This window comes from Sorex araneus, chromosome 2, assembly GCF_027595985.1.
Source record: "Sorex araneus isolate mSorAra2 chromosome 2, mSorAra2.pri, whole genome shotgun sequence".
NCBI classification, from domain to species: domain Eukaryota; kingdom Metazoa; phylum Chordata; class Mammalia; order Eulipotyphla; family Soricidae; genus Sorex; species Sorex araneus.
The window spans coordinates 200,134,749-200,359,541 of record NC_073303.1 but is presented as its reverse complement, the minus strand read 5'-3'; the positions used below and the strand labels follow the sequence as shown (position 1 = coordinate 200,359,541).

Below are 224,793 nucleotides of genomic sequence, written 5' to 3'. Positions count from 1 at the left end.
GGGAGAGGTACAAACTTCCAATTCAGAATAAATAAGTGAAAATTTGCACCCGGAAGTTCTAATCAGGAAAAAGCATCGCACGTTTGAATGTTGCCAAGGTGCTAACAGACCCGTTGTGATGAACATTTAGGAATGTATCCAAACGTGGGCCACTATTCTCTACACATGCAGTTAAAAGTGTGGTCAATTATACTCAATCAACAGATGGGAAATACATCAGAGCAGCCTAGCGTCTGTCAGAGGGTTGTAACCCCACAAGCCCTGTTTAGAACTGACAGCGCTGCAAGTTTGAGACCAAAACGTCTTTAATAAAAAAAGAAATTGATGAAAATCAAGAATAAAGTGTTCTGTTTGAGTTCACACTTCAGCTGGTAGAGGAATTTAAACAGTAGTAGACATATGCTGCTAAGGTACTCCCAGGTTTTCACGTAGAATGTTTAAGGAGGGGAGGGAGGAAGAGAAAGAGAGTATCCAGCTCAAGAGAGGACTCGGGCTTCTGCAAAGGTGGAGCAAGCCCCACGACACAGCCCAGGGTTCAAGTGTGAAGTATGAAAGTGTCCATCTCGAGGGGCGATGCTGGTGACACATGTGCTCAGGCAGCACATGCACCCCTGTATACAGTTTTGTTTGTTTTGGGGTCACATCTGGTGATGCTCAGTTACTCCTGGCTCTGCACTCAGGAATCCCTCCTGGCAGTGCTCTGGCATATGGGATGCTAGAAATCAGAACCTGGGTCGGTCGTGTGCAAGGCAGGCGTGCTAACCACTGCACTATCTCTGTGGCCCAACAGTATACATATCTTCTCAGTAGGCCTCACCCCAGCAGTGGGGAGAGGGTGGGTGAGGCATGTGGTTCTGGGGGTCACATTCAGGGTCTTGGACATGCCCGGGCTGTGCTTGAGGGTTACTCCTAGGTTAGTGCTCAAGGCTCACTCACAGGGGGGCCAGGGGACTCTGGTTTGGGTTTTTTTTTTTTTTTTTTGGTTTTTGGGTCACACACAGCCATGCACAGGGGTTACTCCTGGCTCTGCACTCAGGAATTCCTGGCGGTGCTCAGGGGACCACATGGGATGCTGAGATTTGAACCCGGATCGGCCACGTGCAAGGCAAATGCCCTAACCGCTGTGCTATCCCTCCAGCCCCAAGGGGACCCTGTTTTGTCCAGGATCAAATTCAGTTCTCTCTGCAGAGTATGTGCGCTGTCTCTTTGAGCCATAGCCCTGGCCCCACACATCAGCGTTCCTGGACTCAAGGAAGGTTTTAAGAGAAGATGAAATCAAGGGAGGGGTGTAGAAACCTTAGGAGACAGAGCCCGGTAGCTGGCAGATAAATCGGGGGACACCGCCTCACTCTCCTGCAGGTGACTCGGGACTCGTCCTGGGCGGGAGCGGCAGGTGTGTGGACATCGAAGTGAGATTCTGTCCCGGCCTCCCTTTCCTGTGCTTAGAGACAGGGGGAGGGTGCGACCCTGCAGGCTTCCGGCTTGCCCGGAGGAGGGTGGCGGGGCGCAGCATCTCAGAGGACAGAGTGTTTCTGCACAAACAGGGCAGGCGGCTGGGAGCAGTGTTTCCTTTGCTTCTGTTTGGGCTTCCTCTTATCAGTGCCGAGAGGAGCCCCGCCGCCCTGAAATCTGCTGGCGAAGCCGCGGATGTTGTGGTTTGGTGTGGCATTCTCTCGGGCTGCTAATATCCTTTCCTAGATCACTTGACAGGGAGATTCCTCCCCGCCTCCCCGCCCCAAACAAGTGTCTGTCCTTGGAAACAAGATCTACATTCTAGAATTTACAATTAATTTGTTTTCCTAGGTAACACCTGGCAGTGCTCAGGGCTTACTCCCAGATCAAAGTTCTGGGGTCACTCCTGGTGGGGTTCAAGGGACCATGAGCTGAAGATTAAATTGTGGCCTTTCAGAGCCAAAAAATATGATACTTTCCAGTTCAATACCTGACAGTGCCAGGTATTGAACTGGAAAGTATCATATTAACTCCCTCCTCACCCCAGCCCTGCCAGGAGTGATCTCGGAGTATAGTCAGGGATAAGGAAGTCATGGGAATTGCCGGGTTTACCACAAAACCCCACCAAGAAAGAAAGGAGAGAGAAAGAAAGAGAGGGAGAAAGAAAGAAAGGGAGAAAAAAGAACGGGAGAAGAAAGAAAGAAAGAAAGAAAGAAAGAAAGAAAGAAAGAAAGAAAGAAAGAAAGAAAGAAAGAAAGAAAGGAAGGAAGGAAGGAAGGAAGGAAGGAAGGAAGGAAGGAAGGAAGGAGGAAAGAAAGAAAGAAAGAAAGAAAGAAAGAAAGAAAGAAAGAAAGAAAGAAAGAAAGAAAGAAAGGAAGGAAGGAAGGAAGGAAGGAAGGAAGGAGGAAAGAAAGAAAGAAAGAAAGAAAGAAAGAAAGAAAGAAAGGAAGGAGAGCGAAAGAAAAAGAAATAAAAGAAAGGAAGAAAGGAGGAAGGAAAGAGAAAGAATGAAATAAAGAAAAAAAGAAAAAAGAGAAAGAAAGAAGGAAGAGAGAAAGAAGAGAAAGGAAGGAAGGAGAAAGAAAAGGAAAGAAAGAAAGAAAGAAAGAAAGAAAGAAAGAAAGAAAGAAAGAAAGAAAGAAAGAAAGAAAGAAAGAAAGAAAGAAAGAAAGGGAAGGAAGGAAGGAAGGAAGGAAGGAAGGAAGGAAGGAAGGAAGGAAGGAAGGAAGGAAGGAAGGAAGGAAGGAAGGAAGGAAGGGAAAGAAAGGGAAAAAACTAAGGCAAGGTGCTTCGGTCCTAGTGCAGGGGTGAGGCTCACCTTGCCTGCAGCCTCCCCAGATTTGATCCCCCGTCCCTGGCTCCATACCATCTCCTGAGCAGCTCCACGGGAGACCCACGCCCAGAGCAGGAAGGAGCCCTGGGAACTTCCGAGCACGGCCCTAACGTCTAAAGGAATAAGTGAATCATCCTGGTAAGATGCAAAACCAGAAGCGCCCTGTCAGCCACTTTATTCTCTACTTGTGTAGGTTTTGGGGTCGCACCCCGACAGCGGTGCCCAGGGATCACTCACGGTGGGCTCAGGGAGGCTTATGGGGTACCAGGGCTAGAATCTGGGCCAGCCACAAGCAAAGCAAGTGCCCACCCGCAGTCCTCCCTTCCCAGGAGCTGGCTACATGGCTTATGCACAGCGACGGGGCCACGTGTCTTCCCTGCCTCCACCCTCCAGACCTCAGCATCCCCAGCCCGAACCTCGTCCCCAGCAGACACTGCTCCCAAGAAACATGGGCCTGGAGGATCTGGAGTGACAGGACAGCGGGTAACGTGTGTGACTGGCATGTGGCTGACCCGGGTTCGATCCCCAGCATCCCATATGGTTCCCTGAGCACTGCCTGCGGTGATTACTGAGTACAGAGCCAAAATTAGCCCCTGAGCACTACAGAGTGTGGTCCCCGAAATGTGGGGCAGGAGAGATAGTACAGCAGGCAGGGCGCTTGCCTGGCACTCCGCTCACCCAGGTTCAGTCCCGAGCACCACATATGGTCTCCCGAGCCCCACCAGGGCTGACCCCTGAGCATAGAGCCAGGAGCAAATCCTGGGCACAGCTGGGTGAGACCCAATCCTACCCCCCAAAAAAGAAACAAACAAGGAAACAACAAATATATATATATCTCCTGGGGTGGAGAGGGTTCAGGGATAAGGTGACTGCCTTGCACACAACTGCCCCCAGTTTGATCTGTGGCACCCCCTGTGGTTTCCTGAGCACAGAGCCAGGATAAGTCCTGAGCATACCTGGGTACGGACCAAAAATCATACAGATGAAAACAGAGATTATAGCCTGGCCAGATGCCCAGGACTCTATCCCTGGCACCATGTGGTCCCCTAAGCACGACCAGGACTGGACTCCCACTGGGTTTGACTCAGAAATGACGATAGAGGGGCTGGAGCGATAGCACAGCGGGTAGGGCGTTTGCCTTGCACTCGGCCGACTCGGGTTCAATTCTCAGCATCCCATATGGTCCCCTGAGCACCACCAGGGGTAATTCCTGGGTGCAGAGCCAGGAGTAACCCCTGTGCATTGCCGGGTGTGACCCAAAAAGCAAAAAATAAAATAAAATAAAATAAAAAAGAAATGACGATAGAGACCAGGGAAGTGCAGCTCAACATGTGGCACACCCTGAATCAGACCACTGGCACCACATAGACCCCCCCGTCACCCCAGCACTGTCAGAGGAGCCCCTATTCAAGTAATACTAGGGCCAGGGAGATGGCACAGGGGGTAAGGGCCCTTGATTGGTGCCAGAAGTGATCCCTGAGCACAGAGTCAGGAGAAAGCCTTGAGCTTTCTCCGGGTGTGCCCCTGAAACAGAAACACCAATAAACAGAAACATTCAGTTCCCTAGAAGCCTGCAGTGCCTGACTGTGCCCACAATCAAGATGAAAAAGATTCTCCATGAGGCTGGAGTGATAGCTCAGCAGGGAGGGCGTTTGCCTTGCACGCGGTCAACCCGGGTTCGATTCCCAGCATCCTGTATTGGTCCCCGGAGCACCGCCAGGAGTAATTCCTGAGTGCAAAGTCAGGAGTAACCCCTGTGCATCACCGGGTGTGACCCAAAAAGAAAAAAAAAAAAGATTCTCCACACTCCCTGGGGCATCTACCTGAGCCTTTGTGGAGCTGTCTTCCATCCTCTCAGACACTTAGGGCAAGGCTAAAATGATCCATTCTGGGGGCAGAGTGATAGCACAGCGGGGAGGGCATTTGCCTTGCACTCGGCCCACCTGGATTCGATCCCCGGCATCCCATATGGTCCCCTGAGCACCGCCAGGAGTCATCCCTGAGCACAGAGCCAGGAGTAACCCCAGAGCATTGCAAAAAGTAATAAAAAGCAAAAAGTAAATAAAATGATTCACATTCTGCAACTGAACAAACCACGTGAGGCAAAAGTGACATCATCAAGCTTGTCCATCAGGACTGAGGTCGGTCCCGAGCCAGGACTCCGGGAGCAGGACTGACACCCGGTCCAGCTTCCCCTCTGCTACCTGCTCTGCACGAAGGAGGCTCCAGACTCAATCCTCGGCACCGTGGCCCAGAGGCCGGCAGCAAAGGACGACTAGGAGAGGCCCCATTTCCCGACGCATCAAACTCAACCTGGCTGTTCTGAACAGGACTGAGTCCTGGGGCAGGTCATACAGGTTTTTAAACATATTTGTTTGTTTATTTGTTTGTTTTTGTATTTGGGACCATACCTGGCGAAGCTCAGGGGTCACTCCTGGCAGTGCTCGGGGGATCCTATGGGATGGCCATTGGACTTGGGTCAGCCACGTGCAAGGCAAACCCCAGACCCGCTATACGATCTCTCCGCCCCATACGGGTCTGTATACATGCTACACTGCTCTGTAGGCAGAACATGTTTCTCTTAACATATACACTGTTTGCTAACACATACAATGCTGTTACAATAAATGATTTGTTTCAAGTTCCACACAGACATTTATTCATTGTTTCTGTGACCCAGTTCTTTGGCAAGGGATCAGACTTGTTCATTTATTCTTGTAACTTTGTGATTTCTGCCCTATTCATCTCTGCTCAGCTCCTAGAAGGGGTCACTCAGAGGTCCTGCTTCTAATTTCAGCTTCGTATGGTCCCTTGAGCACCATCAGAAGCAACCCCTGAGCACTGAGCTTGGAGTATTTCTGATACTGTTAGATGTGACCCCAAATTTAAAAAGGGGGGGGATGGGGCATGAGCGATAGTACAGTGGCTAGGGCGTCTACCTTGCACACTACTCACCCGGGTTCGATCCCTGGCACCCCATCTGGTTCCCCCAGCACTGCCAGGAGTGATTCCTGAGTGTAGAGCCAGGAGTAACCCATGAGCATGTCGGGTGTGACCCAAAAAACCAAAAGAGAAAAAAAGGACGGTGGGCCCTGTTAGGACCTGGTTGTGTCCCATGTTGAAGAACCTTAAAACATACATTGGGGCTGGAGAGATAAGCAGCGGGTAAGATGCTGGCCTTGGGCCGGAGAGATAGCACAGCAGGTAGGGCGTTTGCCTTGCACACAGCCAACCCGCAGCCGACCCGGGTTCCTGGGTTCGATTCCCGGCACCCCATATGGTCCCTCAGGCACCGCCAGGAGTAATTCCTGAGTGCAGAACCAGGAGTAACCCCTGAGCATCGCTGGGTGTGACCCAAAAAGAAAAAAAAAAGATGCTGGCCTTGCATGTGGCCAACCTGGGTTTGATCCCAGGATCCTATATGATCCCCTGAGCACCACCAGGATTCCTGTGCACGGAGTCAGGAGTAACCCCTGAGCATTGCCGGGTGTGGCCCCCAAACACAATGAAAATATAGGTTGGCCCCTGCATAGTGTCCTGAGACCCCCTGAGAGTGATTTCTGAGCTAAAAGTAGCCCCTGAGCGCTGATAGATATGAAGGAAAACCTAAAATGAAAGGAAGTGTACTTGAAGGTAGGGTATTTTTAGGGGGTGGGGTGGGGTCAGGCTACAGCTGTTTGTGCTTAAGGCTTCCTCCTGGCTCTGTGCTCACAGATAACTCCTGCCAGAGCTTGGGGGACCAGATGGGGCACCAGGGATGAAACTGGGCCAGCTGCATGCGAGGCCAGGGCCTTATCACTGTGCTATGTCTTTGACCCCGGAACCATGGACTGAGGTGCCAGAGACAGGACAGGGGTGAAGGGACTTGCCTCGCACATGAGTGATCCTGGTGTGAGCCCAGCACTGCAGAGGGTGCTCTGAGCACTGCCAGTAATGACCCCCTGAGCACAGAGCCAGGAGGAAGCCTTGAGCACCGCTACAGCAGGAACATGAGGAGCAGAAGTGGGAACTGAGAGGCAGAACCTCCAAGGGGCCCATTCCAGGTGCTAGGCGAAGGTGAGGAGGTCCAAGGCATCACCCAGAACAGAGGATCCAAACCAGACCCGCCCGGTTGGTTGAGCAGGATGAAACGGGGCACAGAAGCGACTAGGAAACGTCTATACAGAACAGAATGTGTTCACTCCTGATGGGACCGAGCACCATGTGTTAGCAACTTGTGTGTGTGAGACGAGCAAGTTATTCTGCTAGGATCCGCCTATCCCGGGTCTCACCTATCTACATTCTGTGTGAACTGCATTCGGGGTGCGCCCCGTTTTGGCTTTAGTGAGGTGGAGTCCACATGTGCCATTAAAGCTGGCTCCCCCTCTCACCTCGCAAGCGTTGGTGCCTGCCTCTTGGCCAGACGTCGGTAGCACCACAGACTTCTGTGGGACCACTGGGTGGCCCACCCCCCAAATACATTAGTTGTTTCACCGCTGAACCCCTCTCTCCCTGCAAAAATATATTCTTCTTTGTCCCCAGTTCCTGACAAGTGTCCGCTAATTCCTAAGGAGCCCTTTCATCAAGTCCGACTTCATGCTGAAGGCGCGATCCTGGTGGGCGTCTAGGTGGCTTTCCAACGGGGGGCTGCGGGGGCCAAGCCCGGCTCGGGAGGACAGAAACCTCGGCCCCTCCCGCCAGTAGGGGCAGAGGCCAAGGGCTGGGGGCTGGTTCTCTCAAGGATTTCCCCAATCAGGCCTGGGGCAGGGCACCTCCCTAAGGCCCCCCGACACATACACCCCGGCGAAAGGCTTCAGCGCCCTCCCCGTAGGGTGCAGAACCTTCGAGGCTCGGGATTCCCCTTTCTGGGCGCTTCTTTGCGGCTCCGGTTGATTCCCTTCCAATCGCGGTAAGGACAGCGCTGTGGGGCGTGCAGCCCGGGGACCCCAGAGATCTGCACGGGCGGGGCAGGGCGCTGGGCGTCGTGGGCGGCCCCTCTCGCGCCGGCCTCTCCCCGGGGGGGTCGGTGGGCAGCTTGGATCTGGGAGCGGGGACAGACACTCGGTTGCTCCCTGATTCTGAGGCAGAGCCACCCGCCAGGAGGAAGGGGTGAGGGCTGGGGAGCAGCATGCGGGGGAAGCAGCTGCGGGAGGAGACGCCTGCACCGGCTCGGTCTCCCCGGAGCGGGTGGGGGGGGCCCGGGGCGGTGGGGGGCCGCGAGCCCCCGCGGGGTGTGCTCAGCCCGCACCGGGGCCGGCCGGCCGCGAGGGAGCGCAGCGCGCGCGTCACGCACGCGCAATCGCCGAATCAGCCGAGCCGCAGGCCGGGGCGGGGCTTCCGGGAGGGAAACTGCGGACCTCGCGCTCCCCCCAGCGGGGTTCCCCGGAGCCCGCGCCCGCCCCGCCCGCAGTGCGCACGCGCAGCCCCGCCCCCCAGCTCAGATCGGGCAACGCGGGGCCCTCTGGGGCGGAGAGCGTGGCTGCCGCGAGGCTTTTCGGGGATCCCCTTCCCCCGACCCCAGTTCAGCTGCAAGGGGCAGAAGTCGGTTGTTAACGCTTGGGAATATTGAGAACCAAAGCCCGCAGAGCCGGAGCAACAAAACCTGGGGCCAGAGCCGGAGCCCAGCGGGGAGGCACTTGCCTTGCAGGCGTGCGACCCGGGTTCGAGCCCCAGCAACGCAGATGGCCCCCCAAAGCGCGACCCGGGTTCGTGCCCCGGCATCGCAGATGGTTCCCCCCCCCTCCAAGCGCCACCGTGGGCGATCTCTGAGCTCAGAACCAGGAGTGAGCCCTGAGCACCACCAGATGCGGTTCCCCCCAAAATATCAGCCCCCCCCAACCAACCTATTAGCAGGGAGGATGAATAGCCTGCATGTGTAAATCGTTCTGAGAGACTGACCAGTTCGAACCCCCTAAAAATCTAATTTACAAAAGGCAGCACATGGGTAAGGCCCGTGGATTCCATTCTTGTCACCCACATTCCCCAGAACGGTGGGGAAGTGGTCCTGATGAACCCCCAGAGCACCCCAAGGTCTCAGTGCTCGGAACCCCCCAAAATAAGACTATGACAAAGAGCACCCAGAAGAGAAGGTTCTAACCCAACCAGTTGGCCAAGAGGAGCCGGTCAGTAGCGGAAGCTGGTGGAAAGGCAAGACCCGACAGCTCCCAGAGGTGGGAACGTGGCTCCGTGCCACTTTAATATGTGTTCAGCCTTGGCCCGGTCATTTCATAGGGAGGAACTCGCCTTCAAGAACCTCCTACACCCTTGTGAACACCTTTATAGGTGGAAAGTTACTTGTGCAACATTTTTTGTACAACATTTGGGAGGCAGTGTCCTGGCCCGTACCTGAGGGCGGTTGGTTAGGTAAACTCAGGGACTCTTGGGTAGCCAGTGGGGAGTCAGAGAGCTTCACTCCCCCCGTCTGCAAGTACCAGACTTGGCACAATAAGAAGGGGTGGAAGGAGAGCGCCGTGACAGGAGACAGGGGTCTTCAGGATATATTGGCCAGTGAAATAGCCACACAGGGTCAGAGGGGTGGACGGGTGTTGGTATACAATATCCCATAATCTCAGGCCTAGCTAGGCCTGGATGTAAAGGGTTTATGTTTGGTTACTGTAACTTTAAATGGCGGTTACTGTTTCCATTTGTTGATTTGCATATTCGCCTATGTGGCTGAATATGATTGGTTTGTATGTTAATTTAATAAATAAAAGGAGGTTGAACAGGAGGCTCTCCGGCAGGCCATAACATAAAACCTCCGGAGGCAGTCCTGTGAACCTCCCCCCAAAATGTATATTTCTTCTGCGAGTAAAGTGCCTCTGACTCTCCAGTAAAATTGCAACATTGTTGCAACAACGGGCTTGGGGACAGATGCACCGGATTTCTCCGTGTCAGGTCATGAGTGTCATCACTCTCTGACCAGGCCCCTGCTGTGTGATCTGCGTTTAAAGCGCATGACTCCAGGCCCGAGTGATAGTACAGTGGGTCGGGTGCTTGCCTGAACATGGCTGGCCCGACTTTGATCCTTGGCATCCTATAAGATTCCCCAAGCACAGCCAGGAGTGACTCCTGAATGCTGAGCCAGGAGTAGCTCCTGAGTATCACCACTAGACGTGATCCCAAAAAACAAAAAAGAAAGGGTGTGGCCCCTAGTGAACCATGAAAAGATGTGAGCACTGTGGCCAGGAGTATGAGCCCCAGTGAGCGCGTGTGCAGACACCATTACTAACCTATGAGACCCCTGGCAAGCACTGCCCCGGAAAGATGTACAAATCCTTGGGCGGGGAATGTCATCTTGGGAGGGGGAGCACATGAGTGAGCTCTATGGCACCCCCTGGTGGAACTGCAAGCATCACTCAGGTGCGACCCCCAGTGAGCACACATGCAATGGAACTGTGGCCGCAATGAGTATGTGCGACCACATTGGGAAGGGAAGGAGGACGGGCCTATAAAGGAGGACCTGTATTATACTCGGGAAGTTAAATAAGAAGAAATAGTAAAATATTTGATTCTCTGCTCATTATTGAAAAAAATCTCCAGAAGAATAATCTAGAACCCAATAAATTAGCTGCAGTGGGTAGGTGGGAATGAGGTGGAAGGGGTTTATTAAGCATGCCGCTCATTACAGCGAGAGAGTGCAGGGGTCAAGCTCGTTCCCTTGCATCCTGCCAGCTTTGAGTTGAGTCCCTAGAAACACATTTAGTGCCCTGAGCACTGCCAGGGGTCACTCCTGAGTGCAGAGCCAGGAACAGACCCTGAGCAGCACCAGGGATACCCTGAACCCAAACCCAAACCCAAATCCAAACCAACATACCTGCTGGGAGTAGTTTGACTTTCTAGTATTTAAGAAATTAAGATGGGAGCTGGAGCGATAGCACAGCGGGTAGGGCGTTTGCCTTGCACGCGGCTGAACTGAGTTCGATTCCCAGCATCCCATATGGTCCCCTGAGCACCGTCAGGGGTGATTCCTGAGTGCAGAGCCAGGAGTAACCCTTGTGCATCACCGGGTGTGACCCAAAAAAAAAAAAGAAATTAAGATGGAGTATCAAGATGAGAAAACTAAAATTGAATCCAAACTGAAGTAAAAATTGAATTAAACTTTGTAGAAAGGAAATCAACCACAGGAAGAAAAGGGAATCCAAATTTAGATGCTTTGCCTGGCATATGGCTGAACCGGCACCACCAGACCCCACTTCTCCACCCCCCACCCCAGCACTGCCAGGGGTGAGCCCTGAGCATCCCAGAGTGACTTAACAACAAAAATCTCTCAATGGCTACTGGACATAACTCTTTACCCTGCACCTGTGTATAAGTAAGCAAGCAAACCACGCAGAAAATGGTCCCTTCCCTTAGCTTCTGGTGTCAGCATCGTCATATTTGGGGCCTGCAGAGATGCTTCAGAGGGTGGTGCTTCTCATGCTGGAATCTCAGGCTTCACCCCTGGAACTGCTTGCTTTCCGGAGCTCGTCGCCAAGAGTGGCCTCTAACCATCAGCCGGGGTGGCCCCAAGACAGAAGTAAGTACTCAGAACCCCACGGTGGGAGAGGCCCTTGCCTGTACCCAGCTGACCCTAGCTCAGTTCTTAGCACCCCATAGGGCCCCTGATCCCCTCCAGGAATGATCCCTGAGCACCTCTGGGTGTGGTCCCCAAACTAAAACCCAAACAGGGTGGAACGGGGGCAGCTGCCACCCCAGGGTGTGGATGGGAGAAGAGGGGGCAGCACCTGAAACTGCAGTTTTCTGAGTACGATCGTGGCGCTGTGGTTCCGGGAGACTAAGCTTGTTCTTGGGAAATGCACCCAAAGCGCTTAGGCGTGCTGAGTTCTCATTCATTTATTTTAATTTATTTATTTATTTAGATTTACTTATTTGGCGGGGGGGGTCCACAAACGGCAATGCTCAGGGGTTCCTCCTGGCTCTGCACTCAGGCATTACACCCGGCGGTGCTCCGGGGACCATATGGGATGCTGGGAATCAAACCCGGGTCTGCTGTGTGCAAGGCAAACGCCCTACCTGCTGTGCTATTGCTCCAGCCCCCTGAGTTCTCATTTTTAAAAAATTGTTATTTATTTATTTATTTATTAGTGAATCACCATGAGTTACAGTTACAAACTTGTGAACTTTCATGTTTGCATTTTGTTTATATCCCTCCACCAGTGCCCAGTCCCCTCCACCAATGTTCCCAGTATCCCTCCCACCCTCCCACCCCATCCCCCCCGCCCCACCCCACCTCTGTGGCAGGGCATTCCCCCTTGTTCTCTCTCTCTCCTTTTGGGTGTTGTGGTTTGCAACAGAGGCACTACGTGGCCATCGTGTTTGGTCTATATTCTGTTTTCAGCGTGCATCTCCCTCCCCGCTCGGGATTTCCAATCACATTTTACTTAGTGTTCCCTTCTCTATCTGGGATGACTTTCCCCCAGCGTGTGAGGCTAGCTTCCAAGCCATGGAGACAACCTCCTGGTATTATAAACTACTATTTTGGGTATTAGTCTCCTACTCTGCCATTTTATATTCCACAGATGAGTGCAATCTTTCTATGTCTGTCCCTCTCTTTCTGTCTCATTTCACTTAGCATGATATTTTCCATGTTGATCCACTTATATGCAAAGTTCATGACTTCATTTTTTCTAACAGCTGCATAGAATTCCATTGTATAGATGTACCAAAGTTTCTTTAACCAGTCATCTGTTCTTGGGCACTCGGGTTTTTTCCAGATTCTGGCTATTGTAAACAGTGCTGCAATGAACATTCGAGTGCAGATGTCATTTTCACTGTACTTTTTTGCCTCTCCGGGATATATTCCCAGAAGTGGTATTGCTGGATCAAATGGGAGCTCAATTTCTAATTTTTTGACAAGTGACCATACTGTTTTCCAAAAGGGCTGAACCAGTCGGTATTCCCACCAGCAGTGTAGGAGGGTCCCTTTTTCCCCACATCCACGCCAACAGCGGTTGCTTTTGTTCTTTTGGATGTGGGCCAGTCTCTGTGGTGTTAGGTGGTATCTCATAGTTGTTTTGATCTGCATCGCCCTGATGATTAGTGATGAAGAATATTTTTTTATGTGCCTTTTGGCCATTCCTATTTCTTCCCTGAGAAAGTTTGTGTTCATTTCCATCCCCCATTTTCTGATGGGTTGGGAGTTTTCTTCTTGTAGATTCCAACCAGTGCCTTGTATATCCTTGATATCAGCCCCTTATCTGATGGGTATTGGGTGAATATTCTTTCCCATTCTGTAGATTGTCTTTGTACTTTGGTCACTGTATCTTTTGCAGTGCAGAAACTTCTTAGTTTAATATAGTCCCAAATTTTTATCTGTTTCCACTTGGTTGGTCAGTGGCATGTTATCTTTGAATATACCAATAGCTTCAATGTCGTGGAGCGTTTTGCCAACCTTGTCTTTAACGTACCTTATGGATTCTGGTCTGATGTTGAGGTATTTAATCCATTTTGACCTGAATTTTGTGTATGGTGATAGATCGAGATCTAAACCCATTTTTTTTACAAGTGGTTGTCCAGTTATGCCAGCACCATTTGTTGAAGAGCCTTTCTTTGCTCCACTTGACATTTCTTGCTCCCCTGAGTTCTCATTTTTGAGTCTCAGATGCTTCACTGAAGCCCAGGGGTCCCCGTTGACACCCGATATTAGAGATTACTGTGTGTAGGCTCCAGTCAGCGTGCCATGGTCCCGGTTGTTGGACATGAAAACGTCAACAGAAAAAAAAAAAAAAGCTATCATTACTATTAACTTCTTAAAACATTCAATCCTGTTCTTTGGTTGCCGTGTTTAAAGGGCGAGTGTCCCAAATGATGAGTGACAAGCCAGGGAAGGTCTTCCTGGCATTGAAGAAGAAGGTGCCGGGCCCACGAGCCCAGGGTCTGACTTAAATAGAAGGTTGCGAGGAGCGCGGTGTGAGCGCACTCACCACAAATAGCCGAGTCCTGGAAGCAGGTGCCCAGGCCATGGGGCAGAGGACTCTCGGGTTACTGGGAAAGCTCCCCCGGCCAGACGCCCAGACCACCTTCCAGGTCAGTCGTGCCCCCGATATTGTCTCCTTTCCCTGGGTCTAATCCCAGTCGCACCTTGGCCTAAATTTAGAACATTGCACAATAAGGGATTTGCGATTCTCGAGTCCTTTGCTTCTAGGTTCTCCTCCTGGATGACGTGGGCTGGAAAGATGGCACAGGGCTAAGGCACTCGCCTCGGACCTGGTGGGCCCAGGTTCCATCCCCATACCCCACAGGTTTCCCCAGGCACCTCTGGGGTGTGTTGCCCCCCCCAAATAAACAAACAAAACCACAGTGTGAAGCTTTATCTTGCAGCTCCCCATCATTCTCCAAGGCAGTTGTGAAAGGTCAAACTAAAAAGAAATTATCTTTGGCCTGAAAAACATTGAGTTGAAAAGAAACAGGAGTTACTGCTCTATGGGGAGGGGGAGTAACTACTTTGGAAAGAGTAGGGTATGGTGGAGGCCACAGGCCAGAGAGATAGATAGACAGTGGGCAGGGTGCTTGCCTTGCATGCGGCCGACCCAGATTTAATTCCCGGCATCCCTATGGTCCCCCAAACATGGCGAGGAGTAACCCCTGAGCACTGCTGGGCCTGGCCCCCAAACAAACTCAATAATAAAAATGCTTCACGATCACGATCACGATAGCCCGTTAAACACCAATTTCTCGGGCAGGCCCAGTAACATCTCATTTCGTCTTTTCCCTGAGATCTTAGAAGTCCATCTGAACTTGGCCCTCCCAACGATGTTGCACTGGGAGCTCTTCAGGGTCAGGGGAATGAGATCCAGCTTATTACTAGATTTAGCATATGGATACACCATGGGAAGCTTGCAAGGCTGTCCCATGTGGGCAGGAAACTCTCAGAAGATTGCTAGTTTCTCCCAGAGGGAGAAGTAGGCTAAAGATATCGTGAGGCCGCTTGCGGCTTCGCGCTTCTGAGAGCTTGCTTTTAAGTCTCTGGATGTTGGCCGTTGATGGGATTACACACACCTGGGTTCCTCTGCCGGTACCTTCATGCGTGAGGCCTGTCTGAACTTGTAGAGAGGGGCCTCCAGCATGGCTGTAGCTAGGTTCCGGTGGTCTTCGGCCGCCCAGGAGCTCTGCTTGGGGTGGGGAGGGAAGCTGGAGCCCATCCCCTCCAAGGGGCCCCGGGGAAGACAGCCAGACGTGCGGGCAAGAGTCTCTCTGCTATACTAATAAAAATACTTAAAAAAGGAAAAAGAAAATAATGCAGTGTGGGGCTGGAGTGATAGCACAGCAGGGAGGGTGTTTGCCTTGCACGCTGCCGACTCAGGTTCGATTCCCAGCATCCCATAGGGTCCCCCGAGCACTGCCAGGAGTAATTCCTAAGTGCAGAGCCAGGAGGAACCCCTGTGCATCACTGGGTGTGACACGCCCCCCCCCCCGTAAAAAAAAGCAAAGAAAAAAGAATGCAGTGTGACCTTATCTCACTGAATATTAGCTGGGCGTGGAATTCCTCCTGGCTCTCATGGAGAGAAACCCCAGACTGGGGAGCCAGCTCAGGGCTTCAGGAGGGACAGTCCGAGCTCGGAATCAGCACTAGCCAGCTGGGAAGAGCCTGCGTCCCTCGTCCCTCGTCCCTCGTCCCTGGCAGAGATGCCAGCGCCAGTTCTGCTGCAGGTCAGAGGGGAGGGGAGTGCAGGGCAGGAAAGTGAACAGAGCTTGGGGGTCCCTCCCTGCGCGGCAAGGGGGGAAAAATGAAAGGCAAGCCTTCTCACAAGCAGATCACATATATCTGATATATGTATCATACACACACACACACACACACACATATATATATACGCACACACATGTACACATGCATCATTCCTGGTGTGTTCAGGGGTGTCAGATACTAAACCCCAGCTCACCTTGTGTGAGGAAAGTGCCCTACCCACCGTTCTGCGCTAGCTCTTCAGCCCCACAAGCAAAGTATTTTTTAATACACTTGCCCATTGAGCTATCCATCTCTCTGATCCCATTACGTAAATTAGAATTTTTTTTTTCAAATTGAATCACTGTAACAAAGTTATTCATGATTGCATTTCCAGGATACAATGTTCCAACACCCAGTCCTTCACCAGTGTCTACTTCCCTCCACCAATGTCCTCAGTTTCCCTCCTGCCCCCCAGCCTGCCTCATGGCAGGCACCTTTTTTTTTTAAATTCCCTTGTTGGGTACTGTGGTTTACAGTACTGTTACTGATACAGTATCATGCGTATCACTTTCCCTCCTGGCCCTGTTATTTTTATTTATTTATTGTTGGACTGGGTACCTGGCCCCTGGGAGCTATTGTTTTTGTATGGTGCCTTTGAAAATAGCAACTTTTCTGAAAAAAAAATAAAACTTTTCTGTAAAAATTGAAAAAAATCCCTCAGGTGGTTGTTTCAATTAAATGTGACCATTTAGGAACTAGAGAGGTAACGCCCCACCCCTATTTTTTGGGTCTCACTCAAGGCTTATTTTTAGTTCTGTGCTCAGGGATCACTCCTGGTGGTGCTTGGGGGACAAAATGGGGTCCCAGGGATCGAACCTGGGTCAGCCACGTGCAAGAAAACGGCCCTAGCTGCTGTAGTATGTCAGCGGCCCTGGGATGAAAGAGGTGTATGGGCATTAAGGTGCTTGTGTTGCGAGCACCTGACTATGATTCCATCCTCAACACTGGTTATGGTCCCCCAGCGCTTCCAGGAGTGATCCCGGAGCACAGAGATGGGAGCAAGCCCCCAGAAGCACCGGGGTGGCCCCAAACCAAAAAAGAAAGAAGGGAAAGGAGGAAAGGAAGTCAGACACACTTAGACACTCGCGCCCCACAGTCTCACAGGTAGGAATAAGGGTCGTTCACAACTGAAAGCTGGTTGAAGCAGGGGCCGCCCCCTCTGGCACACAGGGTCCAAACAGCAGCAGCCTCCTTGGCACCAGAAAGTTTCCCGGATTATTTGAGTCGTAACTGTCACTATTTAGGGCGGAAAGCAGGATGGTCTGTGTCATATTATGTTCCTCTTTTTTTTTCTTCCTTCCTTTCCTTCCTTCTTTCTTTCTTTCTTTCTCTCTCTTTCTTTCTTTCTTTCTTTCTTTCTTTCTTTCTTTCTTTCTTTCTTTCTTTCTTTCTTTCTTTCTTTTTTTTTTGGCTTTTTGGGTCACACCTGGCGATGCACAGGGGTTACTCCTGGCTCTGCACTCAGGAATTACCCCTGGCTGTGCTCAGGGGACCATATGGGATGCTGGGATTTGAACCCGGGTCGGCCGCGGGCAAGGCAAACGCCCTACCCGCTGTGCTATCTCTCCAGCCCCCTTCTTTCTTTCTTTCTTTCTTTCTTTCTTTCTTTCTTTCTTTCTTTCTTTCTTTCTTTCTTTCTTTCTTTCTTTCTTTCTTTCTTTTTAAAATTTTCTTTTGGGGTGGGGACAGTCACACCAAAGCAATGCTCAGGAGCTACTCCTGGCTCTTCACTCAGGAATCACTCCTGGCAGTGCTTGGGGGACCATATGAGATGCCAGGACTGAACCCACATCCGCCACAAGTAAGGCAAACGCCCTACCCGCAGCATTATGGCTCTGACCCGTTGCTTTTTTTCTTTTTCTTTTCCTGGGCCACACCGATGATGCTCAGGGCTTACACCTGGCTTTGCACTCAAGAATCACTCCCGGTGGGCTCAGGGGAGCATGCGGGGTACTAAGGACCAAACCTGGGGTGGCATTGTGGATGGCAAATGCCTTATCAGATCTTTCCTTCTTTTTTTTTTTTTTTGGTGAATGAAGCAAGGTTTTTTTTTTTTTTGTGCAGGGGGAGTGTTGGGGGAGGCCTTAGCAGAGCTTACTCCTGGTTCTGTGCTCAGAGACGGCTCTTGGACGTGGAGGACCATATGCGGTCCCGGGGGGCGGGGTGGGGGGGGGGAATTCAACCCGGGTCCTCCTGGTTTGAGTCAGGCTCCCCACCTGCTGTCCCATCCCTCAGGCCCTGAAGCGAGGTAGTTTCTGTTGAAGGAAACCTAGAGAAGATGCGGGGGTGCGGGGAGGAAAGGGATAGTGTTCCAGAGGGAACACACCTTGAAAGAACAAGCAGTCAAGCCCAGAGACCCAGGGAGCCGCCAGTAGGACGGTGCTGGAGGGAGAACGCGGCTGTTTTACAGTCGGTGGCGTCATCGTCCCAGCCCGGGCCGCCCACCTTCACCCAGAGAGTCGCCGAGGGAAAAAGAGAGCGTTGGGTGATGGGGAGCTGCCGAGGGTGGAGCCCATCGCCCCAATGTCAGCTCTGGGCTTGTCAGAGACCTCAGCGGTTCCGGGGGGTCTTGAGTTGGGATCCCGAGTTCTGTAGCTCCCTCCCTAAACACATCCACATAGGGCGGGCGTGAAGCTTGCCTCTCCCGGTATTGGGGTCCCAGGTCCTCCAAACAGACTGCGCAGGGGCCGAGCCCCGCTTTGCGGAGTGGGGAGCCGTGGCAGCGGCGAAGGGTCCCCGGGATCGTGCCACGGACTGAGCCCCGCTCCCCGCCCAGCCAGAGCACCCCCGTTTGCTGGCTTTGCCCCCCGCCTTCTTCCGCAAAATCTAGCACCTTCCCCAGGCGCGGGGATTGCCCAGCCCCGCCCCGCCCCTCCCCGGCTTTGCCCAGTCTGGGGCAGCGGGCACCGCGGGCGCCGGCGCGCAGTTGCCAGGGCGGTGAGTGCACGCGGCGCGGCGTGGAGATGGGGGTGGGGGGCTCCCATCCCAGGGGGCGGGGAGGGGACATTGCACCCTGCAGGTAAGGCTCAGGGACAGGCGGGCAGGGAGGGCCGCCGAGTGGAGGAGGGTCCTGAGCAAGGAGGGGGCAGCCCGTCACCCGCGCCCCTAACCGTGCGTCTTAGAGGAGAGCTGGGTCAGGATCTGAGCTGGTGCCCGGCAGCGGGGCCCCGCTGGGGGGTATCCCGAGCGTGCCCCCAGGCTCCCCGCGGCCCCCTACTGGGCTCTGGGTGAACGGGGAGTCGCGTCCACCTCCACCCCCACCCCACCGGGGTGTAGTGTCCGCGCGCAGGTGCATGGGCGCGCCCTCCCCCTCCAGGGCGAGGACAGGCAGGTGTCCGCCGCCGCTCACGAGCCGCCTCGCCAGGTCAAGGTCGCCAGCGCCCGGGGGCGTGGGGAGGAGCGCGCGCGTCGGGCCGAGGGCACAGGGCGCAGGTGGGTGCGCTCCGGAGCGGCCAGGTCCTCGCTCGGGCTGGTGTTCCTGCGGCGACCTGTTGTTTCCCCCTCGCCCCCCCTCTCCCCGGGGCCGTTATTTATAGCCGGGATCGGTCCATCGCGCTGGGCGGGCTCTGCGGGCGCGGCCGCTTCCCCGGACCCCAGAGAGCGGGATGCGACGAGCTTTGTTTGCATCGGCGGGCGGGAGCGCGGGGTCCGTGCCGGGGGCTCCCCAACCCGTGCGCCTTCCCGCCGCCTTTCCGGGTCTCCCCTCTCTGAGGCTGAGCCCCCCGCAGGGGGATTCAGGAGTGAGCTGTGCGCCCACGCGTTTTAGATGTACAATTTTAATTTTGGGGGGGTCACCCCCGCGGTGCTGACGCATTGTAGGAGCATGGCTCGGCCCGCCAACTCGGGGGGGCGTGGATGAGGTGGCCCTGCTGCCCTATCCCTTTCCAGAGCCTGGGCGGTCATTAGCGCCTCTACTGGCCACGATCGTTCAGTGACCACCTGGACGCTGAGCTGGAGAGACAAGGACCGGGTTAAGTCATATGCCCTTGTATTGTACGCGACCCCCTCGGGTTCCATCAGTGACAGCAAACCGAGCACACACACACACACACACACACACACACACGCGCACACACAAACGCACACGCACACACACACTCGAGCGTGTGCGTGCGGTGGCCCAGGTAATCCCTTAGGTACTGTTCAGGCCCAGGTAAACCGAACCCCCTTGCATTTGACGGCAGCTGGAGGCCCCTGGTGTCATACACTTGCAAGACAAGTCCCAACAACAACAAACAAAAACCAACCCAGGGCCTGGAGTGATAGCACAGCGGGTAGGGCATTTGCCTTGCACGTGGCCGACCCGGATTCGATTCCCAGCATCCCATATGGTCCCCCAGCACGGCCAGGAGTAATTCCTGAGTGTAGAGCCAGGAGTGACCCCTGTGTATCGCCGGGTGTGACCCAAAAAGCAAAATAATAATAATAATAATAATAATAATAATAATAATAATAATAATAATAACCCAATGAAACAAAACAAAACTCCAGAAAAGCCAGAAAGCAAAGTGCCAGGCTGGGGAGAGTGTAATGCAGTGGTGCATCTGTTCCCTAGTGTGTGTGTGTGTGTGTGTGTGTGTGTGTGTGTGTGTTTGGGTCGCACACAGCAGTGCTCAGGGCAGGGTTCAGGGGACCGTATGTGGTGCCAGAGGGGGGAGGCAAACCCCTTCTCTGCTCCACTGTGGCCACAGCTGGCCTAGTCTCGCCCCCACGCCCCCTTTCCTGGCCCACGGCACTTCAGCAGTCAACATTTACAATGTTTGCCCTTATTGTAATATTTACAGTCACAAAAGGGCCACCTCTTCCCGGTGGCCTCCATGGGTGGCTTATCTGGGGCAGGGAGGAGAGAGAGACAGTCACTCTCTCCTGATCCGTCTCTGCCATCCTGAGGCCCTCTGGGAAGCCTGAGTCTGCGCTGAGCCCCTGATCACCGGGCCAGAGCCCCTCCCACCAGCCCCGCCAGGGGACCGTCAAGCTTGGTCTTCTCGGCACAGGGGTTGACCTCCACCACCCACTTTCTCTCGAGCCATGGACTCAGGTTGGGGAGAGGAAAGGGCTCAGGTCAGTCTGAGGCCTTCCCCAGGGTCATCGGGGTCTTGTCCTGCCTCACAGAAAGGACTTCCAGGAGTGGGTGAGCAGTGAAGTAAAACAGTTGTTATTTGGAGGGTCTTAGTCAGGGGACGGAGGAGAGAGGGAGAGAAGAAGGGCTTCTGCAAGGGCGGAGAGAACCCCACCCACCCAGCATTAGACAGGAGAGTCCGCGCCTCAAGAGGGGAGATGTGGGTGCTGGGTAAACCACAGGGGCACGAGCAGCACGTGGGCTCTGGCAGCATATGCGGCCTTCTTTTGCTCAAGGTGGCTTTTATAGTGTTTCTCCAATCCGCTCCCACATGGGGCTTTCTAGCTAGATAAGAGTCCGTGGTGAGGGTTGCTGCCAAGGAGGTAAAGTTAGGAGTGGTCTTCTTTGAAACTCCTTTTCTTTCTTTTTTTTTTTTGCTTTTTGGGTCACACCTGGCGATGCACAGGGGTTATTCCTGGCTCTGCACTCAGGAATTACCCCTGGCGGTAATCCCACAGGGGACCATATGGGATGCTGGGAATCGAACCTGGGTCGGCCGCATGCAAGGCAAACGCCCTACCCGCTGTGCTATCACTCCAGCCCCATGAAACTCCTTTTCTTGACCTCTGTTCCTGCTGGATCTTCTCTGGGGGAGGATCCGGCCTGCGCGGGCCTGGGTTAGCTGAGGGTTAATCAGGCTAAAGGAAGGAACTGAGGGGTCCCAAGGATCCTCCTTCAGGTCCGTCCTGGAGAGAGGGGTCCAGGCTGCTCCGTGTGAGAAGGCCTTACCAAGTCTCGAGTCCTGTACCCACAAGCCTTAGGACCAGTGGCTTTATGGCTTCCCAGAAACTTCACTGTCATGATGTGGGGGGCCCTTCCCTAACCTGCTGTCTACATCAGGCTGATTTCCTTTTCAGCCGTGAGTGTCGGCCTGGGAGAAAGCGCGGGGCAGGGTACCGAGGAGGGGGCTTGTGTCAGGATGTCAGACTCCTCCTGCGGCTCACAGGGCAGAGCTGAGCTCTTGCTCTTCCAGCCCCAGGGACCTTTCACTTACTTTGTTTGGTTTTGGGGCCACGCCCACTGGCCACTGGGCTGAGGTTACTTCCTGCCTGTGTGTGTGTGGGGGGGGCGGGGGGGGCGTTACCCTGGGGCTCCTGCTTGCAGAGCCTTCCAGTTCCTTTCCAGTCCCTTGCTTTCCCGGTCGCCCCGTGATGGCCTCTCTGCCTGTCCTTTGGTCTTCTCGGGGCGCAGATGTGCCTGGCTGATCACCCGGCTCCGCTTACGTGGGGGCACGTCCCTCTTCCTCTAAATGCCCTGAATCGCGGAGGTGGGGCCCCTTACACTCCACGCCCCTATTCTGCTGGGAGCTGAAGCAGGGTCCTGGTGCGTGTAAGTGGTGCCGGGGACCCAACACATGAGGCCTCGCACTGCCAGGGCATCCCCAGGAACCCTGCCTGTCACCTCGCTTCTTACATGGCCACCAGCCTCGCTGGCTGAGGGCCTGTCCAGGGGCCCCCTTTCCCCTTCATTGGGCCAAGCATCATGGGACGGTGGAGAGGGCGCTTGCCGTGGGCGTGGCCAAGCCCGGCACCCCGGAGGGTTCCCTGAGCGCGGCCAGGCGCGATCCCTGAGCAGAGCCAGGAACCAGCCCTGCTGGGTGTGGCCTCAAAACGGGAAAGCAAAGAATTCGTGAATCAGAAGCTCCTGACTATCATATGTGTTTTTAGTGAGAGGGGCAATCCCAGCGCAGCCCTAAGCGAGGAAGGAAGGGAAGGAGATGCTGGGTTTGGAAAGGCCTCGGGGAGTCTTGCTGCTCGCCTGTTTCTTCCAGGTCTAACCCAGCCCCTCCTTCCCGCTCGGCTCCACCTAGCACGGGGGCAGCTCTCTGTGGCTACTCGGGTTCAACCCAGGAGGTATCGGGGCAGAGGGATGGAGAAGCAGGGGCGGGGGGAGTGGCCTTCTGCCTTCTCTCCTCTAGGGGGCGTGGCGGTGCTTGGTTCGGTGGGGAGTAAGGCAGGGAGCCTTGAGAGAACCGTGTCCACCTCTCTGCCCTGCCCACCTCCTCGGCCACCCAGGGGCCTCCCTGACGTGGGTCAGAGCTGATCAAGTCGGCCGTGAGCATCTCCCAGGCCCGGATGCACGCGGCCCGCCAGAGCCATGAGGCAGCCGACCAGCCCACTTGCTTTGCACCGGATGGGGGATGATGCTCAACATCAAGTGCTCAGGGAACCGTTACCTCTGGCTGGAGCGCGGAACTGCTCTTTGCAGGAGAGCCAGTCCTCACTCCAGCACCAAGCCGTCCAGGTCTGTCGCCTTCCCTTGCAGAAAAAAAGTTTCAGGAGCCGAAATAGCGAAGCAAGAGAGTTGCCATTGAAAGACATGGACTCAGATGTTAGGGGAGAGGAAGAGAAGAATCCGGGTTCAAGAAAGAACAAGGGTGTGAGAGAGGAAGCCTGGAGCGCCTTTGGGAGGTTATACACGATTCCCCCAGATGGTCTTGTCAGGAATTCTCCGTGTACGTAAGACTCCATCTGGGCTTTGTCACAGGGCGCACCTGGCACTACTGAGGGCCCTTTCACGGTCTTATCTTCTCAGGGCTGGAGCGATGGTACAGCAGGCGGGGTGCTTGCCTAGCATGTGGCTGACCCGGGTTCGATCCCCTGCACCTCCTATGGTCCCCCGAGCCTGCTAAGAGAGATCCTTGAGCACAGAGTGAGGAGGAAGCCCTGAGCACTGCCAGATGTGGTCCCCAAACCAAAACCAAAAACAAACAACCCATCATCTCATCTTTTATTACCTATGTCCACTTAATGTCGGTGGGCCCCATGGGTTTATGTGAAGCGGGGAGGAGAGAGACGGTCACTTTCTCCCCATCCGCCTCTGCCAGCCGGGACCCAGGGCTACTGGGTTCTGGTCTGGCCTCGCAGAAAAAAATTTCAGAAGTAGATGAGCAGTGCAGTGAAACAGATTTTATTTGGAGAGTTTTGAAGGGAAGGAGGAAGAGAGTGGGAGGGAGTGGAGAGTCACGCGCTCAAGAGAGAACCTGGGCTTCTCCAAGGGCGGAGAGACCCCTACACACACCCCAGTATCACACAGGAGAGAAGGAAAGTCCAAGAGGGGAGATGCGGGCGACACATGAGCTCGGGTTCCACATGTGCTATGTGGGCGGGAGTCGCACAGGGCAGGACACGAGCCCCCCCCTTTGTCCAGGGAGGCTTTTATAGGGTGTCTTCTCAGAATTGCTCAAGTTAACCCGATTAAGGGGAAGGCCTGAGGGTATTTGACTAATTTCCTCCATGGGGAGGGGTTCGATCGCCTCAGGGTCTGCTGCTGAAGGTCTTATCTCCAGTCAAGTTCGACCTCAGGACTTTTACTTCCCAGGAATTTCATTGTAGATTCTGGTGGCCTTCTTCCCTTGAAGTTTCTTGCCGTGGGGCTCTCCCTGTCTCTGGCTAGCCTGCGTCACTCAGGCACACCACGCCTGTCGAACCCTGGTCACGTCTGGGTCTTTTTATTTTAATTATTTTAATTTTTTCTTTTTTTTTGCTTTTTGGGTCACACCTGGCAATGCACAGGAGTCATTCCTGGCTCATGCACTCAGGAATTATCCCTTGTGGTGCTCAAGGGACCATATGGGATGCTGGGATTCTAACCTGGGTCAGCTGCGTGCAAGGCAAATGCCCTACCCACTGTGCTATCACTCCAGCCCCAACGTCTAGGTCTTTTTAAAGACAGCAGCACAACTTTTGTTCCAAAATGACCCAAAGCAGGCAACCACCTCCAGAGCCTTCTGAGGGGCCCACTCTCCTGAGTGCAGCCTTGGATTTCAGTCTGGCTGGTGCCTCCATTTCCCAATTTCCAGAAGGTTCCCGTCTCACGTGGGTGGGGTCTGCAGGCCTTTGCATAGTTCTCTGTGAGGCTCTGAAGGAACCTGGCCCGCTGGGGATGCCTGTGGCCTGCAGGAAGCTGTCCTTGTAACCTCCCCGGCCCTGCCTCTCAGGAGGAGTCCCCCAGTGTGGGTGACGCAGCTGCCCTGGGTGGGGTGCGGGAGCGACTGCTCGGCGGGGGGCCGGGGTAGGTATCTAGGAGAGAACTGAGTTTTCTGGGTGTTGGGCCACAGAACTCTGGGCCCCTCTGACCTGAAGTGTTTATTCAGTTGAAAAACAATTTTTTTTAAATTATTAACCTTTGAGTATTTTTGGGCCACACCTGATCGTGCCCAGGGCTTACTCATAGCTACCCATAGCTCTGTGCTCAGGGATCACTCTGTGTGGGGGTTCGGGGGTCACAGGAGGTGCTGGGGATCACACCTGCGTCAGCCTGGTGCAGAGCAATTGTCCTACCACCCCAGCCCCCACCTTTCCATGCTCACTCCTGGTGCACTGCCCTGTGCTAAGCGAGAGGCACTCACTATTTTTGGCCAGGGGAAGAGTTGGGTCCACATCTGGTGGTTGTTCGGGGGACCACACGTGGTACTGGGGGCTGAACCCGGGGGGATGCAAGGAAGATACCTTTAACACCCTTGCAGGGGCAGGAAGAATAGCACAGCGGGGAGGGCGTTTGCCTTGCACGCAGCCGACCTGGGTTTGATTCCCACATGGTCCCCGGAGCACTGGCAGGAGTTATTCCTGAGTGCAGAGCCAGGAGTTAACCCCTATGCATCGCTGGGTGTGACCCAAAAAGCAAAAAACAAACAAACAAAAAAAACCCACACCCACGCAGTCTCTCTGCTGACCCCTCACTCAATTTGGTCGGTGACACACTTTTTGGTTATAGAACCATGTGGGAAGCCAGTTCTGTCCACAGGGAGTCCTTCGGGTTGCTGGGGCCCTGCTGGCTTCTGTGCTCCAGAGATGCTTGTTTAGAGCAGCTGCTCCTTCGGGCTTTCTTTTTCTCTCGTAAAATCAAGGGTTGCCAGGTAACGTGGAGATAAATTGCTGTCAGAAGTTGGGAAGTTCTGATAATATAGAATATTATTTCACTGTTTTCTTTTTTTTTTTTTTGCTTTTTGGGTCACACTCGGTGATGCACAGGGGTTACTCCTGGCTCTGCGCTCAGGAATTACTCCTGGCGGTGCTCAGGGGACCATATGGGATGCTGGGAATCGAACCCAGGTAGTCCTCGTGCAAGGCAAGCGCCCTCCCCGCTGTGCTATTGCTCCAGCCCATTTTCTTTCTTTATGTGGTGATGGTGTGTGTGTGGGCGGGGGGGGGGGGGGGAACACACCCAGCATGGTTGGGGCTTTCTCCTGGCAGTACTCTAGGACAGGTAGGTTACTGGAGATTGAACCGGGTCGGTTTCGTGCAAAGCAAGTGCCCTACCCGCTATACTATCTCTCTAGTCCCTTGTTTTCCTTCTTCTTATACTGTTTTTGGGTCACACCTGGGGGTGCTCAGGAGTCGCTCCTGGCAGTGCTCTGGGGCCCAGGAGCTGCTTGGCAGCCAATCCCCGCTTCCTGCAAGCAAAGCTCTGGGCCTGCTGCCGTTAGTGAGCAGGTCTGCACGTGGCCAGGGTTTTTCTAAAACGTCTGCTTGGATTAAGGGAGATTAGGAGTGATGTGCCTGGGTGGACATGCAGTGTCCACTTACAGCCAGGGCCAGGCTGGGCAGTCCGGGGCAGTGCCAGACTGCTCGGTGCACAGCCTGCTCTTTCTATTACTGCTTTTGAAAATGAGGCACTGGGGGCTGGAGCCATAGCACAGCGGGGAGGGCGTTTGCCTTGCACACAGCTGACCCAGGTTCGATTCCCAGCATCCCATATGGTGCCCTGAGCATCGCCAGGAGTAATTCCTGAGTGCAGAGCCAGGAGTAACCCCTGTGCATTGCCGGGTGTGACCCAAAAAACAAACAAAAAAAGCTCTGCGCTGCCTCTCTAGGCCTGCTGCGTGTGGCCCGGGGGCGCCCATGACAGGAAACAAGAAGCCAGAAACTGTAGTAATGGACGCAAGCGAGTGTGTGCATAAATGCAAAACCCGGGTTAAGTTCAAAGGGTTTATCTTAAAATCTGCTCTGCACCAAGGCTCAAGGAAACCGGTTCACCTTCTATTTTTCTTGCTGGCAGAGGCACACATGGTGATGCTTGGGGTGACTCCTGGCTCTGCACCCAGGGTCATCACCCCTGGCAGACTCTGGGCCGGGGGGGGGGGGGGGCATATGGTTGCAGGGATCGAACCCACATCTGCCCTGGGCAAGGTCCCTCCCCACTGGACTTTTGCTCCAACTTCCGCCCTCACCGAAACCAGCCTGTAGGCCTAGTCCAGGCTGGGCAGGCCTGGACTCGGGAACGCGTGAGGACGCCCCTTTCCTCAGTTTCCCTCCCGTGCCTTCAGCACATCCCACAGTGCCCCAAGCTGTGGATCACACTTCCCACCCCTTCCCTGCAGCTTCTCCCTCATCCTGGCTCAGCCTGATGTCCGCGGGCTCCTCGGGTGGCTTATGTGAAGTGGGGAGAGAGTCACTTTCTCCCAACCCGCCTCTGCCACTCGGGACCCAGGGTTACTGAGCTTTTGTCTTACCCCACAGAAAAGAACTTCAGGAATACACGAGCAGTGGAGTACAACAGATTTTATTTGGAGGTCTTTGAAGGGGAAGGAGGGAGAGAAAGCGGTACAGTACCACGCCCGAGAGAGAGAGGGGGCTTTCCTAAGGTGGAGAGGCCCCTAAGCACATCCCAGCGTTAGATCAGAAGCGGGAAAGTCCATGTCTCAAGGGGGGAGACAGGCCACGTGGGTGCAGGCAGCACATGGGCTCAGCTAAGCGGGCCTCCCTTTGCCCAAGGTGGCTTTTTCTTCTTTTTTTTTGCTTTTTGGGTCACACCCGGTGATGCACAGGGGTTACTCCTGGCTCTGCACTCAGGAATTACTCCTGGCAGTGCTCAGGGGTACCATATGGGATGCTGGGAATCAAACCCGGGTCGGCCACGTGCAAGGCAAACGCCCTACCCGCTGTGCCATTGCTCCAGCCCCCCAAGGTGGCTTTTATAGGGTTTCTCCAACCTGCCCCCACCTGGGGCTTCTTACCTAGGAGAAAGTCCGTTGCTAGGGAGGTTGCCAAGGGGGGTGGGGTTGAGAGTGGTGATGGTCTTTGAAATTCCTTTCCTGGTCTTTTGTTCCTGCTGGAGCTTCTCCAGGAGGGGCGGGGGGTCCTGCCTTCTATGGGTCTGTTGCTGGACAGGTTAGTCCTGTTAGTTCTCTTCTGGCCACTTCGGGGCTACTGATTATTGCTTCCCAGGAAATTCAGTGCCGTTGCTTTGAGGGCGGGGGCCGTCCCTCTCTACCTGCCTGCCTGCACCAAGCTTCCCCATCCGCCTCCACCCCGCCGCGTCCCTTCTCCCGCTCCATCACCTGCGCCCCTCCCAGCTCCGGCAGGTACCTGCGCACCCCGGCGCGCGTCGCGGGCTCCCCGGGCCCCCCGCCCCCTCGCGGGCCTCTCGGGCCTGGCCGGGCCGGGCGCGCTCCCGCGGCGGCGCGGCCCCTTCCGGCCGGGCCGGGCGCGCGGACAGGGCCGGGGCGGGGCGCGGCGCGGGGCCGGGCGGGAGGCGCGGCGTGGGCCGTGCCCGCCCCGCCGGCCGTGCCATGCTCATCACGCTGTGCTACCTGTACCTGTGGGCGCGCTGGGGGCGCCGGCCCGCCGCGCTCGTGTGCGCCACGGTGCAGCGGCTGCGCGCCTCGCGCTGCTCCTTCACCTTCTGCCGCGCCGCCGCGCAGCCCCGGGACGCGCGCGTGTGTCTGAGCCGCGGCGGCCGCGTCTTCTGCGTCGGCGACGTCCAGGTGGGGGGCGCGCGCGCGCCGGGGCGCGGCGGGGGCGCGCGGGGCCGGGGCGCGCGCGGTGGGCGGTGCGGTGCGGGCTGGGCGGAGCTGGCCGAGACGCGCGGTGGGCGGAGCGGCGCGGGCTGGGCGGGGCCCCGGGGCACCAGTGGGCTCGGGTTGGCCGAGACGTGCGGTGGGCGGAGAGGCGCGGGCTGGGCGGGGCCCCGGGGCGCCGGGGGATGCGGGGTTGGCCGAGACGCGGGCTGGGCGGGACTCCGGCGGCGCCAGGGGGCGCGGAATTGGTCGAGCCGAGAGGTGGGCGGGGATTCTTGCCTGGAGGCGGGGCCTGGAAGCCGGAAGCGCCCCGGGAGCCCTTGGCTCCTCCCCCGCCCTCCACCGGCGCAGGTTCCCGGATAAGGTCCCCTCCACTTTCCATACCAGTTGCGGAACTTCTTGTGCGCAGGGACCCCGGAGATGCAGAGCATGGCGTGTGGATGCTTGGCTCCTGGCTTTTGCAGGCACGGTGGATCTGTGCTTCTTGGGCCTGCTCTTGGCCACTGATCCCCGAGGGCAGTGCCCACCTAGAGCCCCTCTCGGGACGTGGGCTCCTGTGACCATCCCTTTGGGGTGCAGTAGAGGAACAGCGAAGCCTCCACTTGCTGTCCTTTATTTTGCAGGCTCTGGCCCTCATGCCTGTCCGTGGTTATCCACCCAGGGCACCCTAATGGCTCACATGTTGGCTTTGCATCTTTATCTCTGTCTCTGTTTTTGATTACTTCCGCTGGCACACAGCCTTTGGTTGTTTTTCGGCCCAAGGCTCCCAGTTCCGCAGCTTCTAACCACAGTGTGACTGAAGCTGCATTGGATCTGCAACCTCCCCGCCCCTGACCCCACCCCACCCCACCTCTGGGTGGTTCTCAGGGCCCCTTCCTGGCTCTGTGCTCAAGGGTTCCCAAAGCAGAGAGAGGCTGACAGCCCAGCCTCTGTCTTTGTCTCCCTCAGAGCACTTTTGCCTGTTCTCTTGTACTCACTCTTCCACCCGGAAATTGGACAAGCTTTTTTGCTTCAAAAGGCAAAAGCATTGTTTTTGGCGTGTGTAAACTCGCAATACCTCTGTGGGAATGAAAATCGTCTCTGGGGCTTGATTATTTTGCTGAGCCTGGGCTGAGGTTTGAGATTACTCTGTGCAGCCAGCAAATCAGAGTCCCCTTCCTGATGGCTAGGGTGTTGTAATGACTGAATGTAATTGTTTCCCCCGGGACTGCATAGCACCAAGGGGCAGGGCGTTACAGTGGCCTCCCTGGTCCAGGACTTAATTCTCAGGAAGAACTCTGATTGGCAGAGATAACAGGAAGAACAAAAATCTCAGGACAGACTTTCCTAATGCTGTAGCTTCCAAACTGGCTTCATCCCCTTGATAACCCTATGCATATGTCTAATATTTTTTGACACTCCTGGCTCTGTGCCCAGGGTTCATCCCAGGGAGTCTCGGAGACCCTGTAGGTGCTGGGGAAGGAATCCCGGCTGGCTGCCTGCAAGGCAAGCGCCCTGTCCTTGTCCTGTGTCTTTCCTTGCCCTAATATGCTTTCTGATTTCTGGACCATAGCCTTTGGTGTTTGGGGACTGCTGGAGGCGGGAATGGTGCTCTCTGTGGTGCTCGGAGGCGCTTTGGTGCCGGGGGTTGAACTGGGCGCAGCCACATGCAAGGCAGGAGCTTTATCCTCTGTTCTTTCTTTCAAGTCCTCTTCAAATTTTTTTTTTTCCGGGGGGCACATCTGGCCATACTCAGGGCTTACTCCTGGCTCTGCACTCAGGGATTCTGTTGGCGGTGCTCAGGGGTTCATATGGGATGCCAGGGTCAAACCTGGGCCGGCTGCGTGCAGGCAAACACCCTACCTGCTGTAATATCGCTGAGACCCCTCGCTTTGAAATTTTTTTTGGAGTGTATCACACCCAGCGATGCTCAGGGGTTACTCTTGGCTCTGCACCCAGTAATCACTCCTGGAGGTGCTCAGGGGACCATATGGAGTGTGGGGGATTGAACTGGGGTCAGTTGCATGCAAGGAAAACACCCTCCCCGCTGTGCTAGGGCTCTGGCCCTTCTCTTTGCATTTCTTGAAAGACAGTTTGCTCCGGGCGAGGTCCTGACTTTACTGATCTGTTTCCCGGACCACCCTGGTGCGTCTAGTCTCTGCCTCTCTCTTCCCCTGGAGCTTTGTTTAGCCACCGTGGCCTTGCGGAGTCTTCCTGGGTTCTGGACAGGAAGGGTCGAACCCAGGGGCCTTATGTGTGGCACACATGTGCTCCAGCCCTTTGAGCTAGATGCTGTTACTTGTTTCTGTTTATTCAATTCCAGTTTCTTATTTATTTTGCTTTTGGGGGGCCACCCTTGGTGGTTCTCGGGGGCTCTTCCTGGCTCTGTGCTCAGGAGTCAACCTTGATGGTGCTCAGGGGACCAGATATGGTGTTGGGGCTTCGAATCTCAACCTGGTCTGGCTGTGTCTGGCAGTGTTCCAAGCAAGCACCATAACCTCTGTACTTTTGTTAGTATTCAAGTAGATTTTTCCCCAAGCTAATGGGCTCTTGAAAATTCTATGAAAGATTTGCATAAAAATTCAGACGCTTAAGAAATTAATTCTTTTTTTTTTGGTGCCACATCCAGCAGTGCTCAGGGCTCACGCCTGGCTCAGAGCTCAGGGATTGCTCCTAGCGGGCTCAGGGGACCGTATGGGGTGCCAGGGATTGAACCCAGGCTGACTGCATGAGAGGCAAGTGCCCTACCTGCTGTGCTATGCCCCCCGCCCCAGACGTTAAAGTGTATTATACAGCTCACATAGATGGGTCTGGGGTCATTGTGTACGTCGTTCTCTCTGGTCTGCATTACGATGTCTGGGGCACCTCTAGTGTCCGGTGACCTGGTCTCGTTCCCACATATTTCTCACTTCCAGTGTCCGTGTTCGGGTCTGATTCTGCCTCCTGGGAGGGGCCCTGTCACCTTGCTGCCCCCCGACTGCCCCCAGGCCTCTCTAGGATGTGGCCGGCTGTTCCTTGGGGCTCAGCTCTCCTTGGTCTCTGGCCACACTGTGGGAGATATCCCTGTGCCCAGTATTCGTTGTCACTGTCTGTGCATAAAACCTTACCTGTTCCTGTGGTATATCTTGGCATAGGTGAGGAGGGCAGAGAGGTGGGGGGAGGGAGGGAGGCATGAGCGAGAGCATTAGTGAGAGCTAGCCTTTTCTTCTTTTCCTTGTCCTCCTCCTCCTCCACCTTCTCCTCTTCCTCCTCCTCTCCTTCCTCCTCCTCCTCCTCCTCCTCCTCCACCTTCTCCTCCTCCTCCTCCTCCTCCTCATCTGCCACCTCCTCCACCTTCTCCTCTTCCTCCTCCTCCTCATCATCTGCCTCCTCCTCTTCCTCCTCTTCCTCCACCTCCGTCTTCTCCCCCTCCGTCTTCTCCCCCTCCTCCTCCTCCCCCTCCTCCTCCTCCCCCTCCTCCCCCTCCTCTTCCTCCCCATCCTCCTCTCCCTCCTCCTCCTCCTCCCCTCCTCCTCCTCCTCCTCCCCCTCTCCATCTTCTCCTCTTCCACCTTCTCCTCCTCCTCCTCCTCCTCATCATCATCATCTGCCTCCTCCTCCTCCTCCTCCTCTTCCTCCTCCTCTTTCTCCCCCCCTCCTCCTCCTCCTTCTCTTCCTCTTTGCCTGGCCTCCATCCTCCTCTGGGGACCGGAGCGGCTGCCAGCTGTACTATCACTCTGCCTCCAGGAGCTTCCTTCTTCTGTTTGCTGTTGCATTCTTTCCTTCTATGTGGGGGCTTCCTTTTATCTGCTGTTAAACCGCTGTTCCTTTCATCCCATTATCTGTTCTTGATCACATACCATTTTGGGCATGAGATTAAAAGGGCCAATTAGTTTAACCTTAGATTGCTTTATTCTGTGTTCATCCTGCCACTCCCCTTACCTTTTCCTGCCTCAGTGTCTCGTTGTCTTTGGGTTTCTGGGCCACACTTGGGGCTGCCCCTGGCAGTGTTTGGACCACTGGGTCAGCCACAGGCGAAGCAAACACCTTGAGCCCTGTTCTGTCTCCCCAGCTCCAGCTGCTGTTCTTTCAAGGTTTAGAATATCAGGGTGATTTAGCTGGGGGTAGACTTAGAGTCATTCTGCATGGACCAAAGTAGAACTTTCCAGAACTCGAGTTTGCTACTTGGGCCACCTCCCAATCTCATATATTTGAAATGGAATGTGTCTGTTTATGTGTCCGAGCTGATGATACCTGCCGTACCTGTGGAGGGAGGAGCCCCCCTGACACTCACACTTCTGATTGGCTGAGCCTGGACCCTGCCGGGGTTTGGTGGGTGTTAGTACGGGCCGTCCCACGCCCAGGGCATCACCAGAACAAAGCATGTTCGGGCTGGAGAGAGAGCTCAGTGGTTAGATGCTTGGCTTGCATGTGACTCACCCAAGTTCTGTTCCCCGCGCCTCATAGGGTTCCCTAGGCCCTGCCTGGAGTGAGCCCTGAGCACAGAGCCAGGAGTGAGCCTGAGCACAGAGCCAGGAGTGAGCCCTGAGCACCACCGGATGTGGTGAGAAAAGAAAGAAACTCCACCTTCCCCCCCCCCAAAAAAAAAAAACTGAAACAAAACAAAACAAAAAACCTAACAGAGCCGGTGGGGGTGGCCGGAGGGCCTGAGCCACTTGCCCTGTTTGTGTCGCGGGAGAGCTGGGTGCACACAGGGCCTGGCCCCCTCCCCAGCACTCCAGGGGCCCCTGGGGTAAACCAGGGTAGAGGGGACTTGAGTTTATTGTGTAAGTCAGAAGGAGACAAAAACCTCCCCTTTCAGACTGTGAAAATCAGTGTGACCTTTTTTTTTTTTTGAGTCACACCTGGGCGATGCTCACAGGTGACTCCTGGCTCTGCATCCAGGAATCACTCCTGGCGGTGCTCAGGGGACCATACGGGATGCTGGGAATCGAACCACGTGCAAGGCAAATGCCCTCCCCGCTGTGCTATCGCTCCAGCCCCTGTTGACCCTTTTTGACCCCAGGCTCTGCTCCTCACTCCCCTCTACCCCGCTGTGGCTACCCCGGCACCTGAGCTCTGTCCACTGCCTGTTTCCTGGGATGAAGCACTGGCCCCAGTTTTCCTTCCCTCACACCTAGGAGGGCTGCTGCCTCCGAGAGAAGGATCTCAAGTTCAGAATATTAATGTCTCGGGGCCGGAGCGATAGCACAGCGGGTAGGGCGTTTGCCTTGCACGCGGCCGACCCGGGTTCGATCCCCAGCATCCCATATGGTCCCCCAAGCACTGCCAGGAGCAGTTCCTGAGTGCAGAGCCAGGAGTAACCCCTGAGCATCGCTGGGTGTGACCCAAAAAGCAAAAAAAAAAAAAAAAAAAAAGAATATTTATGTCTCTGCTCCAGTGAGGGAGTTAGGAACGGTCATTATGTGCCTCTGAGCACTGTTGTGAGCACTAGTTTACTATGTTTTTATTCAGTGTCTTTGGGGTGGCCTCACCTGGCCGTGTTCAGGGCTTACTCTTGGCTCTGTGCTCAGGGGTCACTCCTGAGGCTTGGGGGGGCCTACGCGATTGGGGATGGAATTTACGGTCTGTGGAATGCAAGGCAGCACCCCACCTGCTATGCAGCCTCTCGGGCCCCTACATCTTATCCCTGTTTCTTCCTGCTCTTCTTCTTCCTTTTTACCTTTTCTTTTCCTCTTCTTCTTTTTTTTTTTTTCCATTTCGGGTCACACCCGGCGATGCACAGGGGTTACTCCTGGCTCTGCACTCAGGAATTACTCCTGGCAGTGCTCAGGGGACCCTATGGGATGCTGGGAATCGAACCCAGGTGCGGTGCAAGGCAAAAAGGCCCTCCCCGCTGTGCTATCACTCCAGCCCCCCTTTCTTCTTCTTTTTGCTCTCCTTCCTCTCCTCCTCCTCTCCGCCTTCTCGCCTTCTCCTCCTCCCCCTCCCCGTTTTTTTTAAGGCGGTGCTCAGGACTGACTCCTGGCTCTGTGCTCAGGGATCCCTCCTGGAGGGGTCCAGGGGACCCTGTGTGGTGCTGCAGGTGGGGCTGGGGTCCACCTGTGTGTACACCAGACCCCTCCCCGTGTTCTCTCTTTCTGGCCCTGGTTCGTTCATTTTCTTCCGGGTCACCGGAGAGAACCCCAGCGCCTCCCGGTCCCCCGGGCGTGGCGTGGGACGCTGCCCTGTGCCGTGACGTGTTTCCCCTCTTCCTTTCCTGCCGCAGTCCATCGATGACCTGAACAAATGGGCCCCGTGTCTGATGTCGCCGCTCGTGCTGGAGGCTGAGCACATCGCCTTCGTCACTGAGAGCGTCTGGGTGCAGGGGGGCGGCCGGCAGCGGCAGGCGGCGGCGTCTCCGGAGACCGTGAGTAGTCGGGCCCAGGCGTGCCCTGCCCAGGGCTGGGGGCTCCAGGGAGCTGTGTTTCACGAAGACGCGTCTGATACACTCGGGGCATCCTGGGACACACGAGTCAAGTGACTTTCCCCCGTTTTTTTGAACATACCATTCTGAGCCCCGTGCGGCTTGTTTGTATGTTTCTATTGGTTGCTTTGTCCATCCACCCTGTGCATGTTTTAGCGTCCTAGCGTCTGTCCACTGTCCACGCACCGCCCACCTACCCACCCACCCATACACCTGTCCATCAGTTCATCCGCCCTCCTCCCATCCACCTCTTCACTATTTGTCTTTCCATCTCTCCTCCATTCATTTATTCCACCCACCACCCACCTTTCCATCTTTCCATCCATCCGTTTGTCCACCCATCCAGCCGCCCATTCGTCTGTCCACATACCGGCCACCCACCCACCCAGCTGTCTATCCAGGTGTCCATCTGTCCATCCACCGACTCCCCATCCATGCATTTACTTATCTAACCAACTTTCAGCTGTTCGTTTGTCTGGTGTCCATCCATCCATCCATCCATCCATCCATCCATCCATCCATCCATCCACCCACCACCCTTGTACCCATCATCATCATCATCATCATCATCATCATCATCATCATCATCATCATCATCATCATCATCCCGTTGATTGTCGATTTGCTCGAGTGGTCTCAGTAACGTCTCCATTCATCCTAACCCTGAGATTTTAGCAGCCTCTCTTTCCTCGTCCTTCCCAATGATGCCGCATTGGAGGCTCTTTCAGGGTCAGGGAAATGAGACCCTTGTACCCATCCTTCCTTATATCCGTCCATCCATCCGTCCACCCATTTGTCCATCCATCCATCTCTCCATTTATGCACCCATCCGTCTATCCGTTTATCTATCCATCTGTCCATCCACCCATCCATCTCTCCACCCACCACCTACCCATCCTTCCACCTGCCCATCCCCCCAGCCATCCGCCCTCCCCCCACTTGTCCATCTGCCTATCTCTCTCCATCTGCTTGTCCATCCTCCCCACTCTCCCACCCCACTGCGCCCCTTTCCTTCCCTGTTGTGGTGGGCGTGACGACAGGGTCGCTTGCTCGTGGCACCCCAGAGACCACCCACTGGGCTGTGACTCCGGGATCCCCAGATGTCTCCTGCTGGGATCTTCCCGTTTCCCATCCCCAGACCTGAGCGGGTGGTGCTACGGTCGGGTCTGTCCTTTTCCTCGCCATAGGTGGTCCTCCAGCCCTGCCAGGAGTGGTCCCTGGGTGCAGCTGGGGGTGAATTCCCTGAGCATTCAGGGAGAGACTTCTAGAAAACAGCAAGAAACAGGAATTGGCGGTAGGGTCGGAGCTGGCAGAGGAACACGGGCTCTCCCCTGGCCCTCTTCTTGCCCCTTCCGGCCGATGTGGTCTTGGTCTCAGGGCATCTTGTGGTTTAAAACCATTTTTATTTACTTTTTATTGAATCAGTGTGAGAGCATTGCAGAGCTGTTGTTCATGGTTGGGTTTCAGTCGTACGATATTCCAGTGCCCGTGGCTTCACCAGCATAATTTCCCAGCACCAGTGTCCCCAGTTTCCTCTCACAGCCCCCCCTACCCCAGCCTGCCTCCATGGCACAGACCTCTCTTCCCTCTCTCTTTCTCTCCCTCTCTCTCTCCTTCTCTCTCTCCCCCCCCTCACACACACACTCTATCTCCTCTCTCCCTCTTTCTCGCTTTCTTCTCTCTCTCTCTCTCTCTCTCTCTCTCTCTCTCTCTTTCTCTCTCATTTTAGGCGTTATGGTTTGCAGTTACAGATGCTGGAAGGTCACATGTCTATCCCTTTACCTACTCAGGACATCCTGCTTTAAGGGGCTAGGCACACTGTGTGTGTTGGGCGTTCCATGCACCCGCACCATTAACTCTCCCAGCATCCTCCGAGGGGCTCTGAGCTCCTCCTAGCAGGCAGAAAAATCGCACTCAGAGAAGCTGAGTGAGTGCAAGTGAATGCACCACATTCAGTGCTGGCTGCAGGTGCCAGATTCAAGTGTGAGTTTCTCAATCCTGGGTCCTCTCCCCCCTGGGGCAGCCCTAGGAGAACAGGAAAGAAAGTTTTCCACCCTTCTTGCCCCCCTTCACGTTTGGGTAGAGGGCCTCAGAGTTTGCCCAGTGGTTAGAGCACTGCCTCCATGAAGCCCTCTTTTCTCCCTGCAGCACAGGGTCCCCTGAGCATCGCCTGGTGCGGCCCTGGGGATCCCCGAGCACTGACCTGCTGGTCTGGGTTATCCTGGGCGTCGTGTCTGCAGTTTCTTGCAGTGAATTGAGGTACCAGCCCCATTGGCCAAGAATTGCCAAGAGGGACCGGACCCCCACGAATCCAGAGCACCATTTGGGGGTGCTCCCTGAAAATAAGGTAGTGCCGAGAGATTGCTAAGTGCCCCCCCCTCCCAGTATATAATTACGATTCGGTAGTTTTTTTTTTTTTTGGAGGGGCCCACACTTGTCAGTGCTCGGGGCTTACCTGGGCTCTTGCTTTAGGCACCACTCCTGGTGGTGCTCAAGGGACCATAGATGATGCTGGGGTTCAAACCCGGCTTGACTACCGCTGCCACTCCCTCTTTCCCCCCACATTACCTTTCAAGCCAAGTTCCTCACCGATAATGACCCCTGCAGGAGCCGAGCACTTTAGCCGAGCACTTTTTTCTGTCTCTGATTTTCCCTGGGGATGTTGCCTGCATGCACACACTCTTGGCTCAGTAAACCTGCAAGAAGCTCTGCACGCTACGGGTGTCCAACACGAGCCCGAGGAAGCAGAGTGAGGTTTGGCCCGGAGCCAGGGGCTTTGTCCCAGGGTCCCCTCTCTCCCCTTACCTGGCTCACTGGCTCTGATCCAAACCCAGAGACTGGTCCGGGCCGGGGCCGCGCTGTCCCCGCGCCCCCTGGTGGTGGAAGCGCGAATGGCCCCGGCTGACCCGGTCTGGAGAGTCTCATTTATTTTCCCCGCTGTCAGCCCGCACAAGGTCTGAAAACGTCGTTTGGTCTGGCGGAGACAGCACAGATGTTAAGGTGCTGACTCTGCTTCGGAGATCATTCCTGGCAGGACCTCACGGGATGCCCGGAATGGAATCTGGGTGGGTCACGTGCAGGCCCCCCCCCCGTCTCCCTGCTGGGTCCTTTCCCGCAGCCTCTCACCTGCCTCCTCCCGCCACTCCTTCCCAGGTGGTGAGGTGGTCGGACTGCTGCTTGCCCTTCGCATGCAGACCCGGGGACCCGTTCCAGCTGATCGCCAGAGCGAGTGTGGCCGACTTCAGCAAGCTGGGTGTGGCCTTCATGGAAGATAGGCTCCAGATGGCCAACGGACTGGTGCCCCAGAAGATTGTCTGTAAGTGACTTCATTAAAAAAAAAAGGGGGGGAGCTGGAGCAATAACACAGCAGGGAGGGCATTTGCCTTGCACGCAGCCGATCCAGGTTCGATTCCCAGCATCCCATATGGTCCCCCGAGCACCGCCAGGGGAAATTCTTGAGTGCAGAGCCAGGAGTAACCCCTGTGCATTGCTGGGTGTGACCCAGAAAGCGGGGAAAAAAAAAAAAGAAAAAAAAAGTGGCTTTTCTTGGAGCCAGAGTGATAGTCCATCGGGGAGGGAGCTTGCCTTGCACACGGCCGACCCAGGCTCGATCCCCAGCATCTGTATCGTCCCCTGAGCACTGCCAGGAGTGACCCTGAGCACAGAGCCAGGAGTAAGCCCTGAGCATCACTGGGGTGCTGCCTCCCCAGCTCCCCCCAAAAAAAGCGCCTTTCCCAGAGGTAGACTGGTGGGGTGGGAGGCAAGCAGGGGGGTGGGATGGGGCAGTGGTGGAGGGGAGTAGACTCTGGGAAGGGAGTGGGGTTGGAACACTGTAGGCCCGAAACCCAATCACGAATAACTTTGTAATTTCCCAGTGCAGTGACTGTAGCACTGTAGCACTGTCGTCCTGTTGTTCATCGATTTGCTCGAGTGGGCACCAGTAATGTCTCCATTGTGAGACTTGTTACTATTTTTTGCATATCGAATACACCACGGGGAGCTTGCCAGGCTCTGCCGTGCAGGCGGGATACTCTCGGTAGCTTGCCGAGCTTTCCGAGAGGGGTGGAGGAATCGAACCCGGGTCATCTGTGTGCAAGGCAAACACCCTATCGCTCTAGCCCTAAGTTAAAAAAATAATAGTGAGGGGCTGGAGCGATAGTATAGTGGGGAGGGCATTTGCCTTGCATGCGGCATCCCAGATGGTCCCCCGAGCACTGCCAGGAGTGAACCCTGTGCATTGCCGGGAGTGACCCAAAAAGCCAAAAAAGAAAAAAAAAAAAGAAGCGCGGGGAGCCGAGTTTTCCGGTGTTCCGGTGGGGCAGGTGTTGTGGAGCCCGGGACTGTCTTGGGACCTGCAGGGCTGAGGGCGTGGGGCCGGGCGCAGGCGCAGCGGAGTCTAACCAAGGCCCTGGGGTGTGAACAGCTGCGGCACACGGCAGACCATTCATTCATTCATTCATTCATTCATTCATTCACTCATGCCCCCCCTAGGGCCCAGGGGTGCTTGGGTTTGCTCCGGGCAGTGAGGGGACCTTGTAGTGCTGGCGTGTCAGTCACAGACTCAGCCTGCTGGCTCTGTCCTAAGACTGCACTCATTTTTTTTTCTTTTTGGGTCACACCGGTGATGCTCAGTGCTCAGGGGTTACTCCTGGCTCTGCACTCAGGAATTACTCCTGGCAGTGCTCAGGGGACCATATGGGATGCTGAGAATTGAACCCGGGTCGGCCGCGTGCAAGGCAAATGCCCTACCCTCGGTGCTAGCACTCCAGCCCCCAGTGCACTAATTTTTAAAAAAATATTGGATCACTGTGAGATACACAGTTACAAAGTTGTTCAGGATCAGGTTTCAGTCATACAATGTTAACAACACACATCCCTCCTCCAGTGTATGTACATTTCCCACCACCAGTGACCCCAGTTTCCCTCCCTCCACCCACAGCTGACCTCTATGGTAGATACTTTTCCTCTCTCTTTGCCTCTCTCTTTTTCTCTGTCTCTCTCTTTTTCTCTGTCTCTCTCTGTCTCTCTGTATCTCTGTGTCTCTCTCTGTCTCTGTCTCTGTCTCTCTGTCTCTTTCTTTCTCTGCCTCTCTGTCTCTCTATATCTCTGTATCTCTGTCTCTGTCTCTCCCTCCCTGTCTCTCTCTCTCTCTCTCTCTCTCTCTCTCTCTCTCTCTCTCTCTCCCTCTCTCTCTCTCTCGCCCTCTCACTCATTCTGAGATTTGTGGTTTGCTGTGGATACTGAAAGGTTACCATGTTTACCCCTTCCCTCCTTTCAGCACCCGGTTCTTGTCCAGAGTGATCATTTCCAACTGTCACAGTCATGGAGGTCCCTTCTCTGTCCTGACTGCCCTTTCCACCCCTGTGGCCAGCCCTGTGGCTTTGAGTCTGAGTCCCTGCTGCTTTTTTTTTTTTTTTTTCATTTTGGGTCACACCTGGGAATGCACAGGGGGTCACTCCTGGCTCTGCACTCAGGAACCAATCCTAGGGAGCTGAGGGGACCATATGGGATGCTGGGAATCAAACCCGGGTCGGCCATGCGCAAGGCAAATGCCCTCCCCGCTGTGCTATGGCTCCAGCCCCACTGCTGTGTTTTTCACACCCGAAGATGAGCGCATCCCTCCCGGCCGCCCCCCCCCATCTCTCAGCACCTCAGTCCCGTCTCCTCTCTCTCCCGTGCCCGCCTCAGCGGTGCATCTGCAGGATTCGACTCTGAAGAAACTTAAGGATCGGGCGTTCTGCCAGCCGCAGCCACAGCTCCCCGAGCCTCAGCTGGACGTGGACATGGCCCAGCCCAGAGGCCAGCCTGGAGGCGGGCCCACTGAGCACTGCCACCTGCACCTCTCCAGCTGCCGCGAGTGCCTGCAGCTGGAGAATAGCACCATCGAGTCAGTGAAGTTCGCCTCCGCTGAGAACATTCCAGACCTGCCCGAGGAGTCCAGCGGCGGGGGGCTGGGCCCGTGGGGGGCCGGTGGGCCGGAGGCAGAAGGAGGCCACCGGGCGAACGCGCACGGCAAGGCCCCCAACGTCCTGGTGTTCGTGGGCGCCGGCGCGCAGGACGCCCCCGACGGGTTCCGCCGGCTGAGCGCGGTCCTGGCCGACCTGCTGGACCCCGACTGCTACACGCTGTACCCGCTCTCGGGGGACAGCGCCCTGCGCGACCCCTGGGCCGACAACTGCCTGCTGCTGGTCCTGGCGGGGGGCGGCGCGCCCCTGCCCGCGCCGCTGCAGGCGCAGTTCCTGGCCTACCTGGCCCGCGGCGGGAAGCTGCTGGCACTGGCCTCGCCCTTCACCTGCGGCGGCGTCCAGCTGGCGCCCAGGCCCGCGCTGCAGGCCGCCGTCCGGAGCATGGTGTTCTCCAGGGCCGACGGCAGCCACCTCACGCTCAGCGTGCTGGCCAGTGGCCACGTGTACCAGGAGGGGCCCGGGGAGCCGCCCGGCCTGGGCCCACTCGGGGGCCACCTGGAGGAGGGGCCGGAGGACAGGCTGATCGTGCACGTGCCCGTCGGGACGCAGGGAGGAGAGGCCGTGCTCTGCCAGGTACGCTGCCCCGCCTTGCTTTGTAGTTGTGATTTTGGGTCGTGCGTGGCAGTGCTCAGAGATTACTCTGGGTGGGCTCAGGGGACCATATCAGGTGTCGGGGATGCTAGTTTTCATTATTATTATTATTATTTGGCTTTTTGGGTCACACCTAGTAATGTACAGGGGTTCCTCCTGGCTCTGCACTCAGGAGTTACTCCTGGCAGTGCTCGGGAGACCATATGGGATGCTGGGAATTGAACCCATGTCAGCCGTGTGCAAAGCAGATGCCCTCCCCGCTGTGCTATTGCTCTGCCCCAAGTCTGGTTTTCTGACCAAACCATGTCCACAGACCTACAGATGCATGCACTTGACTAGAAACTGCTCATTTGTCGCTAAGGATTCGGGTTTAAGTGTATGCCATTGAGAAATCTGGCTGGGGTGGAGATAGTACAGTGGTTAGGGCCGCTGTGATTCCTGGCACCGCAGGGCCCCCCTAACCACCGGGTGTGGCCCTGGAGATCTCCAGCACGGTGGGGCCCAGAACCCTCTGGTGCTTGCCTTCAGCTGCCGTCCTGGTTAGTGGAGAAACAGCAGTGAGCACCCCCGGACGCCCTGAGCACCACTTGGGAGCACTCTTCTCCCTCCCCCCTCCCAAAACGAAAGGGCAGATGCACTGTTGGAGCTGTTTCCTGGAGACTCACACCACGCGGTTAGTTCTTGCCCTGTTCTTTTTTTTTTTTTTTTTTGGGTCACACCTGGCGATGCTCAGGGGTTACTCCTGGCTCTGCACTCAGGAATTACTCCTGGCGGTGCTCAGGGGACCATATGGGATGCTGGGAATCGAACCCGGGTCAACCGCATTCAAGGCAAATGGCCTACCTGCTGTGCTATTGCTCCAGCCCCTCTTGCCCTGTTCTTTAGTCTCCGTCCTGACAAGTGTGGACACTTCCTGTGCGTGGACCCGCAGGGGGAGATGGATCAGGCACCGCCTCGTGCTGTGCTGCGGCTTCCTGCTCCTTTTCCTCCGGGGAGAGGGACATTTCCGTGCCCTGGCCGTGTGGGTGATGCCGATGCTGGCATGTCCACTAGGCCAGCAGCTGGGCAGCCAGAGGTCTGAGTAAAACCCCGGAATGGGGCCAGAGAGAGAACACAGGGGTTCAGGAGCTTGCCCTGATCCCCGCCAGGAGCGATCCCTGAGCACAGAGTCAGGAGTCAGCTCTGAGCCCGCGGGCTGTGGCCAGGGTGACCCCACCAAGTGCTCTGTAGTGTCTATTTTTAGAATTCTGGTTTTGGGCTCACTCCTCATGCTGCAGGGGGCTCCATGTGGCCCCCACCTCCCCCCCACCCCGAGCTCTGGCCCCCTGTGGTGGATTTTAAGTTTTCCCTCTTTTGCTTGGCTTGTGACTGTCACTGCAGTCCTGTGTCTGGGCCCCAAACGCCTTTGAGGCTGAACTCTTCTGTATATTTTTGGTTTTGGACTCGGCTGTGCTCAGGGCTGACTCCTGGCTCTGTGCTCAGGGCTGACTCCTGGCTCTGTGCTCAGGGCTGACTCCTGGCTCTGCTCAGTGCTCACTCCTGGTGGGCCCAAGGGATCAGATGGGGTGTCGGGGATGGAACCCCAGCCAAACACATGCAAGGCACGCACACTGTCCACTGTATTCTCTCTCCAGCCCGTTTTATTTTTCATCTATTGTAATTTACTTACTAAATTGTTTTTGTATTTTTGGCTGGAGCAATAGCACAGCAGGCAGGGCGTTTGCACGCAGCTGACCCGGGTTTGATCCCCAGCATCCCATCGGGTCCCCCGAGCACTGCCAGGAGTGATTCCTGAGTGCAGAGCAGAAGGAACCCCTGAGCATCACCGGGTGTGACCCAAAAAGCCAAAACCTTTGTTTTGGTTTGGAATAGTTTTGCACTGCACCCTTGTTGCTCAGGGTCACCTCTGACTCTGTGCCGTTGCTCCGGCAGGGCTTGGGGGTACCTTAGGGGGTGCCGGGACCCAGCCAGGCTTGGCCGTGTGCAAGGCGAGTGCCTTCTCGGTGCAGCATCGCCCCTGCCCCTGTCGATTCGATGTTTTACTTCATTTGCGGTGCTGGGGCTCGAACCCAGAGCCCTTCCAGCACAGGTCACGTGCTCTGCGCTGTGTGTCCTTGGGGCTCATTGTTCCCGGGTGTCCCACCGCCCCCCGGCTCATGAGGCCCCGCGTGCCACGTTTCCGCAGGTACACCTGGACCTGCCCCCCAGCTCCCCGCTGGTGCGGACGCCGGAGGACTTCGATCTGCTCAAGTCCAGCAACAGCGGCAGGTACGACGTGCTCAGGGAGATCCTGTGCGGCCTGGGGCTCAGCTGCGGCACGCACCGGCCCCCGGCCCTCACACCGCTCTATCTCCTGACCGCGGCCGAGGTGAGTGCCCCCCCCCCCCCCGCCTGCCCCCTCGTGCCCCATCCGGGTGCTCTTCCTTTATGATCTGGGCTTTGTTCCACTTCTGTTCCGTCCTTGGGCTGCAGAGTTGTAAAGGGGGAGGGTTTCCAGTCTTCTTTTGGGGGGCAGGGGGAGGGCAGACTCACAGGTGGTGCTCTTGGGGCTCCCAGAGGAGGCAAGAGTCGGGGCTTGGCTGTGTCACATGTCGTGAGCGCCAGTGGGGTCCCTCGCCTGCTCGCCTGCAGCCCTGAGCTGTTTCTCAGAGTGAGGGTGCGTCCCTTTGAGGGGCCCAGGGGCCGTGTGGCAGGCACACCCCCTCCCCCAGGGTCCTGGGCATTCCTTGCCCTGGGGTGCCACGTGGTTTGGGCAGCCTGGGAGGAGAAACCGCTGGTTTCTCTCTCATGTGCTCTCCTCTGCCCTCTTGTGGCCGCAGAGGCTCATGGCTTCTGTTTCTTTTTCCTGCTAGTTGTGTGTGTGTGTATGTGTGTGTGTGTGTGTGTGTGTGTGGTGTGTGTATATGAGTTCTGTTTCTTTTTCCTGCTAGTTGTGTGTTTGTGTGTGTGTGTGTGTGCTCGTGGCTTCTGTTTCTTTTTCCTGCTAGTTTGTATGTGTGTGTGTGTGTGTGTGTGTGTGTGCGCGCTCATGAGTTCTGTTTCTTTTTCCTGCTAGTTTGTGTGTGTGTGTGTGTGTGTGTGACTTCTGTTTCTTTTTCCTGCTAGGGTGTGTGTGTGTGTGTGTGTGCGCTCATGAGTTCTGTTTCTTTTTCCTGCTAGTTTGTGTGTGTGTGTTCCTGCTAGGGGATGTGTGTGTGTGTGTGTGTGTGTGTGTGTGTGTGTGTGAGATCCTCTCTGGGACGGGGAACCACTGGGGTGGGTTCAGGGATGCTGCGGCCCTTCGTCTGTTTCGGGAGCTGCGGGTCGAGGTGAATCCTTGAGGCTTGCCCGTTTCCAATGAATGGTGGCACTCTCCTTGCCGGCACAGTTCTGTCGATGCTGTGACTAGGAAATGACGTGTTCGTGGTAGGATGGTGCGATTCTGGCCAATGCCTGATAGTGCTGAGGAGTCTGGACAGGGAAGGACCCTGGCGTGTCCCTAAGGCGGGGAGGCCCTGCTGGGCTTCAGTCTGTCCCGGGGCCGGTTTCAGTTGCCGAGGAAGCTTGGGTAATGCAGACAGTCTGAGAGCAGTGGGGGCTGGGGCTGTAGTCCTGGGGAGAGGGCTCTTGCCTTGCACGTGGCTGACCCAGGTTCGATCCCTGGCATCCCATATGGTTCCCCCAAACACGGCCAGGAGGAATTCCTGGATGCAGAGCTAGGAGTAACCCGCCTGGTGTTGCCCAAAATTAAAAAAAAAAAAAATCTGAGCAATTAGGAGACCTTCTAGGATGATGTCAGGGCAAGATGAAATAATATGATTGCAAGTCTGTGTAAGCTGTATTCTTGGAAAGATAACTTCACCCACACACACACACACACACACACACTCACTTTGGGGCCACATACAGTGGTGCTCAGGGCTTACTCCTGGCTCTGCTGCACTCAGGGATCTCACCTGGCGGGCTGGGGCACCATATGGGATGCTAGGGATCGAGCCCAGGTTGGCCGCGTGCAATGCAGGTGCCCCACCTGCTATGCTATCGCTCTCACCCCCGTTACATATTGTTGACAGATGCCGCCAGTGTATCATATGTTAGTGAGTGCTTAATACCTAAAGACTGAAAAGTGTTTTTTTATCAGAAAAGTAAAAAATCCAACAATGGATGAATTTTTTATTTAAGAAATATGCGTTGGTTGCATTGATTTTATTAGGAAGTGCTTTTTGTTTTTAGCCAGTGTGTGCTTATTTTATGTGTTGGTTTTGGGGGCCACACCTGACAGTGCTCAGGGGTCACTCCTGACCGGGCGTGGGGGACCCTCTGCGGAGCCCAGGGCTGAATCCTGCGTGGTTGTGTGCAAGGCAAGCGCCCTACTCTCCATTCTTCCTCTGGCCCCTCCATTTGATTTTTTGATTTCATCTTTACAACCACCTCCCTGGAATCCTGAGAGAAAAGCTTAGCCAATGTAGAGTGCTTTGTCTCAGTGTTTGATTTTATTTATTTATTTATTTATTTATTTATTTATTTATTATTTTTTTGCTTTTTTGGGTCACACCCGGTGTTGCACAGGGGTTACTCCTGGCTCTGCACTCAGGAATTACTCCTGGCGGTGCTCAGGGGACCATATGGGATGCTGGGAATCGAACCTGGGTTGGCCGCATGCAAGGCAAACACCCTACCCACTGTGCTATCGCTCCAGCCCCCTGATTTTATTTTTATTTTTATTTTTTTGCTTTTTGGGTCACACCCTGTGGTGCTCAGGGGTTATTCCTGGCTCTGCCTCAGGAATTACTCCTGGCGGTGCTCGGGGGCCCATATGGGATGCTGGGGATCAAACCCGCTGTGACATCACTCCAGCCTCTCAGTGTTTGATTTTAGTAAGACTCCCTGGCTTTGTCATTGGTTTGCAGTGCTGCCTCGTAAGTTTCAGTAAGTTTCAGGACGGAGCTGGCAGCAGGAGCTCCTCCCGGGGCTGGGTCAGCCCCACAGCCTCCTTTGCTTCCTCCCTGCAGCCTTCTTACTCGATCTTGCTTTTTCTTTGGAAGAAAGACACCTGGTCTCTTTTGTTTTAAGACACCTGGGGAGATGCGTCAGCCTCGCGCTCTGCGTCCTGCTCCCGGCCAATCCCGACGCTGCCCACACGGGGTCGCTGCTGAGCTGAGCTGCAGGGGGACCTTCCTGGTGAAGCCCTTTCTGCGGGGCATCAGCGCTCTGGAACCTGCAGGAATTTCCCCCGTGCGCCCCTGACGGATGGATATACATCCTGGGACGGCCGGAGAGCTCAGCGGGCTCAAGTGCAGCCTTTGCATGCGGGGGGCTCTGGGCTCGATCCCCTGCCCTGCAGGGTCCTTGGAGCACCCCCAGGAGTGACCCCCAAGCCCGCAGCCGGGGGTAGCCCCCCGAGGACGACTGGGTGTGGCCAGGAACCTCCTTCAGCATCGCCCGTGCAAGACCACGCAGCCGCGGTTCTGAGCTGCTTCTTCTCCAGCTGCCGGGTGCCCCGGGTCAGACTCCCCCTGTCAGAGGGTGCCTGGCGTTGGGGTGGACAGAGCTGGAGCGGGAGCAGGGAGAAGCACTGCCCAGAGGCCAGCTGGCCATCGCCACTGCCCCCCCCCCCCGACTGTCCCCAACTATGCCCGCCCCCCACCCCTCCACACCCAGGTGCCGTGTCCAGAGCAGATTGTAGCGGCTGAGCTGCTTCCTGTTTCTTCAGCACCCTCTGGTGCGTCGGGCATCGCGGGGACATGGGTTTTGGCAGAGTGCTGCCACCTCCCGCCCTCCACAGGAAAAGGCTGGAGGGCAACGGCTGTTTCTCGGGGTCAACCAAAGGATGATTGTTTTTTTTTTGGGGGGGTGCGGTGGCGGGCTACACCTGGCAATGCTCTGGACTCACTCCTGGCAGGGCTCGGGGAACCCTCTGGGGTGGCAAGTGCCCTTCCCGCCGAACTCTCGCTCCAGCCCCTGCAGGGTGATTTTCATCTCTTTCCTGGGCCTCCCACGGGGAAGAAGAGGAGGTGGGGGAGAGCGAGGAGGAGCAGGGGGAGGAGGGGCGGGCGGGCAGTGGGGTTGGGCAGTGCACCCTGGGGGTTCGTCAGTGGCTGTGGGGGAGAATGAGGCACTTCAGCCACCACCACACACACCCCCTGGACTTCAGTGTTAGGGCCGGGGGGCCACCGGAAACCCCAAGGCTGGGATTCTGGGGTGTCCCTGTGGACAGGGCTCTTCCTGAGCTCGGGCGCGTGCCCCGTGGCGCGGGAGATGTGGGTTGGGGTGCGTCCCGGGCTCTGGGTGTCATTTGGGGGGTGAGTGGGCACGGTGGGAAACTTGACGTTGGATTAAATGGCTTTTTATTTATTTTTTAACTGAGTCCCCGTGAAACGCACAGCCGCAGAGCTGCTGCTGATCGTGTTCAGCCCCACAGTGTTCCCACACCCCCCTCACCAGTGCAGTTTCCCATCACCAATGCCCCCCCTCCCTCCCTCCCCTCCCCCTCCCCCAGCTGGCCTCTAGGGCAGGCGCTAGTTTCCTTCTCTCTCTTTCCCTTTTTTTTTTTTTTAATTTTTGGGTCACACCCGGGATGCACAGGGGTTACTCCTGGCTCTGCACTCAGGAATGACTCCTGGCGGTGCTCGGGGGACCATATGGGATGCTGGGAATCGAACCCGGGTCAGCTGTGTGCAAGGCAAATCCCTACCCACTGTGCTATCGGTCCAGCCCCTCTCTCTTTCCCTCTTGCTTTTCTCCCTCTTTCCTTCTGAGCGTCAGATGGTGTCTTTGCTCCCCATCCCTTGCCTCCACCCCTGGGTCACCGATGAGGATGCTTTGGGGAGTGTGTCCAGCGCCCAGCACTGTCCCTTACCTGGTTTGCTGTGACTGGGGCTGCCCCCACCCCCCAAAACTGACCTTTGTCACAAACTCCCAAACGGACCCTCCAGCTTCATCCCTGCCGGCTGAGGCCTCACCGTGGAACTTTCTGGAAGCTGCTTTCCCGTCTTCCTGGAAGGTGCCACGGTCTTACCCGGGTCTCACTGGGACCCCTGATGGGTGGGAGGCTGAGGGCACTGTGACCCGTGGTGGGGCAGCCAGACCCGCCCATGTTTCTGAGCTCCCGGGAATTCGGCAATGCAGACAGCAGTGCTGGGGTCTGCAGACACGGCAGGGGCCCGGCCCCCAGCAGTGCCTTGAGGGTCGTCCAGTGCAGCCCGGAGGGCCCTGGCACCCCTGGGGTGGGCTGCATGCCCCCCAGCTCCCACCCCTGCCCTTCTATTTTTATTTAATTTTCTTTTTGGGTCACACCCGGCGATGCTCAGGGGTCACTCCTGGCTCTGCACTCAGGAATAACCCCTGGTGGTGCTCAGGGACCCTATGGGATACTGGGGATCGAACCCGGGTCGGCCGCTTGCAAGGCAAACGCCCTCCCCGCTGTGCTATCGCTCCAGCCCCTCATGCCGCTCTACTGAACTGTGTGTGGTTGGCTGGGAAGGGCTGGAGACCAGGAGTGGCCGGGGGGGGGGGGGGGGGGGGGGGGGGGGGGGAGTGCCCTGGCTTGGTGTTTGGGGGCCCCGGGGTTCGAGTCCTGCCGAGGTCCCCCTAGCACTCCCCAGAGCGACCCTCGGGAGCTGCCACGGTGACTTCAACACCAGAGCAGACCCCAGCAAGCAGGTGACTCCTGGTTCCCCGGGTTCTGTTTCTTCCTTTCTGGCAGCACATCTGGCAGTGCTCAGGGCTTAGTCCTGACTCGGTGCTCGGGAATCACGTCTGGTGGGACTCGGGGCACCGGAGGGGTCGGTGTGTGCGAGGCAGTTGCCCTCCCGCTGTTCCGTCTCCCGGGCCCTGGTCTTGTTGTCCAGCGCCCCCTCCATCGCGCACCCCCGAGAGGGCGCGCAGCCTCCTCCAGACGTCAGACGCCCCTCTGAGACGGGGTCCCAGGGCCAGAAGCCCAGGGGCCCGGCCGAGAAGGGGCCCAGGGCAGCTGCAGATGAGAGCAGGTCTCGGCGTCCTGGCCGCGGGGGCGGGGAGGCCCCCCAGCGCCCGCCCGGCCTCTGCCTGCCTGCCGCCACGGGACCGGCCATGGCTGGGGGTCAGCGCGAGCTTGGGGTGGAGCCGCCCCGGGAACCCCACGGGGGCTGTTTCCTGCGCCCCCCCCCCCCCCCCCCCCCCCCCCCGCCAGCCCATGTGGAGGCCGGCCTGGGGCTGCGTTTATTTATTTATTTTTTCTTTTTGGGTCGCACCTGTTACTCCTGGCTCTGCACTCAGGAATTACCCCTGGCAGTGCTCGGGGGACCATATGGGATGCTGGGAATCGAACCCGGGTTGGCCTAGTGCAAGGCAAACGCCCTACCCGTTGTGCTATTGCTCCAGCCACTGGGGCTGCGTTTTTATCTGGAACCACAAGAAGGTTCAGAAGGCGTCCTGGGGAATATTACTGGGCTGGACTCAAAGAGGGCTCTCGCTCTCTCCCTCCCTCTCCCTCCCTCTGCCTCCCTCTCCCTCCCTCCCTCTCTCCCTCCCTCTCCCTCTTTCCTTTCCTCTTTCCTCCCCTCTCTCCCTCCTTCTCCCTCCCTCTCTCTCTCCCTCTCCCCTTTCCTCTCTCCCTCTCTTTTCTCCCTCTCTCCTCTCTCCCTCTCTCCTCTCTCTCCTCTCTTCCTTTCTTTGTTTCTCTCTCCCCCTCACTCTCTCTTCCTTTCTCTCTTCCTCTCTTTCTGTTTCTCTGATTCTTTCTCCCTCCCTCTCTTCCTTTCTCTCTCCTCTCTCCCTTTCTCCCTCTCTCCCTCTCCCCTCTCTTCCCCTTTCTTCCTTTCTCTCTCTTTTTCTATTTCTCTTCCTCTCTCTTCCTTTCTCTCTTGTTCTTTCTCCCTCTCTCTTCCTCTCTCTTACTGTTTCTCTGATTCTCCCTTTCTCTTTCTGTTTCTCTCTCCCCCCCTCTCTCTTCCTTTCTCTCTTCCTCTCTTTCTGTTTCTATGATTCTCTCTCTCCCTCTCTCTCTCTTTCCCTGTCTCTCTCCCTCCCTCTGTCTCTGTCTCTGTCTCTGTCTCTCTGTCATCACAGCCAGGCTTGCTCTTCACCCAGTGGGTGGCGTTACTGCTTTTCCCACTTTGCTGCGGGAAGCGACAGTCTCAGAAGCGGGGTGCGGTTCCTTCTTGGGACAAGAGGAGTGCCGTGGGCCCTCGCCTCTTCCTGTCCTGCCTTCAGCGGCAGGCGGGGCCTGGGGTGGCTGGAAAGCGCCTCCCAGACCCCAGCTCTCCCCTAATTGCTGCCACGTGCAGTGGGCCCACGGCTGCTCGCTTGCGGGAGAGTCGGTTCAGGGCAGACGGGCGTTGCCCTGGCTGAGAAATGCGTGGAACGAATAAACCCGTGCCAGCCCTGGGTTCCGGGGCACCGGCCCAGGGCTCAGGGTCCAGGAGGCTGGCCCACGCAGTGTCGGTCCCTGACATCGCACGAGCCCCGCCAGGAGTGAGCCCTGAGCCCCGGGGGTGTACACCCCCCGCGCCCCCCGCCACTCAGCCAGGATTCGGGGGTCTCTGCTCCCGCGTACTGCAAAATGAGAGTCACGCTTCAACGTGGGGGTTGGACCCCCATTCCACGCACGTTTTGTTTTCATTCATGCCCCTCACTGAGAACGTTGGGGCCGTTTCTAACCCAGCAGGAACGTGTGGTGTCTGACCCTCCAGGCAGCCCCCGTCTGGGTGGGCCAGCTGGGGCTGAGGGGGGTCCCAGGGTGGGTGCTCCTCCTTCAGGCAGGCTGGGGGGAGGGGAGGGGCCCCCAGATGGCTCTGGCTTCCGGTGGGGGTGTGTGGGCGGGGCGCACAGTGCTCTTTTGGGGGCCACACCCGGCAGTGGTCAGGGGTCACCCCGGGGAGCCTGTGGGGAAAGGAGCCCAGGCTGGCGGCTGCAGGGCAAGCCCCCTCCCCACTGTCCTGTCCCTCGGCTCTGCCAGGAGCTCTTAGCTCAGCAGTGCTCCAGGTCCCTCTGCTGGGGTTGGGATTAGTTTTCTTCTTTTTTTTTTTCTTTCTCCTTTTCCTTTTTGGGTCACACACGGCGATGCACAGAGGTTCCTCCTGGCTCTGCGCTCAGGAATCACTCCTGGTGGTGCTCGGGGGACCCTATGGGATGCTGGGAATTGAACTCGGGTCGGCTGCGTGCAAGGCAAATGCCCTACCCGCTGTGCTATCACTCCAGCCCTGGTTCGAGTAACTTAAAAAAAAAATGTTTTTAATTTGGGCCAGAGAGCGTTTGCCTTGCACGCGGCCGACCCAAGGTGGTGGGATTGGTGTTGGAATATTGAATGTAATCAATTAACACTGTAGCACTATCCTCCCGTTGTTCATCGATTTGCTCGAGTGGGCACCGGTAACGTCTCCATCATGAGACTTGTTACTGTTTTCAGCATATCGAATACACCATGGGGAGCTTGCCAGGCTCTGCCGTGCGGGCGGGATACTCTCGATAGTTTGCGAGGCTCTCCAAGAGGGGCAGAGGAATCGAACAAAATAAATTTTTTTCTTTTTGGGTCACACCCAGCGATGCACAGGGGTCACTCCTGGCTCTGCACTCAGGAATTACCCCTGGGGGTGCTCAGGGGACCATATGGGATGCTGGGAATTGAACCCGGGTCGGCTGCATGCAAGGCAAACGCCCTACCTACTGTGCTATCACTCCAGCCCCTAAATTTTTATTTTTTGTGATCAATTAATGTGAACAATATGAAAACAAAATTAAAATTTTTTTTTCTTTTTGGTCCCACCTGGCAGTGCTCAGGAATGACTCCTGGTGGTGTGCTCAGGGGACATATAGGATGCCAGGTGGGATGGAGCCAGGGTCCGCCACGTGCAAGGCAAGCGCCCTCCCCGCTGGACTATGGTCCCAGCCCCAAGATGGCTCCTTGTTACTGACTGCCAAGGACGAGCCAGGGTTGGAGGTGGTGAGCTAGAGACTTCTGCCCCACAGGAAGTGCACTGTCTCCCTGACATGAGTGGGGCGGGGGGACCCTGATTTGGTGTCATCATGTCTGGGGCGCATACCTGGGTGTGGAGCCGGAGGGGAGCGGAGGGGAGCATCGCCTGACTTGCATCCGTGAGGAGCCGACTCAGATCCTGAACAGGGCCAGGGCTGCCGGCTCGCATCCCCGCCCCTGCCCGGCTCCCCTCCACCCTCCCCTGCTTTCCTGTCAATCAAAAGCAGACACTCCCTGGGAGGCGGGTGGCCGTGTCACTTCTCTAACAAGGAGAGTATTTGACAAGTTGTTTTTCTGGGGGCCCCCCCCCCAAAGGAATCTCGCCTAGCAGAGGTGGAGGGGAGTGGTTGGATGGGACCCCCTAATCCCTCTTCCACTTCGCGTCTCTAAAGGCCAGGAAGTACGTGTTTGAAAGGGAAATGTCCAATGTGCTTTCACTAATGGGGGGGGAGCGACTTGGTCTGGGTGGGACGAGGTGGTTTCTGCACTGAACTTGGCTGTAGCTTCTCGGAGGCCACTGTGCTGTTCTGGATGTCTTGCATTTCTGAACTTCTCTGATTCCTACGCAGGTGGGTGTGCTCAGGAGCCCGGATGGCTGGCTTGGAAGCTGACTCTTCCTGTTCTGTATTTTCAGTTTTTGCAGCACCAAGATTGACCCCAGGGCCTCCATCCCCTACGCTGGTCTCTGGCCTGGCCCTCGATGACCGTTTTCTGCTATACCCAGTGTTGCTCAGGCCATGCATGGCTCTGGGCGCTGTGCATGGACCTTGTCTGGCAGTGCACGTGGTTATATTTGAGGTTATGTCCAGTGCTGGGGGTCAGAGCCAGGTCACTGCTATGGCTGCATGCAAGGCAAGTGCTGTACGTTTTTTTGTTTTGTTTTGTTTTGTTTTGTTTTTGGGTCACACCCAGAGATGCTCAGGGTTCCTCCTGGCTCTGCACTCAGGAACTACCCCTGGCGGTGCTTGGCGGACCATATGGGATGCCGGGGATTGAACGCAGGCCCGCTGCGTGCAAAGCAAATGCCCTCCCCGCTGTGCTGTCTATGGCTTTGGACTGTGCTCCCCGTACTCTCTCCAGCTCAACTTCCCTTTTTTTTTTTTTTTGCTTTTTTTTTGGGTCACACCCGGCGATGCACAGGGGTCACTCCTGGCTCTGCACTCAGGAATTACCCCTGGCCGTGCTCAGGGTACCATATGGGATGCTGGGAATTGAACCCGGATTGGCCGCATGCAAGGCAAACGCCTTACCTGCTGTGCTATCACTCCAGCCCCCTCCTTTTTTTTTTAAAATTTTTTATTAGAGAATCACTGTGATGTACAGTTACAAACTTATGAACTTTTGTGTTTGCATTTCACTCATACAATGACCATTTACCCATCCCTCCACCAGTGCCCATTCACCTCCACCCATGATCCCAGTATCCCTCTCACCACTCCCACCCCGTCCCCCACCACCCACCCTGCCTCTCTGGCAGGGCATTCCCCTTTGTTATCTCTCCTTTTGGGTGTTGTAGTTTGCAATAGAGGTATCATCTCCAGCTTAACTTTCTAACAAGTGGTCTGCAGTGTTTCTGCTATTGCTAGGACAGTAATGCCATGCCCCCCCTAAAAGTATGTATATATTTAACTTTGTTTTTTTTTCGGGGGGCACACCAGTGTTGCCCAGGGGTTACTGCTGGTTGGCTCAGGGGACAGTATGGGACCAAGTCCGGGTTGGGCCCCGCTCGCTGCCCTTTCTCTCCAGCCTCTATTTTTTGTTTCGTTTGTGTTTTTGTGTGCTGCCTGGCAGTGCTCAGGGGTATTCACGGTCAGATGTGCCCGCCCTGTCTTTTGTGTTTGGGGGCCTCACTCCGCGCTGCTCAGGGCTTACTCCTGGCTCTGCACTCAGGACTTGTTCCTGGAGGGGCCCAGGGGACCATTCGGGCCTCAGAGGGCCAACCTGGGTTGGCCTCCTGCAAGACAGATGCCCTACTTGCGGGCTACTGCTAATGTCTGGCCAGGGCTGCTCCTGCGTGGCAGGAAGGACCCAGTCCCGGCTCCCTGGCCGTAGAGTCCCCTTGGTCCTTGGGAACCAGCCACCTGCCCGAGGTGGCACTGAGGGGCAGCCCCTCGGGGGTGTCGGGCGTTTGGGTGCGTCACGCCTTTTGGGGCCGAGCTCTGGTCTCCCTTCTCCCCCGCGCCCCTTGGGCCGTGCGGAGTCTCATGCCCGCCCTCTCGGGGGCTGATGTTCGCCCTTGACCCGCCACGTTCTGGCCGTGAAGGGCTTGTTGGTGAGGGCTGCCCCGGGCATGGTTTCCAGGCTCCACGGCGGTCAGGCTCGAGGCGCCTGTGCCCCGCACACACCTGCCTTTGGAGCCCTCAGTGGCACAGTGTCTTCACAGCCTGCAGCGAGAAGACGTGAATTGGGTGTCTGTGTGTGTGCACACTTTGCGTGCATGCGTGTGTGTGCGTGAGCGCCGTGTGTGCATGCCTGCATGTGTGTGCATGAGTGCGTGCGCATGTATGTGTGTATGTATGCATGTGCGTGAGTGTGTGTGCATGTATGAGTATGTGCGCATGTGTGTACGTGCACGGAGTGTGTGCATGCATGAGTATGTGCATGCATGCATGTATATGCGCGCATGTGCAGGTGTGCATGCATCATGTGTGCATGTGTGTGCCTGTGTGTGTGTACTTGTGCGTGTGCTTGTGTGCGGGTACATGTGTGTGCATGTATGTGAGTCACATGTGCTTGCCTGTGAATAAGCGTGCGTGTGCGTGCATGTGTGCGTGAGTGTGGGGTGCGTGGCAAGTACCAGACCTGGCTGCTGGAGGAGTGACAGCTGTGTTTTCTAGACGTTTCCGCCCTCCAAAGCAGCCCTGGCCCGTGGGGGCTGGCGGACAGCAGTCAGAGGTCCTCGCTCAGTGGGCAAGGTGGGTTCAGGGAGGGGGGAGGTTAGCGGGATGACGGAGGGGGAGGGGACTTCAGAGCTGGCCCGCCGTGAGCACTGTCCCGCCGCTGCTCTTCTCTGCTTTGGAATGCCAACACCGCTCTTAGGGCCACTGCCTCTCTGGGCCTGGGCTCTGGTGACTGATGCGGCTCACAGCCGCCCGCCTTCCCGGGGGCCTGGCTCCTTCCTTCATTGCCCCCCAGCTGTCCTCAGGCCTGGCCTCGCCGCGTCAGGAGCACCAAGTCCGAGTCTGCTGGCCCTCTCTTCCCCAGACTGGCTACCCGGGGCCGCTGTCAGAGCGGCCAGTCCCAGCTGGCCACCAGGGAGGCCACTGGCTCTTTCTGCCGCACCGTATGGCTCAGCTGCCAGTCCCGGCTGCAGACCCCGGTGCCCTGCCTGCGGGCAGGAGACCCCGGGCACTCTGCCCCGACTGGGAGGGCCAGTGCGCTGCATTCAGTGACGGTGTGGGCAGGGAGGCCCCTAGTCCCGACAGTCCTCTGGGCGGCCTGCCCGTCTGAGGGACGCAGCCCGGGCCCTGCGTGGCCTGAGTGCAGGAACACGTGTGTGTCTAACCCGGAGAAGCTCTGAGGGGGCTGCGCGCTGTTGCTTTTCTCCTGGGTTCCAGCAGGACCTGGGTTGCTGTGATGGAATGAGTGACCCCAGCCCTTTGTTTCTCCTTATTTAATTTTATTATTATTATTATTATTGTTATTTGGCTTTTTGGGTCACCCGGCGATGCTCAGGGGTTCCTCCTGGCTCTGTACTCAGGAATCACTCCTCGGGGTGCTCAGGGGACCCTCTGGGATGCCAGGGATGGAACCTGGTTGACGGTAAGCAAAGCCAACACCCTTCACACTCAGACCCCACTCTCTTTATTTTATTTATTTATTTTTTGCTTTTGGGGTCACACCTGGTGATACTCAGGGGCTACTCCTGGCTTTGCACTCAGGAATGACTCCTGGTGGGTGCTCAGGGGACCGTTTGGGATGCTGGGAATTGAACCCGGGTCGGCTGCGTGCAAGGCAAACGCCCTCCCTGCTGTACTGTTGCTCCAGCCCCTCTTTATTGTATTTTTGAATATATTTTGGGAGATGTTTGGGTCACGCCCGGCGTGCTCAGGAGCTACTCCTGGCTGGGTGTGGGGCGCCAGGTATAGCGTTGGGGATCAGGTTGGGCCCAGCTGCATGTCGGGCGAGGGCCTTCTCCTCTGTGCTGCCTGTCTGGCCTGTTCCTCTCTATTTTATTTATGTTTTGGCCACGTGCAGTGTGTGCATGTGTGTGTGTGCGCGTGAGTGTGTGTGCACGTATGAGTATGTGTGCATGTGTGTACGTGTACAGGCGTGTGTGCATGCATGAGTATGTGCACGTGCCCATATGTATGCGCTCATGTGCAGGTGTGCACACATCATGTGTGCATGTGTGCTCGTGTGTGTGCGTGTACTTGTGCATGTGCTTATGTGCAGGTATATGTGTGCGCGTGTATGTGAGTCACATGTGCTTGCCTGTGAATAAGTGTGCGTGTGCGTGCATGTGTGTGTGAGTATGGGGTGCATGGCAAGTACCACACCTGGCACGCCCGGCAATGCTCAGGGGTTCCTCCTGGCTCTGCACTCAGGACTGACTCCTGATGGTGCTCCGGGGACCCTATGGGATGCTGGGGATGGAACCCTGGTCGGCCACGTGCAAGGCAAGCGCCCTCCCCGCTGTGCCATCACTCTGGTCCCTGATGTATTTATTTGGTCCCTGATGTATTTATTTCCGGCAGGGACAGGAGAATCACGCCGGCCCTGTGCCGGGTCTTCCTTCCTGCTAGCCCCGGGTGGGGGCACTTGGTGCTGGGGGGTCTCTCTGCTCGCCCGCCGGCCCGGGTTGTTATTTCTCTCTTGGCTGCTGTGTTTGGAGGTCGCCAGCTGCCTTGCTGGGCCGGGACGAGCCTGTCTCTGCTAATCCCGTTTGCCCCTGGCCGGCACGTTCCTGCGTTTCTGTCCTGTGCAGTAAGTGCCGGGCCTTCGCCTCTTCAAAGCCTGGCTGCTGTCCCCGCTAATGGACGGTGAAAAGCTGCCTCAGCGCCCGGCCTGCGAGGGGCCTGGGGGTCAGGCGTGACCGCGTGCAGCCCACCCACCTCGGGCAGCCACCCACCTGCCCAGCCCCCACCCCAGCCCCTCTTCAGCCGCCCCCGCCCAGGGCAGAGGGGCGTCTTCCACACAGCGGGGTTGGGTCCGGTTTCTGGGCAGGCCGGACTCTCTCTGCCCCTGACCGGTGCCCGGGGCGGGGGCGGGGGTCAGCTGCGTCACGCGCGCGTGTACTCGTTGGACCATCTAGAGGGGCACTTCTGAGATGGTGTCCTCAGTGTCCCCCAGTGTCCCTGCTCCCCCGACAGGGGGGCAGTGTCTGCGCCTTGACCTGTCCCCCTCTCCCACGGGACTGGACAGCGTCCCCCGCTCCTGTGGGACTGGACAGCGGCCCCCGCTCCCAGCAGGCCCCTTTTCTCCCTTCATTTCCCCGTGTGGGTCGCAGTGATTCAGCAGGTGACCGGCTCCCCTGAGTGTCCTGAGTGGAGAACTCCCAGCCTGACCCGCACCCTCCTCACGTGCCATGTACTGTCCCTGTCCCTGTCCCTGTCCCTCTCTTTCTCCCTCCCTCCCTCTCTCCCTCTCTCTCCCTCTCTCTCTCCTTCTCTCTTTGTCCCTCTTTTTCCCTCCCTCTTTCTCCCTGCCTCCCCCTCTCCCTCTCTCTCCATCTCTCTCCCTTACTCTCTCTCTCTTTTTTTAAAATTTTATTTTAATTAATTTTTTAAAAAAATGAATCACCATGTGGTACAGTTTCAGACTTACAAACTTTTATGCTTACATCTCAGTCATACAGTGGTTGAGTACCCATCCCTCCACCAGTGCCCATTCTCCACCACCAGTGATCCCAGTGTCCCTCCCCACCCCCATTCCCTCCCCCCCCCACCCCGCCTCTGCGGCAGGGCATTCCCTTTTACTCTCTCTCTCCTTTTGGGTGTTGTGGTTTGCAATAGAGGTATTGAGTGGCTGTCACTTTCGGTCCATAGTCTACTTTCAGCCCGCCTCTCCCATCCCGAGCGGGCCCTCCTAACTCCCTTTCCCTTCTCTGTCTGAGCCTTTCCCCAGCACGTGACTCTCTGTCTCTGTCTCTGTCTGTCTGTCTCTCTCTCTTCCCCCCCCCACCTCTCTCCCTCTCTCTCTGGTTCTTGGGTCACACCCAGCAGTGCTCAGGGCTGACTCCTGGTTCTGTGCCCAGGGGTCCCTCCTGGCAGGGCTGGGGGACCAGGCGGTGTGCGGGGCCGGCGCCCTCCCCGCTGTCCTAGTGCCCCAGCCTCACCCAGCCTCTTCATCTGCCCGGGGGAGGCTCTTTGCCAGTCTTGGCTGTCGGAGCTGCCCGTGTGGCTGGGATGCGAGCTCACCGTCCAGGGCCCGGGGTGGCCTTTGCTTAGACGCGTGGCCGTGGTCAGCGGGGTCCCGAGCTCCACGGGGCCATTGGTACCATGAGCTGCAGCCTTTCTGGGGGCGCCTCACCCCTGCGCGTTGCTTCCATGGGCGCGGATCTGCCGGCTGAGGCCGAGGGCGAAGGGGCAGAGCCAGGTGGGGAGGGGGCTAGGTAGTTCTGGAGGGGACTCTGCCTTGCTTCCCGAGGGGGGCCAGGCAGCCTTGAAGCTGCCCCGGCCAGGGTGGGGCGGGGCCGTGAGCACTGCGGCTCTGGGCTGGAGTGGGTCCCGGGAATGCCAGGGCCTTGGTTTCCGACCTCGACGCTTTGCAGCTTTATCTGTGGCTGTGGAGTTAGGCCTTCCTGGCTTGCGAACGTGGAAATACTCATATTACCCGAACAGGCATTTTATCCCGTGATTTGGGGCTCTGGGGGATTCCCAAGCAGTGCTCCGGGGCCCGGGAGTCCTCTGGTGATGAGTGGACAACCGGGCTGGCTGGTCAGTATTGGCCCTGGTCGTCCGATGGTGCTGGAGACCCCAGGACCCCCCCCCCCCCCAACTTGTACTTAGGGTCTGGGCTCCAACTCGGGGCCCCTGGCATGTAAGCCACCCCCCACCCCCCAGGGCCCCTCGTGGGCATTTAGGAAAGGGCGAGCCAGCCGGCCGAAATGCCCAGCATGGCCTCTCGGCCTCTCCCCGACGCAGGAGCTCCGGGAGCCTGTCCGGCGGTGGCTGGAGGGACGCGTGGACGCCGAGGGCACCATCAGGTCCAGGCAGCTCTCCCTGAAGTTCGTTTCCAGCTGCACCCCGGAGCTGGAGGTCACCCCGACCCTGCTCCCCGTGGTCACAGACGCCGGTGCCTTCTCGTCGGACGTCTTTGACTTGGACACGTACCGGCGGAACCTGAGCACGGAGCGCCTGGGCCGGACCATCCTGTTCGCCGAGGTGACGACCACCACCATGTGTCTGCTGGACGGGTGAGTGTGGGCGCTGCGGCCCGGGATGGGAGGGTCCGCGGGGCAGGGAATCTGGTTCCAGTGCCTGAAGCAAAACCCTGAACTTGCGATGCGGGGGGCTGAGTGAGTCCTTGAGGCGGGGCCCGAGTTAGTTCTCCACGTGGGGGGCTCAGTGATTCCCGATGAGTCAGTTCTCGGCGCGTCTCTTACGTGCCAGCATTCTTTTTTTTTTTCTTTTTCTTTTTGGCTCACACCCGGCGATGCTCAGGGGTGACTCCTGGCTCTGCACTCAGTAATCACCCCTGGCGGTGCTCAGGGGACCCTATGGGATGCTGGGGATTGAACCCGGGTCGGCCGTATGCATGGCAAACGCCCTCCCTGCTGTGGTATTGCTCCAGCCCCACCAGCAACTCTTTTTCTTTCATGTTTTGGGCCACACCTGGTGGTGCTCAGGGCTTACTCCCGGCTCTGAGCTCAGTGCTCGCTCCTGGCGATGTTCAGGGAACCACGTGTGATGCCGGACACTGAGCCAGGGTGTGAGCAAGGCAGCGCCCTCCCTGCTGTACTGGTGACGTGGGCAGTCCTTCCCTGGGGGCACGTGGGACCGGCCAGCGCCTCCCTTTCTTGTTCTCACTGTCCCGTCTCTGAGCTGCGCCCGGCTCGTGGGGACCCCTGGGCGGGCAGGTTTGTGGGGTGCTGATGCGGGAGTAAGTGGAATGAACGGGAGCTTTGTGCTCTGACGTCCGGCCGGGTTTGCTCCGTCTGAGGCCCTCTGTGGGTGCCCGTCACCCTGTGCCCCTGTGGACACGGCTCGCACCCCTCCCTCTCGCTTATTCTGTTTTGTGGATTTTGATGGAAGGTTATAAGACAGAAAGCGGTGAAAGGGATTAATAAAAAAATACTGGGTTCGATTCCTCCGCCTCTCTCGGAGAGCCTGGCAAGCTACCGAGAGTATCCCGCCCACACGGCAGAGCCTGGCAAGCTCCCCGTGGCGTATTCGATATGCCAAAAACAGTAACCACAAGTCTCACAATGGAGACGCTACTGGTGCCCGCTCGAGCAAATCGATGACCAAGGGATGACAGTGCTACAGTGCTGCCTCCAAATGAGTGTGTTATTAATAGTTTTATGTCAAGTTGGTTTAGAAAGTGGGGTGATGGAGGGCTCAGGGTGGGGAGAAACACGACCACCCCTTCTCCACTGGGGTGTGAAATATAAGGAGTCCTGATGTGACCCAAGCGGTCGCACATGTGCGGCCCCTCCGTTGCTGACCGCCCATGATCCCGGAGGCCAACTAACTACTTTTGGCACCAGCAGCTTCTTGCAGAAACGCCTCTAGACTGTGAACTAAGCTACGGCCCCATGCCGCCCCGGGAGGGGAAAGGTTTTTCTCTCTCGACCTTTTCTTTCCCTGGTGGCGGTGTGGCGACCGCCATCTTATAAGGACCACTAAACTGAGGTACGAGTTTGCAATGATGCAGTTTCTAGCAGAAATTTCTCTGGACTTAGTTACTAAAATACCAGAAATCCAAAACCACGCGGCCGCTGTTGCGGCTGCACAACCTCATATGCTCTTCGTTCGCAGCAATGGAAACAAATGATCAAATGATGCCTTTTCGGCAGGTCTGAATTTTGGGGAAAATTCCAAATAATAATAGTGAGTTTTCTGTTGAAATATTGAATGTAATTAAAGTAAAGAGAAAGTTAAGTGAAAATCACCAGCCACACAGGCGGGGGTGGGGAGGGTGGGATGGGAGGTATTCTGGGGTTCTTGGTGGTGGAACACGTGCACTGGTGAAGGGATGGGTGTTTGATCATTGTATGACTGAGACTTAAGCCTGAAAGCTTTGTAACTTTTTACCTGGTGAGTCAATAAAAAATTTTAAAAAAGCACAGAAAAAAAACACAAGGCAAAAAAAAATAAACAAGAAATGTTACACTGTTTGATAATGTCAATAAGAACATGGTGAGACTCTAACCTTTTATCCACTGCTGGTGTTAAGGTTATTTACATTGAGAGGATGTGAAAATTCCTGATCTTAATTCCTTTTTGTTTTTCTTCAGCAAAAATTCTACTTAACGAAATAATACTGGGTTAGAATAGTTGCAGCTTTAAAAACATGAATCCAACTTGAAACCCAGTTTCACCACTCACAATGTTGTGATTTATTAGTAAGATAATGTTAAGGACCTTGAGTCTTAGTTTCTTTATCTGTAAATTACTGACCATTGCTTTTTATATTAGATATGATAGCCTTGAAAGTTTGACTCTCCCAAAAGCTTGTTCTACACAAGACAAATTCTGAAGGATAATAAAGGAGATATGTGGGTCAAATAAGTTTGGAAACAATGGATTAAAGCAAATTAAATTGAAAAAATAAACGTAAGGACTGGAGTGATAGCATAGCGGTAGGGTGTTCGCTTTTCATGTGGCCAACCCGTATTTGATTCCTCCGCCCCTCTTGAAGAGCCCGGCAAGCTACTGAGAGTATTGTGCCCGCACAGCAGAGCCTGACAAGCTACCCGTGGCGTATTATTGGATATGCCAAAAACAGTAAGTGTCACAATGAGAGCTGTTACTGGTGCCTGCTCAAACAAATCAATGAGCAACGGGATGACAGTGACAGTGGCAAGCTACCCATGACGTATTTGATATGCCAAGAACAGTAACTAGAGGTCCCATTCCCCTGACCCTGAAAGAGCCTCTAATCATCGGGAAAGACGAGTAAGGGGAGGCTGCTAAATCTCAGGGCTGAGTGTAATAGAGACGTTACTGGTGCCCGCTTGAGTAAATTGACGAACAACGGGATGACAGAGATACAGTGAATGTAGGAGTACTGCTACTTATTCAGCCATTGATTAAGCTGATTGAATTGGGCATGAACTCCACATTACTTTTTTTTTATTCAGAATGTTTATTATTATTATTATTATTCAGATTACTGGTGCCTGCTCGAACGGAATGATGATGATGATGATGATGATGATGATGATGATGATGATGATGATAATGATGATGATTATACCCTGTGAGGTACAGTTACAAAGCTTTCCTGTATGAGTTTCAGTCATACAATGAGAAATCACCCGACCCTCCACCAGTGCATATCTCCCGCCGCCAAGGTCCCCAGTATCCCCCACATCCCACCCCTCCCCCTGCCTCTGTGGCAGACAGTCTCCCCCATACTCTCTTTTGTATTGCTTGTTATGGATAGCATAAGATGTCGCAGCCACACTCTCCTAGAATTCTAAAATTGTAGATCATTATGGTCTGGAGGAATCTGCGGCAAGCTGCTCGGTTCAGAGATTCTTTCGTGTGTCTCTGGATCAGGGCCGTTAAGGAGCTCAAGTAGCAGCAGTTTGTGGGTGTGACCTCCAGGGTCCCATGGGGGTGGGGGATGAGAGGGACCGGCCCATCCCCTATTCCTTGAGGCCTGGAGTTTGCCGTCACTGAACCCGTGTACCTGCCCTTCTCATGGGGTTCTGGAAGTTGGTGGCCGCCGGGGTCCTTAGGGGGCAGGTGGAGGGACGACGCCTGCCCCCATCTGAACGCCTGCCCCCATCTGAGGACCCCGGTGAAGTCGGCCTGGCGTAAAGTCCAGAGGGGTCTCTGCAGCAACGTGCTGCTTTTCTGAGAGACTCCAGCCTCCTTGAGCCGACTGGACCCGGAGGAGAGATGAGACTGGAGACGGGGATTATGCTGCACATTCCTGCAGTCCTGGGGGCCGTGATGGGGATTCTCCCTGATGCCCTGGAAATTCCCAGGCACCGTCTTTGAGCTTGCGGGGGGCCGTGTGCGGATGGGACGGGGCTGGCGGCTGGGGGCTCCTCACCATGCAGCCGACAGCCAGCACAGGACTCGGACGCTCGTGAAAGTCAAGGCGTCCCTTCGCTTCCTGAGCTGATCTGTACCTCACGAGAAGCAAGTTGTGTTTGTTGGGGCCACACAAGGGGTGCTCAGGCCTTCCTCCTGGCTCTGTGCTCAGAGGTCACTCCTGGTGGTGCTGGAGGGGGGGGCTGGTCCTCTGTGGTGCCAGGAATTGAACCTGAGCTGCGGTTCTGCCTCTCGGACCCCAGCTTCAGTGTTTCTGTCCTACGTGATGAGGGATTGGAGGTCCCAGTCACAGCACCTGTGAGCTGAACTTCTGTTGAGGGCAGGCAGACCCTCCTTTGAGGCTGAGAACTTTTATCTGTGCAGAAGAGAATATTGCTGATTTCCCGAGGGCATCTGGGAATCTCCTCTCTGTCCCCCACATCCTTCTCTTGACCTGCACCTGTGTGTATGTGTGTGTGGATATATATATAAAATTCTTTTTTTTTTCTTTTTGGGTCACACCCAGCGGTGCTCAGGAGTTGCTCCTGGTTTTGCACTCAGGAACTACCCCTGGCGGTGCTCGGTTGACCATATGGGATGCTGGGAATCGAACCCGGGTCGGCCGCGTGCAAGGCAAACACCCTACCCACTGTGCTATTGCTCCAGCCCCCCTATATATATTAAAAAATTCTTATTTATTTATTTATTTTTTGTTATTCTTGGTCCACATCCTGCAATGCTCCCGGCTGTGCACTCAGGAATTGCTCCTGGTGGTGCTCAGGGAACCACAGGGGATGCCGGGGATTGAACCCAGGCAAACGCCCTCCTGGCTGTCCTGTAGCTCTGGGCCCTTCTGTCAACATCATTACTGTGCATTCACAAAGTATCATGGGTGCTGCGACACGATGAGTGTGTGTGTGTGTGTGTGTGTGTGTGTGTGTGTGTGTGTGTGTGTGTGTGTGTGCATTCGGTGGCTGAGAGCTGCCTCCCATCCTCCCCAGTCCTCCCCGGCAGAGAGACAGAGAGGCAGGGACACAGGGGACCACAGCCTGGCGGTGAAAATGGCCTGTTTAATGCAGAGCTGCTGGCATCCTTATAGGACATCTGAGGGGGCTTGGGGACATAGGTGTGACTGATCATTTACATAGAAAAAAACATCTGGAAATCTACACGGATCATTTACATAGGTAAAACATAGGAAATTCTCTTGGGGAGATCAACTCAAGGAGACACTGTCTCCCAGGGACATCTACGTTGCTTTCGTCTTTCCCTCTAGTTGTATATGCTGAACAATTAAATTCCCTTCTCACTAATACTTGCAGTTGTTTGGATAAACACAGTAAGAGACAAAGATCCCCAAACTTGGTTCTCTGGGCAAGGCTTTTTCCATAACCCCAGACTAATCTCCTCAGGCCAGTTCAGCTTGTCCTTCCCCGGGGGTCCTATCTCTTAAGTCCTAACAGCGTGCCTCAAGACCAAGCCTTTATGTTTTCTAGACTGCCCCATTTCAGTGCTGGGGTAGCTTTAGCACTCGCCTCGGTCCATCCCAGTCCCACGGCGGGACATCCCTTTTGGGGTGTTGGGAACTACAGCAACTGAAGCCTGAGTCAAGTAATTATGACCAATGCCCAGGAGTAGATATATTTCAAAGTCAGTCAACTCCCAAATATTAGGAGATGGCATTAATGGTCTTTCCGTGTTTAACCGAAGAACATTGCTCTGCAGTAAAATATAAAAAAGGCTGCAGGGGAGATGACAAGCAGGTACAGATACACAGCCCTGGAAATACAAAGCTGTACAAATACAAAGTTCAGAATTAGCAGAAAGTTTTGGCTTGTAAGTAATCAAGACTGACTGGGGGCTGGAGTGATAGCACAGCGGGTAGGGCGTTTGCCTTGCACGAGGCCGACCCGGGTTTGAATCCCAGCATCCCATATGGTCTCCTGAGCACCACCAGGAGTAATTCCTGAGTGCATGAGTCAGGAATGACCCCTGTGCATTGCCGGGTGTGACCCAAAAAAAAAAAAAAAAAAGACTGACTGGGGGAACTGAGGCAATGAGAGGTAAGATGCAGGGGAAGGGTGAAGATAGACTTTCAGTCAGGGGTGCCAGCAAAGGGCGGGTAAGCGTCTCTGGGAGGGGGAAAAGGGGCAGTTCTCCGATGGAGCCTGAAGCACTTAGGGTTACTATCCAGCGTCACGGTGACCGAGGTGGGTCTCGGTTGGTTTCACGCACAGACTCATATGGTTGCAGCCTGCTGGCCTTGGTCACTGGCTCACCTTTGGGGGGGGGCGGGGTGGAGCCGAGGTGATTGCACACACCTGCGGGGTCACACAGCAGAGAGCCAACCCGTACCCCCGCTCGCTGGGCAGGAGATGGCGGCGGTGACGGGCGCAGATGCCATGTGTGCTGACCAGGGGTGGCTCCGGTGTTGGTGCCGCTCATGGTTGCCCTTGGGGACTACTCAGCGGGTGCCCTCGTACCACCCCCAGGCCAGCCTTTGAGGGGGCGAGCACGAGGGCGTGAGCTGAGTGTCCGTGGGCGGGGACGGGGACTGGGGCCTCTCTCAGGAGAAGGATCCAGCTCGTGTTGGTGCCAAGATCATCCGCAAAGCGACCTGAGACACTTCATTTGGCTTAAAAGCCCAGTGTGGTGCAGAAGGAGTAGTGCATCAGGGAGGGCACTTGCCTTGCACGCGGCTGATCCGGGTTCAATCCCCGACATCCCCTATGGTCCCCTGAGCACCACTAGGAGTGAATCCTGAGTGCAGAGCTAGGAGTGACCCCAGAAAACTGAAACAGCAAAGAATAAGTCAAACTTCAGTACTTTAGTAATACTTTTGATACTTCAATTATACTTCAATAATACTTGAAGGGATTGGAGTGATAGCACAGCGGGTAGGGCGTTTGCCTTGCATATGGCCGACCTGGGTTTGGTTCCTCCATTCCTTTCGGAGAGCCCGGCAAGCTACTGAGAATATCCCGCCCACGCGGCAGAGCCTGGCAAGCTCCCTGTGGCGTATTCCATATGCCAGAAGCAGTAACCGCAAGTCTCACCATGGAGCTGTTTCTGGTGCCCGCTCGAGCAGATCGATGAACAGCAGGACGACAGTGCAATACTTGAAGTCCGTACTTCTGTGAAGCGTTTGGCTTAGGCGTTTGGCTTCAGCGGACCATCTGGCCTTTTCTTTGCCTGAGACCCGAGCTGGGCCTCGGGAGAGAGTTGTGGGAGGCGGAGCTGCCCGGGGGACACAGGCACTGTCCCCAGTGCGAATCCAGCCCCTGAGGAGCCTCTGGCCTGAGCCCCTGCTTCCCAGGAGGGCGGGACCACCCCTCAGGGGTGCAGAAATGGTGGGGGTGGTCCCCTCAGGGGCAGTCAGGAGCAGGGGGCTAGCTCAGGTGCTGGCCGGTGCCCGGAGGGGCGCGGAGTGAGGCTTTGGTCAGACACGTGTGGGGAACCTCTGGCTTATGCCTGAAAAGCAGCAGCGAAGTCCACGTGCCCGGGTGACGTTGTCCAAAGGTCCCGGGGCTGGTCTTCCTCCCTCCTGGACGGCGAGAGGGGCGCCCTCCCCCTGCTCCCACCCCTCGGCGAGATTCTGCTGCCGCCGAGGGCTGGGTGTCCCCGGAGCCCCGTGCTGCGGCAGGGTCTCACTGGGTCTCGGGGCCACACCCTGCAGATTGGGAGCTCTCGGTCTAGGCCAGGGGTAGGGATGGCCACTGCCACGCCCCGACAAAGCCATATGCCCGCGTGTCCTGCCCATGTCTTTCCCCCTGTGTCCAGCTGCGTTTGACCCTCGGGCGCGGGGCCGGGAAGCGTGACCCCACATGACCTCACCGTGTCGTGGCGGCCAGCTGCCCTGCTGGACTGGCTCTCCGGCCTCACTGAGGGGTTGCCCTGCACATCTGGGGGTGGGTCCACACGTCCTGGCTATGTGCCGGGATCACCCTGGATGGCACTCGTGCTTGGCGTGTGTGGGGGCCACCAGGGAGCCACCGTGGGCCCCTCGCTGGCAGGGTCAGCTCTGAGCCACGGGTGGAGACAGTTGGCCGCAGCGGCTGGAGCGGGGTCGGGAGATCCGTGCCTCGCAGCAGAGAGAACCCTTTTGTGTGGCCACCGGGGCGCTGGCCTCAGCTTCTCACTTCCTCGGACCCTGTGTAGCTGGCCCCAAACATCTCATTCCCCGACCCTTCCCTTCTGCTCCCCTCCCCCCCTCGCCCTCCCCCTCGCCCTCCCCCCCTCCCCAGCCCGGGCCGGAGAGGACGGGAACGGGGCTGGAACTAATTTAATGGCTGAGTGACCTCACGGTAGAGAAACAGCCGGACCCTAATAGGGGTCTTTGTCTGCGTTCCCACCCCGGCTGGTATCGTGCCGTCAGGAGCCCAGCGAGACGCACAGGTGGAAGCCATTAGCCCTGTCATAAAGTTTGAAAAATTGATTCTGGAGGCCCCGTGAAGAGATTGGACCTGACAGGGTTGTCCTACGGATTCGGAGGGGAAAATTCTGCAGTTTTAATTTGAAATCCCTTGATTATTCATTAGCTCTCCAGATGGCTTTTGTTGATGTTTCCCCATTAATGCCTGGCCCGTGTGTCCCGACCGGGCCCCCAGGTATAAGGGGCGGAGAAGCAATGACCCCCCCCCCCACCGCCCCCAGCGTCGCCCCTGTTAACGCCGAGCTCGTGGAATGGTGGGAAAGGGAGCTGATGGCTCGGGAATAATTAGCTCGAGCCTCTTCTCCCGGCCGACACGGTGCCTTTAAAGAGCGGGATCGGCGCGTGCGTCCTTGGAAATCAGGGTTCCGAGCAGAACGCGGACCTTGGCCATGGGCATGGCCGGGAGGCTATTCTGTGGCGTTCCCCACCGGACGCTTTCTAAAAAGAAATTTGTTTTTGGTTTCCGCTCAACCCCTAGAGAGGTTAGCCTGCTGAGAGAGGCCCAGTGAACCTGTTCCCGGCCCGTGTGGGGACTCACGCGGCCTCTCCCCTCCGAGCACTTTCCCTGAGAGTTTGCAGGGCCTGGGGTGCTCGGGGGACTGATTTGTGGTTGTGGTTGCTGTGTGTTTCTTGAGAATTAGCCCCCACCCCACCCTGGCTCTGCTCTCTTCTCAGCACTGAGCACGTCACTCTTCAGAGCCCCGAGGGAGCCCTGGTCACCGCACAGCACCAAGGGGGGGTGTCCAGTGGGAGCCGCACGGGCAGGGCGCGGTCCCTCAGGGCCCACCTCCAGCACGTCCTCCGGGGCCTCTGCCAGGCCCCCAGCGGGCTCACCCCTCTTCCCGGTGTCCGGACTCCTGCCCTGCCCAGACCCCCGGGAAACCCGCAGCTCTCTGAGGGCCGTGTTAGCGCCTCTGCCCTGCAGGGACAGACTCTGTCTGAGCAAGGGGCGGGGCTGGGACAGGCCGAGCTGCCCTGGAGGTCCCGAAGAGCCCCCTCAGGGGTCCCCACGGCTGCACAGGTGCAGCCTCAGAGCAGTGCCCTTCTCTTCCCCTCCCCTCCCCGCCCCTTCTCTCCTCTCCCCTTCCCTCCCTTCATCCCTCCCTCCCCTCCCTTCTCCCCTAGCCATCCTTCCCCCCCTCTCTCCTCCCCTCCCCCTTCCTTCTCCCCTCTCCCCTCCCCTCCTCCTCCCTTCTCTCCTCCCCTCCTCTCCTCTCCCCTTTTCTCCCTTTATCCCCTTCTCCCCTTCCCTCCTCTCCTCTCCCCTCCTTCCTCTCTCCTCCCCTCCTCTCCTCTCCCCTTTCCTCCCTTTATCCCCCTCATCCCGTCCCCACCCCTCTTTCCCTCTCCCCTCCCCTCCCCCTCCTCTCTCCTCTCCCCTTCCCCCTCAGTGCCTTCCCAGTCCCATCACCCAGCTGTTTCTCAGCCACGCCAGCTGTGTGCGGGGCTCTGCTTTGGCCTTGGGGCCCGTGGGGGAGAGGCCAAGGGACCCTCCCTCCCAGGGAGCCCGTGGAGCACCCCAGGACAGGGGTGGGGTGGGGAGTGCCTGAAGCCTTGGGTGATTTTCTTCCTCCCGGGCCTTCCGGATTATTTGTCCTCTGGTGGCTTTTTTTCTTTTTTATCACACCCGGCGATGCTCAGGGGTTCCTCCTGGCTCTGCACTCAGGAATTACTCCTGACAGTGCTCAGGGGACCCTATGGGATGCCGGAGATTGAACTCGGGTCGGCCGCGTTCAAGGCCAACACCCTCCCCACTGTGCTATCGCTCCAGCCTCTATTGACGTCCTTGAGTTTTCCTTCTTGTCCTTCTCTAGACCCCGGGGCTGGGTGCGGGAGGTGACAGAAAGGAATCATTTCAGCCCCGCGTTCCCTTCGAGGTGAGAACAGCCCAGAGCGTTTCCCTTCAAACACGGAGAGTCCCTGGGGCCGGAGAGAGAAGGCAGCAGGGAGGGTGTTTGCCTGGCAAGGGGAGTGACTCCTGAGCACAGAGCCGGGAGTCAGCCCTGTGGCCCCCCCAAAGCCAAAGCGGACTCCATCCATGCGCAGCCCCTTCTCTTTGGTCACCAAACTTTCCCCGCTGACCTCTTCACTCCTGACGCCTGCCACCTGCCACAGCGGCCAGACCCCGAGGGGACCCCAGCCCCAGGGGCACGACTGCACTCACCCACGTCTCCCCCTGAACCCGGCACAGCGGCCGTTCTCCCAAGCTGCAGAGCCGCCTGGTTGGAAAGCGGCCGGAGGGTCCCCTGACGGGCCCCGGGGCTGCCGACCCCGCGCTGTGCTCTGTGTGTGTCAGCCTCGTTCGGGATGAGCCACCCTGGCACACGCGCCGTCTCCAAAAGGCGGGGTCCTCACCGCCGCCACTGAAGTTCCCAGTGACGTTTTTTGCGGGGGGTGGGGGGAGTCCGGGGTTCACGGGAGGTGTTTGAGGGAGGCCCCGGTAACCCTGAGGTTTTGGGAAGACGGGTCCTAGCCCTGCGGAGGGGAGCACGGGGACGGGATGTTTCCCTCCCGCGATGGCGAAGGGGAGTGGCTCGTGGGAATGACCGTCTGGCTTGTGTGGGGCGAGGTGGCCGGGGATACCGAGGCAGCTCGGGCACGTGGGGTGGAATTCGGGGATGTTTCATCTGAGCGCTGACGTGGTGGGCCCACAGCAGCAGGGCCGGAGCTGCTGGCTAGGAGGGGCCAGAGGGGCTGGAGCGAGAGCACAGTGCGCAGGGCATTTGCCTTGCACGCGGCCGACCCGGGTTCGAGTCCCAGAATCCAATCCCAGATGGTCCCATGAACACTGCCAGGAGTGATTCCTGAGCACAGAGCCGGGAGTAACCCCTGAGCATCGCCGGGTGTGACCAAAAAAAGCAAAACAAAACAAAATGAAAAAAGGGCGAGAGATATGTAGCCCCACTGCTACAAGTACATAACTCTCTCTCTCTTTCTCTCTCTCTTTTTTTTCCCTTTTTCCTTTTCCCTTTTTTTTTTTTTTCCCTTTTTCCCCCTCATCCCCCTTCCAGCACCTCATAGTATGGTGTACGCCACGCCGTGTCGGCCAGCATGGGGCTTTTGCTTAGTTCACAGTCCAGAGAGGTGGCTGCTACATTAAAAACCTTCAATATTTCAACAAAAACTTACTGTTATTATTTGGAGTTTCCCCCCCAAGTCAGACCTGTTCAAAAGGAACCGTTTCACATTGCTGACTAATTATCAAATGTAGTAGGTCTGTCTCTCTTGCTTGGAAACTCTAACAACTATAGTGAGTTTTGTGTTGAATTATGGAATGTAATCAAGGTAAAGAAAAAATGAAGTGAAATTCATTAGTTATACAGTAAAGGGTAGGGGGTGGGGGCGGGGGGTATACTGGGGTTTCTGGTGGTGGAATATGGGAACTGGTGAAGGGATGGGTGTTTGAATATTGTATAACTGACATATAAACCTGCGAACTTTGTAACTTTCCACATGGTGATTTAATAAAAAGTTTAAAAAAAAAAAAAGGGCGAGAGATGGCTGTGCTCCCACCTGGGGAAACAGCTCCGGTCAGGGGCTCGGGGCCCCGGGGAATGCTGGTCTCCTTCCCTGTGACGCCCCCGGGACCACAGGACCACTATCCCCAAGGCCCGAGGCCACACACAGGCTCAGTGGGAAAAAGTGTTTCCGAAGCCTGGTTTCGAATCCAGTGTATGTCTCCTTATGGGGGGGTAGGGAGGGGGGAGGGGAGTCATCCGACCTAGCAGTTGTGTTTCTGATAACCCACATACAGATTATGTGGATACTCCGTATCCTGTCTACACCTGCGGCAAGGAAAGCCGGTGACTGTGTCCCGGGTTAAAAAGTGTGTTTGGTACAGTTACAAACTTCCTTTGTCTTGTCCTAACATACTGAAATAAAATTATGTACCTCTTAAAAAAACAGTGTGTTTGGGGCTGGATCCATAGCACAGCGGGTAGGGCGTTTGCCTTGCATGCGGCTGACCCAGGTTCAATTCCCAGCATCCCATATGGTCCCCTGAGCACCGCCAGGAGGAATTCCTGAGTGCAGAGCCAGGAATGACCCCTGAGCATCGCCGGGTGTGACCCAAAAAGCAAAACAAAAGAAAAGTGTGTTTGAGTTTAGATTTGTCAGTGTGTAGGTGAGGTTTCTCCTGTCTTCCTCTCTCTTCCTCTCTCTCTCTTCCTTCCTTTCTCTTCCTTCCTTTCTCTTCCTTCCTCTCTCTCTTCCTTCCTCTTTCTTCCTTTCTCTTCCTTCCTCTCTCTTCCTTCCTTTCTCTTCCTCTCTCTTCCTTCCTCTCTCTTCCTTCCTTTCTCTTCCTCTCTCTTCCTTCTTCTCTCTTCCTTCCTCTCTCTTCCTTCTTCTCTCTTCCTTCCTCTCTCTTCCTTCCTCTCTCTTCCTTCCTCTCTCTTCCTTCCTCTCTCTTCCTCCCTCTCTCTTCCTTCCTCTCTTTTCCTTCCTCTCTCTTCCTTCCTCTCTCTTCCTTCCTTTCTCTTCCTCTCTCTTCCTTCCTCTCTCTTCCTTCTCCTCTCTTCCTTCCCCTCTCTTCCTTCCCCTCTCTTCCTTCCCCTCTCTTCCTTCCTTTCTCTTCCTTCCTCTTCCTTCCTTCCTTCCTTCCTCTTCCTTCCTTCCTTCCTTCCTTCCTTCCTTCCTTCCTTCCTTCCTTCCTTCCTTCCTCTTCCTTCCTTCCTCTTCCTTTCTCTCTCTTCCTTCCTCTCTCTTCCTTCTTCTCTCTTCCTTTCTCTCTCTTCCTCTCTCTTCCTTCCTTTCTCTTCCTTTCTCTCCCAGACGGTGACATGGACAGAGCTTCCATTTCTCTCCCTGGCACCTGTTGGTGCCCCGGCGGTGAGTGCGGCTGTGCCCAGTGCCCGTGGGAAGCTCTGCCCGCCGGGGCCCGACGCGCACCTGGGCCGGGCGGCGTTGCTCTTTCTGCCGACAGGCATTCCGTCAGCCCGGGAGCCCAAACGCCGCATTTTTTCGGCATTGCACACGCAGCCATTCATCATGTTCATTTTTTTGGGTCTGACTCTCCCTCAAGGGCAATCCAGATTCTCGAGAAGGAAGCCGGTGAGGTCATAGCCTGGCAGAGCAGCCGTTCCCGGGCAGGGGGGGAGGATGGAGGAGGAGGGGGGAGGAGGGGGATGGAGTGATGGTCGTGTCTGTACCTGGCTTCCAGGGCTCACGGCCCGCTCCTGCCGGCTCACGGTTAATTATTGTTGTTGTTGTTGTTATTATTATTATTGCTTTTTTGGGTCACACCCGGTGATGCACAGGGGTTACTCCTGTCTCTGCACTCAGGAATTACTCCTGGTGGTGCTCAGGGGACCATATGGGATGCTGGGAATCGAACCCGGGTCGGCTGCGTGCAAGGCAAACGCCCTCCCCGCTGTGCTATCGCTCCAGCCCTGCCAGGGAGGTCTTTTTAGGGATCATACAGTATTGATTCTTCCAGTCCAGGAGCCTGAGATAGATTTCTTTCCATTTTTTTTTTTAAATTTCTTTATTAGTGAATCACCGTGGGGCACAGTTACAGACTTACAAATTTTCGTGTTTGCATTTCAGTTATATAATGATCGAGTGCCCATCCCTCCACCACTGCCCATTCTCTGCCACCGATGGTCCCAGCATCCCTCCCACCACCCCCATCCCATTTCTCCCCCCCAAACCTCTGTGGCAGGGCATTCCCTTTTGTTCTCTCTCTCTGGGATAGATTTCTTTGTGTTAATGTTTTTGTTTTTGGCATATTTTCTTGGTGCCATTGTTTTTATCATAGACAAGTGGCTGTGGGGTATTTTAATTTCTGAATGAAATGAAATGACTATTTTATCGTGCCACACCCCATGGTGCTCAGGCATACTCCGGCAGTGCTCAGAGGTTGCTCCTGGTGATATTTGGGGGACTCTGTGGTTCGAGACCACGGTAGGGCAGCTGCATGCAAGGAGGCACCTTAACCCGTGGACTGTCTCTCTGGCCCTGGAACATTTCTCTTTTTTTTTCTTTTTCTTTTTGGGTCACACCTGGCGATGCTCAGGGGTTACTCCTGGCTCTGCACTCAGGAATCACCCCGGCGGTGCTCAGGGGACCATATGGTATGCTGGGATTCGAACCCGGGTCGGTCGCGTGCAAGGCAAATGCCCTACCCGCTGTGCTATCGCTCCAGCCCCAACATTTTTTTTTTTGATTAAAAAAATTTTTTTAATAAGAGAAGCTATGAGAGTATATTTTGATTATATAGAAATGTATAAAAATCGGGTTCATTGGAAGCCCTGTTGTATATATGGAGTTCTGGAAATGGAAGGTGCTTCCTACACCCTGGACTTCCTCTCCCTCACCTTCTTTTACTGAAACTCGCATGCGTTTCTCTCTTCCTGCAATGAAAGAAATGATATGAAAAATATGAAGTTCAAAACCAAAGTGTTACTTTTCAGTGACTTAGCTAGTAGGTATTCTGAGCTCTAAAAAATATAAAACCAAAAAAAAAAGAATCCGTCTGGCCTTTTCGTTTTCTTCGCTCCCTGGGGTCTAATTTCTCTTTATTTATGCCCCTCATGAAAATATTTAAAAAATCTAAATTTGTCTGCGCGTAACGTTTTCATTTCTCACACCTCGTATCACGGGCCTTCCCGCCCCCTTCACAAGTGCCCTCAGGGCAGAGAGGCCCGCCGGGCCGCTGTAAAGCGACTGGCCGCGTGTTCTAAAGAAGAGAGGCAATTAGCCACTTTCTCATTTCTGAAAATATCCTCGTTAACCCGTGTTCTGATGTCACGCCTCTCCATCCTGAGATGCTGCTTCCCCGCCCTCCTTTCCAGCCCCCTCTGAGGTCTCGGCGAGGGGCTCCTTGCTCCCTCTGTGTCTGCCGCCCACCGTGGCTGTGCTGTGCTGGGGTCAGACCGGGCTCACGGTCCTTCCTCGGGGAAATTCTCCCGGCCCATGGGTCATCCTCTAATGCCCCCGAGAGACTCCCAGTTGCAGGGAACTTTGAACCTGGAGCTGGGGGAGGGAGAGACCCAGTCCCCACTGACACCTCCGGGGCGACCCGGGAGGGGGGTGGGCCAAGTTCTCTGCCCACCAAGGCCCCAGCTGCTGCCACTGGGCCTCAGGCTGGACTCCTCTTCCTCCCGACTCAGCCCTACAGGTCTGTTAACCTGCCGAAAACTTTAGGTACACCGGGATTTTTTTTTTTTCTTTTTGGGTCACACCTGGTGATGCACAGGGGTTACTCCTGGCTCTGCACTCAGGAACCACCCCTGGCGGTGCTCAGGGGATCATATGGGATGCTGGGAATCGAACCCGGGTCGGCCGCATGCAAGGCAGACGCCCTCCCCGCTGTGCTATTGCTCCAGCCCCTACACCGGGATTTTTTTGACTGGTCCTTCTTGGAGTCAGGATGGGCGACCCCTCTGGCCCCCTTCTGGAAGCCCCCCCAGCCCCCACCATGGAAGCTCATCTACCGGTTCTATTCCAAAGACTGGTGATTAGATCTCCAAAGAATTGACAGCTGCAAAAAAGTTTCTTGGATGCCTGGTCCTGGCTGAGGCCTCCTGGGACCAGCCCCCTCCCGAGGTCCTTAGAAAGACTCCAGGGGTCCCTGGGGGAGGAGGTGGGTACACTGGTGATGGGCGTGGCACTGGGATGATGCCATCTTGGGAGTCGAGCGGGCCAAGCTCTTGCCCTAGCAAAGCCCCCGCAGCTGTTCCACACCCCAAAGCCAGCGCCTGCTCCAGCCAGGCTGCCTTGTTAAAAATTCTGGATTTTCTCCAAACTCTACAGTACTGACATCCCAGTAGGAGCACACCGGATTGGATGGGAGGTAATGTGGAAGCCCACAAAGCTCGGCTAACAGAACATGAACACGGAGGGCTGAGCCTGCAGCCGCGGCTCAGGAACCCCAGACAAGGACTTAATGTCCCCATGGTGAGATGCAACAATTTTTCACACGTTTTCTTCTACTGAAGTGTTTTTGATGATTCCATAAGCCATTTTGGAGTAACCAGAACTATAAAATAAATTATCCTGGGCCTGCTGTGGGGGCAGGCCTGAGGGGTGGTTGGGAAGATGGAGATAGCATGGAGGGAAGGTCATGAAGAGGGGGTTGATGCTGGAATATTGAATGAGTCTAACAAATCGTCATTAAAACTTGGAAACCACACTTCTAAAATAAAGTTTGGGGGGGCGGAACTTGAGACATTGGAGATTGAAATATATTTAAGATGTTGTTTGGCAGGCAGGAGAAAGTAGCATCAATATTATTAAGGTAATTTAATATTGGTTTTGTACTACTTATTCAACAACCACAGAGATACGGCAGCTAGGTGATATTTCCATAGCCTCCAAAATGCATAAACTTAAGAGATTCCCTTGGAGAAGGGAGGTGGGTACCTTGGTGATGGGTGTGGTGTTAGAATTATGTGTATAGGAAACCACTAGTGATAGTCTTGTAAATCATAGCATTGTTTTTTTTGCTTTTTGGGTCACACCTGGCGATGCACAGGGGTTACTCCTGGCTCTGCACTCAGGAATTACCCCTGGCAGTGCTCAGGGGACCATATGGGGTGCTGGGAATCGAACCTGGGTCGGCTGCGTGCAAGGCAAACACCCTACCTGCTGTACTATTGCACCAGCCCCAAATCATAGCATTTCAATAAATAAAAATAAAATTTAAAAATAAAGGGAAAAAAATGTAAATGCTTCTACCTCCAAGCTCATCAAATACCCCAATCATGGTGGAAGGAGGAGCTTGATGACCACGGAGATACTTTTTTTCATTTTGGGTCACACCCGGCAATGCTCAGGGATTCCTCCTGGCTCTGCACTCAGAAATCACTCCTGGTGGTGCTTGGGGGATCCTATGGGATGCCAGGGATTGAACCTGGGTCGGCTGCGTGCAAGGCTGACGCCCTCCCCGCTGTGGTCTTGTTCCGGCCTCAGAGATGCTTTTTGTCTGTCGCTGCTCATCTGGTTCAGCTCTTGCTAGTTTGGGGGCAGAGCTAGCAAGCGCCAGGGCTGTTCCTGGCTCTGTGTACTGCAGTGACCCCTGGCGGCGCTCGGGGGACCAGGTAGCTCCATGCGGTAGGTCACTTGCAAGGCAAGAATCTGATCCCTCAATATCTAATTTTTTGAGAGTCGTCCAAATTGTTTTCCAGAAGGGCTGAACCAGTCGGCATTCCCACCAGCAGTGAAGAAGGGTCCCTTTCTCCCCACATCCTCTCCAACAGCGGTTGCTTTTGTTCTTTTGGATATGGGCCAGTCTCTGTGGTGTGAGGTGGTATCTCAAAGTTGTTTTGATCTGCATCTCTCTGATGATTAGTGATGCAGAGCACTTTTTCATGTGCCTTTTGGCCATTCGTATTTCTTCCTTGGTAAAGTTTCTGTTCATTTCTTCGCCCCATTTTTTGATGGGGTTGGATGTTTTCTTCTTGTAGAGTTCAACCAGTGCTTTATATACCATTGATATCAACCCCTTATCTGATGGGTATTGTGTAAATATCCTTTCCCATTCTGTGGATAGTCTTTGTATTGAATTCCCATTTGACCCAGCAATACCACTGCTGGGAATATATCCCAGAGAGGCAAAAAAGTACAATCGAAACAACATCTGCACATGTATGTTCATCGCAGCACTGTTTACAATAGCCAGAATCTGGAAAAAACCCGAATGCCCCAGAACGGATGACTGGTTGAGGAAACTTTGGTACATCTATACAATGGAATACTATGCAGCTGTTAGAAAAAAGGAGGTCAAGAATTTTGTAGTCAAGTGGATGGGCATGAAAAGTTTCATGCTGAGTGAAATGAGTCAGAAAGAGAGAGACAGACATAGAAAGATTGCACTCATCTATGGTATATAGAATAACAGAGTGGGAGACTAACACCCAAGAACTGTAGAAATAAGTACCAGGAGGTTGACTCCATGGCTTCGAGGCTGGCCTCACGTTCCGGGGAAAGGTCAACTCAGAGAAGCGATCACCAACTACATTGTAGTCGAAGGCCATGTGGGGGAAGGGAGTTGCGGGCTGAATGAGGGCTAGAGACTGAGCACAGCGGCCACTCAACACCTTTATTTCAAACCACAACAGCTAATTAGAGAGAGAAAACAGAAGGGAATGCCTTGCCACAGTGGCAGGGTGGGGTGGGGGGGAGATGGGATTGGGGAGGGTGGGAGGGACACTGGGTTTACGGGTGGTGGAGAATGGGCACTGGTGAAGGGATGGGTTCCAAACTTTGTATGAGGGAAGTATAAGCACAAAAGTGTATAAATCTGTAACTGTACCCTCACGGTGATTCTCTAATTAAAAATAAATAAATTAAAAAAAAAAAAAAGAATAAAGGTGATATTTGCTCTTAAAAAAAAAAAAAGAATCTGATCCCTGTTATACCTTTTTAGCCTCCGAGTTTTGATTTGTTTTTGTTTTGGGGGCCACACCCGGCAGTGCTCAGGGATCACTCCTCACGGTGCTGGGAGGCCATCATGGGGTGCTGGGAATCAAACCCGGGTTGGCCAGGTGCAGGGTGAGAGCCCTCCCCTCCCTGTGACTGTTTGGCCTCCTAGGCTGCAGCATTTGGCACCGGAGATCACGGTGGCATCACCTCCATCTCCTCAAAGGAGGCTGCCTGAGAGGAAGGTGTTGGGTGAGGGCAGAGCTTGTATGTGCTTGTGTGTGTTACGTGGTTATGGGGAGCAGAGCCCTGCACACACTCCTGGGGGCATAGGAACGTGCCTGGAACACAGGGGAGGAAATGACCACCACCCCCCCGCTCCAACTTCCAAGAATTGAAAGTGAATTAATGAACTGTGGCCAAAAGGCAGGGAGAGGCGCAGCCAAGATAGAGACACTTTAGTTTCTGTAATTGTAGACATTGTGTTTGGATTTTGAGTTCTGTGATGCCAGTCTGTGTGTGGGGGGATTCTCCCAGCAGTGCTCAGGTCAGCGTGGCCAGAAGTTCAGTGCAGGGGTCCGAGGACCAGGGCCCTCCATGCTGGCCGATGCTTGGAGGTTGAACTGGGCTTGACCACATGTCGGTCGCCGCCTTATGCTGGTGCCGTCTCTGGGCCCCACGTGAGGGTGTCTCGGAAGACCAGCTGTGCCAACAGAAAAGGACAGTGACCACAGGGGACTTTTTTTCTCAGAGTCCATGCCCCAGTGATGCTCAGGGGTTACTCCTGGCTCTGCACTCCGGGATCACCCCGGGTGGTGCTCGGAGGATCAAACCTGGGTTGGCTGCGTGTGAGGCAAATACTTTACTGTCTCTCCAGCCTCTGAGGGGACTCGTGCTTCGAAGGGTCTCAAGACACTGGACTCTGCTGCTGGAGCTCTGTTCTCTGCCCTCTGCCCGGCCAGCACGGTCACTCTGTCTCCACGAGCCAGTCAGGACACAGGCGCACAGGGACCAGAGGCCTTGCGGGCGCTGCCCCTCCCGGGGCACACAGCCCCCCAGGTCCCGGGTCTGGGGTCACATTGACCTCCACTGGAGGGGTTCCGGTTGGTCCAGCAGGACGTGACTCAGAGCAGGGAGAAACCTGGGCGCCTGGCTCTTCAGCTCGGGCAGCACTCGGGAGCTGAGCGCCAGAGGGTGCTCACGGGGCTGCAGAAACCCACTCCCTGGGCCGGAGAGCTAGTTCAGGGGCAAGGCTCTTACTTGCCTTACCGGCTGCCAGTCTCCGTGTGATCGTATGGCACCTTGAGCACTTCTAGGAGTGGCCCCTGAGCACAGACCCAGGGGGAAGAGAGCACTGAGCCCTGCTGTGGGACCTGAAAAAGAAAAAGGCTAGAAACCAACTCCTGTTACTTCTGACCCCTGTGGGTGGACTTGGATGAGTAGTGTCCACCATCTCTGCTTTCTTGTTAACTCCAGACTGCCCAGTCCAGGAGGCCGGACATCCCAGCCTATGTTCAGTGGCTGCCTGGCCACTCGTCTCATCTCGGACCCATAGCTGGCAGCCCCCAGCTTTCCTTTCACCCATTGTCACGGGTCAGTGGCCACGTCTGCCAGGGGACAGACAGTTGGCAGTGACGGCAGAGGAGCCAGTTGCCGGTGAGACTCTCAGAAGTGGGTGTCCAGGTCACGCCCACGTTTGGCCAGCGTGTCCACGGTGCCTCCCTGGCCCGGCTCCCAGAGCTGCAACGCAGGTGCATCTGCAACAGGGCAGCAAGCCCACGTCGTGTGCATGAGGGTCCTGGGTTCCGTTGCGGGCATCACGCCCCAAGGGGTGGCCACTTGGTGTGAGAAGCGTCTGAGAAGAGGGGAGACTGGCGCTCGAGGGAGGACCATTGTGAGTGCTTTAGGAGACCGCGGGGGAGGCGAGCAGGGCGCCTGCTGCCCGGAAGTCCTCCCACCAGGCTTGGCAAGCACTTTCTGTCCATTCCCCTTCTCCTCCCCCAGCCCTGTGCGGAGCTGGGGGACCCCCGGTGCTCACTTTCTCCTCGTGGTTCACGTTGGCTGCAGCCTTGGGAAGTGGCCAGAGGGGGGCGCTCCTAACCTCAGAGCCTGTTGGCTCCACAGTACCAGGAATTGGCCAGAGGGGGCGCTCCCAACTGCTGTCTCTGTTGGCTGCAGTATCGGGAGGTGGCCAGAGGGGGCGCTCCTCAGGGTGCCTGGTGAGGAATGTGCGCGCGCAGATCCGGCCCCTTGCACGCTCCTGCTGGCCTCTGATGTCTCAGAATCAAAAAGCAAAACAAAACAAAACAAAAAAGCACGTGCATTTCCCCGTGGAATTAGCGTTCTGCTGGAGATAAGCAACGTCCCTGTCTTTGTGACTCCGGGTGGCTTAACTTGGGTTCCTGGGTCACTTTTTTTTTTTTTTTTTTTTAAATTTTTTATTGTGGAAAGTTACAAAGTTACAAAGTTTTCAGGTTTAAATCTCAGTTATACAATGCTCGAATACCCATCCCTTCACCAGTGCTCATATTCCACCACCAAGAATCCCAGTATAGCTCCACCCCGCCCCCTCACACCCCAAACACCCCCACGCCCCTAGCCCCCCCACCCTAAGCCCCCCCCCCGCCTGTGTAACTAATAAATTTCACTTTACTTTCACTTTGATTGCATACAATATTTCAACAAAACTCACTATTATTGTTTGGAGAGTCTCTCCCTGGGTCACTTTTTTGGAAAGGAGGTTCCTTGGTTTGTTTGCACTCCTGAAGGGTCCCCCAGCAGACAGCTAGGGTTCCCCAGAAGGGACACTCCGTGTATTATTTTTTGATTTTTAATTTTTTTGGGGGTCACACCCGGCGATGCACAGGGGTTACTCCTGGCTTTGTGCTCAGGAATTACTCCTGGCAGTGCTCGGGGGACCATATGGGGTGCTGGGAATCGAACCTGGGTCTGCCGAGTGCAAGGCAAATGCCCTACCCGCTGTGCTATCGCTCCAGTCCCCCCCCCCCCCTTATCTGGGAACTAAGCTCAAGACTTCACACATGTAAAAAAAAAAATGCTCTGCCCCTAAGACATCATCCTGGTCTACGAAGCTTCCTCGTTTATTTATTTATATATATATTTAAAGCAAAAGACCTTATTGAGAACTCAGATGCAGTTGGCTGGACCACCCCTAGGGAGCGAATCCCCCTTGAAAGTCTGGGGGGGTGGGGTGTGGTGGTGGTTGGGAGGGGAGCAGTGCTTATGCCTTGATTCTGGATTCTTCCTCCTCAGCTGTGTCTCCCTGGGGCCCTTCCCCCGCCCCAAGTGGCCCCCTACAACGGTCAAGCACCTGAAAAGGAAATCCCACAATTCTTCCTGTAAACACCTTTCACTCGACACAGTGACTCCTTCCGAGGAGAAGGGTTTTTCCTTTGTCTCCTGGAACGTTCCAGCTGGGCTGCTATGAAGGAACCAGGCTCCGACGTCACCCAGCCCCGTGTCCCTCCTTTTATCCATGGCGTGGGGCCGAGACATAGCGTGGCAGGGCACTTGCCTTGCAGGCGGCTGACCCGGGCTCTCTGCCCAGCACCCTAGATGGCCCCCTGAGCCCCCCGAGAGAGAGCGAGCCCTGAGCTCAGAACCAGGAGTAAGCCCTGAGCACTGCTGCGTGTGACCCCAAACCCCAAAAGAAGACCAAGTCCTGCATGGAGAGGGGCGGGTGGGCAGAGCCAAAGCTCACCTGTCTCCAGGGTGGCCGGCACCCTTGGTGTGTGCTCAGCTGCCGCCAGGCCCTGGTACTCTGTGCTGGCCTGGGTCCCTTGTAGGGTCCAGGACGTAGCCACTGCGGGGTGTCCCAGGAGACCAGTCCCCGTCCCCCTGTCCAGGGCGGCCGCGGACAAGCTGCACATTTTCTGGTTTTCTTCTTGCCACCGCCTTTCTTTAGGGGTCCTTCTCTGTCCCCTGGGCTTGCGGGCGCGCCTGGGGCCTGCGTCCATCCTGGTGCCTGCGTCCATCCTGGTGCCTGCGTCCCTCCGTGGACACCTGGAGGGCAGCTTCCGAGCCTGGGCGACTGCAAGCGGCAGGGTCCCTGGGGAAGCAGATCTCATTTTTGAATTGGTGTGTTGGTGTTCTCCCGGGAGTGGAGTTGCTGGGTCGGTAGGGAACGCTGTTTAAAAATAATGTTTTTTGGACCATAGCTAGTGGTGCAGCCAGGGCTTACTCCTGGCTCTGTGCTCAGGGATCACTCAGCAATATTACCGCAGGAAATATTGTATTCAGGGGACTGCTCCGGGCTCTGTGCTCAAGAGTGACCCCTGCTGGTGCTCAGGGCACCTTGCAATACCAGGGCTCACACTGGACTCAGCTTCAAGCAAGGCTAGTTGGTGCCTAGCCCCCAAGCTGGCTCTAGCCGGCCTCTGTGTAGTGTTTGATTGGACTCTCTGTGTGTCCGTCCATATTTGTTGATGAGTAGTGTGATGTGTTACGTAGTTTGGATGTTAGTCGTTGGTCAGGTAGGATTTGCAGGTCCTTTTTCACATTACCTTTGTGTTGTGCTAATGATTTCCTTACGTGTGTAGAAAACCGGATGTAATATTTTTGTTTTCATTGTATTTGCTTCTGGAGTCATATTCACGCCACCCCCGCCCCTCATCATAACTAAGATCCATGCGATGGAGGTTATGACCTAAGTTTTCTTCTCAGCATTTTGTGGTCTCAGGTTTTACATTCAAGTCTTCGGTGCACTGGGAGCTAATTTGTGGGCACGGTGTTAGGAGTGATCTAGTTTCATTCTTCTGCAGTTCCTGCCCAGTGCCCGCAGCACTGTTTATTGGGAAGGGCTTCCTTTCCCTACAGTACGTTCTTGGCTTCGCTGTACATTAGTTGACCAATACGTGTGGGTTTATTTCTGGACTCGATTCTTTCCCATTTTTCTATGTGTTTTATATGGAGGGGGGGCGGTGTCACACCTGGCAATGCACAGGGCTTGCCCAGGAATTTCTCCTTCGGTGCTGGGGGGGGTACTATTTGGGATGTTGGGGGGGTCGAACCCGGGTCGGCCCGCTGTCCTAGCACTCCAGCCTTCTGTGTGTTTTTTATGTCAAGGCCAGCTTCTGTTACTCTAGCTTTGTGACATCATCTGAAATAAACTATGATGCCTACGGAGCTTCTTTTTTTTTTTTCTTGCTTTTTGGGTCACACCCGGTGATGCACAGGGGTTACTCCTGGCTCTGCACTCAGGAATTACTCCTGGCGGTGCTCAGGGACGCTATGGGATGCTGGGAATTGAACCTGGGTTGGCTGCGTGCAAGGCAAATGCCCTCCCCGCTATGCTATTGCTCCGAGACTATGCTAGTTTTCACCTGGACCCTCTGGGGTTTGAGGTTTCCCATGCCTGGTTCTTACTGTCTGTTGTTGCTGTCATTTTGGGGTCTCACCTGGTAGTATCGGAGCTTACTCCTCCCTCTGTGCTCAGGATCACTCCTGGCGGTGCTTGAGGGGCCACACGGGGTGCTGGGAATCAAACCAGGGTTGTCTGTGTGCAAGGCAAGCGCCCTACCCACTGTGCTATCTTTCCAGCCCCTGATTCTTACATTTTTTTTTCCCCCTGACAGCAAGGCAGAATAAACCACCTCCTTCCTATTCACACCCTGTCTCCCCATTCTGGAAAAAAAAAAGGGGGGGAAAAATGAAACACTAGTATGAAAAGTCTTTGGAGAAATATTTATTATTGTGTAGATTCAATAGAGCAGAACGTTTTGTTTTTCTTAAACACTCAATGTCTTGGCATTTATATATATATATATATATATATATATATATAATACTAATTTATTTCTACTTAGTTACCCAATTTAGTAGCAATTTTACATCCGTGGCTGAAGATGTTAGTTAGAGACGAAGCCGAATCACGGAAAGGAAATGAAAGTCGCCTTTTGATTTAGAAGCAGCTGCCTTGCCTCGAGATTGCTTTTGAGGAATTTACGACGGAGGGAATGTGATCCCGGGGCTTCCGCTGTGGATTTGTGGAAATCATGAACTCGGGCGTGTAGATCAGCGGCCCCGGCCTTCCCGGTGTCGACGCTGCAGCTTCTGCACGGCCCGAGCCGGCCTGGGTCCGGGTAACTGCAGAACCGAGAGAGCGCGGGCTGTGGACGTGTCGCCTTTGATCAGGCCCCGCGGAGCCGGGCTGCCTTCCCCGAGCTGTCTGGCCGCTGGCTGGTGTCTCCACTTCCTCCGGGCCGCTTCCATGTCAGAATCTCAAATTTCGTTTTGTGACAAAAGTCCGCTTTCTGTCCCTCCCAGCCCCCTCCCACCCCCAGTGGTGGATTTTAATCTTATTTCTGTTTTTTTTTTTCTTTTCCTGTTGCCGTTGCTTTTGCCTTTCTGCCCTTCCCTGTTCCCGCTCCCCAGCACCCTGGATGGCGGGGTCCCCCTGGATGGCTAAGCTGACGGGCTTGGTCCAGTTGGAAGGACCACGAAAGGGACCCTCGTACTTGGGGCTCACGTTAGACGGAGCACAGGAGTCCGAGTTGCTGTGAGTCATTGAAGGTCTTTGCGCGCTCTGAGAGGAAAAGGTCGTTTTAAGCTTCGTTGAGCAAATCTATGAAAAGGGGTGGGGTGGGGGGGTGTATTATTTTACAATAATTTTCGACTTTCATGACTGGAAATTAAATGCAGCAGCTTTAGAGGGAGATTTGACTTGAACTTTACAAGCATAGGCCATGTTTTTATTAAAAAATCAGCCTCTGCGCCTTATCCGGAGCACTGTGCCAGATGTGAGGGGGGGCGGGGGCCGGGCGGGCCCACCTGCTTGCGCGTATTAAACGCTTGTGTGGTAGCTGATGTCATGTGAGGCGCGCATGAGCAGGAATGCTCCAAGTTACGAGACCGTAGCCGAGTAACGAGGGTCGGGGGAGGAACGTGTGGAGTTTCCTAGCCCTCTTCGCTCCTCCTTTGGAGGGGCCGGAGGGGAGCCCAAAAGACAGTCCTTGATTTGGGAGACCAGAGAGGTCATAAGTGGGTGCGGGGAGCAGGGAAAGATCACGGCCTCCCTGGGGTCTCTGTGTGCCCCTAGCTAGCACAGTGCTCCCTGGAAGAACTTTTTTTTCGTCTCGAATTCTTTTTTTTTTTTTTTTGGTTTTTTGGTCACACCTGGCGATGCTCAGGGGTTACTCCTGACTCTGCACTCAGGAATCACTCCTGGCGGTGCTCGGGGGACCATATGGGATGCTGGGAATCGAACACAAGCTGGCCGAATGCAAGGCAAACACCCTACCTGCTGTGCTATTGTTTCAGCCCCCACCCCCCTTTTAAAAAAAAAATATATATATATATTTTTGCTTTTTGGGTCACACCCGGCAATGCACAGGGGTTACTCTTGGCTCTGCACTCAGGCGGTGCTCAGGGGACCATATGGGATGCTGGGAATCGAACCCAGGTTGGCCACATGCAAGGCAAACGCCCTCCCCACTGTGCTATTGATCCAGCCCCAAGGGGCTGTTAGCATCTCTGGGGGCCTGGGACCACACCATCTTTGGGTCCTTGAGTTGAACTACTCGCCCAGTTGGCCAACGCACGTATTTTGTGTGTGTGTGTGTGTGTGTGTGTGTGTGTGTGTGTGTGACACCCGGCAGTGCTCGTGGCTTGCTTCTGGCTGTGCATCCAGGGGTCACTCCTAGTAGGACTCGGGAGGCCCATATGGGGTATGGGGGTCACACCCAGAATGGCCCCGTGCAAGGCAAGCAAGCTACCCGCTGTACTGTCGCTCCAGCCCCCGGCTGGCTAAGGCTTGTTGGGAGGATCACATTTAAAGCAAGAACGTGAGTATTTCCAATGGATTTCGTGTTTTCATGAGTAAAATTCTGATCAGAACTGGAGACATTAATATTTTGCTCCCCTCAGTACTGTTGATTATTATAATGATTCATAAATCTACAATAAAAACATTTTGATTTGAGCTCTTGACTTCGAGCTTAGAGCATTTACCTTGGAGCTGTCTGAGCACAGGAAATAAACATGGAATTTTCCTCGGGCTTGGAGTTGGTCGCGCTTCCTGGAAGAAGCCCGTCCGTTTTTACAGACATATTTTTACTGGAGACTAGTAAAACAGGAAAGCTGAGACTTTCAAGCATAAAATGACAATATTTGTTTTAAGGATGAAATCGGGGGGCCAAGGAAGTCAGTTTTTATAGAAGAAAAAAGGGAACATTTCTGACTCAAGAAGTGTGGTCCTGAGCCGTTTAGAGGGCCAGAAGCGAGAGGAGATGTCTCCGAGACAGGGACGGAAGCCCCGTGGGACCCAGCAGTGTCACTTTGTGGCATCGATCCCCAAAGCACAAAACCAGGAATCCCAGAGGATCCATGCACGCCTGTGGTCATCAGTAGCCAAGATACGGAAAGGACCAGGTGCCCGACAGCGGGGACAGGAGCAGGCTGCCGTGGCGCACATCTACAGCAGAATGATGGGCAGCTCCAAGGGGGAACGACAGCATGCAGTTTGCAGCAGCATGCATGGAACTAGGGGGTGAAGTGAAGTGAAGGGACAAGAAGTGAAGCCGGCCGTCACGAGCTGTGCGGACGCAGGTTCATTGCTCCCGGGTGCGGGACTTAGAGATACACAGCAAGGTAGCAGGAAGGACAAGAGGCACCATAATGAGCGAGCTGGTCCACACACCTGGGTGTGTTGGGGTGGGGTGTGTTGAAAGGGGCCCTGGGGTCCTCGGGGAGGCAGGTGGGCACACTCATGCTGGCGGGCGCTGGCATTGTATACGTGGACCCCGTCACTACTGTGGATCACAGGACCTTGAGCCATGGAAAGTTCAAAAAACAAATCCATGGAAGGGCCGACCCGGGTTCGATTCTTCTTGCGCCTCTGAATACATCTAAGAGTGACCCCATTCTGTCGCCTACACCCTTGTGGTTCCCTAAGCCCCCCAGAAAGTGATCCCTGAGTGCAGAGCCGGGAGTAAGCCATGGGCACGGCTGGTTGTGGTCCCATAACCAAAAACCAACAGGAAAAAAAAAATGGGGTGATACAGTTTTGTTTCAAAACGCACCGTCTCCACCAGAGACAGCTCCAGGAGCTGGAGCAAATACTTTGCCTTTTGTGGCCGTTGTGAGTTTGATACCCAGCACCACACAGCTCCCCCAAATACTGCTGGGAACAAGCCCTGAGCACTGAGTTTGGAGTACCCACCCGGGGCACTGCCAGAACGCAGAGAAAAACCTAAATAAAAATCTCAGGATAGGGGCTGGAGAGATAGCACAGCGGGTAGGGCGTTTGCCTTGCATGCGCCCGACCCGGGTTCAAATCCCAGCATCCCATATGGTCCCCTGAGCACCGCCAGGAGTAACTCCTGAGTGCAGAGCCAGGAGGTAACCCCTGTGCATTGCTGGGTGTGACCCAAAAAAAAGCAAAAAAAAAAAAATCTCAGGGCACCCTCAGGCAGAAATTGCATTCTTCGCAACTCTTCGAGGTTTGTATGTCAGCAACATGTGAGACCTTGTTGTGTTGGCAATTCTTCAGGGGCTGTGCCCCGTGGGGTTTTTGGGGGGCAGTGGTATTCAGGGGCAGCCTGCAGGGTTCCAGGCATCGCCCCCCCCCCCCCCCGGCAGGTAACTAACTAGGCCCGGCTGTGTTTGGCGCTGCACCCGGTGGTGCTCGGGGATCACCCGTTCCCGGGGCTGAGCACACGCGGGGCGGGCGTGTGGCCTGTGCAGACTGTGCTCCAGCCACGGACGTCTCTCCCCCCCTCTCAGGATGGCATGGCTGCTAGGTCTTTTTTTTCTTTTTCTTTTTCTTTTGCTTTTTTGGGTCACACCGGCGATGCACAGGGCCTACTCCTGGCTCTGCACTCAGGAATTGCTCCTGGGGGACCATATGGGATGCTGGGGATCGAACCCAGGTGTGCCACTTGCAAGACAAATGCCCTCCCCACTGTGCTATTGCTCCAGCCCCAGCTGCAAGGTGTGGAGTGGGAGATCTGCTTCCTAGAAGTTCTAGCAAGAGAGTTTGGTTTGGGAAACAAGAGCTGGGGGGGCAGGGGTTCCCCTCAGCCTGTGCTTGGGCTCTCCCCAGGGACGAGTGGAGGGGAGGGCGGAGATATAGATGATTTTTATTTTATTTTATTTTATTTTATTTTATTTTATTTTATTTTATTTTTTCTTTTTGGGTCACACCCGGCGATGCACAGGGGTTACTCCTGGCTCTGCACTCAGGAATTACTCCTGGTGGTGCTTGGGGGACCATATGGGATGCTGGGGATCGAACCCAGGTCGGCTGCATGTGTTGCAAACGCCCTCCCCGCTGTGCTATTGCTCCGGCCCCTATTTTTAATGTTTCAGCTGTATGCATAAACCGGAGCAAACACTGCTCTTCCTTATTCTGCTTTAGAGTGAGGTGGTGAGTTTTACTAGACCCCAAAGGGAGATGCCTTTAATCAATTAATTAATTAATTAATTTTTAATTTAAAATATTTTATTGAATCACCGTGAGATAGGTACAAGCCTTCATGTTTGGGTTACAATCTCACAATGATCAAACACCCATCCCTCCACCAGTGCACATTCCCCACCACTAATATCCCCGGGTATACCCCCTCCTTTCCCACCCTCCCCCTGCCTCCATGGCAGACAATATTCCCCAGACTCTCTCTCTACTTTTGGGCATCATGGCTTGCAACACAGACACTGAGAGGTCATCATGCTTGGTCCTTTATCTGGTCCATAGGGAGATGCCTTTAAAAACAGTCGCTGCCCCCCCTTCCTTAAGTGTCCCCAGTGTTTTCCCTCGTGTCCTACCCGTATGCCATTGATTGGGATGTAGGTTCTGGAAGGAAACACAGCACCTGGCCGCCCCCAGGCCGGGCAGCCTCAGTTCCCCCCCCCCCCCCATCAATGCCCTTCCCGTTGCTGTGGCCCGCCTGCCCCTGCATACGAGGTCTGGGATGAGCTTCTCAAAGTGATGGGGTGATCCTGCCCCCCGATGGGGGTGCTGGGATGATTCGGGGCAGGCGTGGCAGCCTCAGCTGAGATTTGGGGGGGCACTTTTTGTTTGGTTGCTTAAAGAAGGTAGGGTTCCAAGGAGGGGATACCGAACAAGACCTTTTTTGGATAAAAGGGGTGGTGGTCCACATCCGTTTGGGGAGCTGTGGCCAGGGAGATGAGAGGAGGGGCCAGCATGGGAAGGGTTCAATGCTCAGAGAGAGAGGGAGGGGGAGGCAGGGAGGAAGGGAGGGAGGGAGAGAGGGGGGAGGGATGAATGGAGGGAGGGAGAGAGGGAAGGAAGGAGAGAGGGAAGGAGGGAGAGAAAAAAGGGAGGGAGGGAGAGAGGGGGAAGGAGGGAGAGAGGAAGGGAGAAAGGGAAAGAAGGAGGGAGAAGAGAGGGAGAGAGGGAGGGAGAGAGAGGGAGAGGGATGGAGGGAGGGAGGGAGAGAAAAAAGGGAGGGAGGGAGAGAGGGAAAGGGAGAGAGGGAAGGAGGGAGAGAAAAAAGGGAGGGAGGGAGAGAGGGGGAAGGAGGGAGAGAGGAAGGGAGAAAGGGAGAGAAGGAGGGAGAAGAGAGGGAGGGAGGGAGGGAGAGAGAGGGGGAGTGATGGAGGGAGGGAGGGAGAGAAAAAAGGGAGGGAGGGAGGGAAAGAGGGAGAGAGGGAGGGAGAAAGAGAGGGAGAGAAGGAGGGAGAAGAGAGAGGGAGGGAGAAAGGGAGGGAGAGAGAGAGGGAGGGAGGGAGAGAGGGAGGGAGAGGGAGAGAGAAGCAAAGCGTCTGCAATAGAGGCAGGCTGGTGGGTGATGGGAGGGAGCCTGGGGACACTGGTGACTGGTGGAGGGATGGTGGAGGGATGGGTGTTGGAGCATCCTTTATGCTTGAAAATTATGACTGAAACCTTCCACAGTTTTGTAAGGGTCTATCTCACAGTTCCTATAAAGAAATTAAAAAAAAATTTTAACAAAGGAACTAATAAACTTAAGCCGCCCTGGGCCAGAGAGGTCGAACACGGGTCAAGGCCTTCTCTGCCTCGCTAGAGGCTGACCCAGGTCCTTCCTCAGCACCGCAGTTGGTCCCCAGAGCACCACCAGGGGTCACTCTTGAGCAAGAAGCCAGGACCCGCCACCCCTCCCAAGCACCACCAGGGGGCGCTCCCGAGCCCAGAGCCAGGAATAGATGCTCAGCGCTGCAGGTGTGGCCCCACGCCACAAAAAAGGGGCAAAAAAGGGAAACGCTGCCGTCCTGTGTGATCGCGCTCCATGTTCCAGTGTGCGCGGGCGGCTCTCTGTGCTCGGCTGCATCACATTTCATTTTTCCATCGTTTATGGCCGGGAATATTTGCTCCTGCTTGAAGGGGCAGCTTGTGGTCCACAGCTGAGGTGTGACCAGGGGCGCTTCCCCAAATCCCTCTTTCTCCAGCCTGGGCTGCAGAAGGATGCCAACTCCCGGGGGGTCGGAGCCAGGGGGGTACCCTTCCCTGGTGGCCCCCGGCAGGCTGTGCCCACGGGCTCTCATTTGGCCGGTCACTTTCCGAGTCCAGTGCTACTGCCTGTGATTTATCCTGAGGAAGTTTGGCGTGTTCTTGCCAAAACATACCGCGAATTCTACCAGAGCAGACGGTTCTAGTGGAGCAGCTTTTTAATAATGGTTTCACTGATTTTTTTAAAAAAATGCACTTGGGGCTGGAGGAGAGAGATTGTGGTGGGTAGCGAGGTTCCTTGCACACAGCTGGCCCTGGGCCAGTGCCTGGCATCCCATATGGTCCCCGAGCGTCCTGAGCACCACCGGGTGTGGCCCCAAAGCTAAACAAAAAAATTTACTTGATTTTTTTCCTTGGGAAGGGAGGAATTTATTTATTATTATTTTTTGATGGACTTACAAACTTTCGTGATTATGTTTCAGTCATACAGTGTTCGAGTACTTATCCCTCCACCAGTGCCCTTTCTCTAGCCCCAATGTGAAAGGGAGGAATTTATAGGATTTTTTTTTTTTTTTTTGCTTTTTTGGGCAGAGGCAGAAGGTTTGGATCTCACCCTATGGCACTCAGGGATTTGTCCTGTCTCTTGGGAAACCAGATGTGGTGATGAGGATTGAACCTGGGTTGGCCTTGTGCAAAGCAAGTATCTTCCCGTATGGTCTCTTTGGCCAAATTCATAGGAATTTTATTTATTTGTTATTTATTATTATTTTTTTATTTTTTGTTTTGCTTTTTGGGTCACACCTGGCGATGCACAGGGGTTACTCCTGGCTCTGCACTCAGGAATGACTCCTGGCAGTGCTCAGGGGACCATATGGGATGCTGGGAATTGAACCTGAGTTGGCCGCGTGCAAGGCAAACGCCCTACCTGCTGTGCTATTGCTCCAGCCCCAAGGAATTTTAATATTCTCTATGTGTTTATGTACTTTCCAAGTTTTGTACCACAGACACAGATCACTAGTGGGGTAAAAGTGTGATCTCATTTTCTTAAATAATTGATTTTGAAGATTGTTATAGATTGTGTAAAAATAGAACGTCTATAAAAACTTCACCCAACTTCCTCTGTTTTTTTGTGGAGGGGGGAAGCATAGCCTGGTGATTCCCAGGGCTTATTCCTTGCTCTGTGCTCAGGGGTCACTCCTGGCGGGACTCGGGGGGCCACCATACGTGGTGCCGGGGATCCAACCCAGGTCGGCCACATGCAAGGCAAGCACCTTACCCGCTGTACTATTTCTCCAGTCCTTACTTGTCTTACTTTATTTTAAAAACTTTATTTAGGGGCCGGAGCGATAGCACAGCGGGTAGGGCATTTGCCTTGCATGCGGCCGAACTGGGTTCGATTCCCAGCATCCCATTTGGTCCCCTGAGCACTGCCAGGAGTGGTTCCTGAGTGCAGAGCCAGGAGGAACCCCTGAGCATCGCCGGGTGTGACCCAAAAAAGCAAAAAAAAAAAAAAAAACAACTTCATTTAAACTGTGTGTTTGGGGTCGGAGCGATGGCATAGCGGGTAGGGCATTTGCCTTGCACGCGGCTGACCCGGGTTCGATCCCCGGCATCCCATATGGTCCCCCAAGCACCGCCAGGAGTAATTCCTGAGTGCAGAGCCAGGAGTAACCCCTGAGCATTGCTGGGTGTGACCCAAAAAGCAAAACAAACAAACAAAAACAAAAAAAAAACAAAAAAAACCTGCGTGTTTACAAAGTTATTTATAATATGGTTGTTTTGGGCCCTCGGTAGTCCAACACCAGTGGTCCAGTAGCCCACCACAGTGGGAACCACCAGCGTGACCCTCCCTCCACCGGTTACCCACCCACCGTCCCAACTTGCCCCCTTAGCAGGCACAAAATAATTGATTTTATGTTGCTTGTTACGACCAAATGGTAAGTAGAATTATCAAAAAATAGTTGAGTAAAAGAAAGTTTGTGAGGATGGAAATATCTCACAGTGGGATTTTCGTAGCTCCGTCTTGGGACTCTTGGAGCTGTTGGGTGTCGTGGAGTTTAGCGGCGATGCTCAGAGGTTACTCCTGTCTCTGCACTCAGGAATTACCCCTGGTGGTGCTCGGGGGACCCTCTGGGATGCTGGGGATGGAACTGGACCAGCCATGTGCGAGGCAAATGCCCTCCCCGCTGTTCTATCGCTCCAGCCCCACTTAGCAGCTTCTCTGTTGCTTCCTGGCTGCTTTGTGGTGCTCCTGCCGGGCTGTGAGTGTTGTGGAGCTTGCAGGTGCCTCCTGGCCGCATGTGTGACTGCGCGGTACAGGGGCCCCAGGATCTGTAGCACCGGGATGGTTCTTGGCCCGCCCCCCTCCTGAGGGGCCCCCGAGCCTTGAGCCCAAAGACTGGTGCACCGCGAGTTTCGTCAGCTTGGCTTGCATCTCCTCCGAGGTCAGATGTGGGGCTCTGAAGCGGGCCCTTCTCAGGGGGGGCTGCGGGAGGGCCCTCACCTGTTTTATTTTATTTTATTTTATTTTTTAATTTATTTTTTTATTGAATCACCATGTTGAAAGTTACAAAGCTTTAAGGCTTAAGTCTCAGTTACATAATGCTCGAACACCCATCCCTCCACCAGTGCATGTATTCCACCACCAAGAACCACAGTAAACCTCCCACCCCACCCCGCCCTGCCCCCCAGCCCCCCACCCCATCTGTGTAGTTGGTAAATTACACTTTACTTTCTCTTTACCTTGATTACATACAAACAAACAAAACCTCACTATTATTGTTTGGAGTTTCCCCCCCAGAGTCAGACCTGCTGGAAAGGAAGTATTTGATCATTTGTTTTCTACTGCTGCGATTGAGGAGATATGAGGTCATATGGCCACAGTAGCGGCTGTGAGGTTCTAGATTTCTGTATTTTAGTATTTTAGTGACTAAGTCCAGACGGCTTTCTGCCAGAGGTTGCATCTTTGCTAGATCATACCTCTCTGCTACTTTATATTCCACATATGAGTGCAATCTTTCTGTATCTGTCTCTTTCTTTCTGACTCATTTCACTCAGCATGATACTTTCCATGTTGATCCACTTACATGCAAATTTCATGACTTCATGCTTTCTAACCGCTGCGTAGTATTCCATTGTGTAGATGTACCAAAGTTTTTTTAACCAGTCATCTGTTCTCGGGCATTCGGTTTTTTTCCAGATTCTGGCTATTGTAAACTGTGCTGCGATAAACATACAGGTGCAGATGTCATTTTGACTATATTTTTTTGCTTCTCCAGGGTATATTCCCAGGAGTGGTATTGCTGGGTCAAATGGAAGCTCAATTTCTAATTTTTTGAGAATCGACCATATTGTTTTCCAGAAGGGCTGAACCAGTCAACATTCCCACCAGCAGTGTAGGAGGGTTCCTTTCTCCCCGCATCCACGCCAACAGTGGTTGTTTTTGTTCTTTTGGATGTGAGCCAGTCTCTGTCTCACTTGCTTTAGTTTATGTGATTACCTTTCCATGGGGCCGCCTCCCAGTGGTGCCCAGGGGCTGCAGGGCCCCTCCCGGGGATTCTTTTAAAAATTTAAAAAAATTTTATAATGTAGTTCACAATATTTGATTACTTTTAATATTCAAGCGGACTGGAGTGATAGCACAGCGGGTAGGGCATTTGCCTTGCACGCGGCCGACCCAGGTTCAATTCCTCCGTCTTCTCAGAGAGCCCGGCAAGGTACTGAGAGTATCCTGCCCGCACAGCAGAGCCTGGCAAGCTCCCTGTGGTGTATTCGATATGCCAAAAACAGTAACAACAAGTCTCACAATGGAGACTTGTTAGCTCAAGCAAATTGATGAACAGCGGGACAACAGTGCTACATATATATGCATGTATGTATATATGGGCTGGAGCGGTAGCACAGCGGTTGGGCTTTCACCTTTCACGCGGCCGACCCATGTTCGATTCCTCCACCCCTCTCAGAGAGCCCGGCAAGCTGCCGAGAGTATCGAGCCCACGCGGCAGAGCCTGGCAAGCCACCCGTGCGTATTGGATATGCCAAAAATAGTAACAATAAGTCTCTCAATGAGAGACGTTACTGGTGCCCACTCGAACAAATCGATGAGCAACGGGATGACAGTGACAGTGATATATATATATATATGTGTATATATATATATATATTTTTTTTTTATCAAGATCGGTTGCCTTCTACTTTACACCCCATCAAATGTGGTGTGCTACTCTTGGTGTATCAGTGGTATGTCTTGGTATATCAGTGAAAGCGACCTTGTGCCCCAGGAATTCAAAGTTTTCAGTAGGGTGCTCTGTCTCCTTTCACACCACCCCCTCGTCCCAGTCTGTGGCTGTTTACCCACAGCCAGATGGGGCCGTGTGTGCGACTGACAGTCATGGGCCCTTCTCGGCGCACTGTCTCAGGTGGCATGTCTGTGTGTCTTGCTCCCCAGGGTGCTGACCTTGACCCCAAAGTTGGATTCTGCACGGTCACCTTGCTAGCTTTTACCCCTTTATAATTATCAGTGGGTCGCATGATGGAGATATCCTTGAGACTCGAATTCACGAATTTTTAGCACAGAAAAATCTCACATAGTCCAGAGAGGTAGTACAGTCAGTAAGGTGGCTGGCCTTGCACTCGGCCGGCCGGGTTGATCCCCAGAACCCCGTCTGTTCCCTGAGCCTACCGGGAGGGAAGCCTAACCGTAGAGGCAGGAGTAAGCCCTGAGCACCGCCAGCTGTGACTCCAATGCAAAAAGAAAAAAAAAAGTCAACTAGAGGTCTCGGGCTGGATAGCCCAGTGGCGGGGCACCGGCCTTCCCAAGAGGGAGGCTGTGAGTTTGGTCTGGTGCTATCCCACGTGAATGGATATTATAAGAAAGCAAAACAAAAGAGCCCAACACAGCCACCACATGGGGGGCCAGAGGGATAGTACAGTGGGTAGGGCACTCGCCTTGCTCGTGGCTGACCCTGGCTCGATTCCCAGCACCCTGAGCCCCCTCCAGAAGTGCTCCCTGAGCACAGAGCCAGGAGCATTTACTGGGTGTGGCCCCAAAGCGAAAAGTACAAACAGAACAGAAATCATGTCGGCGGTACAGACAACCCACAAGCCATCTACACAGCAGTGGCATCAGAAGTGGCGCACCAGCTCCTGCCCCGGGAGAAAGTAGTTCCACCGCAAAGCAGCCGGGCCGCTGGACCCAGGAGCAGCCCTGCTCAGGCCAGTGGTCGGGCAGGGGTGAAGGGCGAGGTGCCCACGGTGGGTTATAGGCGCTTCCCGCGGGCCCACAGCCCATTCCCCCCCTCCTCCCCCCCCCCCCCCCCCGCCATCGCCAGGCTCCAAGGCCTTCGCACAATCCTGGTTTGCATTCCAGAAATGTCTGCTGAAGTGAAGTCATTTTTCTGTCAACGTCTCCGCCATTGGGAGAGGTGGAACATGGGAGAAAACGGACAGCAGTGTGTTTGACTTATTTTCACACTCGTTTTATTGACGCTTTCTAGAAAAATAAACCCATGTGGATGGTAATTGATTGAGTGATAATTTCTAAGTAGCAAAGTGTTAAAGTAGATAAGTGCCTCCCACTGTCGCTGGGCTACGGCTGCCGCTGAGGTGTTTATTTAACACGGGGAAGCTTTTATTGCCCCAGACTGTTTCCTTTCATACAGATGTGCCGACTCTAAGCCAGGTCCTAGTGTAGAAAACGCAGGAAGAGCTTGATCAGGTTTATTATCAGGTTTATTTCCAAATGAATTACATTTTCTCCTCTCTCCTTCCCACCCTTCCTTCCTTCCTTCCTTCCTTCCTTCCTTCCTTCCTTCCTTCCTTCCTTCCTTCCTTCCTTCCTTCCTTCCTTCCTTCCTTCCTTCCTCCTCCTTCCCTCTGCCATCCCTCCCTCTCTCCCTCCTTCCTTCCTTCCTCCCTCTCTTCCTCTCTCCCTTCCTCCCTCCCTTCCTCCCTCCTTCCTTTTTCCCTTCCTTCCTTCCTTCCTTCCTTCCTTCCTTCCTTCCTTCCTTCCTTCCTTCCTTCCTTCCTTCCTTCCTTCCTTTCTTCCTTCCTCCCTCTCTTCCTCTCTCCCTTCCTCCCTCCTTCCTTTTTCCTTCCTTCCTTCCTTCCTTCCTTCCTTCCTTCCTTCCTTCCTTCCTTCCTTCCTTCCTTCCTTCCTTCCTTCCTTCCTTCCTCCCTCCCTCCCTCCTCCCTCCCTTCGCCATTCCTCCCTCCCCTGCCTCCCTCCCCCTCCCTCCCTCCCTTCCTTTCTATAAACTCCTGTTTTCCATCAACTGCATTTGTTTTTGTGCCACCCCTGGCAGTGCTCAGGACTCTGTGCTCAGGATCCTTCCTGCCAGTGGTCAGAGGCCCTTATGCAGTGCCAGGAATCGAGCCAGAGTCAGCACAATCAAGGCAGGTGCCCTAAGCCCTGAACTCTGTCCCTGGCCCTTTCCCGCGACCTTGTTTCTATTCCCATGGGCGTGTCTGGAGGGACAGCTCAGACCAGACCTAGGCCGAGCAGTGGGAACTGCAGAACCGCCTCTCCGGGTGGGCTGGGTGCTCCCAGACTGCCCGGGGGCTCTGCGCAGTCTGCTGATGGCCGTCAGCTCTGCCGTCCCTGCAGAGCCTTCCCGGTGCTCGCTGCCTTTCCAGCGGCAGCCCGCGCTCCCTTTTCCTTCTCTTCAGGGTCTTCGTGTTAGTCCACAGCGGGGGTGTTCGTGGGAGCAGGTCCCGGGGTGCCTGCATGGCTCCGGCTGCTCCTCCTCCTCCGTGTGCAGGACATCTCTGGACATTGGGGGGCTTTCTCATTAAGTTCGTGGGGCAGCAGGCTGGACCACAGGACAGTGGGGAGGGTGCTTGTTTTGCACGCGGGCGACCCGGCTTCCGCCCCCAGCACCCGACATGGTCCCCTGAGCGCTGTCAGGAGCGACTCCTGAGTGCCGAGCCAGGAGTAAGCTCTGAGCATCGCCAGGTGTGGCCACCCTTAAAAAAAAAATTGTATTGCGACATGAAATGACGATTAAATGTCTCTCTGCAAATGGCGCCTGGATCTGGGTCTCAGGACAATGAAGCACGTGCATTTTCTCCACTACGAATTTATTGCTTTTTGTTTGGGGTGGGGGGAGATCACATCCAGCGATGCTCAGGGGTTACTCCTGGTTCTGCACTCAGAAATTACCCCTGACAGTGCTTGGGGACCATATGGGATGCTGGGGGTCGAACCCGGGTTGGCTGCGTGCAAAGCAAACGCCCTACCCGCTGTGCTATGGCTCCAGCCGCCCCCCACTCCCGCCCCCCCATGCATTCAAGTGTTGTCTTAGGGGGTAAGTTGCAGGAAAGAGCTGGACTTTCTGGGGGCGTGGCCTGTCCGCCTCCCCCATTGGGGCGTGGCTTATGGAGGCGTGCCTTCTAGGGCCCCACCTTGGGGGCATGGCCGGCAGAGGTGTTCCTTCTGCAGGTGTGACTCTGGGGGCGTGGCTTCTGGGACACCCTTTCTGATGTTGGCTTGAGTACTGCTCCAGCATTTGGGGGAGAGTCCATTATTTCTGCGTTTTTTTTTTTTCTTTTTGGGTCACACCTGGCAATGCACAGGGGTTACTCCTGGTTCTGCACTCAGGAATCACCCCTCGCAGTGCTCAGAGAACCATATGGGATGCTGGGAATCGAACCCGGGTCGACCGCGTGCAAGGCAAACGCCCTACCCGCTGTGCTATTGCTCCAGCCCCTCTGCGTAGTTTCTTAATCTGGAAAACAAAAATCAGGAATAATACCTTCTCAGAGAAACTCGGTGAGGTCAGAGACTGAATTTCATACCCCAGGACAGAGCCAGGGCTCAATGAAAATCACCCCCCCTCACACGCCTGTACTATGTTTAGGTTTTACATCCGTCCACATACAAGGACACCTGGCCTGCTGCTGCTGCTGCTGCTGCTGGTTCTTCTTGAAACATGTGTTTTGTATGCTCCAAATGGATACTGATTTGGCGCATGCATGGCCTGTATGTTCCATGTTCCTAGGTCGGGGTCAGAGTCCGCCTGGTGGTGCCCGGTCCCCGCCTCTGTCCCCCGGAGGGGCGGGAACCCACCACTCACCGCCCTTGATCCAAATCCTTGCAGTTTCTCCGTTCCGGAGGGTTTGGGGTACTGTTGGGTGATTTCTAAAACACAGGACCACCTGGATGAAAGGCGGTTCAGAAAAGGCGAAGGGCGTGGGGCCTTCACACAGGGAAGCAAAGCCTGGCCAGCTGCGGCTTTGAGGCCACGTTTTAAGATTAAAAGATTAAAATCTTCAATCTTCCCCCCCTCTTCAAAGGGTCAGTCCACTTCTGCAAAGAAAACCAAGACAGCAGCTGGCCCGTTACCCAACCCTCTGGCCCCCGCAACGCTCCCTCATTTTGTGGGCCATGTGGGTGTTTTGGGGGGACGGGGCAGGGGGAGTTGTGGGTGTGGCCACAAATCCAGAAACCGTTTGTGGGAGGCCCAGTGAGATTACAGAAAAGCAGATCAGATCAAGGGGGAGTTGGAGAACAAGAGACAGCGCAGTTCACAGGCTGGGAGATTCGGGGTTGGGGGGCGGGGGACACTGTGGATCCCAGCCCCCACAGGAAACCGGCTCGGGAGGTCGCAGCAGAGAGAGAGGAGAAAGGGCTGTTGATGTGCTTTTTCAGACTTCGGGGGCCACATCCTGTAGTGCTCAGGGGCTACTCCTAATGGAGTGCTCACGGGTCATTTCCAGCAGAGCTTGGGGGGCCATGCAGTGCCTTGGATTGAACCCAGGGACCCACACATGCGCAGTGCACACCCAGTCCTTATAAAACCCGTGTGCCTCTTGCGGGCGTGGGGGAGATTGTGCCCCCCACCTCTCCGGATCATTGCCCTGCACCTCTTTGCTTCAGGGAGCCCGGGGCCGGGGCCTTGGGGACAGTCCTTTCCCCTCCCCGGCTGCCCGGTCCACGCTTTCTCCTGCCCTCCTGCCCTCAGTGGCGGCCTCCCTCTTCTTGGGAAACTTCCACCTTGCAAGGTCAGGGACTTGTTTGCCGCGCGCGTCCCGGGAGGCGGCCAGGCAGAGGCTGGGTGAATGTTTGCGGAATGAGGGGCTGCATTCGGAAAGCACACGCAGGGCTGTTTGCGCAGCTCCGCCCGCACCCCGTGTTTCTTAGGCGACATTGATCTCCCTGACCCGTCCGGGCTCCTCCCGGGAAGTGAGTGACGCCTGGCGCGCGGGCGCGGAGCCCCGGATTGGGATTTCAGGCCGCTCTGAGCCGTCAGCTGCCTTGGGGAGTGTCCTTTGGAGCTTTATGGGAGCGGGTTCAGATGGATCAAAGAGTGGAATATGAAAAGACGCAAAGGGAGCACAGGGTGGTGGTTCAGTTGCAGGGCTCGGTCCCCTGCGCAGAGCAAGACACGTGGAGAAGGAGAAGACACGCCAGCGAGTGGATGGTCAGTCACACTTGGGACGAGAACAGACTTCTAAGAGTCAAGGACAATGACTGCCATTTTGCAATTTTTTTTTTTTTTTTTTTTTTTGCTTTTTGGGTCACACCCGGTGATGCACAGGGGTTACTCCTGGCTCTGCACTCAGGAATTACTCCTGGCGGTGCTCAGGGGATCATATGGGATGATGGGAATCGAACCCTGGTCGACCACGTGCAAGGCAAACGCCCTACCTGCTGTGCTCCAGCCCCAATTTTGCAGAATTTTTAAGGACTGTAGCACTTGTAGCACTGTTGTCCCTTGTTCATCGATTTGCTCAAGCAGGCACCAATAACGTCTCCATTGTGAGACTTGTTACTGTTTTTTTGGCATATTGAATATGCCACGGGGAGCTTGCCAGGCGCTGCCGTGTGGGCAGGATACTCTCGGTAGCTTGCTGGGCTCTCCGAGAGGGACGGAGGAATCGAACTCAGGTCGGCCGCATGCAAGGCAAATGCCCTACCCGCTGTACTATTGAATGAACAAAAAAGTTGAAAATTGGGGGCAGAGCAATAGTACAACGGGGAGGGCATTTGCCTTGCACATGGTTCAACTCTCGGCATCCCATAAAGCCCCGCTAGGAGTAATTCCTGAGTCTAGAGCCAGGAGCAACCCCTGAGCATCCGAGTGTGGCCCAAATTCAAAAGGAAAAAGAAAATGTTGCAAATCAAGTAATAACTTTTTTTTTTTATTTTTTTTTTATTTTAATAGTTTATTTTTAATTAGTGAGTCAACGTGAGGGTACAGTTACAGATTTATACATTTTTGTGCTCATGTTTCTCCCTTACAAAGTTTGATAACCCATCCCTTCACCAGTGCCCATTCTCCACCACCAGTAAACCCAACATCCCACCCCCCCTTCCCAGTCCCGTCTCCCCCCACCCCACACTGCCACTATGGCAGGGTATTCCCTTTTGTTCTCTCTCTCTGGTTAGGTGTTGTGGTTTGCAATAAAGGTGTTGAGTGGCCATTGCGTTCAGACTCTAGTCTATATTTGGCCCGCATCATCTTTCCCCCACATGACCAACAACCACATTTTACTTGCTGTTCCCTTCACTGAGTTGCCCAGAATGAGAGAACAGCCTCCAAGCCATGGTGACAACCTCCTGGTACTTATTTCTACTATTCTAAATCAAGTAATAACTTTTAAAACATAAGACCAGGGCCAGAGCGATAGCACAGTGGGTAGGGTGTTTGCCTTGCATGCGGCAGACCGGGGTTCGATTCCCAGCATCCCATATGGTCCCCTGAGCACTGCCAGGAGTAATTCCTGAGTGCAGAGCCAGGAGAAACCCCTAAGCATCGCTGGGTGTGACCCAAAAAGCAAATAAATAAATAAATAAATAAATAAACAAATAAATAAAAAGACCCATGAGCAATAGTATTATAGGCCAAAAACAAATAGCTGAAATAAAAAATAATTGAGCAGAAGTCACTCTTGGTGGTGCTGGGGACGCAGGGGTGGGGGTGGGGGAGGGCGTGGTTATTGTGCCATCTCTCTGCCCCCCTTAGCCGTTTTTATCAGCGCCACTGGCGCGTCTGCATGCAGATCTCCAGACTGTATCGCGCTCGGCCGGGGGGGGGGGGGGGGGGGGGGGGGGGGGGGCGGGGCGCGTGCTCGCCAGGGGACGCGTCCCGGGTTCGCGGTGCCCGACGAGCCGTCTGCACGACTGAAGGAGAGGGCGGAGGGCAGGGCACAGTGTGGGAGAATGCACGCTTGCACGCGCACAGGGCCCGTCTGCACGCCTGTGCGCGTGTGCGAGAATGTGAGTGCACACATGCGCCTATGCGCGTGCCTGAGCGCACGTGGGCGAGCGCGCACGTGTGTGCGTGTCTGAGGTGTGTCTGCGTGCCCGTGGGCGGGCGTGCACGCGTCTCTGTGTCTGATGCGGGTGCCTCTGCGTGATGTCTCTGCACGCCTGCGTGGCTTCACCGGCTAGTAAACCTCCGTGCCTCTGCGCCAGGTTTCCGCCCTCCAGCCCGGCAGGCGTTTCGGGGCCTGGCGCACGCCCACCTCCCAAGTGGAGCTGCAGGACCGCGCGTGCTGGATGTGGTTTTCTCTTAACTAGGTGATTATTGGTGGTGGGTGCGCTGGGGGCGTTCATGCGTTTCCTTCTTCCCCTTCCCTTTGTGCGGCGAGGCCCCTTGGCACCCCAGGCGGGTGGGTGACACGTCGACGCGGGGCGCTGTGCTCAGGGGGGCTGCTGTGTGTTCCTGGGTTGTTCTGACCCACAGACGCGGCGTGTTTATTTGCGGCCCCCACGGCCTCCGTTTAGGAAGGTCTCGCCTGTGTGGATCACCGCGGTGTCTCCTTTAAGAGTCCCAGCGTCTGCGGTGGAGGGACCGGGCACTCTGCCACGTTGAGGGTCTGGGCTTAGCAGCCCCCTGCGCTGTGGTCGCAGTGCTCAAAGCTTGTGGTGGTGCATCCATGCACAGGGCTCACTCGCTCCCCTCCCGAGGGGTCCTGGAGCTCATGCATAGTCCAGCCGTGGTGCTCCCACACACCTGGCCACGGTACTCACACATCTTTAGTTCTTGTGCACGCATATACCCGGCAGTGTGCCTGGGATCACATGACCTGTACTGGCGCTGCCACATCCCTGCGGGCACATGTGGGTGGCACTGGGGATTGAACTCACAACCTCACGCTGGCGAAGGCTGGTGCTTCTAGCCACTGAGCCACTCCCTCCCTCCCTGGCTCCCCGGAGGCCTTTTTCTTGAGGTAAAAGTCACATCCCTTATAATTCTGCATTTAAAGCGCTGGGCAAAGTTAGTGGGTGTGGACAGCCACTACCAACATCAGAAAGGGAGAGTGTCTGGGGCCAGAGAGAGAGCACAGCAGTGAGGGCACTGACCTCGTGTGGTACAGTCCGTCCTCTGTTGCTGTTGGGATAAACACGGCCCTTCCCATCCCGAGATGGACACCGGAGCCGTGCGTGGTCCTCAGGGAGGAGTGCGGCCCCTGTGGGGAATAGTTCCCATTGGCGTTTTCCTGAGGACAGAGCATGTGTGTCTGGGTCACGGAAGGGGCAAGGTTTTTTTTTGTTTCCTGGGAGCCCCACCAGCGATTCTCCGCCCCCTGGGGCTGGTGGTCCAACTCCAGGACCCTGGGGCTTGGTGCTGGGGTTCCTGTCCCCACCCCAGCAGAGCCCGGGGCCCAGGGATGGGCTGGGCAGTCAGCAGAGGACGGGTGGGGCTAAAGTGGAACCAGGGTCACATGCAGCCGGGCTTGTACCCTAACTGCCTGCACCGCACTGTCTCCTGGCCCCCCCCCCCTTATTTTTTAAATTAGAAATTCAAGTTCAGCATTTCAGTCCCAGCAGCGATACGAGAGAGGGGTATGACAGGGGCCAGATATCCAAAACACAGACCCCAGAGCACTGGAAACACGAGATCTGAGCAGCCACCACTGGCGCTTTGTCACGTGCTTGCCAAGGTGACGTGGACCCTGCACCTGGGACGTGGGGGGCGGGGTGGGGAAGGCACCGGGACGCAGGTGGAGGGGATGTGACACTGGTGGAGGGACGGCTGCTGAATTACCGCATGCTTGAAACTCAACGCTCAGTACCTTTGTAAATCACGACTCTTGAATAAAAAAATTTAAAAAATTAGAAATATGAAAAAAAATTTTTTTGTTTGCTTTGGGGCCACACCCAGCAGAGTGTGGGGGGGCCGTGGGTGCTGGGTGGGGCCTTCCGAGGAAGCCTGGGTCCAGCCTGCTGAGTTCCTTCACTCCGGGCAGGATTTGGGGGTTTTGTTTGTTTTTAAGCCACACCTGGCAGTGCTCGGGCTGCCTCCTGCCTCCCTGCTCGGGGATCACTCCTGGCGGGTCCCGGGGAGCCATATGTGGTGCTGGGGACGGAACCCCACCTGGCGGCGTGCCAGGCAGGCACTTTTGCAGAAAGTAACTAAGACAGCAGCTGCAGACTGCCTGGCCCGTTGTTCCAGAAGCCGAACTTTCTTCCTGTAATCCATTAAAAAGTGAGTCTGGGGGTGGGGGGGTTGCCGAGAGACTGGCCTCCGGGGCGAGGTGCTTGCCGTGTGTGCTAGAGACCCCGCTCTGGGCCCGTGGGTCCGGCCTGCGCCCACCCAGAGCCTCGGGGAAGGGAGCAGCGGGCCCGGCCAGAGATGCCAGAGTCATTTTTGGAGCTCAGAATTACATTCAAGGGCTGGAAAAACTCAAAAAATAGTCAATTTTCTTTTTCTCACTTTGAAATAAGTCCATTTTAGACATCCATGCTCCTGTATCTCCTGATAAACAGTGCGCAGTCTGTGGACACAGTTATTGATGAATTGATCTCAGACAAAAAGGCCTTTTCCCAGTTTGTTACCGAGAGACCCTGCGGTTCCCAGAGTGGGTTGTAACCGCCCCAGACCGGGCACGCACCAAACTCCTTGAGTTCAGCATTTTCTGGGTCATTGTTAAAATAACATCGCTTAAATGGAATTTATTCACAGGACTGTTATATCAATATATCCCTTATTATTTTAGGGTTAGATTTCCATGTATAACAAGAATGTTGTTATTGTCTTCGGCAGGGACTTTATTAGGACGGTTCTAGAATGGACCTTTTATTCCTGCTCCATTTTCTCCTTCATTAACTAAGAAGCAAATTAGACTTGCACTTGGGCCCCTGTCTGCCAAGTGTTATTTTTAGAAGCCTTCCCACCTCTTTCCCCACGCTCCGGGATCTCTCTCCTTTCGTCCCCTCGGCCCTGCTCTTTCCTCAGTCTGAGCAGCCTGAACGAGTGCCCCCTTACAAGACAGCTCCGTTCTTTGCTCCTGGGAAGGCCTTTCTGAGTTTCAGGATCCAAGGGACAAAAATGCTCAGAGGAAAAGGTCGCCGGGTTTCTCCACAGTAAGCCATTCCTCAGTGTCCCGCCACACCATGAAATTGGTGGCCGAGGGAGGGGGAAAAAAAACAAAACGATTTGGAGCATGAATAGTAATCCAAGGGTTAATGTTTCCATGCACAACATGGCCCCAGCTGGCCAATGGGTGGAGGGGGAGAGAGCTGTCACTCGCCAAGGCGAAACCAGGGAGCGGCAGAGATGTGGGAAAGCAGTGTTATTAATAAACATGGAAAAGTGCCCGTTTTTGCTCGCTAAATTGTGAGGATTAAAGTATTATTTGGGCGGAGGGGTGGGGCCGTGGCGTGGTCACACACAGGCGGGTCTGAGCAGCCCCCCTCCTTTCCCGGTGGCTTGGAACACACCCTAGAACGTGCCTCCGGGTTAGCTGTTGCGTTCGTCAGATTTCAGCCCAAGGAGATGAGCGGGCTCAGGGTTTGCTGTGCTGTGTTTGCCGTCTGGGGAAAGAGAACGGCCCGGCGCCTAATTAGCGGGCTTCCATTTCCTCTCCGTTTGAGCCTTATGTGGCTGTTAAAAGAACATAAGTTCTGATTAAAAAAAAAAAAACCCAGAACCCAGGTATGCTCCCGTTTCGCTTTTAAAAAGTAAAGGAGGGGCCGGAGTGATAGTACAATGGGTAGGGCGTTTGCCTTGCATGCGGGCGACCCGGGTTCAATCCCCGGCATCCCATATGGTTCCCCCCCCATACTGCCAGGAGTAATTCCTGGGTGCAGAGCCAGGAGGAACCCCTGAGCATCGCTAGGTAGCACTGTCGTCCCATTGTTCACCGATTTGCTCGAGCAGGCACCAGTAATGTCTCCATTGTGAGGCTTGTTACTGTTTTTGGCATATTGAATACGCCACGGGGAGCTTGCCAGGCTCTGCCATGCGGGTGGGATACTCTTGGTGGCTTGCCCGGCTCTGACCCAAAAAGCAAAAAAAAAAAAAAAAGTTAAGGAGGGACCAGAGTGACAGTATAGCAGGGAGGGCATTTGCCTGCCATGATCTGGACTCAGGTTCGATTCCTGGCATCCCGTGGGGTCCCTCAAACCCCACCAGGTATGATCCCTGAGCACAGAGCCAGGAGTGAGCCCTGAGCACAGCCAGGTGTGGCCCCAAAACAGGAACAAAGCAAAACACAAGGAAAGGAATGAAAAGGATTGTATGTACTCAGTGGACAGAATTAAAGGCAGCTCAGCAGGCTGGAAGGGAGGGGGAGGGGGCGGGGCGGGGAGAATTCTCTTCCTCTGATGCTTCTGATTTTTTTCCGGAATTTTCTAAATTTCTCCTGTGAATAGGTTTTGCTATCAAACAAGAAGGACGAAAGATTCCTATTGAAAGCAAGCAAGCAAGAGTTTGGGGCGCCAAAAGTAGAGAGAGAGAGTATGGGGAATATTGTCTGCCTTAGAGGCAGGGGGAGGGTGGGAAACGGGGTGTATATCGGCATATTGGTGGTGGGGAATGTGCACTGGTGGAGGGATGGGTGTTTGATCATTGTGAGATTGTAACCCAAACATGGAAGCTTGTAACTATCTTACGGTGATTCAATAAAATTTAAAAAATTTAAAAAATATTTATACTGCTATAAAAAAAAAAGAGTTTGGGGCGCCAGAGTGATAGTGAAGCAGAAAAAGTGCAAGCTTTGCACGTGGCTCACGTGGGTCAGTCCCTGGCATCCCATATAGTCCCCTGAGCACTGCCAGGTGTGATCCCTGAGCATTGCCGGGTGTGACCCCCTAAAACAAGAGCAGCAAAAGCAACAAGAAGAAAGCAGGAGTTCCTAGCGTGTGATTAGGAAGAGCTTTGCACTTTGGGAGAGCGTTCTCCTTAGACGGGTCATTATTTTTTTGGGGGGGGTATGTTGGCACACCTGGGAGTTGCTCAGGGCCGACTCCTGGCTCTGCACTCAGGGCTCCCTCCTGGCAGGCTCAGGGTCCCATGTAGGGTGCCAGGGTTCGAACCCGAGTGTGAGGCAGATGCCCTCCCCCTTATACTCCCCTTGGGCTCTCCACAGGGTGCTCTCTGGAGCTCAGTGGTCTCACTGGTGCTAGTTTTTTTTTTTTTTTTTTGCTTTTTGGGTCACACCCAGCAATGCACAGGGGTCACTCCTGGCTCATGCACTCAGGAATCACCCCTGGCGATGCTCTGGGGACCATATGGGATGCTGGGATTCGAACCCGGGTTGGCCGCGTGCAAGGCAAACGCCTTACCAGTTGTGCTATCACTCCAGCCCCTCACTGGTGCTCGTTTTGAGGCCCTTTGTTATTTTAGTTTTGCAAGTTACCATATGTGAGAGTTTATCATTATTATTTATGCATTTTGAAAGATACTTTAAAAAAATCGGCGTGACCTTGGTTTACAGCGCAGGCAGCGTCTTAAATCAACCTGAGCTTTGAGGGTTTTGGGGTCGTGGGGGGAGGGCGCAGGCAGCTTGGCCTTTGCTTCTTTGAGAGCTGGTGCCAAGGAGAGCCCCAGCTTGTTGCCAAAGAGAAAAGCACGCTGGTTTCATGTGGTGGCACCCAGGGCTGTTGCAAACCCCACTGTTAACCCCGGGGCGGATTTCTAAGTGACTTGAAGGTGGACAGCCCGAATGCAGACCGGGGCTTTGTGGCTTTCAAAAGGCTACAAAAGTTGCAAGAGGCTGAGCCTGGGGCGGGCTTTGCAGAGCCCCCTTCCCAGGCACCCATCCTCCCCTCGCTTTGTCGCCAGTCCTTCGGAGACGGGGTGCACTGACAGGAATGTGGCTGGGACCCAGCGCAGGGAGCTGTTTGCGTTCCGATTTAGCGGTTGTTTAGACAAGCACGCTCTTTCTTCTTGCCCAGACCTGCGGGAGCCGAGCCTCAAGGCTGAAAAGGAAAAGGGGAACGGCAGGCAGGCGAAAGTTCCTTCTGGGCCTCCGCTCCTTTGTGCGATCTGGAGCTGCCTCTGGAATTGTCTTCTGAATTCCTTTCTTCCTGATCCCCGTGCTGGCAGGGCTTGGATTTTTCAGAATGTTTGCCTCCCTCCTGCCCCCCCACCCCCCAGGCCCAGCACTTCCAACACGAATTACCCATTCTTTTGGGGTTGTTGTTTCACCCATCTCAAAAGCCAGCAGCCACCATGGGAGCAGCAAAAGCATCAAACACACACACACACACACACACACACACACACACACACACACACGAATAGAGATAAACAGACAGAAATGTTCCAGAGAAATGTGACCCTGGCTGGGAATGGGGAAAAAGGGGGGGGGGCAAGGGGGAGAAGGTCTGGGCTCCCCAGATGTACCTTTTTTGGTGATTCTGAGAGTCTCAGAAGGTGGATGCATTTATTGAGCACCTAGTGAACACGGCTTTGGGAAATCAGCATCGTTTGAGCACTTTCTGCATGTCAAATTTGGGGATTCAACTTGGCTGAGTGCTTCATCCTGTGGCGAGGTGATGTAGGGGTGGGGGTGGTGTCAGGCCACACCCGGCGGTTCTCAGGGGGCTACTCCTGGCTCTGTGCTCAGGAGTTGAGCCCTGGCAGTGCTTGGGGTGGGGGGGAACTCCAGGTGTTGCCAGGTCTGCAGTCTGGCTTGTGGGAGTACAAGACGGCACCTCAGCACTCTGTAGTAACCCTCCAGGCCCCCCACGTGCACCTTGCGATTCCGGTCTGGGGAGTCAGGTGTGGGGTGCTGACGTACGCCAGCCTCGGGACACCACCATCGGGAGCTGAGCATAGGCAGAGCACCTGCGGGTGCTGGGTGGTGTGGCACCGCCTGGACGCCCGCCCTGGTGGGTGGTGGCCCTCGCTGTGTGAGCAGAGGATGGCCGTTGAGGTCCCTCGGCTGGGACTCCGCACCTCGGATGGTCAAACCCGGCTCTCTTTTCCCTTACCTAGAAAGGAAAGCATTCACTGGTCTGGGCCGGCCTCCAGCTCCCCCGGAGAACGTGGGCAGAAGCCTCGTTTCTTTTTCTTTTCCTTTTTTTGGGTCACACCCGGTGATGCTCAGGGGTTACTCCTGGCTCTGCACTCAGGAATCACTCCTGGAGGTGCTCAGGGGACCATATGGGATGCTGGGAATCGAACCCAGGTCAGCCGCGTGCAAGGCAAACGCCCTCCCCGCTGTGCTATCGCTTCAGCCCCCAGAGACGCCTCATTTCTAAGCAGCCCGAAAGCAAGTTTTATGGTGCCTGGGCTCCAAGATACCAGTCAGCCCTTGGCTCTGAGGAAAATGTGGGGCCTGGAGCCGTAGCACCGTGGGGAGGGTGCTTGCCTTTGTACCTGGACGACCGGGTTCAATCCCTAGCATCCCATATGGTCCCCCAAGCACTGTCAGGAGTCATTCCTGAGTGCAGAGCCAGGCGTAACCCCTGAGCATTCGCTTACTGGCCCCCAAACAGACAGACAAACAGAAATGCTGCGGAGATGTGAGCCACCCGGTGCCTCTCTCCTGAGTCTCTCTCCACCCAGGAGCCGGCTGGGAGTCAGGGGGTCACAGGGCTAGGAGTGTTGGGGGGGTGGATTTGGAACACTGGCCTGGAATCTCAAGTGATCCCAGGATTGTCTCCCGTGTGCTCTGGGGCACATTTTAGTGTTTGTGTCCTTATATTAGGGGACGGTAAAGTGTGCCCCCGTGTCACTGATCGCAAACCGCTGTGACTTTGTAAGGGAGGCCGGCGAGGTGACCGTACCTCAGAGGCTGGGGCAGTTCTGCTCTGTTGCCTGTTGCACTGAGGAATTTTCTGGAAGTGCCGCTTGCCCTTACTCCTTTTTATCCCTGTTCTCTTTGGGAGCATGGACCAGCAGACCCCCTTGGAAGCACACTCCCCTCCCCCCATTACACACACACACACACACACGCACGCACACGCACACACGCACACGCACACACGCACGCAGGCACGCACGCAGGCACGCACACACACACACACGCACACACACACACACACGCACGCATGTATGCACGTACGCATGCAAACATGCACCGCCAGGATGGGCTGTGAGGACAGAAGGGGACACAGAGAGAAAAGCCAGGAGGGAGACAGGAAAGGTGTGCAAGTTCATGCCTAGAGCAGAAAGTTTGCCGCGCCCCTCCCTGCCGCCCCCCTCCCCAAATCACAATCACAATCAAAATGGACAAAAGTTGTTATTAAACCCATTTCCTGTGTTTAAAAACTTGGGAGGCTGAAGAACATAGAAGCATAAAAAAAAAAAAATCCAACCCGTGGCGGCTCGAAGAGAGAACAGCAGCCGTGCGTCTGCGCAGCCGCCTTAATTGGTCCAATTGACCTTCTCGGCCGTATTTACAATTGCCTTGAAATTGTAAGCAGATGTTCGAAACCCCTTCTTTAATAGGCCCGCAACATCTGTTTTGCCGCCGCCAGTGCCCACCAAAGCAGCCGTAATTAGGAACCCCCTAACGCACGCATCTCGCCTTGTGGGCCCGATCGATCGGGTTTCTCCCTAAGGTACCCCGGCCGGCCCTTATGCTTTTATTTTAATACATTTTTGCATCATATTTTCTCGCACAGAACCCTGGGCCGGCCCAGGAAAGACCTCCCCCCCACCCTCAAAATATACCCCCCAGGTGGCTGTCCTGGGTGAAGGCAATGTCTGAGTGAGGACTGTCGAGTCACATATATGTAATGTTGGCGCGTCTGAAGTGTGCCCAGCCCCGGAGAGGTCTCGGTCCTGTTGCTGCTTTTCATGTGGCCTGCGAGAGTGGCTGAGGGAAGAGTGGACATCTCCAAGATCTCCAAGTTTTCTCATCAATAGGCTTCATAAAAAAACAGGAGGGGGCACATATGCTGCCTGAGCCCATGTACTGCTTGCGCCCACGTGGCCGAGCACATGTGGTCATGTGGTGCCCGAGCACATGTGTCGCCCGCATCTCCCTTCTTGAGATGTGGACTGCCCTGCTTTCCTGTCTAATGCTGGGGTGTGTCTGGGGCTCTCTCCGCCCTAGACACATTTGCATTCTCTCTCTCTCTCTCTCTCTCTCTCTCTCTCTCTCTCTCTCTCTCTCTCTCTCTCTCTCTCTCTCTCTCTCTCTTTGCTTTTGCTTTTTGGGTCACACCTGGCGATGCTCAGGGGTTACTCCTGGCTCTGCACTCAGGAATTACCCCTGGTGCTGCTTAGGGGACCATATGGGATGGGATGCTGGGAATCCAACCCAGGTTGGCCGAGTGCATGGCAAACGCCCTACCCACTGTGCTATTGCTCCAGCCCCTGCATTCTCTCTTGAGCGTGTTTCTCTCTCTCTCTCTCTCTCACTCTCTCCCCCTGCACACCTTCATAAAACCCCCAAATAAAATATATTTACTTAAATAACAAACTGGGCAGAAGAGAGTGACGCGCAGAACCTCCTGCCTCCGTGCCGGGCTGTCTTCACCGGGGCCCTCTTGGAGGGGATGAAATTTATTTCGCTTGCATCCGGTAGACTGGGAGCACCTGTAAGGGTGATTAGAGGCCGTCCTAAAAGCCTCCGTCCCTCTCGGAGAGCCCGGCGAGCTACTGAGGGTATCCCGCCCCCACGGCAGAGCCTGGCAAGCTACCCGTGGCATATTCAATATGCCGAAGACAGTAACAATAATGGGCCTCATTCCCCTGATCCTGAAAGAGCCCCCAACACGGCAGCATGGGGAAGGACGAGGAGAGGCTGTGATGCTCTTTGTGTTCCTGGAGCAAGCAGACACCTTTGGGCTACACTGTCACATGACAGGGACGAATGGAGACATTACTGGTGCCCGTTTGAGCAAATTGATGAGCAACGGGACGGCAAGTGATACAACAAACAAACAAACAAAAACCTGGAATGACAGCAGAGTGCCCAGAACTCACATCCCTGGGAACATCTCCCGGGAGCTCTGGGCCTTGCTTGTAAGGGACGGGCCCTTGGGGGTGCAGTTAATGCCCACGCCCTGTACCCTTCGTCCTCTGGGTTTGGATGAGTGTCCCATGACACAGCCTCTGCTTCAGTACCGTGCAGAACCGCTCGCCTGACCCAAGGGCCCCATGCACCTGTGGGAAGCTGCAGTAATGACTGGAATGTTCCAGAAGGTATTTTCAGGAACAAATGGCGTCTCTGTGCAGAAGGGGCAGAAACCGTCATTTCCCGTGTTGTTCCTGACCCTCCCCTTTCCTCCTGCCGTGTGTGCTCAGGGTGGGAGGCTGCAGGGTTGCAGCTGTGGCCTTAGCAGGTATCCTGGGGCAGTGCTGGTTTCACACCGGGCGCTGGTCCTCTCCTGGCCAGTCAGGCTGCAGATCTGGGATGCCAGAGACCGGCCCCGGGGACTGCCCTGCGGACTGCCCTGGGGGCCAGACTTTCTGTTTTTGTCAGCGGCACAGGCTTTTACTTGTTTACTTACTTTTATTTATTTATTTTTTCTTTTTGGGTCACACCCAGCGATGCTCAGGGGTTCCTCCTGGCTCTGCACTCAGGAATTACTCCTGGCAGTGCTTGGAGGACCCTATGGGATGCCGGGGATTGAACCTGGGTCAGCCATGTACAAGGCAAATAAACGCCCTACCCGCTGTGCTATGTCTCCGGCCCCATTTATTTATTTTTATTTTTTTATTATTTTATTATTATTTTTTCTGCTTTTTGGGTCACACCCGGCAATGCACAGGGGTCACTCCTGGCTCTGCACTCAGGAATTACCCCTGGCAGTGCTCAGGGGACCATATGGGATGCTGGGAATCGAACCTGGATCAGCCACGTGCAAGGCAAATGCCCTACCTGCTGTGCTATCACTCCGGCCCCTCATTTACCTATTTTTCGAGGGGCTCCCCACCCCCAGCCCCTCCACCCCCAGCCCCCCACCCCCCAGCAGTGCCTGGGGTTCCCAGGCCTTACCTGGCAGTGCTTGGGAGACCGGTGGGTTATGTGGTTCCAGAAGGAGCAGAACTCGGGCCCGAGCACTTGAGTTCTCTCCCTGATGCAGGAGAGGCAGAGAGTTTGAAACTTGTTTATTTATTTATTTATTTATTTTGGGCGAGGGTCGGGGGGAACATACATGCACTTCCCAGCAGGTCTCACAGAAGTTGTCGAGGACTAAAATCATTGCGTGACACGGCCACGGAGTGGACTAATTTAGCGACCCGGATCTCGGCTGTCATGTTGTGTCGCCTGCCTCTGCGTGATGCGGACAGACTCAGGTGTGGACCCTCGGCTGTTCCTCCTCAGCCTTGCCTGCTCTTAGCTGCTGCGTCCTCATTGCTGTAAAGTGCTCGGGGGTGGGGAGGCGGGTGAATGTTCCCGAGTTAGTTTATCCATTTGGCGTTTCTGGTGGGGGTGATGCCGGAGAGCGCCCCCCCCACCTGGGATGTCTGGTTCTTGGGTTCCCGAGCTGGGAACTCTAGTGCAGACCTAGACGTGGAGTTACTGCTTCTCAGCAATAGCCCGTGGCCAGCCACGAAGGAAGGCTCTCGGGCAGGTCACCTTGAGGATAGGCAATCTCTATTTTTTTTCGGGGGGGGGAGGGTGGGACAACTGGTGGTGGTGGGGGAACACCTGGTGGGATTCAAGGGCTGATATGGACTGCTGGGATCGAACCCGGGTCTGCTGCATACAAGGCAGGTGCCTTCCTGCTGTCCTTACCCTCCAGCACCGGAGATGGACATTTTATTTTATTCTATAATTTTTGGCCTTCAGGCCACACCTGGTGGCGCTCTGGGCTTGCTCCTGGCTCTGCGCTTAGAGATCACCCCTGGGGGGCTCGGAGGACCAGGTGGGATGCTGGAGGTCGAACCCGGCTTGGCCACGTGCAGGGCAGATGCCCTCCCCGCTGTGCTCTCGCTCTGGCTCCGAGATGGACATTGTTATTTGGCGAGCCCCGTGCTGTGCCTTCTCGGTGCCCACCCATCCTCCCACTTTTCCAGGAAGTTGCTCTCTTTGTCTTCTCGAGAGTGTGGGGGGGTCCCTGTCTGCAGCAGGTCTCAGTGGTCCCCAGCATTGGGCTCTGGGTACAGTCAGTGCTGCTCCCCGTTTTAGGTGGCCCGGGCTGTTTCTCACAGAGTGAACGCTCTTTGGTCTCTTCCTGCAAACCCTCGACAGCATTCTTTCCTTTTTCGCTTGTTTTGTTTGCGGATGAAACAATCACTTACAAGCCCTAGTTGTTCTGTTTGTTCCATGAAAACTTAAGTGGAAGCCAGTATAGTTTAAATATTTTTTGGCAGGCAACACCCTTAATTTTTCTGTTTGTTTTTGGTTTCTGGGTCACACCCAGCGTTGCTCCTGGTTTACTCCTGGCTCTGTGCTCAGGGATCACTCCTGGTGGGTGGAGGACTCTGTGTGTTGCTGGGGATAAGATCAGGCCCATGCCAGGCAGGTGTCTTGCCCGCTATATTCTCTCTTTGGTCTCCCAAAAAGCTTTTTCTCATAAATAGCTTCCCCTCCCTCCAGAAAAATAACAAATCTTAATGGAATAAAAAAATGAAGGTAAGGAATTTAATCTAAAGACATTTTTGGGGGCTGGAGCAATAGCACAGTGGGTAGGGCATTTGCCTTGCACGCGGCTGACCCGAGTTTGATTCCCAGCATCCCATATGGTCCCCTGAGCACCACCAGGAGTAATTCCTGAGTGTAGAGCCAGGAGTAACCCCTGTGCATAGCCAGATGTGACCCAAAAAGCAAAAAAAAAAAAAAAAGACATTTTTGTAACAGCCCATATTTTCTTTCTATCATTAAGAACATCATTTCATAATGTTATGAAATAAAAATATGAAAGTGATACTTCCATTTAACGTAATTCAAAAGTACTTTGAAGAAATCCACAGCAGTAATATTAATTAATCAATAATATATTCTATTGCTGGCAATGTGACTTGCAGTAGAGCAAAAGGGGTGTATATATCTTACTATTTAATGATCCAGATGAAAAAATTTTTTTGGCTTTTGAATATTTTTCAACGGATTTAAATTTTTTTTTTTTTTTTTTTTAGTTTTTGAGTCACACCCAGTGATGCTTAGGGGTTACTCTTGGCTCCTCACCCAGCAATTACTCCTGGCAGTGCTCGGAGAACCATATGGGGTGCTCGGGGTCGATCTTGGGTCGGCCGCATGCAAGGCAGATACTCTACCTGCTGTGCTATCACTCCGGCCCTTGCACAGTTCTGCGATTGTGTAAAAACTAGCAATAAACTTCTCACCGGGATAAGTTAATCTTTAAGTTACTGTTGGTTTCTGGAATCGGTCCATGCGCTCTGCTGCTGTTCGTGAGCGAGTTATGATCCATCCTTAACCTTTAAAATGAGTGATGGAGTCTTACTGAAGATTAGCGTGTGTTGATATTTTGAGTGATTTTTTTTCCCCCTCTTGGAAAGCACTTCTAAGGTCGTGCAAACCGATCACAAGTGGACCATTTACCAGCAAAATAACACTTTTGTTACCCAGCAGTCTTGGCAGCCAGTGAAGTAAATGTTAATTCTAGAATTTTTCACTCAAGTTCACTGGCAGTGTTGTGCCTTTATTTGAAATTTCATCGTGTTAATGTTATTGGACTGCAAAGCCCAGATGGCACTGTGACAGACCCGTGTCTGCTCTGAAGAGTCTCCTTGTTTGTTTTTTTGTTTTTCGTTTTTAAAGTTTTTAGGTCTCCCCTGAGGGTGCTCAGGGCTAACTCCCAGCTCTTCGCCTTGTGGTCACGGTGGGCTCAGGGGACCATCAGGGATACTGGGCATCAAACCTGGCTTGGTGGCATCCAAGGCGAGTGCCCGCTGTACTATTGCTTTGGCCTCATCCTGGTGTCTTAAAACACAGAGATATTTGTCAAGCCAGGCATGAGAGATCAGGAGTGAGCACATCTCCCTCAGCCTGAGGGACTGTTTGACTCTGCAGTAGGAATTTCCTTGGCCCAGGTTTTGAGTTTCAAAGTTCCTCTCTCTCGTGGTGTCCATTTTGTTCTCTCGGGCACCTAGGGTCCCCTGATGCCATCTCTTACCCTACAGTCCAGCCTTTCCCACAGCCCCTGTGAACTCTGTATACTCTGTAAGTCAGCCCAAGTGTGGAGAAAAAAAAGAAAATTATCAAGAATCGTGAGTTGTTGGGCTGGAGTGATAGCACAGCGGGTAGGGCCTTTGCCTTGCACGCAGCCGACCCGGGTTCAGTTTCTCTGCCCTTCTCTGAGAGCCTGACAAGCTACCGAGAGTATGTCGCCCTCACGGCAGAGCCTGGCAAGCTACCTGTGGCGTTATCGATATGCCGAAAATAGTAACAACAAGTCTCACAATGGAGACGTTACTGGTGCCCGGTTGAGCGAATCGATGAGCGATGGGGTGACAGTGATGACAGTGATAGTGAGTTGTTATAATGGGTACAAGAGGAATCTAAATCATTGAGCCTTTCTGTTTGTTTTGTGGTGCTGGGGTCCCAGTGCAGGGCCTCTTGAACGAAAGGTAAGAGCCTGGCAGGGAGTTCATGGTGTTTTAAAATTTGGGGTCCACACCTGGTACTTCTGGTTTGGTACTCAGAAGTGACGCCCAGCAGTGCTCAGGGGACCGTGAGGTGCCGGGGATCGAACCCCCAAGGCTCCAGCATGCAAAGCATCTGCCTGAGCCTTTTGAGCTATTGCGCTGGGGTGTGAGCACTGGGCATCTCACTCTGCCACCTAAGGGGTGGATTCAACGTGTATGTCCATCCGCTTCAGACTCACTTCCTAAAGCTCACTGCCCTCGCTGGCTGAACCTGCCCTGTGCCTCTGGGTCTGGCATTTACTCTTCGGGAAACCGTGGGCAGTGATTAGGGGCCAGCAGCGTGGGTGGGGGGGGGGCTGTTGGCACAGCAGTGGACTGGATTAAGTAGGACCCAGGTCCAGTCCCAGTAATCCGACTACAGAGGTTGTTGTGAATCCCGGGAGGTAAATTCACTGATGCTTTCTGGCTGCTTAGCGGAGCGTCTCTATGCGTCTGGAAGGGCTTCATTTCTCAAGGGCTGCCGAAGAAGGGAACATTATTCCCTTAGTTCGGAGGCTGGGAGTTTGAAACGGGAGCGTCGGCAGGGCTGTGCTCCTTCTGGAAGCTCCAGGGCCTCTCTGTTCTTTGCAAGGCGCAGCTTCCGGTGGCTGGTGGCTGGACGGCTCCCGTCCCACCTTGGCCTTCCTGGGCCAGCCCTGCTGCCCGTCTTCTCGGCCTTGTCTGTCACTCATCAGGATCCGCGTCCCTGGACCCAGCGCCCGCCCGGGACTGGAGGAGGACCAGACTTGAGCCATAGCTGCAGAGTCCCTTCTTCCAAATCAGGAAACAGTCGCAGAGGCTGGGGTTTGGGACATGGGTGTAGGGCAGTGGCCGGGGAGGTTCCAGGAACAGGCGCACCCACATTTCTCAGAGGCTGGCGGGGTGTCACTGCCACTCCGAGGGGTGGGGGGCGCGGCAGGGAGCCCAGGCTCCACCCCGCCCCTGGCCTCTGCGCCGGCTTTGAAATCAAACTGTCGCGTCCATCAGGCTCGTCCACTCCAGAGGGGACGGAAGACCTAAAAATAGTTCCCAAGCAATCTCGGGCTTGGAAATGGGCCCAGATCCCCGTCTCGCTGAAGGGACAGGGAAGGGAGCCTTGGGGAAGGACCGGCTGCCCGAGTGTCGTTACTGAGGCTCATGCGGATTCGGGCTTTGTTGCAGGGGATGCGGTCATTATGTTTTCCAATACATATTTCAGTTGCCGTTTCGCCCACCCTCCCCCTCTGCACAAACCCCTCCCCCCCTCCCGCTGCCAAAGAGCTGGGGCAGGCGAAAGCGTGGTCGTGTTCCAGAAGGCTGGGACAAAAGTGGCTCTCCCTTGTGAGCTTGAGAAAAGACTTGGGAGGAGCACGACCGACTTGCAGATTTTTCGAAAATGGCACTTTAAAAAAAAAAAAAAAAACCCAGGCCTTCCCAATGTTGTGAAAATGACATCAGCTTCTTTCTGCTTGTCTGCCATGACTCTTTCTATGGACAAGCGTTCCTGGGACAGAATTATTTATACACAGTGAGTGTCCACCCTACCCTCATGCTGTGGGCTCTCCAGCAGGGAGCTGGGCCTGTGCCTACGGCGGAAACTGAGTGTTTGCTTGTCTCGGCTCGTCAGGTTTTCTTTTTTTTTTTTTCTTTTTTAAATTTTTAAAATTTTATTGAATCACCGTGAGATAGTTACAAGCTTTCCTGTTGGGTTACAATCTCACAATGATCAAACCCCCATCCCTCCACCAGTGCACATTCCCCACCACCAATATCCCGGGTATGTCCCCCCTTTCCCACCCTCCCCCTGCCTCCATGGCAGACAATGTTCCCCATACTCTCTCTTTACTTTTGGGCATTACGGCTTGCAACACAGACACTGAGAGGTCATCATGTTTGGTCCATTATCTACTTTCGGCATGCATCTCCCATCACGACTGGTTCCTCCAGCCATCATTCTCTTAGTGATCCCTTCTCTATTCCATCTGCCTTCTCCCCTCCGCTCATGAAGCAGGCTTCCAGCTACGGGGAAATCGGCTTGTCAGGTTTGCACTCCAGGCTGACGTCCAGCCGCTCTCTTCCTCAGGTGTCCCCCTGGCATGGGCGTGACCCGGTGCCCCCTTTCTGTGTCATAGTTTTCCATGTCTAAACCATGTTGCCGTGCATATTGGGGTGGCGGGGGCTGTGAGGGGTTGCCGGAAAGAAAGGGTTTCCACTGAAAAGGATTCTCAGGGTCCGGGACACGGTCCAAAGGGCTGAAACACACGATTCTCGTGCGGGTGCCCTGGGTTGGATCCCAGCCCTGTGTGCTTCCTTGAGCACCATCGGGTGTGTCTTTCATAAAAGTAGGGGGGTCTGAGATTCTGACACCTGTGTTATCGAGGGCGCAATATTTGTAATGGTTTTGGTCTTTACCGTACCTTGAGAAACGGCTTTCTGAACCCAGGACTGAAATCTTTAAGTCCAGTGTGTCTGCAGTTTTCGTATGGCAGAGGTCTTGGGTTGACCCCCGGTGCACTAGGGAAGCAGCCTGGATCACCACTGGAGGCTTCCTGCCTTTCTCTGTACTATGGCTTTACTGGTAAACAAAATAGTCCTCTCTCTTTTTTTTTTTTTTTTGCTTTTTGGGTCACACCCGGCAGTGCACAGGGGTTACCTCCTGGCTCTGCACTCAGGAGTTACTCCTGGCGGTGCTCAGGGGACCATATGGGATGCTGGGAATCGAACCCGGGTCAGCTGTGTGCAAGGCAAACACCCTACCCGCTGTGCTATTGCTTCAGCCCCAATAGTCCTTTCTTTGTCTTGGGGTGAACCCAGTTCTTGTTCCTGTTCTACAGTGGGGTGGCGCATGGGAGCAACTTCCGTGCCTGGGTGCAAGGGTTGAGCCTGGAGAGCCGTCAGCCCTTTGGAGGCAGGGCCGTGTTCCAGCATATTCTCATGATAGAGGCTCAGAGATGGGGGAGAGGTGGTCACCCCCATCTAAGCTAACCCAAGGCAGGAGGAGGGTTCATCGAGTGGCACTGGGGCAGCGGCCGTGGCCCCTGGCATGGCTCGGTGAGGCTGCAGGAGTGCGCTGGGGCCGGCTGGCTGGCGGGTGGCACTCGGTGACTCGGGGGTGGATTAATTACCGGTGGCTGCGACTGACGCACACAGGGGACCACAGGAGGCCGCAGAGGGAGGGCACGGCCTCTGACGTGCCAGGGCTGAAAGTGTCCTGGTTCTGATCGTGGCTGGCAAAACCTGACCTCTTCGTGGCGGCTGATTGGACAGCCGGGGACAGCCGGGGACAGCTCCTGAGACACCAGGTCCCAGCCTGCATGGGGAGACACCAGGCTCCGGTGCCCGCGGTGGTCTCCCGAGGGGCAGTGAGGCCGGGGAGGGGGCACCGTTTGGCAGGAGCAGCCTGATGCCACCCGCAGGAGGTTTCTCAGCTCCGCTTGGATTTGTGGGCCAGGGAGTGGCGGCGTCCCCAAATAACACTTCCAGCTGTAATTGCAAGAAAATGTTGCCTTCACCACCCCAGCCTTGACGACTGCTCTGGATTTAATCTTGCCGCTAATAAAATCCATTTTACTTGTCAATTGGCTTTAATAACAGAGTTGACCCAAAAGGTGCTGCTCATGAAAGCAGCCCAATTTCTGTGGGAGTCCTAGCGGGAATCACACCCGCTGCAAAGCTTCTTGGCTTCAAGACATACTTGACATGATGTGAAATTAGAGTTTTGTCATAATATTCAGGAAAGACACAACCGTTTTGCTGCTTTCCTGATTGTCTGACTCAGGCGCTTTGGAATCCCTCGGCCTTAACTCTTGGAAGCAGTCGCCAGATTTGTTGGAAGTGGCTCCTGGGCTCCCTCCTGGCCATCTCCTCTCAGGGGTCCCATAGGCCTGGACACGGCGGTGGCCGGGTAGTATGAAGCCATGACCTGCTCCTTGAACACACTTCAAGGGCAAGGCCATGCGCCAGCTGTTCTTGAACCCTTGGCACTCCAGAATGATAATCATACTTTCTTTTTTGGGGGGGTAACACCCAGCGATGCACAGGGGTCACTCCTGGCTCTGCACTCAGGAATTACTCCTGGCGGTGCTCGGGGGACCATACGGGATGCTGGGAATCGAACCCGTGTCGGCCGCGTGCAAGGCAAACGCCCTCCCCGCTGTGCTATGGCTCCAGCCCGATAATCATACTTCTCATAGGGCTTGTTCTCCTCTCTGCAGTAGGGAAACACTTATTCCTGAATGCGAGCACAAAGTCACGGAAAGTACTTGCTGGGTCCAGCGCTTTCCAGATAGCGCCAGTCTCGGAGAGAAACGCTTCGACTCTCGAACTGTTCTCGCCGTCGTCAGGCGCCCACTTGGCCGTCCTGGCGATGCCATTGGCACACGGAGCAATTCTCGTGAGCTTGGCTGCTGTCTCTCTCATTGGCTCTTGCTCACAACTCATTGCCTCTCAGAGCTGCGTGCTATGAGCCCTGGTGTCCCGAGCACTGTGCCACTCTCGTCCTGAGGCTCGCCCCTGCTCATGGCTCCCCTTTCCTCCTGCAGTAGAGAAGAAAATTCACTGCCGTGTTTGGCATCAAAGAATCTCATGGGAAGACACAAGGTGAGTCTTGTGACTCTCAGGTATTAGTGAAGAGTCTGAGCCCATCCATGATGAATACGAAGTAGCGGCACGTGGTCCTCAATCAGAATGAACACCAGAAAGAGACCCTTCTCCGCAGAGTCAGGCTGTAGTTTCATTTGTCAGCTAGTTTTGGTCCCCAAAGATAGTTCCACATTGCAGTTCCCTCAGCGATAAGCTCGGGATGGAGTTCTTTGGCACGCGTTCCTCTGCAACTTTCTCCTTGGCTTTATTTGATTTATCCCCCTCTAATTTGACTGCTGCTCTATTTTTGTTGGTTTGGTTTGGTTTTGGGCTACACCCAGCTGTGCCCAGGGCTTACTCCTGGCTCTACACTTAGGGATCACCCCTGGCAGGCTCGGGGGACCATATGGGATGCCAGGGATCATGTGCTGGACAAGCACCTTAACTGATTTACTGTCTCTCCAACCTCAGCTCTATTTTTTTTTTCAACCCAAGAGACTTCCAATTGTTATCCTGCCTTTAGAGAAATCTCCGTGTAGACTGAGTGTCCAAGTCAAAATATTTTAACGTACTCTTCCCAACAGATTGCTAAAAGTTGCCTGCAGGGGCTGCAGAGATAGTACAGTGGGGAGGGCGTTTGCCTTGCACATGGCCAACCCGGGTTTGATCCCTGGCATCCCATATGGTCCTCTGAGCACCACAAGGAGTAATTCCTGTGTGCAGAGCCAGGAGTAACCCCTGAGCATTGCCGGGTGTGACCCCTCAAAATAAATAGTTAAAAAAAAGTTGGGGACTGGAGCAATAGTACAGTGGGTAGGGTGTTTGCTTTGCATGCAACTGATCCCCAGTATCCCGTATGGTTCCCTGAGCACCGCCAGGAGTAATTCCTGAGTGTAGAGCCAGGAGTAACCCCTGTGCATTGCCGGCTGTGGACCCAAAAAGGAAAAAAAAAATAAAAGAAAGTTGCCTACCCTTCGGTTCTGTGAGCCCACTGTGTCTAATGTTAGCCTCCAAGGAAAGAAAATTCACTTTTGGAGGGGCTGTGATAGACACTGAAGATTTAAGAGCAGAAAACATTATTCCCTGTTGACCTCAAATAAATGAGTGGCCATGTCGCCCCCCCCAACAAAATGTGTTTTATTTGTTTGCTTCCAGAAGCAGCAACAAAAAGCAATTAGGAAGTGCAGCGTGTCGAAAAGTGCGGTTCATATTGTCAAACAGACTCGGCTTTTGTATAGATTTGAGCGGGACTGTTGTGAAGGAAGAGCGTGTGGGAGGGGATGTAACGTGGCTTCTCACTGCTGGCTGCTGGCACTTTCTTAAGGGCTGAGCCATTGCCGGGGGAGGAGGAACTGCAAAGACTTCCATTAGAAGAGCTGCTGATGGGGCTGGAATGATGGCACAGCGGGGAGGGCGTTTGCCTTGCACGTGGCTCACCCGGGTTTGATTCCCAGCATCCCACAGGGTCCCCTGAGCACCGCCAGGAGTTAATTCTTGAGTGCAGAGCCAGGAGTCAGTCCTGAGCGTTGCTGGGTGTGACGTCCCCCCTGCTCCCCCCCAAAAAAAAGAGCTGCTGTGTCTTTCCTGGTGTGACTTGTGCTTGCACTCAGGTTGTGTGCAAAATCCTCACCCTCGTCTCCTCATTGCGTTAAAACCTTCTCTGTGTTAATTTTCACGCCCCTTTAGGTCACTCGAAGCATGAGACCGGAAGTCATGGGTGAGGTGGGCCTTCCACCATCTCCTTGGTGGGAACATGTTTTGTCCTTTCGTATTTTTAGAGCACATTCTGTTGGCTCCAGACTCAGCGTAACATTTGTTTGTTAACCAGGAGGAAGCCGTTTAAAGATTTTCAGGGAACTGCTGAGAGGGTGTCCGGGGCCAGCTCTCAGCTCGGCCTGGAGCTAGCGGCTGTTCCGGAACCAGCTTCTCTGCCCGCTCGTGGCTCCTGTTCGAGTCTCGGATCTGTAGGGCAGGGAGAAGCTGCACCCAACTGCCATGGCCTTTGAGGGCCCGGCCTAGGTGCTGTTTATCCATCCAGCCCGTGCGCCAGGAACCCTGTGCGCCAGGGGGCTGGGGGCTTTGGTTCTCAGTTGCTGTCTTATTTCTTATTTCTTGTCGAAGACACTGAGCTGCATGTGAAGAAGCCAAGGTCTGTGTTAGGTCCTTCCGACTCCCTTGTGTTCTGTTCTGACTGCGGCCATCCAGTAAAGACGAGAAGTCACTCCCCACCTTTCCACCTTCCTCCTCCTTCTGATGCATTTCCTTTGATTTTTTTTTTTTTTTTTTAGCCCCCGAGTGTTTAGAGGCTGGAGCTCAGGCACATAAAGGCCAGGTGGTGCCTTGTCCAGCAGTGCACCGGCCTCCGGAGGAGAGGTGCCCGTGGGATGTGGTAGCTGCCTTCAGGATCCAGTGGCACCTAAGTTACATGACTTCAATTTGTTTAGAATTTTATATTACAGGATCTGGAGCGATAGCACAGTGGGTAGGGTGTTTGCCTTGCATGCGGCCGACCAGGGTTTGATTCCCAGCATCCCATATGGTCCCCTGAGCACCGCCAGGGGTGGTTCCTGAGTGCAGAGCCAGGAGTAACCCCTGTGTATTGCCGGGTATGACCCAAACAGTGAAAAAAAGAAAAAAAACTTATATTACAGCTGGGATTTCCCACGTTGGTCAGAATACAGTCGGTTCAGGCATTCAGAGTTCCAACACCACTTCCACCACCAGTGCGACCCCAGTTTCTTACCCACCGCCCCTTCCTGCTACCTTCGCCGGCACTGACGCCTTTCCTCCATCCTGCCTGTCACAGCACAGAAGCAAGTGGAATTATCAAGAAGTGCAAACCAGTGGGTGACCATTGTGATCTCACAGTGGTGTTACTGGCGTTGTTCTCTGAGGCGCGACAGGGCTGGCTGGTGCTGGCTGAGCCTTCTGTAAATGACGCTCCCTGAGCAAGAACCTTGAGGACTTACTGGGGGTTTCCTTCCTCGGCTGTGGCAGAAAGGCTGACTATAACAGCTTGGCCGTGTCCTTGGCCAGGTTGCTTGTCTTGTGGCTAATCAGTGACCTCAGTGCCGTTAGACACGGCAGGTCATTGGGCTGCATCCTGGAGAAATTTCTGAGATCCTGCGGTTCCAGAACCAATCCTTAGACCATCGTCTGGGAAACTATTTAAAATCAAATGTATGTTCCCTTCTATCTCCAAAGAGTGCACTGCAGCACTGTAGCGCTGTTCTCCCATTGTTCGATTTGCTGGAGCGGGCACCACTAACATCTCCATTGTGACTTGTTGTCACTGTTTTCAGCATATCACATACATCTGGTAGTCTGCCTGGCTCTGCCAGGCGGGCGGGATACTCTTGGTAGCTTGCTGGGCTCTCCGAGAGGGACGGAGGAATCGAACCCAGGTCAGCTGTGTGCCAGGCAAACGCCCTACCCACTGTGCTATCCAAATAATGCAGTGTCAGTGCCATCACATCATTCATGTTTCAGACAGAATAGCTCTTTGATAAGAGAACTTTTATTTCTGTATCCCGAAACCTTCCGCTTACTTTTTTCTCTTGGGTCCCCTTGAAGATTCATGCTTTGTTAATTTTCCTTAAAGCTTCTCAATAGAAGTTTGAGAAAAAAATTGTCCCGTGTAACTTGTGGCATGTTCACGCAGCCACCCCAGGGTGCTAATTGTCGTTTAGACAACCCCGGGTTTCTTATTGGGCTTACTGTCAGGAGACAGTCTGCAGGGGAAGCTCCTGGTGCAGATCTGGGCGCGTGTATTTACCTTTCCCTCCCTGAGCCCCTGCCAGCTCAGCTGTGTGAGAGCAGAAGTTAAACACGGGCGGCATCAAAGACAGGGAGAGCCGGTTATCAGCAGAGGAGATTTAAGCCAATTTCTGAAAGATGGAAAGCAGATGGCAGGCCGGTGGCTGAGGAGGCCTCAGGACACGTGGAGGTCTGGAACGCAGGCGGTGCCCGCACAGTGCTCGCAGGCTCTGAGCTTGGGGTGCTTCCACAGTGCAGGGCTGGGAGCGCAGGGTGCAGTGTATGTGCAGTGGTCAACACCCCTTGTGCTCTGTCCTTCCCCCGCTACACACACACACACACACACACACACACACACACACGCTGCTGAAAGGCAGGGACTGGGACCCCTGGGAGCCTTTAATACTCATCAGTGTCTAGCGTTGAAGAGATGGACTGGCTGGGCATGGAGCCATAGTACAGCAGCTGAGGGCACTTGCCTTGATCCCTGTTATCCCATATGGTCCCTGAGTCCTTCCAGGAGTGATCCCTGAGCACAGCCAGGGGTGACCCAAAACGAAACAAGAGACGGACTTTCTGATGGAAACCGGACAGTCTGTGGTGATGGTACTTCAGAATCAAGACCTCCTCACCCTAGCGTTGATGGGCACCCAGTGCCCCATAATATTTTTTGGGAGGGGGCACATACCTGGTCCTGCTTAGGGCTTACACCTATCTCTGCACTCACTTCTGGCGATACTCAGGGGACCATATGGGATGCCGGGAATCGAACCCCCATTGTCCCCTTACAAGGCAAGCACTCTACCCACTGTGCTATCTTTCTAGCCCCTCGGTGTCTACTTTTGATGAAGTGAAACTGGCCTGTTGACAGCTCTTGTGTATTGTACCGAGCTCTGGCAGACTGGTGTAAGCCCGGTGTAGACACAGATGTGGATAGAAACACAGACCCAGGTACAGACAGATACAGACATAAACACAGGCATATCAGTATAGACAGAGAATCAGGCATCGGCGGAGGCATAGTCAGAGAGAAGGGCACACACATATGGGAATGATGTAGCCAGAAATACCCAGAGACATGGGTGATAGAGGTGCACATACACAGCTGGAGAAATAAACATATAGCAATAGACGTCTGGCTTTTGGCTCTGTTTGACTTTATTATACTGGGGCCACATCTGGCAGTGCTCAGGACTTACTCCTGGCTTTGTGCCCAGGGATCATTTCTGGTGGGGTGTCGGGGCCCATATGGGTTGCCAGGGATTGAACCTGGATCAGCTGTATGCAAGGCAAACCCTACCTGCTGTTCTAGTATCTCCAGCCCCAGGTATAGTTTTTTTTTTTTGCTTTTTGGGTCACACCTGGCGATGGACAGGGGTTACTCCTGGTTCTACACTCAGGAATTACTCCTGGCGGTGCTCAGGGGACCATATGGGATGCTGGGATTCGAACCCGGGTCAGCCGCATGCAAGGCAAACGCCCTACCCGCTGTGCTATCTCTCCAGCCCCCTAATTTTTTTTTTTTTTGACAAGAATCCCGCAGTGTCCGAGTCTGAGAGCAGACTGTTCTGCTCCAGTGCCCTCTAGCTCCCCGCTATGTCCAGGGCCGCGTAGGAAGCGGCTGGTACTAGCCTGTGTACTACCCTCACTGTTCTGGAGGCTCCAAGTGCCCAAAGCGTGGGTCTGTGCTCTTTGCCTGGAGGATGTCTGTGCTCTCTCCCTGCATCCTCACACCACCCACCCTTTCTCTCTGCGCCCAGCTTCCTTCCCACGCAGACATACCCAGAGGACTTCCCTTTAACTCATCTTCCCCCATCAGGACCGTCTCCAAGTAGAGTTGCGTTCTGAAGTTTTAAGGTTTGGGGCACACCAACATATGAATCTTGGCACCACCCTTGTGCAGCTGGTAGCCCAGGAGAAGAGGCCCAGGACCCTGGGACGTGGGGAAAGGGAGGTGACAGGGGAAGAGGGAGGAGTGGACACCTCTCCCCCTACCCCCCCACTTCTTGGGAGCGAGTTAGCAGATAGCCACAGGCTGTATCATCACTTCAGCAGTCCTTTCCCCAAGTGGACTGGGCAGAAGCTACAGGACTCACTCGAGATCCGGCTCCAGCCCCTGCCCGTCTTTGTGTGACCTCATTTGCTCAGGAGTGGAAAACCAAGGATCGCCCAGCAAGCATGTGACTGCCGCTGACCGGTCTCGAGTAAAGATAAACAGGAGAACTGACTCCGAGGAAAGGGAGCTCCCTCAGGGCCACCTCTCGCCTTGCTCCTCCTCCTGCTCACTCCACGTGTCTTTCCTTGCTTCCTCTTAGGAAGATGCTGTCACGGATCATAGGGCTCTCTCTGCTGATCCAGAACGAGCTGTCTCCCGATTCCTGGTTACCTCTTCAAAGAAACCCTCTTGAATCAAGTGACATGTACAGATTCTGAGGTTAGGGCATGGTGGTTTTTCTTTCCTTTTTTTTTTTTTTTTTTGAGGGGTACTACCCTATAATATTATCTGTTAGACTACAAAGAAAGAGCATTAAATTCTGATTCCTGGGGGGCCTGCAGAGATAGTACAGTGATTACAGCACTTGCCTTGTATGTGACTGACCCAAATTTGATCCTCAGCATCTTAATATTTCCTCCCAAGCACCTCCAGATAAGTCCTGAGTGCAGAGCTTTGAGCACCACTGGGAGTGGGGCAATTCCCTAAGTTCTGATATTAAAAACTACCCTCATTGAATGGCACCGGGAACCTATTGAGGAGAAATATAATTCAAGCCAGCTGTTTCCTGGATTTTAATTTAATTCGAGTTAATTCTGATTAGTTAGGATATAATTACTCATCAGGCTCTGTAATAATCTGTGTCATCACAGACACAGGCTCTCTAATAAATAGCACACATTCCCATAATATCGTCTGAGTGGACACTATTGTAATATAGGGCCTGGAGAGGTTAAGGTGCCTGCCTTTGCTCAGCTGACCCGATTTGATCCCAAGCACCAACCCTGGTTTGGTCCCGGGCACTGCCAGGAGTGATTCCTGAGCACTGACCAAGCCAGGAATAAGGAGAGCTGGGTGTGACCGCAGCACTCCCCTGCAGTATTATATATTGCAGATTCTACGGGATAGCATGTTCATGTGTGTCAACTTTTAGAACAAACTGGGAAATCACTCAAGATAGAGCAGTTGCTGAGTGCACCCAGTTAGGATGTCACTGGATGCCATCCGCCGTGGAGACGTTGGCATGAAATTTGAAACACTGGCGAGATTCTCTCACAAAGGGAGCCGAAGGACGCACTGTCCAGCCAAGAAAGCTGGCCCCCGGGGTGATTCATCTGTAGAGGAGTCCTAAGGAGACGCAGGCCACGACTCACAGAACAGAGCAGGGTGAACAGGGGAGAGACAGGTGGTGGGCAAGCAGAAGCCCCCCTGAGGAACTGTGTTGCCAAACCATGGTGACCAGCAGGACTCCTGGAGCAGGTCACACAGAACACACCTCGACTTTGCAGAGCACTTTTTAGATGAGCCGTTCTGTGAAAATCAGGAGACTTTCAAAAGTGACATCTTCCACGAATGCAGGATGGCCCGGTCATTGCACCAGTCTTCCCTGAGTAATGCCACATAGGTGTGTGGTCATTTTCTCTGCTGAGTTCAGCAGTATTCTTTTTTTTTTTTTAAATATCATTATCTTTACCAGCAAATGGCATCAAAGGAGTGATGCTCAAAGGTGATGCTTGTGGCAGGCTTAAGTCAAAAGGATTTATGCAATCAGATTTACCCATGGCTTTTCATTGATCATGACTTTCACAGGAGGGATCAATTTTAATCTACTTGGCACCTCTAATTGCCTATCCACTTAAAAAATTAACTCTGGTACAGGGACTAGTCCCTTCTAATGTGAATTGTTTTGGCAGTTGGTGGAAGTGAGGGTTGGAAGTGCGGGCGATGAGAGAGTCGCTGAGTGTCTAAACTCAAAGTCACTGTCCCATGGTGATGGCTGTGTGTGTTTGTGTGTGTGTGTGTGTCCCTGGGTAGGTCTGGTTTGAAGTGTGTGTGTGTGTGTGTGTGTGTGTGTGTCCCTGGGTAGGTCTGGTTTTAGGTATGTGTGTGTGTGTGTGTGTGTGTGTGTGTGTGCGCGCATGCGCACGCGCACGTGCACGCGTGTCCCTGGGTGGGTCTGGTTTGGGGTGTGTGTCTGTGTGTGTGTGTGTTGCATGTGTCCCTGGGTAGGTCTGGTTTGAGATGTGTGTGTGTGTGTGTGTGTGTGCCTGGGTAGGTCTGATTTGAGGGGTGTGTGTGTGTGTGTGTGTGTCCCTGGGTGGGTCTGGTTTGGGGTGTGTGTCTGTGTGTGTGTGTTGCATGTGTCCCTGGGTAGGTCTGGTTTGAGGTGTGTGTATGTGTGTGTGTGTGTGTGTGTGTGTGTGTGTGTGTGTGTGTGTCCCTGGGCAGGTCTGGTTTCAGGTGTGTGTGTGTGTGTCCCTGGGTAGGTCTGGTTTGAGGTGTGTGTGTGTGTGTGTGTGTGTCCCTGGGTGGGCCTGGCTGGGGGCTGATAGACGTTTCCCGGCTGGCCGTCGATGAAGGGGTAGCAGACAGACCACCAGATAACAGCCTTTATTCTCAGTTCCGCAGACCAGGGAGAGCAGCGGGCGGGAGGGGGGCGACAGTCATAGGTGGAACCAGTGCAGGGAAGTGCAGCACGAAGGAGAAGTTCAGCACAAGCACAGGGAATTGTGCGCATCCCTGGGGGTCCATGGGCCGTGGAGCACTGCAGTGGGTGAGACAGAGGGGCCCAGGGAACTCAGTTAACATAACCGGCTGGCAGGGGAACGGACCTGAGCTGGGCCAAACTGCTCCTAACAGAGGAGCACTGATCCCAAATTGGGGGCGGCGGCCCCTGTGACACTGTCCTTTGCCTCCTCGGCGCTGTCTCTTCCACCTCCAGGAAAAGCCCTGGATGTACAGTCAGCAGGGCAGCGTCACCCAGAGGGTCCTGGGGCAGCGGCCTCGGGGGCCCAGCAGCGAGGAGTCATTCCTGTTTGTTCAGAGGATGCGGGAAGCGGGGAAAGGGCTCCTGGAACGTCCCGAGAAACAGCCCGAGAAACAGCCCGGCTCAGCCATCGGTGCCGAGTGCCAGGATCTCAGGGGCCGGGGCACGAGCGTGGGCTCCCTCTTGCTCTTGGGCCACACCTGTGTGCTCAGGGCTGACTCCTGGCTGCGCTCGGGGAACTCCATCTGCATCTGGGGTCAACCCACGCCTGAGGATTCTTGTCCTTTTTTGCTTCTTGGGTCACACCCAGCCATGCACAGGGGTCACAGGGGTTCCTCCTGGCTCTGCACTCAGGAATTACTCCTGGCGGTGCTCGGGGGGCCATATGGGCTGCTGGGAATTGAACCCGGGTCAGCCGTGTGCAAGGCAAACGCCCTCCCCGCTGTGCTATCACTCCAGCCCCCAGCACCTGAGGATCCTTTCACAGAATTCAGCCCTCTGCGCGGTGTTCGGCCCTTGCTTTGCTCTCTGGTGATACGCTCCTGATTGACTTTGAACACAAGAAATAACTGGGCTGATTTTATGTCCTTTGAAGGGTTGAGGCTGGGGCCACACCTGGCAGGGCTCAGGAGCGATTCCTGGTTCTGTGCTCAGGATTTGACTCATGAAAGTGCTCAAGGTAGCTTGCAAGGCCAATGCCTTACCCCCGGACTATCTCTTTGACCCTTATGTCTTTAAATTCCCCCCCCACTCCGCCAAACCCGAGCAATACTACAGCGGGTAGGGTGCTTACCTTGTATGCAATCAACCTGGATTTGATCTCTGACACCCCATATGTTCCCCTGAACCCACCAGGAGTAAAAGCCAGAGTAAGCCCCAAGCACTGTTGGTGTGGTCAAGAAAACAAACAAAACATGTTTTTCTATGGACTTATTGGTATGATGGGATTTCAGGGGGGTTAGCTTCATGGCACCTGGTTTTCTTTACGGTGTTCCAAGCTCTTTGTGCATGTAGAGCTCTCTCTCTCTCTCTCTCTCTCTCTCTCTCTCTCTGTCTCTCTGTCTCTCTCTCTCTCTCTCTCTCTCTCTCTCTCTCTCTCTCTCTCTCCTCTCGCTGATGCAGATGGGGCAGAAGCAGCAGTAGTGGGTTTCTGTGTTTGCAATTCCCAGGTTCCTTAATGTTTTCAAGATTGAAAATATTGAATAATAAAGATGCTCAGACCAGAGCTGAAAATAGGAAAGTTTATTGGAAAGCAGAAGAGAGAAGAAAAGGCGCTCCCCATGTGGGGAGGAACTTAGTATAGGACTGCGTTAACTCTGGCTCTTTTTGTGAGATTTTTGTAGGAAAACTGGGTCTTCGTGTGACAGAGAATGCAGGGAATCCACAGTGTGGTCCGGTGGTTTGTCTTGCTGGCATTCGCCTCAGCTACTGTCATCTTAGTCTCCCTGTGAGCCTGTGCTCGGGGGCAGAATTTTGTGATGAACAATCATTAACTCCTATTTATCAGAAAAAGCTCAGGAATTGGATGCTCTTTTTTTTTTTTTTTTTTTTTTTTTTGCTTTTCGGCAATGCACAGGGGTTACTCCTGGCTCATGCACTCAGGAATTACTCCTGGCAGTGCACAGGGGACCATATGGGATGCTGGGAATCGAACCTGGGTTGGCTGCATGCAAGGCAAATGCCCTACCCGCTGTGCTATCGCTCCAGTCCCTAAAAGTTCAGGAATTGGCAAGGAGTAAAAACTGTAGGAGGGGCCAGATAAAAGCAACATCTGGCCAGGGTAAACTGAGGCTCCTTTTTCCTCTTTCTCTCCTGTTCTGGGAGCACACCTGGCAATGCGTGAACCAACCCCCATTCAATTCCCAGCACATGGCCAGCCCGGGCTCCACCCCCAGCACCCCGTGTGATCCCTGAGCACAGAGCCGGGAGTCAGCCCTGGAGGGCAGTGGCGGGTCCCCGCCCTCCCCCTCCCTTCCTCTCTTCCTCTCTCCCTCCCTTCCTCTTCCTTCCTTCCTCCCTCCCTCCTTCCCTCCCTCCCTCCCTTCCTTCCTTCCCTCCCTTTTGAGGGTAAATTTGTGTTTTTTTTGTTTGTTTCTGGGTGATACCCAATGCTCAGGGTTTACTGCTGACTGGGCCAGGGTTCACCCCTGGCAGAGCTCAGGGAACCGTGAGAGGTTCCAGGGGTAGAACCGGATCAGCCGCGTGTAAGGCAAGTGCCCTCCCTGCTTCCTGTGGTTCTGGCCTGCTGGGTCTTGAGGCCAGCACAGCCGGTCCCCGAGCCCATTCCGATGGGCTTCCTGGGCCGCCCGGGGCTCAGCATCCCAAACTGCTTCCTGAGTCCGTCTTAATAAACGGCTCAGCCAGCTCCTAATTGAGTACACGGGGGACACAATGGGAGGAGGAGAGACGTGTTCAACTCGGCCCTGGCTTCAAGGGAAATCGAGTAAGTGCTCTTCTGGGCCTGAATTTGTACAAGTGGCTTTACTGGCTCGGGCGTGGCGCCCATGCTGTGGACACAGCCTCTGGCGCGGGCCGGGGCCAGGGCCAGGCGGGCCGTCTCGGCCGACTCGGGCTTTCTCCCGTGCTTCCTGGAGGGCCCAGCTAGAAGTATTTTGTCTGCAGGTGTGAGGAGTGGCCTCCAGCCCCCTGTCCCCGCAGTGCAGGGGGGACAACAGTAGGGGGTTCCCAGAAAACCTGCGCTTTTAATGAACCGTCTTCTCGGCGACCCTCGGAATCTAATAGTGTGCCTTTTGGTGAAGTTGTCGAGAATTTTAATGCATTTTAGTTCTCATTCATCACGGCCTATGTGCTCCTGGAGGGAGGGTCTTTAGAAACAGGATTAACTTCTAGAGGAATGCATTAGCCGAGCCGAGAGCCGCGAAGGGGGCTGTGTGCCGGCCAGCCCCATAGATTGCTCCGACCTGCAAATCCTAGGGTCCCCTTCGCCCCACCCCCCCAGCCCCCAACTCTCTTTCCCCCTTATTGACAGCTTCTCATTGAAAGGCTCGAAGCATTAGTGTATTTAGGCCTTCGATGTTTTGTATGATCCCGGGCTGATCTCATATTCCCTTTCTGAAATTAATTCGACACTGCTTTACATGTTAATCCGCAGAGGATTGATTTGGACAAGGTCAGAGCGGAGCCGCCTCAGAAAATGGAAGCAAAGCTCCACTTACAACAGCTCATTTCAGTTCCCAGACCTAAGCCCCGCCGCCTTCTCATTGTGCCACTTAGACAGCTGTGGGCGGCTTGGACACCTCGGCTGAGACATCAAACGGGCGGTCGCCTGTGGCCTGGAGGATCCCCACCCTAATTAAGTTTAGCTTGGTTAACCAATTGCAGTTTGCAAATTGAACAATTGCACTTTGAAAGCGGCAGACACAATGGAACACAGAGTCTTCTTTTTGGGGCATAAACATCCCTGATAATGGAGGAGGACTTTTGGAAAGAAGCTTACACCCAACCCATACCATTTGGATGTCTCCCAGTGTAAAATCGGTCTCACTGGTAACACAGCGCCAGTCCCTTTATTCAGAGAATCACAACATGCCAGAGACAAGGAACCCCCACCCCCACCCCAGCAGGGGTGGGGTGGGGGGAGGGAGGAGGTACAGAAGTGCTGGAGAATTAGGAGAGTCTCTATCATCTTTTAAAAATTAAAAAAAAAATCTTGAGCTACAGTCAAGCATGTCAGGGAACCAATTAAAACAGCAGCACAAGTAACGCTTCTCGTTACTTGATTAAAATAGTGCAAACCCAGGAAATCAGGAAACAAACAGTCGTTTGGTGAAAAGAGTCAATTATATATATAAAGAGAGAAGGTCTGAGAGGACAGTTTAACCCAAACTAGGCAAAGACGCAAATGGTAAACCAGAGTCATTCCAGATGGGTTTGTTACGGATCTTTAGTTTGTTTGTGTGTTTGGGGTCACATCCTGCAGTGCTCAGGGCGTACCCCTGACTCTGAGCTCAAGGATCACTCCTGGTAGTGCACAGGGGATCATATGGGATCCTGGGGATCAAACCTGGGCTGACCACATACAAGGCCAGTGCCCTCCCCACTGTGCTCTCTCTCCGGCCCCTATGATATATCTATATTGAAGGAGTTCATGTTGGTAGCCTAAAACGTATTATAAAATAGTAGGGTATGTAGTACTCCTATTCTCCAGTGCAGAATCTCCTGCCCCTGTGCCTGACTGTCTTCACCGGGGCCCCTTCGGAGAGGGGGGCAGTTTGAGTTTCCTTCCACGCCCCAAGCAGAGCCCTGGCAGCCGAAAACCTCCAGAACCCAGCCACCGCCATGCTCAAGGTCACTCTCCACATGCTCAGACAAGACTCACCCATGAAGGAACCCGCAGAGGAACCCAGGTATGCGGGACCCATGGCTGAGATCTCCAAGTCTGCTTGGGTTGGGACTGGGCCTCCTCCACCCAGATCCCCAGTTTTCCAGTAGCTTGGCAGTCACACCCACAAACTGCCCCTGGCGCCATGTAATCTCATCAATGACCAAGATCCAGAGACTATAAAACAAAGCTCCTGGAAGAGAGCGATGCAGAATCTTGGATGGCAGAGCTTGGCAAGCTACCCGTGGCATATTCGATATGCCCAAAATAGTAACAATAATGGGCTTCATTCCCCTGACCCTGAACGTGACAGGGATGAATGGAGATGTTACTGGTGCCTGCTCAAGCAAATGCATAAGCAATGGGACAGTGATACAATGACAGTGAAGACAGTCTTCCTCCTTGTGGGATGTTACCTTTCTGCTCTGGAAAGTTCTTCTGCCATGGTGCACTGTGTGCTCAGCAGCTCGGAATGAATGATGGCCGGGAAAAAGGCTGGGCTGCTGGTCAAGGCCGCTGATAGAAGCTTCTCTGGGGACTGAGCACTGGTGTCAGCTGACCGCTGACCCCTTCGTTTAAGGAATTCATATCCTTGGGCGTTCGAGGGAGTGAAGCCAGGCAATTTTTTTTCCTTTTTGGGTCACACCCAGCGATGCACAGGGGTTACTCCTAGCTCTGCACTCAGGAATTACTCCTGGCAGTGCTCAGAGGACCATAAGGGATGTTGGAAATCGAATTCGAGTTGGCCATGTGCAAAGCAAACGCCCTCCCCGCTGTGCTATCACTCCAGCCCCGGAGCCAGGCAAACCTTATCAGCACTCTGGGCCTGTAGTAAACGCCAGGGAAGGGGCCGTGCTTGGTTTCTGAGCCTCTGAGCCCTTCGGAGACTCAGGATGCCCCAATCAGGACATCCAGTCTTCACTGACCCTCCGCTGGGTCAGCCGAGGTCCCCGTGCCGCCTTCGGGCTGTCCCCAGGGGAAGAAACAGCTGCCAGTGATTCTCATGCTTGTTAGTGGACATGGTGCAGGAGAAAAGGCATTTCAGTGTGCCTCTCAAGTGCTTTGCTCCCGGGGAGCATCTCTCCCCCACGTGCTTGCAAGATGGCCAGCCATCACCCGGGCGGACACACCCCTGTGTCCAGCGTGGCTGGGCGGGATACCAGCTATTTCTGCAGCAGGGGCACGGCCGTGTGAAGCAGGAGTGTGTGTGGAGGTGGCTTGGGAGCTCGGGGGGCGGCCTTTGTGCACGTCAGCCGGCACTGTGGACTACATAGCTCCGCTCCCAGAATAAATATTCCAGGCTGCTCATTATCCGTCCCCACTAGCAGGGTTTGGGGACCTCATCGGCTTACCCGTAGAACACTAGGAAGCTAGGCTTGGCTTTTCTCTCCTGGCCAGCTCAGTGGCCGGAGGTCACCTGAGGTCGCTGCTTCCTGGTTTCAGGGTGCAGTTGGGGCAGCTCTGAACTGCAGGCAGAGTAGCCAAACGGCCGTGACTGCACCGTGTGTTAGCAGTGACAGTTTGTGAGTAGAGTCCAGCAAGGGCCTCTCGCTCTGTACCCCGATGAGCAGTGGACACATTTCCTCCGACGTGGCTCTCTCAGAGACTCATGGACAGATGTGCTTTTATTGACCCCACTTGGAGGGAAGGGGAGTTCTGGGGGCTGGGCAGCCTCGGAGCCAGGACGCAGGGCAGCTGGACAGTGAACCATCATTTGATGGCTTTCCCAAGGGGGTCCAGGCTGGTGCGAAGGGCGGAAGTGGGGACGTAAGTTCCCAGATCCATATCCGCATTAGAATGCATGATGAGGAATTGGGCGTTGAGAGGAGGATCGTGACCCCCGCCCCATCTCAGGGGGTGGCTAGAGCACCTGAGGTTCCCTCAAATTCCCAGTGGTTTTCTGTCTTGGGTCAAAGGCACCGAGAATCTCCTACAATCATCATCCCTCCTCAATCCTGGCGGATTTGTTCCAAGACCCCCATGGTTGGAACCAAAACCATGACATACGCTGCTCTTTCCTATACGTACTGACTCGTGATAAAGTTTATTTATCTGTATTTTGGGGTCGGACCACACCCAGCTGTAGTCATGGCTTCTTCCTAGCCCTATGCTCCAGGGTCACTCCAGACAGGCTCGGCAGGCCCTGCGGGGTGCCAGAGATGGAACCTGGGTTAGCTGTGTACACCGCAGGTGCCCAGCCCACCTTACTATTTCTCTTGTCCCAAGATAAAGTTTAACTAATAAAGCTGGCTACATAGGAGATTAAGAATGACTAATAACAGAACTGGTTTGGGCATATGAATACACCGTGGGGCGTTTTCGAGGGTCTCTCATGGGGGCATTCCCCTAACCCTGAAAGAGCCTCCAATGCGGCACCATTAGAAAGGACGAGTAAAGAGAGGCTTCTAAAATCTCAGGACTAGGATGAATGGAGACGTTACTGAGACCACTTGAGAAATTTGGCGATCAATGGGATGATGATGATGATGATGATGATGGTAACATGGGCCATCATGAACAGCCGTGAAGATGTGATGTCTCACACATTTTTTTTCTTTTTGGGTCACACCCGGTGATGCACAGGGCTTACTCTTGACTCTGCACTCAGGAATTACTCCTGGCGGTGCTCAGGGGACCATATGGGATGCTGGGATTCGAACCCAGGTTGGCTGTGTGCAAGGCAAATGCCCTCCCCGCTGTGCTATCATTCGGGCCCCAAACCTTCTTGTCTTTAGGCATCCACTGGCCTGAGGGAACTGAAGGGGTGGGGGACATGGCTATACATGTGTGCACCATAGGGTGTCTTTGCTGGCCACTCCTGCCCCATGTAACAAGCTACTGAGTGAGTTTTCTCCAAATAGCTCTTGGAGGAGAGGTGTGTGTGTGTGTGTGTGTGTGTGTGTGTGTGTGTGTGTGTGTGTGTGCTTATGGGCCTGGCACCCCCAGCTGCTCTGTGCATTCTGCCTGTGGCCACTTTGCCCCCACCTACATGGCAGCACTGGGGAGCAGGGCCCCTGTCTGTTCCGATGTGGGGTCCTTCCCTGGTGAAGACTGGAGGAGCGAGAGTGTCTGCCTCTGGCCCCCGTGTACACAAGCTGTTCATGGGAACGAATGTTTGTCTGTGGCCCTGGCCCAAGCAGGGGCCTGGGAGTCTGTTTTTGGGCAGCCCCACCCATTGCTGCAGGCCCAGAGTGATAGTGTGAGTTCAAAGAATATGTGGTGCTGTGCAACATATGTTCGATAGCCAAGAGCTGCCTCCCATCCTCCCCAGGCCTCCCTAGCAGAGAGACTAAGAGACAGGGGCCACAGTATGATGGTGAAAATGGCCCCCCTCAAAAAAAAAATCCCTTGTAAAATTAAAATTTCGATCACTTCTTTTGCTTTGTGTGTGTATTTGTGTGTGGGGGCAGGGAGGTGTTTATGATTTTTGTTTTTTTAATGTGTTTTAAAATCTGCCTGTTACCCTTTCTGGTGATGCTGATTATTTCTCACAGTGGGGAATTAGGAGGAAAATGGGCAGCAGCCAGATTTCTATATTCCTCCTTCTATATTTCTTCACAGACCAGCTTCTTGAATTGCTGACTTCCTGTTTCTCACCGGCCACCCAGACACCCCATTTCTTGTCCCTCATATTGTCTTGTGGGGTGTGGCAGGAAGCGGGACACTCCCTCACGCTGCCCAGCCAGAGGCCACAGCTTAAAGCAACCAGGCCCGGGGGCTGGAGCAATAGCACAGCGGGTAGGGCATTTGCCTTGCAAGCGGCTGACCCAGGTTCGATTCCCAGCATCCCATATGGTCCCCTGAGCACTGCCAGGGGTAATTCCTGAGTGCCGAGCCAGGAGTAACCCCTGTGCATTGCCGGGTGTGATCCAAAAAGCAATAAATAAATAAATAAATAAATAAATAAATAAATAAATAAATAGATAAATAGATAAATAAATAAATAAAGCAACCAGGCCCGGTGGTCCGCACGCAGCAGACAAGAGCCCCGGGGGCTGGAGCTGAGCCTCTGTCTCCCTTTCCCTCTGTCTTCCCCTTCCTCCACCCGCTCCCCACTTGCCCTCTCTCCTCGCTCTTTCTTCACTCCTGGACTGTTAGAGATAGGAGAAACCTCTTCATTTCTCTTTATATTGTAAGTGCCGGTTGGCGATTGGCGCTGGGAGAAGCAGGATGCCTTTACGTGTGGGTTTCAGCAAAGAAGAAGACCTTGTCCTGGCCGCCAACCATCATGTGCGAATTCTGGATTATCCTTTGCCAAATCTGGCAACTCTGGTTGGAAGGAAACGAGAGCATCACCTGGGGGAGGAAGTGCCCATATGCGAGAGTTACGGGAGCTTCTAGAAGGTCATCCGGCTTACCCCAGCGCTGAACCTGAATGGTACTTCGACCTGCTGGCCTTGGGGGCTTGCAACAAGTCTACCTCTTCATCGTATCCTGGGGCGGGGTGTTCTTGGCAGGAGCGTGGGAGAGGGCGTGAGGGGAGGACAGAGTCACATCACCGGAAACTGCCTTATTCGTCCGGAATTTTCAAGGACTGTGAAGTGAATTAGACCATAATGGGGTTGGGGGGAACCATAGCAACTGAGAACTGGGGGCACAATTTTCCAGCCGAGGGCTCTCTGGGCGAGGGAGCTGGCAGAGCTGAGTAACAGAATCTGGAAGGGAGAAATTCCCAGCGTGTGAGCGTGTTCGGGGCTCAGGTGTGGGCTTACCCGGTGAGTCATTCCGGGAAGGTCGGGCAGGTGGCCTTGAGGGAGTGTGGGGCCTGGTGTTTCTCACCGTGAGGGGCTTCGACTCCAATGCCCCAAAGCAATGAAACCCAGCTTTAAGGTCTCACTTTTTGCCGTGGCTCTTGGCTTCTTATGCCACTTAATAAGTTATATGTACAGATTCTACGGGAAATTATGAGCTGCCTTGCTCATTACACATTTTCCAACTTGTAATTGTGCTGGCATCAAATGTTGGCTGCCTTTGAAAGGAACGGGCATATTCCTGGATCCTTGTAGCTCCCAGCGTTTTCAGGTGAAAATGGCACCAGAACCGGAGTCTTGAGAATTTATTCTCTTGCATGACTGTTACTTGGGGAAGAAGAAGGCCTGGTTGGAATTCTTCGAGGTCTCATTCAGAATTCTCATCCTGAACTGGTCTTCGTGCTGTTGGCACACTGACCTGGAAAGCATACATAAGACGATCTTGGGGCCTTGGGCATGAATGAGATTATTACAGGAAATTATGTGCTGGAACAAATGGAAGTTAAGAGTATTAAAACGTCGGTTGTTTGGCCATGTTTTTGCGTTGCTTAGTATCATAAAGGAAGCTGTACAGAAGTATGCTGACTAAATTTATAATCTGGTGAAGAGCTTTGTCCTTGTTGCAAAAAATTTATTTATTTTGTTTTTTGTATTTGCAAATGCATGTGATGTAGAATTGCCCTAAAACTAGACTTCAGGGCTCCTCACACGTGTGGTGGATTTTTGTTCACTTTTGTTTTATTTATTATTATTATTATTATTTTTAGCGAGTGGAGAAACAGTGGTGGAAAATGTGGGCACTTGTCTTGCACGCAGCCAAGCCAGGTTTGATCCCTGGCATCCCGTATGGTCCCCTGAGCACCGCCAGGAATAATTCCTGAGCACAGATCCAGGAATAAACCCTGAGCATCACCGTGTGTGGCCAAAGTAAAACAAAATTGTAAAAACTGGAAAGATGGCTCAATGGGCTACACAGGCGCTTTGCATGAAGGAGGCCCAGGTTCGACCCCAGCACCACACGATCCCCTGAGCACTGCAGGGAATAATAACCACCAAGCACAGAGTCAGAAAAAGCCTCCTGAGCATACTGGGGATGGCCCCCCAAACAACTCTCCCTCCCCCGCCGCCTCCTCTCCGCGTGTGCAGTCCTCTTCTCCAGCCTGGGCTGAGGACAGGGGCCGGGCCACGGGGAAGTCTCCCCAGTTACAGCAGCGGCACATGTTGCACCAGTGAAAAAATCTTCCAGGAAATGGATTTTATCAATAGAATACTCTCCACCTTGGGGCTGTCTTACCCATCAGCCCATCCCCAATGTATTTCTCCTATTTTCTCTGGTCTGCAGAAGTAACACAGTTGAAGAATGCTGTTTCATTCATTTATTAGGCCACGCCTGGCTCTGTGCTCAGGGGCCAAGCTTGGCAGTGCTTGTGGGACCACCCGTGATGCTGGGGTGTGAATCACGGTCATGGCAAGCATCTGAACCTTGGCACTTTCTCTTGGGCTCAGAATGATAGAGGGGGTTGATGAGGTCTTACAGAAATACACCTCACAAAAGAAAGTGCTTGAAGCTTTCCCTCCCTCTCCTTGCTCCTCCCCTTCTCTCCTTCCCTTCCCCTCCTCCTCCTTTCCCTCTCTCCCTCCCTCCCTCTCTCCCTTCCTTCTTCTCCCCTTCCTTCCTTCCCTCCCCTCCTTCCCTCCCTCTCTCTCTCTCTTTTTCTTTCTTTCTTTCTTTCTTTCTTTCTTTCTTTCTTTCTTTCTTTCTTTCTTTCTTTCTTTCTTTCTTTCTTTCTTTCCTTCCTTTCTTCCTCTCTCCCCTTCCTTCCTTCCTTCTTTCCTTCCTTCCTTCCTTTCTTCCTTTTTTTTTTTTTTTTTTTTGCTTTTTGGGTCACACCTGGCGATGCACAGGGGTTACTCCTGGCTTTGCACTCAGGAATTACCCCTGGCCGTGCTCAGGGGACCATATGGGATGCTGGGATTTGAACCCGGGTCGGCCGCGTGCAAGGCAAACGCCCTACCCGCTGTGCTATCTCTCCAGCCCCATCCTTTCTTCCTTTCTTCCTTCCTTCCTTTCCTGTGCTCAGGGATCTCTCCTGGTGGGCCTCAAGGAGTGACATGAGATGCTGGGAATCAAACCCAAGTCAGCTACATGCAAGGCATTGCCCTACCCACTGTACTATATTCCTCTGGCCTCAGAACTTGAAATATCCAAAAATAAGATATTCAGGCTATAAGTTTTCCCCCTTTTGATGGCATAATACTAATTCTTCAGAGGATCACTCTTGTGACTCCTTGAATCCGTGCAAGCTCTTGCCCTGCGCGATCAGTGTCTAATTTATTTGCTTTGATCCTGTCTGGTATTTTGAGAGTGAGGCAGAGGTCGCTGAGGGCAGGCGTGCAGATGTGAGCTCTCTGAGCTAGCTCCAGATTAGTGGCTGTGCTGTGCTGGGACCAGCATGAGAAGAGCCGGGGCTGGGGCTTATGCTAAAGCTCATGTCTGGGCTATTGTTCCAGCCAATTGTCCTTGGAAAAAATCTTTATTTATTGAAATATTATGAATAATAATACTGTCAATGATGGTTTCCCATATACATAATTTCAACACCACATTCATCACCAGAGTACACACCTCCTTCCGCCCAGCCCCTTCCTCACAATCCCTCTCTTTGACCCCCCAAACCCCCGCCCAAACTCAGTTGTGTGGATCAGTTCTTGCGTTGTGTTGCCTTTGGCCCTTGTTGCTACCTTGTGCTGTATATTTTAGCCCCACATAGGAGTGGATCATTCTGTATCTCTCCCTTTCTTTCTGGCTGACTTCATTCAGCATGATATCCTCTATTCATGTCACAGCAAATTGCACGGTTTTGGCCTTTCTTAGAGCTGCATAGTATTCTATCTTGGCTTTCATACTAAGTTCCGTGATGAACACAGGTGTGCAAGAATCCTTTTGAATTACTGTTTTTGTGTTTTGGGGAGGGGGGTAGATGCCAAGAAGCGGCATCACTGGGCCGTAGGGTGATTTATTTATTTTCTTTTTTTCTCTTTTTTGTTTTATAAACATTTAAAACATTCTACAAAAATTCTTAGCTTCTTGGGCTCTCCGTGCTCAGCCCTGGCAGCTGGGAATCCCGTCCCATTCAAGTGAATGTGGATTTGGTTCCCTGTTAGGTTGTGAGCACGTTGAAAGTGACAACCTTAGGAGTCAGTCATCCGTCAATGTGAAATGGATCAGCGTTGTCTTTCCTTAAGGAGGCGTTTTTCTAGTTTGTTCTTACGCCTTAAGGCAACTGCGTTGTCTTTCAAAGCTTCTTTCACTTGGTAAGGAGAGCCCAGGGCTTGTTCCCAATCTCTAGATGGCCACTGCCCGACAGAGTGGGGGATGGTGTGTGTATACACATGTGTGCGCGCATGTTCTGTGTTTCAAGGCAGATAGATGCAAAACTCTGTTTCCTGTTTGGTTTTGGGGCCACACCCAGCAGTGCTCAGGGCTTACTCCTGGCTCTGTGCTCGGGGATCACTCCTAGTGGTGCTCGGGGGAACTTCACATGGTGCTGAGTGTTGAACTGGGGTTGCCACATACCAGGCAAGCGTCTAACCCCTGTAGCCTCGCGTGACCCCACTGGCAGATACTGAGCACTTGATTTCCAAACAGCAAGAAGCAGCCAGGCCTGGCCCTTTGGTGGTCAGTGGGGCGCGTGCCCCCTCTCCTGGAGTCTGCAACCTGGCCACGGTAGCTGACGCTGTGCTGTTTCCCCACCCAGGCCAGTCTCACTGCCTCCTGCTTCCCATCTCACACGGTTCCTTCTGGCCCAGCCTCCAGTCATGTGCGTGCACCATCTTAGAAGTCGGTGCCTGCGTGCAGGTGGAGCTGTCTCGGTTGACATGTCACTGTGCTCATCGCTGCTGACTTCAGGGCCAGGGAGCCAAGGGCTGGCGGGGGCTTGCAGCACGGAGACCCATGTGAGCATCCCCCTTCTCGGAAGTGCTGGCCAGGGCCAGGAGCAGTAGCTGGAGGCGTGTTGGTCAGCCAATGTGCCCGCCAGGTAGGCGTGGCTCCCCTCTATTTTTGCATGCAGCCAGCTTGACTCATCGTTCTGTTTATTCCCCTCATCTGTCCTGGTTCTTTTCTCTCAGGAGACTGTAGAGCCTGAGCGCTTAACCCTGTGTTTGCCATCCGAGTGTGGGATGCATCAAGAACCTCCCTTAAGGGCCAGAGAGATGCCACAGCAGGCAGGGTGCTTGCCTTGCATGCAGCCAACCTGGGTTTGATCCCCGACACCCCATATGGTTCCCCGAGTCCCACCAGGAGTGACCCCTCAGTGCAGAGCCAGGAGTAAGCCCTGAGCAGAGCCGGGTGTAGCCTCCAAACCAAATGAAAACAAACAAACAGCCCCCCTACAAAACTTCACTTAATCCAGGAATCCCCAGCCAACCTGATTATTTTTTTTCCTTTATTTATTTTTAATTAGTGAATCACCGTGAGGATACAGTTACAGATTGACTCATCTTTGTGCTCGTTTCCCTCATACAAAGTTCGAGAACCCATCCCTTCACCAGTGCCCATTCTCCACCACCAGTAAACCCAGCATCCCTCCTACCCTCCCCAATCCCATCTCCCCACCCCCCCCCCGCCCCCGTCCCGCCACTGTGGCAGGGTATTCCCTTTTGTTCTCTCTCTCTAATTAGGTGTTGTGGTTCGCAATAAAGGTGTTGAGTGGCCACTGTGTTCAGTCTCTAGCCCACATTCAGCCCGCATCACCCTTCCCCCCCCCCCCCCGCATGGCCTCCGACCGACCGCATTATACTTGGTGATCCCTTTTCTGAGTTGCCCTCTCCCCAGAATGTGAGGCCAGCCTCCAAGCCATGGAGTCAGCCTCCTGGTACTTATTTCTACTATTCTTGGGTGTTAGTCTCCTACTCTGTTATTCTATATTCCACAGATGAGTGCAATCTTTCTATGTCTGTCTCTCTCTTTCTGACTCATTTCACTTAGCATGATACTTTCCATGCCGATCCACTTATATACAAAATTCATGACCTCCTTTTTTCTAACAGCTGCATAGTAATCCACTGTATAGATGTACCAAAGTTTCTTCAACCAGTCATCTGTTCTAGGGCACTCGGGTTTTTTCCAGATTCTGGCTATTGTAAACAGTGCTGCGATGAACATATAAGTGCAGATGTTGTTTCGACTATACTTTTTTGCTTCTCTGGGATATATTCCCAGAAGTGGTATTGCTGGGTCAAATGGGAGCTCGATTTCTAATTTTTTGAGAAGAGTCCATATTGTTTTCCAGAAGGGCCGAACCAGTCGGCATTCCCACCAGCAGTGTAGAAGGGTCCCTTTCTCCCCACATCCTCTCCAACAGCGGTTGCTTTTGTTCTTTTGGATGTGTGCTAGTCTCTGTGGTGTGAGGTGGTATCTCATGGTTGTTTTGATCTGCATCTCCCAGATGATTAGTGATGTAGAGCACTTTTTCATGTGCCTTTTGGCCATTCGTATCTCTTCCTTGGGAAAATTTCTGTTCATTTCCTCACCCCATTTTCTGATGGTTTGGATGTTTTCTTCTTGTAGAGTTCAACCAGTGCTTTATATACCATTGATATTAACCCCTTATCTGATGGGTATTGTGTAAATATCCTTTCCCATTCTGTAGATAGTCTTTGTATTCTGGTCACTGTACCTTTTGCGGTGCAGAAGCTTTTTAGTTTAATGTAGTCCCATTTGTTGAGCAGCCAACCTGATTATTAGGTTGTTTATTATTGATTATCCTTTGTTTCTTTTCCCTAGTGTCTTGGGGGCCCTTACTAGCCATGGCAGGAGAGTGGAAGTATCAGCTGGTCACCCAGAGACCACTGCAGAGACCACAAATATTATTTCCATCTGAATCTTTGAGTCATAATCCTCCAAGAGAGATGAGATTTTTTTTTTGTTTTTGTTTTTGGGTCACACCTGGCACTGCACAGGGTTTACTCCTGGCTCTGCACTCAGGAATTACTCCTGGCGGCGCTTGGGGGACCATATGGGATGCTGGGAATTGAACCCGGGTCGGCTGCGTGCAAGGCAAATGCCCTCCCCGCTGTGCTATCGCTCCAGCCCCCGAGATGAGAATTTTTAACCCAATTTTCATAATGAAATGATTTAAATATACCAGAAAGTTGAAAGACTAAGCATCCGTGTACTCGGCATGTGAGCACAATTATTTGTCTTAAAAAAAAATTATGGGGGGAGGATTTGAACCACACCCAACAGTGCTCTGGAGCTAACTCTGGATTCTCTGCTCAAAGATCGCTCCTGGCAGTGTTCGGGAGTCATGTGGTATCCGGGATCAAAACAGAGTCTGCTCGATGCCAGGCAGATGACTTTGCCACCTGTGCTCTTTCCAGTACATCTGTGATTTTTTTTTTTTTTACTAGAATGTTTTCAAGGAAGTTGTAGACATTTTTGTTTGTTTGTTTTGTGCCACATCCAGTGGTACTCAGGGACTACTCCCAGCTCTGTGCTCAGGGGTCCATATGGGGTGCTGGGTATCAGGTTGATGCCTGCAAGGAAAGTGCTTTACCCACTGTCCTATCTCTCCGGCCCAAAAACACTCTTACACATCACCCGGAAGACTTCATCATGGTTCACCAACCAATAAAGATTGTCTCCCATATAAGCACAGTAATTTTTGTAGGTTTTGTACTGCTTTTTTTGGTAGGTTTTGTACTTTAGGTTTTGTATTGTTCAAGCAATTGAACAGTATGGAGTTCTGATTTAAGCTGTCCCACTGCCCCATTGCAAAATAAATGTCATGTGGTTTCAATCCATTCAAAATTGTACATTGCCCTGCCTATGATTTTTTTTTCTTTAAATGATGACAGGGGCCAGAGTGATAGTATAGTTGGTAGGGCACTTGAGCTGACCCAGGCTTGATCCCCTCATCCCATACGGTTCCAAGTACCACCAGGAGTAACCCCTGAGCATCACCAGCTGTGTCCCCAAAACCAAAATTAAATGAAAAGTGATGACAATTGTGTTTTTTTTCCCCTTGGCGGGGTGGTGGGGGAGGGAGGGTGGTGGGGCCAGACTCAGCAATGCTCAGGGCTTACTCTTGGCTTTGCATGCAGGAATTATTTCTGGCAGTGCTCAAGGGATACTGGGGGTTGAGCCGTGGTTGGCTGTGTGCAAGGCAAATGCCCTACTACTCTACTGTTGCTCCAGCTCTGATGACAATTTTTTTGGCAGGGGAGGTCACATATCCAGTGATGCTCAGGGCATACTCCTGGTTCTGTTCTTGGGGTCACTCCCGGTGGTGCTCAGGAGACCAGGCTATGGGGGAATCAAACCTGGGCTTCCTGTGTCAAAGTATGTGCTCAGCCCATTGAACTGTGTCTGCGACCCAACGGCAACTTTTTGAAGAGACCAGTACAGCTGTCTTAAGGAAATTAGCCCCTCTTTCCGGATATGCCTGTTTTTCCATGGTGATTTTTCTGTCTCTTAGTCCCTGGGTTTCTTGTAATCTGAATGTCTGATCTAAAAACTTGATTTGATGTGGCTTAATTGCTCTGGGCAGAAAGCTTCTTAAGTGATGCTGTGTGCTTCGTATTATATCACCTCACTCTGAACCGTTCTTCTTAGCATCCTAAGATTGATCTCTTGGTGAGCTGCCAGCTTCCTGCTTTCTTCGCTGTGAAGGGTTGTCTTATTTCTGAAAGTAATCTATGGAGTGTTACTTTGGCACCAGGCAGGTCTCAGTTCTCCAGGAACCTTAGTGATCCCTGCCTGAATCAATTCTTGAAGGTTTGCAACGTAGCGGATTTTCAGATCTGTTTTCCCTTCTGTGTTTGTGAGCTGGTGTCATTTTGGAAGGAGGCATTTGCAGAGTAGGAAGTTGATGTCATGGTCACTCAAGAAGCAACAAGTAAGTGATTTACTTCTCTCTTGGTCAGCGCTATGTATAGACTTGTGAATTGTTCTTGTGTAATAAACTGCAGTCCTTATTCTCAGGTGAAACTAGACCAAATGTGGCCACAGAGCATCCTTTCAGGCAGGCCACCCCCCAGCCTTTGGACACCCCTCTTTGATTTATGACCACTTCCTTATTGTCTGGTCCAGCGGGATGTCTCAGGCACATTTAGTGCCCAATTCTAGAATTGGCTGTTTTCACATTTCAAAATTGACCATTTTGACATAAGGAAAGCAGTGTCCTTTCACAGATAGCAGAGCTGCTCTTTTTTTTTTTTCCAATTTTTTTTCACTTCCCCTTCTGAGAATGTTGGACAAAGAGCTTAGACGTTCACTCCTTTGCCTAGACTATCTGTGAAAACTGGGCAAATACAAAAACCACTGCAAGTAAATAGAAATAGGCAGCTTCTGGGAGAAGCTGTCTGTGGACTAGAGCTGTGCAAAGTAATCCCAGGCTGATTGCTGTATGGGGGACATCTCAGGAGGGGGGCATGGAGAGCCCCCCACCCCACCCAAATCCTGTCGACACATACCTTTGAGTTACTCCTGGTCTGTGCTCAAGGACTACTACTGCTGAGGTTCAGGAGACCATATGCAGTGCTGGGGATCAAACCAGGGTCAGTCACAAGCAAGGCCACACCTACAGTACTATCTTGCCTCAAATATCAGACCTCAAATATCATTACATAAACTCAGGGTGGGGGGGCTCCCCAGCAATGCTTGGGTGCCTGGAAGCCACTCCAGGTAACCGCACAGCTGTGTGGGATAGTACAATTTTAGCGTGGACCTGGCAGTGCTGGGGGTGGCGGAGCAGGGCAGGGGGACTGAGCTTGGGCCTGATGCGTTGAAAAGGCCTGTGATCCAGCTCTGTGCACACTCTCCCTGCCCCATCCCTTGCCTTAAGCACCCAGATTTTTTTGATCTCATGGGGCTGCAGTGGAACACCCTCCCCCAAGAGAGCCAGCACCTGTGGAGATTTCTCTGCCTCTTCCCATCCTTCCCATTTCCTCAGGTCTTGGGGAAATGATCTCAGTTTCTTCATAGGACCCCTGTACCTTTTGCATAGTCTCGTCATGATACAAAATGCCTTTCTGTCCATCTCTTCATCATTCCTGCGGGTGCCCACTCACTCCCCAGAAAGGTAGCCAGGACTGGCTGATGTCCTCGGAGAGCTGCCCTGTGCCTTGCCCACACACGGAAGGATGAGGCCCCGAGCAGGTAGAGGGTAGAGAGCATGGTGGCAGCAGGGGACACTTGAGTCGGTGCTCTTGTCACATCTTGAAGAAGAGGTCAGCACCCCCGGGGAGCCCCACTGTCCTCTGTGTTCCATGGGGCGTGCCCACCCCATTCCACCTCCTGGCCTCGGCCCTCCCCGCCCCCTTCCACCGCACAAACTTTCTGAGCTCAAATGGGTAGGTGGGAAGGTGGCCATAAAGCGTGGGTCAGAGCCTGGGGAACCGAACATGAGGTGGGTCTGGGGGCGCGAACACTCTGGCGACAAAATGAACCATGTTCTGAATCCAGAGCCTTGGGGTCAACACTTAGGCAAAATGAGATTTCTAATGGAGAGGGCTTAAGAAACCCCGATGGACGCATCCACACAGTGTCCCACCGAGCAAAGCCTACTGTTCCGGCCCTCCGTCTGGGCCAGATTCAGCTGACTGCCCTTCCCAGGAGTGGGGAAGGTTTCGTCTCTGAGTGATACAGGCTTAGCGTCTGGTACTTGAAGCCACCGCTGTCCCCAGCCTGTGGCACTGAGAATGAGGGCCCGTCCAGGGCCTCGTTCTTCTCTGAGCTCTTCCCGTCCTTAACAAAGTGGGCGTAAAAAAAAAAATCCAAAGTGGGCGTCTGGCGCTGGACTTCTCCAGGCCACCCCGGCCGCCAGTGGCCCGTTTCCACCCTTCCCGCTGTGCTAAGAATCCCCAGCACAGAGAATTAAGCGTAGCGCAAGCAGACTGTGGGTTTCGGCAGGAGGTCACGGAGAGCCTCTTCCCTTGGCAGTCAGCCGCGTTCCTATTACACTTCATTTATCTGCTCGGGAGCACGCGGGAGGACCAGCTGGGCCCCTGTCTGCACTCATCAGGAGTTAATTTCTGAGCGAGGTGCTGTGGTCATGAACAGCTGCAGAAGGCGCCCTGGTGGTCCTGCCAGACAAGAGGGGCCCTTAATTAGCAGCAGCGGTCAATCAGGCTGCTTAACCCGCCACGGGGCCGGGCTGGTCATGTCCTTCCTGCCGTCCCCCCTGTAAACACAGAGCCCACAGCCAGGCCTGGACATCCGCGGGGCTGAGGAACAGGAAGACCCCAGGCCTGCATGTGCCCTGGTGGGGCTGGGGGGGGGCCCTCTATGTTGCTTTTACTTGCGACAGGGTAGTGAGGGTTAACAGGGATGTACACCCCCTGCTGCCCCGCTCTGAAATTGGGAAGTCTCTGTCCCCGCTCCCCAGACTTGCTGCCTTGCCATGTTCTTCCCCTGCTGCCGGGAACAGCCTTCCGTTGGCCTCTTTCTGGTGGAGTCCGAGGGAGCTCCGAGGTGGGGAGTTAGCGAGTCCCGCTTTGAGCTCTGCCACCCGATCCCCACTCCATCCCCCTGACTGTGTGTCATACGCAGAGGCCATCGCGCCTGGCCCGCCTGCCTGGCAGAGGGGTTAGACGTGAAGCCTGAGTCTAGAAACCGTTTGTCAACCATCAAAATGTGAGGTAGGTTTGGCAGTCACCCGAGAATGTCAGCCCGAGGTCCCTGCAGGTTCCCCGGGTCTCAGTGTTGGGCGCGGGCAGGGTAGGAGGAGGGGGACAGGAGAGTTTCTGAACTCACAAGAAAGACACCCCGCCATGACAGAAACGGAAGGTGGGCATGTCGCGGCCTCAGTTTCCCAGACCATGATAGGTATTGTGGGGCAGTCACTCTCCACGGGCTCCTCCAGCCAGCGAGCTCCGGCTTCTGGTGGCATGTGACCCACCGGGCACAGGTACTCAGGGCTACTTCCCACCGTGACTGAAATTTCTGACCTTGAGATTGCATCCACAACAGAGGGGCTCCGTCCTCCCACGCGGGACACAGCGTGTGACCCGGGGGTGCGTTGGTGGGTCTGAGTAAGTGGCAGCTGTGCCTCTTAAGCCCTGCAGGGAGAGACCAGTGGCCCCTTCTGCCCGGGAGGAAGCGTGCGCCTCAGCCTCGGGGCTGGGGACAAGTCCGATCGCCTCAGGGACAAGTCCGATAGCCTCAGGGCCAGCAGCACTGGGTGAGGCCGCGTTCGTCCCCGTGGTCATGCCTGACGTCCCAGGTCACTGTCCGCTGGGCGCTTCCTGCCGTGTTTACCGGCGGACCTGAGGGCGCGGCGTCCCAGGGTAATGAAGCGTTGTGTTGGCGTAGAGAAGAGGAAACGGGCCCTTATTTCTCCTGTGCCAGGCGGGGGGGAGGGGGTCGCCCCACGTGGGCTGTGCCCGTGTGCGCAGGGGCAGGCTCGGACCTTCTTCCTGGCGCTGCAGAGGCCAAGTTCCCCGTCGCACCACCCCTCCCCGCCTGATGACTTTTAGAAATATTCCAGAAATATCCAGAAGCTTCTATGGCTGTTTTTTTTTTTTTTCCTTTTTCTTTTCTCTTTTTCCCCCTCCTTGTTTCGTTTCTCCCCTCCACACTGGCTCTTGGAGACCCGAAGGCGGCTCGTGTAGACATCACTCAGGAAGAACAAATAAAGGCGTGGGAGAGCACATCTGTCATCGAGGGCTCGCGACAGCCAAAGCCTGTCAGCGCCCAGAGCGGCGGCCCACCCGGAACCGGAACCGGAGCCGTGCTGGGGGCGGGGCTTGCGGGGTCAACCGGAACCGGAACGTGCCGGGCTGTGGGTGAGACTTATGAGCATCCGCTGGAACCCGCAAAGTGAACAGCCGGGTACCCGCACATCCTATCTCAGTAGCTCTGGCTCCTGGCTGTCCTAGTGTTTGAGAGGGAAAATCTTCACTTTAGCGGTTGGGCAGATCGGTGCCATCCCAATCATAGAGACCCTTGGCTGTAGATGTAATTCCTCAACATTTTTGCAAAGGGATTAAAGTAAGCCTTTTGATGCAGGAAACTCAAGTGACTCAGAGCATACTGATTATTATTTTTAGTCTGCCACAGACACTGTACCGGTCTCTTATGAAAACAAAAATATAAGGTGAAACTTGGAGAAACTAAGCCTAATACTGTTTGTACAAGGTTGACGACCTCAGCTCTGTAACAGCATCTGTGGACACGGGACCAGCCCAGCTCTCTGACATCATGGTCTGCCCAGAGTGGAAGGTTGATTGGTTTTCACGGCATTTTGGATGATTGTAGACCAAGCACAAATACTGCCTTTGGATGACAGCCATAAATGGTGTCTGGGTAGCGAGGAATGAAAGTCACTTTTATAACAGGGCTGGCACGATGGTACAATAGGCAAGGTTCTTGCCTTGCATGTGGCTGACCTCGGTTTGATCTCTGGCACCACTTATGTTCCCCGGAAGTCCTGCCAAGAGTGATCCTTGAGCTCAGAGCGAGGAGGAAGCCCTGAGCACTGAAACAATAAAAAAGGTCACTTCTATGGAATAAACCTGATGGTTTAGGTCTGATTATCTTTCTGTGGAGGCTGTTCTCTTTGGTCCCATTCCTGAGTTCTGCTCTGCATCCACAGTATCGCTCATTTGCGTGGACCCAGCACAGAGCCTGGAGTGCCTGCTGTTTTCCTCCTTGTGAGCAGTCTGGTGGCCCTGATGTGGGGTGCTGGGAGACTGGAAGGAGAAGATGGTGCTCAGGCTCTTGCCTTGCATGGAGCTGAGCTGGATCTCTAGCACTGTATTTGGTCCAAGAGAACTGCCAAGAGTGACCTGGAGCATAGAGCCAGGAATAACCCTTAGCACAACCATATCCTCTCACCAGAAAAAAAAAAAAAAGGTTGTGCTTGGAATGGGCCAGAGAGATAGTAGAGGCGATAAGGCTGTTGCTTTGCTTGTGTCCAACTGTTTACCCCCCCAGCATCCTCTGGCCCCCTGAACAAAGCCACCTCTTTTCTCTTCTCCCCTCATGCATAAGCTTGTTTACCCCCTTTGGAGACTACGACCCAGATTATCTGAGTGCTCCCTCCGTGGCTCAAGCAGGCAGACTCTGCCAGGGCAGTGAATACAAATTGCTATGGAATTAAAAAAGTCAAAAGAGGCTTGCCTTGGGGCAGTCGGAAACTTGGCTGGTTTGGGAAGTACAGCCTGACTCCTCGGTCCTGGAGAGCTGACCTGTCTTGGCACATGCGTCCCCCACGTCTGTGAGACAGTCACGGGATTCTCTTTGCTGGTCTACGCGATGTGGAGTAGAATCGGCTTTCTGTTGTTAAACCATCCTTGCATTTCTAGGAAAAACACGTCCTGATCATTACACATCATATTGTTGATGGCAGCTCATCTAAGCTTTCCCTGCACGATTTCATCCCTAGGTTTATAATGTGGGGGCCTGTTTTGTTTCTTGGCTTCCTCCAAATAGATTATTCTAGAATCACGAGAGGAGTCAGTCAGCTTTGGGTCTTGTTCTAATTTGTGGAACTTAATGGGACATTTTTTACAGTTAGGAATTGCAGCTCTCTCGAACCCCAGTTTTGCTTGGGTTTACTTATGCCATCCAAATATTTTTTTAAAGCCTTGTCCTTAATTAACCTTTGAAATGAAAAGGATACTTTTCTGGTTTCAGTGTTTTCCTTTTTTCCAGTGAGTGCCCTAAATTAACTGTCCAGTTAATTTTTAATGAATATTTATTCACTCATTCAGTTGACATTCATTGAGATTTATTGGCCAGTGGCTCAGTCCCCGGGCCGTGTCCAGGGCACTGGGGGAGAAATGAATGGCAAGAGCGCTGACCTTCTTTCTTGCAGAAGGGAAACTGCTTTTTGCGCAAGTTCCGAGACAGCATGTCTGGTTTTCTGAAAGGGAAGCACTGACCCCCCCGCCCCCCGCCGGGACCAGCAGCCAGCCACTCCTGCAGAAGGGTCATTTTGCCTGTTTCTTTAGCTGTTTAGGAGTCCTGGTCCCTTATCTTCTCATGTCAGTTCGAAATAGACATGACCATTCATTTGCCAAGTTCCTGCCTTCTCTAAGCTCCTGGAGCTTAGAAACTTGTGAGATCCATTCCAGCCGTTGGAGTCAAAGGTCAGCAAGCCTTTCGGAACGTGCGCACCTTGGCCGTTTCCTCCCATTTTGAATATTTTAGCAGAGCAGTGGGAAGACTGAACTGCTCGGGAGGGGGGGGGTCCCCCGTATTGTGTGTTCCCATGTCCCTCCCCTGCCCTGTTCTGCATCTGGGCATGGGGATGCATGTTAATGAGAGCTATCCACATCCCTCTTAGCAGCATGGGGATCCTTTTCTCAGCATTGGCCGCTCAGGTGTGTGTGTGGGGCCGGATATGGAGGCGGTGGGGGGGGCGGGGGGTATCTGGCATGATCTTCATCCTTCCTGTTACCAAGAAAGAAATCAGGGCTGTGGGTTTCTGAGTTGCCGAGCTGGTGCCTTTTCCCAAGAGCAGTCTTTCTCAAACTGACTGGCTCGGTCCCGGGACCCATGTCCCCTCCAGGTCAATGGGTTCCCAACAAGTAACCTTCCTGGGACCTCTCCAAGCATCCACACATGGGGGGCTCCTGGCGCTCTCCAGGAAGCACCTCGCATCTGCTGTGTTCTGGACCCGGTGTCTGAGCACCAGTTGACAAAGAGCCCGAGAGTCCAGTACCTCGCCCCCGGTTCTGTTCTGGAAAATTCTGGAGTCTAATCCCATTGTGTTCTAGCAGTAGCTTTTCACCAACGGGTAAATGTTTTGGAGTCAGACTTATCATTCGCCTCCTTGCAAACCCTGCGTGATTTCTACCTTGTAGTTCTGCAGTGTGTTTGTCACAGTCCGGAGAAAGAATGTTTTAGCCCATCAGCTGCCCCAGCCTTCTGCTTCCGAGAGGGCAGTTGACATGGGAGAGAGGCTGTGGCCAGCCACCAGCTCTGAAGCCACAGTCTGGGGGTGCTGGGAACTCACTCAGGGGCTCTGGAGAAGTGTCCCTTCCCCCAGATGTCCAGAAGGGAACGGGATGTGAGACAGGGCCATTATATGAAGTAAAAAGCTCCAGTGCCTTAGCCTTTTATTTACCTAAATCAAGTCGCATTTCCTCCTCTGTAACTAACCCTCCAGCCCGAGATTGGGTCATTCAACCAGAGATAAAAATTCACTGGAAAGGGAGGTGGCGCAAAGGGCTGACCACAGGCACCCCAGTGCCGCGTTACCCCCCTGACCCCACGCTACTGGGTGTGGCCCCCAAACCGAGAGATAAATGAGTGAATTAAAAGTATGCTTGGGGGCCAGGCGTATGACTCAGTGGTAGGTGTGTATCGGGGTTCGGTCCCCAGCACTATACTTCAGGTCCTGGTGCCAGCCAGGTGCCCCAGTTGCCCACGGATGGGGCAGTGAGTGCAGAGTTCAGGGTGGCAACCGAGAGCCACATGTGTGGGGCCCATCCCAGATATTTACCCGTAGCCAAGGGAGTCAAGGGCGGGGTGGGGTGGGGTGTCGGGTAGCCCGGTGAGTGGCAGTGCTCTCGTCCATGTCTGGGGGCACTGGCCTCTCTGTCCATACCCTTCCTGGACTCCTTTCCTGTTCCCACCCGTGACGTGTGCAGGCACTGTCCGTTCCCCCAGTCCCTGTGCCGAGCATCAGTACTTGGGAGGGGTCGCCAGGTGCCGTGTGCCACCCACCTCCTCAGTGAGCTCCTCAGAGGGTGGTCCCTGTGCGACCGAAGGGGGTTCCCAGGCCGCAGCTCCCCTGGGGCGGGCGCCATCAAATCAACCAGTGAGCCCCCCGCTAGTGCCTCCTCCCTTGGACTGGCATAGATGCCCCCGCTGCCTCAACTCCCACAGCACGAGGCCCAGGCTCTGCCCGGCTCTGCCCTGCATCACTCCCGGGGGCGGAAGGAGCAGGTTTCAGGGCCTGGTCACACAGACGCCACCCGGAGCTGGCGGCCGGGAAGAAAAGGCCGCTGTCCCCGGGCTCGCTGCGGCTCTCACTGTTGGCGCTGGCTAATGGGATGGGGACTTGGGGACCCGCCTCCGGCTTGTCTTTTCCCGCTCCCCGCAGCCGCATCCCCTGCACTGGGAGCTGCGGGAAACGTGCTCCTGTCTGCTCTGCGGGTCCTTGCCCCCCACCCCAGCACTGGAGTTCTGCCACCCATGGCCTGGGGGCTGCGGCCACCAAGCCTGCTCCAGCCACCCCGGGGAGGAGAGTCTGTCCCCATGTCATCTGTTTCTCTCCTCCCCCCCCCGCCCCCTCTCAATCCATCTTCTTTTTCTAGAGAGTGTCATTGGGGGTCACCCCCAACACACATGCACTAATACACATACACAGCGTGGTCCCATGGCCCCTCTGAAAGAGCCGTGTCCAGTATCGCCAGCAGTGTGGCCCTGCACCTCACCCCCGCTGCACTCAGGCAGGTCCCGAGAACATGTGTCACCCCCTTTCCCGGGGCATCCTCAGCCCCCGCCCCCTGCCCTGCCCTTTTCCTCTCATGCGACCCCCTACATTCCTTGAGGAGGTTCCATTCTTGGATGGGGGCCGTGTGAAAAACCTGTCCCCGAAATAGAAAAGTTCCAGGCAAAAAAGGAAAAAGTCAGGCCACTTCCTCGCCTCAGGATGGAGGAGAAATGAGATCCCCCTGCCCGGGTCCCACCCTGAGCGTCCACACAAAAGAGCCTTTTTCCCCGTTTGATGTATTGCTCCTAAGAAATCAATCCCTGTGCTTTTTTCACTCGGGGTTTCTGCCTCTTGGCCGGGCCGGCCGGCACTTGGCAGTTGGTTTTGCTGCCTCTCAAAACTGTCCAGGGCTGCTCGAGAGAGCCTCTGGCTTCGGGTGGACGAGGCAGGGCAGGTTGGCGTGACACTGATCCTGTGGACAGGGCTTCTCCCCTGAATCTGGGGCATCTGATAGGCCGAAGGATTCTTTCCAGCGTTCCCAAAGGCATGTGAGGTGTGTGTTGTTTTTGCGAATGGACAGACCCATACTTTGCTTCCCCCCCCCTTTTGTGGTCTGACTTATGTTCTAGAAGGTCTTCGATAAGGCATTTCCAACTCCCTGTAAACACAAGCCCAGCTCCAACCTGACACGCCTTCACTTATTATTTTGTTCCATGCTGTTTGCAAAGACCAGTGTCAACACCCAAACTCTTTGCTTTGGAAAGAGTCAGAAACCACAGTAGTGGCCAAACCAACACAGAGAGGTAATGAAGTGAGGGGACTGGCTACTGAGAATCCTGCCCTGTCCGTTTCAGTGGGCAGACCACTGACGGTCCTGCCCGCCAGGCCAGTGCACGGAGCCCCTCACCCAGACTGGGACATTGCTGCTGCTTTCTGCCTCTTCTCGGTGGGTGAACAGGAACGTGAGACCAAGAAAAGCAGCCAACTCCTGATTATGCCTTGGTGACTCTTTCTGTCTTTTAAGAAATATACATTTTTATAAAATGTTCATGATTTATTACATTCAGTATTCCAGCATCAGTCCTACCACCATTTCACCTTCCCACCACCATTGTTTCCAGTTTTCCCAACCACTCCTCAAGCCTGCCCCTATAGCACTGTAGCACTGGAGCAATGTCATCCTGTTGTTCATCGATTTTGCTCGAGTGGGCACCAGTAACGTCTCCATTGTGAGATTTGTTGTGACTGTTTTTGGCATATCAAATACACCACGGGTAGCTTGCCTGGTTCTGCTGTGCGGGCAGGATACTCTTGGTAGCTTGCCTGGCTCTCCGAGAGGGATGGAGGAATCGAACCCAGGTTGGCTGTGTGCAAGGCAAATGCCCTACCCGTTGTGGTATTGCTCCAGTCCCTGAATAATTTATTTCATATTGCTTGTTATAATTTGCTAAAAATGATCAAAAATACTTCTTTAGGTGAAAGTATGTGAATATTGTTGTATCTCACCATGAGCCATTAAACCGTTATAGAAGAGATTACTAACATATTACCATGTTACAGGTTAAGTTTTGTGTGTTTATATTTTCTAATCGAGATTGGTTGCCTTCTACTTTACATCCATCCAATGTGGTGTGCTACTCCTGATTTATCAGTGGTGTAGAGTTTGAGATGTCATGAGACTGTTAGTGTGGCTGAGTGCTCCCTGAGTTAAAATATTTTGATTAGTGTGATACAGTTGGAGTTAAATTTTTTACTGGATGTGACTTTGGGATCCAGAAGTGCCTCTGCAGCTTGTTGATCTCTTTCGAGATTTATTTGAGTCTATGGATCATGACCAACTATTGAACTTAGTGCCATAGACAATTCATGGGCATTACTGCGAGGCTCCTGGAAAAATAGGAAAATGGGGGGAGGTAGCCCATCCCCGACTCCATGAAAGCATGGAGATTTCAGTCACACAACCTGCATACCTGAGTTTTTCAACAGATTAATTTCTGGATGAGGCTTGTCCCAAGCAGTGGAGTCCAGCTGTGAGCAGTTGTGGAGTGTGGAGGTTTCCAGCTTCCAGGGCTCTGCTCGGGCTGATGGTACGCTTACCCGTCACTCTCCAGGGTATCCTGGACGACTCAGCTTGGCGCGGGGTGTGGAAGCATCTCTTGCTCTTTCTGTCTTTACTCTTGAGATAGAAACCAAGGTGTTGAGTATCCTTCTTCAGAATCCTTCATAGTTTATTGAGCACCATTTTCACCCATTAAATGAGCCCCCTCCCAACAAACAGAACACAGGTCTTTTAATGATATGCTATAAAATGAGCAAGGATGTAGTGAAATGATGCTCATAAACTTTAGTGGAGTATACATTGGAGTCACCTTTAGCAAAATAATTTGGTAGTTAGTGTCAGGCATCATCAGTCCAAATCCTTTGGACCATGTTTCCAGTAATCTAAGGAATAAAATTTCCTTTGTTTGGGGGCCACAACCAGCATGCTCCAGGCTTACTCCTTGCTCTGTGCTCAGGGCTTACTCCTGACTCTGTGCTTAGGAATCACTCCTGGCAGAGCATGGGGGACCATATAGGTGAAGGGGGTCAAGTGTGCAAGGCCAGCACCCTCCCCGCTGTGCTCTCCATCTGGCCCCTAACTGGATCCTTTTAAAAACAGACCCTCCCTGAAAAATTCCAAAAAATGTCCTGTAACTCTGAAATCTAGCTCCTGGCAAAGAGGTGCGGCTTATGCATGCACCCTCATCTGTAGGACATGGGGTGACGACACCCAGGGCTCCCAGGACTCTGGGGGACTTGTTTTAGCCAGACATTATTCATCCTGTCTAAAAATTCATCTTGCATCTTCAGGACTTTAGGACCTGGTCCATAGCACACCTGTGTTGCATCATGCTCACAGTCCCAGGGCAGCACCCCGCCACCTCCCCTCTCAGACAGGGAACACTGTCCTTCTCTGTGCATTGGGCGGCTCCTGAAAGGAGCCTCGGGAGGTCCCAGACAGTCCCATGCCTGCCCCCTAAGCCCACCGGTCTTTCTCATTGGGAGGTGAAGCTCTGTTCCCTGTCTTCCCTCAGCTTAGCTCTGGTCTTGGGGTGTCTGTGCCACCTGTAGCTCTGGTCTCGGGGTGTCTGTGCTCAGCTGTGGCTCATAATCCACATTCTCACACACTCACACAAACACACACACTCAGACTCAGATACACAACCTCAGACACATACACATTCACACACATACACTCACATGCTCACAAATTCATCTACAAATTCATATACACAATCAACACACATTCACACACATACACACACACACACTCACATACACACTCAGTCTCATTTATTCACACAGGCACCATGCACTGGCGTCTGAAAATGCAGAAATCCACATCCTTGTGATTTGTGGGTATCTTGTGATTTGTGCCGTATTTCTGGGTCACGCCAAGTTCCAAACGTGCCTATGGGCTGTATGTGGAAGAGATTATTGGCTGCCGAGGCTCCCTGATTTTTCACCAAATTGCATTAAACGCAATTTGGGGGCAAGAGAGAGAGTCCAGGGGCTAAGGGTATGTGCTTTGCATGTAGCTGACCCTGGTTTGTCTGTCCCCCAGGCCCTGAAGGATTAATCCCTGAGCACCGCCACGTGTGGCCCCCCAACCAAAAATCTAAATAGATGCAGTGCAAGAGTCACTAGTCCGTGTCGGGACCCCCAAGTGAGCCATCTCTTGCCCCTTCCCTGTGACCCTCATGACCCAGTCTTGCTGGCTCTTCTTCCTGTCCACATCGCTTCCCCACTTGACCTCTGCCCGCACAGAGCAGCCTGACTCATTCTCTGGGCTGTAAGTGTGAGCCCCAGAAGCCCCCAGCCCCCCGACTCTCCCCGTCATCATTCCGTGCCCGCTGCGGATGCTTTTCTCAAGTTTGCAGAGAAACGAAACACAGACCGTGGTGCACGGGAAAGATTTATGGCGTTGGTTGGGGGAGGGGCGGCAGGGAACCTTTTCATAATAGTTTTTAAATTAAATTTCAGCCACTTCCAAATCCCGGCCCCCTGAGTGCACGGGCCTGATGGCATTCGCAGGGAAGCGAGTCGCTGGAATAAAGGAGCCCTTGAAGCAGCGGCCGCGGCGTCTGGACGCTGCCCAACGTGCGGGGACCTGCTTGCCGGCTCTGGCACTTTGCTGGCAGCGCTGCGCCCCAGGGCCATCCCCCCGCGAGCCCGTCTCCCGACACCTCCGGCGGCATGGTTCTCTGTGCTTTAGATTTCGGGGGGAAAGCGGTCTCCGTGGAGAAGATATATCACCGCACGCGGCAGAGCAATCGCGCGAGGCCAAGCCAAACAAAGGGGGCCGTGAATTCAGGGCCCCCCAGCCCGGCCACTTTGTTTCCAGAGTCCTCGGAAGAGGCGGGGTGGCGAGGAGGGGGAGGGCAGGGGCAGGGTCTTAGGGACTGCTGGGAAGAGGGGCGCTTGTCCTCCCGCGTGTTCTCCCTACCATCCGGGTGCTGAAGCCCCCTGAGGAGAAGGACAGTATGGGGGTGTCCCCAGCTGCCACCACCACCCCCGACAAGGGGGAATCTGTTGCCACCTTGAGCATGAGGGGTCGGCACGGACACTCTGGCTATGTCCCAGAGCCCCTGGGGAAAGCTTGAGAGAGCAGAGACGGGGCCTGAGGATCAGGGAGGGGAGGACCCCAAGGCCTCAAGCTTGGAAGGCTCAACCCTGTATCCCCAAAGGGCCAGGGTGAGGCCCCCTGCTGTCCTCAGCTGCCCTTTCCCCTGGCTCAGGTTGGCAGGAGCCGCCAGTGAGAGGCAGGGGAGCTGGAAGGGAGTGGGTCGGCCACAGCAGATTATGTCCTCGAGGAACTTTCCAGAAGGATGATACAGTGCAGGGAAATATTGAGAGAAATCGGTGCAGGGAGCAGCCGGGGACCCCATGGTTGGCGGAAGGTGGTGTGGGCAGGGGGGCTGGAAATAGTCGGTGGACCCCGTATCTCTTACAGACCTGGATTCTGGGAGATGGTGCTCAGGACTTGCTCCTGACTCTGTGCTCAATGATAACTCCTGGTGGAGCTTCAGGGACCTGTGTGTGGTGCCTGGGATTAAACTGGGATGGGCCACACGCACGGCAAGTGCCCTCCCTGCTGCACTATCTCTCTGGCCCCTCGAACTGGATTCTGACTCAGGCCTGGCATGTGGGCACCTCAGCCCGCCCTTTAGGGCCAGAGCCCCTTGTTCAAAAAAAGAGGGACCTGAGGGAGACCACGGGGGTTAAGGGCCTTGTCTTGCACATGACCAAGCTGGGTTTGATCTCTGGTACTACCTAGGGTCCCCGAGCACAGCCAAGAGGGAGTCCCATCTGTCTGGTCCACTCTGGAAGCTACCTGAGTGCCCTGCTCAGAAGTGAGGTCTTTTGTTTCTTCCCTGGAGGGCACCAGGCAGCTTCAGGCCCAGGGCTGGAGGGTGCTGGGCTCTAGAAGTGGGTGGAGGGTGGGTGAGGAGATTACAAAAAGAGCATCTGCAAAGGCAAAAGGTGCATCTTTGAGAATGGCCGTGGCAGGAGAAAGGGACTCCGAGGGGCCAGCAGACTCCAAACTCCTCCCACAGGTCAGAGGAGTGAAAAGACAAAAGGCCACGAATAGGGCCTCAACGTAGTCTCCCTCGCCCCATAAAACTCTCCGAGACCTCACTGGCGGCGGGTGGGGGGGTGGGGAGGTGACGACAGAGAAGTGGGAAAGACGCACCTCCAGGCTCCAAATGGAACCGTGGCCGAGCAGCAGGACTCCAATACAGTGAAGGGGCGAAGGCTGGAATCCTGAAGCCCCAATAGGTAACAGCCTCCCTCATAGCCTCTCTGAAAAGGAGCTCAGAGTGCAAATGATGAGGTGTTGAACAAGCTCGAAGAAACAACTAGTAAAACACAAAAAGACCAGGAGCAGGAGCAGAAATGAGAAAGCTACAAACAGAAATGACAGATCTGAAAAACAGGATAGGCTAAATGAAAGACTCACCGTAAGGCCTTAATACGAGAGTAATAGCTGCTGAGGACAGAATCAGTGATCACCAGGATGAGGTGCAGAAAACCTCCAGACAGCAGCAGACGATGGAAGAAAGACATTGATAGCAACACAGCAGTAGTTGGAGATTTCAACACTGCTCTGTCACCCTCAAAAGAGCATCTGCAGGCGGTAGCTGTCTTGAAGGAGAGGGATATGTCTCTGAGCAGAGAGGAGCATGGGCTGGGTAAACCAGGAAGAAGAACAATGCCGCGAATCATGATGAAGCAGGAAGAAGGGGTGTGGGCAGTGGGGTGACACTTCCTGTCCACCTGAGCACCTTCAGGAGAAGGGGTGTGGGCAGTGGGGTGACACTTCCTGCCCACCTGAGCACCTTCAGGAGAAGGGATGTGGGCAGTGGGGTGACACTTCCTGTCCACCTGAGCACCTTCAGGAGAAGGGGTGTGGGCAGTGGGGTGACACTTCCTGTCCACCTGAGAACCCTCGGGACAAAGGGGTGCCTGGAGGCGAGTTGAGAAAGAAGGGGTGGAGGAAGGGTGTGCACGGGGACAGAAGTACACCCTTTCTTCAGAGGGTGACCCAGCCACACTAAAGTGAAAGAGAAAAGGAACTTTCCAACGCGGCCTTACGAACCCCCCAGGACAAAGAACAGACCGCAGCGATGACAGAGCCTGGTCAGAAGCTTGTTTACCACAGTAGCCTGGGCCAGCAGCTCTGAAACCACATTGTGTGTGTTTCACTATTGAGCAAATAAGGAAACGTATCTGAGCTCATGCGAGCCAGGCCTGCCCCTCTGGAGGACAAGGTCACAGAGCTGCAGAGGGGCGGGGTGGGGGGATTGGTGTAGCACGAACCCTGTGTGCTGGATGGGGCTTAAGCATTTTCAGTGTGTATGGTTTCAGGGAGGGAGAAGAGGTGATGGAAGGAAGGAAAGAAGATAAAAGGGATGGAAAGAAGGAAGTACGTGAGGCAGGAAAGAAGGGAGGGAGGAGGAAGGAAAGAAGGAAGGAGAAAGGAAAGAAGGAAGGAAGGAAGGAAGGAAGGAAGGAAGGAAGGAAGGAAGGAAGGAAGGAAGGAAGGAAGGAAGGAGTAGAAGGAAGGAGGAAAGGAAGAAAGGAGGGAGGGAAGGAGGGGTAGAAGGAAGGAGGAAAGGAACGAAGGAGGAGGGAAGAGGAAGAGAGGAAGGATCTATCTTCAGGACTATAACTGGACATCTATAGCATCATTTGACTAGCTCCAAATTAAGGCATGTTTCCAATATGAGAAAACTGTTTTGTAAAATGTATCTATGGGGCTGGGGTACAGTGGGTTGGGCCCTTATTGCACCTCCAGGGTTCAGTCCTCTGCACCCCCAGCCAGACAAAAAATAATATCTAGGTGTGTGTGTGTGTGTGTGTGTGTACTGCTGCCTCTGGGGGCCACATCTGATGGTGCTTGGGGGTATCCTCTGAGACCAGGGGACTGTGTAGAGCTGGGGACCAGCATGTGCTGTAGCCCCTGGGCCCCTCTGCCCGGCCTCTGTGTTTCAGGGGGATGAAAGAGTAGAACATTATTCACTTTAAATGAGAATATGGCCTTATTGGAATAACTTACTTATTACATTTAAATAGCTTCTGCTTTGTACTTTTTGGTATTTTTTTTCCCAAACAATAGCACCTGTTAAAATCATCATCACTAAAATTTTGGTATCGCAGAGGTTTTCTAAAGTACACTTTCTAGGGACTGAAAAGATAGTACGGGGACAAACCCACTTGCCTTGTACATGGCCAAGCTCGATTCTATATGTGGCACCACGTAGGGGTCCCCGAGCTTCACCAGGAGTGAGCCTGGAGCACAGAACCCAGAGTTAGCCCTGAGCAATGCTGGGTGTGGCCCAAAATCCAAATAAAAGAAAAAGGATTAAAAAAAAAGTTAAAGAACCATGATTTACAAACTTCTTGATAGCTGAGTTTTAGGCATATAATATTTGAACACCAATCCCACCAGCAGTGTCAGCTTCCCTCCTCCTGTGTTCCGATTCTCCATCTCTCTCCGCCCCTCCCCCCCAACCGCCTTCCCACCTGTCACCTTGACAGGCACATGACGAAGTACAGAGGCTGCAGCTTAGGTCTCATGTTTTCAGAGTCTGTGTTTTGGATTGACAGCTGTACCACCCTCCCACATCACCAGTCTAACCAAAGTCCCGGCCCCCTGGTCCCCCCTTGCTTCCCTTTCTCATCTTCTTCCTTATCCCCTTGATTTCTTTCCTTCCCTGTTCTTCTCTTCCCTAAACTCTTGGGTCAAAGGTGATCTAAGCATCCCCACTTTTCTACACTATATCAAAAGGAAAGGTATTTCTACTCATTAATTGCCAGCCCATCAGCGTCCTGAAAAGTGGTGCTGGAGATGTTATTCTTACTTCTAAGGCATTTCCCCCCTTCCTGTTCTTGAAGGTCACTATAAATATGATTTGTAGAGACCGGAGAGATAGTACAGCAGGTTATGCATTTGCTTTGCTTGTGGCAGACTCAGACTTGATCCCCAGCACTACAGCCCCCAAGCCTGTCACAGTGACCCCTGAGCACAGAGCCAGGAGCCAGTCCGAGCTAGGTGTGGCCCCCAAACAAAAGAAACTAAAAAAAATTACTTGTAAACATAAAAACTCTGCTTTCCCACATTTTCAAAACAGTTAAAAAGGTACTAAGTCTATATATTCACTTAAAAGTCAATCCCAAATACACTATCTTTTCTAATAATAACTTGGAAGCCATTATTATTATTCAATCATTTCTATCACCGTAAACATTTTAGAAATAAAGGGAAATTAAAAAATATATAAAGGGAGGGGCTGGAGCAATAGCACAGCGGGTAGGGCGTTTGCTTTGCACTCAGCCAACCCGGGTTCGAATCCCAGCATCCCATATGGTCCCCTGAGCACTGCCAGGGGTAATTCCTGAGTGCAGAGCCAGGAGTAACCCCTGTGCATCGCCAGGTGTGACCCAAAAACAAAAACAAAAACAAAAATATATATATAATGGGAAAAACATCACCTGGCAGCCGCGACTGCACAGAGCAGAAACGGTTCTTCGTTCAGTCGGAGCCGGGCCCTTTCCCACCGCCCACCTTCTAGATGAGCTTTGGCCACTGAAGGTTCCTTCCACGGACTGTGACGTTGCGGGTGTGGCCGCTGGTGGACCCTGAGGCACCATGAAGTCCTGCATCGTCAGGCGTTGTTGGGCTTGTCCAAGGCTCCTTCCTGCCTGGGCTGCACGGGGGGCTGAGAACTGAGTCTCGGGGGTACCTGGGCACTGCAGTGCTCTGCCGCCACGGTGGGGACCCTCTTATTCCACGCCGTGGCCAGCAAAGATAGGGAATGACGCCGCAGCCTTCACCCCTTCTTTCCCCCACGCCTTTCTCTTTCCTTTCGGGAAGACCCGTCCACTCTGCGTGGCATTTACAGTGTCTGCTTCCTGCCCACGCCACCCTGGCACCCTCCTCCCCTGACTGGCGTGGGGAAGGGGAGAAGCTGTGTGTGCTGCGTGGGGCCCCGCCCACAGTGATCCCTCAGCCCCGGCGAAATGGGGGGTCTCCAGACCTTCCCCCGGCCCCAGAGTTTCCTCCTGGCCCTCCTGGCCCTGGCTCGTCTCCTCAGTCTGCTCTCTTAACTGCTGCCAAGCCTCTGGACGCTTCCTTCCTCCTTCCCCTTTGTTCTAGAAGCCTGCACGGGGGGTTCCGGAGCGGCCCGCCAGCGAGAGCACATGCGTGTCGTGGCTCCATGCGTGTCTCGGACACATGCCAGGTCCGAGGGGGAGACCCTGTCCGGCCCGCTCCCGCTATTGCTCACGCCCCCAAGAAGTGCCAGGCATTCCTAGAGCGGGGTGGGGTGGGGTGGGGTGGGGTGGGGTGGTGGGAGGGATGATATTGGGATCATTGGTGGTGGAGAACGGGCACTGGAGGAGGGACGGGTACTCGAGTATTGTATGACTGAAACGCAAGCATGAAAGTTTGTAAGTCTGTAACTGTACCTCACGGTGATTCATTTAAAAATAATAAATAAATAAATAAATAAAGTGCCAGGCGGGCCCCTCCCCTTCGGACACCCAGGAAATGTCCTCGTGGTCCAAGACACCCTCCCCCCCACCCCCCTCTGCGCTCATGTCCCCGCTTCCCCTCTTCCCAGAGGGCCCAGAGACAGGGCAGGGGACGGCCTCACGGCTGCCTTCAGGTGGCTGACCTGGTCCAGTCCCCGGCACCTGTGGTCACCCCCCAGCCACCGTCTGGTGACCCCTGAGCAGTCAGGAGAGGCCCAGTCCCTCCTCTCCCCAACAAACAAACAAAAAAAACAGAAACAAAAACGGGCCCCAAGCTCTGCCCTGAGAAACGCGTGAACCCATTTTCCCATGGCTGCAACGACCTAGCCCGGGACCTTCCTTCTCAGTCACTTGTGCCAGCTCCCAGGAACAGGTGCGACCCTTTCTCCCACTAGAAAGTCGCCGAAAGTCGCCGGGAGCCCATTCGAAAGCGGGGTGGTGGGGAAGTCCCCCCCTTCCTTTCCCTTCACTGAAAAAAAGTGAAACAAAATTAAGTGAATGTTGACTTGTCTGGCGACACGGAGCCCCTCTCTCCTCCCCCAGAGGGAAATTTGGCTGCTTCTCCTGAAGCCGCTGAAAAGCCCCCCGCCCGCCCCCTTGCTCCTGGCTTCTCCTGGGCTCCCGAAGGTGTGGATTTATTTACTCCCACGCACGCGTAATTAGTTCTCGGGGGAGAGCGAATCTCTGACCCGGCTTCACGGCCACCCTATCTGCGCGCCGGGTAATCAGAACCGCCTGTCCCGACAGAAAGGCGCAGTAAATAGAACCACATGTCAGGGGCTGCTGCTCGGCCCTGGACAGGACCCCGGAGAATCTCCCAGGACAGAGCCCCTGCAGGCCCTCGGGCCTCCCCCTCCAGCCAGTTTGGGGGTGGAATGAGGTTTCTCGCCCCGTAGCTGTCTTGCCCATTCCAGAAACTGTCCCGGGCTGACCTGCCTTCTGGCTTTGCATCTCTCTGTTGGCCAAACCGGGAACTGGTCCTCCCTCTGCCCGCCTCCCGCCTCCCGCCCCCACCCACCCACCCAGGAACCCATCCCCGTGCTTCTGGATAACTGCTCTTTCCCACCATTGGCAGGTTGATGTTTGAGATGCCACCGGAAATGGGTTTGATCGCCATCGCGGGCCGCCAGACGCAGGGCAGAGGTGAGCACTGGGTTCGTCTGTTCCTGGGTGGGGTCTCTGCAGGCCGTGCTTCAGAGACGGGCTCCTCTCCTGAAAGACCGGGCGGAGCGGGAGGAGGAGGGGAGGGGAGGAGGAGGGTAGGGGAGGAGGAGGAATGGAAGAGAAGGGGCGGGGAGGAAGGAAGGGAATGGAGGGAGGAGGGGGAAGAGAGAAAATGGGGAAGGAGGAAGGATGGGGAGGAGGGAGAGAGGAGAATGGGGATGGGAGGGGAGGGAGGAGGAAGGGGAGGAGGAAGGAGGGAGAGGGGAGTGGAGGAGCCGCTGTCACCTCCAGCAGAGACACTCAGGTGACACCTCTCACCATGGCTGTCACTTCCGGTCCCCGACAGCTTAGAGCCTGCCCTGTGGCACATGGGGGTGTGTCCTAACAGTGCGGCAGAGACACCCGTTTTCCTGAAGGTTCTCTGGTGCTCTGCGTTGTGGCTTTGGCGAGTGAGGTGGGTGCCCTCACTGGCTGCTGACGGGGTGACCTCCAGGAAGCAGGGGGCAGCCCAGCCCCGGGTCCCCGCCCCAGAGTCCCCGTAGGAGGCCGCCCCTGCCCACCCTGTGCCCTATCGGCACGCAGCAGCTCCTCTGCCTGCCTCAGATGCAGCCCCCCGAAACGAGTAGTCCATCTCCCCCAAAGAATCCACCATTTTCCGTCTTCCTTTTTTTTTAATTAAAAAAAATTTTTTTAATAATGTAGGAGTACTGCTATTTGTTCAGCCACTGATTAAGCGGATTGGATTGGGCATGAACCCCACCATTTTCCTTCTTTCTCTTAAACATGTTGGACACCCATCAAATAGGGAAAAATGCCAGCTTGTTGGCGTTGTGGGATTCAGGGTGGCACTGGCGAACAGAAGACGGTGGAGCTCCCACTCCTCTTGTTTTGACCACCTCATCTTTCTGACTTTTGTTCTTTTTGGGGTCACACTCAGCGGTGGTCAGGGATCAATTCCTGGCGGGGCACAGGGCACTGTAGGGGTGCCAGGCGTTGAACCTGGCTTGGCCGCATGCAAGGCAGATACCTTACCCGCTGTTCTGTCGCCAACCCCCTTTATGGTGTTTTTGTTTCTTTGTTTTTTCCCTCATGACCCCTCCGATGATTTTTTTTTTTTTATAAAAGAACAACCTAAACTATCATCCTATTGCTCATCGATTTGCTGGAGCGGCACCAGTAACGTCTCCATTGTGAGATTTGTTGTTACTGTTTTTGGCATATTGAATACGCCACGGGGACCTTGCCAGGCTCTGCCATGTGGGTGGGATACTCTCGGTGGCTTGCTGGGCTCTCTGAGAGGGACAGAGGAATTGAACCCAGGTCAACCAAACGCCCTACCTGCTGTGCTATCAGAATAAGAGGTTATTCTCAGAAATCCCTTTTCTTTTTTTCTTTTTTTTTCATTATTATTTTTCCTTTACCACCCCTGTATTCCTAAAAAAAAAAAAAGTGGTGGCGACACCCAGCAGTGCTTCAGGCTGGCTCCTAGCTCAGTGCTCAGGGCTGGCTGCCCGCAGGGCTGAGGGCATGGAGTCGGTGCGCGCTCACGTGGGCGGGTGGGGCCTGTGTTCCAGGGCGCGGCAGGAACGCGTGGCTGAGCCCCGTGGGCTGCGCGCTGGCCACTGTGCTGGTCACCGTGCCCCTGAGGTCCCACCTGGGACAGAGGATCCCCTTCGTGCAGCACCTGGCGTCGCTGGCTGTGGTGGAGGCCGTGAGGTCCATTCCCGGCTACCAGGTACGTGCGATTTCCCGAGCGTGCGCCCCATCCCCCATCTGTGCATTGGCCAGGCAGGAGGTGGGCGCCCTCGGGGGCCTCTAACAGGGAGCACCCGGTCGCCCACTGTATCACTGTTTCACTGTCATCCCGTTGTTTGTAGATTTACTCGAGCGGGCACCAGTAACGTCTCTATTACACTCGCCCTGAGACTTTAGCAGCCTCTTCTTACTCGTCTTTCCCGAAATTGGAGGCTCTTTCAGGGCCAGGGGAATGAGACCTGTCGTTACTGTTTTTGGCATATCCAATACGCCACGGGGAGCTTGCCAGGCTCTGCCCGAGTGGGTAGGACACTCGGTAGCTTGCTGGTCTCTGTGATTTGTTGCCTGCTGTCTGAACGCCATCAACTCTGATGTAATTATGGAAAATGGGTAGGACGTGTCTTATAATGTGTTGTGCGGCCTTGTGGTCCAGAGAGCGGCTTGGAGCAAGGCGGCAGTTGGGCAATGGAGGTCGCCTGCTGGGTCTGGGTCCCTTGGGGCAGGGAGGGGTCTCACCCACCCCCCTCTGTGGTGCCCCGAGTGGAAACAGCCTGGTGCAGAGTCCCACGCTGCCCTCACACAGCGCGGTAGGGCGGGCCCGTTTCTGCAGTAACTGAAGCGAACTGGGCCAGCGGGAGTGACTTGTGATGTCCAGTTCAGGGCCCTGGAAACCCTTCTTTGCCCTGGGATCCACCGCCTGGCCGCCACACAGCGCCCCTTTGTTCCTCGGGGACCACCGAGGACTCACGGACCACTCCACCAACGTGCCACCTCACTGAGAGAACGAGGCTGGACGTTCACGTGGTGGCCCCAGCACTGCCTGCCTCATTCTCCATCCTCAGAGCAGAGTTTTGCAGCTAGGAAAAAGGGGCTTTGGCTCTTTCTCCCTGCCGCCACCCCCCCACCCCAACCCACCCCGGATTTTGCTCTCATGAACCTGGTGGAATGTCCTGAAACACCGTCAGACTTTTGGGACAAACTGTGGCAGCACCAGCCCGGTGAAGTCACACAGGACGAAAAGGGCAGCCGAGGTCGGAGCGATAGCACAGCCGGGAGGGCGGCCTTGCACGAGGCCAACCTGGGTCCGGTCCCGGGCATCCCATATGGACCTCTGGGCTCTGCCAGGAGTGGTCTCCGAGTGCAGAGCCAGGAGACAGCCCTGAGCACGGCTGGGTGTGGCCCCCAGCCCTCAAGAAGGGCAAAACTTCTCTGGATGCCCCGGGAAAGGGTTACGGAGGTCACACTCAGCCAATTTTCTGGAAAAGGGCTAAAACGACAAAATTGTGTGGAGGCTTGAGTGCTTTGAGCCAAGCTGCAGAGCTAAGAGATGAGGCCTTTGGAACTGGGGGACTATTGAAAAATACATATAATATGGGGCAAGGGAATCCAGTTCTGTGCTTCATCTGCAGACTTTAGAATCTTTAGAATTAATTTGCATTCTGCTAAAATCAGGTCATGGTTGGCATTGGGGGAGAGACATAAACTGGGGTCATGAATAAAGTTCCTCCCGGGGGACAATTTGCTTGATCAAAAGCTGTAGCACTGGGGCTGGAGAGATAGCACAGCGGGTAGGGCGTTTGCCTTGCACGCGGCCGACCCGGGTTCAAATCCCAGCATCCCATATGGTCCCCTGAGCACGGCCAGGGGTAATTCCTGAGTGCAGAGCCAGGAGTAACCCCTGTGCATCGCCAGGTGTGACCCAAAAAGCAAAAATAATAATAATAATAATAAATAATAAAAAAAGCTATAGCACTGTAGGGGTTGAAGCGATAGCACAGCGGGGAGGGCATTTGCCTTGCACGCGGCCGACCCAGGTTCGATTCCCAGCATCCCATATGGTCCCCCGAGCACCACCAGGAGTAATTCCTGAGTGCAGAGCCAGGAGTAACCCCTGTGCATCTCCAGGTGTGACCCAAATAGGGAAAAAAAAAAAACCCAACCTGTAGCACTATAGCACTATTGTCCCATTCTCCATTGATTTGCTCAAGCAGGCACCAGTAACATCTTCATTGTGAGACTTGTTGTTTTTGGCATATCGAGTACGCCACAGGTAGCTTGCCAGGCTCTGCCTCGGGATCAAAAACAAAACCATAAAAAGAGGGGGTGGGGGCTGGAGCGATAGCACAGCGGGGAGGGCGTTTGCCTTGCACGAAGCCAACCCGTGTTCAAATCCCAGCATCCCATATGGTCCTCTGAGCACTGCCAGGGGTGATTCCTGAGTGCATGAGCCAGGAGTGACCCCTGTGCATTGCCGGGTGTGACCCAAAAAGCAAAAAAAAATCAATAAAAAAGAGGGGGTGATTCCTCGCTAGCCCCCTGCTGTGCATTTTTCATGTGCCAGGGCACTGGCTGAATTCTGGATGCCCAGTGCTCAGACCAGGTATGACATTGGTGTCACAGCGGGCCAGCAAGCTTTGCCAGGGCTTGCTAGTGGGTGTGTCCTCACGTCACCTCAGACAGGCTGCGTGCAGTGTCCAGCCCTCTCGGTGGCCTTTCTGGCCTTTCCTTGCACTCACATTTTTTTAAATGTAGGAGCATCGCTATTTATTCAGCCATTAATTAAGCTGATTGAATGGGGCATGAACTCCACATTACTTTTTTTTAAAATTCAGAGTGTTAATTTAATATTATCATTATTATTTTAATCACCACAAGATAGTTACAAAGCTTTCCTGTCTGAGTTTCAGTCGTACAATGATCGATCACCCAACCCTCCACCAGTGCACATCTCCCACCACCAGGAACCTCAGTATCCCCCCCAGCTCTCCCCCTGCCTCTGTGGCAGACACTCTCCCTGTGCTTGTATTGCTTGCTATGAGTAGCATAAAATGGCGCGTGGCCACTCGAAGCCATGTGCTCCTGGAATTCTAAAATTTTAGATCATTAGGGTCTGGAGAAATCTGCAGTGGGCTGCTCAGTTTGGAGATTCTTTTGTGTGTCTCTGGATCGTGGCCATTAAGGATCTCAAGTGGGGGGCAGGGCAGTTTGTGGGCGTGACCTGCAGGGTCCTATGGGAGGCCGGGGGATGAGAGGAGCCAGCCCGTCCCCTCCCTATCCCTTGTGGTCTGGAGTTTATTGTCACAACCCATGTGCCCGCACTTCTCATTGGGTTCTGGAAGTTGGCGGCCGCCAGGACTTTTAGGGGGCAGGTAGAGGGGACACTCACGTGTCTAACCTCAGCAGGCGGTAGATGAGTGACTTAGAGACATAGGGAAAATAGTGAGCTCAGACTCATACCTGAGCGTTATCTCACCTTCCTTCCTTCCATGGACTGATTTGGGGGTCACACACCCAACAGGGCTTGGCGGGGGGGTTGCTGCTCTCAGCTTGTGCTCGGGACTTGCTCCCAGAGGTGCTGGATGTGGAGGGGGAGGGGGTGGGGCGGCCCACGAGCAGAGCCTGTGTCTCCTCACTTTGTCTCGGGCCTCGCCCCCTTCACCCCTGCCGGCTTCCGAATGCGGCTCTCTCTCTAGGACATCAACCTGCGAGTGAAGTGGCCCAACGATATCTACTACAGTGACCTCATGAAGATCGGGGGGGTGCTGGTCAACTCCACGCTGCTCGGGGACACCTTTCACATCCTCATCGGTAAGTGCTCGCCTCCTCCCCCGGGACCTTCGGAGGGATGGAAACAGAGCTCAGGGCGGGAGACAGGGACCCCGGGGAGGGGGTTGCCCAACCCCGGGTGAACTAGGCTTCGATCTCCAGCCCCGCAGAGGGTCTCCAAAGCACTGCCAGGACTGATCCCTGAGCACAGGGCCAGGAGTCCGCCCTGAGCACCACACAAACAGAACTCGGTTCTGAGTGGACCCCAGGGGCCCGGGGGACCGGAGTGATGACTCCTTTGGGTCCTGTAGATATGGAATGTTAGGACCTGAGCAGAACAGGCCACTTCCGGGGAGCTCGTGGCCCTCAGGGAAGCCACGGAAAGCACCAAATTGGCATCTGATCAAATAGGAATTTTACCGGTTTGGAGGATGCCGCTGGGCCTGCTCAGGAGTGACCCCTGATGGTGCTGGCCTGGGGAGGGCTTGGTGGGGGCCCGTGGTGGTGCCCGGATGCAGGGCGAGTGAGTCCACCCCCGTTCTGTCTCGGCTCTCAAGATGCACTTCCTTTCTCTCTCTCTCTTTCGTTCTTTCTCTTTCTTTCTTTCTTTCTTTCTTTCTTTCTTTCTTTCTTTCTTTCTTTCTTTCTTTCTTTCTTTCTTTCTTTCTTTCTTTCTTTCTTTCTTTCTCTTTCTCTCTCTTTCTTTCTTTCCTTTTCTTTCTTTCTTTCTTTCTTTCTTTTCTTCTTTCTCTCTCTTTCTTTCTTTCTTTCTTTCTTTCTTTCTTTCTTTCTTTCTTTCTTTCTTTCTTTCTTTTCTTCCTTCTTTCTCTTTCTTTCTTTCTTTCTTTCTTTCTTTCTTTCTTTCTTTCTTTCTTTCTTTCTTTCTTTCTTTCTTTCTTTTTTTCTTTCTTTCTTTCCTTCTTTCTTTCCTTTCTTCTTTCAAATAATGTAGGGGACTGGAGCGATAGCACAGCAGGTAGGGCATTTGCCTTGCACACGGCCAACCCGGGTTCGATTCCTCTGCCCCTCTTGGAGAGTCCAGCAAGCTACTGAGAGTATCCCACCCGCAGGGCAGAGCCTGGCAAGCTCCCCGTGGCATATTTGATATGCCAAAAACAGTAACAACTAGTCTCTCAATGGAGACGTTACTGCTCTCAATGGAACAGCAGGACGACAGTGCTAATAATGTAGGAGTGCTGCTATTTGTTCAGCCATTGATTAAGCTGATTGAATTGGGCATGAACTCCACATTACTCTTTTTTTTTTTAATTTTATCAATGTTAGAACACCCATCCTTCCACCACTGCAAATTTTTCACTACCCACATCCCAGTCCTCACCCTGCCTCTATGGCAGACAATTTCTCCAATACCCTCTCTCTAATTTTGAGCATTATGTTTTGCTCAAAATTTCCCACCACCATTCAAGCCTACCTGCCAGGGCAGATGATAGATAATTTCTTTTCCATTGCTCATTTTGAATATCATGAGAGCTTACACGACCATGATTGTAAATGTAAATTTCTAGGTTGTACATGGTTAGGTTCCAGAGACATCTCTGTAGGACACTAACCCATTTTGGGATTCAGTTGGGAGTTTCTGGGCCAGGGCTGTTGGTGTGCTAAGATGGTGCCCAGAGGCAAATTGTGGGCGTGACAGCCAGTCTGCTGGGCAGGCGGGGACCCGGGGAAGGACAGCCCGGGTCCTCTGCCACCATGTGGCCTGGAGATTCAGTCCTGGAACCCGCATACCTGGGCCTTGCTTGTGGAAGCTCTTGGTCGCCGGGATTCCATCCGGAGTAGGGGGGGAGACTGCACCTGCTCCATCTCGGGTGCCCCGGTGACATTGGCCCAGTATGCAGCCCGGAGAGATCTCCAGCACTGTGGTGTCTTCCAGGAAAGTGCACGTTCTCACTCCTGCCTCTTGTTGAATTTAAAGTTGGAGAATAAGGCCTGAACAGATCTTTGTGTCGTAGGGAAAGAAATTCTCCCAGAACGTGAAGAACTTGCTTCTTTTTTGGGGTGGGGGGAGGGAGGAGAGTCACTCCTGGCTCTGCACTCAGGAATCACCCCTGGTGGTGCTCGGGGGACCTATGAGATGTTGGGGATGGAACCTGGGTCGGCCACTTGCAAGGCCAGCGCCCTTCCCGCTGACCTGCCACTCCAGCCCTGAAGTTGCTTCTGTTGAACCCGTGAAAGCAGCTCTAGGCTGCTGGCGTGGGGAACAGTGGCTCTCCCCGTCAGCCTTGGGCCAGCCCTGTCCAGCCAGCAGACAGGTTCAGGCCGTTGGCGGTGTCCTGAGCTGGGGTTGTTTGCCTGCCCTTCTGGAGTGAGGCTGAGGGCCGACGCCAAGTGCATGAGCCAGCCTCATGCCCCGACTCTGCGGTCACTACTGCCCCCACCCCCGCCCTCCCAGGCTCTAGCACTGGGGCAAGAGGCAGCGATTTCCAGAGCACTTCCCCAGAGAGCCAGAAGGGACAGGGAGAGAGGGCAGGATTCAGGGAGCGCAGGAATTGGGTGTGCTTGAAGGGAGGGGAAAGTTTTTCCTTTCTGTAACTTGCATGGACTGATTCAGGCTGTGGGAGGTCCTGCATGAGCGGGGACCCTTTGACCTTGGGAAGGTTCCGATGCATGGAGACCACGTGGACAGCCATCCATGTGGCCCTTCCCCCCGACTTTTGGTTTTCCAAGACAGGAGCATATTTTCAGATATTTTCAGTATCAGATACCCTGTAATTAGCCTGGCATCTTCGGGACCTTCCTGTAACGCCGATGGCAAGAGAATGAATAACCTGTAGCTTCTCCCTCCGTGGCTGTGGTTCCTTGGTATTTCTCCAGATAGAATCGTCATTATATTTAGCAGCTGGTGTATTTGTTTTTTTTTTTTACTTTTTGGGTCACACCCAGCGATGCTCAGGGGTTACTCCTGGCTCTGTACTCAGGAATTACCCCTGGCGGTGCTCAGGGGACAATATGGGATGCTGGGAATCGAACCCTAGTCAGCCGCGTGCAAGGCAAACGCCCTACCCGCTATCGCTGTGCTATCGCTCCAGCCCCAAAGCACCTGGTGTATTTTTGAGAGTGTGTTTAGGAGAACACTCAGCAGTGCTGGGGCCTGGGGTTATTCCCGGCAGTTCTGGGAGGGTCCCTAAACAGTGCCGGGAACCAAATGCAGACCTTGCTCTTCTCTCTGGCCCCTCAAGGGCGTTTTTGTTATTGCTGTTGAATCGGAGGCCACGCGTCACCCAGAATGTAGCTCTGAGCACTCACCAAAGACTTGCGTTTGCTTCTTTGTTTTGAGGCCACACCTGACAGTGCTCAGGGCTCTGTGCTCAGGGGTCCCTCCTGGCTCTGTGCTCAGGTCTCCCTCCTGGCCCTGTGCTCAAGGGTCACCTTGGCGGGGCTCCCTACCCACTGTACCATCGCTCCAGCTCTCCCAAAGACCCTCATACATTGTAAATGTCATCATTCTTTCCCAGGTGGGTCACGGGGGCAGTTTATTTCTCTGGAAGGCCCCACGGACCCTGGCCTTACAGGAGTTCTCACAGGAGTTCAGACCTTAGTGAAAAGCTCTTGAGGTTGATCCGGGACCCTCAGAGGGCGGCTCCCAAGTTTGGCCTCTCCCAGAGGGATGGGGTATGAAATCACAATCATCCCTTCCGGTTCCAGCCCTCAGCCCCTGTCCCAAGGCCTGGGTCTGTGCGAGATCCCCCGAATCAGAGGGTGGCCCCCTGCTGCCCGCACAGCCTTTCCTAGGAAGATGAGAGGTCTCCGGGGCCACGTCTTAGGGTCCTATCAGGGTCACAGGTGGGCACCTGCAAGGCCAGCTTGTTCCTTCACACCTGGATCTGGGGCTGAGGAGGTGGCTGTGGGCTGTGCGCAGACTTTGTGTGCAGAGTGCCCAGGTTTGGTCCACATGCTGCCCTGAGCATCCAGCCGGGAGTCCCGCCCCCCACAAGCCCGGGAGACCCAAAAGAGACCTGTGAAGTGCTTATGCTCTGGCATTTGAACAGGACGAGAAACACGTTAGTTGCCACCTGGCCTTTCCACAGAGCCTGGCAGGGACAGGGACCGGCTGGCCTTCCGAAGAGTCCAGCATCTCCATGGGGTGCTGGGCGTGGTCCCAGCTCAGCCCGGGTTGCACCTGCGTCCCCGTGGTGGGGGGCGGGGGGCCGTGAAGCCGGTCCCTGCCGGTGCCCTGGGCAGCTCAGCTCACCGGGTGCCGGCCGCTCTCCGGCAGGCTGTGGGTTCAACGTGGCCAACAGTAACCCCACCATCTGCATCAACGACCTGGTGGCCGAGCACGGCAAGCAGCAGGGCACGGAGCTGGAGGCCCTGCGGGCGGACTGCCTCCTCGCCCGGACCGTGAGCGTGCTGGAGCGGCTGATCGCGGCCTTCCAGGACCAAGGCCCCAACGGCGTCCTGCCGCTCTACTACAAGTACTGGCTGCACAGGTGAGCGCGGCCTCTCAGGCTGATTCCGCCACCGAGTCCGTGGTGACATCCCGGGTGGATTTGTTTTGTTTCGTTTTGTTGTGTTGTGTTTCGTTTTGTTTTGTTTCGTTTTGTTTGGGGCCCTGGATGTCAGGGCCCAGGGCCTAAGCCTGGTGGGGTCGTGGGGGCCGGATGCGGTATGTTGGGTCAAAGCTGGCTCAGCTGTGTGCAAGGCAAGGACCCTCCTCACTGTCCGCTCTCTCTGGCCCTGGCCCTGACATTTTCGGAGGGAGTGCTCCAGGGGACCCGGGACCCAGGGGGCTCAGAGTCAGGCCTGTGATCCCGGCAGAGTCGTTTCCAATAAGCAGCGAGGGGAAGCTCACGCATTCAGCCATGTGTGTGCTTTGGCGTGTCCACATGTTCGTGTGTGTGTGTGTGTGTGTGTGTGTGTGTGTTTGTGTAAGCATGACAGCAAGTCGTGTGGGTGGGAGTGAAGGGGAAGTGAAGGGAGGACAGTGCTGTCTTTTCAGATTTCCTTCAGGCTCTTTTAATCTTCAGAATAAACATGGGGGGGGCAATGCTATAGTACAGCTGTCGGCAGGAATGGGATTCGGTCAGTACCTTTGGAAAGGACCCAGCGACACAGAATGAGCTTTACTTGTCAGAAAGAACACTGGTAAACCTCGGAACCCAGACCCACTCTGCCTTCATTCATTCATTCTGCCTTCATTCATTCATTTATTCATTCATTCATTCACTCCCCTTCCAGACCATGATTTCAGGTCAGGGTCAAGGGGACTGAGGCCTCCAGCACAGGGTCAGGATGAGCCAGCACAGACAGGATGTTCCCCCTAGCAGGCCCCCTCACCCACTCACACACTCACACACTCTCCCACTGGAGGTACCCACTCTCTCTCTCACTCTCTCTCTCTCTCACACACACACACACACACACTGGTCCATCAGGAACTATTGGGATACCCAGACACACACACTCATACACACATACACACACACACATATACATACACACACACACACACACACACACACGAATTCACTGACCCACCAGAACTATTGGGCAACTCAGTCACACACACATACACATATACACACACACACACACACACACACACTAATCCATCAGGAACTATTGGGATACCCCCCAAAACCCCCCCACACACATACTCATTCACTCACTGCCAGGAGGTATCCAGTCACACACACACTCATGTACTCACTGCCAGGAGGTACACAATCACACACACACATATTCATGTACTCACTGCCAGGAGGTACACAATCACACACACACACATACGCACACAGATACACTCACCAGGAACTATTGGGGTACCCAGTCACCCACAGAGAGAGACAACAGATGGGGGCTGTGGGAGAGAATTGGGGCCCGAGGAACAGACCCTGGACTTGGGGGGAAGGTGCCCCAGCAGCGGTGAGTGAGCCTTCCTCCCCAGGCGACATCGCCAGAGACCTCCCAGCAACCACAGGGCACCGGACCCCGTGGCCGGCGCACGCTGACCCCAGGCCTTCTGTCTTCCAGCGCCCAGCAGGTCCGCCTGGGTGGCGCTGAGGGCCCCGTGGTGTCGGTGGTCGGCCTGGACGACTCGGGCTTCCTGCAGGTGCACCAGGAGGGCTCAGAGGTGGTGACGGTGCACCCAGACGGCAACTCCTTCGACATGCTCCGAAACCTCATCGTGCCCAAGCAGCACTAGGACCCCCGGGGGACGGGGACGCCGGCTCCCGCCCGGGTTAATCTGTTACTTCTCTCCTGTGACTTCGCCCGTCCACTTCCTGGCGTGCAGGCTCCCTCGGGGGGCCTCGTGGGAAGCCTCACTGAGGGGCGGCCCCACGGCCAGCCCCTGGGTCGGGGATGTGTGTGTTTATTGCCCTCCCCGCCCCCCCCCCACCCTGTTTGTATGTGGAACTGGTCACGGAAGGATTTGGATATTTCCCCAGACTGTGCCCTTGGACTCAGGGAAAGGAAACCCAGTCAGGCAAACTTAGAGTCAGAGGCTGGGGGGTGCCGTTGGTGAGCACGCACGGGGAGGCCCCTCCCCCACTCCCCACTCGCTCTCTCCTTCTGGTTAACGGAGGAACGAGCTGGTCAACCTCTCTCAGGCTGAGCGGCCGCAGAGATGCGCCTGGCGGGTCGCTGACACTGACCATGTGGAGGAAACGGGTTAATGGCTCTGACATTTCTTTACGCCTTCCATAGGCTTAGATTTACTGCCTCTTCCGAAGCAGTGGATCAGGGTCAGGCATTGCTGGGGCGAGGTGTGTGTATGTGTGTGCGGGGGGCCTGGGCTGGGGGCAGAGGGTTTGGCTCAGGCAGCTGGAGGCAAAGACCCCTCCTCATACCACCTGCAAGGGAGGGAGGGTTGAGCCTTTTAAGGCGATGTCAAGCGTGCTTTGAAATAGCGGGTGGGGGGCAGCATTTCTGGCAGTGCCTGTGGCTGGCAGAAATCCGGTATTTCATTTGCCTGTTGAAATTGTTCCTGATTAGTGAATACTGTGGCGGGGGTGGGGGGAGGTGTGAAGCTTGGAAGGCGTTCAGACTGGGTCCCCTCGTGATGTCACGGAAGAACAAAAGAGAGACTGCCTTTTGGTGCCCTCCCCGGCCAGATGTGCTCAGGGCTTTCCCCTGCCACGCCCGTCTCGAACTTGTGAATCACAGACATGACTTTGCAGCCTTCAGAGACCCCATTTTGGTCCACTTTTCTCTCTTCCTGCTGAAGTGAAAGGGGTGGAGACGAAGACGGGGTTGCCCCCCTGTGATGACTAAAGGCCCTTCCTGGGCCATCAGCGCCATCTTGGTCCAGCTGTTCCCCATCCTCGCACTTCCCAGAAATCTAGTGATCGGGGCCAGAGTGGTAGGACAGCAGGCACGGCATTTGCCTTGCGTGCAGCTGACCCCGGTTCAATTTCCAACATCCCATACAGTCCCCCGAGCGCCACCAGGAGTGATATGTTCTTTTGTTTTTTGTTGTTGTTCGTTTGTTTGATTTGGGGGCCACACCTGACAGTGCTCAGGGCTTACTCCTGGCTCTGTACTCCGGAGTCACTCCTGGTGGTGCTCAGGGCAGCAGATGGGGGCCCAGGGATGGAAGCTGGGGCGGCCGCGTGCAAGGAAAGCACTCGACCCGCTCGACGATCGCTCTGGCCTGGCCAGGTTAGTAACCCCTGAGCACCTCCAGGTGCGGCTCCTCAATCCAAAATCAAACCAACAAGAAACCTCATGGTTTCCAACCTAAGAACCCGCCATCAGCCGGACACACGGTAGGAGAGAAGGCAAGGAGCCCACCTGTGGCCTGACGGCACCTAGAGCCAATTAGTGGGGTTTATTTTTAGAACTAGAACCCGAGAAGAACTGCAGAAGTCATTTTTACAGACGCCTCAGAATGATTTTCCTTCCCCCTCCCCCCCACAGTATCTCCCCCAAATGCCCAGGTCTCCCTGCTTGGTGTTAGCGACAGATGTAGATAGATGCCGGCACCACCCGTGCATCGCAGCCCGCCTCGCCCCTGCAGGAGGACGCGGCCCTCGCTCTCACCGGCCCAGCCTGCTCCAGACGCCCTGATGAAAACATGCGGTTTTGCTGCGAGCCGAAGGCCCCGCTCTAGACAGCTTGGCGTTGGCGGGTGCGGGGGCATGTTCTCATGTCATTTCCTTTCTGTAAATTCAGACTAATGAGGTGCGGCCCCGGCCCCCGGCCCCCATGCTTGCGCCGTGCAGAGAGAGATGCACCGTCCCTGAACCCGGTTCTGCCTCAGCACCAGACACTCAGATCGGGCTCCCTGAGACCCGCCCGTGACTCAGTGGGCTCCATTCTCCTCCACCACGGGTGCTCCCCACAGCCCCCCGGCTCCCAGGGACTTCCCGAGCCACAGCAGCCTTGCACCTGCTCTCCCCCTCCCCCAGGGCAGCTCGGCCCCAGGCGCCTCCGCTCTCAGGATCCACGCAGCCGGCCTCCCGGCCTCCGGCCGTGCCTTGAGCTTCCCTTCTGGGCTGCTATCAGGTTTCAGGGGGGCTCCTGCGGCTGTGCCCCCTAAAACCGTACCCAGCAATACTCAGAGTTCCCCAGGGCCGCAGCCCGCCCTGCATGGGGCTTCCTGGCAGCGGTCCCGGGAAGTCAGGACGGCGGCATCCGTGTGGGAGCTAGCAGCCCAGATGCGCGCTCTCGAGCGCGTGCACGCACACACACACACACACACACACACACACACACACACACACACACACACACACACCCCACACACAGAGTACACAGGCAACACACACCCTCAACACACTCACACAACATCGAGGCCACAGACACAAGAACACAAATGCCCCCTCCTTCAGCCCACACAGAGACCCGAACACACACCCCCCTCACCGGTGACACACAGACTCACAACATCCACAGGGCACAGGCGGCTGGGGTCAGGCTGCCGCGCCCGCCCTTGCAGAGGACGAAAGGGTGACTTGGGCTTATGTTTCATGGGTCTGTTTGCTCTTAGCAGAAAATGGAGATTCCTTTTCCCCGGGTAATTACTATGCATATTTGAAATAAAAGAAAGTGTGAGCCTTTGCATTTATAGCTTTTCAGAGGATTGTCTCTGAAAAGTCATTAAACCAATGCCTATAAAAAGCAGTCTACCAAAATAAATTTTTCAGACTTTCTATATAGTGTCGACTCACTTTTTTTTTAATAAAGATTCCTGTTGGATACAGTATTTTTATTCTTATTTAAACATTTTTACAAAATAAATAGTTTTACATAGTAAGGAATATGGATGTTTCCGAAAGTATTAAAAATCACATGCTTTAAGGGGGATGCATTTGTGACAAACGTATATGCGTCGTACAATAGAAAAATCTTATTACTCTAAAGAACAAACATTAGCAAAACCGAAAAGTACAAAAAGTAAGAGCCTTTTAACTGAGGTGAGGAAAAAAATCAATTTAGTGTGTTTACATTTTAATATCTGGGTGGAAGAGGCCCAGTCCAGATCTGAGCAGGCTTGGAGATCTCAGCCCAGGGTCCTGCACACCTGGGTTCCTCTGCTGGTTCAATGGGATGATAGTGATAGTGACATTTTAATAATAAAGTTAATGTGACGATTTACTGTAGGAACAGATTTTGTTCTTTTAGAATTTGCATCTTTTAGGAAGACTGCAGAACTTTTGCCTGGACGGTTTTTCCCCCACGATTTTTTTGTCACTTTTTCTGGGCCACACTCAGAGGGTCACTCTCGACTGTCTTGGGAGAGTCCTTCAAGGTGGGCACCCATTCCACTCCTGCTGCACACCAAGCCTGCCCCCTCCCGCTCAGCTGTCCTCGCCCTGCCCTGGGAATTGGAATATCGTATGTAAAGTGTAGGTGAGCTGCAGAAAGGCATTTTAGATAACCCGGAGCCTACAGCTCACTTGACTGCATGCGTTTGCAGATGTGGTTCATTTCGCCAGGGCCAGCTACCACGGTCCACCTCAGCTGCCTCTTAATTCCCATCACCTTTCCAACCTGTACGGGTAGCAGGTACAGTGCGGGGGCTAGGACTCTGCAAAGGACCCAGGGGTAGTCAAAAAGACCTGGTCCTGCGATTTCCTCAGCCCTTCCTCACACCCTTCCCTGCTGTGGGAAGGTGGCTCTTCTCCAGAGTCCTTCTCTGCACTTCAAGGAATTCCTCTCCCAGGAGGCCGGGAAGCAGGGCCAGCCGGCCCGTCTGTAACTGGGCGTCACCCCACTGGAGCTGGTGTTTTGGTTCATATGCTAGCACCGACTGCTCTTTCTCTTCCTTGTCTTTTTTTGTGAGAAAGAGACGTATGCATTAGCATGCTTCCTCTCTCACGCCAGGGTCCCACGGAAGCCAGGAAAGCAAACCCCCCCCCCCCCCCCGCTTGTCTGTGTGGGCTCTGTGGATGGAGAGAACCACTCTGCAGGTGCCCCTCCCCCCTCACCTGTGCACTGCCGGCTGGCCCGGAACCTTCCTTCCCGTTCTAGGCAGTGAACCGCCAGGCCTGGCGAAACAAGGCCCTCTCCCTACACTGTCAAGCACTTACCGTTAAAGCCCGTTTACGTTCTCTCTCTCTTTTTTTTTTTTTTAAATAATTCAGAGGCCTTAGATCTTGGACTCCTCCCAAAGCTGTCATGGCATGTACTCACGACAGCCCACCCCCGCCATGGCTAATAACCAGGTAGACACAAGAGCATTTCGTAATACTTTATTGAAAAATATCGGCTGGTATCTTCTGCACCTTCAGGGAATAATGGTTCCGTTTTTGAGGCATATTGTGTCCACGCACTCACCTAGGGCTGCTGATTGCTGATGAGGTATAGCTGAGTGTGGCACCAGCTGGGTCCCCCGACCCTCACCCAGCCCCCTGGACGCCCTGACTGAGGTTCCTGCTGGTTTCCGGTGAATTTGCAGATTTCACCGGTTCCCGAAGGCAGCAAGGCCCCGGCTGGCTTCCCTCACTCATCTCTCAAGTGCCAAGGGTCCAGGGAGGTGCTCGCTGCTTCCAGAACAAGGGATTTCAAAACAGGGGTGAAAAGCCTCTTTCCCCTCAAAAGAGTGGAGAGCACTCCCTAGCGTAAACCATTTCTGAAAAGCAGCAGAGCGATGGAGTGTTTGTGGTGTGAAGCTGGTGGAAAAGACGGAGTTTTCCATGCACGGAAAGACCCTTTGCAGAGTCAGGATCTGACGTGGATCAAGGAAGAAACCTTGAAGCAAAAAATAAAAAAAAAGGAAACAAAAAGTACTGGACAAGGCATCTTCCCGACAGTGCTGGTTCTTTATTAAAGGGTCGCCTGCTCCGCCCGTGGTGTGTGGAATTTTCCAGCTTGTGGGCAGGACGCAGACAATATGAATGTCTCGTTTTCCTACGTCCCTTGGGCACGTTTTCTTCCACGAGGCGTAGCCCAACGAGTCTTCAACATTGCACATGCAAGTTAACAACCTCGCTCAGCACTACCTGTCGCCAACACGACCCGAATCACAGGTCTCTGTGATGTGGGTCCTTCTGCCAGCCTGTCATGCCCTCCACATGTCATTCCCATAAAATATCTGCCTCTATATATATAATTTTTTTTTGCATTGAATGCCTGTTCAATATATTCTGAAGGTGCTATTCTTGGCGTCACCAAGAGTTCGTGGGGGTTAAGGAGGTAAGAACTTAGGTTCACCCTTGGTCTCAGCTGCTTGACTTTTTTTTGGTATTGAAAGCAGAGGTTGGAGTGAAACAACTCTTAAACGAGACTCTTTAAAAATGACTTTTTAAAGACAGCATTGCTGTCTGTTCCGGGGGGCTTGCATAATAATCGCCCTCTGCCTTTCAAGTGCGGGGTGGGGGGGAGTCCCCTCCTCCTCCAAGCCACCCCTCCCAAGGCGCGTGGCACCCACCTGATTGCTTGGGGGTGGGGTGGGGAGCCTTGTGCACCACCGCAGAAAGGATGTAGCCGCGCACTGGGGACAAGGCAAGCCTGCCACGCCCCGTCCCCCCCCCCTCCAGACCAATTTTTGAAGTCCAGGGGGGTCTTGATGCGGTGGGGGGGGCACGCAGCCAGCCACCCCCAGGAGGAGCGTCTGCCAGCCCCGGTTCCCTTCCCGGGCACGGGGCACCGACCGCGCGGCCCCGGGGAACCGGTCACCTCCCGTTAGTGATGATGACCGAGGCGCCCAGGTAGTGCGGCAGGGGCGCGCCGGGCGGGGAGGCGGCGGCGGCGGGGCCGGGGGGCCGGGGGCGCAGCGCGCCGCCCGCCGCAGCGTCGGGGCCGCCGGGGCCGCCCGCCAGGTGAGCGGCGGCGGCGGGCGCAGCGCCCCCCAGCGGCCCGCGGCGGGCCAGCACGCGGTGGTAGTTGAGCAGCACGAAGGGCAGCTGCGGCGGGGGCGCGCCGGGGGGCTCGGGGGGCGGCGGCGGCGGCGGCGCGCAGCACTCGGGCGCCCCGCGGGCCAGCGCCAGGCGCGGCCCGTCCCGCGCCGCGTGCCGGACCCCCTTGGCCGGGCCCAGCGCCGCGTCCTCGCGGTAGTGGCCGCAGCTCGGGAAGCTGGAAGGCGGCGGCGGCGGCGGCGGCGGCGCGGCGTCCTCGGCGAACCTGCGCGCGGCGGCCACGGGCGCTGCGGGGACAAGGCGACACTCGGGAGCCCGCCCGCGGCGGCGGCACGGAGCAGGAGCGCGCGCGCAGAGCGTTGGCCCGGCACGTGGGTTCGGTCCCCGGCACCCCAGAGGGTCCCCCTGTTGCCCCCAGGAGTGCGCGCAGAGCCAGGGGTACGCCCCTAGCATCACCAAGGGGCTGGGACAGGTAGGGCGTCTGCCTTGCACACCGATGACCTGAGTTTGATCCCTGGATCCCCATAAGGTCCCTTGAGCCTACCAGGAGTGACCCCTGAGCACAGAGTCAGGGGGTAAGCCCTGAGCATCTCCAGGGTGACCCCAAAACATAAAAACAAACCCAGATATGAGGGGCTGGAACGGATAGGGCGTTTGCCTTGCACGCGGCGGAACTGGCTTGGATCCCCCATAAGGTCCCCTGAGCCTCCCAGGAGTGACCCGTGAATGGAGAACCAGGAGTAAGCCATGGGCATCATGAGGGGATGGAACGGGTGGGGCGTTTGCCTTGCACACTGACGACCCAAGTTCCATCCCTGGCAACCCACAAGGTCCCCTCATCCCACCAGGAGTGACCCCTGAACACAGAGCCAGGGGTAAGCACCAAGCATCACCAAGGGGCTAAAACGGGTAGGGCGTTTGCCTGGCACATTGATGACCCGAGTTTGATCCCTGGGTCCTCATAAGGTCCCCTCGGCCCACCAGGAGTGACCCTGAGTGCAGAGCCAGGAGGAGCCAGCCCCGAACACCACCACATGTGGCTCCCCAAACATAAAATCAGACATGTGGTTAGCTTAGATGAGGCACGGGATCAAACTAGGGTCAGTTGCGTGCAAGGCAAGCACCTTATCCACTGTGCTGTCTTTCCAGCCCCTTCGGGCTTTTGTGGGGGGGTCCCTACACTTGGCGGTGCCTGATGTTTCCTCCTGGCTGCACTTAGAGATCACTCCAGGGGGTGCTCAGGGGACGTATGCGGTGCTGGGGATCGCGTTAGGCATGGGCCATCTCTCCAGTCCCTCTTATTTGGTTTGTCTTAATTTTGGGTCACACCTGGTGGTGTTCGGAGCTTACTCCTGGTGCCATGCTCAGGGATCACTCCAGGTGGTACTCTGGGGGCCACACTCGGGTCAGCAGCATGCAAGGCAAGCGCCCTCCAGCCCCTCTGGCTCTCCTGACAGTTTTTATAGGGATCACGGCGAGGGCTGGGGAGGCAGCCCGGGGCCATGGACACCCCAGGCCTGTGCTCCATCACCCTGAGTCACAACACTGCCTGAGGCCGGATAGAGCATCTCCTCTGCCCTTTGCATTGTCACTCATGCCCGCCCCCCCCCCCGGCTCGGGGCCCAGCACCCAGCACCCAGCACCCAGTTTTTTCTCCCTGGCATGGGGCAATAAGACCTGAGCACCAGGAGAAGGCACAGCCCAGCCACGCGCGGGGAGAGGGCTCTCCCTCCACATGCCACCGCCCGCCACCCCCGCCGGGCGGGGGGTCCCCAGCCCTGCCCTCCCCCACACCACCCACCTTCGTAGCTGGGCACCAGGCCGTGCCGAGCAGGGGTCACCGGCGGCTCTGAGAGGTTCTTAGCTGGAGACGGGCTGCTGGGCACGAGGGGGTTGGCATAGTGCCACTGGCACTCGCCGCTGGCTGGCAGCGTGCTCAGGAAGAAGCGTGCCATCTCGCAGGGCGTGCCCGCGGGGGGCCCAAACTTGGCGGGCAGCATGGGCTTCTTGCTGCCGAAGACGGGCGCGTCGAGGGGGAAGTGTCCGTAGTGGTAGGAGAAGGGCAGGCTGTAGGAGGGCGCGTACACCAGCTCGCTGCCCTCGGCGTGGAGCTGCTGCTCCGGGGGCACGGGCGCGGGCGCCGGGGGGCTGCCCCGCCAGGGTCCCAGCTGGCCGCATTCCATCCTGTCCATCTGGAACGAGCTGTATTGCTGTGGCGAAAAGGAGATGGGTGAAGGCTCCGTGGCGGGCCGGTGTCCACCTTCCCCACCCCGAGGCTCCACAGTGCCCACCCCCATCCCCTAGCCCCAGGTGGGACACGCCCTCTGCAACCCAGCTGGGTCCCAGGGGCATTCAGGGTGCTCCATGCCTGCTGGAAGGAGAAGCAAAACAGCGGGCACTGGTGGCATTCAGAGTTTGAAGAGTGCTCAGAAAGCAGGGAAGGGGGGATGGATGGAGGGAGGGAGGGAGGGAGGGAGGGAGAGAAGAAGGAAGGAAGGAAGGAAGGAAGGAAGGAAGGAAGGAAGGAAGGAAGGAAGGAAGGAAGGAAGGAAGGAAGGAAGGAAGGGAGGAAGGGAAGGAGGGAGGAAAAGAAGGAAGAAGGAAGGCAGGCAGGAAGGAAGGGAGGGAGGAAGGAAGGAAGGAAGGAAGGAAGGAAGGAAGGAAGGAAGGAAGGAAGGGGGAGGGATGGAGAGGGAGGGAGGGAGGAAGGGAGGGAGGGAGGAGGGGAAAGGAGGAGGGAGGGAGGGAGGAAGGAAGGGAGGGAGGGGGAAGGAAGGAAGGAAGGAAGGAAGGAAGGAAGGAAGGAAGGAAGGAAGGAAAGAAGGGGGAGGGATGGAGAGGGAGGGAGGGAGGAAGGGAGGGAGGAAGGAGGGGGAAGGAGGAGGGAGGGAGGAAGGGAAGGAGGAAGGAAAGGAGGGAGGGGGAAGGAAGGAAGGAGGGAGGGAAGGAAGGGGGAGGGATGGAGAGGGAGGGAGGGAGGAAGGGAGGGAGGAAGGAGGGGGAAGGAGGAGGGAGGGAGGGAGGAAGGGAGGGAGGGAGGAAGGGAAGGAGGAAGGAAGGGAGGGAGGGGGAAGGAAGGAAGGAAGGAAGGAAGGAAGGGGAGGGATGGAGAGGGAGGGAGGGAGGAAGGGAAGGAGGAAGGAAGGGAGGGAAGGGGAAGGAAGAAAGGAGGGAAGGAAGGAGGGAAGGAAGGAGGGAAGGAAGGAAGGAAGGAAGGAAGGAAGGAAGGAAGGAAGGAAGGAAGGAATGGGGGAGGGATGGAGAGGGAGGGAGGAAGGGAGGGAGGAAGGAAGGAAGGAAGGAAGGAAGGAAGGGGAGGGATGGAGAGGGAGGGAGGGAGGAAGGGAAGGAGGAAGGAATGGAGGGAAGGGGAAGGAAGGAAGGAGGGAAGGAAGGAGGGAAGGAAGGAAGGAAGGAAGGAAGGAAGGAAGGAAGGAAGGAAGGAAGGAAGGAAGGGGGGAGGGATGGAGAGGGAGGGAGGAAGGGAGGGAGGAAGGAGGGGGAAGGAGGAGAGAGGAAGGGAGGGAGGAAGGAAGGGAGGGAGGGGGAAGGAAGGAAGGAAGGAAGGAAGGAAGGAAGGAAGGAAGGAAGGAAGGAAGGAAGGAAGGAAGGAAGGAAGGAAGGAAGGGGGAGGGATGGAGAGGGAGGGAGGAAGGTAGGGAGGAAGGAGGGGGAAGGAGGAGGGAGGGAGGAAGGGAGGGAGGAAGGGAGGGAGGGAGGGGGAAGGAAGGAAGGAAAAAAAGAAGGAAAAAAGGAAGGAAAAAAGGAAGGACCAGTGGCCTCCCAGCACCACTGGGAGGGGCCCCGGTGGCCCCATTTCACCACCGGTCGTGACCCTAATGATAACAGTGGCCCCCCTCCCCTCGCAGGAAACTGCTCTGGAAGCAGGGTGCCCACTGTGTTGGTGCTTGGCCCGAGTCACGAGGAAGCTCCGGGGACGCTGCCCTGCCAACAGGGCCGTGTCGCAGCTGCAAGCAGCGAGGAGGAACTAACTCTGAGTGACCTGGGCTGGGGTCAGCACGTCGCCGTGCAGCCGCCTTCTGTTAGAGATTAACTGGGCTGTGACTGGATGGAAGTTGAACAAATGCCTTAGTGGGCTGTTGTGTGGAGCTTGCATAGACGCTGACGTGGGATATACGGGAAGTGGGGTGCAGAGGTACAAGGTGGCCTGGTTGACTGCATCAGGAACTCCGTGCGTCATTAGGCTACAGAATAACATGGACTTTAAGGAGTTTTGATCTGATGTGTCTTAATGTTAAGTACTCTGATGTGTGCGGGATGTCTTGACCGTCAGCCCCCCAAAAAGGGGCTGCAAAAGCCAGTCGGTGCTAAGTGGCCCGAGTTTGCTTTAGCCCCCCACTGTCAAACATCCCACACGCCTCGCTTATCTCTGCACCCCCCGTCGATCACTCGAGAACTGACAGCTGTGAGCTGCGGGTCCGAGTCCCGCCGGCCGGAGGGGCATCGCCTTGGCCCGCTTCCTCCTGGCCCCGGCCAGGCGGTCCTGAAGCCCGGCACCGTGTCCCCAGGCTGGGTGCTGGCTTGTGAGCAGGACGTCCCAGGGCTGCGACTCCCCGCCCTGCCGCCCCAGGGGACCCTTTCCCGGCTGACCTGTGTGGGGTACGGGGTCGTTCTCAACTTCGTCTTCATCTTGGCGTGTTTGGGTTTCGCTAGCTTCCGGGTTTCTTGTGAGGTAGACAAGGCCGTCCTCCACGAGTCCTGGGACTTGGCCGTGGACACCTGGTCCAGGGACAGCCGCAGCTCCTTGTACTCCACGTCACTGGGGAGTGAGAGGCCAGGTCGGGGGGCCGCGGTCCCCCCGGGAGCTGCGTCTGGGCACCATCTCCCCGGATCCCCCTGCGGCTGCACAGACTCATTTATTTTCTTACTTGTTTTTTTTGGGGGGAGGGTCACATCCGGCGATGCTCAGGGGTTACTCCTGACTCTGCACTCAGGAATTACCCCTGGTGGTGCTCGGGGGACCATATGGGATGCTGGGAATCAAACCCGGGTCGGCCACGTGCAAGGCAAATGCCCTACCCGCTGTGCTATTGCTCCAGCCCCTTATTTTCTTACTTGGAGGGGGGTGGGGGGGAGTGTTGCTCAGGAGCGGTTCCTGGTCTGTGCTCAGGAGTGAGCTCTGGTGGTGCTTGGCGTGGGGGGTGGGGGGGCGTCGGGAGTGCTGGGGAGTGACCCGGGGTTGTGGCCACGGCTAGCATTCCCACTGCACTGTCTCTCCAGCCTCGGGTCGCATTGTGGGGAGCGGGCAGCCACTCCCAAGTGATGCTTGGGGCGGAGGGGGGGCCCAGGGGCCCAGGGCCGTTTAGTGCAGGACGTCACGCTGCTCGGACCCCACAGTGCAGGGGGATACCCCTGGTGGTGCTTGGGGGACCATGTGGTGTCAGAAATTCAGCTCGGGTCCAGCATAGACCAGGTGTAGCCCTTACTGTCTCCCGGACCCCAGGGCTTCATCTTAAAGGGCCATTTGCTGTGACCCAGAAAGCCATCTTCGTGGGGGCACAGGGTGGAAACGCCCAATGATAGAGACCCCACGGTTAGAGACCCCGAGATTAGGACCCCAAGGTCAGATCCCCCGAGGTTAGAAGCCTCCAAGGTCAGAGCGAACCCCTCCAGGTTAGAAGCCTCCAAGGTGGGGCTGGAGTGATAGCACAGTAGGTAGGGTGTTTGCCTTGCACGCGGCCGACCCGGGTTCGAATCCCAGCATCCCATATGGTCCCCCGAGCACCACCAGGGGTGATTCCTGAGTGCATGAGCCAGGAGTGACCCCTGTGCATCGCCGGGTGTGACCCAAAAAGCAAAAAAAAAAAAAAAAAAAAAGAAGAAGCCTCCAAGGTTAGAACTCTCCTAGGTTCCAGTTCCTCGAGGTTAGGACCCCTGAAGTTAGCACCCCGAGGTTAGGACCCCTGAGACTAGAGTCCCCCCAAGGTAGACTCTAATCAGAGTCCTCCCCGAATGGGACCTGTGGTGGTCAGTCTCAAGGCCTCCTTGGGAACAGAGTCGGGGGTCAGCGGGGTGCCTTCAGTCCCCAGACCCCAAATACACTCGGGAAACCCCCAATGCTAAGGAGTGTCTCCAGGGTCCCATGGCCTCGACAGTTGGCCCAGGTGGGGAGGGGGAGGGGACCCTCTCAGACCCCATGAGTGTCCAGTGTGATCTGTGTTCCCGTCACCCACCTCTGTCCAGGCCCTGGACACTGAGCAGCCAGGCCAGGTACACGGAGCCCTGCTTGGGGCTCGGGGCTCGGTGGGACCCTCGGGGTGGGGAGGGGGACCCTCGGGATGGGGAGGGGGATCAAGTTCATGCCAGGGTGGGGTGCCAGGTGCCTTAGCGGCATTGCAGTAGGGTCCTGGTCATGTCTCAGGCAGCGGCCATGCAGGAGGTGGGGTGGGCAGGGGGAGAAGGCACCGGGGGTGGGGGGCTGGGATCTGGGGGAGAACACGGGTCCTCCCCGCTCCAGGCCCCGCCTCAAGAACGGAATGTCCCCTCTCCCAGCCGCGCTGCCACCTCGGGCCACCCTGGGTCTGTCTGTCTGCTCTGCTGCCAGACTGTGCCCAGGACGGGAGCCCCCCCCCTCCCAGGTTCCCACAGCCACCGAGCATCTGGGCTGCCTCCACCACAGAGTGAAGCAGCTGGACTGTCCACAGGGTTGTTTAAATAAAAACAAAACAGGAGACAATGGGGGAGGGGAGGGAGGAGGAGGGTGGTTTGGGGCTGGGGAGGAGGGTGCCTATGGGGAAGGGGTCCTTGGCACAGGTGGAAGGGAAGGAGGGGATTCATAGGGGGAGGAGTCGCCGTGAGGAGGAGAGGGAGGGAGGGAGAGTTGGTGAGGGGGAGAATGGAGGAGAGAGATGTGGGGTGAAGAGGAGGATGTGGGTAGGAGATTGGCATTGGGAGGAGTGGGGGGAGGGAGAGGAGGTGTGCAGTGGGTGGGAGGAGGGGTGAGTGGGGAGGAAGGAGAGGAGGTGTGCAGTGGGTGGGGAGGAAGGGTGAGTGGGGAGGAGGGAGAGGAGGTGTGTAGTGGGCAGGGAGGAGGGGTGAGTGGGGGGAGGGAGAGGAGGTGTGTAATGAGGAGGAGGAGGAGGGGTGAGTGGGGAGGAGGGAGAAGAGGTGTTAGTGAGCAGGAAAGAGGGGGGTGGGGGGAAGAGGGAGAAGAGGTGTGTAGTAGGCAGAGAGGAGGGGTGAGTGGGGAGGAGGGAGAGGAGGTGTGTAGTGGGCGGGGAGGAGGGGTGGGTGGGGAGGAGGGAGAGGAGGTGTGTAATGAGGGAGGAGGGGTGGGTGGGGAGGAGGGAGAAGAGGTGTGTAGTGGGCGGGGAGGAGGGGTGGGTGGGGAGGAGTGAGAGGAGGTGTGTAATGAGGGAGGAGGGGTGGGTGGGGAGGAGTGAGAGGAGGTGTGTAATGAGGGAGGAGGGGTGGGTGGGGAGGAGGGAGAGGAGGTGTTAGTGGGCAGGGAAGAAGGGGATGGGGGAGGAGGGAGAGGTGTGTACTAGGTACAGAGGAGGGGTGAGTTGGGGGAGGGTGGGAGGGCAGGGGCGAGAGAAACGAATCGGCTGACTTACGTGAGCACATAATTGACACTCACGATGCAGTGGGGCCGGGAGGAGCGGCTGTTGTGCACGACGGTGGCGCAGCTCTGCACCCACACCCAGCCGCCCCGCTTGGACAGCAGCCGGTAGTACTTGGTGGTCACCTGGCCCTTCACCAGCACTGCGGACACAAGGGCAGGGGCTGGTGAGCGGGCTGTCCCCCAAGCCCCAGCCCTGCGCTGCACCCTGGGCCCCTGCACGGAGTCCAGAGCGAGCCGGGGCCATGGCCCGCGGGGAGGCCACTGCCGGGCTCGCAGCCGTCCCCGGCTCCATCCCGGCACCCTGCGGGGTCCCTGTGTCCCAGCAGGACTGGCCCCTGAGCACAGAGCCACGAGGAAGCCCAGAGCACCCGTGGGTGGGGCCCCCCAAGCCCCACCCGGAGTTCCTGGGGCCAGGGGCCAGCTAGCACACACCTTCACATGTCAGCCTGCCTGGCCCCTGGTCCCTCACTCAGCACCGTGGGCCAGTGACCCGTCAGGACCAAAACTGTGTCTCTCCCCCGCCTTGCTCTAACCCCCTAGGAGGTGGGCTGTCTGGGGGCTCTGATCCCCGTCACCCAGAGGGGCCGCCCTTGCGGGGGGGGGGGCGGGCAGCAGCTTCCAGAAAATTCGCTTTGGCTACCTCTGGGGCTGAAGGAGATGCGGCCCATCGGCTGCTGCCCCTCAAGGGCCGGCTGTGACCAACACAGGCCACACGACTTCCGAGGGGTTGCGGGAGCCCCTCTCGCGCCCACCAGAAATGCTTGTTCCAGGCCAGCGCGACAGCACAGCGGGGAGAGCGTTTTCCCTGCACGTCGCCAGCCTGGGTTTGACCCCCAGCACTGCCAGGAGTAATCCCTGAGCACAGAGCCAGGAGTAAGCCCTGAGCACAGAGCCAGGAGTCAGCCCTGAACACAGAGCCAGGAGTCAGCCCTGAACACAGCCAGGAGTAAGCCCTGAGCACAGAGCCAGGAGTCAGCCCTGAACACAGAGCCAGGAGTCAGCCCTGAACACAGAGCCAGGAGTAAGCCCTGAGCACAGAGCCAGGAGTAAGCCCTGAGCACTGCCGGGTATGGCTCAAACCCCCACGAGAAAGGAAAACGCTTTTTCATGGTGGGGGTTTGAAACCCTTGCAGCCTCGTCAAGCCTGCCCAGGAACCTGGCTGGCTGCCAGCCTCTTCATTCTCTGGGGCGGAGCGCTAGCATGGCTAGCACGGCAGGCAGGGTGTTTGCCTTGCATGCAGCTGACCTGGGTTCGATCCCTGGCATCCCATAGGGTCCCCTGAGCACTGCCAGAAATAATTCCTGAGTGCAGAGCCAGAAGTAACCCCTGACTGAGCATTGCCAGGTGTGGCCCCGAAACCAAGAAAACCAACCAACCAACCAAACAACCAAACAACCCCCCCAAGGCAGAACGTCTCCCTTTCTTTCCCTGATCTTCCACCTCCCACTTCTGCCGACCCTGTTTGTAATCTGCACTCGTGGGGTCCCTGGGGAGGCCATTTCACCCACAAATGCTCCTGGCTGCCCGGCTGGCTGCGCTGCCCATTCAGCTGCTCAGGCAAGTCCCCGATAGCACCGAGGAAGGCTCTGCTGATGGGGGGAGGCCCTCGACCCACAGCCCCCTCCACCTGCAGCCCTGCCCAGGGAGCTTCAAATAAACGGAGTCTCGTGTGACCCCGGCGCGTGTGAAACCCACTGGCCGCTGGCGGGAAGTTCCTGTCCGGGAGAGATGCCTTCTGAGACTTTTTCTGAGACTCCCACTGGGCCCTGGAGCTGAGCTCAGGGCGGTGAGAGAGGGAGACCCCCTGGGGGATGCCCAGGGCCCTGAGAAGCATGTGGCACCCAGGAGGGGCCTGGGAGGGCGAGAGGGTGAGCATTTGGAGCTGGGAGCGTAGGATTGTAAGAGGTGCTTTGGAGGTGTCCGATTGCAAGGGGATATGTGGCAACCCCTAGAGAGTTCTGCAGAATGAGGCATCCAGGGGTGGCCGGGTGGCTCAGTGAGCAGAGCAGGAGGGTGGACACAGCACGTAGGAGCCCAAGTCTCTGTACCCAACGCCCCATGGTGCCCGGAGCACTGACGGGGTAGCCTCCTGCCAAAGCCCACCCCGGAAAAACCAAGGAGGGGAGGATGCAGGCAAGTGAGGGGCTGCTATTGTTCTTTCTTTCTTTCTTTTTTCTTTTTTTTGCTTTTTGGGGCACACCTGGCGATGCACAGGGGTTCCTCCTGGCTTTACACTCAGGAATCACCCCTGGCGGTGCTCGGGGGACCCTATGGGATGCTGGGAATTCAACCCGGGTCAGCCGTGTGCAAGGCAGACACCCTCCCCCCTCCCCTCTGTGCTATGGCTCCGGCCCCCAGGCTGCTAATTCTTAGGGGAGGGTGTCTGCTGCGTGCTGGCGGGTCCTCCCCCAAACTCCCTCCAGTCAGCACCACCGTGCAGTCTACACCTGCGGCCCCAGGTGGCTGCGTGGCTCAGAGTCACATCCGGCCTAGGGAGGGGAAGCAACAGCTCAGGGGAGAATCTCCCCAGGGGACACGCTGTCCACAGTGACAGGCCCTGAGGAGGGTCGGAGCCCCCCAAAGACCGTGTGGCCCTGGGCTGCAGGGATGCGCTGAGCACGCAGTGTGGCTTCCGGGCTCTGCTTTCCAGGCCTCGGGCTCCTCCCGACAAAGAGATGCAGGGCTGGGCGGAGTGGGGTATGCTGACCACCCCCTGTGGGATGAACCCCCTTGTGGGGGCTGTGGGAGAGAGACCCCTGGCTTCTCTCCCCCGTCGACGGGCAGTGCCAATGTTCTATCTCGGGGCTTCTGCCATGCCTAAGACTCTCCCAAAGGCATCCCAGACCAACAGGGGTGGCGGGCGGTCTGTGGCTCTGAGCACTGGACTTGCGAGCATTAGGTCCTGAGTTTGATCCCTGGTGCCACAGGCCACGGAGCAGCTGGACACGAGCCCAGCCGCTCCGTGGCCTGTGCTTCCCGGTGCCCGCAAACCCTGGCTACACATGCCACAGCCAAAGAGTGTGGCCCCTGGTGAGCGTGCGTAAGAACAGCTAAAGCAGGGGGCTCTTACAGCTCCATAGATGCCACCCCTGAGAAAGACTCTGCCGAGTGGTGTGAGAGGAGTGGGGAAAGCCTTTAAATCCCCTGATTCTTTTCTCTCTGCCTTGTTTGCCAGATCGCATAGTCTTGGTCGCAAGCTTCCATAAAAGGGGCTCAGTGGGATACAGAAGCCCCCAGTGTGCTCCTGCCTCCATACAAAGGGGCTGGGAACCCCACAGTGCTGGGCTTTCACCCTGAGCATCCTTCCCTAGCCTCAGCACCCCACTTCTAGAATGTTCAAGAATGTTCTAGAATGTTCCAGAACGTTCTACAATGTTCCGAAGGGCAGCAGACATCCTCTTGAATGAGAACACGCACTTTCCCTTTCCTGTCCATTCAAGTCTCCTGTAATTGCCTGGTGGGCAGAGGAAGGCCTGGAATCCCCGTTAGCCACGCTGACCTACATGCCCCGTATGTTCCAGCTTCGCTACCAAGCTCAGACCCCAGAGTGACGAGGTGCTTTCCCGACGCTAGGATCTGGCTGTTAGACGCAGAGGAGGGACACAGCTCTTCAGTCACCGGGTCTCCATGTGCCCACGAGGCGGCCATGTACTGCAGTGGGGCCTTGGCTGACACTGAGCGTCCAGACAGAGTGGCTCTGAGCACTGGCCTTGCGAGCATTAGGCCACCAAAGGGACACGCAGCACAGGCCGCCCACTCCAGCGATGCAGAGACTTGCCCTCCTGCATCCGAGTCTGCACGCCCGGCTGGGCTCGGGCCCCCCTGCAGCTCCTCCCCGCATCTGCAGCCCATCTCCAGCCATGCCTGGGAGGATGAGGTAGCCCACGCCATCCCTGTCCGAGGCCTGGCTCCTAGGAGCGGCCGCTCCTGTCGTCGTTGCCGTGACAGGCACCGCACCCCGATCCAGATGTTCCGCAGACGGCCCCCGCCGGCCAGTCCAGCCCCGTTACTTCACTCTTTCCACGTCCTCCCGTTCTGGGAATGGCCCACCTGGGCAGCCGGCCAGTGGACGGAGGCTGGACGCCAGCTGGGCCGGGCGCCCTGTGCTGCTTGCTGCCTGCTGGCTGTGTGACTACGGGCGAGGGCCTTAACCCCTCTGAACCTCAGCGTCCTCCACGCGAAACCTCACGCTCTCACGCTGGCTGGGGGACCGGTCTAAACCACGGAGACGAGGAAGGCCGTGGGGGGGGGAGCCTGGGCACCTCTCCCTCTCTTGCCTCATTGCAGGGGAGTCCAGACAGCCTGGGGAAACTCGGCCTCACCCAAGAGCCCACACCCAGGGCCCTCGCACCCTGGCCGCAGTGCTCGCTGGAAGGGTGAGCTGGGCCACGTAACCGGGGGCTTGCACCCACGTGCCCGTGCATGAGGCATTGCCCAGAACTAGAGTGGGGTGCTCGGGGCCTCTCCACCGGGGCGCGTGTGTGGCAGGGGGGCGGGGGGACGGGCGGTACTCACGCAGGTGGTGTGCGTAGCGCAGATGGAACACGTCGCAGCCGTGCACGTGGTGGTAGAGGGTCTTCTCGATCAGGTCCTGCGGCTCGTACCCAGTGAGCTCGGTCACCCTAGCGGGGGAGGGGGGCCCAGGGGCCGGGTGAGCCACGGGGCCCTGCGCTGCTCCTGCCTTGCCTTTAAACTAATATTGGTTTTGCTAACTAATCAAGTGCTAAAAGGCTGGGCGGGGGAAGTGTTGATTTTGGAAAGGGAGAATGACCTTTTTTACAAGGAGAAAGCCTTTGAACTGCAGCCCCGGGCAGGATGTAGCCCTGTTCCGCTGCAGGAATGCTGGAATGTTCTTCAGAAACCACCGGGCGAGGACTGAATGGCTGGGAGGGCTGAAAATGTGTCCTTTGTCAAGGGGAAGCCATCCGAGGGTGCAAACGACTGGCCCAGGGTTCTAATGTTAGGAGAAAGCCGCCCCTTACTACACGAGGGAGGAGACCCCACTTTATGGAATCTTGGGGGGGCGGGACGGGAGGGGGGGCGGCGGGCGGCAAGAGGAGAGGACAGCCCTGCCTCCATCTTTGTCACTGCGGCAAAGATGCATCCTGTAAACGGGCCCTTTTTCTGCGGGAACCCCCCCCCCCGGGAATGGTACTTTCACCATGCCATGTGACACACACCTCCTTCGTTTCCAGAACTTTCTCATCATCCTAACCTGAAATCGCCCCTGTGGACAGAGCGTCCCCACCCCCTGCTCCCGGGAACGCTGGCTCTCTCCTTTCCTGTCTCTGTGGATTTCTGCCTCCCAGTGCTGCCCGCGGGGTCCACTTGCTTCCCCCGCTCCCACCTCCCATCCCCCGTCCCCGTTTTAGAGTCTATCCCGTGGTACCCTGGGTCCCAATTTCCGGCTTTCTCTTTTCTGTAGTTGCCGTCTTTCTGTCCGTCGCTTGAGGAATACTGGGCTGTCTCCACGGCCTGACCACTGCCTGCCTGAACCTCTATATCTCTGCTTGCCCCCCGCGCCCCCCCACCCATGCTGGGAATGGGCACAGCTGGTCTGAGAGTGATGCTACAGATGGGGACTTTCTAAGGGTGGGAGTGAGGGGGTCCCCCGAGATGTTCAACCCCCCTCTCAGCGGAAGATTGTTTTAAAGATCCTAAGAAACACCACAACATATTCTGATTGGGACTCGGGGAAAAAAAAATTGGCGGCGGGGGGCGGGGGGCGGGGGTTGGGGCCCCGTGCTGTTGTGCTTGGGGCTGACTCCTGGTGGGCTCGGGGCACCACGTGGGAGGCCGGGACTGAACTGGCACTGGCCTCGTGCAAGACTGAGACCTCAGAGGAGGCTCCGTGGCAGCTCACTATGGGAACAGGAGCAGGTGGTCCCCAAGGCCCAGAAGTTAGTGGCCCCTCTGGGCTCCCACGGGCCCCTGGGTCTTCTGAGCCCTCATTTCCGTTCTGCAAGGAAAGGTGCCCCTCGGCATCCTAGACCCACCCGCCCAGCCCGGCCATCCCAGCTGCTTGTGGCGGGTGTCTTGTCTCCCGGGCTGGAGCCAGGGGTGGGGGGTGCCGAGCACAGCGGGGTGGGCGGGCCTGGGGGCTCCGGGTCCCTGCAGTAGGTGGGTCCTGCTGGGCTCATTTCCAGGGTGTTGCCTGCAGGTGGGAAGGGACGGGCTCCAGGTGGGTGGGAAGGGGCGCGGTGCAGAGCCCTCGGGGGGCCCCTGGGACATGCCTGAGCCCCCCCCCAGCCCTGCAGGCCCTGCTTGAGTCTGATTTCCCCTGGCAGGGAACTCCCGCTGTCTGGCTTCCCCCAGAAGAAAACCAGGCACCTCAGCCTGCAGGATGAAAGCGCCCCGGGCGTGTCAGTGAATCAGAAACACATGGGGCCCGCTTGCCCGGGAGAATGAAAGGGGCAGCTCTGGCAGGGCGCCGGGGGTCTTTCCAGACCTCCAGTGTCTGAAGACCCGTCAGAGGGCCGTGCCAAACCCCAGGCTCTGCCGGGCTCACCCATCCTTAGCTAAAGCACCAGCTACGGTTTCAAAGAGAAATAACCACAAATAACCGGGGAACAGGATTTGGGGGCCAAGCTGAGTTCAGTCGTGTCTGGGGTCAGTGCGGCCACGCCCACCACTCGCCAGGCCGCCCCCCAGCCTCGCACCAGGACCACCCTCACCTGGAGCTCAGGCACAGAGACTGGCCCCCAGCCTCTCCTAGCCCCTCATGCTGCACCAGAGCTGGTGGGTGTGAGGACCACCCCCACCTGAACTTTCTTTCCCAGGGGGTGGGAGTGAGCCACACCCAGCCGTGCGCAGGGCTGACTCCTGCAGTGCTCGGGGGGCCCTATGGGATACTGAGGCTGGCATTCAGGAGAATCCGTCTTTGCTCTAAGCTTCCAGTAGGGTCTCCCAGGCAGACCGGACACCCAGGACGGCCGCCTTTCTGGTCCACTCACTTCAGGGGGGGCTATGGCCCTTCTCCTGAAGCGGGGGGACGTTGGGGTGCACACAGCCTGCCTCCAGGGCCCCCCTCAAAGCGATCTGCCCCAGGGCCAGAGCAATAGTAGTACAGCGGGGAGGGCACTTGCCTTGCTAGTGGCCAACCCTGATTCCATCCCCGGCATAGGGTCCCCAGAGCCCACCAGATTCCCGAGACAGGGCCAGGAGTGACCCTGAGCACCGCTGGGTGCCCCCAAACCAAAAATGGGCTCCGAGCCAGCCTGCAGGCGTTCCCGGCCTTTCAACACACGGAGAAAACCCCGCTTCTCCCCTGGGGAGACCTTCCCACCCCCAGCACGTCTCAGGCTGTGTTTGTGGGTGCTCTTGAACCCCCCCCCCGAACACTGGTAGAAGCCTGTCCGCGCTCCCACCTCCTTCAGGAACGAGTCTGCAGCGGGGGCTGCTCCAAAGCGTGCTCCGAGGGTCCCTGATTCTGGAAGGACCGAGTTTCGACCACAGCCTGAGGCTCCCCTTCGGGCGTCAAGCCCCTTGTTCTCCCTCCCTGCCTTTCTCACAGGGGCTGCTCCCCTACCCCCAAAGTGAGGTGTGCCTTTTGCCAGGGCTGGGTGGGGGCGACCACGGTGATTCTGCTCATTCCCCCTTGGGGTGTCATCACCCCCCAGCGCAAGGCATTTGGGTCTCAGCCTCCCTGTTGTTGGGTAAGTTTGTTTTTCTCCAACAAAAAGGTAATGTAAAAGGTAATGTAAAATAAACAATTTTATGTTATGTGCCATTTGCCACAATAAAGTGAAATTTTTTTTTTCCTGGGGTTGCCGACATAGCACAGCAGGGAGGCTCTTGCACGTGGCCAACTTGGGTTCGATCCTTAGCACTAGATACAGTCCTCTGAGCCCTATCGGGAGTGATCCCCTAGCACAGAGCCAGGAGTAAGCCCTGAGTACCACTGGGTGTGGCCCCCAAATTAAAAAAAGAAAAATTAAAAAGCATCCATTTTACTGCACTCATTTGTGGAACATAAAATAACATAATATGAGACTGACACCCAAGGACAGTAGACACAAGGGCCAGGAAGATTGCCCCATGATTGGCAGACTGCCACATGAGCTGGGGGAGAAGGCAGCTGGGATAGAGAAGGGATCACTGAGTCAGTGAGGGTGGGAGGGATCGCTCGGGATGGGAGATGTGTGCTGAAAGTAGATAAAGGACCAAACGTGATGGCCTCTGAGTATCTGTGTTGCAAACCATAATGCTCAAAAGGAGAGAGAGAGTAAGGGGGAGATTGTCTGCCATAGAGGCAGGGGGAGGGTCGGGAAAGGGGGTATGCTGGGGACATTGGTGGTGGGGAATGTGCACAGGTGGAGGGATGGGTGTTCAATCACTGTATGACTGAAACTCAAACATGAAAGCTTGTAACTATCTCACGGTGATTCAATAAAAAATAACCATTTTGATAATAAGGTGAAAATTATGATCATTTCAGAGCAAACAAAACCCCATTATGGGGGAGGGAGCGATAGCACGGCAGGTAGGGTGTTTGCCATGCACGCGGCTGGCTGGGGGTCCCGGCATCCCCCGTGGGCCCCCACGCTGCCCGGGTTTCCAGGGTGTCCACCTTCCCCCTCTGGCCCTCAGTGAGGCTCGGGCAGCCTCTGGCTTCCGGGAGGAGCCCGCAGGGACCCCCCAGCCCACTCACCTGGAGTCCAGGAAGATGAGCTTCAGGTCCAGGCTGGCCCTGAACATGAACATGTTGCTGTGCAGCTTGATCTCCGTGATGGCGCTGGGCGGCAGGGACTGGCCCACGGCCACCAGCCCCACGATCTGGTAGCAGGAGTCATACAGGGACATGTCCAGCACATACTGCCTGATCTTCAGGTAGCCGCTGCAGTGGATGACCTGCGGGGGGCAGGGGTCAGTGCGTCAGGGCACGGCACCGCCTCCCCGCCGGCAGGGGGGGGGTGGCGGCCCACAAGTTTCCTCAAACGTGCTGGGATCTTCGGCCGCTCGGCCTGGACAGCACACGCCCTGCTCCTGGCGTGGCAGAAAGGCAGCTGTGTTCTCTCTTTTACTGTCTGTTGGTGGCCACACCTGGCCATGCTCAGGGCTGACTCCCAGCTCTGTGCTCAGGGCTCACTCCCGGCTCTGTGCTCAGGGCTGACTCCCAGCTCTGTGCTCAGGGCTGACTCCTGGCTCTGTGCTCGGGATTGCTCCTGGTTCTGTGCTCAGGACTTACTCCTGGCTCTGTGCTCGGGATTGCTCCTGGTTCTGTGCTCAGGGCTGACTCCTGGCTCTGTGCTCAGGGCTCACTCCTGGCTCTGTGTTCAGGGGCTTACTTCTGGCTCTGTGCTCAGGACTTGCTTCTGGCTCGGTGCTCGGGCTTACTCCTGGTTCTGTGCTCAGGGCTTACTCCTGACTCTATGCTCAGGGCTTACTCCTGGTTCTGTGCTCAGGGCTTACTCCTGACTCTGTGCTCAGGGCTCCCAGTGAACTTCACCCCTGGCCTCAATGTACATGATTTTAAATTCATTATAACTCAGGTGTTATCACCTGGTGGTTCGTAGAAAACGCTTGTTACCAGGGCTGGAGCCATAGCGCAGCAGGTAGGGTGTCTGCCTGGCACACAGCAAACCCGGGTATGATTTCCAGTACCCCTCGAGGGTCCCCTGAGCACCATCAGGAGTGATCCCTGAGTGCAGAGCCAGGAGTAAGCCCTGATCATCCTGGGTGTGATCGACAACACCCCCCACTCGGCCCCCCCAGAGAAAAGGGAAAGAAAGAAAACACAATCCCTCGTTATAGTCGTGAGAACCAGGAGAAAACTGCAGTTCCCAAGCACAGAGAAACAGTCATTACGCAGACAAAAAACTTGGAGACCAGGAGTGTCACAGCCAAGACAAGTCTGGTCCTAAGGGCAGGCCGTCAGCGAGCCCTTCCTCCACACAGCTGAGGCACACCGACCCCTCTGGTCCGCTCAGGGACAGGAAGCCAAAGGAGTGAAGCTGGTTCAGGGTGAAGAGACAGGACGGGTCAGAGGTCAAGTGCCTGCCCCCCCCCCACCATCCAGAGGAGCAGGACCTGGAGCAATGGCACAGCAGGCAAGGCACTGCCCTCATGCAGCTGACCCAAGTTTGGTCCTTGGTACCCCAGGTGGTCCCCTGAGCCCTGCCAGGAGCAAGCCCTGAGCACAACCTGGTGTGGACCCCAAAACAACAACTCAATTCGGTGGAGTTGAAAGCAGAATCCTCTCCCTGTGGCAGAAAGGGCCCCGCCCTGCATCTCCAGGGGTCCTCCCTCTCGACCCACGCAGAGAAGTAAGAAAGGGGTCCCCCAAACTGGAAAGCTGAGTGGCATGAAGTGAGAGAGCTCAGAGTGCAGCGTCCAGAGTCGGGAAGGGGTGAGGGAGGAGAGGCTGGAGGGGGGAGATGGGGAGCGCCGAGGGGGAGGGGGATGGAAAGGGGCAGAGAGGGAGGAGGTGGGGGAGGAGGAGCTAAGGACACAAAGGCAGACATGAGCTGCCCCGCCCCCTCCCCTTCCCTGGGACCCCCATAGCCACAGGCTCACCCTCCTGGGGGAGAAGATGCAGGATGGATTCTCTCTGGGGGTGGGGGCGGGACCCCAGAGCAGGCTTGATGGGGGGGAGGGGGCTCAGCTGGGAACCTGCACCCTGCCCATCCCCCAGCCATCCTGTGAGGCGAGGAGGGGGGAGGGGGCGGGGGTGCCCTGCTCCCCAAATCCTAGGAGCTGGAGTCTGCAGGGGAAAGGCACCAACCAACGCCCACCCCTTCTCTGCTCCTGTCCTGGTGTAAGGCAGGGGGGCGAGGGACCCTTCAAGCCCTACCCGCAGAGGACCCCTCCCCACACAGCAGCCTGGGCCAGTCCTGTTGGGCCGCAGACTTCCGGTCACCCTGGATTTGGCCGTCGTCGTGCAGGTAAAGGCCACCTGTCTCCCCAGAGCACTCACTGCTGCTCCCCCCGCCCCCCCTCTACTTCCTGCCTGGGACTTGGGTTCTCAGGGAAGTCAGGCACCTGCCTGGGTGCAGTGAGACCTCCCCCACCCCACCCCTGCTGGGGGGCACGGCTACTCTTGGCCCCACACAGTGAGTCCAGGGCAAGCCCTAGCCTCAGCCCGCAGAGGCCCCACACCTTGTATCCGCTGCAGGTCAGGCCAGCGTTCCTCTTGGCCAGCACGCACTTCATCCGCAGGAAGAAGGAGCGCTCCATCTCGTACTCTGAAAGCAGGGAGGCTGGTCACGCCACCGCCCCTGTCCCCCCTGCAGGCCCTCCTCCCTCCCCCACTGTCCCCGGGCCCGGAGAGCTGGCCAGAGCCCAGGGTCCTGGACGCAGGAAGCCGCTTACAGGGGCAAGACCCAGATGCTCTCGTTCAGTGTCCGGAGAGTGGACAGGCGAGCAGCCGCAGCCCCAGCCCTGGCATCGACACTGGCTGTGCCCCTGGAAAGAGTTCGTGCTCCCCTCCAGAGACCCTGAGGGCTCGTCTGTTTGGGGTGACCCCTCCCCAGTCTCTCAGCCGTGCCCACTGCACCACGGCAAAAGCAGTTAATGCCCGTGAGGGAAGCTCTCGGCTTTATTTTTATTTCTGTGTGTGGTGAGGGCTTAGGGGTCACCCGGGAAGTGCCCAGGGCTTACTCCTGCTCTATGCCCAGAGGCCACACCTGGTGGGGCTCAGGGGGTCTCTGTGCGGTGCCAGGGACTGAGTCAGGGCCAATGCATCAAGGCAACTGCCTTACCCCCTAGGAGGCATGTCGCACTGTCCCCCCATCTCCCACACGGCTGCTGGGCAGCTGGGCCGGGACTGAGCTCAGAAGGATCCGAGAGAAGACTGACAGGAGGCAGGTCCTGGCCCCAAGACGGGGCAGCCTGCTGGTACCAGGGCACGAAACCTGTGGATTCCTGCTCTAGCAACCATGTTTTATTTATCAAAGTCACACTGCCGCCGTGACAGTTAGCAGCAAGGCCAGGGCGGGAGAGACAGCACAGAGGGGAAGGCCCTTGCCTTGCACGTGGCCCACCCTGGCTCCATCCCCGGCACCCCATAGGGTCCCCCAGGCCCCTGCAGGAGTGATCCCTGAGCACTGCTGGTTGATCCAAAAACAAAACAAAACAAAACAAAACAATCGCAAGAACCTTTTACAGAAACCGCCAGCTTGTCTGACCCTCCCTCCCTCTCCCCTCCCCCCTCACTGTGCCCCCCAACAATACTCGGGGAGCGGGGGGGGGCACCCTGGTGATCCTCAGCCAACAGACATGACAGTTCAAGGTGGGGGGGGCAAGGATGTGGTGTCCCTCAGACCTGCCAGTGTCGGGAACTGCCCAGTGCTGCTGGGCACGGGGAGCCCCGGTGACGGAATTTGGGTCCTCGTGCACCCGGCCCCGGAAGCAGCCGTGTGCTTGCTTCAACAGCCCACAGGGGCCACGAGGCAGGACAGTCTCCAGTTCCCGCTGTGGGCTGAGCCCACCCGTGTCACCCAGCCCGGCAACTTCCGCTTAAGACACCCTGTCCAGGTGTCTGCAAACCCTAAGGCACCTCTGGGGAGAAGCTGTGGGCTGCTCTGGACGGGGTCTGCATGAGGAGGTCGAAGTGTGCGTGTGTGTGTGTGAGTGTGTGAATGTGTGTGTGCATGTGTGTGTGCGTGTGTGTGTGAGTGTGTGTGCATGTGTGTGTGCGTGTGTGAGTGTGTGAGAGTGTGTGAGAGTGTGAGTGTGTATGTGCGTGTGAGAGTGTGAGAGTGTGTGTGTGCGTGTGAGAGTGTGAGAGTGTGTGTGTGCGTGTGTGTGGTGTGTGAGTGTGTGCGCGTGTGTGGTGTGTGAGTGTGTGCATGTGTGAGTGTGTGTGGTGTGTGAGTGTGTGCATGTGTGAGTGTGTGTGAGTGTGTGTGTGAGAGTGTGAGTGTGTGTGTGTGCGCGTGTGTGGTGTGAGAGTGTGTGTGTGCATGTGTGTGTGTCTGGTGGGGTGGGGGATGGGAAGGAGGGGCTTGGGGTCTGGGCCCTAAAAGGAGGGAGCAGGAGCAGATCCGCCCCCCCCACCCCAGCCACATGGAAACCCATTCAGGGCTCTTCCCGGAGTCTCTGCCTAGCAGCGAGTACCTTGGAGCAGGTGATGGTGCAGCGGCTGGTGGGCGGCCAGGACTGCCGTCATCTCGTCGTGGTCCGAAGGGTGGATGTACTCATAAATGCTGTTGCCCGTCAGCTCCACCTGCAGTGCAGGAGAGGGTGAGGGTGGGACAGACCCCAGGGAGCCAAGCCAAATGGAAGCCAACATCTGAGGAGAGCACAGAGGCTCGGAGCTGGCCTTGCGAGCATTAGACTGCAAGGTTGGGCCCCAGGGCCCCCACATGCTACCTGCCCAAAGCTGGCTGCTCTGCCGAGCTCCCCTGCCCCATGGGTACAGACGCCTCCCTGCCTGGTGTGTGCGAGCACCAATGGGACCCCAGGGAGTACCACAATCATGAAGGTGGGAGCCCCCGGGGCATCGAAAAGGCAAAGAAGGGCAGTGGGCGGGGAGATAAAATTTTGATTCTTTGGAGCCAGGTAGTACAGCAGGTAAGGCATTTGCCTTGCACGCAGCCGACCCAGATTCCATCTCCAGCAATCCCCTAAGGTCCCCCGGGCACCGACAGGAGTAATTACTGAGCACAGAGTCAGGAGTAACTCATCATCATCATAGGAGATGACTCAAAAACAAAAATTGAAGAAAAATTTTATTTTTGTGTTTTTAAATTATTTTGATTCTGAGCACTGTCACCTGGCAGTGCTCAGAGCTTATTTCTGGCTCTGCACTCAGGGATCACATGGGATGCCAGGGACTGAACCTCAGATGGCCACATGCAAGGCAAAAGCCCTAGATTCTGTAGAGCTCTGGCCCCTCAAATAACATTTTTTAATTTGGGGGCCAGAGAGGTAGCACAGTGGACGGGGAGCTTGTGGAGCATGTGAACAAGCCAGCTCCACCCCCACATGCCCATGTGGTCCATAGAGCCTGCCAGGAGGGATCCCTGAGCAGATATGGCCCAACGACAACAGCAACTTGGTCCTTAAGTTAGAATATGTTGGGGTGTATCCTGGGATCTTTAGAACCACCTTCCACTGAGGGGGCTGGAGCGACAGTGCCACGGGCAGGGCACTTGCCTTGCATGTGGCCCACCCAGGTTTGACCCCTGGCATCTCACATGGTCCCTTGAGTGATGCCTGAGCACAGAGCCAGGAGTAAGCCTTGAGCACCACTGGGTGTGGCCCCAAGCCCGAAACCAAATGAACCTTGCACTGAGAGGGCACTTAGACTTCTCTGGGGACCCTGGGCAACGGGACAGCAGCTTTGTCCACTGCACCCCAGTAAAGGCCCTTTCCTGAGGGCTCTGAGCCACACCCCTCCGTGCTGCCAGGCATCTTACAGAATCTGGGACATTTCCTGCATGAGTTAACCCTGTGTCCCCCACCCTTGGGTGGGGCGGGGTAGTCCTATGACCTGGGTCCCCTCCAGTGAACCCTTTGACCTGGGGTTGCTACCTTGACCTTCAGGCACCACCCACAGCCTCACCCAAGCAAGCCTCACCCAGGACATGGCCCAGGTCTAGAGTGCCATCCCTGTGAAACAGGGCACAGTGGACCAGGAATGGGGCGAGGGGAGGCCCGTGACTGCACTCCTAACCCCTGACTGAGGTCTCCTCCAAACCCAGGAGCCAGGAGACGAGGCACTCCCAATACCTGGGCACCGTCACCCAGCTCATGATGCCAGAAGATAGAAGTTTCCAGAAGCAATCGCTATGAGGGCAGTCCTTGGGGCAGTGGTGGCTGGTGCCTGCTTGAGAGTGCAGCCCTGGACAGTGGGCAGCACCCCTGGACCTGATCAGTGCCAGCACCACCAGGCCGACATGGACAGAAACTTCTCAGAGTGCGTGAGAACTTTCAGGGCGGGTTGATGTCGGGGTTGGTAGGGGGAGAAGACTGTTCCCTCAGGGGACAGGGCTAGCTGATAAGAGCAAAGGCAGGCCTGTAGAGCGCCTTGCCCAGAACTACCCCTCCACTCTTTCTTTTTTTGTGGGGTAGAGTTTGGGCGGGCTGGAGCGATAGCATAGTGGTAGGGCTTTCGCCTTTCACGCGGCCGACCCATGTTTGATTCCTCCGCCCCTCTCGGAGAGCCCGGCAAGCTACCGAGATTATGGAGCCCGCACGGCAGAGCCTGGCAAGCTACCCGTGTGTATTGGATATGCCAAAAACAGTAACAATAAGTCTCTCAATGAGGGACGTTACTGGTGCCCGCTGGAACAAATCGATGAGCAACGGGATGACAGTGACAGGGTTTGGGCAGACCCAGGGGTATACAGGGCCTACTCTTGGCTCTGTGCTCAGGGATCACTCCTGGTGGTGCTCAAGGGGCCATATGGATTGCTGGGAATGAATGGGGTTCTCCTGTGTACAACCCATCGATCTCTCTCTCTCTCTCTCTCTCTCTCTCTCTCTCTCTCTCTCTCTCTCTCTCTCTCTCTCTCTCTCTCTCCCTCTCTCTCTCTGATCCTAAGAAGAAGAGCTTTAAAACCATTTTCTTTCATCATCCCCATGCCTTTTTGGTTTTTTTGCTTTGCTTTTTGCTTTTTGGGTCACACCCGGTGATACACAGGGGTTACTCCCAGCTTTGCACTCAGGAATTACTCCTGGAAGTGCTCAGGGGACCATATAGAATGCTGGAAATTGAACTGAGGTCGGCGGTGTGCAAGGCAAATGCCATACCCGCTGTGCTATCGCTCCAGCCCTCCCAGTACCTTTTTGTTTTGTCCACTAAAGGAGGGCTGGCTCCTGGCTTTGGGCTCAGGGATCACTCCCAGTGGGGATTAAGATACCATGTGGGGTGCCGGGGACCAAACCTGGGTCAGCGGCGGCAGCGTGCAAGGCAAGTGCCCAGCCCTCTGTTCTATCACTCCAACCTGCAGTGATTTGTTTTAAAAACGTAAAGAACCGAAGGATCTGTAACTGGGTGCAGCAGGTTTGGCCTGCCTTCTGTGCCTTGCCCAGGAACCAGGGACAAGGGAACATTCTAGTTCCAAGCAACTTTTTTTTGTTTTGTTTTTAATTTTTCCCTCAGAAGCATCTTTTACAAAACGGATTGGTCTCTGGGTTGGAGAGTGCTGTTTGAGTGTCAGCCCAGAGTAGCTCGTTCTGTTCCCGAGTCATTGTCGTGTCATCGAGTCTAGACGCCGGACAGTACAAGGGCCGCAAAGACCAAGACGTGATCTTTTGAACACGCCGGTCAAGTCTACACCCCCTCAACCCGGACCATCTAGGAAGCCAAATGATCTTCCAATAACGGAAATGTTTGCAAAGAGCAAATTCTGGAAAGATACAACAGTGCTTGACCTTGCCTCAGAATTATGGCTGACACGGTGTTTCCTGTATTTACAGATCTGTGCGTGCTTTCGAACGGGGAAAGTAATCCGACCACTCCCCCCACCAAAAAAAAAAAATTATGGTTGTCGCCATAAAACTCCCCAGGTCTCATCCATCAACCTTATTAAAACAGACCCTCAGTGTGATATTCCAGCATTTGTGAAACCCTGCGAACTACAAAATGAATTACTTTCCTACTAAGAGGGTTTTTTCCCTTTTTTTAAAAAAAAAAAGTTTGACTGAATGGCTTTTCCTCTTGCCAAGAAAACTCCACATGATAAATACAGCCCTCAATGCCTCGATTCTGAGCCCCCAGGAGCCGCTCGTCCTGCGGCTGAAATGCCCATTGTGTCTGCCCCGGTGTTTTGCTGACTATGGTGAATTAGGCATTTTAAAATAAGATGGTTTGGGTTTCAGGGTTCAAGTTATGTCAACAAACATAAAACGCTGTCCTTTCTCTGCATTTCAAAAGTGAAAGGATTAAGTCTTGGGCCCCAAACAATGCCATGGCTATTTGTACGGTCCCGTTTCCGGAAACAGTCTCAAATATTATATTTTCCTTTATGTGTCTCATAAACAGCGATTTCCACCCTCTATCCCCCCTCCCCCGAATTCTATTTTTTTTGTGTGTGGGGGAGGGAATTGAATATTGGTTACCTAGATGCAATTTAACGTATGCAGCTTTGGTTAGGAAATTGAAACCACCAGGATACTTAAAAGTTCCTCGGGAGGCATAGCAGGTATAGGCCACTTTTCTCCTTCAAATATGAGTTAATGAATCAACCTTAAAAACATGGACTGAAACCATTTTTAAAAGCTTGTGTGGAATAATAAAGTGTTTTCCCAACCCGCGGTGATTCCAAATTGATTTTAAAAAATTTGTCTCTGGAATCATTATATACAGGGGCATAGAACATATAAAATGTTCTAAAAGTATAACTATTTCCCCAGAGTTTAACAGCGGGAGTTTGCACTGTGAAGACCAATTCTTGATCACTTTTTTTTTCCTTTTGGGTCATACATGGTGATGCACAGGGGTTACTCCTGGCTTTGCATTCAGGAATCACTCCTGGTGGTGCTCAGGGGACCATATTGGATGCTGGGAATCAAACCCGGGTCAACCACATGCAAAGCAAATGCCCTACTCGCTGTGCTATTGCTCCAGCCCTCCCCCCACCCCGCCACACACACACACACACACACACACACACACACACACACACACACACACACACACATTACTCTTGTTCTGCCATTTCTGATTTAAAAAAAAAAAACAGTCTGACAGCACCCACGACTATACCCACCAATGGAAAAGCAAAAATAAATGAATAAAACCCATCCTTTGAAGTTGAGTTCTTACTCTGATACTTGTTAGATATCTTAAAAACAAACAAACGAGGGCTGGAGTGATAGGACAGTGGGTAGGGCGTTTGCTTTGCACGCGGCCAACCCGGATTCGAATCCCAGCATCCCATATGGTCCCCTGAGCACAGCCAGGAGTAATTCCTGAGTGTATGAGCCAGGAGTGACCCCTGTGCATCGCTGGGTGTGGCCCAAAAAGCAAAAAAAAAAAGGAAAAAACAAACAAACAAACGAAAAAGGAGGCTTCAAATTGAGGTGGCTTCACACTCATGGAAATAACATTTAGGTCTGGGGAGATAGCTCAAGGACTGGGGTGCAAAGTTTGCATTCAGGGGCGCCAAGTTCAATCCAGTGCCGCTCCTCCAGTGCTCGTCTGGGAATGGCCCGAATAAATAACATTTATGCTGTCAATAGGTAATTCAGCTAGCAATGGAAATAGCCCAGACTGAAAAAGGAAACACCACTTTGCAGCACATAATCGAGCAAACCTAAGAGCCTATATATCCTGGAAATCGCTCACGCAGGGTTTAACACTGAATTAATGTGGAAGCTGCTTGACTGGCCGAGATAATGGACCGAGAGTGACTGAAAGCACTTGGAAACCGGCACTCCGTCCGTCCGTCTCAGCTACCACTTTGTCATGATTCATCAGCAAATCCCTTTACGAGATTAGTCTGCCGTTGGGTAAAGTCGTGTTCACACTTCTCTCTGATGATTCAGAAGAACCTTAGGCTTATTTTAAGAAAACGTTCATGTTTGAGAATATTGGCCCGGCTTTTATTACTAATAAAAATAATCAAAAGGGTGCACCCCCGCCCCCCCTCACCTGTTAAATTCTTCTCTAAAAGGAGGAGCTGGATATTTGACATCGTAGCCAATGCTCTATTTCACTATTTAAATGCAGGAGGCAGAAAAGCAAATACACAGTGTGATTCTTCCTGGATTTCCCTTGAGGAGTTAATCGTGAACAGGAGGAAAAATTTGAGGAGAAAGTTTGTTGTCGCTTATTTTAACAGTTCACCGCCCAGCACTATCCACGCTCCAGTCTGCTTTGGTGGGATTTTGTAACTGAGAGGGAGACAGCCCACCAGGATATAGGGGGCGGAGACCCATGATCCATCCTTCTAGGCAGCTTGACCCATCTCTTATAAACACCAGCAACATGACTAAGGTATAACTACAAATGGCTTGGGAAATGGCAGAGGAATTGCCACCCCTTTGAAGAGTGTAAGTGACATTTTTATGCACACTGCAGCCAGGAGGAAATCTCCTTCCACTGTGCTTCTGCTCAAACTCCCTTCCTCTGCCTGACCCGAGAACGCACTATGTGAGTGCTACCTTGCCAATACTCTGGTCCGTCTTAGTTATCTTCTTCAAAACAATCCATCATGTTTCCCCGCATACAAAGAGAAAATGGGCCGAGAGAGGTGGAGCGGCCGGACAGGATGATCTGGAATGTTCCGGCATGCGCTTAGTGGCTAATGAGGCCAGGGCACTCCAAGTGACTCAGACGGCCTACTAGGTACCAACCAGAGAGTGCTCTCAGAAACTGTGTTTAGACCCTGTGCAACTCCCTGGAGTTCAAAATTCACACAATGAACAACTTTATAACTGTGTATCTCACGGTGATTCAATTAAAAGATTAAATTCACACAAAACAGACATTTTTAACACACTCAACCACAACCCTGAGAGAAAGCGTAGCAGAACAAACGTTCTTTTTATTTATTCATTTATTTTTGCTTTTTGGGTCACACCCGGCGATGCACAGGGGTCACTCCTGGCTCTGCACTCAGGAATTACCCCTGGCGGTGCTCAGGGGACCATATGGGATGCTGGGAATCGAACCCGGGTCTGCCGCATGCAAGGCAAACGCCCTACCCGCTGTGCTATCACTCCAGCCCCAAATGTTATTTTCTTAATTCAGTTTACAGGCCAGGGAGGTTAAGGACCAGCATTATCAACGCCAACCATAGAACTAACTGGCTTTCCCTTACGGCTTTGAGTGCTAGTTAGGGAGCTCAGATTTGAATGTACTATTGGGTAACAGTGACCTCACCTATTTTAAAATATCTTTGATGAGTCATTTTTAAAGAATGCGAAATGCGCTGTGTGGTTTGGGACCCACCAGAGCAATCCCAAATTTTATAAATTGTAACTGAAAAAGTTAAGTGATCTGAGCAAGGTCGATCAGCTACAGAGTACGTCAAGGGCAGGAATTTGGGCTGGACAGCTAAAGGGTTGTCCATCATCTACATAGGGGCTGGAGGGACGGTACAGGCGATAAGGCGCTTGCACGGGCCAGCCCGTGTTCAAACCCTGGCACTGCACGTGATCCCCAGAGCACAGAGCCAGGAATAGCTGCTGAATACTGCCGGGTGTGGTCCAAACCACCCCCTCCCCCCAGAAAAAGTCCCATACAGAACAAGGTGGGAATTCAGAGAAGACTAACCTTGGAAAATATCTTAAAAGTAAATTTGGGGCCTAGGGAGTTAGCTCAAAGGACTGGAGTACATGTACGGCAAACGTGAAACTCAGGGAGGTTGATGACCTGTGTTATCTTGGTGGCCTCCAGCATAGCTAGGAGAGCCGTGCCCGTCCCCCCACCCCCAAAACAGAAACAAACAAAAAATCAATTTCATGCTCCCAATCAAATTACATTCTACAAGTAAAACAGTCCCGAGAGCCAGCCACCGCCAGGATGAATTTTATCCGGAGGGCCTGATTTCATCAGAGGAAAGAAGGCATCAGGCTTTCCTCAGAGATTCCCTTGAAAGAACTCCACATAAGGAATGCCGGGCCACCTTAGCCCATGTGGTCCGGGTGAGGACAGATACACATGGGAAGAGAAGGTGGTAGATAAATAAGAAGAACATACCATTTTGGCAAAAAATATAATACATGGAAGGAAGACGGCAGTTAGGATTTCCCAGATGGGCCCAAGCCCCTGGCCCCTATTTCTTTCCTAACTAGAAAAGCCATCTTCAACTCAGGGGTTTCCTCACACACACACACACACACACACACACACACACACACACTCACACACACACACTCACACACTCACACTCACACACTCACAATCACACACACTCACACACACACACTCACACACACACACACACACCCTGGGGGTGGGGGAGGGGAACATTTCTTCTAATTCTAGTGGGTTGTGATTTTAAAAAAAAATCAAGCACTTTAGTGCTTTACAAGAAACTTTTAGACCTAAAATGTATGAAAAATGGGACACTGAGAATTATCACCCTTGCTTGTTAAATCCAAAATGTGAATGACTGGGGCTGGAGCGATAGCACAGCGGGTAGGGTGTTTGCCTTGCACGCGGCAGACCCGGGTTCAAATCCCAGCATCCCATATGGTCCCCTGAGCACGGCCAGGGGTAATTCCTGAGTGCAGAGCCAGGAGTAACCCCTGTGCATTGCCAGGTGTGACCCAAAAAAAGCAAAAAAAAAAACCCAAAATGTGAATGACAGAATCACCAAGACGTCCCCAATCTAGGTCCCCCAACTCAGATAGTAGCTAGGTCCCCGCCTCCCCCCTCCCTCCCTGCCCAGGTACACTTTCTTCCTCTCAGGGGTGATCACCTCCTTAGAAGATACTGCCAGGAAAAAATGGTACTGTATTAAAATGTATAGAAAGGGACGGGAGAGATAATACAGCAGGTAGCGTGCTCGCCGTGCACAGTCGACCTGGATTCAATCCCTGGCACCCCATATGGCCTCCCAAGTACTGTCAAGAGTGCTCCCTGAGCACAGAGCCAGGAGCAATTCTTGAGCACTTCTGGGCGTGACACCAAAACAAACAACAACAAGCAACAAACAAACAAAATGTTCTAAAAGAATACCCAGGGCCTGAAAGACAGTACAGCACGTAGGGGGCTCTTGCCTTGCACGTGGCCAACCTGGGTTTGATCCCCAGTAGCATATGGTGCCCTAGGTCCTACCGGGCATGATCTCCAAGCACAGAGCCAGGAATAAGCCCGAGCACCTCCATTCATGGCCCACAGACAGACAAACAACACCCCCTCCAAAAGAAAACAAAAAAATTGAAAATACCCAGAATTTTGCTGTTTGAAACAGTAGTAAGCAGAAGTTTATGATTTCTATCACAAGCATATAAAATGCTTTACTGAAAGGACTGCTGAAGTGGAAAAACTCAGGAAAAATTACACTGCATTCCATGGGGACATTCATAAATCTATACCCCCTGCCTTTCTCTCCCTACCCCCGAGTGCTCTGCAGAAAACCTGTGTTCTGCGTCAGCTTCTTCCTCCTTCTCTCTTTCTCTCCTTTCTCTCTCTTCTTGCTCTCTTTCTCTCTCTCCTCTCTCTTCTCTCTCTCTTTCACACACACAGACACAGACACACAGACACACACACAGGGCAACTCACAGTACCACATGCAGGCCTCCAACCATGGGTTGAAAAGTCTTTTATTATTTACTTTTTATCTGGTGATGCCTGCTGGTTGTAGGCAGAGAGCTTGTCTGGGTAAGTCCACACCGTAGGACAGAAGAACTGGGCAAAAGTTAAAAAAAGAAAGAAAGGAAAAAAAGAAAAAAGAAGGAAACAGGGAACAAAAAAACATTACCAATCCTTTGGGGACTAAGATATGCCATTTGGGGTCATGTTCACACACCAACACACACACACACACACACACACACACACATGGGAATAGACTGTTTGCAGTGAGGCTGCGGGCTTATTTCTACTATCAGGCAACTTACCTGGGACAAGCCTAAATGGACAGATGCTGTTTCTGATATGTACATGATTTTGCCGTCAGATGCGACCACGAAAACAAACCCGTCCAGAGTCTGTACAAGAAGAAAGGGTCAGGGTGAGAGACCAGCATCCCACTAAGAAGGGCAGTGCCCACCGCTTTTGGGGGTGAGGGGCGAGAGCATTAGTATCATCATCAACACGTTTTTGAATGTGTTGATTCAAAAGCACAGTGAATAGCAATCAAGTTTTCTTCGTTCCTGGGGACAGGATCTCAAATGCCTTTAAAGCCCTTTTAAAAACAGTCTTACATCCACATTGCAAAAGTCAGGCAAAACATTTAAGAATTCCTATCCTGCTCAGTTTAAATGTAGTAGTTTTATTGTTTGGGGTTATTTCAGCACTTAGCACAAATCCGGAGTTCTATAGTACTTAGGGGGGAAATTTACCACTATATATACCATTTTATGTCATAATTGGCAGTCGTTTATACCACGAGGACATACACTTTATTTGCCACAATTTTCTAGTTACTCCTAAGTACCATTTGAATAATGAATTCCAAACACTGCCACTCCCCAGAAAATAAAACAAAACCCCCGTGAATTTAACAGAGTGTGTCTACAGAATGGCTTCAAATTTGCCAGAGATCAAATATCCTTTCAAAATTCAAGGAGAAAAGGAATCAATTTCTGAAAAATTAAAACTACCGTCACTTAAGTTAGCTGGCTTTCAAAAAAAAAACCAAGTGAAATTATAAGCAAAAATTAATACAAATAAAAAAGCGATGACTATATTTATGTGTGACAAGGATAAAAAGGCTTATTTTTTTGAAAAGGAAACTTATCGTTATCCTTTCATATTTTAGATCCAGAACCAAAGAAAGGCAATAAAGTTGGGGAAAGAGCTGAACAACCCACAATGGTACCCCCATAAAAAATATTCCAAATTAATTTCTGGCCACAAATTCTATTTTTACAGCATGTAATTGAAACCAGATTACCTTTGGGCTTTGGAAATCCTCCCCCTCTTTGGAGGGCCTGAAAAGAATGCCATAGAAGTAAAATTCTTCTAAAAAAGATAACCTTACTATCTGCTGTCTCAAACATTTTGCTCGGGTGCAAAATTCCTCTGCCAATATCCTTTTCTTTCCCCAATCAGAGGCTGAAGTCAACATCTTCATTCTGAGCGTGCCACTGACCTTTCTTCCTAACTCAGCTACAAACTATTTCCCCACCTCAACCTTCCACTCTCAAAACTAAACACTCTGGCAATTTCCAAAGCGATCTGTGTTTTGTGCCCATATTTCATTCTTGCTTAACTCCAAAAGCATTCAAAAGATGCATTAAATAAAGTCTATCCAAGAGCGGTAGGTGTAAGGGAGAGAAAACAATGATGATTAAATAATAAAAGTTGCCAGCTTAAAAGGGGCAGTTCTTATGAACATGCTGGGCTTCTCTTCCTAGTTCCTGATCCCCTACTTCGCAGCTCCGAAATGAAAGAACTGTACCGAGGAGAAACCCAGAGATTCTAACTGCCTGCCAGATTTTCACTAGCGTTCCCCAGCATTTAGCTGCCTTTGCTGTACTCGCGTCACTTCTGTGCAGGAGAAACAAACACACAAACCCCTGCTCAGCTCCCAGAGCCGAGAAGTGAGCTTGGGGGTTGCCAGGGGTGAAGGGGGGGGCTCTGAGAGAGCCACGAGCCCCACTCCGTTCCTTTCAGGTTGTAAAAACGTGCAAACCATCTCTACCGTCAGTCCCCGTCCTCAGCACATGCGTTTAAAAAAATTATATCCTCCCAGGGCATGTGGGACCCAAACAAAACCAAACCAGTTTGGTAAAGGGGGGTTTCTGTTGGACTCGCCCCAGTCACTTTGTCCCCAGGCCAATTTTCTTTTTTCTTTTTTTTTTAAAGAAAATGCCAAATAGCAGGAAGAAAATGCAAACTAGCACTCCCTCGCACTTGCCCGCACTTTCCCGTGGCAGAGACAAATGACTGAGGGAGGCGCGGGAATGAATCAGGTCCTTGATGCGGCTCTGTGAAGGGCATTGAAAGATTCCCAGACCCCAGGTATTACTGTCGCCACCCCGCGCCAGTTTGGGGGAGCAGCTGGGGTGCGCCTGGTGACCCAGTCTGCCTGCAAACCCAGCAGGGAAGTCTGAGGGCAGGGGCAGGTTAGCGAGTTGGGCTGTGGGGGGCTATTGGCTAGCCATTAACCAAGTCACCCCACTCCATGCGCAAGACAGGTGACCCCAGAGCTCTCCGAACCATAAGCTCAATCACTTAAGAGCGGGGACCACGTGGGTGGAACTCAACTGCCCTATTTGCTCTGCCACCTCAAGCACGCTGCTTGATCTCCCTGTGTTCTAGGATTCAGACCCGAATCTGACCTGAACTCTCAGCCAGCGTCTACACCTCACAGCCTTCCTTGACTGCCACCGCCCCAAACACACGCAAATCTCCTAGCGCAGTACGCTCGTACAGCCCTGTCCATTAAGGCTCACGGCAGGAAAACAGGCTGGAAAAGACATAAGGTGGCCAGGGGCCCCTGGAGTCAGGGTGGGGACCTGGTTGCAACCTCACAACTCTACAAGGGGGCGGGGTGGTCTTGAATCTGCCTCCGGAGCAAGAACATCTGGGCGCTCTGCGCCCTCCCCTCCCCCCGGCCCCGCCAACGCTCACACGGTACCTGCAGCAAATGCGACCCCAGCTCCTTGGCCACGTTGTCCAGGGGCCCGGCGCGGCTCGGCTGTCCCCAAGCGTCTCCTAAACCTGGACGGGAAATGAGGCCAATCAGGGAGGGCATCGGGAAAGACGCACACGAGTTCAGTGTCCCCAGCCCCGCCGCACCCCCCCACCCGCACCCCTGTCTTCCCCTCTCCTGCCCCAGAGCAAAACCCAAAAGGGTGGGGGCGGTTTCCAGGAAGCCCCTCTCCCCCACCCCCGAGAGCCTGGCTCTGAACTCACAGTCATCCCTGAAATGCCACAGAGGAACGTGATCTGCCTCCAAAGCCAAAGGGGCTGATATCTATTCGACACCCCCCACCAGCCCCCTCTGCACATTGCCGCAGACCCCCACCCTCGGCTCCTCGCGAGGCGGCTTTTCCAGCACTTGAAATAGAAAAGCCGTTTTTTTTTTCCCCCAAATAATCCCTCGGATGCCCCAGCCCAAGAGCTGGACACAGCAACCCAAGACTGTCCTCCTGGAAAGGGACCTCCGCCCAGCCCGAGATACAAGGACGCGCTCCAGGGGCGAGGAGCCTGCGGTCCTATTAATTGGGGATCCCCAGAGGCCCCCTGCACGTCCTCTCTCCACCCCCTCCCCAGGACAACTGGCGCTGCTGGGGCGGAGAGCGCGCGCCCAGCCCGGCGAGACCCTCAATGCGCTCGGCTCGGCGGCTCCAGGCGCGCGCCAGCCAGGGCCTCTTCGGGGCTCCCTGATGTGGGTCGGCTGAGGGCTCACCACGCAGACCTGCTGGGGAGCCCCGGCCGGGTGCCCGAGATCTCAACCTGCTCCCCCTTTCCCTGCCCCCGCTCCCCTTGCTCCTTCTCCCGCGGAGGGACCCGGGCGCCGATCCCGCGAATGCACCGACCACCCCGTGCCCGCAGAGCTAGTCCGAACAGCAGCGGGGTCAGTCGATGCGCTGCCCAGGCCCCCTGGCTCTCCCCACTGTCCCTGCGGGGCGCCCCGGACCCCGAGGCCAGAGAAAGTGGCCCCCAGCACGAGAGCAGCCCCAATGCTCCTGCTGCGGAAATGTTCTGGAGACGCTTCTAGACACTCTTATTTGACAGCTAAAAAAGCAGGGGATAACCTTTAATTTCTTTCCGGCTCAGGAACTAAGGGGTTGATATTGCTCTCCCCCTAAAGAAACGACTCATTTCTACATTAACCAGGTCCCCAAATTTCATCACAGGCTCAGGTGTCCTGAATCACCGGTGCTCCTGACTCAAGGATGCCCCAAGCCCATGGATCCCTTCCACTCCCCTCCACACCCCGCCCTTCCCCTCGCCCTGGCACCCGCCTTCACCACCCTTCACCAGACTAGGGAAGAACCACCTTGGAAAGCCACCGCCAGCACAAACTGGGCACTCAGAGACCCTGCTCCATCCCCTGTCCTGCATGGACCCCCAGGACAGCCAGGAGTGATCTGATCCCTAGCTCCAGAAAGGTGCTTTTGCCTGAGCATTAAGCACCATCAGGTATAGTCGCAAACAAACACACAAAAAATTTAATAGAGAGGAAGAAAGAGAAAGAAAGAAAGAAAGAAAGAAAGAAAGAAAGAAAGAAAGAAAGAAAGAAAGAAAGAAAGAGAGAAAGAAAGAAAGAAAGAAAGAAAGAAAGAAAGAAAGAAAGAAAGAAAGAAAGAAAAAGAAAGAGAGAAAGAGAAAGAAAGAAAAGCCGCAGGAGTTTGAAGGAAGAAAGAACAAGGAACCAGAAATTCTGAAGATGCAAAGTCACGGAGGTGCTGGGGGCTGATCTCTGCCGCCAGGACACCCTGACTCGACCCTACCACGTGGCCTAGTCTGGCGGAAAGTGACACAAAGGGGTGCCCCCCCAATTGCTGCCCAGTGAAGAACGACCTCAGAGCCACACTCCCCCGCCCGTTTGCCCCAAAGTCTTGGCCGGAGGCTCTGGAGTCACATGCGAAAGTGCCTTGCCTGGGTTCACCGCACACTTTCCCCTGGAATTCGAACCTCCTGATCCTCCAGGAGCACCTCTGCTCATTTCACTAGCACCCCCTCCCCCCAACGCCTCTCCTCGTACTGGCCCCGCTGGAGAATTAATCCCACAGCCCCCGGGGACCATCTGCAGGTGGCATCCCTGCCCCCACTCCACAGCGCCCGCTTTGGGGGCTGCCAACTCTTCCATTAGAAACCACGTGAATAAAGCCTCTGCATTCCGCCCCTGCAAATGCTTTTGGACGGACCGGGGAACAGAGGGACTCAGTGGGGTGACGGGTATCGGGTGCACTCCCCTGGGAAAAGGAGGCGTTGAGCATGTGGTCCTGTCTGCACCGCCGCCAGAGTTTGGGAAGGGAGGAGTGAGGGTACTCTGGGACCCTGAGTGGTGGGGGCATCACACTGGGGTCAGCCTTCTCCGAGAGACTCTTAACCCCTGCACCACCTCTCCGCCCGCCCGCAGAGGGTCTTCAGGAAAGCCAAGGGCCTCAGGATGGGGGGGGGGCAGTGCCACTGCTGCTGTGAAGGTGGCAACGTGACATCCCAGGCTTGGGTGTCCCCACAGGGTCTCTCCCCTCTTGCCTTCCGTGTCCCCCAAATTAAAGTATATGCGTTTGAGCAGGATGGCTGATCTCCCACAAGACTCCCGCCTCTTTGCTGTCTCCCCTTTAACACGGGGCTGTTGGGGGAGTCAGTGAGCTAAATGCACTGGTGAGGAGTCAAAGGGGGGCATGGGGAAGCCTGGGGCGCAGCTTTCTCCAGCCCTCTCCCTGCCTCGCCTCCCTGCCACACCCCTCCCCCAGGGATCTTGACCTCTCACCCCAGGGGGCCATGGAGGGGCTGATTGGCCACTCCAGAGTCAATGGGGCAGGATGGGGGGGGGTGAGGAATAGACCAAGCGCATTGGCTCTCCCAGATTGAGCAGCCCCCTCCCCCTCCAGAACCTACAGGGATCCCAGCGGGATGAGAGGATGGGTTGGGCAGGCCCCCCACCCTGCCCTGGAGCTCGGGGAGAAGCGATGGGGGGTCTGGAGTACAGTCTCAGCTCTCACTGGCCCGGGAGGCACGGGTAAGCCTCGAATGAGCCTGCGCCTCGGACTCATAACTGTTCCCGTTCCGGGGTTCCTCTGCACTCTCAGTCCTTTTCTGACCTTGACACTCTCAGAGGGGCCATTTGGGGGGGGCAGGGACTAGTGGGTGGGAAGCCGGGTCAACAGAGACTCCACCACCACAGAAAGCGAGTAGAGCGCGACCAACAACTGAGTTATTAAAAAAAAAAAAAAAGAACCGCTCCCAGCCTCCCTCCCTCGCAAGCCTACCTCTTGCCCACCTTTTCAAACCCACAAGTGCCCAGACACCAAGGATGGAGCGTGTGAAGGGGTGATAGGGACACCCAAACTGTGAAGCAGAGCTGAGGGCGTCCAGCCTGACTGTGGAGCAGCACCCCCCTTTATGAGTGCTCGGACATTAGATGTTGCTTGGGCCTCCCACCTGCAAGGCCTGCCCACCGAGCACTCAGCACCAGACTTTGGGGGCGCAGGGGCCCCTCCAGGACTTCCCTCCAACCCCCTGGCTGTAGGACGCCCTGTTCCCTTCCCAGAGTTCCCTTTCTGCTCCCTACCGTCTCACGGGGGCCTGACTGCGAGGACCCTCCTGAGGACTGACAAGGGTGGGGGAGGGGGATGGGGTAGGTGAAAGAAGGGGCATAAAAATCCACATCACCCTAAAACAAGAGAGCCTAATTACAAAACCAAAGCCTGCATTCTTTCTGGCTGCAGGAGCGAAAAAGACTCTGAGCCCAGGTCAGTTTGGGGCCCACCAGGTGCCTACCCCAAAGCCTCCAAATCAGAAGTTGCCAAACTGATTGCGGACAGCAGAAAGACAAACCAACAGCCGCCAACTCACACTCCCTGCAAATCTGCCCGCTGTTGGCAGCAGAAAGTGACCCCATCTCTCCAGCAAGCCCAAAGGGACAGAATCTCCCACTGGGGGAAACAGGACAAGCCAAAGCACATGGAATCTGGGCGAGCTCCACGCTCGGCCCCCATACCCCCGCCAGACGTGTGCATCTGGGTGGCAGGGCCTGTATGGATCTAACTCCCCGCTACACCCCCCCATAGGAAAAACACACCAACCCCTTATTTTTATGTGTGCCCCACCACCTAGCCAGTTACCCCCAGGTGGGGCTCCCCTCCTCGTTGGCCGCAGAATGCCCGGGACACCCCAAGGATTCTGCAACTTCTACTATAGATGCCCCCCCCCAACACACATCTAGCGAAGACGGCAGGGAAGCCCCCTCTTGCCCTTGATCCCGATCCTATTGCCGCATGGGGCACTGGAGAACCCACAAACTTTCCAGTTCCGCTTCCAAAGCTCCCCAGCTTTTCCGCCCCCTTCTCCCTCTTCCGAACTCCCTGTTGGAGCAGCGGAGAAAACCATCCAGGGATAGGACTCCACAGCGTGTGCACGCACCTAGGCTTTCGCTGGAGACCCGGGCATCATTTAAATAAGGGGTGGTTGCTGAGTATAAAAAGGGAACCCCCAAACAGTAAATCCCACAAGCCCAGCGGTGAGTGGGGCACCCTGTGTGCAGAGCCAGGGATGAATGGGGAAGGGGTGACTGAGGTCCCTACTGGGCTCCCGGTGGCACCAATCGCTTGCATCCCAGGCTCCACAGATGGAGACCCCACGGGGTGGGGTGCCGCACCCCCCAGTCTGAGACTAGCCTCGTCAAGGTGTGGCCACTCCTCTCCAGACAGGCCCCCATCCTTTGCCCCTGATGAGGGGTCCTGGGGAGGAGCCGGTCCCTCTGGCCTCAGTGTCCTTCAGTAACGGCGGTCCCTGCAAGCCCCGGGGATCTGGGGTTCCTTTTCTGGTTTCCCCAAACCCGAAGGGAATCTTCTTAGAGATCCTTCTTAGCATGTGGGTTTCCCTCAGATCTTCCCATTCTGGGAACTCCCTGGATTCTCCCATGGGGGGTCTCTGCCAGCACCCTCACCCCACCCCCCAAGCTCCGGATTCCACTGCACATCCTCCCTGAACTCAAGTCAACCTCCCCGCCCCCCCCCCCAAACAGACTCGGGCAGTGAGGCCATACTCCAGCTTCCCCAGCACTACTAGCCCGTGACTGCGGGGAGCTGAGTTACCTCTAAATCTCTCTCCACTGGACTCACAATTCTAGTCACCCACATTGGCCCCACAAGATTTGAGAGGATCAACATGGCTACAACTGTTAGCTCAGGGCAGACACACACCTGGGGACTTTCTGTCCTCATGATTCACCTCCGCAGCACTCACCCCCCCCCCTCCATTCACTGCAGCCACCGGGACAAACTGACCGTCTCCTGGACCTATGGGTTCTGGGGGAACCATACCCTACCCCCTAAGGCCAAACAGTCCCCTTCCAGCTCTTCCCTGAGTGCCCTCTGCCTTAGGAGGTGCACAGACACCCCTCAACCGGGCCACAAACCCAACGGGATGCTTCGGTCAGGATTACCCCAAAGCCAGCTCAGGACTGAGTGATGCTGAGGTGACTCCCTTCCCAGGGCCGGAACCCAGTCGAGAGGCCCACAGAAGCCCGAGCCCACCATTCCCCAACTTTTAGCCGCTTTTCCTAGCCACGTCTCCTATAAAGGAGCTTTTCTTCGGGGGTTTTCCATTTGAACTAATTGCTGTCTCATTTGAAGTCCCAGGGAGAAATCCTTCACTCTCCTAGGCAGGTTTTGCTCTTTTGTTCTTGCCCACCAGCAGTGCCGGGAGGGCAGGAAAGGGGCTGAGTCCCTGGCGGATGGATCCATCCGGGATCCCGGATCCCGCACCCGCTTTGTAGCATGCGGACCGAATGGAGGGGCAGCTCAGCCCGGCAAACCAGCCGGGCTCTGCCAGAAAACAAAGCCACCGCCTCTGTGTCTCCAAGGGACCCTCGTTAAGGTGGGGAGGGGGTCGCCACTGTGCGTCCAGCAAGAGTCTGGAGCGGGAGGCTTCTCGGCTGACCCGGGTAGGGAAGGGAAAGAAAGAACCAACCGTGAACCCGCTGCAGCTGCCAGGGCAGAGGCTGGCACTGCCCGAGCGAGGCTCTGCGCACAGTAGCAGGGGCCTGGCTGGGTGGCACTGGGCCGGCTACTACTTCCAGCTCTCCTGCTCAGGCCCGGAGAACAGTATCGGGCAGGCTACACTGCAGAGCCGCGGGCCCAGCTGGCAGCCTGACCCTCAGTGCTCTACCCAGGAGGCGGCCCGAAGGGCAGCTCCAGCCTAGATGACCAGAAGTGACTTCGCAGCATGCAGGAAGTCAGAGTGTAAGCGCTTCTGCGGAGGGGGGGGGGTTGCCTTCTTGGGGGCACCCGCTACTAAGGGGCACCTGCTCTCTGTCCCCTGGCCACCTGAGGTCCCCCCACTCCCACCCCAGAGGCCGTCTCCTACGGGTGGGTGGGTGCTGCTGGCTTCCAGGGTGCACACGACCCGGGAGGTTTCTCCACCCAGAGGTCTGGGGGGGGCACCCATCAGACCCCATCAGAACAATGTCCCCACCAAGTGACAGAATGTCTCCTGCCCAGCCCGCCAACCTGGAAGGCGAAGGTTTCGGAACATCAGGACACTCCAACAATCGCTGGGGTGCCGGGCATGTCCCGCGACCGGAGAGGCCAGACCTGGCTGCAGGCTCACCCACAAACCCCACAAGCCATGTGCTGGCCAGTATCCATCACTCCTCAATGCCCTGAGTATGGCAGGGGGGTGCTGGTTCAGGGAGCGGTTCCTAGTGCGGCACCTGCCCCTCGGGGCTTGGGGCTCGTGGTTCCAACCCAGAGCCGCAGACCCTGGCCTGCCCGCCCTTTTAAGCTTCTTGGTTTTAGGCGGGTCTCTCCTGAACCCCGAACTCTGTACTCTATCCCCAAGGGGAGCAAATCAGCAAGAGAACCCTGAGCACCCCAGTGGGCACTGCCACCCTCTGCCCCCGCCAGGTGCCCAGCAGGGCCAGAGCAAACGTCTTTCTAACCCGCGGGTCCCAGGAGCAAGTGCTCCTGGAGCTCAGAGGGGGAGGAAGAGAGAAAGGGGGAGTGAAAGAAAAAGGAAGGATAAGGGAAGGAGGGAGGGCGGCGACAAGGAGGAGAATGGAAAGGAAGGAATGAAAAAGAGGAAGGGAAGGAGAGAGAGGGAGCAAGAAAGGAAAAGAAAGGGAGAAGGGAGAGAGAAGGAAAGAAAGAGAAAGAAAAAGAAAGAGAGAGGGAAAGAGAGAAGGGAAAGAGAAGGAAAGAAAGAGAAAGAGAAAGAGAGAGAAAGAAAGAAAGAAAGAAAGAAGGAAAGAAAGAAAGAAAAGAGAGAAAGAAAAAGGAAGAAAGAAAGAGAGAGAAAGAGAAAAGGGAGAGCGCGGAGCACGGATTAACATAGAACAATTCGTGGTCCGGTGGTCCAGTCCCAAGACCTGCCCTAGAGCGCGAGCCGCAGACCCCGGCGCGGCCTCCTGGACGCTGCGGCCGGCAGGAGGCTGGGCGGCCCCTCGGAGCGAGCTCCAGCCCCGCGTCCCCGGGTGCCCAGGCCTCGGGCCGCGCCGCGGCCGCCGCTCACCTTCGGGGAACACGGCGCGCATCTTCAGGTAGCTGGTGGTGAGCCGGATGATGGACGCCTTGTCCAGCTGCGAGGTGATGGCAGAGGGCAGCGGGAGCAGCTTGGCCAGCTCGTAGAACTCGCCATTTTCCTTCTCCCTCCTGGTCTTGGCCGCATTCTTGGACTTCTCCTTCATCGCGCCTCGGGGCCGGGCATATTAGACCCGGCGGCGCTCGGCGAGCGGCCGCGGTGGGGACCGGGGCGCCGGGCGGCGCGCGGGCAGGTGGGCGCCGGGACGCCTCTCCCGGCCGCCGGCTCTGGGCGCGCTCGGCCCGGGCCGCAGCCTCCGGGGCTCGGCGGCCACGCGCCGCGCTCGGGTCCCCGCCGGGCTCTCCCCGCTCCCGCCGCGCGCCCCGACCTCCCCGGCTGACGGCGACGGGCGGCCCGCGCGGCTTTTAACCCTCGAGCGGGCGCGGGTGGCCGCGATCGCGAGGCCCCTCCGGGCTGGAGGGCGGCGAGGGCGGCGGCCGCCGAGCCATGGAGCGCCCGGGGAGCGCGGGGCGGCTGGGGCGCGGGCCGGGGGCTCTCGGCGACGCGGCGCCCCCCGAGCCCGCGATGCGTGGTGAGGGCGCAGCAGCCCCCCTCGCTCCACGTGCGCCCGAGCGGCG

The 224,793-nt window shown here is 55.0% G+C and overlaps 2 protein-coding genes across 4 annotated transcripts; one reads left to right on the top strand and one right to left on the bottom strand.

Moving 5' to 3' along the window:
• The first annotated feature begins 7,625 nt into the window (after positions 1 to 7,625).
• Positions 7,626 to 180,693, top strand: HLCS (holocarboxylase synthetase). Of its 3 annotated transcripts, none has more exons than XM_055129225.1 (11): positions 7,626 to 7,673; positions 34,538 to 34,678; positions 37,889 to 38,051; positions 40,424 to 41,274; positions 43,478 to 43,660; positions 59,311 to 59,582; positions 166,207 to 166,274; positions 167,870 to 168,030; positions 171,524 to 171,638; positions 175,834 to 176,047; positions 177,591 to 180,693. In XM_055129225.1, exons 2-11 carry the CDS (start codon positions 34,574 to 34,576, stop codon positions 177,760 to 177,762), a joined length of 2,304 nt encoding a protein of 767 aa, XP_054985200.1. In that variant the 5' UTR covers positions 7,626 to 7,673; positions 34,538 to 34,573; the 3' UTR covers positions 177,763 to 180,693. The 3 variants fall into 3 exon arrangements, with proteins under 3 accessions (XP_054985200.1, XP_054985201.1, XP_054985199.1); XM_055129226.1 differs by lacking the exon at positions 7,626 to 7,673 and adding an exon at positions 18,151 to 18,428; XM_055129224.1 differs by lacking the exon at positions 7,626 to 7,673 and adding an exon at positions 28,052 to 28,318.
• A 2,983-nt stretch (positions 180,694 to 183,676) lies between these two features.
• On the bottom strand, positions 183,677 to 224,321 carry SIM2 (SIM bHLH transcription factor 2). The gene is made up of 11 exons (XM_055128511.1): positions 224,147 to 224,321; positions 216,594 to 216,676; positions 213,907 to 213,996; positions 204,502 to 204,610; positions 202,543 to 202,628; positions 200,096 to 200,295; positions 195,961 to 196,067; positions 191,437 to 191,584; positions 188,471 to 188,639; positions 185,661 to 186,069; positions 183,677 to 184,146 (listed from the first exon to the last, which is right to left on the bottom strand). Exons 1-11 carry the CDS (start codon positions 224,319 to 224,321, stop codon positions 183,677 to 183,679), a joined length of 2,046 nt encoding a protein of 681 aa, XP_054984486.1.
• Between the last annotated feature and the right edge of the window lie 472 nt (positions 224,322 to 224,793).

Coding starts and splice junctions, on each gene's coding strand:
- HLCS (XM_055129224.1), top strand. CDS start 28,124: ATGCTCATCACGCTGTGCTACCTGTACCTGTGGGCGCGCTGGGGGCGC. Junction 59,583..166,206: donor ACCATGTGTCTGCTGGACGG/GTGAGTGTGGGC, acceptor CACCATTGGCAG/GTTGATGTTTGAGATGCCAC. Junction 171,639..175,833: donor CACCTTTCACATCCTCATCG/GTAAGTGCTCGC, acceptor GCTCTCCGGCAG/GCTGTGGGTTCAACGTGGCC.
- SIM2 (XM_055128511.1), bottom strand. CDS start 224,321: ATGAAGGAGAAGTCCAAGAATGCGGCCAAGACCAGGAGGGAGAAGGAA. Junction 204,611..213,906: donor TCCATTTAGGCTTGTCCCAG/GTAAGTTGCCTG, acceptor CCTGCACTGCAG/GTGGAGCTGACGGGCAACAG. Junction 186,070..188,470: donor CGACCCCGTACCCCACACAG/GTCAGCCGGGAA, acceptor TTTTCGCCACAG/CAATACAGCTCGTTCCAGAT.